This window comes from Canis lupus, chromosome 1 (genome assembly GCF_003254725.2).
Source record: "Canis lupus dingo isolate Sandy chromosome 1, ASM325472v2, whole genome shotgun sequence".
Taxonomy (NCBI): Eukaryota; Metazoa; Chordata; class Mammalia; order Carnivora; family Canidae; genus Canis; species Canis lupus.
In genome coordinates, this window is record NC_064243.1 from 33,663,422 (window position 1) to 33,951,779 (window position 288,358).

The 288,358-nt window shown below is 35.4% G+C and overlaps 3 protein-coding genes and 1 long non-coding RNA gene across 5 annotated transcripts; 3 read left to right on the forward strand and 1 right to left on the reverse strand.

Moving 5' to 3' along the window:
- Nucleotides 1-108,570: 108,570 nt before the first annotated feature.
- Nucleotides 108,571-194,199, reverse strand: NMBR (neuromedin B receptor). Of its 2 annotated transcripts, none has more exons than XM_025422427.3 (4): nt 194,057-194,199; nt 125,802-126,854; nt 111,773-112,121; nt 108,571-109,896 (listed from the first exon to the last, which is right to left on the reverse strand). In XM_025422427.3, exons 2-4 carry the CDS (start codon nt 126,221-126,223, stop codon nt 109,495-109,497), a joined length of 1,173 nt encoding a protein of 390 aa, XP_025278212.1. In that variant the 5' UTR covers nt 126,224-126,854; nt 194,057-194,199; the 3' UTR covers nt 108,571-109,494. The 2 variants fall into 2 exon arrangements, with proteins under 2 accessions (XP_025278212.1, XP_025278213.1); XM_025422428.3 differs by lacking the exon at nt 194,057-194,199 and adding an exon at nt 124,767-124,857 and having other exon boundaries at nt 125,802-125,932.
- LOC125755581 (uncharacterized) lies at nt 126,757-145,404 on the forward strand. The gene is made up of 3 exons (XR_007412374.1): nt 126,757-127,018; nt 127,637-127,693; nt 145,231-145,404. It is a non-coding gene; the product is annotated as an uncharacterized LOC125755581 (long non-coding RNA).
- GJE1 (gap junction protein epsilon 1) lies at nt 156,369-158,198 on the forward strand. Its single transcript, XM_025422431.2, has 3 exons — nt 156,369-156,407; nt 157,088-157,270; nt 157,803-158,198. Exons 1-3 carry the CDS (start codon nt 156,369-156,371, stop codon nt 158,196-158,198), a joined length of 618 nt encoding a protein of 205 aa, XP_025278216.1.
- Nucleotides 166,366-232,242, forward strand: VTA1 (vesicle trafficking 1). The gene is made up of 8 exons (XM_025422430.3): nt 166,366-166,531; nt 187,225-187,319; nt 189,491-189,618; nt 190,631-190,706; nt 207,450-207,558; nt 219,553-219,726; nt 225,310-225,390; nt 230,857-232,242. The coding sequence occupies exons 1-8, from the start codon at nt 166,420-166,422 to the stop codon at nt 231,000-231,002; spliced, it is 921 nt and encodes a 306-aa protein (XP_025278215.1). The 5' UTR covers nt 166,366-166,419; the 3' UTR covers nt 231,003-232,242.
- The last annotated feature ends 56,116 nt before the right edge of the window (nt 232,243-288,358 follow it).

Below are 288,358 nucleotides of genomic sequence, written 5' to 3' on the forward strand. Positions count from 1 at the left end.
CTTAGGCTATTTCTATCTTGCGAAATTTTCATTTTAGTTATTGTACTTCTCAGCTCTAGGATGACTTTTTGGGTTTTTTTAGATGTTCTCTTTATTGGTATTTTCATTTTGTTCATAAGTTATTTTCTTGACTTTCTCACATCTTCCTTCAGTTCTTTGATCATCTTCTAAAAAGCGGTTTTAAATCCTTTGTTTAGTAGGTTTACCATCTTGTCTCTTTCAGGAACGATTTTTGTTTGTTAATTTTTTCCTTTTAATGAGCCATACTTCCCTGGGGCTTTTTGTATGTCTTGTGGTGTTTTGTTTTTTGTTTTTGTTTTTGAAAACTGGACATTTGAATCTAAAAATGTGGTAACTCTGGAAATAAAGTTTGCCCTCTTCCCTAGAATTTGCTTTTTTTGTTGTTGTTTTTCTATTTTTTTTCTTTTTGTTTTGTTGATTGTTGTAGGCTGAGAATAGCCTGAAGTATAGACCTAAAGTTTTTCAGATCTTTTCTGAGCCTGTACCTTTCTACTGGGCAGGCACAGTAACTATTTCCCCTGCATATGCAGTTGCTTTTGAATATTCTAGTCTTTAATGTCTGTCTTTCAAAAGCGGAGGGGGGGGGGAGCTTTTTTTAAGTCCCCTAGAAGGATTTTTAATCACTTCAGAGGGGCTCACAACAACTAACAGTGGCTGCCCACCTCTATGTCTTCCCTTATGAAAAGCAGCAATGGGCAGTCAGAACACCCCGGCCCCTGCAAACAGGGTGCACGCTCCTTCCGGAACATGTGCGCAGCTCCACTCCCCAGGGCTGGGGTGTGGGGTAGGTGTCTGCTGCTGAGCTAAGAGCCCATAGTGACTGAAATTAACCACAATTTGTTATCCAAGCCTTCCTGTCGAAATGGCAAGCCTTCGGTCAATTCCAGAGCTCTAAAATAGTTATGTTAGACAGACTCTGCCAGTGCAATTGTTACGTGGGTGAAAAGATAGATTCCCGGTGCTTTCCACTGTGCTGATTCCAGGAGTCCTCCTCCTCAAACAAATATTTTTATAAACACTATGTTCTAGGCACTAGGGATTCCTGTCCTAGAGGAGCAATCTAGTGAAGAAAGAGGAAAAAAGAACAAAATAGCCAATCTGTTATAGAGTATGTTACAATGAGATAAATGAGAGGAAAATATGGAAAGAGGAGGAGGATTGGGAATGTGTCTGGGAGGGTCCTCAATGTAGACTTCATGAACAAGGTGATTTTTTTTTTAAGATTTTATTTATTTATGGGATCCCTGGGTGGCGCAGCGGTTTGGCGCCTGCCTTTGGCCCAGGGCGCGATCCTGGAGACCCGGGATCGAATCCCACATCGGGCTCCCGGTGCATGGAGCCTGCTTCTCCCTCTGCCTGTGTCTCTGCCTCATTCTCTCTGTCTCTGTGACTATCACAAAATAAAAATTAAAAAAAAAAAAACATAAAAAAAAGATTTTATTTATTTATATGAGGGGGGGTACAAGCAGAAGCGGCAGAGCGAGGGGGAAAGTCTCAATCAGACTCTGCACTAAGCACGACCAATGCAGGGCTCCATCCCAGGACCCTAAGATCAAAACCTGAATCAAAACCAAGAGTCCACCACTCAACTGAGTGCACCAAACATCTTTTTTTGTTGTTGTTTAAGATTTTTAAGGTTTGATTTGTTTATTTGACAGAGAGAGTGCGCAAGCAGGAGGAGTAGCAGAGGGAGAGGGAGAAGCGGTTCCCCAGTGAGGAGGGAGCCTGATGTAGGACTGGATTCCAGGACCCCAGGATCATGATGTAAGCCAATGGTAGATGCTTAACCAAGTGAGCCACCCAGGCGCCCCTGAGGTGATTTTTGAACGGAACTGAAGAAGGTAATCAGTGCAGAAGTAAGGTAGGAATCAGAGCACATACAGCCACAGCAGCATATTTATTCCATATGTACTCAGAGAATACTTTTACGTAGGGAAAAAAGGAAAGAGAGAAAGGTTTCTAAAGATTATTACTCTATTACGTGGATGGAGCTGGAGGGTATTATGCTGAGTAAAGGAAGTCAGTCAGAGAAGGACAAACATTATATGGTTTCATTCATTTGGGAAATATAAAAAAGAGTGAAAGGGATTAAAGGAGAAAGGAGAGAAAATGAGTGGGAAATATCAGAGAGGGTGACAAAACATGAGAGACTCCTAACTCTGGGAAACGAACAAGGGGTAGTGGTGGGTGGGGGGTGGGTTGGGGTGACTGGGTGATGGGCACTAAGGGGGACACTTGATGGGATGAGCACTGGGTGATATGCTATATGTTGGCAAATTGAACTCCAATAAAATTTTTTTTAAAAAATTACTCTATTGCCAGCAAACTATCATAATGTCTCTTTCTTCAAGGACTCTTATTTCTGAACCAATAGTTTGCATAGAATGTTCTGAAATTACTCTTTAATTAAATGTTTTGAGGTTTTGTAACCTGGAGTTTTGTTCCAAACTTCTACCATTTCTTAAATTTTGCCACACTTAAAACAGAAAAATACAACAATATTGCTCATTATTTTGTTTTTCAAAACAATGTATTTATCCAAAAAAGAAAACAAATTTTAAAAGTTTATATTTTTACTACGATATTATTTATTTATTTATTTATTTATTTATTTATTTATTTATTTATTTATGAGAGAGAGAGAGACAGAGGGACAGAGAGAGCACAATCAGGGTGGAGGGATAAAGGGAAAGGGAGAAGCAGACTCTGCCCTGAGCAGGGAACCAGATGGGGGGCTCAATATCAGGATCCTAGGATCATGACCTGAGCCAAAGGCAGACGCTTAACCAACAGAGCCGCCCAGGTGCTCACCCTAATACACAGTCTTCTAATGTAAACATTTATTCCACAACTTTTTTATTACTGCTGTTTCCTTCAACATCATATATGTACTAAAAAGCTAGAAAAACTGGGATTGTTTTAGTAATATGTGAATAAGGTCATAGCAATAATAAGACCTATATTTATTTATGAAAAATGGTTTATTTTTTTCTCTTTTATTCTGACGGAAAGGGAGCAAGAATCATTACTGGCAGAAAAGGAGAATCTTTAGTTAATAATCAGAGACACCACGTCTAACAAAAGGTGTAGCTATTTCAGTGCTTTGGAGATACAGAAAATGCATGTAAGGGCACTCACTTTTGATAAATATGACTACAATATGCATTTCTTCCAAATGTAAATAGGGAACATGAAGACTACTGAAAATATTAATGATGTATTTGTTGTGCCCAAGATCGCGAATCCGAGAAACCGCCAAGGAGCCGACACCGATGCAATCACACGAGGGTTTATTTACAAGCTCGAGCCTGGGTCCAAGCACACCCGACACAGCGGAGCAGGGACTTGGACCCCGAGACTAAGAGGCTTAGCAGCTTTATAGGGGCCAGTGGCCAATGGGATACGCAGAAAGTTGCACAGTCAGTCATGCTGGTCCCCCGAGCCGGATTTCAGGTTAGGGTGTGTCCTGGTCTTTGATTAGGGCGGGGCAGTGCCCTAAGTCATAAGCAGGTCAGCACGAGGCGGGTGCAGCCCAAAATAAAGTCAGTCCTGCTCTGCTTGTCCAGGGGTGGGGGATTTTGTTCAATTTCCTGGGTCCCACAGTATTAAGGCACTGTAAAATAGAAATACCTAACTACACAATTTAAATATCTTCACTGTAAAGATATTTCAAAGTAGTGAAAATTGGATATACAAATAAAGTTTGATTAGAATTAACAAATGGGATCCAAAGGGCACATTTTTTTTGTTGCTTGTATAAGCAATTCAGACTAATATAAAATATTCAAGGGGTAATTAAGTTTTTAAGCCTAGAAAACTCAATTATTTTCAAATTAGAGTGTTGTACATTTTCCAATGTTAATCTTGGTCAAGATTTTTCAGGCTACTTTGTATGTTTTGTATTATGTTTGTTAAATTATGTATTTTTTAGCACCAGAATTCTATTAGTATTTAAAGAGCTTAATTTCTATAATACTAATTGGTAATGCCACACTTACTAATTTTACTTATGGTAAAATTTTAGAGCATAAATTTAAAGGTTCATATGAAAGCATATTAATGTAAAAGAAATATGGATATAGTAACTTTGTATATTTGACTGAACCATATTTTTATTAACAAGTAATATGTTGTCATAATGACATTAAATCCTGGAGCAAGAAAGGAAGCATTAAATGGCAAACTAATGAATTAGCCAAGGATAAATCTGGCTCTCCAACTTGTTGTTTACAAATAGATTATTATTAACCACTTGATGATAAGTAATCAACTATATTTCAGTTTCTTGATCAAAATAATATTCTTAGTAAATATATTTTTCCTTTTCTACACACCATTTAATATGACAAATAAATTATAAATGATAAATAAGAGTATCTTTAAAATGTGAATAGAGGAATAATTTTGAAATTAAAATATGGATTTGTATTACTTTTCTCAGAACGACTGACGTCACTGGATTGAGAATCCTTCAAAGGATAAGAAAACATGGTTATTAGCAGGTTATATCACTACAGCACAGTAGGGATAAGATACTTTAGCTAGAATGCAAAACCTCCAATATGAGTTTTTAAATGAAGGCTGAAGGGTAAGGGAAGCTCTTAGTGGGAATTCTAGACCATGGCATTATGGAAGGTGGAAAACGAGACAGTCTCCTAGAGGTGGCTAAAGTGAAAAGCCAAGTTTAAATGAAGGTAAAAGTATACCAAAAGGCACCTGGGTGGCTCAGTGGTTGAGTGTCGGTGTTTGGCTCAGGTCGTGATCCTGGGGTCCTGGAATTGAGTCCCACTTTAGGCTCCCTGCAGGGAGCCTGCTTCTCCCTCTGCCCATGTCTCTGCCTCTCTTTCTGTGTGACTTTCATGAATAAATAAATAAAATATTTTAAAAATAGTGTACTGAAAGCATTTTCATCAATAGATTAATGATGTGGGGTATCTGTTTATAGAAACATGATATGGGGTATCTGTTTATAGGAGCATGATATTCCATAGGGAAAAAGAAAGTGAATTGGGCAACTGTTTTACTTTTTGAGTGTTAATATTTTTTTGCATTTAATGAGTAAATAAGTATACCAATAAATTTTAACTCATTTAATTCTTAAACATCACTCTGAAGACAGTACTATTAACTATTACATCATCCTAATTTCATTTTTTTTTTAATTTATGATAGGCACACAGTGAGAGAGAGAGAGAGGCAGAGACACAGGCAGGGAGAAGCAGGCTCCATGCACCGGGAGCCCGACGTGGGATTCGATCCTGGGTCTCCAGGATCGCGCCCTGGGCCAAAGGCAGGCGCCAAACCGCTGCGCCACCCAGGGATCCTGCATCATCCTAATTTCAAAGATAAGAATATTGGGTCTTGGTGATGTTATTGACTAACCTATCCAAGTTTGCACAACTAGTATATTCAAGAGCCAAAGCTCATACCTAAGCAATATGAATTCAAAGTGTATCCCATAGAGTCTGTTCTATGCTGCTCCTCAATAAAGTGTAGGATAACTAATACAACTTGTAGTTTTTCTGAACACTGTTTCTACAAACATAACCTAAGATATTATGAATGCTATTGGCAACACCATCACACTAACTCAAATGGAGCATACAGTAAAGCAAACATTCCTAAATCTTTTTCCCCTTATTACTACTAAGTTACCTTTTTCTGAATTTGTATTTTTTTAAAGCTGTAAATATAGGATTTTCCACTTGTCCGTCTTGCAGTTCATTCTATTAAATCAGGACATCATTTCAAACCATCCTAAAATTATTCTAGAATTAAATGCATAGATATCTTTCCCAGGAAAATTTTAAAATAAATATTAACTAAACCTAGCAGAATGTGAGATGCAGATTATACAAATTTAAGAATTTAACATTGTTTAAAAGTTGTTACAAAAGATATTCACTCCATACCAGTAATATCAAAAGGAATTATTAACGGAATGAGGCTCTTTCCTAGGTAATCCAAGTTACACATGTATCTTCTGGGTTACATATTGATTGGAGAGAAGAAGACTCATTTTAGAGGATAAATGCACAAGAAAAGGGCTTCAGGTTGTATGTGGGCGTGGATGTGAGGATTACAGATGGAAGATAAGTGATGACCAGGGCAATGGTATTTCTTTAAAGCCAAAAATGGAAAAGGATCTTTCTATGCCAGTTGTTTGAGGTAACATTAAAATTTTTAAAGTATATGACTAGAGTCATGTGCAATATAAATATAAAAGTTTATTATTATCTTCAGATAATCTCTATCTCCATTATCTTCAATAATCTCTAATTATTAAAAGGATTCAACTGAATATGTGGATAAAGGAGTTCCATAATGTCATAACTTTGTTAGGTAATTAGGATGACCCTACTTTTGCAGAAAATGAATCATTTCTTCCAGTGTTAAACTATGTAATGTTTTTTATGAACAGTGGTAAATTAAACAGGATTCAATTTTTCATGTTATAAAACTTATTAGAATCTGTGTACCCTTACTAATCCATTTGTGGCTTTTTGGCCCTTTTGGAATCACCAAATAAATAAATGAATATTCAAAATAAATAAATAATCCTAATTTTATGTACAGTTTTCTTAATTCTTTTGTCAAATATTTGGTCTTCAACGCCTGCTATAACCTACATATCCATATTTAGAGAACTTTGGCAATTGAAAACAACTGAATGCCTAATGGGTATTATCTGCAATTGTCCACAAGTCAGTTACTGAATATATTTCTGAAGCCTTCCCTAGCTAATTAGAGCATTCCATCAAACCCCAAAAAGGCACTAAGCCTGCTTTTCAAAGCAGAATTAAGGTATTAAGGTATGCACTGTTGCTACTGTTGCTATATAATTCTAGCAAAGAGTCTTGAAATATACTTGCCCAACCAGAAAACATGTGAAAATTATTTTGACTCTCTTTCCCCAGCAATGTGCAAGTTTGAAAGAGAAATGTAGTTATCTTTCATGTCATATTGATTGCTTTTGGCTTTCATGGACTCAAACAGGGTAGATCAATGTGGGATTTTACACTTTGCTAGAAAAAGCTTCAGCAAAACATGTTATTATTAGCTTCATTTGCAATTACAATTTTAAAGCCACACTTTGCTGGAGCAGGAAGAGAGGCCAAGGCAAATAGAAATCATAAATGAGACACAGCCTGGACATGGATTCAGCATCAGCAATTTATTCAGTTCATTGGATTCTGGTTGCCTCTTCCCAGTTTTGTGAATAATTGCATTTCTCTCATACACCCTTTATGAATAAACTAAGTTATTGTTTTTAAAGGAATTTTAAATTTGAGGAATTACTTTTATTTAACAACTGATATATAAGTCCTAGAATATTCATCACTACCAAAAAAGTTATTTGGATTGTTCTCATTTAATCCTCTCTATAAATATATACTAACTATTATTATCCTCCAGTTATAATATTGAGAAGTGCCTGCTATTAACAGATCAAAGTGCTATTCTTCCATGGATTGTAGAATTTAGACCCCTACTAGCCACCTCACTCAAAATTCACCTATATGAATTTTTCTCAGCCCAATTTTATAAATTCTACTTCCCTCTGCTTTGCCACCAGTACTTCATTGAGATTCTGGTTTACTCCTGATAGATTAAACATGAGGCTAACAAGAATACATTTGTAAAGAAGGACCATCAGTCTGTTTTCAATTCTATGTTTTTCTGGGGGTTCCTAAAAAAATAGATACCTCTGGTATATTAGTAAGCCACACCTAAATTGTTTCCTATGTCACTAACTAAAAGATACAGCCATGCTGGTAATTGAACACAGATTTTAAAAGCAAACCCAAAAACCTTTGTCTCATTGAACCAACCAAACTCTGGTTTATATGAACGATAAACTAGGCAATATAATTTTGTTCTCATATTCAAAACTGAACTGAATAAATTGGGCATATAAGAAAAAAAAAAAAACTTAGCATGTGGCCATTGTGTTTCCAACAATAGAAAAAGGTGACAGTGGGAGCCTAGGGGGAGGTATGGCACTTGCTCATGTATTTGCCTACCCAAGACCCCCTTCCTATCGTGGTTATTAATATAAGCACAGGGAAAATGTAAAGGAAGAAGACAGCATTCAACTCACAAAATCTTATGATATTTGATTGTATTATGGATTCCTTTAATACTTTTAATGTCCTAAAGTATCTGGACATTGCTTATATGAAGATTCATTCCATACCAATGTTCTAGTTCCCTGCTTATTCCTTATCCTTGATGGAGCCATGTTAAGTTTCTCTAAGTTCCTCTAAAGTGCCAACGGATTTCCCACCTCAAAGCCTTTGCATGGAATATTGTTTCTCTAACTCTTCACCTAGTAAAATTACACTTTTGATCCCACTTAACCATGATCTCTATAAAGAGGCCTTCTCTGGGGATGCCTGGGTCGTTCAGTGGTTGAGCATCTGCCTTTGGCTCAGGGCGCGATTCCAGGGTCCTGGAATCAAGTCCCTGCAGGAAGCCTGCTTCTCCCTCTGCCTGTGTCTCTGTCTCTCTGTGTGTCTCTCATGAATAAATAAATAAAATCTTTCTAAAAAAATAGAGGCCTTTTCTGACCCCTAAACTAAATTTCTTATCATAACTACTTTGATTTTTCTCTTAATGTTTATCAGGGATTTTTTTTACTATGCATATGCTTATGTGACAATGTGTTTATTATGATTTCTTTGATGTTTTTCTCACTAAAGTGGACTTTCTTAACAGTAAGGAAACCCATTAGCTTGTCTGAGAACAAGAACAGAAGTAGGTCAGACTTCATGGTCGTTTGACCCAGTGAAAAATCAGATTGTAGAATTATGGCCAGCACTTCATATCCCCTTGCTTATATTTAGCAGGAGAGAGAGAGCTGGTTTGCAAAGAAAATCTTCCCCAAAAGACCCCAGAAAACCTAATCTAATGAACAACATTGGATCACAAACTTACTCTTGAGCTGATAATTAGTAAGAGAAGGGGGATTTCTTTAAGTCCAATCTGAGCCATCCTTGGAATTGAGTTTGGGATCATATTTCCCCAAGGTAGCATAAACCACGTGGGAGAGAAATACATACATAAAGTAAGTTAGCATTCTGTTATAAAAAAGAAAGAGAATAGTGGGTAAACCACTAACAATATCCGCCCCATTAATGTATGTACAGAACTTGTTTATCTTGTTTAAACTATATAGTATTCTCATCAGGTTTGATTTTAATGTTTTAAAATGCCATAATCTCATTATTTACTATTCACATTAAATCAACAATGTCATTCTGACTATCTTACATGATGAGAATTTAGATCTACTGTTATATGTAGCCAGAAGCATATTTTCCTATCAAAAACTGCCTATTTAACTTGTTTCCAAAATCTGTGTCCCTCACATGAAGGTTGAACATAAATAATGCATGATGTTATCTATCAGGACAGCTGTTTCAATCCAACACTCTGAAAAATTCAGTTTACCAAGCAGTTAGGAGGTAAAGTCTAGAAGAGTGAATTAGAAAACATATGTCAAATCATGTACAATTAAAACATCATTAATTCTGCATAGGATCCATGCAACCACATGGTTGTCTAACATAATGGTTAGCTATGGAACTGTAAGAACATAAGAATTTAGGGTGGAGAGGGTCAATAGAAAAGAAGGGCATATCTGTGCCTTCCTTTGTATATCCCAAAGTCACAAAAGCATAAGAAATCAAAACTGCATCTGAGGATCCATTCATTAGAGTCAATGGAGGAGTGCATAGAATCTGCAAGAGGCTGGATTAAAATGAAACATTAGAGACTTAATTCTGCCTTTAGGTCAGCCTAGCTCCAGCAGCCTGAGCTCTCTTTGCCAAGGAGATTCTAGTGAGGGGAGAATCTAACCTAGGGTGACAATTTAAACTAAAATAAAATATCTTTTGAGTTCCTCTCTAAAACAAAGACTACTTGGGGCACCTGGGTGGTTGACTGCCTTTGGCTCTGGTCATGATCCCAGGGCCCTGGGATCAAGTTCCACATCAGGGTCTCTGCAGGAAGCCTGCTTTTCCCTCTGCCTATATCTCTGCCTCTCTCTCTCTCTGTTTCTCTCATGAATAAATAAATAAAATCTTAAAAAAACAAAGACTACTAAAACCAACAATGTAGAAAGCATTTGTGTTGGAAAGAATTAATAGAGATGAATCAGATTTCATAAGATACATGCATATGACATCAGCAATTTCAAACAAGTACAACTAATCACACACACATGTAAATGCACATTTGAATTGTAGCTGCTAGAAACCATATCCAGGGTCTCTGGATAAAAAAGAGAAATTACAAATGCAACAGCAATAATTCAAAATTGATTGTAATGTATTAGTTGCTACTTCTCTGACATGCATTATGACTGCCACTCATAACTGACACCATAATTTCAGGGCTCCATTTCTTCCAACCAAATCCCTTACCTGAATTCTTATCTGATTCTGCCAAAACAACTCTATTGAGGACTAGCAGATGGCTTGCAAATTCTTAATTCTGTACATAATAATTGAACAGAATAATTGTACAGAATAATTGAATTCTTGCATTTCTTAATTGTACAGAATAATTGAATTCTTGCATTTCTCAAATTCCTTCATTAAGACTAAATAGGACCTACCCTATCATAATCACTTTCCCTTGGATTAAACCCCTGCTTTCCTGAAATAGAGAAGTTTTCCATTTTTATTTTCGCTAGCATTACTTCTTCTCTGGTGAAACTTTCTATGAATGAGAGAACTGAAACTCAGAGCTCATGTAACTTGTATGACATAACTTAGACTTCAAAGTCTACTGTCTTTTTGTTAATCACTGATTTGAAACCAAGTTAGCAAACAAGAAGAGACCCCACACATGAACAGACCCTTATGTTAATGATCAGGGGGAAACTATTACTTTCAACACAATAAATATGATTGAGCACCAGCAGTGCTCAACTAAACAAGAGAGGCAGATCCCTCAATTATAAGGCTATCTTCTATTAGAAGATAAAGACATTGAACAAATAAATATACAAATATATAATACGGTTAGTGCTAAGTGCCATAAAGAGAAAGAACAAGATACTGTAAGTCAATAACAGAGAAGACCCATTTGAGAGTGCCATAAACTATTCTGTGTTCTTTGAAATACAATATAAAATTCTTTCCCAGAAAATTTTAATATCCTAAATATATTTAAGAAAAGCTCAGTTTATAACAGCAATGTCCACAATAGCCAAACTGTGGAAGGAGCCTCGGTGTCCATCAAAAGATGAATGGATAAAGAGATGTGGTCTATGTATACAATGGAATATTACTCAGCCATTAGAAACGACAAATACCCACCATTTGCTTCAACGTGGATGGAACTGGAGGGTATTATGCTGAGTGAAGTAAGTCAATCGGAGAAGGACAAACATTATATGGTCTCATTCATTTGGGGAATATAAATAATAGTGAAAGGGAATATAAGGGAAAGGAGAAGAAATGTGTGGGAAATATCAGAAAGGGAGACAGAACATAAAGACTCCTAACTCTGGGAAACGAACTAGTGGTGGTGGAAGGGGAGGAGTGCGGGGGGTGGGAGTGAATGGGTGATGGGCACTGAGGGGGGCACTTGACGGGATGAGCACTGGGTGCTATTCTGTATGTTGGTAAATTGAACACCAATAAAAAATAAATTTATTAAAAAAACAAAAAACAAACATCCTCCACCCTTGAAAAAAAAAAAAGAAAAAGAAAAGCTCAAGAACTAAATGAGTCCCATAGACATATTTAACCACTACTCTAGTCTCCTAATTCTGTTCCTCTCATTTTGAACCTGTGGCAAACAAAATATGGCCATATAAAAATAAGCAAGCAAAAACTTACAGGCCACCACTCTGAATGAACCACCTACATTGGCTTGTTTGTACTCTCTAAGCTGCACACTGCAAGCTGAGTTGGAAACAATGTACTTGTGCTGTGTTTATTCCTATGAGAGATTTCAAAGGGATAGTTGCATCTTCATTTCTACTTTGCTTTCTTACACAGGTTTTATGTTGCACTTTTTTCTTCCAGAGAGATTTTATAGAGCCTTTTGTTGTAAAATAGAATAATAACGGTATGCTATGTCATTTTTAATGCAAACTTTATTTTGCTTAACTTCTCTCTGAGAAGATTTCCTGTGCGCAGAGTAAGAAGTAGTTGTGGAATGCTGTGTCTTTGTCTAAATACCATCTTGTTTAATTACTTTTTTTGTGATTGCTTTTTCTTCAAAATGTCGGTAAACTTTGTCTTGTATCCAGCAAATTGTAAGACTAATTACTTGTCTCCATCCTTGTAACACATTGCAATAAATATTACTATACAGCTTGTCATGGACTAAATGTTTGTATTCCCCAAAATTCATGTGTAGAATCCCTAAATCCCAGTGTGCCCGTGTTTGGAATAAAATCTCTAAGGAAGTGATCTAACTTAAATAATGTCATAAGGGTGGGGCTTGACCCAATAGGATTAGGGCTTCTATGCCAAGAGACACCAGAGAGCTCCTTCTTTCCCTGCACACATAGAAGGAAGGCGTAAGAACACCGAGAAGGTGGCTGTCTACCACGCAGAAAGAGAATGATCTCACCAGAAACCAAATCTGATGGCTCCTTGATCTGGGACTTCTACCCAGGATGGTATGACAAAATACATTTCTGTTCTTTAAGCTATGTAATCTGTGGTATTTTTGTTATGGCAGCCCAAGCACACTAATACCCAACTCTTGGAAAAGTCACTAAAACCACGATATTATGAATCCAATGGGCATACTTCAGTTCTCATCATACATAAACTCTTCCATTCGCAATTGACTAAATAAATACTTTTGAATACCCACCACTGTATGAGACAACACTGAAGTAAACATAAGTGGGAGGTCTCTGTACTCATGGAGCTTATATTCTAGAAAGTGGAAGTCTGGCAAAAAACATCAAACCAATGAACAAAAATAATATCAGACAGTGATAAGTTCTATGATGACAATAATTGTCAATGACTCTGTTCCCTTGAAACACTTTATTTTTAAAATCTGGCTTTTATTTCACACCTCTGACCATTTTTTTTTCTCTCAGGTTCATATTCTGGCTAGTGTTCTCCTAGCCGTAATTTAGATATTGAAAGTCTTCTAGTCCTGATCTTGAGCATTATCATCTTCAAATATGACATCATATTTGCTTTTGTATTGCAAATTATAGTAAATGTTATACTTTCAGCTAAGATCCTTCATGGGGGTGTATAGATCCACATCTTCCCTTGAATATTTTAAATATATCTCAACCTGATTTTTTCTCAAGAAGCCTAAAGATATCCTAGAAAAAATGTTTCAGTCACCATAATCAATTAATCATTTATGTAAATCCTAAATACATTCCCAAACACCGCTTCTTCTCAAATCTTGGTTGTTTTCTTGACTACACTACTGGAAATCCTCCTAAATAGTCTTCTTTCTCCCTACTCATTACTCCATCCTGTTGTGGCTCAGGGTTCTTTTGGTAGATTAAAATATGATATGGTGTGATCCTGTAAGAGACACATGCAGTTGCTTTTAAAATAATGAAAACTTTTAAAATATTCTAAAAGATGTGAAAAATCTTCTAAAATGTTAATTTCCAACCTCCTCCCTCTCTAAACTCCATGCAGGTCTTTCATTTTCTCAGATGCACCATTCTCCTTGCCACCTCCAAGCTTTTGAACAGGATTTTCCTTCTGCTAGAGAAAGGATTTTTCCAACTGTATTGTATAATTAGGTACCCACTCATCCTTAACATTTCAACTCATTTATTTCTCCATGAAAGCATTCCCTACTCCACCTCCTGACATTATAGACAAAACCCTTTATACTCATTAAACTATATGCATTGTAAGAGGAGAAACAGACAATAATCAAATAAGTAGAGTATCAGCAATCCAGAAGTTTCACTCTGGAACATATAACCAACAGAAATGTACATATCATATATGTGTGTGTGTGTGTGTGTATATATATATATATATATATGTATATATGTATACACACAAAATTATCAAAGACATATATAATAGTGTTTATAGCAATATGGTTAGCCCAACACTAGAAAAATCCCTAATGCTCATCTGCAATAGAGTGGGAAAATTATAGTGAATTCATATAAGGAAATATCATTCAGCAGTGAGGATGAAAAGACTCCAACTACATACATACATCCATAGTAATGAATCTCACAAATATAATATTTAATGACAGAAATAAGAAAACATAAACTTTCTGTCTTATTCCATATACGAAGAATTTAAAAGTGCACAAAAAATTCATGCTATTAGAAGTCAAGTTGTTACCACTGTTTAGGGTGATGGTGACAGAAGAGGATAATGAAGAGTTTCTTGGGTTGTAGTGATATTCTGTTACTTATTTTTGGTGTAGGTTTTATGGGTTTGTTCACTTTAGGACATGCATTAGGCTTTTATGATCTATGACTCTGCTATCTGTATGCCATACTTCAAAAAATTATTTAAAAATTTATGTTAAGTAAAAAAAAATGTTAAGTACTAATTATATGAGAAAAAATGAAGCAAAAAATGACAATAGGCTGCCATAGGAGGATCGTAGTTTGGTAGCATTGGTGGCTATTTTAAATAAGGTAATTAGAAACAATCTCATTGAGGTGACTTTTAAGCAGTAATATAAAAAGTGAGGGAGGGAGTTATTTAAACATCTGGGAAAGAGTGTTCCAGAAAAAGGAAACAACAGTGCAAAGTTCTCTGAGATGGTTGTCAACCTAACATTTTCAGTGAACAACAAGGGAGCCAGAATAGTTGAATGGAAAGATCAAGAATGGGAAAGGAAATAATTAGGACAAGGACTTAATAGGGAAGTAAAGCTTGAGATGTCAAGGTCTTTTCATTTGAGGAGCTTTGAATTTGTGAGAGTTAGGCTTCCCAGTAATCACACTTTTATAAAGCTAGAACCTATGTAAGCAGTAGTGTGGCATTCAAACTCAGTCATAGAATGTCTTGCTTCTCTCTGTGTCTCTTGGAAAAGTTAACTCTGATAAGAAGTCTACCTTGAGACTTCTATATTCTAAGGAAACCCAAGCTATCAGATGGGAAAGCTGCATGTTGAGAGAGATTCTTTCCAGCCCCTTAGTGCTCCAGCCATTCACATTTAATGCACATGTGAGTAAAGAAGTCATCTTGAATGTCTAGTTCCATCAAGCCTTTTATGAGTCTAACTCCAGCTGCGTTAGACTGAAACTACATGAAAGACTTCAAGAACTATGCATCTGAACCTAATCAGTCCCAAACATAGTAGATAATCAACTGTTGTTTAAGCCACTAAGTTTTGAGATGGTCTGTTACTTTCAACAAGTATTCAAAGTAAGAGTTTTTTCTAAGTGAGAAAGAAAGCCATTGGAAGAATCTGAGGAGAAAAATGGCATGTTTTCAAAGGATCACTAATTTATGCTATGCTGTGAAAAGACTAAAGACTACAGGAGCTGTTGGAGAGCAAGAGTGGAAGAAGGAAGACTGCGTAGAAAGCTATTGTGCTCTTTTCATTTCTTATGACCATTAATCACAGTTTTAAGTAACTAATTTGTTTCGTGACTTTGTAATATATTTATTCTTGCCAGGTTATAGCTTTCTGAAAGTAGGGAACATGCAGATCTTATTCATTCACAAATTCTCAGGGTCTGGTAGATGCCCAGTAATTATTGAAGGAAAGTGTAACTGTATAAATGAATGAATGAATGAATAAATGAACACATGCTTTAGGTGCTCGACTAAATAAAGTGTTTCTGGATGTTACATATGTTTTTGATTCTACATTGTCTTCTTCTAATATCCATTTCTTTTTTTTTTTCAATTTAATGTCTGGTTTTAAAAATAAATGAACAAATAATGGATAAAAATTAGAACATCAGTAAGCATTGACTGAATAATTTAAATATAGAATAATTTTCACATTTTAAAGTCCAACTGCATACATGATAGGAAATGAGACAAAACTCTGAACTGAAATACATATTTCTTTCTCATGAACAAATTTAAAGTCTACAGAATATTAATACATTTTCTATAATACTTTGTAGAGTAAAACTGATCATGAATGAAATATCCTGCAAAATTAAAGGGATAATATCTTTGGAAAATTGCAGCAGAATAAAAATTGGCTTATTCCCATATGGCAGGTAAAGAGATCACTACAGAGAGAACATAGAAAATAATATTCAAAAGAGTAGAAAAATTAAATATCCATAAATCCAATTCCATCAGTTTCAAGAACTATCCACTTAATCATGATTTATCTTTGTCTTATTTTGAATTATTTGTAAATGATTTAACTTACTGCATATAGTTTTATATTTCAGCATCTCCACATCATTACTATAGGCCATTGTTTTAGCTGAGCTTCAAGAAGTGATACCAGCACTGTACTAAGACGAGCTTCAGGTGCCAATGACAGAATATTAAATCACGAAGTGTGGAAGAGTTAGCTTTATAGCAAGAACTTTCTCATATCCACTTTCATATTCTGTCTTCCCTATTTCTGTATCCCCCAAATCTGTTCCAAGACATGTTCTCCTGTTTGCTGCCAGAAAATATTGGGAAGGTCCTACACCCTTTTTTAGTTAATAATCTCTTTCTTTTCAAAGAAGTTACTGTATTTCCCTAGTTGGGCTAGGTAACATTCTTCATAGCACCACATTGGTCCAGTATATTGATGACATTATACTGTTCAGATGTGTAAGCAGAACCTGCCAAGTACTATGTACAGGAAGGTTAGCCACATGTGACCCACAGTGTGGGAAATAAACCCTAAAAATATTCAGGTACCTGCCACATTGGTGAGGTATTTAGCAATCCTGTTATGTGGGGTGTGACAGGACAATCTCTCTGTTCCAATTATCTATTGCTGCATAATAAATCAATCTAACACTTGGTGACTTAAAAAAACAACATCCTTGAGTCCAAGGTTGAATCTGCAATTCAGCAGGAAATGGCCAGAACTCACTGCTGCTCCACGCAGCAGCAGCTGGAGCTGGAGGCTCACTCCCATAGCTAGCAAGTTGAGGCTGGCTGGTACCTATGAACTCATCTGGAATTGTCAATGGCATACCTCACTTCCTTTTCACATAGACCCCTCCTCAGGACTTCTTGGTATTTCTAACAACACAATAACTAGGTTTCAAGAGTGAATGCCTCAAGAGTCCTGGGCAGAAGCTGCAAATATCACTTGGTCTCAAAAGCCCCAGAGAGTTGGTTTTGCTGCCTTATATTAATACAGTAAGTAATTAAGCCCAACCCAAATTCAGGGGAAAGGGAATTGGATTCAACCTCTCAATGAAAGGAAGTGAAAGGAAGAGCAAAAAAATCACAGATTTTTTTTTTTTTTTTTTTTTTTTTTTTTTTTTTTAGCTATCATGTCATCCCTAGAAAATGGGAAATTATTGCACTTTGAAAATTCTACAACTGGGCAGCCCCGGTGGCGCAGCGGTTTGGCGCCGCCTGCAGCCTGGGTTGTGATCCTGGAGACTCGGGATCGAGTCCCACATCCGGCTCCCTGCGTGGAGCCTGCTTCTCCCTCTGTCTGTGTCTTTGCCCTTATCTCTCTGTGTCTATGAATAAAAAAATAAAATAAAATGAAAATTCTACAACTAAAAAAGCGATAGAGCAGTTAGAAGACCTCTTCAGATTTTGGAAAGAGTACATTCTACACTTTGAAGGACTGCTCCATCTCATTTCTTGAGTATCCCATAGAAGTATAAGAGGGAAAACCAGAGCAAAAAAGAAGTTCTTTCCAACAGGTTCAGAGTATTGTACAAGTACGGGGTCCATCTGACCTTGTCATTTGGTCTATATGACCCAGCAGATCTCCTGGTTCTATAGTGATCATTAGTAGAAAAGAATCCATGCAGAGTTTTTGGCAAGCCTCTTAGGAAAATGAGAGCAGACACCTCCAAGATGTAGGGGCAAGGCTGTCTGCAGCACAGGTCTAATCAGGATTAGCAAACCAGCTCCTGGCCTGATATTTGGCCCAAGGACTGGTGCTCTGACTATGGGACATTAACTATGCAACTAGCACCACCTTTCATGAGGTGGTGGGGGAAAACCACCAGCTGGGTGGAAACCCAGGCCTGGCTCATGAATGGATCACAAGAGTTGCTGTGAATAAAATACAAACTGTTATTAAACTGCCATTTCTTTCAGGGAGACAATCCTGAAAGGATTGTGAGGAGAAATCTCCCAAGTTTGCAGAGCTTTTAGCAGGACACGTGAATAGGTGACTCAGTAAGAGTTCAGCCAGCCTCTTTCCTCATGTACTCCAGTACTTATACACTGGACCCAAGGATGAAAGAGCCGTGGTGGCATAATACATGAGCTCCCAACATGGACTCTCTCTATTGGTAAGATGTACTAGGTATTACTGCTAATGAATGTCAAACCATTTGAAGGCAGAAACCAATGTGGAGCCCTAGTCTCTGTACCACCTATCAAGGTGACCAAGGAGCCACAGGGTAGCAAGTTGAAAATATCAGACCAGTTCTACCTGGAGGAAGTAGTGATTTGTCCTTACCTGACTTAATAGGTATTATGGGCATAGAACTGCCTTTTTTTTTTTTTTAAGACTCTATTCATTTATTCATGAGAGACACAGAGAGAGGCAGAGACACAAGCAAAGGGAGAAGCTGGCTCCTTGCAGGGAGCCCGATGTGGAACTCGATCCTGGGATTCCAGGATCACGACTTGGGCTGAAGACAGGCACTCAACCACTGAGCCACCTGGACGTCCCTAGAACTGCCTTTCTTTCCCATAGCATCTTGGACAGCATCTCTGTTAAGGGATTTACAGAGTATCAGATATGTCATCATAAAATAGCCAAAACTTCTCCTTGGATAAAAGGTTCTACTTTAAAGAAGAGGAGGAGTAACAATAGTAAGTAATCAGGTGTATGTTGTTTCTACTATTTCATACATTATGTGGCCTTCTAAGGTCAGAGATAAGTAAGGCACCAGCTTGAGGATGACCCTCAAGATTTAGATTAGATTTAGGGTATTGTCTTTCAAGGTGAATATATTATTTGAACCAGGAGCTATTAGGCAGGACTGTATTCATAAGAGCTAGGAAACATGATTCCAGGACAAAAGTGGTAGGATTAGGATTGGTCCTTCTTATCATCATTCTGTTACCTACATGAAGAATTAGTGATTTCCATGCCTGCAAACTTGAGACACATCTGGACCACAGATTCTAGTTCTTGGAGTGGAAATGGAAGAGAAATGTATTCTTCTATCAGCATCTGTGGTGAGAGTTCTCACTCCTGAGAGATAGAGGCTCAATAAATATTTGCTAGATGAGAAAGTAAGGGTGGGTGTATAGGAGTGGGCGGGGGTTCCTGTGCTCTTCCTTTGTCTTCTATGCCCTTGTATTCTTCTCTCTGAGCTTTAAGTCTCCTCTCCTTGGCTCTCTGAACCTGTAACTGGAAGCTGCAGGCAGTAAGAAGTCTTTTGGAATTTATTTTATTTTACTGCTTGTAGATAAGTTTTGGTATTCTCTTTCTCTTAGAAAGAGAAGTTGAGGGCTATGTGTATGTAGTCTTATTTGCTGTCTTATTTGCTGTCTTTGCTGATTTCAAGTTTATTTATTGCTTTGTTTTGTTTATTCCAGGGAGTGTGATGGAGTATTGGAATCAGATCATCACATTATCCTTCAAAGCTAGAGGCTCTTTTCAAGTATGTATCTATAAATTTCCTCAAACTATCTGTGGGGAATATATTACACAAGAAGACAAGCAACTTTACCATTAAATTATTCATTTGTTCAAAATATTTAAGATTGTATGCTGCTCTTATAATTGTAATTCAAAACATATTTAATAGATGTTTAACAATAACAATTTACTTTAAAAATAATTTTTTGTTTCTCTAGTCATAAAGTTTTATCTTTTTCTAGGTCTATAAAATTATTCATCTTAACAACCACAATGGAATTTTATTTGATTGATCTTTTACTAATATTTCTGTCACTATCATATTAGGTGATATAAAATGTAACCTAACATAATCTATTTTTTTATTTCACTACTTGAGAGAATCACATCTTGTCAAAGTTTTTAACCAATAATCAATACAAAGTAGTATGTCAGGAGCCTCATCTGGTTTTCCTATTGCCTATTAAGAAGTAAAACAAATTGAAAGAAAGTCTGAGTTTATTTTCACTTAATGTTATTGTGCAAACATTTGTTTTTGCATAATACAAACAAGGAATTCATGAAAACAATGACTCCACAAGCAATTCATTTTATATTCCATTGTTATGCCTCTTGTATTGTTCTTTAGAGTTGATGAGTTATATTCAAATCCCGGTTTTGATATATAATAGCTATATGTTCTTGATGAGTTATTTATCTTCTCTGACATTCAATTCTCTTGTTTGTAAAAATGACAATATTAATCCTAGAGGCTGTTTTAAGGAGCAAATTTAGATGAGGAAGTGAAAGTATTTAACATGTTGCCCAGTGGTAGGTCTTAATAAATATTTGGTTGTTTCTTCCTACTTAACTGCATTTCTATCATCTTCTTTCTTGTTTTTCCAACTTTCCTCCTTACCTGTGTTATTTAAATTTTACCTTGATTTTGGAGATATATATCATATACCACTCATACACATATATATCAGTCCAAATTTAACATCATTTTGATATTTTGTCCTTTCCCTGGAGGGTAATGACACATACACTTTTTAAAAATAGTATACTACATACTATGTGGAATATAGCTTTTATGTATTTCCTCCTGGAGTACCAAATCTTGAAAAACAAAATAACATATCACTACATTTTTGTTTAGTTTTAGTTCATCTCTGTATTATTTTTCTAGGACTTCTGTAACAAGTACCATGGACTAGGTAGCTTAATCAATGAAAATTTATTATTTTCCAGTTTTTAAGGCTAGACACCCAAGATCAAGGTGTCAGCAGGGTTGGTTCCTTCTGAGGGCCATGAAGGGTATGCCCCAGGTCTCTCTCCTTGGTTTACAGATGGCCATCTTCTCCTTATATTTTCACATGGTCTTCCCTCAGTATATACCTGTGACCAAATTTTCTCTTCTTACAAGGATACCAGTTACATTGACCTAATGCCTACCTTAATGACCTCATTTTCATTTAATCTCCTCTGTGAAAAACCTGTCTCCAAATACAGCCACATTCTAGGAAAATTGTGGTTAGAACTTCAATATTATTGTTTTTCAGGATATACAATTCAGCCCATAATGAATTCTGAGAGGCCCCAGGAGCCCTCTTCTATCTCATCAGTCAACTCTCCCCATTCCTAAAATACAATTCCAACTATCCTGAATGTCTAAAAACTAACAGAGAACAATTAATCTATCAGATGCTAACTTTGTCAACATCCCCATCTACAAATTCATCTAAATCTGAAGCCACTCTCCCTTATTTCTCTCATTCTCAAAAGCATTATCTCCCTTTAGCTCATTCTTCCTCCTGTGTTCATGATCTGATCTTTTGCCCACTCATGTCAAAACTTGCTCCCTTGATAGTCCTTTTCTTGTGTTTGCAACTTCTTCCCTCTTCTTGGGAGTTTCTTGATCACTTTTCTTTACATATAGCACCCAGACTCCTCCACCTTATAAATCTGTCACACTCTTCTGTTCAAAGCAAACCACCCAAAAAGAACAGCCCACACTCAATGATTACACATCAGTCTGCGCTTATGACTATATTCCCTCTTCCCAGCCACCGTCACTTTTCAGTGCACTGCGGAACTTCTACAATTTCTTCACTGACGCCTCTCTAACAAGTTTACCAATAGTACTTAATCACTAAGTTTGATGACTTGTTGAGCGATGTCATCTAGCTTTATCAGCCTTTGATATCTTATTAATATTGATAACTCTTTTTCTTTACATTGCCTTTTGGTAACTCCTTTTCCACTTAAAAAAAAATTTAATCTTTCTATATTCAAAGATTTCAATCTTGGCCCTTCTCTTTCTCTATTGTATAAAACAGACCTGCAAACAGTGATCTTTTTTCTTTCTTTTTTTTTTATTTGACTGTAATCTATTTCTTCATTCTATACCTTTTTTTCTGGTTTCTAGAATCATATATCAAACCACCTACTTTGAAAATTATGTATCTCAAAGGAACCAAAGTTGTTAAAGGACCAAAGTGTTTGCCTATAAATCTGCTTATCCTCTGATCCTTTCTATGGTAAACCCAACTCAATCTACCTACTTTAACAAGCCAGATAAGAGATATGCTGACTTTTTCTTTGTCAAAACTTTAAATTTTACTGAGTAACTAATGTTCATCATATTCACGCCATCATGTTAGTTCAAAACCTCATTAGACCAAAGTAGGGCTGAGGCAATGCTTACCTAACTGCTTTCCAAACTTTGGTTTCTACTTCATCATCCATGTGATAGACAAATATTTTCTAAAATAAAAACTTGTTCATGTCACACTGTTATTTAAAGTATTTTATTGGCTCCTAAGGCATATAGGATGAAGTATAAAATGCAAGTCTCATAGAGAAGACCTTGATAATACTGTTCGTACTTGTATCTCTGGTTATGTCTCTATATTTTCTATACTTCTATGATCTCTGTAGTTCTGTAGGAGACATTAGTTTAATATTAATGAACCTCCATTAATACTAATCCCTATGCTGGAGTTTCTTCTCTGACACTTCTTCCTTGAATACTTCAAAATTCCTAAATGTTATATCTTTCATGAAGAATTTCTACCATACGTGTATCTTACCTTCATCCCCAGGGAAGACTAACTATACTGTTCCTTTGCATCATCATTTATCTTTTCAAGGTAGTACCTCTAACTTTGGCATACATATTGGCAATCTACTAAACTACAATCCTTGAGGCTAGGGATCATACTTTACTTATTAATTATAACTTTGTTAAAAAAAAAATTATAACTTTGTTTTATGATGCCTGTCACATAATGGATACTCAATGAATAACTGTTGAATGTATTGAATTAAAAGATCTTTGTAGTCATTAATGCCAAATATCTATATAATGAAGGAGTCCATCCTACAATATTTCACAAAGATATTGATTCATCCAGTGTTTGAAAACTTATATATCTCATTTGTTTCCATTTTATTTCATTATGTGACTTAAAAAACTATTTATCAAAGATCAATCTATTGGCATGCATTTGAGTTATAAAGTGCATAGGAAATTAGTTTATCAATCCTAATTAAATAGCAGCTCCTATTCAAAAAATTTTAAAGATTGTAGTTTAATATAGGTTAACCAACATGGTAATGCAATTATCAGTAGTATTAAATACACTATAGTTTTAAGTTTAAGGTATTATCCTACATGATCCTCTACATAAGGATTTCACAACTAGGGTATCATGTTCAAGTCTAAGTATCTTAGAAAAGAAATACTGATGAAATACAAGAAGAAGATTTTTAGAGTTGATAGGTAAGTAGAAACCATACATGGTAGAAATAGAACATCTACATACTTAACTTATATTTTCCTTCCCCTTAACTTATATTCACCTTCCCCAAAGATGTCACTTCACTCATTTCTTTAATCCTTATAAGAAAAAACAAACATGGATGTGTTAAGCCTAGAGAAACTTGATATTAAAACATGGGGCACCTGGGTGGCTCAGTTGGTTAAGCGTCTGCCTTCAACTCAGGTTATGATCCCAGGGGCCTGAGATTGACCTCCACATCAGGCTCCTTGCTCAGTGGAGAGTCTCCTCTCCCTCTTCCCCTGCTTGTGTGCTCTCTCTCACTCAAATAAATAAATAAGACTTCTTAAAAATTAAAAAATAAAACAGAATGGCATAAACCCAATAGGCAATTAGGAATGCTTTAGAATTTTTATAATTTTTCATTTATTCTCCATTCAACATTGTGGATTTGTTAGTCACATATGAAATAAAATAGCTTGAATTCCCAGACAACTACATGTAGACTTTGCTTTTGTTGCTTTGTCATGGTTCTCCAATACAATATTGAATGCCTTAAAGAATGTACACATGTTATACGGATGATGTAAGGGATTTCAAATGTATTTTTATTTTAACTATGCTCATTTCCACCATTCTTGCTAATTTTTCGATCTAAGCTACCATGTAAGATACAATCTTAGAAATTCTTGAGAATCTTGTTAGTTAGGGACACCTGGGTGGCTCAGCGGTTTAGAGCCTGCCTTTGGCTCAGGGCATGATCCTGGAGTCCTGAGATCGAGTCCCACTTTGGGTTCCCTGAATGAAGACTACTTCTCCCTTCTGCCTGTGTCTCTGCCTCTCTCTGTGTGTCTCTCATGAATAAATAAATAAATAATCTTTAAAATATAAAGAATCTTGTTAGTTAAAACCTAGAAGAGATGAGTTAAAAGGAAAATAATAAATGTATTCAAATACTTAAAAGATATAAAATCATGCTCTGGAGAGCGAGGAATAAGAATTTGAACAAATGTGAATGTCACAAGGAGATACATTTCTACTTTGCAGGAAGAAAATTATTTAACAAGACAAGACTTAATCTTGCTTTAATGGTGGAACTAAGCCACCATATTCTCTTCTTCCAGTTACTTTTCCATCTCCTTACCACTTTAGTCCTTGGGAGTTCTCTTGTATGGTCCAAGCCCAAGGATATTGTGTTATTCAGCATGATTTTCTTATACCCTCCCACCACTTATAAATAGTCTCCTATTTAAATCTTCTCAGACTATCCCAATTTGTGTATGCCATATGTTTCCTGCTGTGACATTGATTGATATAGGAACCCTTTGAAAATTTTATGAATGCTATGACCTTCACTTCCAGAAAAAAAGAAAAAAAACAACAACATATAATTGCAATTCTCTATTTCTCTGTTCATGAACCCAACCAAAATTACAGATTAATAAATATAAAAAAGAACTTAGGTAGCATTTTGCAGTATTAAACAGAGAGATGATTTGTCCAATTTCAGCAAACAAGGAAATTAATAGAAACTCATAGATAATATCAACTAATCTAAAACCCATACAAAATACAGCTTTCTTCTGAGTATCTGATGGATGAATCATTGTCCACATGAAAAGCAAAATATAAAATTTAATTCTCTCAAATCTTTTGACTTTGGCTGACATTTCTGACTTTTTCAGCCACTAAATAACTTCTGTTATAGTTGGAAAGCTCTTTTGCCATGAGTTTTCAAAAGCCATTTATGATCTTTTGACAAGTGTAAATTTGATTCCATAGATTGTACTATAATAAAATGTCAACCTTGCTTTTTTGGGCTGTATTTTTAGAATACATATTCATCACTTGTTATTATCTCTTCATATCCATGCAGCAGATAAAATACTAACAGCAGCAAAATGCGTGAGCAGGGCCTTCCGATTAATCTGGAGCTTGAAGAATGCAGGAGAACATTTCCAGACAGCATCAGAATGGAAGGCATCCTTGCCTTGCCACTCACAGTGATTGCTAAAGGAATGCACTATTGTTAACAGGGCTCCCATGAGAGGAAAAGCAGCTTTAGTGTCATTATAAGAGTCTCTTCTCAAGTACTGAGAATAAATGCTAAGACAGGGAAGCCAATGGCTAATGAAATACTCACCCTTAGCCAGGGCAGGCCTACAGTAAAATTTCAGAGTAAGTGAACTTGATCTTTTACCTCTTGCCATATCCCCTATGGAGATCTAATATATTCCTTGTTGACATTTTTTAAATTCTCCCTTTGAACAAACATTTGTTTTGCCTGCACTGTCCTTCCGAAGCTTATTTCTTTAGCATTTAAACTTATCTTTGGGTATCAGTTGGTAAAAGATTAATGAGTATATTTACATTTCGATAAAGATTTTTAAGATAACTGTCCTTGACATGCCATAAGAATATTTATTGATAAAATGTTAGAATTTCAAAGAAATGACATAGAATGTTATCTACCTACTACAGGCCTTGCATTTTTGGTTTTGCAGCCATGCATTTATTCATGTAGAACTATCTTCATTGCTTTAGTTCTCTGGGAAGTTAGAAACTGTTCTTGAATCTTGCTCCAACCCCCACCCCCTTCATCACACAGCTCAAGTTAACTCTAAAACAGTCTATAAGATATATTTGAAAACTTATAATGATGATTTAAAAGAAAAACCCTAGTAACAATATTAAACCTTTTAAAAGTTAAAGCTATATTTTAGAAAAGCAAAGAAAACTAGCTGGCAAACCCCCTCCATCCTACAGAAAGATGTTAGGTGAACAGGCTTAACTGTGAATTCTATCCTATAATCCTGCAAAATCTATATCGATTGTGCTAGCAAATTTCTTCTTCTTCCTGGAAAAAATCCAAAGAAATCGAAGTTCTAAAGGAAGGAATTTTGAGAAAGATTTTATTAATCATGACTTTGAATAAAGTCATTTAATTTATTCAACAATCAAGGATATTTTTAGCCAAACACTGATCTAGGTGTTATAGACAAAAGAATATCTAGCATGTGTGCAACCTGGAGAAATGTACTTGTACTCAGCAATAGCTTAGAATGAACTATAAATTACTCTAGAATGATGTAATTTATTTCAAGTAACTCAAGATTGCACAAAGTGCTATCAGATTTCAAAGGAGGAGATGAGGGAACATTCAGAAGAAAGAGATCGATACAAAACTACATTTTTCTCTTCATTAAACACCCTCTAATTATATACACTTCAAAACAAGACACATATTCTGTGTTCTAACAAAATCAGTCATTTTAATTCTCGTTGCAGTTTTCACAGGTCTGTTATTTTTTTCTTATATTACCAGTAGATTTAACTAGTAAAAATGATTGACTGCCGTCTGCCACCCAGTCACCAGCACACTCATTTATTTCATATGACTCATAAGAATCCCTGAAATAGCAGTCTATCAACTCAGCAAATTGCTAAATACACAAGTCATAGGGCACTTTGATTATTCATTTTCATGATGTCCACAGTGTTCCATGTTTGTTTCCCAATTAGTTTTAACTCACTTTCTTTGCAAAGTGGTTTAAGACATTGAGAGGGAGGCTTGTGGAGGCCAGTCAGCCCGTTCACTTGGTTATGGGAGGGAGGAGCAGATCTTCTGCATATTCGGTCATATTCAAAACACCTGTCAAAGCTGACAGGAAACAGAAAGACTAAAGGGACTGAACACAAGAAGGGCTGTTACTGACTCAGTCCTTCTTCCTGTGTCTAGCCTATGGACAAACTTCACCATCTCTATATATCCATTCTGGCATTTGTACATGGGAGTGAAGGTACCATCTTTTTGTGCTATTTATTAGCTCATTTTGAGAATAATGTGATAATGGGAAAATGCTGTACCAAAAAGTAGACATGTAATGAAGACATAAAGGAGGATATGTAAAAATGTTATTGCTTTCCAAAATAAATATATTTTTGTTTCATTTAGAAGTTCAGATAGGCAATATTCAGTATAAGTATGAAAATAACATTTAAGAAAACATGGCATGACGAGAAATCTGTTTCTAAGGCAGTGCTGGAAAATTAGCTTGACAATTTCCAAGTCTAAGAATTTTTATGGCCATAAGAAAATAAATGCTTTTACTCAAACAAGATAAACTCCAAAATAGCATCAATAATCCAAGGCCCTATTTCGGCAAATGGAAACTGGGCTAAATCCCTAGAGAGATCATTCTGTTCCAAAGGACTCAGTTTAATATCTGTCCAAGAAAACAGTCTAAGGAAAAGGGTAAGGGGAAATTTTCTTCTTGCTCTTCATAAATGGATAAAAATTATTTCACTTGGGGCACCTGGGTGACCCAGTGGTTGAATGTCTGTCTCTGGCTCAGATCATGATCTGGGGGTCCTGGGATTAAGTTCCCCATTGGGTTCCCAGCAGGGAGCCTGCTTCTCCCTCTGCCTATGTCTCTGCCTTTCTCTGTGTGTGTCTCTCATGAATAAATATATAAAATCTTTTTAAAAATTGTTTTCATTTACTTTCATACCTTATAAATTGGGGAATTGAATTGCCCACCTTCCAGGCTCCTCTTCCTTCACCAGGAGCCCCCTTCCTGAGCCCCTGATATTGGTAGTAAATATTATTTATCCCAGAATCTTGCTATTTTGTATAATTTTAGGTTTCTAAGAGGAGATGGAACAATGTTTGATGAATCAAGTTAATCACAATTCAATCACCAGATCTTGAAAAGTTGTGGTTCCATAATTCCTTTCCTCACTGCAGATTTCAGTGACACAGGAGCTGATCTAAAATAAAACACAGCTGAAAATATGACAAATATCACAGACAAATGTCAGCAAGGTGGAATTATCATTATAGAGGATCATATGGCAAGATAACTGATAAAAAATAAGTGAATTGGGCTTGTGTAATTGGTGTAAGTCCCAATAAAATATGCTTTTCTCCTACTAATATTTTACATCCGGACAGCTTTGGTTTTAGTCCTGGTGCTGTGACTTCTAGGTGTGCATAATCTTGGACAGCTTTCTTAGCATCAATTATGTCTGTCTTATAGAATTGTTTGAAGATTAAATGAAAGACTATAAGCAAAATACTTAGCATAATATCTGGAACTCCAGGATGAGGCAAATTGGGGGCTAGGTCTGAAAAGTTTTGATTGGAATTCATTAGCTAGAAATGAAGGACTCTGCAGGTGAAATGGATTGGATGAGAAAAGACATATGGTGTTTGTTTCATCTTGGAACATTTAGAATAGTGGTTTTCGAACCTATCAAATATCAGAATCAACCAAGTATCTTCTTGTGAAAAAGTTTATTTCGTTCCTACTCTCAAACATAGGATTCAGTCTTCAGCAGCTTGGATATTCTGATCATTGGCTACATTTGGGAACCAGCAGTATAGAGTCCGTGTAAAGATACAGTGAGAGACATACCTAAAAATCTGGGAGGCATGGTGAGAAAAATATAAGGGACTGAATGCCCAGTTAAAGAGCATGGACCTCACTTACTGAAAGCCTAGCACACCATGACATATTTTTTAAACAAGGAAATGTCATCTATGCTCAAAGCTCTGCTTTACTAAGATAAATTTAGCAATAATGAGAAATAGATTAGGAAAAGAGGCTTTGGAAAGACTAATTATGATTTTACTGGTAGACTGCTCAGGAGTCCATTAGACTAGTCCAAGAGAAAATGAAGAATGGCTTGGGGCTAGGGAGTTGGTACTGAGCAACAGGGCTAAACAATGTAGTTAGTTAAAATAGGCAAAACACATAGTATTGGGAAGAAGGTAAAGAGAATGAACTATAATTTAATATAAATACAACACTTATAGTTGAAATATTAAGAAATTACTATGAATCAAAGTAACTCTTGAAATTTGAATCACAATCTGATATAAAGTAAGCTATCAGCTCCTAAGCGGAAAGAGTGCTGGTGAATGAGTTGCTGCTTGGCTATAAGCTCCAACTATATACCACTTCTCCTTCTTGAGATTGTCTATAAAACTCCCAGTCATGCCTTTTTATTCTTTGAGAATGTAGGGATTTGGTTTATAGATATGTATGACTTATCAGACATGTCTCCTGAAAAGTCCTTCACTCTTTTAGACGCTAATGGGCTGCACTTTTACTACACTTCAGCAACCCACAAGCTCCCTTTTAAAATCAAAAAGCCAATTTATGGTCACAATTTTCTATCCCTTTTCAAACTCATTATTAACATCAGTCTCCCCATAACTGCTTTTTCTCCCAATCTGGCATCCACTTTCTTCACAACTTTTTCTTGTTATACTGTTGCATACTTTATGGCTGTAACTTCTCTTTCCTGCACTCTCAATGCCCTTGTCCACGTATCTTGGTGCTTTGGCCAGAATATCCTGGGTCATGAGTCAGATTGCCTTCTCTTCTTTTATTTATTTATTTTTTTTTTTTTTTGCCTTCTCTTCTTTTATACACAAACTATAGAACTTAACTGCAGAAACTAAGAGTTTGACCAAATTGGTATCAGCACAAATTTATGACCACCACTTTTTCTGGGCCATTAATATTCCTAAGCACATTATATTTTAATATTCCTTGATGGGCGCCCTTCGCCATCTTCAGAAATAACAAATCACCCTGTCCCAACAAATAAAATTACCTACAAATTCACAGTGAAAACTGATGCTTAACGGAGTGCCATTAGCTTTAAATCCCACACCTATAAGAATACTGAGTATATTTATGTCTATGTATTTACTTCTCTTGTCAGTAGTCTGAAAGGAAAATTTGTTTTTGTATTCAAAGATAATGCATCAAGCAGTTCTCTGAATCCTATCCTATCTCCTCAGGGAAGTTGACATTTCAATTTTTCACCCGTTCCCCCTGTGATTTCCATAGCAAAGTGTCTTCCAGCTCACTCCATGTAGACTGTAAACACATCCTTTCTATCTTTAAAAAATCATTCTCTATAAACCTAGGGTATTTTGATTAATTGAAGAATTCATAATAAAGCCTAAATAAGGACATACATAAAAAATTTAAGTATGAATATACTTTCTAATAAATTTAGAGGGTGTGTGGTATTGTTGAAGATAAGGGAATCTTGGCCATTGCTGACACCAGGTTACACCACAGAAAGTCTGTCTTACTAGATTTGTAATTACTGAATGTGAGAGAAATTTATCACATATTAAGCCACTTTTGTTTTCTGGCATTCACCCCTGAATTGAATCCTGTTTAATATACAGATCTGAATGTGTCTGCTTTTACTATCTATGTTTTTACCACGTTTTCTTTTTCTTTTTCCTCTTGTACTTAATGCAGTAAGGCTTTCATCAATATCACTCCACAAAATGGTTCTGGCTAATGACCTAGCGACAAGTTACATGTTTTGTTTTTACTGATGTTTCTATGACATTTAACATTTGTTTGGCTTTCTGTTTGAGTAGCCTTCATTAATTCATTCAAGAGATATTTATTTATGTTCTAAGCATGATTTTGTGCTAAGTTTGAATGTATATAATGACTAAAACTTCATTTTGCTTCTAGGGTTGGGGGATGGGTAAAATGGACCAAAGTGGTCAAAAGGGAGAAATTTCCACTTATAAGATAAATAAGTCCTGGAGGTATAAGCACAACATGGTAACTACAGTTAACAATACTGGATTGCATATTTAAAAATCACTGAGAGAAGAGCTCTTACAAGTTCTCATCTCTGGAAAAAAAAATATGTAACTATGTGTGGTAATGGATATAACTAAACTTATTGTGGTAATCATTTCTCAATAGATACATATATCAAATCATTATGTTGTGCCTCTAAAACAAATTCAATATTATATGTCAATTATATCTCAATTACACATAAATATCAGCAAAGAGAGCCCCTCTATATCCCTTTGAGAGGACCAATGATAATTAAAATCACTAATATCATTGTGCCTCTCATGGTTACAGTATTCATATCAAACCACAGCGCTTTTCACTAGAATGAAAAGTTTGTGAATTCTTCAGCTAGTGGATTGTATGATGGAAAAAGATTTTTTAAGACTGATATATTTATTTTAGAGAGAGAGCCCATATGTGAAAGTGGAAGAGGGGCAGAGGGAGAAAGAGAGAGAAAATCTGAAGCAGATTCTTCACTGAACATGGAGCCTGATCCCATGATCTCCAAGATCATGACTGGAGCCAAAACTAAGAGTCAGATGCTTGACTAACTGAACTGCCAGGTACCCTACTCATGGAAAAATATTTTGAAGGTATAAGAAGACTTAGGTTCTGGTTCTGTCACTAGCTCTGTGATCCTAAATGAGCTATGTACTCTGAGGAAAAAAAATATCTTGTAAGGGCATGAGATTCCGGTGAGCATAAAATGATGTCATAAACTAATACCTGTTGCAGAGTAATACACATGTAGTGCTGAAACCAATAATTCCAATTCACTAAGTTACTAAATCAGAAGACAACTTCTCATTCTGTTACATACTTTGTCTCTGGTACCTAATGAGTGAATATTCGTAACTATTCCAGACAAACTTTCCCAGGCTTGGGCAGTTTCTACAATAATTAATAAATAAATAAATAAATATTAAGTGGTGGATATGTTCAGGTTCTCCTGTGTTCTCAAGTGTAGCATGGATTCCTGTGGACCCCGGACCAAAACTCATTGTCCCAAATGGTAGCAATGAGGATAAAAAAATTTTAAAAAGAATAAATTCTTTTGCTTATGAAGCTTACATGTTAGTGAAAATAGATATATTAGCCAACCAAACACTAGTGATAGGAAGAAAATGGTGATGAACTTATAAGGATGAACTGGTATAAAAATTGTGTTTTTGCTGTTAGGACATGCAAAACTAGACCAAATATGTAGAATTACTCTTTTTTTTATTAGTTGTACAACTGGCCATGTAAGACTATAATTCCTGAGGGAAATGAGGTGAGCTTTGTGGCTACATCAGCTTACCACCTGGAATCAGTTTCCAATCTCCAGTACAGGGAGCAGGAACTCAAACAGAGGTGGACAGTCTTCATAGATTGAAGAGAAAGAGATCGGAGTTAGAAATTTGGAGGGAGGTTGAGGTGCTAGAATTTGTGTAATAGAGTAATGGAGAGGAAGGTGCTGCACAGAGGGGATAGTTCTGCAAAAGTGATCCTCTCAAACCTACAGTTGACTAATCTGTATATGCATAGGGTGCTTATTTCCTTTGCCACAGTGCCCTCTTTCCCAAACATACACCTATATTTTATGCTTCAATTCATAGGAAATAGCATACTTTAATTCTGAGAAGTATTTTTTTCTCCTGTGAGATAGACCTTATAGAAAGCCATGTTTTTTTCTCATTGTCCTCCCAAGTAGTATTTCTGAAATGATTACCTGACATGTTTCCTCAAATGATCCCTTATCCTTTTGACAATTAAAATCAAACTTCCTTAGCAAAATAAAGTCTTTAATGAGTGTCCCCATACTTTCACTTTCATATCCTACCACTTCTCCCTCATACTCTAAAATCTAGCATGGGTGGCTCAGCAGTTTAGCACCTGCCTTTGGCCCAGGGCGTGATCCTGGAGTCCCGGGATCCAGTCCCACGTCAGGCTCCCTGCATGGAGCCTGCTTCTCCCTCTGCCTGTGTCTCTGCCTCTCTCTGTGTGTCTCGTCTCTCATAAATAAGTAAATAAAATCTTTTTTAAAAATCTAGCTTATAATAAGTTCCTCCTTGTATTTCATTGAATGGATGAAAATAGCTAATGTTCATCAACAAGTGAATGAATAAATTGAGATATATTCATATAAATGAGCAATTACTCAAAACAAAAAGACGCAAACTACTGATATGCACAAGGACATGGATGAGCTAAGAAACATGAGTGAAAGAAGCGAGAAACAAGAGTAACAACTATATAATGACCCTCGAGGAGGCTTGGGGATATGCACAAATTACCTAAACTAATAGAGGTCAGAGTAGAAGTTACTTCTACTCAGTGGGAGAGATTTGTTGGAAAGGAGCAACGACTTTTTCTAGGAAGATCAAAATATTCTAGATCTTGATCGGGCATGGGGTTACATGAATGTAATCATTTATCAAGATTCATCGAATTGTACATTTAGATTGTGCACTTGTGCACTTCACTGCACATAAATTAAATCTCAATTTAGGAAGAAAATTAAGAGATCTCAGATTAGAAAAAAATGTAATGGCCTAAGAAGGGTAGTAAGAATAGCTGACTCTTACCCAGCACTTGTTCTGTGCTAAAACCATTACTATCTCTTACTGAACTGAATCTTCCTTTGCTGATGCATTTAGCCTGGTGGTATCTCACATAAAGTGCTCAGGTGATAGAAGCTATTATTATAAATGTATAAAATATGTGGAAATATCTCGAGGATAAGGGTGTTATAATACAAACTTCAGGGCAGTCAGTCACAAAATAAAACTTTTCATACCTTTTTATATCCAAAGGGGATAATATAAGTGCTATGATACTATAATATCCTTTATAGAATTTGTTTTCATAGCATGCTGGGTCCCCCCGCCCCCAGTTTTTATCTTTGGTACTTCAATTTCTGATAGCTACTAAAAACTTGAGATGGACTTTTAGTTGCAACAGTAAAATGGAAAACTGACTAAAACTGAAGAGGTCAGGACAGTTGAACCAATTTGACTAGCTTTTATAAAAAGCTTAAAGAAATAACCTTCTAAGTCTGGGAATGCCTTTTTCTCTAGAAATGAAAAAGGCATCATAAAAGGACATTTACTGCGCTCATAAAATTCAAATGGATATATTATTACCAAGTTTCACAATATTAAAAGACAGATGATGGAGGGAGAAATAAAATACATGAAAGCAAATTGAAATTGATCATCAAAAATGCCAGAAATAAGAACCCTAAAAAATTCACTGGTAAACCAATTAGAATTATATTACAGTTCAAATGATTACCATAAAACCCAATATAATTTAATATGAGATTTCATTTTTCTATTTTCCCAAGCAAATGACAGAACTTAGCCACGTATATTTAAAATTCTTGTCGTTTATCAAGTGCCTGGTAACTTAAAATAAATCAAACTCTGAAATGGTTATATGATACAGTTATTCAATAAGATTCTGGTTAATTTGACTAAATTTATGTGCCCTTTATTCATTTTTTATCTAGCAACAAAAAATGAACAAAACGCTATCTTTTGTATTTCAAAGGCTAATCATCATTTGTTCTATCATTACATCTTCTTTGTAATCGAGTTCTTTAAAATGAGAACAAAAGCCAAATGAAGTTTTCATTGCTTCTTTGACCAATATTAACTATGAAGTAGTCTAAGAAACTGCAACTACCTATAAAATCATGCCTTCACATAGGCTACCAACCAACAAAATAATTTCTTCTCTTCTTCATCAGCAGTCCTTTGTCATTTAAGTGCTGCTAAAGGAGCAATCACTTCTTTCAAGTACATGGTTAGAGAGTTATTCTACACCTTGCCACACACTGTCAGGGATTTTTTTTTTTAAGTAATGCAATAACAGTGCTATTTCTTTTATTAATTCTCTTCATGAAATTTAAGCTTATTCAAGATAACAAGAAATTAGATATGAACTTTTTAAACTTAAATAGACTTTATTTTTATTTTTAGAGCAATTTTAGGTTTATAAGAGCCCTGGGCAGAAAGTACAGAGTTTCCATACAGTACCTTTTCTTCCCCCAACCCATTTTCCCCTTTTATTGATGTGAGACATTTGTTACAATTGATGGACAAATATTTATACACTAGTATTGACGAAGTCCATAGTTTACATTAGGCTTCAGTCTGCGAATGCATAATGTCATGTATTCATCATTATAGTATTATACAGAATAGTTTCACTGCCCTACGAATCTTCACTAATTCACCTATTCATCCTTCTCCCTAACCCCTGGCAACCATGGATCTTTACTCTCTCTACAGTTTTGCTTCCTCTGTAAAGTCTTATAGTTAGAATCATATAGTAAGTATGTAGCCTTTTCAGACTGGCTTCTTTTGCTTAGCAATATGCACTGAAAGTTCCTCTGTGTTTTGACAGCTCATTTTTTTAATCACTGAAAAATATTCTATTATATGGATTATCACAGTTTATCCATTCACCTGCTAAAGGATATTTTGGTTGCTTCTAAGTTTTGGTAATTATGAATAAAGCACTATAAACATTTGTTTGCAAGTTTCTGTGAACTAAATTTTCAACTAAATACTAAGGAACACAATTGTAGGATTGTACGGTAAGCTTATGTTTAGTTTTGTTAGAAACTTTCAAGTTATTTTTCTTTTCTTTCTTAATTCATCAGTATGTATGTATGTATTTTTGTTGTTGAACATATTTTTTATTATTTAAATTCAATTAATTAACATTTAATGTATTATTAGTTTCAGAGGTAGAGGTCAGTGATTCATCAGTCTCACATAAAACCCAGTGCTCACTATTATCATGTGCCCTCCTTAATGCTCATCACCACCCAGTTACCCCATCCAGCCCCTCCTCCAGCAACCCTCAGTTTGTTTGCTATTATTAAGATGCTTTCATGGTTGTCTCCCTCTCTGTGTCAAGTTTTATTTTTTTTTCTTCTCTTCCCCTATGATCCTCTGTTTTGTTTCTTAAATTCCACATATGAGTGAGATCATGTGGTAATTGTCTTTCTCTGATTGATTTATTTCCCTTTCACAGTGCTGTACCATTGTGTGTTCCCACCAAAAATGAATGAGAATTCTTTCAACTCCACATCCCCATAAGCATTTGGTGTCATCAGCGCTTTGGATTTTTGCCATTTAATGGATATAGTGGTATCTTGTGTGTGTAATCTTTTGTTTGTGTTGGGAGGGGGGAGTTGCAATTGCCTAGTGACATATGATGTTAAGCATCCTTTCATGTGCTTATTTGCATCAGGGTTCACTGGTTAACTACCAAATATGTAGAGTAGAAGGATACCAATTCTCTGTAATCTGTTTCAGAAAATAGAAGCAGAGGGAATATTCCCTAATTATTTCTTTGAGTCCAGCATTATCCTCATACAAAATGAACAAAAACACCATACCAAAGGAATGCTGAAGACCAATATCTCTCATGAACATAAATTTAAAAATTCTCAAGAAAGCATTAACAAGTTGAATTCAACCACTTCAGGTATCCAAGACCAAGTCAACATTCAAAAATCAATTAATGCAATCCATCATATCAACAGGCTAAACAAGAGAAATCATATAACCATATCAATAGATGCAGAGAAAGCATTTTATGATGTTCCACACCTATTCATGATGTAAACTCTCAGCAAACTAGGCCATGTTCTAATGCACCAATGGGTCCATAGAAGGCATTCTTTATTTCCGTTAATAATTTTGATTTCCAGCACTTTCTTTTGATTCTTTCTTTGAGTTATATTTCTTTCCTTACTTTGCCCATCTGTATTTGCATATTCTTCAGTTTTCACATTAAAGCTCTTAGCATATTAATCAAAGTTACTTTAAATTCGCAGTCTGAAAATTCCAAAATCTTTATCACACCTGAGTCTGGTCCTGATGCTTGTTTTACCTTTTCAGACTATGTTGCTTGCCTTTTAGCATGTTTTGTGATTTTTTTTTTGTGGAAAGCCAGACATGATGTGTCAGGTAATGAAAACTGAGACAAGGCCTTTAATGTAAGGCTTTATGTTTACAGCTAAGAGTTACGTTGTGTTTACTGTTTGCTGTAGCTGTGCAATTAGAGGCTAACTTCTAATTACTTTATTTTGGTTGCCTCTTTGGCCTTGGGTTTCTGTTCAGACTCCTCCTTAAATAGGTTCTGAGTCTTGTGTTTCTTTCAGCTATAACACCTTGTTGCTATCTATGTAGGAACCATATTCATGTGGTGGGACTTAGTGAGGAAAAGGAGGCATTCTATAATCCTATGTTAACTCAGGCTTTCAGGAGAAAATGTAATCTTCACAAGTGCTTCTCAGCTTTGTTTCCCTCTACCTAGTGAGGCAAAAAAAAAAAAGCTAGAGAGGCTAGAATTGGTATTTTCCTTACCTCAGATTGGTTAGGGTCTGGTAAAACCCAAATTAGGTCTCTCATGAAATAGTGTCCCTTGATGGAAGGCCTTGTTATGGAGATCAGAGTGTTCTGGGCTTATTTCAACAGGTTACTTTTCTTCTTCTGCCAGAAGCAGGAGGAGATTTTTCTATGATCTTTACCCTAAGAACTGGTTGGGGCCCCTGTAGTTTGTAAAACTTAGAAAGTGTGGGTCCCTATCTAACTCCCCAGAAAAAGTTCAACCCCCAGGAGTTTAAATCTCCCAAACTATTCCACACTTGACTGTTAGCAATTAGTCCATTGCTTTTGAAACATTTCTGCCAGGCCTCCACGGTGGCTTCTACTGTCTGTAAGCAGTGATTCTCTGATTCTGTCTTTCCATTTGGGGGGAGAGGGGGTGGGCTCGTTACTTTAGTTCTCTGATGGATTTAGAAGAGTTATGCATTTTTGTTTATTAAACTTTTATTTTTTTTTTATTTATTTATTTTTTTATTGGTGTTCAATTTACTAACATACAGAATAACACCCAGTGCCCGTCACCCATTCACTCCCACCCCCCGCCCTCCTCCCCTTCTACCACCCCTAGTTCGTTTCCCAGAGTTAGCAGTCTTTACGTTCTGTCTCCCTTTCTGATATTTCCCACACATTTCTTCTCCCTTCCCTTATTTTCCCTTTCACTATTATTTATATTTTGTTTCAAAGATGGAAGTGATGACTGTCATGCTCTTTAAATGTTGGACCTGAAACCAGAAGTCAAGAAGAGTTTTTATATAACCTACTACTTTTAGTTTTATGCACATAAGTCAAATGCAAAAAAAAAAAAAAAATCCTTGTCATTCCCAAGACATGAGTAAGTACAAAATGATAATCTTAGAATCAACAATTTTTCTGATGAATGCTTACATTTTGGTATCTAAAGTTTTCTTCTAACTTTAAATAAGAGGGATAAGAATATGTGTAGTATTTATAAATTATCCTGATAAATTATTTCATACAGATATATCTTTGATCTACAGTATTATTTTAATGCTATGATGATTTCAAAATATTCTAAATGAAGTATTAAAGATGATTAGGATTGTGGCATCTGGGTGGCTCAGTTGGTTAATTATACAACTCTTGATTTTTGGCTCAGGCCATGATCTCAGGGTTGTGAGATCAAGCCCCATATTGGGATCCACACTCAGCAGGGACTCTGCTGGAGATTCTCTCTCCCTCTCCTTCTGTCCCTATCCTGATTGTTCTCTCTCTCTCTCTGTCAAATAAATAAATACATCTTTTTAAAAATGATGATTAGGGTCATAATTATGCAATTATTAGTAATACAGTAGTTGTATTTAATGTTATGAAGTAAGCAAGAATTTAAATAGAAAATATAAATGTATGGAACAGATAAATAAAAATACAACTTAATAAAGATTTTTGTTACTATTACTTAAGAAAAAAATTACTTTACTCATGCCAAAAAAAAAGATATAAAATCTTACTGATGTGATTTAACAGGTTTTAAATCCCAGCATTCATAACAAGTAAGATAGTAAATAGAACTCTCAGTATTTAATTTGCAATTAATTGCATTTGCAAGTAGTTCAGCATTGACCCAGTTTTCAAGAGAAAAATCTTTTCCTAATTACATTTCCCCAGTGTTTCAGCCTGAAACCAGTCTGGTTCCAAACAAACAAAACAATAGCAACAACAAAAGAAATTGTTGACAGAAGGATACTATCTGACATCCCCCACACACACAAAAAAGTTTTACTTTTTGTTCATCCCTGACCCTGCCACTCACTTCCTAGAGGAGTCCTTGAAGCCAAGTTTAGTCTTCTGTGGTGTAGTTTCTGTATCAAAGAAAGATCTAGGCTGTTAGAGAAAATAAGGCTTCCCAAAGTCCCAGGCAGATGAGAGAGAGTGGGCTCAGTGGAGAAGGGGCAGGGGCTTAGACTGGGGCAGGCACCAGAGATTGATTAGAAAATGAGAGATTCTAGAAGGCACTTGCACCAAGGAAGTGAATCAAGGGCTTAGAGGAGGCACATTTTGGAAAGGAAAACAAAACAAGCAAGCAATAAAAAAACATTGTTGAGATTATATTTCTGATTTTTATTGTGTTTTTAAAGTTGTAAAAAATCGGAATTAATTTTAATGTTTTAATTTCTGGATTATTTCTTTAAACAATAAACATTTTCTCATTTCTCCTACCATATTTTTCTTCTTGATCTCTTTTTCCCCACTTGACATCACCTCATTTCTCCACTCCTCTTCATGGCAAAACATCTAAAAAGAAATTGTCTAGATTAGCTTCATCTGTTTTCTCTCTTCCCATTCTTTCTTAAACCCATACTCCTCAGGTTTTCACCCCAATATGCCACTAAACCTGCTTATGTCAGTGATGACATGATTTCTACATTGCTAAGTTTTATGGTCATTTTCTAGCTATCATCTTGTAGGTGGTATTTACACAAAAAGAAAGAAAGACAGAAAGAAATATATAAGACGAAGGAAGAAAGAGAAGAAAGAAAAAGGCAGGGAGGAAGGAGAAAGAAAAGAGGAAAAGAGAGGGGGAGAGAAGGAGGGTGGGAGGGAAGGAAAAGAAAACTAACGTTAATCAAAATTTATCATTCAAGCTTAGTAAATAAAATAGTGTATTACTGATGTAGACTAAAAGCCTAAGAAATACTGAAACAAAAGGCTGTACATAGCTTGCCATTTATAGATATAGGATTGAAAATCAGTGAAGAATGAACTATTAGTAAACTAAAATGATACAATGGATTGTCCCACAAGAAAAATAAAATAAAATTAATTTCCTGCTTCATATTAGACACAAAAGAAGATTCCAGATAGCTTAAAACTTCAAATATAAAACAAAAACTAAATTTATAAACCATAGTATGGGACTATAGAGAAATTACTTTTTGTTTCTGCACAATTAGAGCTTCTGGACTAAAATACAATGTATGGAAGTTATATTATGATTGAATATACTGTGAAAACTCCAGAGACTTATCCCCCTTAATGCATGTGTTCATATTTCAAGGAAGGGATGACACCCAGCACCATGGAGACATCCTATGGGTTCTAAACTGGGAGACACTAGTCTTACCTTCTCCCTGGAGATGTTTATTTACATTCCAAAGGACAAAATCAAGGATCCACCTCTTTGGGTTCAAAGGAAAATTTGTTTACACTGGGGAGATGGAGTTTCTCTTTGTCTCTCAGAAGAGAGGAGACAGACAACTGCCCTTGTCCTGTATAATCTCCTAGATGCCTGCTCATGGAGTCAACACCAGCTTGGGAAGACCCACTTCAGGCTCTCACTGAGTCACTCAGAAAAGGGAAATGGACTGTGGCAGAATCAGCAGAGTTATTACAATATGCGAGCAATAATTAATGTGACCCTGACCCGGGAACCTTGACAATACAAATACTACAGATTTTTAAAATCTGATGACAAAGAGGAAATGACTGATAATCTTGAAAACATTAAAATGGATTTTTTTTTTTTTTTGTAGGATGAAAAACATTTTAAATAGGTTGGAAAAAGAGATACTCAGTTCTTGGTAAAATACTATGGGTGAAAAACAAATATTAGGGCAGCCCGGGTGGCTCAGCGGTTAAGTGCTGCCTTCAGCCCAGGGCCTGACCCTGGAGACCCGGGATCGAGTCCCATATAGGGCTTCCTGCATGGAGCCTGCTTCTCCCTCTGCCTGTGTCTCTACCTCTCTCTCTCTCTCTCTCTCATGGATAAATAAATAAAATCTTAAAAAAAAGAAAGAAAGAAAGAAAAACATTAACAAGTTTAGTTGTGTAATAGAAACTTTTACACTGTAGAAGATATTAACCATAAAGCTAAGAATAAAGCTGAACAGTGACACTCATCTATGGCTGCATATTAGTATCATCTTGCGAGTTTTTAAAAATTTCCAATACCAAAGGCTACCATTGACCAATTAATTCAGCATATTTAAGGGTAAACTGACCTCTGAGATATATAAAAAGAGTACATAAAAAATTCCTATGAAAAACTAAGCTCAGTATAACAACATAATAATGAGAAAAATATATAAACTAGCAGTTCACAGAAAAAGATGCAAAAATATTTTCAATCTTGCTAAAAATCAAAGAAATGCAAATTAAACAAAGTATAATTTTTGTCTATTATGTAAAGAATATTGACAAAATGGATAATACCCAGTATTTATACAGGTGTCTGGGTGGCTTGGTGGGTTAGGCTTCTGATGGGTCCTGACCTGAGGTAATGGGGTAGAAACCCCAAGTGGAGCCCTGCACTCAGCCAGGAGTCTTCTTTTTCTTCTCTTCCTCTCTTCTCCCTCTTTCTCTCTCCCTCTGCTCCTCCCCCGCTTGTGCTCTCTCTGTCTCTCTCTCAAATAAATAAATCTTAAAAATAAAGCCAGCATTCAAAAATCTACAGTAAATGGAAACTCGTGTAGTTTTGACGGAAGCATAGATAGTTTGGTGGAAAAACTAGTGATATTTATGGAAACCTTAAATTGTCAAAGTCTTTAAACCTCTGATTCAATCTTTTGTTATACAGAAAAAGCATGTAAACAATATACAGTGTAAGTTCTCCTGACCTCCATTTAGCTAACATATCAAATTAGCTGGCGCTCTTTCTCATTTATGAACCACTTAAAGAGATACCCATGCTTGCCACATGCTGGCAAGCCAGCTACTTTCTAATATACTTAGATACACTTGCTCACACCAATGATTTTGAAGTTTACCAAGTTGCCAAACAAACCAGTTGTGCTTGTTCCTAAAACTGCTGAATCTGTAAATTGAATTATGTGATTTTTATTAAATATTATACACACCAGGAATAATATACAACAGAAAAAGGGACACACTTGTTTCCATTAAAAACAATTTGTTGAAAGTTTTGGGAAGATCTGTAAAAAAACAAGATATTAAAATATACTTGTCAAATTGCATGCAAAAGAAAAAAAATCTAAAATTGTCCTGTAATTAAATACACTTTAGATGTGTTTCAGTTCTCACAGAACTTTTTACAAAAACTGGATGCAAAAAAATAGTGGCTTATGCAAAAGAAGATGGCATGGTAATATAATTAGTGTTGGCCCAATATATAGAGTAGCAAAAACTTGTATATTCATATGCTTTCATATTTGAAAATTAATAGTCTTATAAATCATTGCTTATAAGTCTTTATTTAATTATGTTTGAATTTTTCCAACCTTAAATCTTTTATGCACTGAATTGGAGCACTTCAATTATATGCATAAATATTTATTATACCACTGTAACATGAAGAAGCTGGAATCAAAAATTAATGAAATACACCATACTATTATAAAGAATCAGAGCTATATAAAGGATCAGGAAAAGATATAGAAAATAAGATGCTAATTAAAAATCCAAACAATGACTTATAGAATATTAGATAGAATATGTCCCCCAATTTTTTGTCTTGAGAAAATGTAGTCCCAATATAGTTAGAGTAATACCTAGGTAACTAAACAAACAAAAGACTGAAAAAATTCATCCAACTATAAATAGTGGTTTCTCTTGTTTTTACTTTTATTTTTGCTTGATGCAGTCTATTATCTGAAAAATGATTTGTGAAAAAGAATCATTAGTATTTGTTTTCAAATAATCAGTACCAGTGTATAATCATATTATCCTTTTTCTTTTTTTTTTTTTTTTGGTTTTTCTAAAAATGCTTTATAGTACATACTGTTAGTGTCAAACTAGTAGTTTGACACCAATAAAATGTGTTTCAAGTAAATGACATTTCCTTTCTCTATCACCTTTTTGCATTTGGAGACTAATGGATGAGCATATAAAGTTCCATGGCATAGCCTTTGATTTTAAGCAACATGTCAGTCACTTAAATTGCTGATTAATTTTGGCTTGGCACCACTTATCATTTTAAATTGAGTGCCTGATGAAATAATCAGTCTTCTGTGCCTACTCCGAGAAATTAGCACTCATGTTTATTTGTCAAAATGTCAAAGTGAGTCTTTAATCCCTAAGTACTGTCCTGGGTAGCATACGCCAACATCTCTCGACCTTAAGAAAGAATACTTTAAAAGCAAGTAGAAGCACAAGCACTTCTAGCAAGATCAGCTTTGTAAATCCACCTCATCTAGCTTTTTTTTTTAAGATTTTATTTATTTATTCATGACAGAGAGAGAAATAGAGGCAGAGACACAGGCAGAGGTAGAAGCAGGCTCCATGCAGGGAGACGAATATGGGACTCAATCCTGGATCCCAGGATCACGCCCTGAGCCAAAGGCAGATGCTCAACTGCTGAGCCACGCAGTCATCCCAAGCTCTCATTAGAAATTAAGTAGAGCTAGAGTCACAAACTGATGTGATGAGCTCCTCAAAGTTTTCATCACTCTACTAAAACTAAACAAGATTTTTTTCTTATTTTCTTATTTTTAAAAAAGGCAACAGGCATTCTTTTACTTAATTGAAATATTAAATGTTAAACAAAGTGCTATTCTAGGTGTTGGGGAAAGGAGCCAGAAATTATCCTCGTCACTGGGAGTAGGGAGTGAAAAGTGCTGACCTTAGAGTAAGCATTTTGAAATCAAACCAATGGGTCAGTATGTAGTAATAGTTATTGAGATCATTATTGGTGAAAACTTCATCTCTACAAAGAAAGTCAATGACAAAAGTATACAGAACTGGCAGGCACAAATTACAATCATTGTCAAACATCCATATGATATGACTTAGTGATGTCGTTAACCCACAAATAGGATCTAAGATTTCAAATACTTCTTCAATAGCAGATGAAAATTAGGCTGATGCAACATATCCTTCTCTCTAAGAACAATTCTATCATCAAAACTTGTATGTTTATTCAGTTGTCTGTGGTAAGCTAGTAAACATTTTACTGTTCCCTAAATTGTATGACCTTGCATCTTAAATATTCTTCTCATACAATGTATGTAGATAAAATGAAAATGAAGCCAAATAGCAATTTTTGTTAATAACTATTTAGAAATAGATGAACATATTTCCATAAGGGCAAAAGAGTTAAACAAACTTGAAAAGAAATCACTACTCCCATGATTGAGAAGTATAAAATCAATCCCAGAAGTGAGAGTTGTGTTGCAGTTCCTTACTTTTTTTTTTTAATTTATTTATTTATGAGAGACACACAGAGAGAGGCAGAGACCTAGACAGAAGGAAAAGCAGGCTCGTTGCAGGGAGCCCAGTGCGGGACTGGATCTCAGGACCCCAGGATCACGCCCTGAGCTGAAGGCAAATGCTCAATCACTGAGCCACCTAGGCATCCCTGCAGCTCCTTACTTTTACACATCTTGTAAATGAGATAAACAAGAACAAGTTGAATGAGAGAGAATATAGAGAGTTAGAACATGTCAGGAAAAAAAGAAATAATACATAAGCCAATTGATTCCATAAATAAATATTTGTTAAGGACTTGATTATGTTATGTTCCAGACACCTGGATGCTCAACAACATCTACTTTCATGGAAGTTACTAATGAAAGCATTAAAAATTATAAATATACCTCTATGTGCTGCTTTAGCTGTAGCCCACAGCTTAAGTTGTGTTTTCATTATCTTTCAGCTCAAATGCTTATTTTAGTTTCCCATGTAACTTAATCTTTTACTCATGAATTATTCAGAAGCTTGCTGCTTAATTTTCAAATTTGGGTTTTCTCCAAATATCTTACTGAAATTTGATTGACCAACTATCAATTAAATATAATTGATAATTTTCTAATTTTATTTTATGGTGGTCAGGAAAGATACTCTGAATGATTTCAACCCTTTTAAATTTACTAGATTTGTTCTATGGCCCCTCATATCGTCTATTTATCTTAGTAGACCATGTACTTTTGAACTGCAGTTAATGGGTGACAGTATTTGATGGTTTATTGATTAAAGAGTACAAGAATGAATACGAGTGAAAAAATAATACCATATTTCTTTCTCTGGATGGCATTGCCTCTCTTGGAAATGAGAAACAGAAGTTAGGTAAGAGGTGTGGGATATGGATACTAGTGAATTTGTGTGGTGCATATAGAAGCATACTGCAGGAGAAAAGATGGTGGGGCTGGGGCACCTGGGTGGCTCAGTCTGTTAAGCCTCTGCCTTCAACTCAGGTCATGATCTCAGGGTCCTGGGATTGAGCCTGCTTGTCCCTCTCCCTGTGCCCCTCGACCCCCACTCATGCTCTCTCGAGTGCTCTCTCTCTCTCAAAACCTAAATGAAAACAGACATCTTACATGTCTTGGACATGCTGAATTTTAGCCAATGAGAAACCCAAGTACAATGTCCAGTGAAAGTTTGCTATACAGACGTGTCACTCAGCTGAGAGGTTTAAGACAGAAATATTATGAAAAGAAAAGTGAAGCAGGTCCAGGCAAAGCTATATATCTCGGGGGGGGGGAAACAGAAAAAAAAATAAAGCAAAGGACAAGGTCATGTTTCCTGGGCTCAAATTTTGAATTTTTATTTTAATAAATTTAATATTGTTTAATAATTTATACATGATTGATATTGAGTCATGCTGGCAATTTATCTGATCTTTGTTAGGATTGTTACATGGTAGTAAACAACTCAGGGAAAAGTTGATAGGTCACGTAAACTCTAGCAAATTCATTATTGGTAAAATGTCTGATTTCTGTCTTTCACACAGAGGTTACAGAAGCCTTTTCTCTTTACTTGCTTGAATCATGGCCATGAATAATTTTTCCAGGAAAATATGAAGCGTTAGTCATAGCTTCCTTAAGCAAATATGCTTAAAGTCCTTGAAATCACAAGTCAATTATTCTAGGTTTGCAAGTAGTGACATCTAATTAGAATGTTAAATTAAGTTCACTAGGGATACTGCACTTGTTTATACATTCAAACTAATTTCAGTAAAGTAAATTTAGCCAACAGAGATTATTTACTTTGTCACCACCCATTATAATAAAATTATGAAGGCGATTTAGAGGTTAGACGATGAGTAGCTAACTCTTCCAACTTCTCATTGAAAGATTCATTGAAGAAGAGGGGCAAGAAGAAGAAGGAGGTAGAGGAGAAAAAGTATATCAGGAGATCAAAAGTTCTGACTTCCTGGGAAACCAGCAATATTAGTCAATGTTTTGTTAGGCCTCAATTGAATTGCCACTAATCAAAAAATAATTGAGTTCCTAAAAACACACCAAGAAAACCTCACACATAGTCCTACCACAGAGTAGAGAGCATTCAGAAGCCAAAATGTCCCTGTAGGCAGCCTTCATCCACTTTACACCCTTCCCAAGATTGTTTCTCATGTTTTTGGTGAGAGATCTACACTAGGTTGGATGTATTAATTAGGAATTACTCTGTGCTTTTTTTTTTAAATGAATCAGGGTCCTCTTGAATCTTTTACAAAAAGAAAACCACTCAAATGTGAATATGTTCTATTTTTTTTAAAAGATTTTATTTATTTATTCATGAGAGACGCAGAGAGAGATTGGGGCAGAGACACAGGGAGAAGGAGAAGCAGGTTCCTCGCAGGAAGCCTGATACGGTACTCGATCCTGGGACTCCAGGATCATGCCCTGAGCCAAAGGCAGGTGCCAAATCGCTCAGCCACCCAGGGGTCCCCAATATGTTCTATTTTAAAAGAGATTCAGAGGACATCTGGGTGGCTCAGTGGTTGAGCATCTGTCTTTGGCTCAGGTCATGATCCCAGGGTCCATGAAGGGAGCCTGCTTCTCCCTCTGCCTATGTCTCTGCACCTCTCTCTGTGTCTCTCATAAATAAATAAATAAATAAATAAATAAATAAATAAATAAATAATAAATAAAATCTTTAAAAAAAAATAACGAGATTCAGATATAGATACTAAATCTTTTTCTGTTCAACAGAGAGTCCTATTTTTATAAGTGTTTCTGTATTTCTTTTTATGCCAATACCAATGCAAAATACTCAGTCAATGTCATCTAAATGATACTATAATTACAAGGGAGGCTAACCTTCAGTAAATGTATGAAGCTTATTTTAGATTACCAAGCTCCTTAATTTTACTTAACTCTTGTAAATTTACCTCACAAATTGCAACACTGTCCTCTAATACCACTGCAATTCACTTATTCTGGCCTTACAGAAGAGTCAACTGTCAAGCCTGAAATGACTTCATACAGAGTAATAAATGTATGTCATTCCTTGTCATATACAATCTTAGAAACTCATCCTAAGGAATGATATCAGATAGATATAAAGGATGTTGCCACAATGGGACATGGGGAATGTTAGGAGGCAGAGTGAAATATTGAATGGGTAAATTTTAACAGAGGGTACACTGAAAAGAAATCCAAAAAGTAAATCACTGCCTAGAAGTGAAAGCTTCGGAGACCCCCAGATCTCCAAGACAGAGCACGAGGAAATCTGAAAAAGCAGTAAAAAAATGAAGCAATGTGTTATTGAAAATGTAGCTTAGGAAAGTAAATGGTTCTAGTCTTAATATACCCAAATTGTGATATAGTGGTAAATATGTAGATCATTTGTTCTCAAATGTTTCAAGATGTTTTCATCTAACTTGGCAAAGCAATCCATTCTTGTCTGAGTCTTTTCCTGCCTCCCTAACTCTCCTGCCTTTGACTGCACCCACTGCATTTGGTGGTGTTGATTTCTGACCACTGGTTTGATGGCAGAAAGAGTTTTACACATTTTCTCTCTTCTTCCTCTTTTACCATAATGTTATTCATGAGGAAGAGTGATTAGATCTCAGGCAAGTGCAGAAGCCACACTTCAAAGGCAAGGTAAAAGTAATCTTTTCCTGTATTTTTCTTTTTGCACTAGTCTCTGTATGTGCTCAAAAACCCCAAATCGAATTTTATTGTTAATAAAATACTGGTCAATAAATTTTCCTCTCCCACCTGAGGCTTCCATGCTTCATATTATAAAAACGCGTTATTTTTAATAAGAGAAACAAAAGCTTTGAGTTAAAAATATTATTGCTTTTTATTACCAAAGGAGATGTGATTGAGAAAGGAACCAAATAGCACAATGCCATATAAGTAGTCCCTATTTTTTATTCTCTTGTAATTTACAAAACAACTGGAAAATGGAAAATAGACTTTATTAGTTAATTTAATGAAATATCTATGTCTTAAAAAGGGGTAAGTACTAATTCTAAGATAAGCTAATCTACAGTTTAAAATATATTTACAAGGATTACTTTTATTTAAATATATTATCATCTCCAATATCTTTTGTTTGCAAAATTTCAAATTATATTTGCTCTCTAGTCTTGGGAATTTCTGGTATCATAGAAAGAGTAACAAGACATTTTATCTTAGCAAGCTAGTGTCTCTAACTTTTCTGTGCAGAGATGAGGAGAAGATAGTTAAAGCATGAAAGTGATCACCGTTTAAAAATAAAAAAGAAAATGTCCTACAGCATTTTCACTTCCTTTCCAACTAATCTTTTAACTTGAACTCCTAAGTTCCAGTTGGGGAACATTTTTCTTCTCTCCTAAAAGTCAGTCATATAAGCCATTCCACCCCCATGTCTTACTCCTTTATTAAGCTAAATTATGAGCCACACGTATATTTTTTTAAGTAGATTCCATGTGGGACTTGAACTCATGACCCTAAGATTGCAAGCCGCAGCCTCTACTGACTGAGCCAGCCAGGCAACCCCACACATAATTTTTTTTTTTTTAAGATTTTATTCACTTAACCATGGAGGCACAGAGAGAGAGAGAGGCAGAGACACAGTCAGAGGGAGAAGCAGGCTCCATGCAGGGAGCCCAATGTGGGACTCGATCCTGGGTCGCCAGGATCACGGCCAGGACCGAAGGTGGCGCTAAACTGCTGAGCCACCAGGGCTGCCCCCTCAACACATAATTTAAAGTAAAATTCTAGGAATCAAAAGAGAAGAGGTTTGTTTATATATTTAAACAACAATATATATATTATATTGTTTATATTGTATTATATCATATATTATATATAATATATATATTTTATATATAAAAATAAGAACCAGTAAGAACTTAATGGCTCCTAGTTGGAAGGTATTCCATGTTACTTTGTAGATAGATAATTACAAAAATTATCACTTAGCTTCTGCCCAGAGTTGCCTGATACCTTAATACACAGTGAAGTGAAAATTTTTGTAATTGTCCCTATTTTAAAAGGTGATAATTTAAGTAGTTACCCAGAGGGATCATGTGGTCCCCTCATTTGGCAAGATGTGGTATCAGTGCACACCTAAGGATGAATACAGAGGTTGTCATGGCAACGCTGAAATTTGGTGGACTGCTGAAAAAAGCAAATCTATTTCTGTGAATCTCAGAAATGTGTGACTAACAGTTTCTGTTTGCAGGCCTCACGGATCACCTGGCTAGAGTATCACAAGCAAGGTACAGCCAACTTCTTGGCTGTACCATTGGTTCTCCTGGCTTACAATTGTGAGAAACTATGTTCCTCTTGACTTGTTTCGCTCCCTTTATCACCATTTCTTTGAAGTATTTGGAAAATATGTACTATCCAGGGGCACCTAGGTGGCTCAGTAGTTGAGCAGCTGCTTTCGGCTCAGGTCATAACCCAGAGTCCTGGGATCAAGTCCTGTATCAGGCTCCTCACAGGGATCCTGCTTCTCCCTCTGCCTATGTCTCTGCCTCTTTGCGTGTGTCTCTCATGAATAAATAAATAAAGTATTTTTAATGTGCTATCCAATGAATATCAAGATGAATTTTTGACTTAGTTTATAGTGGTGGGTAATTTGAAAAATGTAGGTAAACTTAATGTTAGATACAAACATAAGGACCCCTGTAATGTAGTAGGAGCACAGGGTTACCTCAATGGAAAAATAGCTTGGTTTTTTTTTGTTTTTGTTTTTGTTTTTTGTTTGTTTGTTTTATTTTCTGAGGAATGGAGAAATACAGGTGAGATAAATTATTTTACAGACTCAAAACAACATAGAGCTGTAACCAAAAAAATATGATTTGATTTCACATCTGAGTAAATGCATACTTATAAATAAATGCAAAAGGCTTTACAAAGATTTAATTTCCTCTCCTACAAAATGGAAGGAGTAAAATGTTTTGTAGAAATCCAATTAGTGAGTCAAGATCATCCTAGCACCTTTGGTAATATTTAGCTATTTCTAGATTGAATTTTAGAATACTTTTCCAGAGCTTTTGAGATATATATCATACCGTACTTTCTCATCAAAATATCTCCAAATTTCCCAGCCCTGAGTATTTACCATGGCTTGATCTGTCCTCAGGAAACAAATTCAAACAGGGTAGTCGGACATTACCTACAACAACTCAAAGTACACCCCAGTAAACTGTTTCACTGCATTGCAGCTGATTTGGGAGGAAAAAGAAAGGAGATGCAGGCAGAGGAGGATAGAAACTCCCAGGTAACACTGTGGAAGTGCAGGAAGTGCCATGTTCACAAAAGAGCCTGGGAAGGAGCAAAGGGCTCTTGAAATATAAGGTCTGGGAACATCTGAGAGTGGTTTCAGGAAATGAGTTTAGGAAGATAGGTTTGAGCCGTGTGATGAAAAGCATTGAATGTGTTCAGAAAAGGTGTGATGGTGTCATACTCAGAACTCTACTGTCAGTGTGGAATTGGATTGAAGTAGAGAAAATCAGAGACGGGAAGACCAAGCCAAAGAAAGAGAATAAGCACAAAACCAATAAGGACCAAGAAATGGAGCCCTGACTCCTACAATGCCAACCGACACTAATATTCCCCACAGGCTTACTCGGGCCTTTTCAAACCAACTGCTTTTCAAAACATCCTCTCATTTCAACTGCCTGTAGACTCTCCTCTGGCAGGGTTAGCATCCCTATTCATAGACAAGAACACAGAGGCATTAAAAATTGAAAGAACCTTCCCAAAGACCTGATCCCCCAAGGTCACAACAGAAAAAGAGATTTGGAATCAAACCTGTCTGATTCCAAAGCTACGGCTATTGAATAATTGTAAAAACGACAATAATGAGTTAATGGGTTTTTTTTTTTTAGCAGTAAATCATTCCTCTCCATCTCTGCTTTCTATAAACAGTACCCCTTTCACTAAACACTTTCATTAAAGTAGAAAAGGTAATGAATCCTTTGAAATGGTTTTAATTAATTTCTCAGGATAATAAGGAAACTATGGTGCAGTCTAATGGAGACTCATTAACAAATATCAGGATATTATACTATTTTAGAGGCCAGGAAAGATTTATAGGGTATAATTTTTTTCCCTAATTTTATCTTTTCAGCCCCAATACCTAGCACAGTGGACCAGGCAAACACACAATAAATTGTTCAGTAGGGAGGTTTGATTGTCAGCTAAATCAATCTCTCTCTCTTTTTTTTTTTTTTTTTTCACAATTAAGGAACCTGAGATTTGCTTGATCCTGTGACATGACAAGGCATGGCATGAAACCCACATCTGACTTCACGGAGTCCAGAGTAATTTTCATGAAGTAATTTTCATCTGTTTTAACAGAATAATTGGGACACCTGGGTGGCTCAGTGAATGAGCTTCTGCTTTTGGCTCAGGGCATGATCCTGGGGTCCTGGGATCAAGTTCCGCATTAGGCTCCCTGCAGGAAGCCTGCTTCTCCCTCTGCCTATGTCTCTGCCTCTCTCTGTGTCTCTCATGAATAAATAAATAAATAAATAAATAAATAAATAAATAAATAAATAAATAAAATATTTTTTAAAAAGCAGTAGTTATAGGGAAAAACACAGAGAACCAACATTATAAATGTGTACTTGCATGTATAAGAACTCAACTGGAAAAGTATAGTCAATAGATGAAATATATAATAAGTCCACAAAAACCACTTAGCTGCCACCAATAAACTTCTTGGTTTTAAAATATCTGCAAGCTGGCATCGTGCAGAACAATTTTATAAGTTTATTTATACTTGCTATAATGTGGCATTTCTGAAAACTTTTACTGAAACATTTTGACTCTTCTTGGTCCTTTGTGCACATGTACTATCTTAAAATTCACACACATGTGAAAATGGAAAATAAAATAACTTGCAAATATCTTACTCTGTGTTTTCATTAACTATCATATACTTAGATACCTTCTGGTTCCATTGGGCCAGCCACACTGGAAACTACCAATAATAGAAAACCTTTATTGCTTACTTAAAAATGAAATGTTTCCCCTCATAGAGACTTCACCATATTCGCCACAGTCTGCAGCAAGACAGCTCCTGGCATAATTGTTACATATTTGCTATAGGTAGCAGATACGTTGGTAACTTTAAGTAAACTAATCAGATGAGCTCCACTTTGCTCCCATGAAGCTCCCGCGGAAGTAAGTGCAGATCTAAGCCTCATGCAAGGACCCAGAAGCGCAGTCTATTAGTCAGTAGACTTCTGACATTATCCATTTCAGAGCGACAAATTATCAAGTAATCATGAAATTTCTTCATCTCTCCAGCAGAGGGCGGAAACTCACCAGCTGGTTGCTTTCTCTGGTAGTTCACCTTTGTTGCTTTGGGGGCAACCAGCCATGGTAGCAATGCTATCAAAGGATGGACCCCAAACTGGCTGCTGACTGCAAACTGTCTGTTAACAGATGGATACTAGACAAGGAACCCGAGCCAGAATATAAATCAACTATGTAACTAAGTGCACTATTTAGTTCAGCTGACTAAATCATGTGTGTTGGGAAAGGGCAAGACTTTCTCCAACGGTGCATTGGAGAACGGTGCATTGATTTTCATATTGGAGCAAGCCAGAGCCAAGAGCAAACCATCTTTGATCAGGGCTTTAGAGAATTCCTTGCATAGCCCCTTTCTTTCCAATGGAGCTCTGCAAGCTAGAGGCCACGCTGAGGTTTTTAGGAAGCAAAATTTAGGCCCCAGGAGAATTTTTAAATGATCCATTTTCTTGACTTAAATTATACATAATATAGTTAGCCTAACCTTAGTAAGCCCTGCGTATTATGATCTCAGGAATGAAAAATATATACCTTAGTTTTCCTTTGATTGAAGATGACATTTGACTACTTTAAATCAATTACATTGTTTTCTATTGGCCTTTTAGGATTTATTATTTCACCAATATTCATACTAAGAAGAATGGAAAATTAAAGATGATCCACAGCTCCTAGAAGGTGCCATGTAGGTGTGTGAATTCTGAGGTGTTGGAGGGGTTCATTATTACTGATGGCATATTCATGATTTCCAAGCTTAAAATCAACCTTTAAATTGTATAATTAAAGGAAAGGTAATTTTGTTTTCAGGTTTCTATGGATTTCATTCTTCTTGGAAATCAGATTTTTCTTTCTTAATATGATAAAAAAATTTTTTTAATTATTAAAATGTTCTATAATATTCTAGACTGTCACCCTAAATGCTAAACAGTTGCAATATAACAGAGAGGCAAGCTTTTAATGATCCTTGCAAAATAAATTAGATATATTTGGCCACTTCCTGAGTCTCAAATTTTTTTTTTATATCAGTTTCTTCCCTTCAAAAAGCAATTTAAAAAGTGGAGTCAATGTAATATAAATATTTTTGTTTCTACATCAATTTCAAGATAAAAGAGGTAGTTTAATGGAGTGTGAGAAATAGCATCAGTTTTATAAAGAACTCCATTATCAGTGTGGAAGCTTTTAAGGACATTCCCTTTTAAAAAGAAAACAACATAAGAAAAAAATTCAGACCCAATTTTTTTTGTCTGTTGTTTTAAGACTCTTGCACTGTCATGTTTTGCACACCATTCTAGATTAATCAACAATCTCATAGATCTATAAAACTGGGCCAGAAAACCAGCACCATTTCAGGACTAAGCAAGAGCATTATGAAGCACTAACATAACACACTTTGCAGTGGTATAGATAAAAACAGATTCTCTTAATAAGATATGGGATTACAAATTCATAAAAGTGTTCCTTACAAATTTTTTTATCCTTCCTATCAGATGTTCAACGACTTGAAAGCCTGGGTGCTATTAATCAGAGAGTTCTATATTATTACATGCCATCTCCTAAAAAGACAATCTTATCTGAAATAATAGTAGTTCATATGGTTGGTTGCAGATTTTTCAGAAACTGAATTACACCAATTCCAGCAAACTATTAGGATCAACTAAAATAATCAAATACACATTTGAGCACATTTCATACAATGACTGTGGAGAAATCATTAGCTAAGGCATCTGTTAATGGTTAAAATTAGCAATTTTATCTGTCTGCAGATAATAAAGTTTGTGAAAAATTCCTCCAATTAACAGCTGTTGCAAATTATTTTGTCTTTTGCATGTTGAGCTGTTTTGAAATCTTAAAAAAAAAAATTTAAGATGAGCTTTTCATTGGGAAAAGATAACAGGTTTGATAACTCACACATAGTAAATCTGTGTGTGGTGGCCCTAGTTATAAAAAAGAGGACTGACTTGCATTCTAAGAGGCAAGTTTTTGCTGTTTTATTTTATTTTGATGAGGTCTTGCTTACCAATTTTCTCTTTTTTTTTTTAAATCAAGTCGAAGAACATTGCCTACCCCTAGATTCTAGATATTTTGATCAATGTGTTTTCAAAAATATAATATATATATATATATAGTTTTACATCTTACATTTGTCTAGAATCCATTTTGAGTTTTGTTTTGTTTTTTGTATAAGATGTGAGGTTTAAGTTGAATTTCCTTTATTACCCCTAAGGATATCCAGTTGCTCCAGAGCTATTTTTTTCAGTGAGCTGTCCTTTCCCCATTGAATTGCTTTGCACCTTTGCATCCGCTAAGGTGTGTGGGTTTATTTTATTTTATTTTTGTGTTCTCCATTCTGTCCCATTAGTCTATTTATTTATCTCTTCATCAATATCACACTGTCATGCAACAAGTACCTGAATTATCTTTTTCTTTGGACTATCCTATTCTCTCTAAAACTGATTATTCCTTATTTTTCCCCATGACATTTCTAAAATCTTCTTTCCTTTGTATAAACACTTTGTCAATAAATGACCTACTTTACCTACCTCCTGAGCTTAAGCTTCTTTCATTGATGCTCAGTGCAAATATTGCGCTGAAAGTTTGATTTGACTTTTTTGATAATATGATCTCATTGCCTTTAGGAGTTTTATTATGAATATCACTTATTCATTGATGATCTACTATGATCCTATGATTAGGCAACAAAGCATGTCATACAAATAAAATTTATTTTTACACCCCTCAGAAGTTAAATCAATCTTAGCATATTATTTGGCATTGAGAAGCCAAATAACATTGAGGCAAGATATGATCAGGAAAAACAAAACAAAATGTGTGTTGCCAGTTGTGCTCTGGACAAGGATACCCAACCACAGGGCTGCTAAAGGCTGAAATTCAGCTCATTATCCACCTGCTAAGCCATATGCTCTAGTAGCATATTCCAAAAGAAGCATTGTTTTCTAATTTTCAGAAAGGTCTCATAAGGGCAAATAGTTACCTTGTGTAGCATAGAAGAAGTGGTGGTGGTCTCCAAGCTTCCCTCCAGCTCTTTTATTCTAAGGAAATTTCAAGGAGGCAGACATTACTGGAGGAACAAGGCTTCATGTACCATGTAGAACTTGAAATGGGCCTCAAATAATTGGCACAATTTGATGGAAAAAATCAAGCAGAAAGTTGATAGTGAAAAAAACAAACAACTAATACACAAAGGTGAGAATTATGTAGTGTATTTAAGGAATAGAATTATTTCTAGCAACCTGTAAAACCATACCCAGCTATTTTCTCAATAAATAAATTCCTTTTTTTAATTTATTTTTTATTGGTGTTCAATTTACTAACATACAGAATAACCCCCAGTGCCCGTCACCCATTCACTCCCACCCCCCACCCTCCTCCCCTTCTACCACCCCTAGTTCGTTTCCCAGAGTTAGCAGTCTTTACGTTCTGTCTCCCTTTCTGATATTTCCCACACATTTCTTCCCCCTTTCCTTATATTCCCTTTCACTATTATTTATATTCCCCAAATGAATGAGAACATATAATGTTTGTCCTTCTCCGACTGACTTACTTCACTCAGCATAATACCCTCCAGTACTATCCACGTTGAAGCAAATGGTGGGTATTTGTCATTTCTAATGGCTGAGTAATATTCCATTGTATACATAAACCACAGCTTCTTTATCCATTCATCTTTCGTTGGACACCGAGGCTCCTTCCACAGTTTGGCTATCGTGGCCATTGCTGCTATAAACATCGGGGAGCAGGTGTCCCGGCATTTCACTGCATCTGTATCTTTGGGGTAAATCCCCAACAGTGCAATTGCTGGGTCATAGGGCAGGTCTATTTTTAACTCTTTGAGGAACCTCCACACAGTTTTCCAGAGTGGCTGCACCAGTTCACATTCCCACCAACAGTGCAAGAGGGTTCCCTTTTCTCCGCATCCTCTCCAACATTTGTTGTTTCCTGCCTTGTTAATTTGCCCCATTCTCACTGGTGTGAGGTGGTATCTCATTGTGGTTTTGATTTGTATTTCCCTGATGGCAAGTGATGCAGATAAATTCTGAGTTTAACACTATTATAATATATGGATCTGTGAAATTTTGTGACTTTAAAAAAATGTCTTAATATTTAAACGGGTTAGGCATGACTTCTAAGAACTACAAACGTGACTTCCACATACCCATTAATGGCTACTTTTACCTTTAAGTGTAGATAAGGCTAATATAATCAGACTAATATATTTTTTCTGACCTGAAATGTTAAAAGATCTGATCCCTTTTCCTGTATTATAGAGGTATTCTATTCTGTTTTAAATAATGTGGACTTTTTATCACCTTGTTTAAAATTATTATTGCTGCTTCCACTGCTTACTTTTAATTTCCATAATCACCTTTATAATCCTGTAAAACAGTCGCAATATTGATCCCGTTTTTTTGTTAAAGAGCACTCTGCAAGATTAAGGACATACTTGTTTGAAGAAGAAAAATACAAGTAAACTTTCTACATTCAGATGTGCATTATGGTTTATTGAGAATGCTAATATATTCACTATAAAAAGTTAATGCTGTATTATTTTTCTTCTTTTTAAAATGTTTTTGTTCTGTGTAAATGAGCCAAATTAAAAAAAAAAAGTATCTTTTAAGAACTGTCACTATTGCTGAGATAGTCAATACTCTAATCACATAACTAGAAAGAATGTTGGAATCTTGCTAACCAAACCCTTCTAGACCATCTGAAACAAAATCACCTAGTCTCTTGTATCTGCTCCTGTTCCATTGGTTTCATACTCTGTTGCTTCCATTAGTATATTGTTATATAGCTTGTCATTTCCACTAGACTGGGTTACCATTGGTTCAAACACAAGGCCTTGTATCCAACCACCAAAAATCTAGTGCCAGGTTTAATAGGAATACCAAAAAATACTTGCTAAAGATTGATGAAACAGAAGCAAATAGTGGCTTGTGACATTTCACTGTCCCACACATTGATAGTGAATCGAGATTGAACCCTGTTCCAATTTCTAGACCAGTTCCTGTTTAGTTCTAACTTACTGGTTTTTCTGTACCATTTCTTAAAATTTTTCAATTATGAAATACTTATTGTGAAGTATATAAATAAGGTATAGTAGATATAAGAAAAATAATATACAAATGCAAATATTTGAGGAAAAATATTATTAATTTATTGATGTTTATTCTGTGTGTTTGTGTATATGTGTGTTTGAGGTCATTAGCTCAAACTTGCATATTGTTTTCTGTCATAAATAATTACTGGTGCCATTAATATTGAAATAGGAAATGATGGGTAGGAATGATATTGAGATGTGTATTAGATTTGAGATTTCTAAATTACGTCTAAAGGGAGGTATCAGTAGATTATACATTTTCTCAAGTAACCGCAAATTTGGGTATAGGAAACAAATAGAAAAAAAAGGAAACAGAACTAGTTGAGAGTCAGCATTTTATCAGGTAGGTAGTACAGAAAGGCAATACAAAGACTTTTAAGATTTGCATACCTCACTACTGTACTAAGGAAGGGAATGATGAAAGCGGGTAGGGTTGTAAAGATAGGAGAATAAATGTATGACCCTGACATCAGTATGGGGAAAATAAAGATAGAAGGGAAATACAATTGGGGCACCTGGGTGTCTCAGTCAGTTAAATGTCTGACTTTGGCTTGGTCATGAGCTTAAGGTTCTGGGATGGAGTCCCACATTGGGCTCAGTGGAAAGTCTGCTTCTCCCTCTGTCCTTCCCCCTGCTTGTGTTCTCTCTCTATCTCTCACTCTCAAATCAATAAAATATTTAAAAAGAAAAGAAATATAATAGAAATCTGTAAAAAGAAGAAAAATTTAAATGAGCAGACAAAAGGCAACAGCTAGAAATTAGAAATAAAACAATGAGAACAACATCCACAAGCCAAGGAAGGCAGTAATGATGGTAAGATACAAATTTCAGTCAACAGTTCAATTAAGAAATATCTATTTAATTTACCATATGCCCATATGTCAGGTGTAGTGTTACAGTGTTATAGAGCTAAGTGTAAGGAAAGGAGAAATACAAACAAAAAATGAGGAAATCAAAGCTCCTGATTTCAAGAAGCCCACAAATCAGCAAAAGCATAAGACAAGTACATCAATTACCATATTTCAAATCTAATAATGAGAGCCCTGATTAAGGCACACAATTATAAGAGCCCCAAGTGAGGAACAAAGTGAGATATCATAAGGCACAAATGACATATCAGTTGGGAAATCAGGACATATTTCATAGAGGAAGAGTAAAATAAACTTTGAGGGATAAATTGGTTTCCTGTATATATATAGATAGATTTGGAGACAGGAAAGCGAACAGAAAAGCCATAGAAATGACTGAGAATAAAAAGTTGGAGCATGCCCAGATGGCAGTAAGCAATGTAAGTGGGAGAACTAAAGGTAGCAGACAATTAAAATAAAGATCTTTTGAAATTTTAAATCAATGTAGGTATTATTTCCTTTGTAGGGTTTTAGCAGTTCAATGCATTGGTTGTGTAAAAAAGAAGATAGATAGATAGATAGATAGATAGATAGATAGATAGATAGATAGATAGATATAGATATAGATATATAGATATATGTAGATATATAGATATATAGATATCTTCCTATCTGCTAAGCCTCCATGGATGCTGAAATGTTTTCATCACTGATATTATGGAGAAATTGTTACTCACACAAATAAATCAACCATTATGGCATTTCCTCCTCAAACATAGCTAATCATTGAAAAAAATATATGAGCATATTGCCTACCATGTTTGGCAACAATCCACAAGACTAATACCATTTTATGCTTCAGGATTTTTTCAAATATAAATACATTTTTCAGGGTAGGAACCATTTGAGAAACCACAGTGTTCCTTAGCTCATCATTGGAAATGGTAATTAGCACTTCAGTAAATTACCTGTAGAATTTTATTTCCACGAACAAGAAAATAATGTTATCTCACTCAGTGCAGCAGGCTGATGTGAATTATGACTTTCAGAAAAATGAAGCCTTATGATTATCCACCAAAGGTGCAAAATCATGATGATGATGTTGCTGTTCCAGCAACTTGTTATTCTGAAGTACAGAGTAGTGCTCATAGAATATTCTGAAGAAGTCCCTAGAATAGCTTGAACACAAGTATGTTCTGCTCCATTTCCTTCCCTCTGAGATTAGAGTGCTGAACATTTTACTCTTTCCCTTTGTTAGATTGGTGCCTTTAAATATCCCAAGAAATCTTCTTCAAATGTACCTACAAAATTGCTGTTGTACCATGAATAAATTTTGCTAATTAAATTTTAAGAAGAAAGATCATTAAAAGCCTGATGAAACAATATGGGCTAATATGTATATAATCATTATGTATATAATTACCATCTGCACAGTATTTACAAATCACTTAAATCTCAAAGTCGCTTTTAAAATTAAAAACGTCTACCTGTTCCTTCATTTGTAATGATTATTTAACTTTTTATTATCAAGCAGTTTACAGAAAAAAGATGTATGTATATATTTTCTCTTTTTCTGCTAAAAAATTACTAAAAATTACTAAAAAGATAATATATCTTATCAGACTGCTTTGAATTTCCCCCCTAAAAGTTCCTGTGAGTAATTGTTTTTGCAGAAAAACAAATCATGAAATAATAGAATTAAAGTACGGAAGTGAGATTTTAGAAATAATCTATTTTTTAAAACTACAGTGTGTTTAAATCCATTTTACAAGGATGACGGCAAGTTCTTTATGTCTCGGTAACTACATTCACAGAGGACTTATTATTGTTAATACACAGTACTCCTTTTTTACATACTTAGGCCGATCTTTGTTTATATCCTTCATAGGCTTTACTTACTGTTCCACCATTGTAAGACAAAATAAGAAAGAATCTGCTTGTACATTATATTCTTTTACATGTTTTTAGTTGAAGACGTTAGAGTAAAATTTACATTACCTTAACCCCTCTCAGAAATCAACTAAAAGCAACATATAAATTAAAAAAAAAATTTAAAAGTGGAACTCAATCTTCAATAAAACTAGGAAATAGCTAGTAACTTATATCTTAAAGTATGATGATATGTAACAAAGATATCAGAGGAAAATTACAGATGAATATCCTTTATGAACATAGACACAAAAAATACTCAACAAAATACTAGCAAACCATATTCAATAATACATTAAGAGGACGATCATTCACATGATCAAGCCTGATTTATTCCAGAAATGCAAGGATAGTTTAATATCTATAAATGAATCAGTGTGGTACACTACTTTAACAAAATGAAGGGAAAAATAATATGATTATCTCAACAGATGCAAACAAAATTCAACATCTATTTATAATAAAAACCCAGCAAAGTGGGTATAGAGAAAACCTCAATATATAAATATATATATTTACCCCAATATAAAAGCCATATAAGGCCACCACTAACATCATATTCAAGAATAAAAAGCTGAAAGCTTTCTCTCTGTGATCAGAAATAAGACAAGCATGCCCACTCTTTTTATCACTTTTATTCTATATGAATATATATGTATTTATATTCAATATTCAATATATTCAATTCAATTACATATATATACATATATAATTTTGAGATATTATTTTTTCATATAAAATATAGAATATTATTGTTCCATTTATATAAGAATATTATTCAGCCATAATATTCATATATACACATATATAATGGAGTATTATTCAGCCATAAAAAATAATTGAATTAAATCTTTCCTTTTGCTAAACATATATGGACTCAGGGCATTATCTTAAGTGATAATAAAACTGAGAAAATCTAAATTGTGTATGGACGTTAGTAAACGATGTCAGTTCATTAATTGGGACACAAGAGCCTTCCTTGTGTTAAACTGGAGAAACTGGGTGTGAGATATATGAATAGTCTGGGGGGGAAAAAGTCTGAAAAAATTCAAATAGTAAGATTAAATTTATATTGATAAAAGACCAGAGTAAAGACAGGAGTTTGCCTCATCTCCAAGAAACCACTAAGTGGTAAGAACAAGAATCAGAAGCAATTACAATCATGAAAAAGAATCAATCTGTTAAACAAATACTTATAACATGTCTAACAGAGATTGTGTCAAGTTCCCTGAGTACAAAAGTAAGTAAAAGAAACAATTTTTGTCCACATAAAACATACAATGTACTGAGAGATTAAAATCTACCAATATGATCTACTACTATATCTTTGAATAATGAGAGCATTTTATATTTTGCAAAATTATACAATAACAGGAAGAAATAACAGAATTACAATAGGCAGAAATTATTTAAAGTCAATTTTAGCTTGAGTGTGACAAAACAATCTAAGTAAATGCAACAATGTTGATTTGTAGATGATTACATTAAGAGATTAGAATTTTCCCCGATTATTATCACTTTCTTTTTATGTGCAATGAGTATTATGCAAAGTCTAACATTGGGATGTATTGTGTGACATCTACACTTAAAAATGTATTATTGTAACGTAAATTCCTTTCAATGAAAAATATTTGGCATTCATAAATATTACTGAAAGCTTCAAAATAGTTTTGTTTAAAATAAAACTTTTAAGACTATACTAATTGGGTATTATTTTGTTCTCAGCTGAATGCATAGGCAAAGACATACTCATCATTTAAAAATAATTATTATGAGCAAAAATGCAAAACATTTCAATGTATTACAGTATACTTTAAACCCAGGGTTTTACTTCTAAATAGTTTTTACCAATTAAAAGAGACAAAATAGACAGAGTTTATTACCTAATAAAATACTTGACTCGAATACCATGTAGTGATAAATGTTATTTTATCTAAAAGCAGATGAAATGTGTTAGGAATTCAAATAGCAAAATTAGGGGCACCTGGGTGACTTAGACAGTTAAGCAAATGAATTTGGCTCAGATCATGATCTCAGGGTCCTGGGATGAACACCATATCAGGCTCTCTGCTCATCAGGGAGTCTGATTGTCCCTCTGCCCCACCCTCTTCTCTAAACTCAGTTTAGCATTAAGGTTTGAGAGGTATAAATAAGTGGAGCTATATGTAATACTAACTTGGAAAAAAAGGGGGATATCTTCATGAAGTTGAAAGAGGAAAAGTCTTCATTGAGTAATACCACACTCTATTCAGACACAACACTCCTGTTATTCTGGACAGCCTGACAGTTAGCTCTGGCTCCACTCTATCCCCATGAATTATTTACTAATGGCTAATCTAGAAAAACTCATCATTAACAAGTAAAAATTTAAAATAATCATAATAAGATATTTCCAAATATATTACAACCAAAAGGTTACAAGGGAACACAGAAAAAACAAGTAGCATATTAAGATTGTTTACCAAAAAAAAGCCACAAAACAGATAAAAATACTAATCAAATATACTGCTACTGATTAATAGAGTTAAATAAAGAAATCTACATAGATCAATGTACAAAGTATTAACACAAGAGTTTTAAAATGAAGTGTCAAGACCTAAAACATGGTCAGGTTTTTTACAATTCTGTGCTGATTGAAAAGAAAGCATGCCATTTATGTTGGGGTGTAAACTTCAATACACAAATGTATCTGCCATCTTGATGATATTGTACATGTCACAGATCTCTATTTTTTGTCCTCTTGACTTGAATTAAGAAAGGTGTGTTAAATATCTTAATATTACTTTGTATCTATGCATTTCATTTTGCATTTCTTATAGTTTCTGCCTTCTGATAAATAATTGCTGTGATATTTGGTATATTCATAGGTTTTATAGTAATTTGTAAACTTTAGGATCATTCACTACTTTCCTAGTTGTATTTTTCCCTTTGGTACTCCTCTAACCCTATGCATCCACCATTCCAAGTATCTTGCAGTGCCATGCTCCTCATCTGGAACACTCTGCCCCAATTAGTTCACCTGGTGCTTCAACTCATCCATAGAGACTTTGCTCAAGGCCACTCCCTTCCTTTTTCTCTCACTGGAGAGAGCATGTAAATATCTCTGTGATAGTGTATAATAATATAGTAATAATTATTTACCATTTCTGCCCTCTATATTATTTATCTCTGTGTCCTCAAGACCCAGCATATAGCAAAATCTCAACAGATATTAATGATTCTAGGTGATGTGATAAGGTTAAAGCTATATATCAAGCATAAACAAAGGGCATAGGTAAGGGGGTTTAGTTCCTATGGAGAGCATAGGGCAAGATGTCACTTGAGAAAAGCAAAGTGAATCAGGCAGATAGGCTGGAATTTGGCTCTGAAAAATAAAAATATATGCTTAGTGCTTAACAACTAATGCTTGGTATTAAGTAATACCTGACACAATGTTTGGGTAAACTATTAGCTCCCAGGAGTGTGGCATATAGATGCAAAGAAACCCATTGCAGATACTGAAATTTGGAAGGTATTAGCAGATTTCCAAGATGACTATAAGACCCTGCTCCCTGGTATACATACTTCTTTAAGTTATTCAATCAAACGTTAATCTAGGTGATTCTGTGGCAGGATTTTGTGGTGTAATTAGCTCCTAAGTTAGTTGACTTTATGAAAGGTAACTAGATGGGTATGACCTAAAAGTCCATACTTTTGACCTATAGAACTCTGAGCTAATAAATACATATTGTTTACAGGTGGTGAGTTTATAGTACTATACTGAAACAATAGAAGATAAATACAACAGGTAACTAATTTTATATCCCGCTCCATTTCTAATGAATTTAGGATTATGTTGAGAGTTATAGACTGTACTTAGCTTCTAGCTTACAAGTCTTTGACATCTATATCTGGACATGGTTTTGGAAGGCAGGAATAAACTTAGCAAGACTTCCATAGACTGAGTCCTACCACTGAGACTCTTTCCCATCAGTGGAATCCAGCCTCTTACAGTAAAAAGAGATACCTGCTACCTTCAATAAGAGTTTTGAAGCTTCACAGATTTATTTCAAAACCCATTCTATATTTTCGTTGCTAAATGATTTTGGGCAAGATATTTAACTGAGGCCCATATTTCTTCATCTATAAAATGGGGATTGGAATAACTATTTCATAAGGTTATTATGAGGATAAATGAAATAATGCCTTTAAGCTTTAAGTGCATCTCCTAGAATATAGTAAACACCCATTAGCATTAGCTAACCTTAATTCACTATCCCAGACAAATATCTTTCCTTCTCTAGTGTTCCTTCCTGGCTTAACAAAAAACACAAATACGGGGATGCCTGGGTGGCTCAGTGGTTGAGTGTCTGTCTTTAGCTCAGGGTGTGATCCTGGAGTCCCGGGATCGAGTCCTGCATTGGGCTCCCTGTGAGGAGATTGCTTCTCCCTCTGCCTATGTCTCTGCCTTTCTCTGTGCCTCTCATGAATAAATAAATAAAATCTTTTTTAAAATAAAAAATAAATAAAACCCACAAATATGTGTATGATGGCCAGAATACATACCCATGTGTTCAGGATATAATAAACAAAATTTTGTAAATAATGTCTGTCTGTAAAGGTTAGCACATAAATGCAAATTAACACTTATCTGGTCTCAACAGCAGGTGGACTTAGGTAAGCAGAACACAGTTAAATGACTGGGATTGTGTCCATTTTATCAGTATATTTTGTAATATGCTGTCTGTGTTTTAATTGCAACACCTGCTACTGATTCTGAAAAGAAAAATTCTGTTTATTTATTCTTTTAATTAGGTTAGGCCAATAAAAATTTCCACGTTGCTGCTCATTATGTATTCTATAGTTATTTATTATTTCTAGAAAAATATTTACAGTTTAAAAAAGTTCAGTAGTAAAATGTAACTCAAAAATTCTATCAAGCAAAAAAAAATTTTTTAATAACGAAATAAAATAATTCTATCCAGCATCCTATTAGATTCAAGGTTAGTTAGTTCATGTGAAGATATTAATATAGTCATTGCCCTACCCTAAAACCCCAGAGATATTGGGGAAAGGAGACAAGTTAGAAAGGTTTTGCAAAAATTACTAAAAGAAGCAATTAGGGATGAACTAAGGAAGTGTGAGCTGAAAGGAGAAGGGAGATGGTGATGAGAAGATGTTGCTGAGATAAATCAAGCACTTGGAAACCAACTGGGTGGTTGAGGAAGAATGAGAACTGAAAATGTCTCTCTTCTTTTCTTTATCCTTGATCACTGAATTAACAAGCCCCATCAAACCCATTCCCACCACTCTGAAATCAGAGGTAAAAGAATGCGATCCTTTTAAATTAGACCTGAGTTTGAGTCTCAGTTCTAACATTTGTGATCAAAATGGCTATGGGAAAATCCGTTAAATTTCTTGAGATTTGATTTTGGTGATGGTAAAATAGAGATGATAATTGCATTTGATTATCACTCAACTTGTTCGAAATTCAAACGAAGATATGCAAAAGATTTGGATTTTTTAGGAAGATGGTAATGTCATTGACTGCAGTAGTTATAATAGGAAGGAACACAGATTCCTGGCAAGCTTTGAGAAATGGGTGTTCAGATCATGGCATGTTATATTTAAGAAAACAGCAGGATATGCAGGTGTGAATACCAAAAAGGCCATTTGGTGATAGCCTTGGGACTCAAGAAATCAGTCATGGATAAACGAAGAAACAAAAATACAAAACGAAACAGAAAAAAAGGATGTAAGAATCAACTGTGGAGCACTGATGGCTGAAATTATGAGATAATATGAGATGATAAAGGAAGTTTAAAAATTTGTCAGAGATTTTAAAAAGGAGAATAATATGACTAGTTCTTCATTCACCCTTCATTCATTTAATAATTTAAAACATTGAGCATCTATTATATACTAAATACAGAGTTAAGTCTGCCTACACAAACATAATTAGGATACATTCTTTGCCTTCAAGAAGCTCATGTTTTAAAGGTAGAATTGCACTTGAACACAAATAATTTTAATTCAGTGACAGGTAATAGGGCATCGAGGCTCTGCTCCTAAAAATTTTGGGGGGACAAGGGAGTTCATCAAGGATAGTTCACATTGAGGAACTGAAGAAAAATCAAGCAAATAAACAAGTAAAAGGCATTCATGGAAGGTGGATTAATTCCTGTGCATAAATATTCACATGTCCATGCAGAGATAAAAAGGCTCATGAGGTGTCCATGAAAAGCAAACTGTATAACATGGCTGGAGTCCAGGGGTGAGGATGTAGAGAGGGTCATGAATGACAGATTCTTAAGGGATTCAGTTGCTTTTATTCTGTAGATAATGAACAGCCATTGAAGAGCAGAAAATACCTAGAGAATGGTAAATGCAATTAAATTAAATTCTATATTTTAAACCAAACAATTAAGTTCACTGGAAATCACCATGCCCACAAACATCCTATGTCATGAAAAAGAGAAAAATAATAGCTTATTTTGACAACTGATATAATAATATTTTGTGTTTAAAAATATTCTACAAGTCTGCGGCAGATTGCACAAGTGGCTACCATCAAAAATAGGGGAAGGGGATAAAGAAGTACAAACTTCCACTTATAAAATAAACAAGTCATAGGAGTGAAAAGTACAATATAGGGAATATAATCTATCGTATTTGTATGGTAGTAGGTGGTAACTACACCTATTATGGTGAATATTTTGCAGTATATATATATAAATGTCGAATTACATGTTGTACACCTGAAATTAATACACCATTCTACTTCAGTTTAAAAAACTCCATGCAGGGACGCCTGGGTGGCTCAGCAGTTGAACATCTGCTTTCAGCTCAGGGCGTGATCCTGGAGTCCCAGGATCAAGTCGCACATCAGGCTCCCTACAAGGAGCCTGCTTCTCCCTCTGCCTATGTCTCTGCCTATCTCTCTCTCTCTTTGTATATCTCTCATGAATAAATAAAATCTTAAAAAAAAAAAAAAAAACTCCGTGCTGAGGAACTTTCAATTTCAAAAGATAAATACACTTGTTATCTTTACAGTGCAGCTGTTAAGATCCTTACCAAGCCAAAAGCAGCACCATTTTGTGTTATTACATTTGTGTCATACACTCAATGATAAAAACAAACAATGAATAAACAGAGCCAAGAGTTCATAGACTTAAAAGAGAGAGTAAAATCTATTCTCTACCCCTTGGATATGGAATGATCTTGTTACTTTTTCATAGCCCATTCAGATGTGAAATAATTTCATGTGAACACCAAACCTGTCCCATTTGCACATTTCCACAGTCTCTTAGACTCCTGCTGCTACCATGTGAGCAAGTCAAAGCTGGCCTACTAAAGGGTAAGAGACATGTGGGGCAGACATGAGCTAAAGCCATCTTAGACCAACTAGCCTTCAGCTACCCTGGTCACTGACCACAGTGACCACCACAGTCGTATGAATGAGCTCAGCTAAGAGCAACTGCCCAGCTACACGTAGCCCAAATTGCTGATCCATTGAATCTGGAGCAGAAAGGATGTTATTTTAAGGCACTAGATTTGGAGTAATTTGTTACACAGCAAAGAAAACAGAGACACAGTCTATAAATTACATGTCAGCTTTTGCCACACTTTCATAAACAGATTTCCTCATTTGTTGGTCTTTCTATAACAAACTTAAACCACACATTTGGAGAAGGACAAACATTATATGTTCTCATTCATTTGGGGAATATAAATAATAGTGAAAGGGAATATAAGGAAAGGGGGAAGAAATGTGTGGGAAATATCAGAAAGGGAGACAGAACGTAAAGACTGCTAACTCTGGGAAACGAACTAGGGGTGGTAGAAGGGGAGGAGGGCGGGGGGTGGGAGTGAATGGGTGACGGGCACTGGGTGTTATTCTGTATGTTAGTAAATTGAACACCAATAAAAAAAAAAATAAATAAAAAAAAAAAATAAACCACACATTTGGTAATCAATCATTCATATTTAGTGAGTTATTCTCATACACAATGTAGTAAAAGTAAGTTAGATTCTAGTGGTTTAAAACGGTATCATTCAAACATGGACTGGGGCTGTTTCACTTAGTCCAAGGAAAATGTTTCGCTACAGCCAGTGAATAATATAAACAGGATTCAAAAGGGAGAATTTATCCTACTTACTAAAATAAATTGTTTTCAAGTACTTAGAACTTTCATTAACATACAAATAACAGAAAACTAATGTACTAAGTCAAATCATCCTTATATTCACACCAGTTCATTAGCTTAGAATGTTACAATTTGTACAATAAAGCATTAGAATTGCAGTTGTAAAAATATTATCTTTCTTTGTTGGTTCAAATGGATTTTCCTGTTATCTGGTATTAAATTAGTGAAATGTTCTGATGTTTGCTTATCAATAATTCTCCCCCTGGGATCCCTGGGTGGCGCAGCGGTTTGGCGCCTGCCTTTGGCCCGGGGCGCGATCCTGGAGACCCGGGATCGAATCCCACATCGGGCTCCCGGTGCATGGAGCCTGCTTCTCCCTCTGCCTGTGTCTCTGCCTCTCTCTCTCTCTGTAACTATCATAAATAAATAAAAATTTAAAAAAATATATTAAAAAAAATAATTCTCCCCCTGACAGGCAGTGATGTACATATTTCACACTTAGGATGACCTATCTCTGGATCTTCAAAAATCTAAGTCTCTCCTCTGATTTTAGTCCCTTGCATTTTTTTAAATTAAATACTCTAATTATTATCTCTCAACATCAAGCCTATGATCTGAGTTCACCATTCTGTAACTATATTCTTCCATCTAACCCGAAAAGGAAGGTACTGGGGTAATATTTTTTTTTATTTTAAAGATTTTATTTATTTATTCATGAGAGATACAGAGAGAGAAAGAGAGAGAGAGAGAGGCAGAGACACGGGCAGAGGGAGAAGCAGGCCCCACGCAAGGAGTCTGAGACGGGACTTGATCCTAAGACTCCAGAATCATGCCCTGGGCCAAAGGCAGGTGCTAAACTGCTAAGCCACCCAGGGATCCCTGTGGTAGTAATTAAGGACTGTGAAATCTAAACAAAGAGGTAAAGAAATATAGGAGAAAGATTTTTTGAATAATTGACCTTCTAACATGAAAACCTTATATTATAGTATGGTATTTACTGTTTTTAAATCTTTCATACTCTCTTATAGTACACATTCCATCAGCAATGTCTAAAAATAATATTTTGCTGTACTTTCTATTATACAAGAAATCATCATTGTTACAAACGTCAATTTCTTAAGTAGAATCTGGTACTTTATTATTTCTTTAAATTTGTTCCCCCCCCCTTTTTTATTGGCATTCAATTTGCCAACATAGCATATCACCCAGTGCTCATCCCGTCAAGTGACCCCCTTCAGTGCCCCATCCAGTCACCCCAGCCCCCCCACCTCCCTTTCCACTACCCCTTGTTCGTTTCCCAGAGTTAGGAGTCTCTCATGTTCTTTAAATTTGTATTTATTTTGTTATCAGTGAGTTTCATATTATTTCATATTTCCATAAGTTTATTTGAATTTTTTCTTATCCATTTCCTAGTTATATCCTTTGACAATATATTAAACAATTAGGTATTCTTTTGCTTCCAATTCTCCAACCTCTTCTCTCTCTTTTTCTATCTTCTTATTTCTCACTTATATTTGCCTATACACATTGGGTTTATAATAATAAATTAAAAGTAGAGTAAATAAATAAAAGTGCAGAGTTGGTAGTAGTCAGAGAAAATCTACACCAGAAACAGGTAGACTTGAAAATTATCTTCTTTTATGCTTTCCCTTCAGAAGACACCCATAGTTTTGTCAAGCCCCAAGAACAGATTTCTCAATCCTCTTAAAGAAGATTTTTCAAGAATCCTCATTCAGGTAGACTTCAGAAAATGAGAAATGACTATAATGCCATCCAGACAGATGATTTACCTGACCTGTTGGAATGTTGCTACTTCCTAAATTCTTATATATAAAGAACGGAATGCTTCAGAATCCCATATATATATATATATATATATATATATATATATATAATATATATATAATATTTAATATTTAATATATAGAGAGAGAATATAGAAGAGAATAGAATATATAGAAGAGAATATATATAAATCTTTGCCAGGAATCAAGATTCTAAAGCAAATGGCAGGAGAGGAAGCCAACCAGACAGAAAGCACAGAGGAAGCAGTTATTCAATTTTCCAATTAAAATTCACAGAAAGAGACACAACAAAGCAATGGTTCTCAAAGTATAGGTATCTGAACCACCAGCAGCAGCACCAGAAAACTTATTAGAGATGCAAATCCTTTGGCCCTACCTCAGAGCCAGTCAATCAGAAGCTCTGGAGTAGGACCTGAAATCTGTGTCAATGAGTCCTTCAAGAGATTCTGAAACACACTGACGTGTAAAGATCGTCTTGATAGCCATGTGCTTACTTGCGTAAATAAACAAATAACATCGTATTTCCAGGTTGTTCCAGTTTGTCTTGTCTCTCTTGGTATGCAGTTCTTTCATGCTCACCACCATTATATGACAGTTAATTTAAAGTTTCCCAGGGTGGGAGTAATCTAAAATTACCTTTTAAGACTGAAGCACACTCTTGCTTGGAAACCCAATTAACTTTTAAGATTCTCATTGGACTTCCTGAACCTGCTCAGACATTGGAACTTTAAAAGAAAAGGAGGATTTTTTTTTTTTTTAACTTTCAGATCATTATCTGGGATCTCTCCCAGAAAGATTCTCAGAGATTCCTTCCTTTCCTCTATCCTTCCTTCCTTCCTTCATTTGCTCATTCATGCTTGTATTGCATGCCAGGGCACTTGCCTTCTGCTGGAAATACATACAAAAGTCAATCAACATATATGGACCATACCCTCACAGTAACTAAAGTCTAGAAAGGATAATTTATATGCATTATAAAGTCACACATTCTAAATTGTAACTATCATGATGGAGAAGTTTAAGAGGCTGTATGAAAAGGGGATGTAATCTCTGAACTCAGGGAAACTTTCCCAAGTGAGTAACAAGCATAAGATAATATCAAGACTGTCCTCTAAATTTTAGTCCATCTCTTCAAAGAATAAAAAGACACACTTTTGGGAGAACTGAGGAGTTGTAAGAAGAAAAAAAATATTTTCCTTCACTCCCTTCAGATAAGTAAACATAGGAAGGGAAAAAATGTCTCCTTACCAAGGCACTTATTATTTCTATCTATCCTGATTATTTTCAGGAATAGTATTATGGAAAAGGTGCCAATAGCCCACCCCTTTTGAATGAAAAGATTAATATGTATTATATCAACCTCCATTTTATTATAAAGATGAAAGTGTAAACTGGATTTTCAACTGAATGGATGTGGGGGCATTTCTTATCTGTAGGTATGACATGCAGATGTGATATACTGATATGATCTGCAGCATATGATATAAGAAATAGATCTGGGGCAGCCCAGGTAGCTCAGCGGTTTAGCGCCACCTTCAGCCCAGGATGTGATCCTGGAGACCTGGGATCGAGTCCCCAGTCGGGCTCCCTGCATGGAGCCTGCTTCTCCCTCCGTCTATGTTTCTCTCTCTCTCTTTCTCTCTCTCTCTCTCTCTCTCTCTCTCTCTCTCTCTCTCTCTCTGTTTCTCATGAATAAATTAATAAAATCTTTTTTTTAAAAAAAGGAATGGATCTGCCTATCAGAGCTAAATTCAAATAATTGAAAATATTCCAGTATCCAAGTAGTCAAAACACACTTTGTCATTAAATTTAAGGAACTGAAAAAAATAAAATAAAAATAAAGAGGGAAAGAGCACCTGTGTGGCTCAGTGATTGAGCATCTGCTCAGTGGTTGGTTGTGATCCTGGGGTCCTGGGATTGAGTTCTGCATCGGACTCCCCGCAGGGAGCCTGCTTCTCACTCTGCCTATGTCTCTGTTTCTGTCTGTGTGTCTCTCACGAATAAATAAATAAAGTCTTTAAAAAAAGAAAGAAGGAAAAAAGAGAAAGAAACAAACAAACAAACTGGAGTTAACAGCCACTGCAGTGAGTAAAAGTGGTCAGCACTGATGAACTCTAACAAAACAGGTCAAAGGAGCAGGAGCCCCAAATTATTTCATAACAAGTCAATAAGACAAAAATCATATTTTGATACTCAGTTCTTGCAGTCAACTGAGGTGGAGGAACAAGACATGCTTAGTGTGGTTAGAAATATCAAAATATCTATCAAGGAAGATCAATTTGATGATAAGAAAATACTTTCTATTTGGGGGGCAAGTGTAACGTGTAGAGTTGTTGGATCACTAGATTGCACACCTGAAACTTTTATAACACTGTACATTAACTATACTGGAATTAAAATATAAAACCATTAAACACACACACACACAAAGAAAAAGAAAATGTCTTCTACTGATCAAGAAAGATAACATTATGGTTTCTCCAAAGGGAAGATTCTTCTTTTCTGTAACTAGAGAGAAAAAGCATACCATCGCTCTCCCTCTAAACTGTTGATGTAAAGTTGGGCTAACCTTGTGAATAAGCAAAATAGAGTGTGACCTCTACAGTGAGATATGTTTTTCTATTTGTTCTATGGCTATCTTTTTAATTCATTTTCTTATCTTTAATGTGTACACTTAATTTTTATATAGCTAGTGCATTTCACATGGTTCCAAAACAAACAAAAAAATATAGAGAGACGTGGGGATGAAGAAAAGCCTCTTTCACACCATATTCCTCTGCTTGCCCAGCTTTTCCCACCTCGTTCTCACCAGGTACCAACATCAATTTATTGTGTATCTTTCCAAAGCTCCTTCAAGCATATACAATTAAAATCTCATATATGTTTTTTCTACCATTTATTTACTATTTTTACACCAGGTCAGCATACTACACACACTGTTCTCTTCCTTGTACTTTTCACATTACAGTGTGTAATCTTACCATGATGTTACAGATAACGTCTTATTTTTTACGGTTGCACATCACTGCATTATATTCTTATAATGAGTGAGGCTGAGAATCTTCTCATATGTTTAAAGAACCATTCTGCATTATTCTTATGAACTGCTTATGTTATATGTCCTTTACTCTGTCAAGTTATTGGAAAGTTTGATGTTCAAAAATTTTAACAATCAGTTTGGCACAATCAACATCCAATAGCAAAGGATGCCAGTCTAATTCAAAAGGACGCCAGGTGTAACCTGGCATGCCTGTTGGCATCATGTTCCAGTGGAAAATTAGCCCCGAATGTTGGCCTTTTCTTAGACGCTTTCAACATACAAAGTGTATTGAAAATAACTTTTTCCAAATGTGTCATTTATCTTCTAAATTTGCTTATGTTATTTTTTGGAGGGCAGTACACACATTTTTAATTTTAAATCTTTATGTTTTCAAACCTTTCTTTTATGCCATCCAGATTTTCAATTACAAAGAGTTTTCCACTCCAAAAATTTGAACAAATATTTTTATTATTCTTGAATACATATATTTCAAATTTTCACACTTAAACTTTAAAAGATTGGGATGTTATCCAAGTACACATTGTGAGATACAATGAGATACAAATATATCTAACCTTATTTCCCCAGATAATTACTTAGGTGTCTGACTCTACTTATTGATAATCCCATCCTTTTCCCCAATGACTTACCCATATATTAATCTTACCCATATATTAAATACCCATATGAATTTGAGCTTATTTTTATACTTTCTATTTTATTTCATTAATCTGTATAAATCCTCATGTACTAGCACCACAGTGATTTAATTAGTAAATCTTTATATTTTAAAACTTATAAGTCTTCTCCACCCTCATTGCTCTTACTTTTTCAAAGTTTTCCTATTTATTTTTATTTCTCCATATTAGATTTAGGATGGGTTTGTATAGTTACTGTCTTCAAAAAAGATGTTAGTGCCACTCTCATATACTACTGGTGGGAACAAAACTACAGAAGGGAAGTTGGTAATATCTAGCAAATTGCATGTTCATTTGGCCTTTGATTAAGCAATCCTGATTCTAGCAATATATCCCTAGAGATTCATTACCTAAAATGTAAAAAGGTATATGTACAAGAAATTTCAGTGAAGCACTATTGTAATAGCAACAACAACAACAACACAACAAAACTGGAAAACCCTAAATTATTATCAACAGGTAGCTAGTTGAATAAAATACGTATAAAGTGATATCTGTTTTTTAAAATTTCCTTTGTTTCTTTGACTTCTTACCCCTTGTCATTTCTTGATGGGTGCATTTTCTCTTTCTTTCTTCAGTAGATTAGACAATAATTTATCTATTTTTTTTCTCAAAGAACCAGATATGGTATTTATTAATCCTATACTTGCTTTCTAACACGTTTGCTGTTCATTTTACAACCTCTAGTTCAGATGCTTGCTTTCAATTTTCTCTTTTCTTTATATAAATATTTCAGCCTGTAAATTTTCTTCTAAGCATTCCTACAGTGAATCTTGTCAACTATTATGTATGATGGTCTTATTTTTACTATTTTACAGAAATTCTGCAATGCCTGTATGCATTCTACATTGACTCTAGAGATGTTTGAATATATTGCTTTGTTAGTTTAATTTCCAAATAGAAAACTCTTTTGTTTTCTGATTTTGTTATAATTTTCTTGTTTTTATTATGTTTCAATCAGAGAAATTTTCTATTCTTTTCCACTTCTTAGAATGTTTGAGGTTGCTTTGATCTCTTACATAATCAATTTCATGAGTATAACAAGAACACTTGAAAAGAATGGGCATTTTATCTTCAGGGTTCAAAGTTTGATATATACGATCAAAGACACTTTCTGAATTATGTTATTTGGGTTACCTATACTCTCAAATTTTGTGCAGTTTGATCTATCATAGACTGAAAGAGGTAAATTAAATTCATCTACTACTAGTAAGTAGCACGTTTTTCCTTTTAATCTCCTGTATTTTCAACTTTATCAGCGTTTGTATTTTAGGTGCAACTACTAGTAATGTTTATTTCCATTATAAAGTCCTCATAGTACCATCACAAAGGAGGCTTCTGTTTCTTCTTGAATAATTGTTGGCCTAAACTGCATTTTGTTTAAGCTCTTAGGTCAAGATCCTCACATTATTTTTTGTTTGCACTGCATGAGAATACATTTGCTCCTTTTTACACTATATTTTCTGAATTATTTATTCACTGACTTCAGCTTCAATCTAGAGTTAGGTTTTCTTTATGCTCCAATATGAAAATCCAAATCTTTTAATTAGATGTACCATTTATTGATATGCATATGTCAATAAATGTTGCCTTGCTAGAAATATCTATCTACTACACCACTCTGATGAGTGCTCTTAGAAATCTTCCCTTTATGTTTGAGAGATTATCTCTCATCTCTTTCCTGGGCACTTTTACCCTGCTCTTTTCATGGTTCTCCCCCAGAGATAATGCCACATTCAGTAATCAGCTGTATGAAAAGACATTACAAGTCTATGTAAAATGTGCATCAAAGGAATGGACTTTTGTATGACTCATGAAGTCATACTCAATGCCACCTGGGCCATTTAGTTCTCCAATCCCGGGCCCAAGGCTGCAGTGTAAGAGTTCTACTTTCCTTGGAAATAAATTGAACATCTTGCCTTCCAAATATAGCCAAAATAAAATTCTGAAACTTCTGCCAAACCACAGTCATCCAAAATGAGCCCTGCATTATCCATCAAAAAGAATTCAGCAATCGACAGACCACTATCCCTTCATTTAGTTCATTCCCCTTGCCCACAGTATCTTCATGGCAGGGAGTTTACTCTTCCTTATTGTCCACCTTCAATTTGAAACTTTTTCTTGCCCTTTAGTCAAGTTTTCATCTTTTCCAGGACAAAATTAATTTTGGATATACCACTGAATCTTGCATTTATAAAATTCCTCCCTGGATACATGATATTGTGAAAAATATGTGAACAATATTTTTTCCACGTTTAAATTGAAATTATCTCAGGAAAACAGAGTTTCCTTAAAATCTTATAGACACATAGTTGTCAGCACTAGTGAAAGAAGTAGACCTCTTTAAAAATGTGTCTGTAGTTACCAGCACACCTAGGCGTAAATTGCCTTTTCAGTTAACTGGTTTTAGTGCAGTGAGGAAATGAAAAACTCAAGAGTTGGAAAAAGAGTAATCTTGAAAAAAACTTGAATGGAGACATTTAGTGATGGGCAAAAAGCTTATAATCATTGGAAGCAGACAGTAGGCAGCAAGAGAAACAGAGGAGCAGATAAAGAGTGGGAAAAATGGAAAACAATGTGTTTTGTTTAATTCACATTCTTACTAGGGCAATCTCCTTCTCCAAAGCTGAAACTATAAGCTATAGCACACCTGATAAATCTGTGCACTTAGGGTTTTTTTCCATAACATCTTATTATAAAAATTTTCAAATATGCAGCAAAATTGAAAGAATTTTAATATATAAAAACTGGTCTATCCACTTAGTAGATTCTACTATTAACATTTTATTTATTTTTTAACCATGTGTTTATTCATCTATTCATCCATCAACCTCTCTAATTTTTTGATGAATTTTGAAGTCAATTGCAGAACGAGAGTTCAACTTCTTTATATTTTCTTTTCTATAAAGGTAAAAATTACAGTGTAAATGCTATTATCTGGTGACTAAACTGTGACAGCTCTGTGTTTATCTCCAGAGATGCCTGGAAGTCTGGTGCCAAGATAAGAACAAGTGATATAACTAAAAATTTCTAATGCGCTATTTAATTTCAAACATTAAACTTTACACCCAGGACCAACTTGTTTATTAATCGCTTACCCCTGGTATAACTACTAAACAACCTGACTTGCCCATATGACTAGTGGGGCATAAAACACTGCTGGTCATTTTTCCTGTTGGTATCTTGAAACTAAGATTCTTACTCACTTATCAGTGGCTCATAATCCACAGACGAAGTGCATTCTATGAGAGGCAAACAGACCAGATCCCTAGTGAACTGCGCCTGAGAGGTTCTCCAGCCCCATAATCACCTACACTTTGCTATGTCATTCTCCTTGTCTTGATTAAAGCTTTATGTGGGTATGCTCTATTAAGTATTGTAAATCTTTTATTTATCTAATCCTGTGAAATCATTGCATTTATATACAACAAAATACATAAACTTTAAGCAATATTTACTAAGTTTTGACAAACTCCTATCAAGACAGAATATTATTCTTAATCCCAGAATTTCCCTCATACCACTTCCTAGTCAAGCTGCAGCCCACCTCCAGAGAAGCCTGCTGTTATTTGTTGGCTCCCCATCCCCATACAGATTAAATTAGCCTATTGCAGAGCTTCATATTCATGGAGCCATGCAGTATGTGTTTTTGTGTTTGTCTTCCTTCCTTAGCATGTTTTTAAGATTCATTCTTCCTGTTGTTTGTATCAGTGCATTATTTTTTTATTACTGTATTAGTATTCCGTCGTGTGAACACATCATAGATTGTTCATCCATTCTCTTATTGATGTATATCAAAGTTTCTTTTTTTCCAGTTTGAAGCAATTTGGAATAGAGCAGTATGAGTATAATTGTAAAAATCTTTCTGTTTTCCTCACTTTTGAATAAATATCAAAGGGAGAAACTTCTGAGTCATAGGATAAGTATATGTTTCATTTTATGAGAAACTGCCAACATTTTCCCAAAGTGGCTGCTGTATTTTGCATTCCTATCAGTAACATATGAGTGTTTTAGTTACTGCACATCCTGGCCAACATTTGAGTTATCAATCTTCTTGAGTTTAACTACTCAAGTGGATGTATGATGGTATCTTATAGTTTTAATTTCTATTTCCTCATGACTACTGTCATTGAGCAATTTTACATATGTTTAATGGACATCTGCATATGTTATTTTGTGAGGTGTCTACCAAGAAAGTTGCCCATTTTTTAATTGGATTGTTTGTCTTTGCATTATTCAGTTGTGGGAGTTCATTATATTCTGGGTGCCAGAAGTTTTTTTGCAGTTGTATGTTTTGCAAATATGATCACTTAGGCTGTGTTTGCCTATTCATTTCTCTTATTAATGATGTGTTTTGAGGAACAGAAGTATTCAATTTTGAAGAAGTCTAGCTTATCAATCATACTGTGAAAAAGTAATAAATCATTGAAAAGTAAAAAATCATTTTAAAGTTTTGGGAGTGGTTTGGTATTCAGTAATAATAATAATACTAGCCTACATCCACAGGCTAAAAGTAAAAAAAGGATGGTATAATGTGAAGAGCTCTGAACTGTGACTCATGCGCACCTAAAAAGTACTGGACAGATAGAAAACTAAACATGTTTACTGTGAATAAATATGAATTATTACTTTCTGATATATTCTCCTATCTGTGCATGAATAGTAAAGAATTCAAATCCTTCTTGCATTATGCAAGAACTGACACAGGAACTCTTAAAACCTCACGAAAATGGAACTTGACTTTATAATCTTGATTAGTAGCTTTTTTAAGTGCTAGCTTTTAATAATTTCCTTGACATAGCCAACAACACCTCTTCGATGTGAAAAATCAGTTGACTAAAATTATGTGAACCACACACAAAAAAATTGAGACTACAGTTATATAATTATGGTTGTCCTGTTATAATGTAAAACAATAAAGTAAAAAGATTGCAAGAGTGTCTTTTCTCATTCACACCAGGAGATAATACTTAATGATATGATAGACTCTTACCGAGGGTAATAACTAATGTCAATGAGGATGGTGATTTTTTTTCATGAGAACACAATTACAAACTGTGTTTGACTCATATTTTTATACAAAGAGATTAACATAATAAAAAAAACATTTTGTAGAGAACTTATTTCGTTTGTCAAGGCCCTATGCCTTTTAGAAAAGAAATTTAAAGATCTTAAGAGCAGAATGGCAATCTGAATTTCGGGAGAGAAGGAAAAAGTTCAATAATTTGCTGCCTTACATTTTTTTAAAGATTTTATTTATTTGTTCATGAGAGACACATGAGAGAGGCAGAGACACAGGCAGAGGGAGAAGCAGGCTCCATGCAGGGAGCCTGATGTGGGACTTGATCCCAGGTCTCCAGGATCAGGCCCTGGGCTGAGGGCGGCACTAAACCACTGAGGCACACAGGCTGCCCTGCCTTACATTTAAAGTCATGAAAATATACAGTCTAATTATGAAATCATTAGATTATGATGAGGATAAATTTCTAAATAGTATTATTTTATTGGGTCCTTTAAGATTTGATTTTTATCCTGAGATAGTAGGCTAGAATCCATGTCCATTCATTCATTCCACAAATATTTAGTAGACCAACTTCATGCCAGGCATTTTGAAATCTCCAAAAATACAATTAGCAAACTAAAAATTCCCTATTCTCATAGAGGCTCATCTTATAATGACAAGAAAGAGTTAATAAGTAAATGGCATGCCTAGAGATGCTAGGGATCAAGAACAAAATAAATGATGAAGAAATAGTTAAGGGATGTGAGAAAGTAAGTCATTTAGCTTGCTTGAGGAAAAGCAGTCTAAGAAAGGGTGGAGAAAGGCAAAAGCTTTGGGATTATGCATGCATCTTCCATGAATCCAGTGAGGTTGAAGCAAAATGATGTTACAGAGATGCAGCTAGGGCTAAGTCAGATGATATCTTTCAGGCTACTGTAGATTTGTTTTTTCCCTGACTGAGAAGGGTAGCCATTGGATGATTTTGAGCAGAAGACTCATATGATATGACTGTTTTATAATTAATTCACTCTGCTTCATGGAAAAGAACATAGAGGATAGGAATAGAATGTTACCAGTTAGGGGACTATGCAATCCAGTTGAGAGATGATTTTGCCTTGACCAGGAAGGGCAACAGTGGAAATGACCAATAGATGATTGGATAAGAAAGTCAAGATTTCAAGGGAGACTGGATTGGATATATAAATTTGACAGACCACAATGATATTGAAAGCCTCAAAAGTGGATGAAATCACTTCCTAAGTAAGTGAGGTTAGAGAATAAAGAGTTGAGGAAGACAGAGAATTAGTTAAGAAACTAAGGAGTAGGGGATCTCTAGGTGGCTTAGTGGTTTAGTGCCTGACTTCAGCCCAGGGTGATCCTGGAGTCCCGGGATCAAGTGCCGCATCAGGCTCCCTGCATGGAGTCTGCTTCTCTCTCTGCCTGTGTCTCTGCCTCTCTCTCTCTCTTTCTCTGTGTCTCTCATGAATAAATAAATTAAATCTGAAAGAAAGAAAGAAAGAAAGAAAGAAAGAAAGAAAGAAAGAAAGAAAGAAAGAAAGAAAAGAAAGAAACTAAGGAGTAAAGCCAGAGAGACTGTAGGTAAACCAGACAAATGTGGTGTCCCACCAAGCAGATGAAAAGTATATCAGGAAGGAGGGAGAGAGAAATCAGCTGTGTCAAATGCTATTGATAGGTTAAGTAAGATGAGGACTAAGAAATTATTGACCCTTGAATAATTCAGGGGTTAGGGATGTCGACCCCCTTGCTATAAAAAATCTACATATAACTTCTGACTCTCCAAAAATTTACTAATAGCCTAGTGGTGACTGGAAGTATGTAGTTATGTAATGTATTTTATATTCTTACAATAAAGTAAGCTTAAGTGTTACTTAAGAGAATAATAGGAAGAGGGGCTCTTGGACTGCTTAGTGGGTAGGGCATGTAACGCTTGATCTCTTATGAGTTCGAGCCCCAATTTGGGTATACAGATTACTCAAAAATAAAAATCTTTAGGGGTAGCTGGGTGGCTTGGTCAGTTAAATGTCTGACTCTTTAAACAAATAAAAATAATTTAAATGAAATAAAAATCTTTATTTAGAAAATAAAGAAAATAATAGAAAGAAAATAATAGAAAGAGAAAATACATTTATAGTACCATACTGTATTAAAAAAAAGTCTGTGCATAAATGGACCTATGCAGTTTTAACCTGTGTTGTTCAAAAGTCAACTGCATAAACAATCCGATCTTGGACTTTGGGGTAAAAGGGAGCTAAGAAATGGAGATGCCAAATGCAGAAAAAGAAATCCCAAGAGAGGGATTTTTTTAGACAAGAAATTGTAGTGCATTTGAAAGCTGATACAATGAAGAGAAAGAAAACCTGATGACCTAAGAAATCCCGAATGCTAAAAGACATCATAAAACGTTTCTCTAAACATGCCCACATTTGCCTCTATGCATCCTATTTTCTTTTTCTTTTTTTTTTTTAAGACTTTATTTATTTATTCATGAGAGACACAGAGAGAAAGGCAGAGACATAGACATAGGGAGAGGCGGGCTCCCTGCAGGGAGCCCGATGTGGGACTCGATCCCAGAACTCCAGGATCACGCCCTGAGCCAAAGGTAGACACTCAACTGCTGAGCCACCCAGGCGTCCCTGCATCCTATTTTCAAAGCTAATCCCCACTCTGCTCTTCCTTTTTTTTTTTTTTTAAGATTTTATTTATTTATTTATCAAGGGAGAGAGGGAGAGAGAGAGAGAGAGAGAGAGAGAGAAGCAGGCTCCAAGCCCGGAGCCCAACGTCGGACTCGATCCGGGTCTCCAGGATCACACCCTGGGCTGAAGGCAACGCTAAACCGCTGAGCCACCAGGGCTGCCCTCTGCTCTTCCTTCTGCTGCCACCTTTGTGGAACTACGTCTGAGGCCTTATTAGTTACTTCCAGCTCTTGCCCACTGGCTGTGTATGACGGCCCCGCTCTCTTGCCTCAGTAAAGCATGCCCTCTTCCATCACTAGACAGTGCTAGAATATTTTCTCTTTACTTTCTAAGTGTGTCCCACCCCTATTTTGTCAGCCCAAGTAGTCTTAAGCAAAATGTTTAGTAAGAAATATTTAATTTAATTGTAAGTACATACCTTTGCATTATTTGTAAGAAAACACTGGGTTATGTTCCCACTAACTTTAGAGCCAAAAAAGAAAATTTATTTCTTTGTTAGAAAATTCTGAAATATTTTGGGTCATCTTTAGGAATACACAATATATTTCCTACTTTCCTAGGTAACAATTTTTATTTAGATACAATTTTTCCAACAGGAAGTGATCATCCCCAGGAGAGGCAGCCTTCACTTCTTTGCACACCGTCTCTTCCACCCCTTGCTCCCTAGGACAGTGATCCTCCCCTTGCCTCTTTTTTAAAAAAGAAAAATCTAAAACAAATGAACAAAATTTCTCTGAGTGCAAAAGGAATATATCTATGCTATGAAAAAGACATACTTGAGAAATATAGAGGAAAAATAAAGAAAAATTACTCAGATTTTTACTAAACATTTTGGATTCATTTCTCTATTACTATTGCAAGCTGTTTAGCAAACAAGAAATCACACATAAAATTTGCACTTACTGTGATGCAGCCACTATTTTCTAGTGATGATTAGATACTAACATAGTTTATATTGTTTCGCAATATAGAGACACCCTAGTAGAGTTTGGAACATTCAGAATGTGCAGATTTTTTACCATTATAAAATAGGCATTTTTAATTCTTACTCTTTAAATATTCCTCTAAGTATGTACTCCCAAATAGAATTTCTGGGTCAAAGCATGTGAACATAGGTCTGGGTCATAGTAACAGTTTCCCAAAATGTTGTTTTCCAACTTAGATCTCCACTAGCACCAAGGAGGAGTGCAATTGTTAATATGTTACATCTTTCATAATTTGCTGGAAGTGGTATATCATAGCTATCAATCACCTACTCATTATTAGTAAGAGTAATCTCTTCCCAGTGTTGATTAACCATGTGCCTTTCCATTTTAGTGAAAAGTGTGTTCCTGGTCCAATTCTCTGTGGCTAACTTTCAGGGCATTTTCCCCCTGTGAAGTGATTTAATGTCTTCGTAAATTAAGAATACTAACCAACTGTCATATTTTATTTAAAATACATTTCCATATGTTTTCATTTAACTCAGGCTTGCTTTGTTTTATTTTATTGACATAAAGGAGTAGGAATACAGTAGGAAGCATTGGTCATTTGTAAGTGTTTGAATTTATTCAGATTCATAAAACTTGTCTCCATTTACAAATGAGATTGATATTCACCTATATTTTCTGTTGTTTTTTTAGTTTCAATTTCTATGTTTAGCTCCTCTTTCATCCTTTTTAAATTTATCTGAATGAAATAAAGTGAAGTAAAATCAAAACGGATATTTTAAACTAGTTCCTTAATACTCCCAGCAATACATTTTGAAAGATCCATCTAGTTCACCTGATTCATCAGGTCTCATTTATCATGAATTATACTATAGGATCTAGTTCCATGATATCTATTCTATTCTATTGATTGGCCACTCTATTTTTCACCCACTAATTACTATAGTTTAATCATTTAAATTACACATTTAATTATCCTAGTCTTAGAAAAAGTTTTATCTTACAGAACTAGTCCCTACATATTATTCTTCCTTTCCCAAAGTTTTGCATGTTTTACATCTTCTTGTTCTTTAAGATAGTACTGAAGTCCTCGTTTTTGTTGCTATTTTGTACAGTGATTAAAAGCATTGACTCTAAATCCAGTCTGCATAGGTTCAAACTCCCAACCCTATCAACCTTGGGCAGATTATATGAGCTCTATCTGCCTCAGTTTTACATTTGTAACCTGAGTATAACAATTGAACCTACCTCGTAGAGCTACCATAATGATAGAGTGAATGATTAAATATACATAAAGCATTTAGAATAGTAGCTGGCAACATAACATACAATATTACATAGGAATGTTTCCTATTATTGTTTAGTGGCATCTACTTTGTGAAGCTTTATGTGCATCCATCATTGAATCCCTGCTTGGGCCCACTTCTCAGGACTCTGTCCTTCTAACTTAATGATCTTTTATGAAGGCAACCAAGTTAAAATAATTTCATATTTGGTCATAGGAATAGTCTCACAGGAGGAAAAAAGAAAATCCAAGAATTATTTTCCTATTTCTACTGAAATTAGTTCATAAGTATTGTCTCACCTGAGGCTGCTGATTCTCTTGACTTTTCTAACCCACAGGATGGGAAGAGAAAACACAAAGGTTCACAAAAGTGTGCGTGTGTATGTTTAAAATCATTCCCAATTCATTTTTGTTGAAACATTGCATTACCATCAGTCTTTTGTTATGATTGTATGCAATCCATAAAATAGAATTTTAAGAATAACTCCTTGCAGGGGATGCCTGGGTGGCTCAGCAGTTGACCATCAGCCTTTGGCTCAGGGAGTGATCCTGGGGTCCCAGGATCAAGTCCCACGTCGGGCTCCCTGCATGGAGCCTGCTTCTCCCTCTGCCTGTGTCTCTGCCTTTCTCTCTCTCTCTCTCTCTCTCTCTCTCTCTCAATCTCTCTCTGTTTCTCTCTTTCTCTCTGTGTGTCTCTCATGAATAAATAAAATCTTAAAAAAAAAAAAAAAAAAGAATAGGGATCCGTGGGTGGCGCAGTGGTTTGGCGCCTGCCTTTGGCCCAGGGTGCGATTCTGGAGACCCGGGATCGAATCCCACATCGGGCTCCCGGTGCATGGAGCCTGCTTCTCCCTCTGCCTGTGTCTCTTCCTCTCTCTCTCTCTCTCTCTGTGACTATCACAAATAAATAAAAATTTTAAAAAGATTAAAAAAAAAAAGAATAACTCTGAGGGGGGCACTTGACGCGATGAGCACTGGGTGTTGTTCTGTATGTTGGCAAATTGAACACCAATAAAAAATAAATTTATTATTTAAAAAAAGAAAGAAAAGATAGTTGAAAAGTACACCTTAAAATAAAATTTAAAAAAAAAGAATAACCCTTTGTAGCCTATAGTTTGTACCAAGTACACACTGATACATATAGGATATTTTTACCTTAATTGGCTGTTATGAGGCAGGCCCAATAGTTTGGGTTCTGGATTGCTAAGGAAGAGACAGAGACAGAGAGAAGGTTTACCAGAAGAGCAGGTTAAAAATGAAGATTACAGAGACTCCCACTTAATAGTTTTTCACAGTGAATAAGTCCTTACCTTCCAGGTGACAGAATGCAGACGGTTTCGAGGAGCAGATTTTGAGAAATATCACCCGAAGGAGGGACATAAAGGGAAGCACTTGCAATATAGCATTATCTATAGTTGTGATGGCTTCCTTAACAAATAAAAACAGACAAACTTCTCTGATTAAGGGAATGTTATCAGTTTACAGTGTGAAACACAACGAGGCAGGGATGGAAAGAAAGGACAAACAAGCATGCTGCTGGCCTAGCCATAAAAAGCAACAGCTACAATGTCAATCAGAGTCTGGATATCACTTTTCTTTCTCCAAGACATGGAAACCCTGCTACAGAGATCTTTCTTCCTCAGTGCCACCTCTTCTAACCTCCATTTCCTCATTAACAACAAAACAAAAACAAACTACACAAAGGTGGCCTGTTAGAAAAAGTACAATCTCTACCATTCAAGATGGTATCTCAACACATTCCCTGTTTGAATGTCAGTCTTTTCATAATGACCCCAAAAGTCTGAGAATAGCTCATGTGTTTTCACCATCCGTGGCTAACACCTTAGTCAAGGATGGCCAGGTTAAGAGGAAGAAGGGGATGTCGTTAGACCTTTCTATACTTAAATCCTACATTCAATAATTTCTACACAAATTGATATTTTAACTCTAGAAATATCATCACCAATATGTTATGTAATATGAATTAATACATCCTCTTTACTAGGTGTCCAGCATACATGTCTTCTCTTGTATATATTACCTCCCCTCTTTGCTCACTTCTCCTACCAACAGCACTTAATTGTAATGAATTCCACATGTCCGTGAGATCCATGATATTTCAAGAACTATTCTAAGGATTAATGTTTCAGAAAGTTCAGAAAAAGTACAAAATTTTAAAAAGAATTATGAGAGAAATGGTTGTCCAGAGAAGTATTAATCATGTTTAACTTGAAACAAGTTAATACTCCCATGGCCTAACATGCTTCAAGTGTATGATAAACTTTTATAGACAGAAAATTTTGCTATTTTCCCCCCAAAATTGGTTATCATTCATTGAGTTTTTCTTGATGGTTTAATATTTGCTTAGTGTTTTACAGACCATTCATTGAGTTCTATTAGAAATATTCATCTTTAAAAGATACTTAAGGATGATAGTTTTAAGTACAGTCAGTTATCTGGGCAATGATAAAATAATCTTAGGTAATGACATCCATCATCCTCAATTCACTGAAGACAGGTGGCTTTAGTGAATAAATAGTTCATTCATTTCACTGACCAATTTGCTTCACTTAGGGACCAACCCTTAGTAGTAGCATGAGGCCTGTGGAGCAATACTTCAGAGAAATACAGAATAGGCAAAAAGAATGCCAAGAATTTTTTTTCACATGCCAAAAAAATGGCCAATGAACCAATATCTAAGAACAAAAAAATGAGATTTATTGAACATTAAAAGTCTGAAGTGTGAAAATCATTAGCTTCTAATAAGAATGAAACAGAAACAGACTCTTTTTTTTCTTAGGCCATTTTTAAGACACTTTTATGATACTAACTATATCTGAGAATAATTTTCATTATATCAAGGAAAAAATTATATCAAAAAAATTATATCAAGGAAAATGAAAAAATTTCATTATATCAAGGAATCAACAACTGACAAATTTTAAGATTACTGGATTAATTTTTAGGAAGCATATAGGACATTTTAATAGCCTGTAAAGTGTATTATAAGAAAAGGAATCTTCCCTCTGAAACTTGCCATAGCCTAGTCAATCACATATACAATGATCATCTACATTCAGTGACTATGACTTTCCCCACTCCCATATTTATCTCAAAGACTGGATTAATGCCTATGGTTAATCTCCTGGAAGGCTAAAGGAACTTAAACGCTGAAACAGAAAGCGGTTAGTCCAGAAGAACCACTTCCTGACAAGACAAGATCAGCTTTTAGCTGGCTAAAAAAGCAGTGAAACTAACCCCAGGCCTGGGTCAGAAGTCCCAGGTTCAAATTCAGAGTCTTCTGTGTTTTATATGTGCCATCTTGAACAAATCACACCACCCCCAAGCTTCTGTTTCCTGTTCTGAAGCAGTCACGGCCACATCTAAATGTGAAATTGTCTTATCCAGCACTTTACATACAGCAACTACTTGGAATTGTGGGTGAACCTAAATCTAAATGTTGAGGAGATTCCAGAACTCCTCATTTAATTTTAACTTTCACTCAAATCTAAGAGTTTTTGTTCACATTAACAGAAGGAAAACTTTCTATGTGTTATTGATACATATCCATATACTTAAAAAAAGAAAATGTGTTGTCTGGGGTTTGCTTTAAACGTTCTCAAAATGGATGGGAGAATAAGTAAAAATATAAGATTGGCAAAATATTCCTAATTGATAAAGCTGGAGGATGGGCAGTTGAGACTTATTATACTATTTTCTCTAATTTGTGTATGCTTAAAATTTCCCATAATAAAATGATTTTGTTTAAAGTAAAAACAAAACAAAACACACACACACACAAGGAATACTTCTCCAATGCATACACAATTTCGGTAATTGTCCTGTTTGTTATATACAGGGGATGTGCAGAGCCCTGCCATATATTTCATGTGCAGTCTGTTTACTGACAGTAGAAGCATTTAATAAATGTCACTGACTTGACTACAAATAATAATGAACACTATGTGCCAGGCACTATTCTAAGTGTATTACCTGTATTAATTTATTTAACCCACACAATAAGCTAACAAAAAAATAGCAATTTATTTGTGTGTGCATAAAAGCACAGGAAACAAAGAGAAAAGAATCCTTTGTGTCTTAGAAATGCTTCTAAATAACAAGGAGCCTGATTTTCTGCAGCTGTTCTTCTCTGCATCCCCTAAGCTCATTTGTTTTGAAAATGCAGGGAATCAGTCCAAATCCAGGATGCAGGATTCCATAGAAATGGTCCAGGTGGCTGGCTGTTTAAGAGAGAGGTACATAACAGCTACAACTATAAGCTTTTGGAGCTAAGAAAGAAGAAAGGTCAACCTAATTCTATCACAATACCATTAATCAAAACAACTTTTCCATAAATCACCGAGGATTATAAAGGATAAAGGGAAATTTTCTTCCCTTTACTTTTTAGTCTTTCTTGATTTTGTGTATACTCCAAAAATCAAGAATTGTTTTTTTTTTAAACTTTGATGGCTGGTATAGTCTTTTCTCAGATTCTATCAGATGGTTGGGAGTATTAAAACGATCTCATTTTAAGGTGTCAAAGAAAGAGAATAAAAATAGGCTCATGTTGAGAGCATCCAGTGGCCTTTGGTGACACTTTCACCTTTGAAATAGCTGTGCTTCTTATTGTTCTTCTTTTCTACTAAACTTGCAGGTGTTATATAAATGTTTTCCAGGATTCAAAAATCTTGCCTTAAAAAATGAAATAAAAAATTATTGAGCCATCTACCAATAGCATGCAACATTTATTATTCAAAATAGATATAAACACTCAAAGACATTACCAGAATATAAAACAACAAATTTTGACAGGCTCGTTTATATTAAATTTTCCAATATGATAAAGAGACAATGCTGCTTTCTCTGTTATACTTCTTGTTTCTTCATAGTAAATTCTTCTTCTTTTTTTAATTTTAAGAATACACTATTGTTAACTATAGTTACCATGCTGTAAATTATTTCTCTGGAACTTATTTACCTTACAACTGAAAGTTTTTACCTTTTGACCAACCCCATCCATTTCTCCACATGACACACCAAATTCTTCAGCATGTGATTACTCTATTTTCAAAAGTATAAAGCTCATTTTCTAGTTAATGTTTTCTTTTTCAGTATAATGCCTTAGTACAAATCCAGAATCTATGTTACTATGTTACCAACACCTACATTTCCACGTGAATTGGATTCTCTTTCATTATATAATTACTTTTTGAATGGGAAATTGTGTTTCTATATCTCTGAGTTTATTATTGATAAAGATATTAAGCCATCATAAAGTTTTAAAGAAATTTTTACTGAAATATTTTTTAAGACTTTATTTATTTATTCATGAGAATACACAGAGAGGGGAGAGAGAGAGAGAGAGAGAGAGAGAGAGAGAGGTAGAGACACAGGCAGAGGGAGAAGCAGGCTCCGTGCAGGGAGCCCGACGTGGGACTCGATCCCAGGTCTCCAGGATCACGCCCTGGGCTGTAGGCGGCGCTAAACCGCTGAGCCACGGGGCTGCCCTTACTGAAATATTATTTCAATATTAAGAATAAAGTGAGCTTCAATGTTTAAATTACTCTGTATCAATATGATGTATAAGGCTATAATTACAATTTATTTGAAAAATGCAAATTAAGATTTGAGGATTGTGCTAAGTAAAATGGTCATATTCCATGTTACTCTATTTGGAAATGCAATTGCCTTTAAAATCCTGGGTACAAAAATGGTTAAGCAGGAGCGCCTGGGTGGCTCAGTTGGTTAAGCAACTGACTCTTGATTTCAGCTCAGGTCATGATCATGGGATCCAGCCCACCGTGCTTAGCAGGGCGTCTGCTTGAGATTCTCTCTCTCTCTCCCTTTGCCCCTCCCCCAACTCTCATTCCCCTTTCCCTCCCACTCACTCTCTTGTTCTCTTGCTCTCACTCTCTCTCTCTAAAAACTAAAAAATTAATTTAAAAAAATAAATAAATACTTAAACATTCCTCTGGTAAAGAAATGGAGAACATTGAATATTGAAGAACAATGTCCAGGCAACAGAAGACAGAGAAAAAGGGAAATAAATCTAACCATTGGCATATGCAAAGGGCCAGTTACCAAAGAGAACTTAGTTAAAGAGAACTCTGAATAAAGGAACTGAATGCATTTTTATATTGCAGAAGCAAAGGATTCAAGTTGGAGAGCAAGAAGAAGGAAGCTTAGTAAACCAGAGAGGATTTTTAGAGATCCTATACACGTTATAGGAGTTTGAAGTTCACCCTAAGTCAGTGGTTCTCAAACTTAGTTGTGCATTGGAATCACCTTGAGGGTTTGTTAAACAGACCCCCACCCGGACCCCACCCCCAGGGTTTCTGATACAGTAGGTCTAAGGGAGGAGCCCTTGAATTTGAATTTTTTGCAAATTTCTGGGAATTGCTGATTCTGTTGATCCTCAAATCACACTTTGAGAGCTTCCTTTTTAATAGAAACCTCTGAAGGATTTCAATGGAGGAAGAGACTTGCTCTTTAGAAAACCCACCCTTACCATACAGTAGAAAAATGGATGAAGAAGAAGCAGTGTGGAGGCTGTCAGGCCCCTATACATACCAAGAGTTAAGAGTTTTTCACAGGTGAAGGTCAACAATTGTTCTTGAGGTTCTAACTTGAACATACAGGTGAATGGTTGAAACATTTTCTGTAATAACACTGTCTAAGGAAGCACTTCTAAGGAGAGGACAGTGTTGAATAATTAAAGGTTGAAGGATAGTGATGTTCTGGTAATTGTTTGTCACTTGCTGTCCAGAGTGGGGGGATGAGGGAGGAAAGGCCTTATTTTTAGGGCTTGCAAATTTGCATAAGGTAAATTTTCCCACAATGGCTGATTTCAAATTACCAATGTGTTGTCACAGAATAGGGAAGAGGTGTATAGCAATACCTATTATGTCGCATTTCTACCATATAAATACAAAGCCAAATTCCAGAACCAAGAGTGCTGCTTTAGAGCTGTGGGCACAATCTAGGAGTATAATAAGTTGCAATTGCAGCTATATGTTATCATCAGACAAGCAAATTACAGGCAAGGATCTATTTGAGACACCAGATCACAGTCTAGGTGAGACCATGTGTGACCAAGGAATTAGAGAAACGGGTTTCAATAGATATGGGAAGTGAGGTGTGGAAGGGCTAGTCCTGAAAGAAGAGGCAGAGTCTCAGCGGGTACAGTGTTAGTCAATGATCAGTTAACATGCCCTTAGCGGTGACCTACCTGTGAGTTGAGACTAGGATTCTTGATCTCCTTAGAACAGAAGCTAGAATAAAGCATTAACTTAGTGTTGAGGAATAGAGATAGGAGCTCACCTAAACAAAGACTATGGTGTAAGGCAAGAATCCAACTAATAGAAGAGGGACATTTGATGAGGGTAGATTTCAAGGAAAGTGAAAAACCCAGTTATCCAGACTGGTGTCCCAAGTCAGAGGCATACCACCAGTATGTGGTGAAAATGCTGAACTATACAAAGCTGGGATAAATCCACACCTTTTAGAGGCTGAGAATCAAGGAAGGAGTAATAGCTATTCAGCTTACTTATACTAGCCCCTTTTAATTATCCCACAGGTCACCTCTTTCCTCCTTTCATGTCCATGGTTATGCGATTATTTACTTCCAGCATAGAGAAGAAAAGTGCTTTCTTAAAATGCAGTTTTTATGTATGTTTTTGTATATATTGCTTATGCTTAATAGTTAGCAGATTCCAAGTAAAATTAGAATATAATAAAACATAGGCTTCATCAAGTCCTAAACACAAGGCGAGACACTGAATGTCCTAATGTTAAATATGCCATTGGCATAGTCAAAAATGATCATTGTACCTTGTAGGTCTCATAATAAATAAATTCAACAAGAGCAATTGCAAATTATCTGAATTAATAACATCTTGAGGAGGAAGCAGAAACAGGAGAATTTTGTTCTCAAAGTTTAGCACTGTTTTGGACTATTTCTGCATTGAATTCCTTCCTACTCAACTAAAAAGCATGAAAAGTCTGGTCTGAAATCTTGTACTGAAACTAATCATTTCAGGTTCCTACTTGTATATTTTATTGCACTTACAACAACATAAATTAAGTCGTTTTAAAGCAATACACAATTTTGAAGTCAACTTGCATATATTTCTGTTAAAAAAAGAAAGAAGGAAAGAAAAGAAACTATCCAAAGGAACGTTTAAGGGCCCAGCATTTTCACAATGCTGCCATAACGGAAAAAATTAAATATTTTGTTTTCCTTAGATTTTTTTCCCTTAGTACTCTGTTTTTACCTGGTTTTTAGACTGCTTCTTTAAAAAAAAAAAAAAAGTTAAGTCATTCCATTTGTTTTCTATAGTAACAAAAACTAATTTCTGGCTTTCTTCATGAACTATGATCATGTTAAAACCAAAGAGGACTCATGGGTCTTACAAAATTCATAAAATTCTGAATAAATAGGACTGCCATCTTCTGGCATTCATCTGAAATGACAGATAATTGTATCAGTTCTGCCTCCTAACCTTAAGATTTCCCCTCTCGTATTTCCTTCTATTATTTCTAGCACAGCATAATGACGTGGCACAGTTCAAACAGTTCTTGGGTGACCTCATTAAGTTGCAAATAAGCCTTTTGTCCCAAAGGGAACATGAAAAAGTGAGGATGTCTTAATGCAAATATTTGTTCCAGAAATTTGGAAGATAAATGCACTGGGAACCAAAAGAATAAAAATTTTCCCATTTCTTTCAAGAAGTTATTTAATTGTTCTAGATTAAAAACCATTCACAGCAAAAGCCATGAGGTTCAGAAGGAAATTCTACTAGTGATTACTCTGAACCAAGCTTTCCTCTCCAGGGAGGAATGGAGGGAAGACTAATGGAAGAGGGCATATAGGACCAGGGGACTTCCTCCCACCCTCTTCAGCTGACAACAGTGAGTTATGAGGTGTTACTGAGTGAAACAGAGTTACCGTAAGATCTGTCCAAATAACTTATGGCACTGAATCACAACACTATCTTCAGGAGATAATTCATGTCACCAGTGAATGTTCAGTAATATGGATTTTCTCCAAAACACCATATTTAACAGGAAGCACCATTAATGGCATAGTGAATTATTTAATAGAATTGAACTATACTCCAACATGGAACAAGAGCTGATTAAAATGTATGCATAGTTGATAAAACCATTTAAACTAAATACTGGTTGTGGGTAGCAAATAATAATAGGACCAAAATGTTAAAAGATGCCAGCCAAATCAAAGATTAAAGAGGGTAAAGAGTAATCTAATTAGAAACAGTCTATATTTCAATACCTCCTTTTTATTATTACAGACATAATAGTAAATTAAGCTTTAAATGTGTAAGACAGATATTATTCTATCAGAATGTTTATTGTTGCAATATCTGTTCTTTACAGTATTAGACACAACAAATAATTATTTTAATAAATGATTCACTTATTCTAATATTGATAAGATATTACCATTCCTAAAAGAGAATATTCCTCCATGATTAAGTCAAATGCAGTTGGGAGTTTCAGACTCACAAAATAAAGATGCTTCCATGAAACCGTTAACTTATGAATTAAAGACTATGTGTAGGCAGTCCCAAATATGAGCTAGAAGCTGCTCATCAATAATAGAGTAATTGAGATAACTATGGAACATTATACTATGCAATAGTAGTAAAATATTATTGATTCCATTTGAACAAAATTACTACCACTTGCCTCAAGTAAAACTGGCTCAAAAATACCAAAATGAGACTTTAAAGCATTTACCCCCAGATAATGCCTCTATGAGAAAAGTCAAAATATTATAATTAGCCATTGGTTTTGGCTCCATGATCAATGTGACATTCTGTCCCAGTATGAATCCCCACCTCTGATCCATTGTTAATTGCATCTGGTCAGTTTACCCTTCATGACTGGACATTTCCCTGTAATTGTTGATGCTACTCAATTTCTCTGCACTGCATAAACATCAAGTTTCTTTCTCTGAAATTTCAGTCTCAGAGTACTCTTGCTTTGCTCTCTTTCCGGATCAAGTAATTTTCCATTTCACAATTTCCCTCAATAAAAGTACTAATTGTACTAGTGAGAAGTCTTATATACAGGCAATTACGAAAGTAAAGAGTAAGTGCCTGGCACAACTCTATTTATCCGATTGAATATTCTATGGCCTTGATTTATCTTTAAGTTATTTTTTGCACTCACCATCTTTTTTGTAGTCTCCCTTCCACTAACCTAGTTCAGGTCTTCACAAATGTTTATCTGCACTCTTCCCAGCAATAATCTCCAGCTTCACCTAACAATTCCTCCCCTCTACAAACCATCCTCCATGTTACTTTCAATCACCCGAAAGCACAACTCTGATTAAGTTATCCCTTTGCTCAAAGTCAATAATGCTTTTCATTTGCAACACAGAATCTGGGCATGGCACGCTTTACAAATGTGCACAGTCTGATGGCAGCTTACCTGCCTAACTCTCACTTCTACAATTCTTTCTGGGGAGTTTATGCCACAGTCAAAATAGACCACTTACAATTTATGAGACTTGCCTACATCCATTATTCCTTCCACATGGCATTACCTCATCCCAGATCTTACTTACTCATTGTAACTGTCTTTAAGACTCTACTTAAATGCTCTCAAAATAGTATAATTACTGTATGCTAATTATAATAGTATAATAGTATATAATATATTATTCATTATATATTATAGTGTAAATATAATATGATCTCTAATGTATAGACCATAATATATGCATAATATACTATATTATTATATATGGTATATATTATGTTATAATAGTATAATAGTGTTTATTGTTCCCCCTGGAAAAAGATAAATCCTTTTTGTCAGCTACAAGATCAATTCTTATTCACTCTTTTGTTCATAAAGTTAATAAACACTTGTGGAAGACCTACTAAACACCAATCTCCAAGACAGGCACTAAGGATGGGGTTATGCACATACCAAAAAGATACCTACCCTCATGGAACTCACAGTCTGGTAGGCAAACAGACTGTATATAAGGTAATAAATAAATAAGAAGCCTAGAAATTGGTACAAAGTCTATAAAGGAAATAAATATGGTGGTATAAATGTGAGAGGTGATTTTACCTAGGGTAATAGAAAAGACGGCCCTGAAAGAAAGACAATTAAGCTGAGTCATAAAGAGTAAGAAAAACACTGGCTTATGAAGTGCTCAAGATGGTCATTTCTGCTTCAAAAAACACAAGAGCAGAGTCCTAGATATCAATGGCACTTCTAAAAGTCCAGGTGGAGAGTTTAAAAGGGTATGAGGTCAACTTGGAGAGTTGTTCCATCATGTTAAGCTGTAAAGTTCATGGATAGAGTGTGGGCTTTGTTTTAAGAGCAATGGGAAAATAGTGAAGTTTATTTATAATAGTATCTTTTCATACATTCAGTATTTATTAAGTACCCACTTTATGTCAGGAATAATGCTAGCAAGTTATAATAACTTAGATTGAATAAATGAATATTCCCTCTAAGAGACATTCAGACAAATCCTGCAGTCTATGTACAATTCAGTGAGAGTTGGTTGCTGAAAGAACACAGAAGAAGCGACCAATAAAGACCATTCTGAAATGGTTCATCCTACTTCCAAGTGGCAAAAAATACTTACCTTGCCTGAAAATTCAACCTGCTTTAATGGCCATGAAATAGACATAAACAAAGGTGATTTCTTTTTCGTGGCTAAGGCCAATTTTTGGCTGGTATACTCCTAGAGAAAAATCTGGGGAAAAACATGAATGATTAAAATTAGAGAAAACCACAGGAAGCCTGATGATATTGTGTTATCATATTAATAGCTAAAGTGGAAGCACCATGGCTTCCTCATTCATCAAAGAATTGGGACAGGCTTTATGTCACAGTGGAGCCAGTTAATATATGCAGAACATTAGGGGTGACATGGTATCTCATACAAGATCAAGTGCATCACCACAATAGTAATGACATGGTGATTACTTGTCTCTAGGCTCCTCGTTATTGCTGGGTTTTGCATTATTCCCCAAAATGAAAAGATAAACAGAGAAAGAAATCCAAGCAGGGCTGGATGAAACTTACTGGTTGCTACTTGGTTATTCCTTTTAAACTTGAATAAAGTTGTTGTTGTTGTTGTTGTTATTGTTTTTTGTTTTGTATTTATTGATGATAAAAAAAAAACTGATGCCAATGCCCTCCAGCTAAAGATCACCAGGAATAAAGCTATAGTTGAATGGGTTGAGTTTTTGTTTGTTGCTGTGAGGATAAATGCCTATCATAAGGACCCATAGGGTACCTCAGTAAGGAAGTATTAGGGAGGACTTATTACAGATTTACATCTATGTTAGATGATTTGGGAAGAAGATCTAAGAAAGCAGGACTGGGATCTAGATTAGATGTTCTCAGGAGGCAAGGGTAATTCTATGATTTGATGTCGTAATAAACAACTCATTCTAACACTGTAATTGGTAAAGAAGCAATAGTTACTCAGTTAGCCAGGATAGCTTGGGGGCAATGCACATATTTTATCTCTGTGGCTTGGACAATGAACATATTATATCTGTGTTCAGATATGACTACATGGTGATATTATTTTTTGATCCATCATGGTCACAGCATAGCCTAATGGATGTTTATGTTCTTCAAAATTGTTAATATTGGACAAAAGAACATTAAGGGTCTTGCTTGAATCCAGGCCAGCTCCTGCATATCAAATGCTGTTTTTTGTCTTTCCACAGGTTGTTCCATATAGTTGCAGTGGATCGCCCTGGCTTTTTTTGTTTGTTATTTGTTTTGGTACACAGTGTAAGTTTTCCCTCACACCTCCACAGGGTAATAGCCACTGCTCCCTAAGAAGGAAGCATATGCACCAAACCCTAGACCTAATGCTTCCTACTGCTGCACAGGACACCCAAGAAGGGCTTATTAGAATCCTTCTCAGAAACGCAAAATGCAGATTGTGAATGAGGAAGTTTTTCTAATTCCTCTGATGTTTTTAACCTGGTGCCCCCTGCGATCATGTGATGTGCCCTGAAGCTTGAAGAAGAGAGAGTAACATATTTCTTAAAAAGAGGAAAATAAACAGAGATAAGAGGATGATGATATATTCAAAAATAATCTAGGACTTGGACACAGTTTTGCTAATGGCCCTAATCCACTTTTATCTCCCAGCCATACCAGCCAATAAATTCTTTTTTTTTCCTTAATCTAATTTTAAGTAGATTTTGGTCATTTGGAATCAAAAGAATCTGGAATAATATAGATATCATGCACATAAGTGAACGTTCTCCACTCAAGAACTGAAAGTCACTCTACTAAAATCAGTCTATAATCCATCAGTAATTCCTTGCATGCATATTCTCATCTATATCTTGAATGTCTATATCCCCAATACACATTGTCACATCAGTGACAACATTGGTCACTGTCATGTGTAACACTGCTCATCTCCCAGCTTCTCTCTGATCTATCTTCTGTGCAGCAGCCAAAATCATCTTTAATAAATAGAAATAATAAATATACATTGGCTTGGTTAAAACTTCCAATTTCCCCTCAAATAGATTCCAAAAGTCTGGGGTCAAGACCACTGCCTACCTCCCAAGCCTCATCTCGGTTTACCCTCTCCCTCACCCACTTAGCTGCAGCCACACTGGTCTCCTTTAGCCCATCAAATAAAGCTGGTTTTTTTCCTTTTTTTAAAAAAATACTTTATTTATTTTATTTTAGAGAAAGAGAGTGTATGAGCAGGGGGAGGGGCAGAGGGAGAAGGAGAAAAAGTCTCAAGCAGACTCTCCACTGAGCCAGAGCCCCACATGGGGCTTGATCTCACAACCCTGGAGATCATGGCCTGAGCCAAAACCAAGAGGCAGAGACTCAACAAACTGAGCCACCCAGGCACCTCAATCCTGGTTTTCTTTCTGCCGAGATGACTTACAAGCGCTATTTCCTCTATCTGGAATCCTTCCCTAATCACCATTGCCCTTCAGACCCACCACTGGGTATCAGTCAGATCTCCTTCAGGTAGAATGATCCAATAAAATAATATTAATAATAAAATAATTTTTAAAACAAGCATTTGGGAAGCCTTCTTTTCATCCTTCCTCTCCAATCAAACATCAGAGGTTTTTTTTTTCCTATTCTCACCCAGACATCATTATTCTCAGCCCTCTATTTCTAAGCACAAGCATCACATTATAATTATATATTGATATTTTTTGTTTTCTTGGCTATTGTTTTTCTCCCACACTTTCTTGTAAGGCCCTGAAGACCGACACTTTAGCTATTTGACTATTCAGTAAAAATTATTTGGTCTTTCCTAGTTTTCTACTTTTCATTAATTTGGGGGAAATTTTAATATCCTTCCCCAAGATTTCCCTTCTGCTTGAGTTAACCATGGTCAGTTGCTGACAGTTAAGATGTCTCTGATCATGTCTGTTTTATTTACATATTACCTGGACCAAATAGAGCACACATTATATACTTTTTGCTACACAAATATTTGCTGAAATGAAATTTTTATGCTATTTCATGTAGAAAACACAAATCTAAGGATGTTGCTATAACCTCCCACCAAAAAAGAAAAAAAAAGAAAAGAAAGAAAAGAAAAGAAAAAAAGAAAAGAAAAGAAAAGAAAAGAAAAGAAAAGAAAAGAAAAGAAAAGAAAAGAAAAAAGCGATCAAATCAATATAGTTTAAGGTTTTCTCTCCACAAGTTCAGGCAAAGAGAATTACCATAAGACCCGATCTCAGGCAGCGAGAGATCTCAAAATCCTGGAGACCAGTGATTTTCCATCTGGTTGGGGCCCAATCATCTCAGAACTGTGAGATTAAAATCAATGCCATCAAATACAAATAGTCACAATAGACCACTGTTCAGAATAACTCGTTTACAGGAGTTTTATAGACTTAAATTGTATAGTTTGTACACGCCTTTCTTACTATTTGGGTCTGTTGAGTAGTTATCACAATAAAGTGCAAAAATCTCTTGGAAGCTTAACCTTAAGTTTACCAAAATAAAAGTTGGTTCATCTCTAAGTTGAATCATTACAAAAAAAAAAAAAAAAAAAAAAAAAGGTGGGGGAAGGGGAGGAAAATTTGGTAATATATAGCTGTATGGTTGTTTCTCATGGAGATGTTCAAGATAAAATACCACAATTGTCTTACTAGTAGTTTAGATGTCATTTTACACCCAGATAAAGCTTTGACACAGATTATGATTCTAATGAAGCTAATAGAATGAATCTATAGAAAGCTACCATACTCAAGCTTTCTCATCATATCTACAGTTTAAATGCCATTTTACTATGCAAAATTTAGAGATAGGAAGTAGGATCAGAATCTACATTAGACCAGCAAAGGACAGTCCCTGTCTATCTTGAGATTTTAGACTTCACATTTATCCCAAGGTTGATAATTTTCCCCCTTACTAGTGTTTTACCAGTGTATGATTCTGGGCAACTTTATTTTTGTTTTTATTACTAAGCATAAGAAGATAAAAAAGAAAAAACACCATCCATGTTTATTTTCACCTGTATTTTCTAGAAGTTAATGAAATAGTCTCTCTTGATCAACAGAATATCTGGCACCCAGCTGAAGAAAAAAAAAGAATTTCAATTCTAGCCTTTCTCAGTGCTGTTACTCAATTATACTCAGTCTTTTTAGGAACCAGGCATCTCAATGAATAAAAGAACCAAATGTGGGTGGATAGAAGATTGGTTATTCATACAAACTATGGAATTTACAGCTTTCAGAAGTTCAGAATTTTTAATTCAAGGACTAGATCAAAAAAGCAAACATTCACAATAGCAAATGCCCTTACCTGACCCAAAGTCTCTGGTATTTGTATTCTAATCAGTTGACTGTATCCAACCATGTGTATTTAAATTAGAAAATATTTCACAGTCATTTCATAAATTTTATACATTATTTTAAAAAACTAATTTACCTGTACTATGTATAGTGTTAATAATATAATCTAAGATAATATCACGCAATGACTCTTAAAAAAATTTCTCATTCAGTGGAACCATCAAACAAAATAGAATGCAGTCAGTTTTTAGTTATAAGTTCCTAAAAAGGGAAGAAAGTTTTCATGAAGATATAATGGGAGTCAGTGGATTACTATCCAGATAGAGTATGGTCCCTACATCACAAAGTGGCTGCTTTCATCTGCAAGAAGGATTCTTGGGGTACACAAAGAGTTATTTCCTGATAACTGACTGTGAGCTTTCTTTTCACTTTAAACCATTTAACATTGAGGTAAATTCTAAAGACATGAGCATCCCACATGGCTTTCAGGAAAAATATTCCAGTTTTCTTTTATGCCTTTGGCATTTTTCACTGAAATATATAATCCAAATGATATTTTGCAAGAAATTCTGAGCTTTGTGATGCCAAAGACAAAACTATAAAGTTCTATCAGCACTTGATATGGGGAAATCTATGTTTTTTTTGTAGCCCAGCACCATTCAAACCTTCATTTACTCAGCCTACTGTTAGTTGGTGAATACTAACTACATTAAACTACGTTCCAAGAATTGATTTAAGTCTTGGGGATACATCAAGTGTATCCATAAGTGGCCGCTTTTATAGGACTTTTACTTGAGATGAAGGAGAAAGAGTATACAAACAAGTAAAGAAAAGAAGCAAGGTAAGTACTATAGGAAAATAAATAAGGACAAAGAAATGTGATAGAAAATTTGATAGTGGCTACTATAAATTTTTGACCACAGATTGCCTCTCTGACAAGAGTCAGCCACATGAATATCTCAGAAAGAGTTCTAGACAGAAGGCACAAGTACAAAGGCATTTACATGGGAAGTTGTCTGTGTGCTGTAGGAGCACAAATGAGGGCCAGTGAGGCTATAGTTCAGTGAGCTAAGTAAGAAATGAATTTAAAAAGGTAGTCAGGAGACAGATTATGGAGCCCAAGCAAGGAATTTTTAACTTATTCTAAATGTATTAGAAAGCCAAGGTGTGACATGATCTAAATGTGTCATGATTTCTGTTTGCAGTGTGGAGAATGATTTAAGTGGGGACTAGTGAAACAGGGCAGCGAGTTAAGATCTTACTGCATTCATCTAGGCAAAAAAGAATGGTTGTTTACAGTATGAGAGTTGAACAAGGAGAGTGAAAGACTCAAGATACACTTTAGAAGTAAAATCAGCAGGAGTTCTGATGGATTGGACATGGAGAAGTGGGAAAAAAAATTAAGAATGACAGTCCTGGGTTTATTTTCCTTCTATAAGGGGGGAAGTCATGATATTTACCAGGATACAACAGAAAAAAAAAAAAGGATCAAGTTTGAAAAGAGAAGGATCAAGTTTGGGAGTAATGAGTAAGCTTCAAATACACCAACTTCGGGATGACTTTGAAATGTTCAGGACAGATGTCTACCTAGACAGTGAAATTTGCAGACCTGGACTATAGCCACTGCCCTCTTCAGGCCTGCCCAGCACTCAAGTCCCTTGCTCTTGGAAAAACCAGCTTCACAATGACTCCATAACCCCTCCCATTTTCTCCTCTTTTATTTCTCAGCCTTAGTGGCAATCTTCCTTTCCTTAGTCCCAAAAAGTTAAGCTGTTCAGCCTAGGATACTGATAATTGAACAGAGCTTTGTGAAATTTTTTAGCTTGGCAATTTTAAATGACTCTGCATTTGATCCGAAACATTCCCACTCTATCAAAAAAGAGTTTATTCTTACTTCTGTTTTATTAGTGACTGATGATGAGTCCTCTTCCATCAGACTACCCTTAATGCACAAACTTCAGATAGCAACTTCCAAATCAAACACATACCTACCCCATCTCTAGTTTATTTGGCTGATTCTGCCTAAGTCTTAGGATCCTCTTCTTTTTTTCCCCAATACATTTTCTTTTTTTTTAATAATACATTTATTTTTTATTGGTGTTCAATTTGCCAACATACAGAATAACACCCAGTGCTCATCCCGTCAAGTGCCCCCCTCAGTGCCCGTCATCCATTCACCCCCACCCCCTGCCCTCCTCCCCTTCCACCACCCCTAGTTCGTTTCCCAGAGTTAGGAGTCTTCATGTTCTGTCTCCCTTTCTGATATTTTTAGGATCCTCTTCAAAGTCTTCACTGTAAGTTAATAAACAATGTCCTCTTGATTTGTTTCACAAGTGTGGGCATTTTATGAATTATTTATTGACCACAATTATAAAGGGCAGTTTTTTAAATTTTCTGGAACTTTCATAAAAATGCATTAAAGATGGCATATAGTCTATGTTTATATGAAAGAATGCTCTTTGAAATACATAAAAGCTATCAAATAAAACATTTTGACTATGTTCCCAGATAAAGAAAAATACCTAGCAGAGTAAGCACTATTAGTTATATTTTTGATTTTCGTCTTACTCTATGAATATTTTTAGCTAAAATAAAAATGATAACAAAAAATACTAGTTTCTGCTTTTTCAAAAGAAGTTATATATAAAATGGCAATTTATGGGGTACCAGTCTATTAAGTGCCCGACTCTTGGTTTCAGCTCAGGTCATGATCTCAGGGTCATGGAGTGGAGCTTGTGGAATCAGGCTTGAAACCAAAATAGTATTCCAGGAAAATTGTAGAACCTGACCGTAGAACATTGTGATTTTTGTCCTCGCGTTTGTAACTTCCACCCTAATTTTATGAAGTCTTATTTTATTAATTAAAAAGAAGGCAATATGGCATTCTAAAATTGAGACCAACATAAAATGAACCAAAAAGCATTAACAGTGTTCAAACAATTATCTTTATTCCCTATTTCTTGATTTTATTCACTAATAAATTCTCCTAAAGAAAATGTATCCACCTGCCCTGTGCAGTGAGATGTGGCAAATCATTCTATTTAAACGTGATAACTTTCCTTGATATGCTTCTTGGCAAACTACCTGGAAAGGGCAAATAGTTTCTGATTTTTAAATACTCTAGACAGCTTATTATAGCTTAGGCTGAAATACAAAACTAATGCAGATCAAGCACACCTGAAATCCAGCATGCACTGTTATGTGGTCCTTGCTGAGTCCAAGAGATTTATTTGATTAAACACTTAAGGAGAAATAACACTGCTCTTGGTAATTTGTTATTTGGGTAAATTTATGTTTTTAAAATACATCTGAAGTGCACACTAAGTTTAATTTCCTATTGAATTCTATTAAGTATCTGCAAAATACTACATAGTTGTTTAACCGAACTTTCCTTGCTGTTCCATGGAGAACCTTTACCCATTGAAAACCATGAACTTAGGTGAATGAGTTTGTCTGATAGAGACAATAGGGTTATCTTAAAATGATTTGTGAGGCTTTTTCCTCCTACTTCTGCATTCTCATTGGATCGTATTTACATGCTCTCTTTTATAAATAAATGTGCTGATGAAAAGTGGGTCATATTGCTGAGGGCTTACACTTTTTGGTGTGAAGGAGGCAGTAAAATACGACATGCTCAAAATGAAAAGATACATTTCTGTTATTCAGCAGAAAGTTAGAAGTTCTAGGCACAGTCATGTTTCCAATTAAATTTTTGCAGCATATGAAAACAACAGTCAGAACATTCTAGTATTTGATTTTCAGATGTGATTATGTACAATTGCCAAAATACCTCAAGTGATTATAGGTTTTTCCTTTCAAATAGTTCTAAATACCATTGAGTATTTTGTAAAATACTTTTTAGGTCCATAAATGGGTTCCATTTATATTATTCTACTCTGAGGAATAAAGGGTAACTATTATCTGTTTACTGCCCAAAAGAAAAATTAGTTACCAGAAATAAAATCTTGGTTAAATTTTGCTCTACAGTACTTCAAACACAAATTACCCGCACAGATTAAGACTTGGCTCTGCATATAAGAAAATTTCTTGTTTGAAATTTTGGTAAGACACAACATATGGAAAAAATAGAGCTCTTGGGATAGCTTGGTAAAATAATTTAGAAAACAAAATGGTGTAAAATGCTGTAACCACAGTGTGTAAATATGTTTCCTCCAATAATCATTAAAGATCCACTTATAACCAAGCTTTCTTTAGCACTCTTGTTATTCTTTTATAACTTTACCCAAAAAAAATGGTTTTCTGCACTAAGGTTGACCATATTTACTTACACCTTGCCCCTTACTTTGAAAAAGTCTAAGGAAAACGTGCACAAATATTAATCTACTCAAAGTCAAAATACACATACTTATTCTATTTTAAGAGAGGCTTAATGGTTGAAACATTTCATTTCTCAGAAATTTAGTGGAAACATTTCCTGTGTGTGCATTGAAGCCAGTATGAAATATTAGTCGATGGAAAAATTATACTTGTTCAAAATCCATTAAGTATTTTTACGGGTTTTACAGTGCTATACAATCATATAAGCATTTAGAACATGTTATAACAAGCAGATAGTCAAATAAGATATGTGTTTTGGTATCAAAAATAAGTTCCATTAATTATTACTATTTCTCCTCTTTTTATGTAGCATGAACAAAATAGAGAAAGAAACTGGGGGCAGAAATTACAGAAACATATTTTTACATATGAAATTATTTTATAAAAATAATCATATGAGGGCGCCCGGATGGCTCAATTGGTTAAGCATCCCACTCTTGATTTCTGCTTGGGTCATGATCTCAAGGTAGTGAGATGGAGTCCCATGTCAGTCTCTGCGCTAGGTGTAGAACCTGCTTTTTAGAAAGAGAGAGAAAGAGATAGGGAGAGAGAAAGAGCGATAGAGAGAAAGAACCTCTCTCTCCCTCTCCCTTTGGCCCTCTTTCCCAGGTTCTTTCTCTCTATCGCTCTTTCTCTCTCTATATCTCTTTCTCTCTCTTTCTAAAAAAAAGAAAAAGAAAAAAGGGATGCCTGGGTGGCTCAGTGGATAAGCATCTACCTTCAGCTCAGGTTGTGATCCGGGGTCCTGGGATAGAGTCCTGCCATCTGGCTCCCCACTGGGAGCCTACTTCTTCCTCTGTCTATATGTCTGCCCCTCTGGCTGTGTCTTTCATGAATAAATAAAATCTTAAAAACAAAAGAAAAAAAAAGTATTTATATGGGTGACCCTGAATTTAAGCCATTATTCTTACCCTAGAATGATGAAGTAAAACTCAAAGATCCATGTGTTTTTGTCCTTCATCATCAAGTAATTTCTACATTCCAGAAAATGTTTCATGCCTATTTCTATCTTCCAATAAATTAACCAAATTCCAGATTCTTGGCAGAATTGACCATCGATAGCATATATGAATTTAAAGTCTGATAGAGGAGAGTTCACCAATCTCTTCCATTTTGTCTGCTTGCTTATTAACCTCCAGTTTCCTCACCCATAGAACAGGAATCAGAATAATGCCTGCCTTACAAGGCATTCCTGTAAAATACAGGATCTGGCACATAGTAAAGTTTTCATAAATTGTGTTACTTTACTATATGAGGAAAGATAACTTTTAAATACAATCATAGAAGCTACTCTTATTGAATACTTACTATTATGCCAGGAATTGTGTGAGTACTCTACATACATCACCCAATTTAACCCTTACAATACTGTTAACCCACTTTACAGACAAGATGATTAGAAGAGAGCATTCTCTGGTCACAGAGATTGACTGCAAAGATCCTGTCATGTTGTTTTTCTTTTGAAATACACCTGGTTTAAAGAAGAGATTAACATAAAAGGACATTTATCTACATGAAAAATCATAATTGGTTGGAATTTGCCTCCATTATGATAGATTTTACCACACTACATATAATTTTTTCCTGATATTTACCTTCAATTAAGATATGACTAGATGAAATTATATAAATCAGGAAATTTATTACCTTTTCAAAAGTCTGTTTCATTCTGCTTATTTTAACAGATTCGAAATTTCGCATTTTTGTTCCACTTCTGACTAATATGCATAATTAGATTTCCTTCTTTAGTTTGATTTCATATATAAATTTAGGGCTTAGTGGGATGCCTGAGTGGCTCAGTGATTGAGCATCTGTCTTGGGGTCACGTCATAATCCAGGGATCCTGGGATCAAGTCTTGCATCAGTCTCCCCGCAGGGAGACTGCTTCTCCTACTGCCTATGTCTCTGCCTCTCTCTCTGTGTCTCTCATGAATGGATAAATAAAATCTTTAAAAAATAAATTTTAAAAAATTAAAGTTTGCTTCTTTTATTTTCAGTCTCTGGTAATAAAAAGTCTTCAAATGCTGAGAAATAAACATAAATAACTCAAAAATTAAGTATCTGAAGCATGTATAAATAAACCAAAAATATAAAATCTAACCAATGCCAAACCTTGAGTTCTTCTTTAATATGAATTAAATCTCATTTGTGTGAGAGAGTATGTATGTGTGTATTAGACATGAAGTTTTGTTTGACTTGAAAAGTATATGATAAAAGTAAATATTAAATATTTGCCTTCACCATGCTGTACATAGAATATATGCTAATATATTAATTCTCAGGTATCTAGTCCAAAGAATATATTTGAGAAAAGGACTTCTTGAAAATGAGAAATCATTATGGTTAGTGAGTGAATTAGAATTATAACCCAGCAGCAGAGTGTAACAGCCTGATTCAAAACAAAGTTTGCCCAGGTAATCTTCAAGTAAGCCCACGTGGTAAGCTTAATTTATGAACAGGGTTCTAAGAATTGACAGAGTCTCCGAACTTCAGAGATCAACATTAAGAGAAAGTCTGACTTTCAGTATTAATAGCAACCAGAAAGAAAATGTTTAAATGTAGCAAATAAAATAAAAACTTAATAAATAAGATAAAATAAAATGCAGACAAATTTGGATAATATTGATAATAGTATATAATCAGACATGTGGCTATTGTTAAAATTCTTTGTTTAAAAGAGGAAAAGTGGGCAGCCCCCTTGGCCCAGCGGTTTGGCGCCGCCTTTGGCCCAAGGTATGATCCTGGAGACCTGGGTTCGAATCCCACATTGGGCTCCCTGTGTGGAGACTGCTTCTCCTTCTCCTGTATCTCTCCCTCCCTCTCTCTCTGTGTCTCTCATGAATAAAATACTTAAACAAAATAAGTATAAATAAAAATTTTATCTAAAATATCTCATGAAAAAATGTTTTTCATTCCCAAAAAGTAAATCAATAACAGATTATATAAAAACATTATTTCATAAATTTTAAATTCTCAGGACTCTGTAACTAAGATGTTTGTATATCCCTTTAGCTTTGTATATACACATATAGTTTCATACAAGTATATATATAGCATATATACTTTGTAATATATGTGAGAGAATATGTGAGAAATTAAAAGAATCTTGCAAGGTATATTTGCATATATGATTTGCATATACCTTGCAATACTCTTATATAACCTTCTACCATCATCTTAATACTAGCAAGGAGAAAGTTTCCACATGGACCAAGGATTACCATTGGTTCTTTAGATTTTAATAGATGAGCTTTAAAAGATTTAAAGACACTCAGAGTCCATGTAAAATTTGTGTATAGTATTTTGCACCTTTCCGATGAGTAGATCAACAACTTTTGCATTTAGGACAACTAATCAAGATAGAAGAGAGTTACAACTGAGTTGTGATGGAATAGTGGGTACATGTACATGTACCATGGTGAAGCATCTGGTTTTAGGTCTCACATTTTCCACAAGGCTATGTAAATTCTCTTTAACTTTCTTAATATTTCTGTTTCAATTTTCTAGTCTATAAAATAAAGATAATAATAGGACACATTTCAGAAATGAATTTACCATGAAGTGAATAAAGCTTAAGTTTGTGCCCTGGCAATGTGTTTATATGGTTGGGTATAATTGAGTAAAATTTGCAAAATTGTGTATTTTTCTAATAGAGATATTCCTCAAATTGTGTAACTTCATGCCCTACCAAAAATGGATCTTTCTATTTTTCACCTTAGGGTTTATACTGAGTATTAAATTTGATAAATAAAAAAGATAAAGTTTTATGATTATGCCTAGAATAGGGAAAACACTTGATTAATGTTCATTATCATTATTATCAACTATCATAGACAATTTGCTTGTGTTTATTTTTCTCATTGCTACATATGATTGAATATTTCATATCTTAAATAGTATGGCTTAGGGGTGTTTAAGAAAGAGCTTACTATATTAATAGAGTTTTCCACTTGGCAAAGTTAGAAAGAGAAATAGTGTGAAATATATTAATTCAAATGTTAGACTTACTGATACATATCTAAGAAGGGGTAGTGTTTAGAATTTAATCAAGACCATGTTTACATTTTGGTAAAATATTTAAAATATTTATTCAGAAAAAACTGTGGTACTATGCAGAGAAAACTTGCCTAAATGAGATTTCATACACTTATCAGGTGGCTGTTGCAAGAGAGAATGAGTAAATGATTGAACTCACCAGAATTACACTAATCATCATATCTATACAGATTCATCTAAATGTTCAGAGACTCAGCAATGTATATGAAAATGGCTATGCCATTTTCTAAGCCACAGTTTCGAGGCATATGATACCTATTTTACATTCATAATGAAAATCGATCATATTCATATGGTATCTATTTTACTATTCATAATCGAATGTCATCATTCCTTTTAATCACACACCTAAAAGTTACAGACATAAGCTGTCTCTATAAATTATGATTAATCATGCAAAGATTCACAATAAATATTATTGACTTGTGATTAAGCTCTACCTTTTGAATTCTCTATTTTACTTAAACAAAAGAGATAAATACATGCACTGCTTATGAATAAAATTCACCAGGAAAATATGACTTGTATTTCAAATAATGAGAGTTTGAATATTACCCTCACTGAATCATCAAGTCAATATAGGAATTCATTTCATGCTTCAAGATAAAACAAATTTAAGATAAATACATTAGAGTTGTCTCTAACAACAGCTTAAATCCTGAAACAATATTAATTTATACACTTATAAAATGGCATCTTGGATGACTTTTAATGTGAGACATATATTTTTCAATGTAATTTAAAATCCTGTTCAGAGAAGAATGCTAGCTGTTTGTCTTGCCTTTTCTGAGTCAATCATGAAATCACCTGATGAATTAGCTAAGCAATAGTAAGAATGAGGAAATTGCTTCTTTCTGCTCTGCTCAATAGATAGTAAGGTGAGTAAATTCTTTCCATGTAGTAAGTTGTGAGTAGAAGGGCTAAATCACAATGCCATTTCCTGCTTCATGCTGTGCCCATTTAATAAAACTGAATTGGTCATCATGTTCTTAGCACTGCTTTTCAGAGATGTCATAGGCACTGCAGAAGAGCTGTGAAGGTAGCTGGTTGATCTCTCTCCATAGGACTTCCTCCCACAGCAGAGCTGGCTATTGAAATGCCTCCTGAAGCTTTCACTGAGTAGATAAAGAGCAAATGGATTGACACAAGAATTGCAAAAGCTCAGAACCCTGGCAACCAAGGTGACAATCATGTGGCCTAGAGATGGGTCAATCTCATTATAATTGAAAGACCTATACATGTAGAGAATGTGATTTGGAAACCAACAGAAGACAAAGCAGCCCACAAAGACCAGCACAATTTTCGCCAGGCGTTTCCGTGTTTCCATCTGCAAGTACAAGGAAATAGTCCCATCAGTTAAAATGAAACTGGAACCATCCTCATGTGAGACAACATGGTGCAAAAAGATTAAAACTTACCATGGCATACAAATGCAGCCAAAAATACAAAAATTATTTTCTTCAACAAAGTGATGATTTCAAGAGTTTGACAAATCCTATTTTGGTCACTATACTCTTTCATCTAAAAATATTTGACAGCCTATACAAGACTAGATGATAAACTATTAATAAATGGCTATATCTTCATGTTAAAACTGTGACCTAAAAAATTCTCTTATTTTTAACTACTTTCTTGTTGCTTACAGTCTTACTGTGTTCACTTTAAATATAAATCTTTTCTGTTTGTATCAAATCCACTGACTTAATGAACCACATAATAAATTCAAGATTAGATTCTTTTTTAAATCAGGGAAATTGAAATAGAGCATGACTTTTTAAATCCTTATTACACACACAAACAAAAACACAAAACCTGAGATTTGAAGTTCTGGCTCACATAAATCAAAATCACTGATTAACTATCAAATCTGTAAGTATTTACTATGTTAGATTACCTTTAAAAATAAAAATACATTTTTTTCTTTTCATAAACTTTATATATGGTATTTGCTGTTTTATAAGAAAGCCTTCAGAAATGTGATAGAGAAAATTCAAAATTTAGTCTAAAAATTATTTTTCTAACATCTAAAGTTCAAGGTTTAGCTCATATTTGTCTTATTTGCTTAAATGTTTAAATAAGGCAACATGAGTGTGAAAATTTAATTTATCAAAAGATACTGATAGTAAGCAGAATGATATTTTCAGAGCTAAAACTATTGATAATTAACCAGAACATGCCAAAGAAAACTGGAAAGGTTTCCAATTAAGACGGATCTGATGTTGGGTGGTAGTCGTGAACAGTGTTGGGGGAAGCAAATAAAAGTGCAGCAAAGAGGAGGAAAGCAAAATGTGGTACTCCAGATGTATTCTAGTGGCATGAGTTAAGTAAGATGGCAATATTTAGGAACTCAATTGTGAAATTTATATTATGAAGCATTGTCTACCCTAGCAGGTGGAGCATGGGTGCAAGAATTTCATGGCAGTCTATACTTGGAGACTCAAATGCACAGACTGGCTGTTGGCGTTGAGATTACTTCTTAGCAGATATCAAGCCCAATTACCAAGTCAGAGTCTGTAAGTCCCAATAGAAAAATTCACAAAAACAAGCAGAACTAATGCCATTTAAAAAAACAAAAGTGGAGGTGGGAGGGTAAAAGAAACTCAGTTTTAGAAACCAAAGCAAAAAGTCAAATACCCAAACTGAGATACAGATTGGATTACAGGGCAAAGGAAAAAGTACAGTGAGGCTATGACTTGGATTTTTTTTTTTGTTTCAATGATGCTACATATTTAGACAATTCTGGCATCCTACACAAACTGCACCCCCAGTTCCCAGACCATGTCCTACAGTCTTTCCTGATGGTCTTTGTCTCAGACTTTGTCATCCTTATTGGGCTAATGGGAGAAGAGACAATAATTAAATAAACTTATTCTTAAAATGTGATGATTTTCTGGCTTATTATGTTGTTTTTGCACTAACATTGGCAGGTAAGGAAATGCTTTCAAAGATATTAAATTTTAACAGCCCAGGCCCAGATGGCAGGTAAGGGGAACCTCAGTAGACCTCTACAGAGATGCTCTCCCCTCCTCCTCCCAACACAATGTCCCTTCCAGTTCGGGCTAAATGCAAATCCCAGTGCCCTGTGGCTCTTTTCTAATCTTTCATGGTACTGAGAATCCAAGAAATGGAACAGAAAGTAGCAGTGACTGCATCTGACCCCCACACCCCGAACACACACACACACACACACCTGCCAAGCCTACCTGTTTTTTAGTATGTTCATTGTATTCTCCGGGAAGATTATGTGCACTTTTAATTAAGGTCTTTGCAATATGATAATAATAAACGCTAATAATAGCCAGTGGTATGAGGAAATAAACCAAGAAGATGAGCACTGAGTGAATCTTTGGGTGTAATTCATCCGTCTGAGGGTAGGGTATACACGCCGTGAAGTTGCCATTTTCCAAACTATCAATGCGCTTCACTTCGGAAAACACGGCTTCGGGAACGGCCAGCAGCACCGAGAGCACCCAGATGCCCACCGCCTTCGCGCAGGTGCACAGCACCGCCCCGGACGTCTGCATGTCCATGGGGTTGACGATGGCTCTGTACCTGGCAAACAACACGCCCCACATTACTCTCGTAGACAAATGGAAAGGGAAAGAGAAAGAGCCAGGGAGGGAGGGAGGGAGGAAGATCCTACTTGCTGATACTCTATTATTCCCTAGCTGGTTTGCAGTGTATGGAATACTTGGTACCTCCGATGTCTGTCTGTCTGTCTGTCTGTCTGTCTCCAAGTCACTCCACTGCTTGTTGGCACAGAAGATGGGAAGAGACAGGGAAAGATTTTAAGCTGTCATTCTTCAAATTGCATTGATTTGCTTACCTCTTTCACAAGCTCTTTCTTTCCGAAATCCATACATTCCACAAAGTAGCATCAGTTACTGAATTTCTTGTTGAAATCATTATATTTTCAAAAAACATAAAAAGATCACTGCTGAAATTGCAGGGAATAGACAATAACTCTAAAATATAAAATGTTTACAAAATAATTTTACTAAGTTCTATCTTAATACTTGCCTTTAGCTTTTGAGCTTGAGTCTCCTACTTTTTTCCCTAAGGACGTTAGTAAAACTTACAGACTATCTAGACGGTGATTTCTGCCATGTTTCTTTCGATCATAAGAGCTGAAAGAACTGAAGATGAAATAACATTCTGTCTTCGCAGATCAAATTTATTTCATGTTGAGACCTCATGAAATCCTCTCTTCCTATATAATGCCATCATACTGGTGAAAGGAAACACACTCCAGAACTTAAGGGCTTAACCAATCCAAACAGCTAAATCACTCACACACTTTTAGGCAATAATAATGCAAAAAAAAATTTGTTAGTGAACATTAAATTATTTATATTTTTCTGAAAGTATTTCTGTTATAGTATATCTAGGTTGTTAACAAGATAGAATAAAAAGTGATTTTAGTCAAACAAATCTGAACCTTTGTCTCATCTCTAATACCTTTTGGAAAATCACTTAAGATCTTCATCTGAAAAAAAAAAAAGATCTTCATCTGTAGGGTGAGGATTTATAACATTTCTCTCAAAATTTTTTGATTATACAAAAATAAAACGCCTAATTAGCAGATGTGCCTGCCAATTAGCAGATACTAACTGTTATGATTCTGTACCTTTTCCTTATTTACGTTTGATTTAGTCTTGTGTTCTAAAAAACTCAGACTATTTCAAGCACCATAACAACTGGGTAAGGTGTTCTGAGGTTCTGTAAAGATGTTTCCCATCGCCTATAGGAGAGGAACAGCTCCCAGCCTGAGGGAGCCTCTCCTTCTCCTTCCTGACTTGCATAAAGTGTCATTCCCAGGCCCTCAAGAAGAGAAGTTCCGTATTTTTATCTAGAGAGTCTTCCCATGTATAACAAGAAACATAAATTTTAAAGTGGAGTAGCAACAAAGGGCCTCGACACCAAATTAAATAAAGTAGCATGCATAATGCATTTATTTTACCCAGACTTTGCACATCGCAGAACACAGTAGACATGTGCTCCATCCTCATTCTGCTTAATTGCATGTTCTTAAGAAGCTAAAAGAAGAAATACAATAAGTAACTAGAATGAGCTATTTTTTTTGTTTCTTTAAACTTTTTATTAGATTAATACATTCAAAGAGGTGTTATTTTTGTTTTGTTTTGTTTTCTTCTTTTTCATCAGAGTGCACTAAGAGCCCATAAAGAAAAATAGAAACCCTCAATTTCATTTCAGGTCCTTCTCCTGGCTGGGACGAACCAATGTCATGTCATTATCTCCGTATATCTAAGAAATGTATCTTTGCCACTATTTCTTGAAATAAATATTATAGACATTTGCTTTTGACATCCTGTTATGGAGGTTGAAAATTTTCTCTTATACTACCTCTATTCCTCCCATTACTAACTTCCTGGTTTAGTATGCTATATTAAATGTTTATAAAATAGTCACTATATTGTTATTATAACTAAACAAGTATCTCACACTACAGAATTAAACAAAATATATTTTCTTTCTTACACATGTCTCTAATATACCTACATTTGCTACTTGATTATTTTCTTGTTTGTATAATTTTTCATGTTCCTGTATTTCCTTTTTTTTTCAATGTTCTTTTGCCACCTTGCTGAATAATTGGGGTCCCAGTGTTTGAATCTCAATTCCTCTTTCTTAGTCTTTTACTTTATTAAGATCATCTCCACCTTTTTTGGTTTTACACCTGAGATACTTTATAAGCTTTAGCTTCCACTCTTTCTTCTGATTTTTTAAACCTCTGCTATCATATTTTTGATTTCTAGAAGTTCTTTCTAGTTTTCAAGTCACTCTTTTGCATAATATCCTATTCTTATGTTATAAATATATAACGTCTTATTGTATATCTAGAACTAATTCAGGAAATTTTACTTCTCTTTCTGGTATAGTTTCAGTAATAGTTAACAATAGTAGCACAGCTTCTCTCAAGTTTCAAGGGAAAAAAAATCTTTTTTCTCACAATAAAATCCAAGCGAATAACTACTTAGAAGAAGGCTATTCCCTTCACAGAGTCCAGTAACTGAAGTTTAGTACCAATATACATTATTTTCACTGTGGATCCATTTTTTCTTTTTACATGTTCAGGTGTCCCTCTCTTCCTTTTTTTTTTTTTTTTTTTTTTTTTTAAACATTAGTTGTGATGCTGTTCTTGGAATTCATGGAAATACAATTAAAGCAGATTTTAAACAAACAAACCAAAAAACAACTAATACCTTCAAAGAGGTTTATTTATTTGGTTTCTTTATGTTGGAATTTCTCCCCAAAAGTTAGATATCTACCACCTGCCAGTTCATATTTAAGATTAAAGTTTACAAAGCTGATGGTAGGGGATCCCTGGGTGGCTCAGCGGTTTGGCGCCTGCCTTCGGCCCAGGGCATGATCCTAGAGTCCTGGGATCGAGTTCCGCATCTGGCTCCCTGCATGGAGCCTGCTTCTCCCTCTGCCTGTGTTTCTGCCTCTCTCTCTCTCTCTCAGTCTGTGTCTCTCATGAATAAATAAATAAATTTAAAAAAAAAAAGCTGATGGTAAATTCTTTTGTAAAGGGAGGAGATGGGAAAAGAGTAGAGAAGTTTTAGGGGGTGATGAATACTAAAAATTAATCAATTAAGTAGCCTTTCTTTATTAGATTGTCAGAAATCTCAAAGAATATTCTGGTCTTTCCTTTGTGGATTTAAAAGGGGAGGAAACTTCACTCCCCATGCCTTTATTCTACCCCATATCTAACCACTTAAACATAAATTATGTTAAGGAAACTGCGAAGAGAAATGAAAGCTGTAACTTTTTCATTCTGACAAGATTGCCACAGTAAAGCTAGCAACCAATCTAGAATTCTTAATTTAGGAGAAAAAAACTATTAGGAGTGTAAGACATGGGTAGAGAAGCCTTTTCAACTGGAATGATTCTTGGTCATACCCTGCAAGAAATGGAAATAGATTTTGGATCTTCCCCTAAAGGATACAAACTTGACAGAAAGGGGAGTATCAACAATTCAATAAAGCCAGAAATTGCAGTTTAAAACAAGAGATGATGCAGCCCGGGTGGCTCAGCGGCTTAGGGCCACCTTCAGCTCAGGGCGTGATCCTGGAGACCCGGGATCAAGTCCCATGTTGGGCTCCCGGCATGGAGCCTGCTTCTCCCTCTGCCTGTGTCTCTGCCTCTCTCTCTGTGTCTCTCATAAATAAATAAAATCTTTTTAAAAAAATGAAAAAGAAAAAAGAAAACAAGAGATCACTGAAGTGTCATTATTAGTACTTACATATCACTTATAATTGCCAAATAATAAACTTTACATTAATGTTTCCTATACATCTTTGAAAGGATAAAAAGTCAAACAATATAGTGCAAATTAATATGGACATGCTTAATCATCCTTCCTTCAAATATTTATAAAAATGTAAGAATGATAGTCTCTCAATGTACAAACCATCTCATTAAATTTCGTAGCATAATACATATGTGTGAAAGTTATCTTTTTTTTTCTTTCAGATTGTCTCAGAAAGGTATTCCTCATTGAAAACTAGAAAATAAAAAAAAATTTAAAAAAAATGAAAACTAGAAAATAATCAAAAGGAACTAAAAACATAATCATCATTCATGTACTAAATATCAATAAATAGATATGCTTCTTCATTAATTTCTGTTTTGAACCTTGCACTTACCATCTCTGTGTATAGTCTAAATTTAACATAAAGAGCTAATGAAATATAATCATATTACAAAATATATCATGAAAATTGGATCATTTTTAGCTCATATAAAGTCATCTCAGTATCTCAAAATCTCCATCTACACATTTCTGTAAACCTACTAGTTACATTATCCAGTTTCTTCTATCATCTATCTATCTCTTTCTCTCTCTCTTTCTTTTGGCTTATCATACTTTCATTTATCAGAGGCCAACAAAGAGTTTAAATGTGATCAATCTGACAAAGGAGAGAAAGGTATCATGGAAGCAAGAGAGAAAGAGAAAATTTCAAAAAGACGTATAGACCTCTGTGTCAAATACTCCCTGAAGACAAAAATGAAAACGAAAACCTCCTTTTGCTTACTATTCTATCTAAAGTACATAACATAATGCTTGACCCATAACCATTTCTCAATGAATGTTTGTTGAACTGATAAGGAAATGTGATCTGAGCAGCCAGGAGATTACTTAGTAAAAGCAGTTTTGGTAGACTAGGATGGTCGTTGAATATTAGGTTAAGGTTAGAATGAATGTCAGAGATGGATACTCAGTCTAGTCTAGTGATGCCCAAGCTGGATCCAATTTGGAATCATATAGAGCTGAAAACAGATAGAGGAGTAGGTTTTTCCTCAGATTCACTGGCACAGAGTCTCTAGGATGTAAAATGTGAGGTTCTGCATTTTACTAAGATTTTCAAATGATTCTGAATACAAACCAGGTTTAGAAACCACCTTTTAAGAAGATTGATTGTGGCGATAAGCATCTTTCTACAAGACCCCTGTGAGCTTGTCTGGTGCAAAGGACACACATTCAGCAGTGGAGAGTATCTGGAATCCAGCAAAAGTTCAGCATTAAAAATTACATGCCTGACCTATACAATATGTCACATGATTTTTCTTTAAGATCTGTTTATTTATTTTAGAGAAAGAGTGTGTGTGAGCCAGGGAAAGGGCGGGGGGGTGGGGGGGGAGAGAGAGAGAGAATCCTCAAGCTGACTCCCCACTGAGCATGGAGCCTTTCACGGGGCTCTGTCCCAGGATCATGAGCTAAGCTGAATACAAGAGTCAGTCACTTAACTGTCTAAGACACCCAGGTGCTGAACATCATATTTTAAAAGTATTTATAGCTTATAGCGATAAAACTTATTGTGACTAAAATCACTAAATTTATTATTTAAAAGTATCTGTTCATGATTATAGAACAGAATGTCTATAACGATAATCTTTTAAAAATAATGTAAGAGTGGGATGTCACTTTGGAAAGGATGAGAAATACCAAATTTGATTACAGAGGGCTCAGCAATTCCATTTGTTCTTTACTTCCCTCCACTAAATCACTTTGTTCTTAACCCATTAAAGTATATGACTTAAATGACACATGAAGGTGTCACAAGGAGAATGACAATGACAAATCAGGGTGGTGAAGGCAACAGGTTAGAACTAGCCAGTCTAAGATTAAAGGAATTAGAGAAGGCCTATAGAAGGTAGAGAGCTCATTTTCATTAATTTACAATAGGCTTATTTTGTTTTCCACTTCAATGCCTATTATTTAAAAAGTAACTACATATGTGAATAAAAATTGGCTTGAATGAAAGGGTCATTTGTTATCCTGATACATAGTTGACACAGTATAAGTAGTTACACAGCAACATACTGTTTAGAAATGTTTTCACATTGTCATTTGAGAAAATAATCCTGTGCAGTAAAATTGATTAAAGTACCCATTTTGCAGAAAAGTTCATTGAAATTAAGGAATTAAATGATGTTGAAATGATCACAGAGCCAGCAGGCAGATGACTCAGGATTCCCACAAGACTATCTTGTGACTTCAGAGTCTATATATTTTCAATTTATGGAACATTGCAGAGAATGCAGCTGAAAGTGTATTATCTATTCTACTCATTTATAGAAATTTGACTTCCTTGTCCTTTTAAAGCCAGTGGTATTTTTAAGTGAAAAGACGGGATTCTCGGGTAGCTCAGTGGTTTAGTGCCTGCCTTCACGCCCAGGGCATGATCCTGGGGACCGGGGATTGAGTCCCACGTCGGGCTCCCTACATGGAGCCTGATTCTCCCTCTGCTGTGTCTCTGCTCTCTCCGTGTACCTCTCATGAATAAATAAATGAATTTTTTTTAAAAAAAAGACTTAACTTATGTCTGTAATCACATTTTCTCAATTATAACAATCATTTTTATGGGAGTAACTAAGCCTCAATAGTACTAGCAAGTAATATTTCATATTTTTAAAGTCATCTCTAAAAACTACATTTTCATCAAATCAATGTAAATACCTATAGTCACCTCCAGGTCATGCTCTCATAATCTAAAACTACTTCTTATGAGATGTTTAATGCTTGGCTGTCTCTTAAAATGTGATTCTCTTCCAAAAATTAATTTAAATTAAATAACAATTATTAAAATTTTCATTCTCAAAATATTCCACCCAAATTTCCACAAATAATAAAAGTAAAGGGGATTTAAATTGAAAGTTTAAAAAATATTCTTAATGAAAATCTGCAGAAGAAAAAAATCAAAACCTAGTGGCAAACAGATGAATCAAGGGAAGGGCTAGGGATAAATAAATGGTTAACATTTATTCTTGTTCCCCTTGAAGATCTATGACTAACTGGAAATAGAAAATACTGCCAGAACCTCAGTAAACCAGTGACATTTGCAAAGGTAGGCTATGAACCTAATAACAATGAATATTTTGTATCAATAATTAAAACAGTAAGTTAAGAGACAGCTCACTAAGTTTGAACCTAACAATATCAAGCTGGTTCATCACTTTGGATCCTGAATTAAAATTGAAAATAATTTCGATCATACAGAAACAAATGAGAATTCAGGAACAAAACAACAAACAATAAAAAAAGGAAATGTAATGAAGATATGTATCTTATTGTGTAGAAAAAAAACAAAAAAAAAAAAAGAAAAAAAACATATGAACTTTCTGAATACCAGTTGTCAGTATATTTGGGATGTGGTTGGATTTTTCCATAGAGCTGAAAAAATTTACTGATTACATAAATATTATCTAAAACCTACATACTAATTCAAAAGTAGAAATAATAATGGAAAGTAAATGCACAAACATAGTATATAACTATTTTGTACTGAATATTGGATCAACTCCTTCCAGAAGAGAATCATCTACACCTCATGTCAACATCAGTTTTTCCAGAAATACAATAAATAAACAAGTAAGGATTAACTAAAAGATTTTAAGTTAGAACTTATTGAATGGACTATTATACAACCACAATAAAGGACGAGATCATGTCATTTGTGACAACGCAGATGGACGTAAAGGGTATCACACTAAGTGAAATAAGTCAGATCGAGAAAAACAAATACCATGTGATTTTTTTCATGTATGAATCCTGAAAAACAAAACAAACGAACAATAATAATAAAAAGAATCAGATGTACAAATACAGAGAATGAGTTGGTGGTTACCAAAGGGAAGGGAGGTGAGGGGATAGCAAAATGGATGAAGGAGGGTGGGAGATTCGGGCTTCCAGTTATGCAATAAATATCATGAGAATAAGAGAAACAGCATAGAGAATTTAATCAATGTTATTATAATAGTGTTGCACAGTGACAGATGGTAGCTACACTTGTGGCGAGCATAGCATAATACATAGAGAAGTTGACTTACTATGTCATACACCTGAAACTAACATAACATTGTATGTCAACTATACTCAAATTTTATTTTTTTAAAAAGAACTTGCTGAGAACGAGAAAATAAAAACACAATAAAAAATTTTCAAGACCTTGGAGACTGGTCAACCCTTCTGAGGAATCAGCAACTAGAAGAACCAAAGAAATTGTTATTTTTGTTCTTGAGACACACAACAGGAACTGTACTGCTGGGACAACTAACAAGGAAAGTGTTGAATGTCAACTGTCTGACCTCCTGGCTCAGGCAGACCAGATGGACCCCTAGTTAATTGTAGCATCACAGGCAAAAGACTGACAGGTACATCTTAAAGAGTCTTTGTTTCCACTGAGAAGTGGGCCAAATAGAATCAGCATATATTATTAACTGAAAGCCTTGTCTGAGACATTGCAACATTGAGTAGAGCAATAGATAGAGCCTCAGAGACAGAACTCACCATCCAGCTGCCTTAACGATTCTAGTGTCCCTTCTCCTCTTTTGGTCTTTGCTCAATAGCCAGGTAGGAAAATAATAGGATCCTATTTAATATTTAATATTTAATATCAGAAAAAACATAATCCAATACATTAAATTAAGATTAATTTCACTCTTATTATCTTATAGATTTTTAATATTGAATTTATAAATGCATTTTAATTAACAGTTACATTAAAAATAATAAAAATAATGCCTCAGCTCTGCAGTAGAAGACATTATTCTTTTGCAAATGAAGAAAATATTGCCTTCTGAGCATGTGTTTTGCACTATTTTATCATCTTCTCCAACTAGAACATTTGAACCAATAGATACAGGACTCACACTGACATGCCTAGTATATCCCCTCCTTATTTATAGTGTGTCCTAAAGGTTTCAAATCAAGGTGGATGAATAATCTTCAAAAACCATAAGATAATATATAAATGATGGCAATAGTGTGAATATTGTAAAAATTATACAGCACCCCCAATGTGCAAGAATCCTTCTAAAGAGAAGGAAAATGGACATAAGCTGGAAGCATTTGAGACTAGTGAGCAAAAGATATCAGACTTATTGGAGTCAACTTTTGTTTAACAAAAAAACATATGAATTCAAATTAAAAACAAATTAAGTGCAGGTTATAATTTATCTTGTTTTATGACTACATAAAAATAACACTGAGCCCTTCTTATGGAAAAATTGTTCACAAGCATGTGACTCACATTTGGTGATAGTATAAGCCACCTTATTGTCTTCAACTTTTATTTTTCCTCTACCTGAGTTTCCTTCATTTCTTTTTTTTTTTTTTTTTTGTATGTTGTTAGGATCTTTATTTATAAGCTCTTTTAAATTCTTTTGGGGCAAGTTGAAAATAAAGAAGTCCTCACTCTGGTAAAATGGGTTATCTGTAGGGGGAGTGGGGAGTATTCTCTTAGTGAGGTATAGCCAGCTTGAACTCTCCAGAAGAGTTTAGAAACACTCTCTTAAGTGTAATGTCAGCACAGAGAAGCAAAGATTTCTAAACATACTATCCAGGGGTCCAGACCAAAGAAAGCATCTCCAGTTGGGGTCAGTTGGTTAATCAGTACCTGAGCTTTGATCAGGAGTTTTGGTGAAAACTCAGCAAACAGATTATGGCATTTCCTCCCATCACTGGACTGAGACTGACCAAAAAATGTTTCTGACAGCTAAGGAGTGTTAGATCCAGGTCCTACATTTGATCTGTTTCAGTATTTTAGCAAATAATTGTACTGAAGAGAATATGTTTTCATTGGTATAATATCCAGATAAGGCTAATGATTCAAGGTTCATACCTAACAAAATTAGCTCAGTTATGGAATTAAATCTGATTATCCTAATTGGCAAACAAAAGCTTGAAATCATTACTATATTAGCACTTTATTCAGATTTGGTGCAAAGTTATTTTTGCATCCAATCCAGCATTGTCTATTTAATATCAGAAAAAAAATAATCCAATACATTAAATTAATATTAATTTCACTCTTATTATCTTATAGATTTTTAATATTGAATTTATAAATGCATTTTAATTAACAGTTACATTAAAAAGAATAAAAATTAACACCTAGTTTTACATTTTTAAACACATAAAATTATAAATTTTACAGTTCAGCACCAGGAATCTGAGAAATTTATTCCTGTAAAGGAAAAAAGAAGAACCCATGCTTAAAAGTTATTTGCATTTTAATTAGGGGCTTTTAGAGGGTGAAAGGTCTTCATGCATCAAAGAAATGATATTCTAAGCCTGAAAATGAAACTACTGTAATAAATAGTGAAGGAGAGATCTATCATGCCAACCACAAAGTATGTTTATGGGACTCCACCTATTCAGTATCATAGCACACATGTGAGAGTGTGTGTGTGTGTGTGTGTGTGTGCGTAAAACTGTTAGAAACATAATACCTCAGAGAATACACAAGTGCCTGTAATTAGCTATTTAATGTGAGCAAGCAAACAAGTACATTTTCAAAATCAAAAAAAAAAAAAAGCCAAGATAAAAATAGACAACAAATTGAGGTCAACACTCTCACCATCTCATGCCCTGTATCTCCTCCTCCTACTCTGGTTATGATACGCCTCTGAGGCACATCTACAGTAAACACAAATGACCTTTTCCAAGAATGTATCAGTTGAAACTTCTCGAAAAAGTTTGGAAAGCCAAGGATTAATAACTTCAAGTGCCAAAAGTGTCATCCACACTACCCTTTGGTCATATTTGAACCTAACAGATACAGTACTGAACACATTGAACAAGGTGATTTAGGTCTCAAGGCAGATTCATGAAAATCATATCTCTTATTTCAGTCTCTGCTTTCCAGTGATTCTGTCATCAATGTTCTAAAACACTGAAGTCCACATCACATTGGGATATGTTTTCTGAAATAGAATTATCTTCTGTTTCTTTTCTACATTACTGTGATCTCTACTTCTAATTCTCTATTTTCTTAAGCAAAGAAATTTAAGCTATCTCATGAAAATAGGATATTTGGTTTAACAAATGAATTTGTTGCTTAAAAACTCTACTAACAGGGTTTTGGGGTTTTTTTGTGTGTGTATGTGTTTGTTGTTTTAGTTTTCCTATTGCTACAACTACTACTTAATTTTGATTTCGAGATGTTTCTTTTATCTTGCAATCACATTTTATGGTTTTCTTTCCTTTTGTTGAATCTAATGAATCAACTTTTGCAACCATTTTTCCTTTTTTACTCTTGGGTTCTTTATTTCAAACTGAACTTTTTAGTCTACCATTAAGTAGGAAAAATCATTAATACTTTCTTACACTTAGAAAAACAATAATGCTGCTTAATGGTGAAGAGTATGGTCTTTGAACTGAGCTCAAATGCTGACTCCATCATTGTGAGGTCATGAAAATGTTGCTTTATTTCAAGACTTAGTTTTCTTAACTTTAAAATAGTAACAATATTAATGCCTACTTACTAGTGTTGTGAGGGTAATAAATTTACACAGAAAAGGCACAATGCTAAGGGTGATTAGTCTTCTACTTGTTCTCAAATTCACAGGATGTCAAAACATTGGTTAGACAGAATGTGAGGCGATCAAGTACTTATCAACACTTGATTACTGTGTTCTGGAAGAAAAATAGAAGTGTAGATAATATACAGCAAAACATTTCCAAACCATTTCAACTGAATATTGGAATGTATTGGGTCATTTCACCACCAGTGATTTCAATTCTTCAATTTATATTTCTAAAACACACACTAATAGGCAGGAGTAGAATCTGGACCAAGTAGAAGAGGCCACCCACCTTTTTTTATCCTTATTGTTACGTTGTCTGTGGTGCATTTACAAAGTACATGACATACCTAACAAACTGAAAAAGTCAGTAAATACATAAGGTATAGCATGTTCTGTCAGCTTGGTCAGAGCAAACTTACCTGTGGGTCTCCCTGATAACAGAGTGAGAAAAATGGCATGAAATAAACTCAAGCCCCAGATCTTACTACTGATAAAAGCACAATGATAGTAATTTTAACTATTGTAGTGATAATTATTCATTAAGTTTCATTCTAATCATTAAGTAGAATTTCTTAACTTTCTAATTAAAATAGAGCCTATAAAGGAGGTCACCTAAACTAGAAAGTCACATTTTAATCTAGGATTCAAAGAAAACTTCATAAAAGGTAATAGAAATGGTGTCATAGTAGCAAGACGAGGTGCATAATTTACCCAAAGGCACCCATTTTTATAGGAAAGTGGTTTTAGAGAGACTATGACACAAACCAAAAAAGTCAATATTAGGTTTAAAAAGGCAGAAGCTCTCAACTCGCTGGTGATTGTTGTCTTTCCTTCAATGAAGAATAACACTTCAATGCCAGAGTAATGGAAGGGTATTATTGCAAATACCAGGAAATTTAGATGGACTCATTTTCCATTAATAACAACATATAAATTGAAAAAGAGGAGAGTGAACACCTCCTTAATCACCCAAGTTCAATTGTTTATCTAAATAGCTTAAGTCCATACCCCATCCTCAAGGGAATTAGACCAGGTCTCTATGCACAGTTGCCTAATTGGACATTTTGTCCCCACTCCCACCCAGACATTCCTCCTGCTTAAATGCCTGAAAGCATGATTATAGAGAGACTGAGACCTCTGGACCAGGAGTCAGCAGACCTGGATTCTCTTCTCTGCTCTGCCAGAGGGACTTACATCCCCAGTGCCTCAACATCTTCTCCTGGAAAATGACATAGTTGAACTTAGCTGATCTGCTAAGGTAGAATAATGGACACTTCCCCACCTTTGAAATATGTGAAAAGCAGAGTTGATATCAAAAATGTATTTTTATAGCATCTTAAGACACTAAAATTTGGTACCTACCTGTTGAGGAGGGGTGTCACTTAACTTGAAGTATTAAAACAAGAATGCGCAGTCATCTATCTGAAGAGCACTTACTATTGTAGTTGTTTGACTTCAAATAAAACAGAATTTAGTTAATATGTGTAAATGGTATTTCCCTATATTTGAAAAAAAAACTTCAAAATTAAACATTTCCCTAATATTAATTCAGACATTCTTACCTATCATGTTATTAAAATACTGAATAAGGAACTGCACTTCTAAACTTTTGGCACACAAGAAAAACCTCTACATGATAGTTGCACTGTTGTCCGATTATTCTGTAGCTTTTCTATGAAGTAAATAATAAAGATTCCCAAAGTGTGTGCAGGGGAGAAGGAAGACTAGGATATGCCATTTTAAAACTCCTTTTTTTTTTTTTTTTTTTTTTTAAGATTGTACTTATTTGTTCATGAGAGACACAGAGACACAGGCAGAAGGAGAAGCAGGCTCCTCGCAGGGGGCCTCATGCGGGACTCAATCCCCAGACCTGGGATCGCCCTGAGCTGAAGGCAGATAGATGCTCAACTGCTGAGCCACCCTTAAAACTACTATCAAACTAACGCAATGTTAATTATTTTAAAAGTAATGATTTTCTTCTTCTTCTTTTTTTTTTTTTTTCAGGCTTCACAGCTCGGTCCGTTTTAACTCCTTTCATTCCAAATCCCAGATACACTCTCTCTCCTTCACTCCTTGCCCATCCCCAGACTTTCTTTTTTTTTTTTTTTTTTTTTTTTAAAGATTTTTTTATTTATTTATTCATGATAGTCACAGAGAGAGAGAGAGAGGCAGAGACACAGGCAGAGGGAGAAGCGGGCTCCATGCACCGGGAGCCCGACGTGGGATTCGATCCCAAGTCTCCAGGATCGCGCCCTGGGCCAAAGGCAGGCGCCAAACCGCTGCGCCACCCAGGGATCCCCATCCCCAGACTTTCCAAACTCCCTCTTCCCCCCAGGAGCGCTCCTTACCCTCTTCCACCTCTTTCCCAGGCCACGTCGCCACTACCTGCGCCCTTACCTGTCGGCGCTGAGGGCAGTGAGAGTGAACACGGAAACCCCCACGGAGGTGAGCTGGATGACGGGGATCAGTTTGCAGCCCACCTTCCCGAACATCCACTCGTCAAAGAAGTAGCGCGACGCGTCCACCGGGACGCAGGTGAGCAGCAGCAGCAAGTCCCCGGCGGCCAGGTTAGAGATGAAGATGTTGGGGACGCTCCTCATGGCGCTGGTGGTGATGAAGATCTTCACCAGCATGATGTTGCCCAGCAAGCCCACGGCGATGATGAGCAGGTAGAGGGACGGGATCACGCAGCGGATGGCGAACTTGGCGCCGGTCCCGTCCGAGGCGGGCAGAAAGTCCGGGCCGGACCCCCCCGGAACCCAGCCGCTCTGATTCTCGCCCGCGGCCCCCGAGAGGTTGCAAAGCGCCTTGGGGGGCATGGTCTCCTTCCCAGGAGAGCCCGCTGGGGTTTCATGCGCCCAGGTGCCCTGAAGCGTAACACACACTTGGGCTTAATCAATGTCCCTCTCACAGGGACAGTTTCCCCGCCTGGGGGGGGCTCGTGGTCACACTGCCCCGCATCCCAAAGACGCCCGGGACTTGGTGAGAAGTCTGTCCACGCTCTGGTGCTTCATCTCTGGAAGGGGCACTTTGGCGCCTGCTGGCTCCAAATTAAAAAAAAAAAAAAAAAAAAAAAAGGCAAAGCAGTTGCGTCTTTGTGCTAATCCTCAGTGGTTTATTTCCTTTACAGCTAGCGGAAAACAGTCCTTTAGTGAACAAAGATTTATCCCTCCGGAATTAATAAAAGTACCTGCTGGACAGTTCCCGGGGAGGCGAGGAAGTGATCCCGTAGCTGCCCAACGAAGCGCAACTGAAACCCTGGGGAACCAGCGGAGGGGCGGCTGGCACTTTCTGCAGTTCCTGCTGTCGCGTGTGGAATTGGAGGGGATCTGATTCGTCTCACTCTGCGCCCCTACATAGTTACAGTCTTACCCGCCTCCGAGCGGGAGGAGCCCCAGACAGTTTGCGAACCTCAGAATTTAGGGGCTGGGCTAGGAAGGCCCTGGAACTCTGAATTTAGGAAAGAGAATGAGAGACAAAGGATGGAGTAAATGAATGGAATTCCCTCTTCATTCTTCCTTGACCCATTTTTTTCACCCCAAATATGGAAACTCTTTCCAACAGCTGGCAAATTAGTTTTAAACTTCTTTTTATTGGAATACAGTACGCATAAGGTATGCAATTCTTGAATGTACAGCTTAATCTAACCACCATTCAGAACCTACAATCTAACCACTGTCCCTTGAAATGACTGTCCCTTGAAATGACACTATTTATTCTGCCTTTTGTCATCTAAGATTAGTTTGCTGGTTTTGAGCATCCTATAAATGGAAACTTAAAGTATTTAATCTTGTGTCCGGTTTCTTTCATTCAGCATTATATATGTGAGACCCCTTTGTGATTTTTGTGTGTGGTATTTTTCATTGTCATATAGTATTCCAGTATAAACATACCACTGTATCTTTCCCTTCTAATGTTGATATTTTGAGTCTTGATAGTTTTAGCTAATCTGGCCAATGTCTCCATAAGTATTCTTTGCCTGTCTTCTGGTGTGCATTTGGATAAATTATATATCCAAATATATCATATATCCAGTATATTTTTTAGGTAAGAATGATTGAATATGTTCAATGTTAGCAGAAATAGACAATTTTCCAAAATAAATTCCAACTTTTTTTCTTTTGGAAACTTGCTGGACAATATCTACTAAGACTGAACATACGAGTGCCTATGACTGAGCAATGCTAACGTTAAATATAGTCTCAATACATAAATAATGCACTATTTTTTAGTTTCAGGTGTACAATTGCTGATTCAGCAATTCTATACATTACTCACTGCTCATCATGGTAAGTGTACTCTTTAATCCCCATCACCTGATACACTATTTTAAATAGGGTAGTCCCAAAACCAAAATGACTTTCCAAATTAACACCATCTGAGTTTAATGTAAACTTCTCAGAAGGGCACAATTCTGAAGTTAGTCAAATAACATCTTCATTAGGAAAAATATTAGGCTTGTTCTTGGTTCCTAAGGATAAAATTGCATGATAAAAATAAAATTAGTCAAGAACTACCTATAATGATCAGCATAAGCTGATGAAAAGTGCCAACCTATTTCTAGAATGTAAGCAATGTTTCAAGTATTTCTGACCAATAACAGCATTTAATTACCATAGGCTCATTAGACAAGATAAACATTTGCTCTATAGTCAATTTTATGTTTATTAACTTGATTATAAGTCTGTCCTTAACATATTCTTCTTGATTTCATTATTTAATTTGTTATTAGGTCACAGTTGGCTAAATAAAATAAGTTTGAATATATGTATATAAATCACTTTTATATATCAGATATATAGGCAATTAATAGCACATATAAGTTGAGAATGTCTCTAGGAATTTTATCTTCAAAGTTTTTTGAATTTTATCTTTTAACATCCAATCTTATTATGCAAAGTAAATTAACTATGAAAGCAATCTTTTACATTATGAAATCTCCCATTTTCAAATTGCAACTATCCCATTCTAACCTATTTTATATGAAAACATATTTTAGTCTAAATGGTTGTACAAAGAGACACCTGCATGGCTTAGTTTGCCTTTGGTTTAGGTCATAATCTCAGGGTCCTGGTAAGGAGCCCATGTTGGACTCCCTGCCCAGCTGGGAGTCTGCTTCTCCCTCTCTCTGCTCATGCTCTTTCTCTCTCTTTGTATCTCTCAAATAAATAAAGTCTTTAAAAAATAAAAATAAATAAATAAATTGCTGTATGAAAATCTGTATTCTCCTCTGTGTCTGATAATGCTAAGCATTTAGATGAGAAAAATGTTTAGTCTGAACACTGAATTACTAAATGTCCAATTGCCTGGCATTATAGAAATAAGACATCTAGATTATAGAATTTTTGCATTTTAAGTGGATCCATATGTATTTACTCAAAGTCTTAGGTTCATGAGATTGGAGAGCATAATGAATACTTTAATAATAATAGCCTTACTGATTTTTATTAAAATATTATAAAGTTATTATAATTATGTATGTATTACTTAGATATACACCAAATTACGTATAAGTGTATAGCTATTGTCTCATTTGCATAAGATCAACCCATCAGAATAAACATCTGCTGAAGGGATAAATTTTTTTATTATACTCAATGCTCTATGCATTGCATTAGGTTCCTTAGAGTTATATGTTATTTAATATTTATATGTGTTCTATGAGGTACACTTTTGAGTCTTAATTTTACATATGAGATGATCAAAACTCATAGAGGTAAGATAACTTGCTTAATTTCCTAAAAACTTTAGTAAAACTGTATTTTGAAATTTATTCGACTTCAGTCTACTGTATCTCATTGTTCTAGGAGAATAAAATTGCATAAAAAATGTGATTTCTATATATTTGAAAGATACATTTTTAATATTGAAGTATTCAATGTTTATAAAATACATATTATACATTTTATTGCCCTAAGCTGAGCAAAATCTATTCAGAAGTATATTAAACATTCCTTGTTGTTTAAAATTCATGCAAATAAGATGCATTCACAACCAAAAAAAAAAAAGAAAAAAAATTGTCAATGGAAACTAAACCAATAATGATACAGATGATACAATAAATAGATAAGGATATTAAAATTGTAACTTAAAATGTAATGAAACCTTATACTATGTGTTCAAGAAGGAAGAAGAAAATATTAGCATTAACATAGAGAAATGGTGAATACAAAAAGACATTGAATTTCTACAGAGGAAAAAGCAATGTTATGGGAAACAAATACTATAGGGTTAACTGCAGAAGAGATCAGTGAGCTTGAAATATAGTAACAGAAAATTTTTAAAATATTTATTTATTTATTCATTCATTCATTCATTCATTCATTCATGAGAGAGGTAGAGACATAGGCAGAGAGAAAAGCAGCCTTCTTGCAGGGAGCCTGATGTGGGACTCAATCCCCAGATCCAGGATCATGCCCTGAGCCAAAGGCAGATGCTTAACTGCTAAGCCACCCAGGCATCCCTAGTAATAGAAATTATCCAAAATAGAATACTCAGAGAAAAGGCTGAAGAAAACAACAACAAAAAAAAGAACAGGGTATCAATGCACTGTAGAAAACAGTCAATGGCCTAATCTTTCTGTAATTAGGTCCTTAAAGGACAGAAGAGAAAGAAAAAATTAAAGTAATGGCCTAGCATTTTTTTCAAGTTTGATGAAAGCAAATCCCAGGTAGAAGAAACATGAAGAAAATTCTACCAAGAAGGAAAACTGGAAGCTTTCCCAGTAAGATCGGAAACAAGAAAGGATGTTTTTTTTCACTGCTTTTATTACACATTTTACTGGAAGTCCTAGCAATGCAATAGGACAAGAAAAGGACATGAAAGGTATACTGATTAAGAAGAAGGAAATAAAACTGTCATTGTTCCAAAACATGGCATGATTATTTATGTAAACAATCCATAAAATTCAACAGAAAATCTCCTGCAACTAAAAAGTTATTATAGCAAGGTTGCAGGACACGAGGTTAATTTACAAAAGTTAACTGTTTTTTTTTATATACCAGCAATGAATAAGTAGAATTTGAAATTAAAAACAATACCATTTACACTAACACTCCTATAATAAAATACTTGTACAAATCTGAAAAAATATATACAAGATCTATATGAGGAAAACCATAAAACTCTGTTAAAAGAAATCACATAAATAAAGGAATAAAATAAATGGAGAGATAACCCATAGTCGTGGATAGAAAGACTTAATATTTTTAAGATATCACATTTTCCCAATTTGACCTACAATGCAATATTAATCAAAATCTTAAGTCTATTTGTGAATATTGACAAAGTTAATCTAATGTTTATATGGTAAAGCAAAAGACCAGACTACCCAACACAATATTGAAAAAGAATGAAGTCAGGGACACCTAGGTGGCTCAGCAGTTAAGCATCTGCCTTCAGCCCAGGGCGTGATCCTGGAGACCCAGGATCAAGTCCCATGTCGGGCTCCCTGCATGGAGCCTGCTTCTCTCTCTGCCTCTCTCTGTGTGTGTCTCTCATTAATAAATAGACAAAATCTTTTAAAAAAAAAATGAAGTCAGAGAACTTACACTATCTGACTTCAAGATTTACTATAGAACTACAGTGATCAGGACAGTATGGTATTGGCAAAAGAATAAACAAATAAATCAATGGGACAGAACAAAGAGTGCAGAAATAGACTCACATAAATATATTCAACTAATCTCTGAAAAGGAAGCAAAGAATACTATGGAGCAAAGATTGTCTTTTAGCAAATGGTGCTAGAAAAAGCATCCACATGCAAAATAATAATAATAATAATAATAATAATAGAGACACAGACCTTACACTCTACACAAAATTAGACATCAATATAAGTGTAAAACATAACACAATAAATCTCTTATAAGAAACATAGGAGAAAACCTAGATGACCTTGGATGGTAATGGTTTTTTAGATCCATTATTGAAAGCCCAACGCATAAAGGATTGATAAACTTGACTAAATTAAGAGATTGAAATTATATACTTCTGCTCTGCAAAAATACAGTCAAGAAAATGAGAAGACAAGCCACAAACTGGGAAAAAAATATTTCTAAAATATATAGCTGATAAATGACTGTTACTCAAAAATGTAAACATTTAATACTCAACAACAACAACAACAACAAAACCATTTAAAAAATAGGCCAAAAATCTGGGCAGCTTACCAAAGAACATGCACAGCTGGCAAATAAGAATATGAAAAGATGTTCAACATCGTTTGTCATTAGGGAATTACAAATTAAAACAATAGTGAGCTTTTCCACCTACTACCCCATCCCCCAGCATCCCCTTCTGATTGTATCCCACTTACTTCCAGCTCTGGGTTCCTGCTAGGTTAGAGTACCATTGACTCTTTCCAGCCATTGTCATGATCATCTACTGGGACCTCATCAGCCATGATGAGCTGGGTTGTGCCTGGAGATGGAGGGGAATATAGCCAGTAAGACACTGATGAGCCACTCATTGCTGAAAATGCCTTTACTGAAGGCCCTAGGGGAAAGGTATCCAACACACAGTCATCCCTGGTGTTGATATTGTCACGAACTATCACTTGTAAGAGACCAAATTCACAAAAGAAGCCTACAAGTAGTACATCAAAGATTGTATGAAATCAATCAAAGGGAAACTTAAAGAACAGTATCAAAAAGAGTAAAATTTTTTATGACAGAGGCTACAGAAAAAAATCAAGCACATGCTTGCTAATTTCAAAAACTACCAATTCTTTCTTGGTAAAAACATGAATCCAGATGACATGGTTTTTATCCTGGACTACCATGAAGATGGTGTGAGCTCATATGTGATTTATTTGAAGGCTGGTTTAGTGTGAAAGAGTATTAATGCATTTGGATGTTTTTAATGTCCCACTTTGGATGTTATCACCTATTGCCATGACTGGCTGCTGCTTTTCATCCACACAGCACCAGAACTTAACAAAGGGACTGTTGTCATCTTGAACTCTTCGTTTATTTTGACCTTGATTTATTGGAGCAGAGTCATTGTTTTTAAGAAAAAAAAATGTCATGTAGTTGTCAAAAAATAAAAAGCACTTAAATTCAAAACAGCAATGAGATACCAATTCACATCTATTAGAATGGCCAAAATCCAAAATTCTGATAACATCAAATGCTAATGAGGAACAACAGTTTTAGAATGTATTAGAACAGCCTTACAACATGCTAATAAGGAACATCAGTAATTCTCATTTATTGCTGCTAGAAGTGCAAAATGATATAGCCACTTTGGAATATAGTTTGGACTTTCTTACAAAACTAGATATATTATTTTCTTAAAATATTTTATTGGGATGCCTGGGTGGCTCAGCAGTTAAGCACCTGTGCTTTTCTAAAAAAAAAAAAAAAAAAGAAAAGAAAAGAAAAAATATTTATTTATTCATGAGAGACACAAAGATCCCAGAATCATGCCCTGAGCCAAAGGCAGATGCTCAACCACTGAGCCACCCAGGCATCCCACTATGTTCTTATCATGAAATATATCAGTTATGCTTCTTAGTATTTATTCAAATGAATTGAAGTCTTAATGTCCACACAAAATCCTGTATATGGAAGTTTATAGCAACTTAATTCATAATTGCCAAAACTTGGAAGTAACCAAGATGTCTTTCAGTAAGTAGACATATAAACTTTGGTAAATACAGACAGTGGAATATTATTCAGCATTAAAAAACAAGCTACTAAGCCAGGAAAAGATGTAGAGGAAACTTAAATGCATGTTACAAAGTGAAAGAAACCAGTCTGAAAAGGCTACATATTAAAGGATGCCAATGATATGATATTCTGGAAAACACAGAACTACGGAGACACTAAAAGGATTAGTAGTTGCCAGAGGTCACCTTAGGGAGGTTGCAGAGGAAAAGAGGCAGCGCACAGAGTCTTTTTAGGACAGTGAAACTACTCTGTGTGATATTATAATGGCAGATGCATGCCATTATCCATTTGTCAAAAGCCATAGAAAATACAGGGCCAGGGGAGAACTCTAATGTAAATTATGGACTCTGGGTGATAATGATCTGCCAATATAAGTTTGTTAATTATAACAAAAGTACCAGCCCATGCAGGATGTTGATAGTGAGACTGTTAAATATGAGAGGAGAGGATGTAAAGAAAAATATCTGTAGCTTTCAGTCAAATGTTTTTGTGAACCTAATGCCACTTTAAAAATTGCTCCAAAAGGGGCTCCTGGGTGGCTCAGTTGGTTGTGCATCCGGCCGTGGATTTCAGCGTAGGTTGTGATCTCACAGGCCATGATCTCGAGGATCAGGAGATAGAGCCCACTTGGGGCTCCACACTCAGCAGGGAGCCTGCTTGAGACTCCGTCTCTCTTCCTCTTCCTCTATCCCTCCTCCCCTACACTCTCACTCTCTCTCTCCAAAATAAAGAAAATAAATATTTTAAAAAATTATTCTAAACCATAAAGTCTTTTTTTTAAAAGACAAATAGGATAAAATCATAGTTAGTTATAAGGTGCTATATTTTACCTAGATATTTATGTCTATTAGAACTCTTTGATAGAATTATCTGTTCTATATTTTAATATCAAAAGGAGTCTTACTTGGGATTGTTTTTTAAATAAAATCTACCTATGGCTTAAAAAAAGAATTGTTCCAAGGTATATCGTAATCAAATCAGCATTCAATAAGAGATTTTGCACAAGGAAAAGGTAAGCTATGAAAACAGAGAGTTCTAAAGTTCTCTGCAAGGGAACTAACTGAATCAGGAAGAGAGTATAAGGAAATTCAGGCTGAAAGGCACTCTTGAAAACAATGAAATAAATGAAAGTAACCCTGACAGTAGTTCAAATTGACTTTGAAAAACCAAAGAATGTCAGTACATTTAATTAGAAAAGACAGTATATGCATATTTCTTCCTTTTTCTTCTTTTAGCTTATTTTAAAAAGCAATTGTATAAACCAATACATATAAAATTTACTGTTGGCCTTATAATATATACAAATATAATAATATTTGACAATTAATGCACAAAGTAGGCAGGTGGGAACAGAACTACATAGGAGTAAGAAAGAGACACTAGACAAATCTTTAAGGACAAATAAAGAGAATCCAGAAGAACAAATGGAAAGAACCAAGAATAGTAAATAGGAAAGTTTTTTTAACAAACAATAAATATATACTTCCTCTTTCTTTCTTTTTCTCCCAGCATCTTTTAAAAGGATTAATTATATATAAAGTAAAAATTATAACAATGTATTGTTGGGCTTGTATCACACATAAACTGGTATTAATTTAGTATAAATCTGAAGTAGATTCTGATAAGATATGTATGATAAGCCCTAGAACAACCACTAAGAAAATAACACAAAACATATAGTAAAAATAAATCTAAAGAATTAAAATGTTAAACTAGGAAATATTTATTTTATACAAAAGAAGGCAATAAAAAAGGAACAGAAGAACAAAAAAGATTTGAGACATGCAAAAAACAGAGAAAATTATCACACAAAATCCAACTTTATCAATAATAACATAAAAGGTGAGTGGATTAAACAATTCAAGCAAAAAACAGAGATCAGCAGATTGTATTAAAAAACAAGATCAAGGCCATCTGGCTAGCTTAGTTGTTAAGCATCTGTTTTGGGCTCAGGTCATGATCTCGGGGTCCTAGGATGGAGCCCCACTTTGGGCTCCCTGTCCAGTGGGGAGTCTGCTTCTCCCTCACCCTTGGCCCCTCTCCCTTCACCCCCCTCTCTTGCTTGTGCTCTCTCTCTCTCTCAAATAAATAAATAAAATCTTTAAAAAAGAAAAAAAGATCTAACTCTGTAAGAGATACACACTTTAGATTCAAAGGTAAATGTAGGTTGAAAGGAAAAGAATGGAAAAACAAATACAAACAGCAGCCATGAGAGAGCTGTAGTGCTATGATAGTATCAGACAAAATAGCCTTTAAAACAAAGAGGTTACTAGAGATAAAAGACATTTTTTAATGATAAAAGGGTCAATTCATCAAGAATATTTAACAATTCTAAACACATCTGTACATAATAACCAAATCTCAAGTTACATGAAGCCAATATTGACAGAATTTAAGGGAAAAACTGACAATTCAAGAGTAATAATATTACTCTTGATATTAATATTTCAGTTTCAATAATGACTAGAACAACTAGACAAAGGGGCAACAAGTAACGAGACTTAACACTATAAACCAACTAGACCTAACAGACATCATTAGAACAATCTACTCAGCAACTGAAAAAGACATATTCTTCTCAAGTACATGTGAAACATTCTCCATGGAACACTTGGGTGGCTCAATGGTTGAGTGTCTGCCTTTGGCTCAGGTCATGATCCCAGGGTCCTGGGATCCAGCCCTGCATCGGGCTTCCCGCAGAGAGCCTCCTTCTCCCTCTGCCTATGTCTCTTACTCTCTGTGTCTCTCATGAATAAATAAATAAAATATTTTTAAAAAGAAAAAGAAACACCCTCCAGGATAGATCATAAGCTAGGCCATAAAACAATCTTCGATGAATGTAAAATTATTAAAATCATTAAAAACATTAAAAGCATTAAAATGTTTTTTTGACCACAATGGAATAAAGTTATAAATCAATAATGAGAAATTTAGGATATTCACAAATATAGGGAAATTAAACAACATATTCCTTAGTATCTAATGTGTCAAATAAGAAACCACAATGGAAATTAGAAAATATTTTAGGATGAAAATATTGATATAACAAACCAAAATTACAAGAATGCAATCAAATCAGTTTTTAGAAAGAAATTTATAGCTCTAAACACCTATATTAAAAAGGAAGAAAAATCTTAATTTAATATCCTAATCTTTCATCTTAAAGCAAGAAAAGAACAACTGAATCAAGCAGATGGAAAGAAATCATAAAAATTAAAGCAGACATCAATGCAATAGAAAATAGAAAAATGAGAACAAAAATAAAAAACAGTAAAACTTCATTCTTTGAAGAGATCAAAAAAAACTTGATAACACTTTAGCTAGACTGACCAAGAAGAGAGAAGACTCAAATTGCTAAAATCAAGTACGAAAGAAGGGCTTCATTTTTGTACCTTTCAGACACCATCAAGGAAGTGTCAAGATGATACACAGAACAGAATTTATAAATCATATATCTAATAAAGTACATTTATCTAGAAGTAAAGACAACTCAATATAGAAATGTACAAAAGATCTAAATAAATCCAAGGAAAATATATAAATCCAAAGAGATCTCCAAAGAAGATATAAATGGCTAATCAGCACATGAAAAGAAGCTCAATATTAATAGCCACTGGGGAAATGCAAATCAAAGAAGATAAGATAAGATACCTCTTTGTATCTACTACATAGCTATAATCAAAAAGTCAGACAAAAACAAATGTTGGCAAGGCTGTGGAGAAATCCAAATGCTTATACGTTGCTAGTAGAAATGAAAAATGAGACAGCCTTAGTGGAAAACAATCAGGCTGTTCCTCAAAAGGGTACAAAAAGAAGTACCATATTACCAAGCAATCTACTCCTAAGTGTTCAACAAAATCATATATTACACAAAACCTTTATGATCACAGTATTATTCATAATAGCCAAAATGTGGAAACAAATGTCCCTCAACTGATAAATGGGTAAATAAAATATAATATATCCATATAATGGAGTATTGTTTGGTATTAAAAAGGAATCAAGCACTGATAAATGTCACAGGATGGATGAGCCTTGATAATATTACCCTAAGTGCAGAAGCCAATCACAAAAGACCATATACTATATAAGTCCACTTACATGAAATGAAGTGTACAAAATTTATGTGAAATGTCCAGAATGGGCAAATCTATAAGAACAGAAAATACTTTAGTGGTTGCCTAGGACTGAGGAGTAGAGGAAGGGGGCTGGAAGAAGATGTGGGGAAATGTTAGCAGGTATCAGTTTGTTTTGAGGGCGACAAGATATTTTCAAATTGTGGTGATGGTTACACAACTGTGAATGTATTAATACTTTAATTGTACACTGTAAATGAATGAATTATATGGTGCGAATATATATCAATAAAGGTACTAACAGGAAGAAGACTAAAGAAGAGGAAAAAGTAGAAGAGTTGACTCTATCTTATCATGTTTAATGCTTAACCATGAATAGAAAATCTATGGACCCTGTAAATTATGGAAGTTTCTAAAGTGAGTACGTAGTTCACATCAATCTTCATGACAACTTTGCTCCTATGGATGGATCAAAATAAGTCACATTCAATTAGGAAACTTGTGGGGACAGGAAATATATTAATTTTTTCTCAGATAATCCTGCTAAGAAGTTGATTGGCTATTCCAGCAGCCTCCTCCCATTGGAAAACCATTTAAAATGATCAAAGATCTGTACCTATGCACAAAATGTTTGAATTCACTGATGCATGGCCTTCGGTTTACATCACTGGGTACAACAAAAACTGGTACCTGGGAAGAGGTCATCTCTGTGGAGAAAAGTCAGTGAATACAAGAGTCATAATCTCTGATTTGTTGATAAAAATCAAAGTTAAATACTTTTCTTAAGGAGAAGAAAACAATGCTCTGGCTATATAATAATGTGATTTCTATGAGTTTCCAATCATTAACGTTACTTATAAAAAAATTAACTCAATTGTCCCTTATGTAGTAGTCTCTTAAACCTTAGTTATGTAAAGGGAAGTTTTTTGAAGTAGTTTTATGCATTGCTAGTTTCAAGTAGGATTCACAAAAATGTGAAATTGATCACTTTATTCAAATTAAAACATAAAATTGGGATGATATTGGTTTTTATTGGAAGAAAATTGAACTTTGAAAAACTGAGGATACCAGAAATGTCAATGCCCATATAAGTCCACTAGAAATGTGACTTCAGAGAACACGCATTAAGTACATTCTTAGTAAACTCCGCTGAATTCCCCATTTAAAATGCAACTCTTTCTTTCTTGGTGAGATACCTCTCAAATAACTTGCTCAGAAGCCACCAAGGCACTTCTTAATACATGAGCAGATGTTATTTGTGTAGCTTAATTGTTAAATTGACAAAATAAGCAAATACTTCCATTCTTTCTAATTAAGTAACATTCCCTTATCCCAAAAAATTCATTTTCATTTTCATTTAATGCCACAGTCTACTAACATTCATTCTGAATGTTTAGTAGAACCACAAAACAAAAGAAAATTTTCACTTTGGAACACTTGGCCTAAATGTTGATCTGGTAAATAATCTGCTAGGTATCCCTCAAAGATAAATAGGATTATAATTTCCATGGGAGTTAGTAGTTCCTAAGAATCTCTTTTGATTTCCATATTTTGTCCTTAAAGGAATAACCACTATGTGATTCACTCCCCTCCCTCTTCCAGCATATGAATGGAAGTTCATACAGGTAAATGGCCAGGCTTAGTTTTCAAGTGAAAGAAGGTACTCTGGTTTTTTTTAAATATTATGAAGTAAGCAAAAAAGAATAAACATTAACTTCAGACTCAATATAAAGTAGGAACTGAATAAATCTCTAAAATCATTCCATGTGGCATTAGCACTCGGAGAAACAATGCGAGCAGATTGTCCTTACCCCCAACAAACTTATTAATACACTACTAAATCTCTGGCTGTAGGAGTTGGCGATTCAATATTTTGTGTCTCATTAGCGCCACCTGCTGAGTACTGCTCACATTTCGTAAAATGTAGTCACAAATCAACTGCTTGTACGCGAAAAGAACAAAATCAAAATAACAAAAGAATGACAATAGAATTATTATATCTCCAGCATTTTCTTTTCATCTGTGCTACTTGAGAATAGGTGCAATAACCAGAGCAGTCTCAGATCAGAAAAAAGAATTGGCTTTACATTTTATTTATATAAATATGATACTTAATTTTATTAATACAGGCTTTACCTTGGCAAAAGCAAATGTTATTAAGCCATAGCTGCCTTACCCATGTCATGAATTTATAATACAAATTATATAAAATAATTCGTGCAAAAAATCTTTGCAAACCACAGAACATTAAAAATGTGAAACACTCTATACAATTTAATCCATAATGGAATGGTATTTTCAGTTTTATTTTAATTTTTTTCAAAAATTTTTAAAATGCCATAGCTGAATTTATGATCCAAGCTAGGCTACTACTTTAGGTTCCATTTATTTAAGCATTTGAAAAGTTAAATATTTCAATTCCCGGGAAAGAGATTTCCTACATTTGATGGTTTGGAACCCCTTTCTTATATCTTGTCATTTATTAAAAAAAAAAAAAAAAAAAAAAGTAAAGGGATTAGTCTTATAGCTCAGTCGTATTTATTTTTCAGTTCTGAAAATGCATTGAATCTCACACAGTAAACATGCATAAGAAGATTTTATTAACCAAAATGGAGTTGGTAATTCAAACTTGTGATTTTGCTGAGTTGTGAAGTGCATGAAGTTATCTGATACCTAAGACTGTAGTTATCAACTACATTGACTTTTGATGGCTGTTGAGTTTTATGAAACAGAATGATTTCATTTAAGAAAAGTTCCTCTCACAAACTTTAGTTCTTTCACCATCTACCTATGGATCATGTCTGAAGTAATAAAATAATAATAGTAAACAAAACAATATAAAGTCGCAATTAATAAAATAGAAATGAAATAATTCCATATATCTGATTAAATGTATTCATTACACTCATTTTTTTCAACTGTATACATAGTACAGGTAAGACACCAGGATTGAAGAATCAACAAATACTTATTTTGCTTATTTTCTTATCCACAGTATCCATTTATATTACAAGCAGCTTACTGAATTTGGAAGCATCTAATATCTGCAAACATTCAGGTATTTGTCATTTTTACCTGAATGTTTCCTTTTCACATGGAGGCTTCCATATTTTATAAATATAAACATAGCTGAAATACTGAAGTCACTTACACTCTCCAAATGCAAATATATGAATGTTTAACAGATAGATACCTTCCTTTGGCACAATTCCCTCCTCCATTCACATCTTCCTGGCTATCCCTCCAGATCCCCCAGAGGTTTCTCAGCATAAAGAGCCCAATTATGAAGTAGGAAAAGTTCCACTCAAAACCGATACACGCAGTTACAAAGTGCTCTGGAGAGGTTAAAAGACTGATATGAATTTGGTCCATGGAATATAACCTGCAGCAATATTGCCAGAGAAGACAAGAATTTGAATGAGCCTCCATTGGAAAAATAAATTACTTTGTCGCCTTGAAGGCAATCTCCATGGGTCAAGGCTAAGGCCTTTTTCTTCAGTGTTGTATGGAGAATCATCTCTATTGCTGTTTTTTTTCCAGATAACTAGGTGGTTTTGACATTTTTGTGGTCAGTAATCTGATATTTTTTCACAAATTGTCTTTTTGAAAATGGAAAGTGTTCTCATTAGTTGAGTGGGAATGTTTGATCATACTAACAAATGTCTTTCTCAAAATGTATCATAACTTTAAACAAGGTCAGTGTATTAATAAGACTACTACCTTCCTCATATTTATTTTGTGTCTCTGGTCTTATATTTCCATATGTATCCAGATAATGTCAACAGCAGGAGAAAATAACATCTTAGTTCAAGAAATATAATCTTGTTAATATTTATTTAAGAGATACTGATCTGATAATGATCATCAGTAAACATTTCAGTCAAAAAACCAAAAATGCATTTGTGTCTACAAATGTATTTAATTTCCATACCTGAAACTTTAATTCAAGGAGAAAAACAGACCATCCCTGAAACTAAGGATGATGGTAGCATAAAACATAATAATTATAAAGGTCATGACAATTTACTGATTAAGGTTTATATGCCAAATATCCAGCTAGACAATCTACATTCATTATCTTATATATTATTATTAGCAATAATATGAATTTCATACTATTATCACCACTTTCCAGGCAAGAAAACTAAATCTAGAGAGGTAAAATAATATATCCAAGGTCAAACAGCTAGATAATGACAAAAAAACTGAACTGAAATCTGGCAAGTAGCTACGTCTGCAAGGATTAAAAGGTAGTTTTTCCTAATTCACTTAGAGTCATAGTCTGCTCACCATTTTTTGTGCCTATGGCACCCTCTGTCCAAATGGAATGGGTTGGGATGCCTGGGTGGCTCAGCGGTTTGGCACCTTCCTTTGGCCCAGAGCATGATCCTGGAGTCCGGGGATCGAGTCCCACTTGGGGCTCCCTGCATGGAGTCTGTTTCTCCCTCTGCCTGTGTCTCTGCCTCTTTCTCTCTCCCTCTCTCTCTGTCTCTAGTGAATAAATAAATAAAATCTTTAAAAAAATGGAATGGGTTTTCTAATTTGTCCAAAGATGTCAAGTGGCCTAGTTTTAGCCCTGTACATTGCCAAATGTTTTGAAAATTCAGAGAGAAGAATTGTTGATAGTTCAGTTGATCAGGGATGGATTCATAGATATAAGAAATTTAAATTTAGCCCCCAAATGGGTAGGATTTTAGTGAGGAAAGTAAACAGTATGGTGGGAAAATAAAAGCATTTTTGGAAAATGCAATAGGTCTACACACGGAAAAGGAATAAGACACATTTGAGGTATAGGAGATGGTCTAGAATGGCTAAAGTAGATTTTTCTAGAATGGGAGAACAGATTGAAAAAGGCCAACTTGAGAATACTCAAAATACTAAATTAAGATGTGTAATCTATGATCATTAAAATTTGGAGAGTAAAGATGACTTTGGGAGGAAGCAACCAAACCGTATATTGAGCAATTATCCTGGCAGTGGGTGTAGAAGCGTTTGAGCCAGTAATATGGCAATTAGAAGACAGTCTCAAACTATTAATACCAGACCTGAACTACACTAGTAGAAGTAAAGGAACAGGAGAGAAGAGATAATCAATCACTAGAAATGCATCATTGTTCTTTGTTCCTATGAACACTTTATTTTTTAAGTTCTTAGTTCTAATATTTTTCATGTAGGCATTAAGTTAAAACACTGAGCTCTTTCGGAATTTGACATGGGGTAATGGTTGTGAAAAATTATCCAAAGACCTTGAATTGTGATTTCACAGAAATGTTAATCAGAGAAATAACTTTAATACCCATTGCTCTCTGTAATCTCTTAATCTTACAAAAAACACACTTACCCAAACACATATCTATATCTACACAAAAATATAACTTCAGCCTACATTTACTATAAGAAGCTGTACATAGAATATTTGGCTCCAAGGGGGCGTGAAAAGTTATTAAAATCTTGTTTAGGGCAGCCCGGGTGGCTCAGCAGTTAGGCGCTGCCTTCAGCCTAGGGCGTGATCCTGGAGACCCCCATGTCAGGCTCCCTGCATGGAGCCTGCTTCTCCCTCTGCCTGTGTCTCTGCCTCTCTCTCTCTCTCTCTTTGTGTGTCTCTCATGAATAAATAAAAAAATAAAATCTTTAAAAAATAAACTCTTGTTTGGATACAGAGAACAAGGATTTCTTTATTTAGAAGATTTTATAAAGGACTCAAGGATAAATTACTGGAACCTTATATCCACTAACAGTCTTGAAACCCTAATAGGTTGTTGATGCTCTTGAGTTCTGACAAATCAGCAATCAATGGAAGGTCTCTATAGCACATCTGTGATATAATTCAATTCCAAATTGCTCTGTCTACGAACTCCAGGGAATTTACCCCAGCAGGATCCTGATTTTTCACAAGATCTTTTTGTGTTATTTGATAACTGATGAGCAATTTTTCACTGGGTATTACGGAGACATTCTTTTATTTTCTTATCCACTTAAGTTTCTATTCATCATTCAGTATTACATATTTTTAACAGACCTGTTGGCACAAAATCATCTTTCAGCTTATTGTTACTGGAAATTTTAACTGCTGCTACCCAAATAACTCCATAATTATCTTTGTTCTTTTTTTAATCTTTGTTCTTAACATAATTGCTTTTAATAAATTAATTTCTAAGATTATCATGATTAATATTACTAGAAACCTGTCACCTCACCCAAAATAGGTTAAATAATACCATAATAGTTTTACAGATAAAAAGTGCTATTAGAAAGTTGCAGCACAAAACTCATCTTAAACTATTTGTGTCTCAATAACAAACAATAAAAAATAGGATTGGTTTCCATTCACTGGAGTGTCCAAAAGTGCTTATGATGACAAGTTCACTAGATATTCATAGGATCTTTTGACACAGGTTGAAAAGTTTATACCCCTTACATATAAAGCTGGAAAAAATGCCTCCATCTGAAACTACCAGAAAATATGTAAATGGTTTTAGTTCATATGACACATAAAACTCAAATAATTATAGTCAGTAGCATATTAATAAAGTCATCTCACATATGTTTTCATATTTTACTAGCTCCAGTACATTTCCATCCCAAGATCTATATTAACATTTTATTTTATTTTTTTTAAAGATTTTATTTATTTATTCATGATAGTCACACAGAGAGAGACAGAGAGGCAGAGACACAGGCAGAGGGAGAAGCAGGCTCCATGCACCGGGAGCCCGATGTGGGATTCGATCTCAGGTCTCCAGGATCACGCCCCGGGCCAAAGGCAGGCGCCAAACCGCTGCGCCACCCAGGGATCCCTATATTAACATTTTAAAGATAAATTACCACATTCCAATACTTGATAAGTAGGAATTCATAGAAAAGTGGCCATTAATTTTTTTATAAAAAGGAGCAAAGGTGGTTTATATATGAGGTGTTCAAAACAGAGAAAGGTTTTAATCAGCTTTCAAAAGCTAAATTTGTCTCAAGCTCATTATTATTCAAAGCAATGAATTTTCCCTGGTAACATGTCACAGAGGGAATAAGGAATGGAAAGTCTAATGAAAGCCCAGCAATTTAGCACAGGGTTTAAATTCAGTAATCTGGAATTTGTGCACATAAGACTAAATATATGCACTAAAGTTTGATTCTATAAGCATTTCAGAAATTAAAGGAATCTATGTATTTCAAAAATACAAAATATGATTCAACATATATTAAAATTAAGCAGCAGTTAGAGTACACTACCTTATCAAACATAGAAGAATTATTTATTTTTCCCAAACTAAAGCTTATGACAGAAGTATTTACAATCTCTCAATATGTCCAACACTGAAAAATTATAACAAATTGATGACTTATGGATCTTATATTGATGAAAATTAGAGTGAAATCAGGGATAAACACCAACACAAAGTACTACTAAGCCTGAGCTTTCTGAGTTTGATTCTACAGCAAACAATTTTACAAAAACCATTTGCTGTCAGATATGTACCTCCCTACAGACACCTGGTTCACAAAAAAAAAATTTTTTAAAACTTGGAATGCACAAATTTAAAAATTCAGTATTTTTCAGAAAGATGAAAATAACCCTTCAACCAATAAATCTAAAACATCTAGTTACAGCGCTATAATGCTCACTAACTCTTTTAGCATTTAAATAATTTGAAATAGGGCAGCCAGGTGCTCAGTGGTTTAGCGCTACTTTCAGCCCAGGACATGATCCTGGAGACCCGGGATCGAGTCCCATATCGGGCTCCCTGCATTGAGCCTGCCTCTGCCTGTGTCTCTGCCTCTCTCTTTCTCTGTGTCTCTCATGAATAAATAAATGAAATCTTAAAAAAAAAATTTGAAATAACATGAAAACTTGAACACGTTGAAAGGTTATGCTAAAACACTCATATTTGTAGACCTCACCAAGTTATTACTAAGAATATTAATCATCTGTACATAATCAATCTTGATGCCAAAGTTTTTCATCTGATAATGGCAATTTGTGGTAAGTTCAGATAAGAGCCCTCCAAAATCGTGTTTGTAAGATGCAGGTTGTTTCATAATGAAGAATCTATTCATTGATAAATTACCATAATATATCTTCAGGTTTATCCAGGAATCGCTCTTGGGAGAAATTCCTATATCTAAAGATCTTTGGGGTTATAATGACTATTTAAAAAGTGTCAGGGGGCCTAGAAGCTTTTGGGAAGTTGATGTGAATTTGATGACCAAGAAATAGTCCATCTTCTGGCACATCTGAAGGACAAACACCAAGGCTGCCTAAAGGTAATTTTTTTTTTTTTTTAAACATCAGACCAGTTGGTCTAACTACTGTCTTCCTTTCTACATTTTCTCAGTATACTTCCTTCCTCTTTAAGATCAGGTGCATCAGGTGTACTCAGGAGTGCACATTCAGTTTAAAAGGATAAAACATTTCCACATTCATGTGGGTGGCAGATTATTATAGTGAAGAACCCCAGGGAAGAAAGGCATAGGAAACCATCAGAGCAGTCATACAATAATCCTTGCCCTCAGTGCTCTCAATTCAGAAGCCTATGTCAGGTCTCAGAGAGCACCAGAGCAATGAGTTTTCTGCATTGAGAACACAACATCCACTCATTTGTGTGTGTTTCACACTTGTGTTCCCCAAGTGTCTTAGACTGGGTTCCATAGAGACAAATTCTGAGATGACAACGTGTATGCAGGAGGTTTATTGAAGAGTGCTTTTAGGAACTGACCCCATAAGGAAATGAGGAAAGTAGGATTGAGCAGATGAAGAAGCTCCTGCAAAGTGGTTGCTCCTGAAGGCTCCATCATTCCAGTAGCTGGAATGCCCTTCAGAGCTGTTCTGAAATGGAATGGGAACAGGCCTTTTAGTTCTGCATTGGCCAGTTTCTGGCCATGTGTCACTCTCTGGGAAGAAACACATGCTCAAGTGAGAAATTTCCCTGCAGCAGAGGACTCTGCTCAGTGAAGGATGTAGTTGTGCACTGCCAGCAGCCAATATTCCTAGCAGTGGGGTGATGGTATATACAAAAGGCATCATAGCCTCTATGACACCAGAAAGGGAGATGTGATTCAGTCAGGCTAACCACATCTAAATAAGAAGACCTCATCAAGCTTTCTGAATCAAGCCAATTCATGAATGGCTCTGGCTGGTGCCCTAAGAACTGGTCCAGGCAGTTGCAGCCAAGTAAACCAGTCTGCTTTCATCCAAATGATAAAGAGCAAAGAATCTCCAGGGACTGTAGCATGGTGGGTACTTGAAGGCTTACAGACTCATCTTCAGTGTAACAAATGAACAACTTCTCAAAAATACCATATCAACAACACCACAATAATACTTTATGTTAATTTAGTACTTACAGTGCTAGATATTATGTTAAGTACGTAATCTATCTCATTTGATCCTAACAGCACCCCTGTGAGGTGAGTATTATTATTATTTTTTGTTATAGATGGGAAATTGAAACAGGAATAAAAGCAGAAATGTATCCAAAATGACACAAGTGATCATAGAACTTAAAGCATTTCACACTCTTTCATTCTAAGCGACTGTACTAAACTATCAACACAGCCTGACTTATTGCTGACCTTATACTACTTGGTACTTGGATCAAATTCTGTTGACTTTTTAGCTTTAAGTGTAAAGTAAGATCTACGCATTACAAATACTGCAAAATTGAATTATATTTATTCAGCGATCCCATGATCTTTACTCTTCAGAATATTGTTGAGAACAGTGAAACTAGTTTTAAAGACTTTTATGTTACAGTAGAAAGAGTTTGATACAAATTGGATGGGTTTTTTCCTGTTTTCTGCTGTAAACAACTAGAAAACAATCATTGTAAAATATGAGGCAGCCATTGAAAAACAAGCAGCACAGAACTGAAGGCACTGCAAAGAGAGAAATAAACCAGGCAAGCCCAGGCTGCATAAACTTATTCCCTAGAGGCAGCTCAGGTCCCTAGCTCAGAAAGTGGAAACCCTAACACCATTCAGTGGCCTCATTGAATTGAGGAATCAGAAATCAGTGCTTGAAGAGACAAAGAGGCTTAGAATTTGGATGTCAGAGTAAATAAAGAGAAACCTAGAGAAGAACAGGAGGGTCCGTTTGAGGCTCTGACTGAGTACTGATCTCCTCAAGCATAGAAGAAGCTTCCCAAAGTCAGAGAAAAAACCACTCACAAGTAGTTACAAGGCAAACTGAGTTAAGAATATTTTGTGTCTCCACAGCCAGAGTAGAAAGACTTTGTAATGCAATGTGTATCCTGTAGAATACAGAAGATACATACATACCACTTTAGTTGTGAGCCTAGATTTGCCCCATTACAAGTTAATCTAAACCCATCTTAACATGCTGAAATCAAGCCTGAAAGGTATCCAACTGATTCAAGTAAGCTACTTGTATGCCAGGACAAATTCTGACCCCATTGAAAGGGAATCAATAAAATAGAGCAAACAACAAAATGTCAGTAACCCAGTTTAAAATTACAAGGCATACAGAAAACAGAAACATAAAACCCATAATGAAAAAATTGATCATTAGAATAGACAAACAAGGACACTAAACAGCTATTAAAATATATCCCATCTACTTTTAAAATGGCAGAGAAAAATACTAACATGATGATTTAAAAAATGGAAGATTAAAAAAAAAGACCCACATTCAAATTCTAGAGCCGGATTAGCTCTAGAAAGATTAACAAACTTTTTTCTTAAATAGCCAGATGGTAAATATTTTAGGTTTATGGGCCATATATCTCTGTTGCAACTACGCTGACCTTGTAGAGCAAAAGCAACCACAGACAATACATAAATGAATGATCATTGCTAAGTTGCAATAAAACCTTGTTTTATAAAAAGAGTGGCTGATCCATGGGCTATGGTTCACTGACCCTTGTCCTATAGATAAATATACAATATCACAGATGAAAAATGTCCTGTGTAGGATTAACTTCAAATGACACACTGTAGAAGAAAGTATCAGTGATATTAACATAATAACTACTCACAATGAGAAGAGAGAAGGATCAGGGACCATATCAAGCACTCTAGCATGTATGTATTTGGAGTCCCAGAATAAGAGGGAAAAGGACAGAAAAATATTTGAAGAAATAATGGCTGATCCCCCCCCCAAATTTGTTGAAAACAAATCCACAGATCCAGAGAGCTCAACAAATCCCAGCAGTTGAGGAAAATGAGGCTTAGTGTTATTAGCTAAATTTCCTGAGGCATTTTCATTACAAGCTGTGATTTAAATCTATGTTCACTGATTTAAGAAGCCAAGTGTTTACTTATTTGGTGTACTTCCTCTCAAGTTTGATACAATGAGTCTAGTCTCCATAATAAGAGCAAAAATAGTATTTATTGAGAAATCACCTATGTGTTAGGCAGTGTGCTAGATATTACCTCACATATTCTCTCATTTAATTACAGCATCTATTGGGTAAGAATTATATTCCTCACTTTACCACTAGAAAAACTAAAACTTGTAGAGTTAACAGAGAATCCTTAAATAATAACCAGTAATGGTTTAAAAAAAGAGAGAGAGAGAGAGACACACACACACACAAATTCAGGTTTTCTGGATTTATAGACTGTAATCTCCTATAGGGCTTGACTATATGGATGAGGCATCTGGAAAAGAAATAAGACCTATGTGTTTTACAACTAGAAACCATGCAATATAGGCATATTGGAAATATCTGAAATGTACAAATCCATTGATAAAAAAGAAAAATGAGGACTTAATTTAACTATTAGATCAAGCAATTGCTGGCAGCACACAAATTACTCACAACAAATCTCATAGCAAGTATGAGATTGATAAAGCTCCAAGTATGGTTATAAAACTTAGAATCATAAAACCAGAGAATTGTGAAATTATTTACAGTTGTGGAATCCAGTCTATTCCTTTTGGAGAAATGGAAATGCAACTCAGCAAGTTAAATCATTTGCCTAAAATAACATGATTGGTTATTGACCCTTTCTGCTAAGGGATCCACAGTTCCTTTCCAGAGAATATAAATTATTCATACAAAAAGACAAACCCAATTTTGACAGGTCAGAGATTTCAGTGAGATGCGAATTGGTTAAGGATTGTGATTTATGAATTGAGGCAGCTGTCCAGATTGCCTTATCTTAGCTGTCCTTCTGTGAAATCTACTACTGGGAGTACCTAAATTGATCTCTATTTCATCCCATTCAACAATCATTGGATATCACATGAGGAGGAGGGTAAATTACTGTAATGAAATGCAAAATTCTAAGAATCAAAGAATGCCAGAGAGGAAACTTTATAAAGAGATTGCCAGATGTAAAATAAGCCAAGATAGTTTGTGACCATACTCTGAAAGATTAAATATAAATCATGCTTTAAGTAAATTGTCAGCACTATAAATGTCAATTACATACATTTATACATATATATGTAACATATATACATATATATATACGTAACTGTAGATGTATATACAAACACACATGTTCTACCTTAAGCCCAATGAAGGCAGGAGCTATATTATTCTCACATATTCCCAACAATGTACATAGCAGTTGATATAGTAGGTATTTAATTGGTGAAACGAAAAAAATGAAAGTGAATGAGCACAAACACATAGAAAATCATAGCTCTAAAACAATACATGTGATTAGATTTGAAGCATTAATTTAGAGCAGATTGTAAATAATAATAAGGAAGAGTATTTGTGGATGTTAACTATCCTGACTAGTGCTTTTCTACACTGTTATTTCATCAATCCTGTCCTGAGTTCTGTGCAAAATTAGAGGTTTATGCCCTTTCTGGGCTAGACTACACAGGTCTTAAACGTTTTCAATCTCAGAAATTTTAGGACTCCAAGAATATCTGTTAAAAACTATACATTAGTTCTGTAGTTTAGAACAGTATCAGAAAATAGTAATCAATAAATGTCAGCAATTTGTATATGCATTTGTATATGTGTGTGTGTGTGAAAGCAGAAGTTACTGTAGAAGTTACAGTAGTAGTAGTAGTAGCAGCAGCAGCAGCAGCAGAAAAAGATCTAAGCCTGTCTTCACTCCTCTGCTAAAGTTAAAAGCTTCGAGCAAGTTTGAGCAAGCAAGCTGGTACTATTGTGTCAAATTTTAAGCCATTTACTCAGGAAATTGATGGAGGCAACCTGGTCACTTCAAAAATCTTTAGAGCTGGGAGAGCAAAGATATGTTTTAGGGATTAAATTTACTCAAAAGTTCCCTGGGGTTCAATCCCATTGGTCTTGCTGAGAAGAAGTCCATGTCTTGGCATCTTAGTAGATCCTGAAAAAGAGACACTCTATCCCAAAAGGATTAAACAGAAATAGAGGATAAACATTGAAAATAAACACGCATATTTCAAAGTTACTGAAAGAGTTAATCTTAAAAGTACTTATCACAAGAAAAAAAATTTGTAACTATGCATGGTAACAAACATTAGTTAGTTAGACTTATTATGGGGATCATTTTGCAATATCAATATCATTTGATGCAAACATCAAATCAGTATATTGTATACCTGAAACCAATATAATATGTCAATTATACATCAACAAAAATTTTTTTAAAAATCTGTGGGATTTTCATGTTGTTAATTCTTCCCAAAAATGTTCTTAGTGGCCAATACAGATGTTCTTTATGTTGAATAAAGTAGTGACTCTTCCTTGCTTAAAAAGGATTATTAATTTAACATTCTGTTGTCTGTATAACAAAGAAAAATTAATAGAAAACAACAGGTGATTAGGGATTTCATTAAGCGCAAGAGGAACATGCTTCCAAATACTTTAATAATCTTCGTACAACAACCCTGTGAGATAAATACTATAATCATCCTCAGTTGGAGAAACTGAGATTCAGAGATGGTAAATAATTTTCTTGAGATCTCAGATCTAACCAAGTGGTAAAACCAGAGTTCAAAGATAGGTTTTCTAATTCCAGAGCCCATGATCATAGATACCAATGTGGTCCTTCCTCCTCACATGGCTACCAAATGAGAGAAATTAAGCTGACTTCATTTCTATGGAGTCCTTCATATTTCTCAAGTACTCCCTTGGCATGTATTTTATTGGGTTAGTTCTCTGCTTGTCTTTTCCTCTTCACATTGAGATCCAGGAGTGTGGGGAAATAGCTAGCCTCCACAGCACCAGTAACTCCTGAGCTCTTTTCAGGAGAAAATAAGAAAATCTTGACTTATTTCCTCTTAATTCCTCATGTTTCAGGGTCCTAGCAATTGGCTTAATAATATTCTCATGTGCCTACAGCTTACCAGCTAACAACAAGCAATTCATTCACTATCTTTCACCACCTGGTTTTGCCACCTATTAATTGTAATATTGGGTAACTTACTTAAACTCTCTAAGCTTCATCTGTAAAATAGACCTATACAAGAACATATCCTAAAACAGAGTTGTAAGAATTCAGGGAGATAATTTGTTTAAAATTCTTAATAGCAAATAGAAACCATTTCACAGGCTAATATATTATTATTGGGTTTTTATTTTGGAGATTTTTTTCCCATTTGCTCTAGCTCTTCTCACATCCTTTTCACATCAGGAAAGAAGGGCAGAGTGGACAGTATAAAAGCATGGCCCCAAACTTTAGTTTTCATTAATTGACTCTAGGCTTCTCTAGGAAGAATACACATATTCTTGATTCCCAAATTGCATTTTAAAACAAAGACTCTTGAATATTAGATTTCTTCATTTGATGCCCTTAGTCATGGGGGTGATTGTAAAACCATTACACGTTCTTCACCTCTTTATATCCCTGCCATTGGAATGCAGCTGCAGATCTTCCTACTCAGAGCTGGAACCCATCCAAGATTGCCACAAGTCTTGCTTTGGCCAGTGGGACATTAGCAATTCTGAAGCAAGCAGAGGCTTGAAAAACTCTTGCACTATTGGCCTTTTCAACTATTTTCTGTTTTGGAAACTCTGCAATCCCCACCATAAGCAGAAGTCTGGGCCAGTTTCCAGAATGACAACAGATATGTGCTTTAGTCACTCTGGCCCAAGTCTGTCCACCTCCAGATATGTGAGTTAAGTCATCCTAGATAATCCATCTGATCTGTTGGATTAACAGATCAATCAATCCAATCTGATCTGTTGACTGACCACATATGCATGCAAAAACCCAGCAGAGACCATTACTCAACCCAGATAGGGAGAAATAACCACCTAAACCATGTGCTAAATAAATGCTTGCTTTGGCCATTAAATTTGAGGGTGGCTTGCTATGAAAAAATTCTTAACTGATACAGATATTGGTACCAAGGGTCAGGTGCTTCTCTAATAAAAACCTAAAAATGTGGCATCATCTTTGGAATCAAGCAGTAGGCAGAAGGTGGAAAAGTAACAAGAAACTAGTACCAAAGGCAGGAAAAGCAATGTGAAACTATTGGTGGAAGCTGGAAAAGCATTGAGAAAACAATTGTAGCAGGCTGGAAATATGGTAACTCTTATGACATAATACCAAGACAATTGGCATAAAAGTCATCTGAAATAACTTGGAAGATAAAACATGTACTAATGAAAATTTGGACTTGGCTAAGAAGCAATCCAGAAGGAATTCTAAAAGTAACAGTTTGGTACTCCTAGTCACATTTGATAAGGTATAAGAGGAGACCAATGACCTACTAAGGGGCCTAGAAATGAGTTTTCAGGGAAAATATAGAGAGATCAGGATTTGCTACATGAGAATTCTTTTGTTTTGTTTTGTTTTGTTTTGTTTTCATTTCTAGTGTTCCTGGCAGGTAAAAATTCCTAGTGCAAGGCATGTTAAAAAGCAAATCAACAGTATGACTATAACATCCTTTGATAAAACTCAGTATATTTAATATATGACTAATTGACCATCTCAATTAGACAAAAATTTTCTAAAAATCATTAAAAGCATTGTCTCAAATAAGCCTAATCCGAAAATAGCAGTAAATGTATATGCAGAAAGAGGTATTTCTTTAAAATAATTGTAGGTATAACTTTTATTCAAACTAAGTGCATTAAAACCAAAACATTGAAAACTAAAAATGCAATTAAGAGAGTTGTACCAGCAAACAAAACAAAACAAAACTACTAGTTTGAATCAAATGGATATTAGTCAGACTGTAAAAAAGACTTATGGTCCTCCAAATTTCTAGTAGGGAGCAGCCTGAGGAAGCTATCCTGCTTCAAATGCAATCATGTTTTAATGAAAAAGGTCAGATTTTTTTCAGCTAAGAACATAAAGGATGGAGTCACAGACTATTGACAACAATGCAGCAGGAAACCATTTCAATTAAGAAGTACAGTATAGGAGACTGGGGAGCATCTTTCAAGAAGTAGTACTACGTCTTAATCAGGGGATATTCTCTGCCTTCAGAATAGGGAGAACTGGCAATATGTTCCATGCAGAATTTCAGAATTACTATGGACCAGTGACAACAGTATGCCTCCTACTCTTCCATTTTGGAAGTGGAGGTATCTGTTAGAGTCATCCTACCCCTGTATCTCTATCGTGCATTAACATTGTACGGAAGATAATGTTTCCTTTTGTTTCATTAGATTCTGGATCACAAGGAGCCATATATCAGCCATACCCAGATTTGTACATGATGCAAATCACAGAACATTGCATTTCAACCCTTATTAGATGAGACTTTCACCATTTTGGAATGAGTGTGATGACATGTGGGAGAAATATGAATATATGTGATCAAAGGGCATATTGTGGTAGCATATAAAATTAGTCACAAATTTTTCCTATTTCTGCACCCATGTGACTGCAGAACCATCAAGCAGTTGTAGCTCTTTCTCATATCCGTGTTGGCCGTGTAACTTGCTTTGCCTAATGTAACATTAGCAGACATGAATCAAGCAGAGGACTAAATAATGCTTGCAGGTTGGGGATTGCCGTCTTTTGCTGCTTCTGTTATCCTCAACTGTTAGCATGAAAAGAAGTTCGGGTTGTCATCCCAATTAATAGCCCCATCAATTGCCAAACACATGAGGCCAGAGTAACTATAGTCACTATCTTATCTGATGAGTTTACCTTATATTTGGAAGGCAAAACTGAGAATTCATCATTTACTTCTTAGCATTTTCCCCCTTGGAAGCCAGTTGTCCACAGAGATTAGCAGTTCTACTCTGCTCTTCCCATGTATAAATCTTAAAGAGGCAGGGAGGTAAAGACAGGCATGATACAGTATTAACCAGGCCTGCACTTGTGTCTACCTAAGAATCACACTTTCCCAAAGAGAAAAACCCATCCCTCATCCAACATAATCTTTATGGTAATAAGAGTATAATAAGGGTGATATTTTAGCAGCCGTATGCTTTACTCCTTTGTCTTATGACTCAATTGGATCATGACCTATAAAGGGAAGAAAAGTATTACTCATTTGGTCCTTCATAGCTCCCAACAATAAAAATAATACTGTGTTTCTCCCATTTACACATGCAATTAAGGTTCAAGCCAATTTTGTTCCTCTCTGAAAAAACAAAGAAGACTTTGATGATTTTTACATGTCTGACCTTAGCATATAATGGGCTAAATAAACACATTCATAATTGTACATGGTAGGAGTCAAAGCAGAATTCCTCCCATGCAAAAGATAGTTTTGGTTTTTGGATGCCCTTTCATAGGAATCCATACATAGCAAACCTGGAATTCTGTTTCTTTTTTTTTTAAGATTTTTTTTTTTAAAAAACGATTTATTAATGAGAGATACAGAGAGAGAGAGAGAGAGAGAGAGAGGCAGAGATGCAGGCAGAGGGAGAAGCAGGCTCCATGCAGGGAGCCCAACATGGGACTCTATCCCGGGTCTCCAGGATCAGGCCCTGGGCTGAAGGCGGTGCTAAACCGTTGAGCCACACGGCACTGCCTTGGAATTCTGTTTCTGAGAAGAGGAGAATATATGCCAATTTCTTTCATCCAACAGCTCTGAGTTATCATTACATTGTCCATGTTTATTTTCCGTATTCAGTACAACACTCTGATTCAACATGGCCACTGCCCCTTACCCATTGGTTGCAACTGCATGTGTTATACAATCACATCTCTACTTGCTAAGGAGAGCAGTGAAGTTGTCTAGAGTTACAACTTTCACAGATCACAAACAAAACAAAAATGAGAAAGGCAGGTGAAGAAAAAACAGATGTGATCTGCCATTAGCTATGGAAGTATGGGTAGGTGGAAGATACTCTACAGATGTATTAGTTGGAAGGCATCTCCTTGTCTGTTTTGTCCCCTGCTGATCCCAACACCCATATCAATATCTATCTAGCACTTGATGTATTTATTGAAGGACAAAAGAAAGAAAAGGCAGGATTATTCACATGTTTTTTGCCAGATCCTGAGCTCATCTTGGTTGGCAGTACACTATGTTTTTACTCAGAATGGAGATCTAACTACAGATTTTTCCATGTCCATAGTAAGCATTCAGCAAAAAGACAAATATAGCAAGATATCAGTAATATTTGATGTTGTAATAGCTATCATAATCTGTGTTACAGTTTTTTTTTAAGATCTTAATTATTCATGAGAGACACAGAGAGAGGGAAAGGCAGAGACATAGGGAGAGAGAGAAGCAGGCTCCATGCAGGGACCCCGATGTGGGACTCAATCCTGGGACTCCAGGTTCACGGCCTGGGCGGAAGGCGGCGCTAAACCGCTGACCCACCCAGGCGTCCTTGTGTTGCAGTTTCTTAAATGTCCCAGAAATTAGAGCTATTTTGCAAAAGTAAACAAGAAATAATCAGAACTATTTCCTATGTACTTCTCTTTTCAGACATACCTAAATGAATGCGGGGAAAAGATCACTGTACATTTTGGCGAAAATTCTAAGCTTAAGAATCCACTGATTTACATATAGGCAATTCTCAGGTAATTGAGAGGCATTGAGTACTCAGAGCCCTTGTTGGATTGGCTTCTTGCTTTGCTGGCACTCCTGTCTGTCTGGCTGGCTCTGCTGACAGTGTAAGTCAAGGGATTATTAGATTGACCACATGCCCTCTGCTTTTCTTTGTTTTTGTTTTGTTTTGTTTTGTTTTGGGAGAGAGATAGGAAAGTTGACTGGGGCCCCAGAGATCTATGAAAAAAAAAAGGCAGAAAAGGAGGATGGGAGAGAAATTTGCAGTGATAAGTGTTTTCTGCTGTAAGAGTCATGAGAGAATATGAGTTTGAGTCTGACAGAGGCGAAGTGGCAATGTGGGTCAAAAATTAACCCACAGGGATGCCAGGATAACTACTCCTGAGACATGTCTCTAAATTACATCAGAAACTTCTATGAAGGATGTGTAAGTATTATACAAACAAGCAAACAACCAACAATTGTTTGAGTCTTGTCTTGTATTTTAACCTGATTTGCATAAATGTTGATGAATAAGAACCTCTACATATATGGAGAATAATATAAATATCAACCATATACTTCAAAATATTCTGAATTTAAAACTTATAAGTAAAATAATTCAGGAAGTACTTTTAGCTGTTAGTGTTTTAAAGTAGCTCACTCTCAATTCGATACGTAAGAAGTGGAAAATAAGCTGTAATGACAATTAAATAAACATAATTTGGTTGTTAAGACAGTGTGCATACCAATGAGTTTAATATTAGATCTGTTATCTAATTTTCTAAAAGAGCTCTTAGATATTCTAAGATTCTCTTGATTTTATTGCAAAAGGATTACAGGGGTAGGGAAAGTCATTGAATGCAGAGCTTTTTAAATATTTCCAAAATTATACATGTGATTAGCAACATGTCCCTATTTGCTGCATTTCATATTTTTGGAATGGAAAGGAGTGAGCAATCTATGATGAAGAATTTGCATTGGACTTGATGAGGTCTAAAGTTATATCTTGCCTCAAAAATTCATGAATCTTAAATATTTTTAAATACAATAATGAAAACATCCTTTAAAATGTACATATTTAATGTTTGTTTTCAAAACATCTTTTTCTCCTAAAACCATTAACAGGTGAAGCCTCCAACCGTGATCGGTCAATTCCACACCCTTTTCTTTGGATCAGTAAGAATGTTCTTCCTTGGGGTATTAGGCTTTGCAGTCTATGGGAATGAGGCTTTGCACTTCAGTTGTGATCCAGACAAAAGAGAAATAAATCTCTTTTGTTACAATCAGTTCAGGCCAATCACTCCACAAGTAAGTTTTTCTGTGTGCACATAAACCTTCCTCTACACCAGATAAAAAATTGACTTTTTAAATGTAAATAATGTCATAAGACAATGAAGAATGCTTTAACAGGTATTATTTCTAGAAATATACTTTTTCTCTAACTGACTGTATATTTCAGGTAAATTAATTTGAGTTGGTCAAGAGTTTCTTCCATCTCCAGAATTCTGTTATTTATTGATGTTAGAATTGTACTCTAGGCCTATAGTTAGTAAATGGAACTTGGGTAGCTACTAAATAAAATATTTCATTATTATTAGTAATTGGTAGCTGATGACAGAAAAATAGGATTATCTTTTCACGATAACTGAGATGTTGACAATTTTAAATTATCTTAGTAATTGAATATGTTCAAGATGACTATCTTCATTATATTAGTTTTAGAATTGAGACTTATGAAACTTAGAATTGTTAAGTTTGCCTCTGTTGAGAGTCATTCTCTTTGATGTGTTTTTGGTAACATGTTGATTGATTTGACTAAGATATTTCTGACATACTTTAGGTGTTCTGGGCGTTACAACTAGTGATTGTCCTGGTTCCTGGAGCTATTTTCCATCTTTATGCTGCATGTAAAAGCATCAATCAAGAATGCATTCTTCAAAAGCCTATCTACACTGTAATTTATATCCTCTCTGTTTTATTAAGAATTAGTCTAGAGGTGATAGCATTTTGGCTTCAGATTCACCTCTTTGGTTTCCAAGTTAAAGCCCTCTACCTGTGTGATGCTGGATCTCTTGGGAAAAAATTTACTATTATAAAATGCATGGTGCCAGAACACTTTGAGAAGACCATTTTTCTCATTGCAATGTATACATTTACTGTGATTACAGTGGTATTATGTGTTGCTGAAGTTTTTGAGATCATATTTAGAAGATTATGCTTTCTAATCAGGCAATGACCAAAAGGTTAATTACCTACTGTCAGGCCACAATTCTTCATCAATCATTTTTATTAGTTTCATCTTATTCAGTGAATATCTCAATTTCAAGCATAAATATCTGTTCCTAAAGCTTACCTCAGTGTGTCTGAGCTTCATGTCTAATATAAAATATTATACTAAGTTCTAAGGCAGGTATTCTTGAACAAACATTTCATTCTATTTTAAATTTGTCAGATGTTAGAATATACATGCAGAACTAATGTTAACTCTTTTTTAAATAGTACTCTTACAGAGTTTTCTCACATGAAACATCTTAAATAATTACAGTGTTTTGTGGCCAGAGAAACTTTGATTATCTCTTTTACACAGAGTGGAAAATTGAGTCTCAGGGAGATTAATATTTATGCTCAAAGTCATCCAACCACATTAGAACTAGATAGAAAGGCCTAACCCTTTTGGCTAAACTTTGAGGGTCTAATTCTATTTGCATTCATGTAAAATGTAACTTATTTAAGCACCAAAGTTGTAAATTAATCATTAAAAGTCATTCTATAGTTTGATCACTAACTTAAAGAAATGGAATAATTACATTTTTAATATTACACTGTTTTCTTGAAATTTTTAACATTAAATGATATGGTAATATAGCCAGCAAATAAATTAAAAATGCTATGGCAAATATTGTGAATGGTTTCCTTGTTTCTTGTTGAAAAAAAAAAATCCTCTCACAGATACCCTAATAACTATAGCTTTTACGTTCAAGATTTTTGAACTGGAAAATTATATTTATATTGAATTAGACTTCCTAAAGAGCTATAAAATTATCTCAGAGAAATTTGTACCAGTTCAGCGTATTCTTTATATCTGCCTGCCTTACCAATAATCACCTCTATTTGATATCATTTAAAATTTTTATGTATGACTACCTTGTATTGATGCCTTATTAGCAAAGAAAGTATAGTTAGTCAAATCTTGAGGATTTCAATTTTTTTCTTAGGCATTATTTAGCCTATGTTTAATACCATGTATTTCTAGATTTAGGATTTTAAGGCATTGAGATTTTTCTCCACAAAGAAAGCACAGGAGAAGAGCCAAGTTATTTTCACTTAGCAAAGAGCTGCTAAGAATTTGCTGTTATTTAACATGTACTGCATTAAGACTTCATATACAAAGATAACCCAGATTTAGTGCCTTTATGAGATATTTAGTGAGTGGTCTGGTGGCACCCTAAAGAGCAGGGACTGTGGAAATAGCCTACCCTGAAAGCAAGAAGTATTGATTCACCTTCTTTGTTTAGAATCTCTGGCCCTATGTGCTAAGAAACAGCATCAATATTTATTCCACTTTGTTATTATTTTTAAATTCTCTGTAGATGACACACCTTTTATTGCCTACACTCAGGGTGGATTGCTTTCACCAATCGTCCCACAAACACATTTATCTTCGATCTATTTTCCTGTACCTTTGGAAGGCTGGTAATTTTTTTTACTCGATGCCTGATATTATATGTTTTACTTTGTTGGATACAAGATATTTTTGTCTCCCCATGAATATTCTTCTTTTAAATTTTTTAATTTATTTATTTATGAGAGACACAGAAAGAGAGGCAGAGACATAGGCAGAGGGAGAAGTAGGCTCCATGCAGAGAGCCTGATGTGGGACTAGATCCCAGGACTCAGGATCACACCCTGAGCCAAAGGCAGATGCTCAACCTCTGAGCCACCCAGGCGTCCCTTCCCATGAAGATTCTTAAACTTTATTCTGGAGCACAGTTACGTTACTTGCAAATGGTTGATCCTCTGTGCTTCCTTTTAAGTTTTCTAGATAGAACCAGTGTAGCTCTCTCTGAAGGGCTAATTTTGCCACCCTACTAAGGCAAATCTTTGCTGAGTACTCTATAAGATAACCTTTTGGTATTTTGGAAATGTTATCTTTCCACCACACTCAAAATTCTATCCTCAAGCGGGTTGACTCCTGTTAGTTCATTTAGACTGTTATTGACAAGATATCATAGATTGGATGGCTTATAAACACAGAAATTTATTTCTCACAGTTCTAGAGGCTGGAAGTCTGAGACCAGGAGGCTAGCACAGTCAAGTTCTGGTGAGATCCGTCTTCCAGAGTTACAATCTTGTCCTGGGTCCTCACATGGTTGAAAGAAGGTGAGGGAACTCTCTGGGGTTCCTTTTATCAGGCACTAATCCCATTCATGAGGGCTTTACCCTCATGACCTAATCACCTCCCAAAGGTCCAACCTTCTAATATCATCTCATTAGATGTTAGGATTCTAAAATATGAATTTGAGGAGGGGCACAAACATTCTGTTTATTGAATTCTGATTGCTACATAAATTGCTGTGGCTACAGGAAACAGGTCTTTGAGGTAGCAAAAGAAAGAAGGGAGAGGGTAGCACAGGACATCCTCCCTCTTAGGATTTTTCTCAGGAAAGACTTCCTCAAACCCCCCCCCCCCAACCCCGCAACGGAAAAAAACAAAACAAAACAACAGGCTCCCCCTTCATGTTACTGCCCACTCATAGGCGAACACCTATTTATTCTTATTCTGATTCATCCTCTAGTAAATTGTTAAAGTATGATTCTTTGTAAAGAGATTTTCTATCTTGCCTGTTGTGAAAAGCAACAGGTCTCAATCTTGTGAGTATCTTGGTTACTGTTTCTTTCAATGTTTTCAGTCGTTCTTTTCCTTGAAACATATTTAAAGACGTTTCACTGAGCAGGACTCAGTTGGAGACCCTTTACAGATCTCTGGAGCGGTCTCGCTTTGCAATTCTCTCCTCTAGGGTAGTCTGTCCTGCAAAATCTAACCTCCTTGGCAGCTGCCCTCCCCCCGCCCCCATCTCCTCACTAGACAGGTGATGGCATTTCTAAGCCACCATAGAAACCCTACTTGCCTCTGCTTCTTTTCAGCAAATAGTATAAATTGTTATGTTTCAAGATACAGATCCAGTGAGAGAGTTGGTTTGGATAAGCTTTTTAATTACTTAATGATCTACTATTTTATGATTTTGTTTGGTTGGTAACTATATCAGGATTGTTAGCACACAGTTATACACTCCTGAATAACAAATGATAAACATACATATGGCATTTATACAGTGTAAATATAAAGTATTCATAAAAAAGATTTTTCTACCAAAATGCAAATGTAGTAAAATTAATAAGACTGTCAGTATTTTATAAACAGCTCATAGATCAAACAAGGTAATTTAAACTGAAATTTTTCTGTATTTAAAAATGAATAACAGGGCAGCCTGGGTGGCTCAGCGGTTTAGCACCGCCTTCAGCCCAGAACATGAACCCGGAGACCTGGGATCGAATGCCACATCAGGCTGCCTGCATGGAACCTGCTTCTCCCTCTGCCTGTCGCTCATGAATAAATAAATAAAATATTTTTAAAAAATAAATAAATAAAAATGAATAACAACAGTCAGAGTACTACATATTGAAACCCATGAGATAGGACCAAGTCTGTAGTACACAGAAAATTGACAGCTGAAAATATATTTATTATTAAAAAGAAATATTAAATATAATTTAAAAAGTAAAAATAAGAACTAGAAAGTAAACCTAAAAAATACAAAAATAGTTTAATAAGGTAAAAGGCAGAAAGTACAGTAATAAATTAGAAAATATAAGAAAACAATTATAAAATATATACAAAATGGTAATGGAAAATAATAATAAAATAGATAAACATGGTGAATCAAATTAAGTACGGAGGTATACTATTAAAAGATTCTCATATGTAAAGCTGTATATTATCTCTTGAAGTAGACTGTGATAATTTAAAGATGTATACTGTAACATATAAGATAACCGGTAAAACAAAACAACAAAATTTGGGCTAAAAGCCAACAAAGGAAATTAAATAAAATCATAAAATTAATTAACATTCAATTCATCCAAAAGATGGCAGAAAAGAGGAAAAGGAAACCAAAAAATGATAGGGAAAATTGAAAGCAATGACAAGGCAGTAGGCCTAAATCTAAAAATATCAATAGTAACAATAAATATAAAAAGTATTAGCACCCTAAACAAAAGCAAAGATTGTCCAGATGCATTTTTTAAAAAAACTAGACCAAACAACAAGAACACCACTTTAAATATTTTTGAATATTTAAAGATTTAGTATTTAAACCATTCAAATATTTTTACAAATAGATAATAAGATAAAATGGAAAAAGATATATCATGCAAAAGCATAAGAGAGCTGAAGTTGCTATAATATGAGAAAACTCAAGTAGATTTCAGGACAAGGGAGAATGGCAGGTATAAAAAAGACATTTAATAGTGATTAAAGTATAATTTCATCAGGAAGCAGAACACTTCTAAATGTTTGTCACCAGTTACAGAGTAGCAAAATGCATGAAACAAAATCTGACAAGATTCGGAAGAGAAATACATTCAGTTACAATTAGAGATTTCAACACCCCTTTCTCACTAATCAGTTCACAAATTAGAAAGAACATCAGAGAGGATATGGGAGATTTACACGTTACTGATAACTGACTTGCACTGATTGATATTTTCAGAACCTTTCACCTCACCCCAGCAGATCATATATTTATATATTTTCATGTACATGTGGAACATTCACCAAGAGAGACTCTTTGCTGGGTCATAGGAAAGTCTGAAGGAATGAAATCATACAGAATATGTTAGTTGATCACAATGGAATTAAATGAGAAGTCAATAAAAATAAGATATCAGGAATATATCCAAATATTTGAGAAACTACCAATACAATTCTATTGGCCCATAGATCAAGGAAGAAATTAGGTGGAAATTGAAAACCACTATAAACAAATGCTAATGCAAACACAGTTTCTCAAAATTTGTGGAAAGCACATATGTGGAAAGCATAAATATTCTGTTAGAAAAAAATAAGTTATAAAGTGATTTAAACCTCTCACCTTAAGAAATTATGAAAAGAATAGCTTAAATACAAATTAAACAGAAGCAAAATAGAAATAAAAGCACAAAAACCCTGAAATAGAAAACTGAATGACAATAGGGAAAAAAATCAATGAAACAAGAAGTGGTTCTTTGAAAAGATTTGTAAAATTGATAACATTTCTCGCTTAGACAGATTGGGATGATAGAAGAAAAAATGAAAATGACCACCATCATAAATGAAAAAAAGAGACATCACAATCAAATACTTAAATGATCATAAGGAAACATCAGGAACAATATTGTGTCAATAAGTTTGATACTTACATAAAATGGACACATTCCTTGAAAGGCACATATTACTAAAAACTTAACAATTAAACAGAAATATGAATATCTTTATACTTATTAAAGAAATCACCTTTAAAATAAAAGCCCTTCCCACAAAGAAAATGACAGACCCAGACAGTTTCACTGGTGAATTCTATCCATGCCTTCCCCTAACTTGCCAAGATCAAGCCCCAACCTTGAGGATGACGTGTTATCCTTCAGTAATTGTTCAGAGCTGGAGAGAGGAGAATTTACGTCTTTCTTCATAGTAATTTCTTTATTATAAAACATTAACAAGAAGGAACAACCTCATGTTACTAATATCTATTTTCTTTTACACTATAATTTTAATGTGCCGTTTTGCTAACGGTCTCTATTAGTTCTCTTCCTCACATCAATACTCCTCTTTTGATAGGAGTACAGGGCTCAAAAAGAAGAGAGCGTGTGTTGGCAGATGGACTAAAATCCAATTTTAACTATTTCACTTTACTTATTTTGCCCCTTTCTTCCTAGAATATCTGCAAATGAGAAAGAGACCTGAGAAACCTCCAGTCCCAAAAGGAAAGATCAGAAGAATAACAGGAAGATATAGCTCTCTCTAGGACTAGGAACACATGATTTTCAGACATAGGATCATTCAACTGGAAAAATACAAAATACAAGGCTATATTGGTCTAGAGAGACATTAAAGTCAAGCATTAGTGGTTAGATTCATAGGCTCTGAAACCAAAGCACACGGATTCTAATACCAAACACTCGTATTTACTGACTGTGATCTGACTGACGTTACATAACTTCTAAGTGCCTCATTTTTCTTATGCGTAAAATAATGAAAATGATAATACCTTCTTCATAGGATTGTGGTAAAGATTAAATCAGTTGATGTAAAGTTCCTAGAAACATACATGTAATAGATACTCAGCAAAAGCTAGCTAGTTATTGTTACTTTGTTGTGGCAGAGGTGAGGTAAAAGGATTCATAGCCTGTGATCAATTGCAGTTTCTGGTCAAGGCAATCAGGACAGGAAATCTAACTTAAAGAGAGTGAAGAAGGCTTGAAACATCAGCTACATATTGATGCTGTATTAGGGCACTGGTCCTCAACCCTGGATATACCATCATATTTCCTGAAGATTTTTTAAAAGAACTAATATTTAGACTCCAACCCAGAACAATTGTATCTGGGTGCCCGTGGCAGCCTGTATATGAGACTAAAAACAACAACTTCTTAGGTGAACTTCAAGGACAACCACAGTTGACAGTCAAGAACAGGAAAAGAATAAATGATCAGTCATAAGGACAGAGAGATGACATTTATGGTTATCCCACTCTACTTTCGTTCCTCTACCAATCCAACTATTCTGACTGGAAGTTTGGATAGTGAAAATAAGAGGAAAGAGAAATCATACTGTCTTTGACCCTTCAGGCTGCTATAACAAAATACCACAGACTGGGTAGTTTATAAGCAATAGAAATTGATTTCTTACAGTTTGGAGGGCTGGAAGTTCAAAATCCGGGTTCCAGTTCAAAATCAGGTTCTAGTGAGACCCCTCTCCTAAGGTGGAGACTTCTAAGAAAGTTGCTTTCTTCTTGTATCCTCACCTGGTGAAAGGGCCCTCTGAGTCTCTGGGGTCTCTATCACAAAGGCATTAATCCCATGTATAAAGGCCCTGCCAGGATCACTGCTCAAGGACCCCACCTCCTAATACCATCACATCGGGCCTTAGGTTTCAACATACGAATTTTAATGAGACACGAATATTCAGTCTGTAGCTCATACATTCTCAAGTGGTAGTGAATGTGTTCCTGAGATTGGGGAGAATAGAGGACTCTGTTTCTTGTCAGGTGGAAAAAAAAAAAAAAAGGCAGACCCAGAGTAAAGTAAAGGATGTGCAGCTGAGGTAATAATAAAAATAGAGCAGTTTCTGCAGGGGTGGGGGGAGTGGGGAGGACGATCTGATAATTAGGGAATAGCAGGCAGGGCAAATTTCAGAGCTTGAGATATTTTTCCCTTGGAGACGGTGTGATGTCAATGAAAACTAGTTTTAGGATGAACCTTCAAAATTGGTCAGTGAGAAAAAAAAAAAGCAATAAAGATGGTTATTAGAGGCGACTAATAAGTGTAAATAAAGTCCTGGAAAATGGCATAATGGGATGTAAGAGGAAAAGAATTGAAGTCACTGACGGTAGAAGGAAAAGTTGATGCTTACAGTGGTATGAGTCAAATCCTGGGCAAATTATTGATCATTCTCCTGAAATAAATGATCTTCAGGTTACTCATTCACTAGTGTATACCTATCCAGTTCGAACAAAAATTCATTTTGCTTTAAGCCTAATGTGCTTAGTATTGAAAAAAATTCTGGTTATTTTATCCAATATGTCAAGATAGAAGAATTCAATATAAAAATTTCAACAGACCATCTTTCATCTTCCACAATTGCTGAATTTAAAGCTTCCAAAATCAGTAAGGCTTCTAAGGATGCTATTAAGATAATCTGAGAAATTGGAAGTGATAATTTCGGAAAGATGTCAAAGGCAATTCACACCTTTACTCTTCCTCCCAATCAACAAACTATTCTTTTTTTGTTTTGTTTTCCCCCTTTCTACCTTCCATTTCGCTGAAAGAGAGGAAGGAAGGAGGAAAGAAGGAAGGAAGGAAAAGAGGGGGAAAGGAAGGAAGGAAGAAGAAACGAAAAAAAGGCCAGAAGGGCGCTACCAAGTAAAACAGAAACGCTTTTCCCTCCCACCCGCAGCCAGCAGAGAGCGCTGATGCCACAAGCGCCACCACCGCAGAGCCGCTTAGCCTTGTCTGGGTTCTAACCGCCAAGAGCCAGGTACGCTGAGCTTGTCCCTGCTGGCAGCCCGTCGTTGACTTGCCGTCGCTTAGCAACGGGAAAGTGGGCGGGATTTGCCCTCGCGTTCTTGCGCGCGACCTACCAGACGGAAGCGGAAGTGTCGGTGGCGCGCGAGTAGGAAGTGGTGATTCCTGGAATAGAGATGGCCGCGCTTGCTCCGCTGCCCCCACTCCCCCCCCAGTTTAAGAGCATACAGCATCATCTGAGGACGGCTCAGGAGCATGACAAGCGGGACCCTGTGGTGGCTTATTACTGTGAGTCTTTCCGAGTCGCCGTGCCCCTCCTTACCCTCCAGGGCCCACACACCACCCCCTGTTCTTAAGCCAGGCCCCGCCCCTTCAGCTTTAGACCTGAGCTCTGACCTCTCTCGCCTGCCCTGGGAACACTGTGGGGCCCGCCCTTTTCAGGAATCGCCCCACCTCAGCTGCTCTCCGCCCCCTCGCAAACCCCAGAGTAGCAAAACGTAGAAAGAACAGTTGGTGTTCGCCGCCTCCTGGTCTTGCGCTTAACTTCCGAAACTGGCAAATGGGCTCATGAGCTAACACGATCTTAATTAAGGTTTTCCGTGTGTACTCGAGAGAGGCTCCTGTCTCGAAAATAACCTGGGTAATTAAGTCATTGTGTTGGGGCTGAAACGAAGGTGAGTGTCCCCAAGACAGTAAAGATGTGGACCAAAGGAAGGTAGACTAAATTGAAAACGTAGTAGTAAGTGCGGATTAATTGTAACAACATGCACGCCCATCAAAAAACTCATAAATAGTAGTTGCTACGAAACTTAGCACTTGAATTTGACCATTTCCCCACCAATGAAAATTTTTTGTCTTCTCTGAATGATACTTGGAGGGGAGACATTTGGTAGAAATACTGTCACTTTGGTTGATTATGAGACATACAGTCCACAGATGATGGAGAACAGATTAGGTTGTTCAGACTTTTTCCTTTGCAGTAAGTCCAGCAATTTTATGTAAACTTTAAACTTGACTGCAAATAAACAAGTGACCAAGCATCCGTAATGTTCTGTAAAGGGTTGTTAGCATCGAAAAGTTCAATATAATGTGTCCTCCGTTGCGAATATTGTAAGGTTCACTAAAATCTGGTCTACTGTCTTCCCTACCATACTCCAGGACCCCATTTTCATTTCTCAAGTGTACAAGGCCCTTTCAAACCTCCCTGTTCTTCAGTTTCTTGGAATGTCTACTATTTTTTTCCCACTTGTCAAACGCCTCATGATTCAAGATCGAAGTCAGATGTAACCCCTTCTTATAGGCAGTAAGTTGATTATCTTTAGGCTGAACCTCATTTTGTTCAATCATACATACAGTATTATTTCCATATTTGTTTTTCCAGTTCCTCAAGTAGGGACTATTAATCATGTATTCACCTTGTCTTTATTGAGCTGCTTCCTGTATCAAGTATTACCAGGCACCGTGGCGGCGGTTCCTGCATCCATGGACCTTATACACAAGTGGGGAGGAGGGGGGAGATTAACAGTAAAATGAGTATATTATATGGAATATTAGAAAGTTTTGAAGAAAAAGCAGGGGGAAAGAATAGGGAGTGCTAGGAATGAGGTGTCAGGGAGTAAGGAGGGGATTACACTTTCAAGGTACTCAGGGAATGCTTCACTGAGTTCACTGCTGAGCAAGGACTTGAAAGGCATGAAAGGCAGGCTTTGCATCATTGGAAAAGAGTATTCTCTGTAGAGGGAATAACATGCAAAAGTCACAAGGCTGGGGCTTGAAGGAGGATCAAGGAGCCCTTTGTAACTACAGTGGATAGAGCAGTAGGTCAAAGAGGTAATTTCTTACAATGAAGTAGGAACCCTTGTTCTTGTCTGAAACTAATTCCTATTCATGAGCTCAGTATTATATACCTTTGTGATTAGCGAGGGACTTTTATTTTCTGTGTCATAATCCTCTCCTTTTTGCTGTTTCTTTCTAAACTTGCCCCAGTTTCCCTTATTTAAAAAATAGACTAAAATAAAAAGATCTCACTGTGACATTCTCCTAAAGTTATAATCCTGTCTGCCTAACTTCAAGGTTAGCTTGAAATAGTTGTCGGTGTTGTCTTTACCTCCTTATCTCATAGAGCCTTTTCAGCTCATTGCAGCACGCTTTTCATGCCCTTTATTTCACTGAAACTGCTCTCAGCAGGGCCGTGGACAAACGTTTTCATTGCTAAATCCAAGTGGTACTTACAAAATATTTTTGCTATGAAACGTGTGCATATTAAAGAACAGTACAATATGTATATACAGTTTAAGGAATAATAAAATGAACATCAAGATACCCACCGTATTTGAAGTTATTAGACTTTATAATTTTTGCCAATCTGATGAGCATGAAATTCAAGCTAAATTTGCAATTCACTGAGTCTTAATGAGGTTGAGCATCTTTTCATATGTTAATTACTATTTGTGATTTCTCCTTTGAAATACCTATTTATTGTTTTTGTCCATTTTTAAAATTTCAGTGTTTGTTTTTTCTTAACAGTGTAGATACTGCTCATTTGTTACATGCTTTGCAAATGCTTTCTCCAAGTTCATAGTTTGACTTTTCACTCTATTTATGAAGTCCTTTGATGTTCAAAAGTTCTTAATTTAGAATATAGCCAATTTATCACTTTCATGACTTATGTTCTGATTTTCTAGGACTTGATTTGTTTTCTTGTTTGGATTTATAGGTGGTGTCTTTGATAAATTCTGGAAAATTCTCTACTATTATCTCTAGAGGAATTTTCTTCTGAAGTTTTCATTAGACGGGCTGCACTTTTCTCCTTTTTTGTCTCTTAATGTTTTCATGATTTGCATCCCTTTGTCTCTGTGCTGCATTCTGTTGTATAATTTCTTTAGGTCTGTGTTTACTTCATATATCCATTTATTGAATTTCTAGCTTCATATTTTATTTCTGGATGTTCTCTTTTTTTGTTGTTGTTTTTAAATCAGCCTAGCCATTTCTGATAGCCTTTTGTTACTATCTTTTAAACACTCTTATTTCTTTAAACACTTTAAAAATATTTAATATTTGCTATCTCATAATTCCTGTAGCTGCTATATATGTGGGTCTGATTCTGTTATGTAGCAGAAGACTGCTCATTGTGTGACTTCTTGTGTTTTGTGCTCTACACATACCAGCCAGTGTTCTTCAAACTTTGGTATGCAAGAAATTCTACAGGAATCATCTCCCCAATTCTTAACCTCTGTATTTCTTCTCTGACAAAGCTCCTTTGATCAGGGTAGCAAAGTAGTATACTGCTTCTTTTTTTCCCACATCCTGTTCACAATTGCCCTTCTACTTTAAAGAAGAAAGACATACTCTCATGTATCATGAATATTTTTATGGTATGTTGCCCTGGGAAAGAAGGTGAAAAACCTTCCAGGGTGTCCAGAAAAAAGGGACAATTTAAATTACTGGTGAAGTGAAGTCTCTTAATTACGGTGTTAAGGAGAGCTTCCTGTCCTTCCCTGTCTTGTGTGGAAGAACATCAGAGCAAAGAATAAGCTTTTATTTGAAAATGCTGGGCATGAGAAGGGATGTCAAAAGCAACATTCTAATTTGGGGAATGAGGATGGAACATTTTATAAGGGGGAAGAGGAAGAATCGTCCTTAGATATTAGTAGCCATTATTTGATCTTTTGGGACTTTATCCAGAGGGGTGGACAGGGGAACAGTTTGGTACAGGTCATGTAGGAGTGTGAAAAGCTTTAGTTGTGGAGGCGAGGACATGGAAGGACTACAATGAAAAAGTCTCTTTCAGAGGTCTCACACTTAGAAATATATCTGTTAAGGGTAAAGCTTCATGTTAAAACCTGGCCAGTATTGCAGCGTTCTGAATTCACAAAATGTAAAAAAGTTTTCATGAAATGACTTAATTTCATGAAATTTATTTTCACTTATTCACTATTCTATAACTTTATTCACTATTATAAGGAATGTAATTCCTGTTATAAGAGCAAAACCAAAGGAGAAATGCTGAAGTGAGTAGTGCCTTGTTTCAATCCAAGTGACATAAAGATCTGTGGTTGAGTGAAATTTTGGAATTAGAAATCAGATGAGATGAGACAAATGGGGACATGGGTTAACATATTTGTTTGAATTGGAAAAGTAAGTCATAATTTTCTGAGAAAGTAAGCCTCCACTGGCTGACTGGCTTAGCATTAACAGCAGGTTTTGCCATTTATGTTATATGGTAGATGTTCTCAAACTAAATGAGCGTAATCCTCAGTTCTGAGGTGGTTTTTTTGTTTTTTGTTTTTTTTTCCCCCAGAAATACATGTTTTACAACAAGTGATAAAGGAAAAACATCTTAATTGGTTTTGAGTTTTGTTTTATTTTTTTGTTTTGTTTTCTTTGCCAGAGGATGTTGAAATGAACAATATTTCAGTTTTCCCAATCCTATCATAGTGTCTTAAAATAATCCTGTGTCAGTGTCATAAAAGAAAATGATGAATCTTTCTAAGATTTCTTTTTGTATGCTTCACAGAATTAAAAAAAAATTAATGATTTTAATGATGGGGTGACAAATTCTTTTTTAGCTTTAAAACAAATTTTGAGGCTGACCTATATGAAATGTCAGCTAAGGGATTATTAAAAATAATATTTGATAATAAGTGATTATCTGCTTTTAAGCCAATAACCCAGAAAGAATTAAAAGAATTCAGTGATGAAACTTCCATTCTCATCTGCTGCTTTATGTGAATCAAGTTTCTCCTGTGTTAAATTTCTAAAAATTAAAGTGGGAATAAAACCAATGATTAAAAAAAAAACAATGATTCTGTATGATAGTAAATCATATTGATTCCTAGATACACAGTTTAGCTCATTATAAGGTGCATTTCCAATAAATTTTACCTTTTCTTTTTATTTTTTATTTCTTCTTATTTTTTTAAGATTTTTTTTATTTATTCATGAGCAACAGAGAGAGAGAGAGAGAGAGAGAGAGAGAGGCAGACCCACAGGCAGAGGGAGAAGCAGGCTCCATGCAGGAACCCCGACGTGGGACTTGATCCCTCATTCTCCAGGATCAAGCCCTGGGCTGAAGGTGGTGCTAAACCGCTCAGCCACCCGGGCTGCCCTACCTTTTTTTTTTTAATGAGTATTGTAATATGTAATGTTGCCATTGTTTTGATCAATTACTCATTACAGTAATCACATAATTTTAACACTTAGAGGAAATCCATAGGAAAAATTTTCGTACTTAGCATCTTATCTCACAGGAAATTTTCATAAATTTAGACTTCAATTTCAATGCCTTTTTTGTTGCAGAGAAATATGATAATCAAGTTAGAACTTTTCGAGCATACAAATACATTCTTTTATAATATAATTCTATAGGATAAGTAAATGGAAAAGGTTAAAAAAAGTAATAAAATGAATTATTTCTGACTCTTAAAGAGCTTTATGTGATCTAAAATAGATTATGATAATCAAATTGTTATGATACGGTTGAAAGTGATACAATTTTTAGATGTCTATTTCATATACAGAAATTGCATCTTTTATACCATTTTAACCATTTTTAACCATCTGATGAAAAGTGGTAGATACCAACTTAAAAATGGATGAAGGGAAACATTTCTATAATCTTAGTGCAAACAGTTTTCTAAATTCCTAGAGCAAAGAATTTTTGATGAGAAAAATCAAGATTATTATGCTGAAGTACTTGCTGACTGGTGTAAAGCTCCATTATTCTTTTTTACTTCTGGGGCTTTATATATGCTGTTCTTTGCCTGGAATCTCTGACTTCCTCTGAACCTGGCTAACTTACTGATTCAGTACAAATTACAGTTTTTGCAAGCTGCTTTCCATTACCTGCTAAGGGTTGTCTAGAAGCTGTTCCTATGTGCCCCTCATCTGAGTTACATTGTGTTAGAAACACCTGTTTACCTTTTGATCTTCTGGATTCTCCCAGAGGACAGGAATTACTGTCTTATTTTCTCTCACCACTGGATACATAACTGACATTCATAAATATTTAATAAATGCCATCTCTATAAATGTTATTAATATTTCCCTAGAGTGTAAGCTCTGTGAGAGCAAGAAGTATGTCTTACGTTGATCTTTGAATCTCTAACTCTTAAGATAGTGCCTAAGATGTGATGGATGTGTGCAAATTTTGTCTGGTGATTGAATAAATGAACTTTATAGTAGCTATGGTAATTTATGTCTTTTAACAGGTTCTAATTACAGTAATGGAATGTAATGGAAAGAATTCCAATGCTCTGGATTTTATAACTTACTATGTTTTAGATTGTCATAGGTATGTTCTCACAGGACATACCTACTGTGTGTGCCTCCTCCATTTCAGTATTATTTCTAAAAATGTTTTCTCTCTAGTCTTAGGGTGAATACTCTAGTGTTTTATCATTTTTTAAATTATTACCTTAATATTTCTGTATTATTTTCTGTTTGGTCTTTTGTTTTCTTTTTAAATCAGGAATGTATTTGGAATGCTATAGATAAATTACCTTTTTTTTTTTTTTTTTTTTTACTATTTGTACAAGTGCTAATATGCTTATGCTTGCTTCTTTGAACTTATTAATGTAGTGCGTAATAAAATAGTAAATGTCCTCTTATTTGAAACACTCCTCCATTTCCTGGTAAGAATCCTGTTTGTTTGTTTGTTTTTTATTAAACTTTTTATTTTGAGGTAATTCTAAATCCACATGCATTTGTCAGAAATAATGATCCTCTGCCTTTTAACCCATGTCTTAGAGTTGTAATAACTTGCAAAACTATACTATTATGTCAGTATATTGACACTGACAAAAATCCACCAATCTTACTCAGGCTTCCTCAGTCTTATGTGTATTCCTGTGTGTGTGTGTGTGTGTGTGTGTGTGTGTGTATGTGTGTGTTAATTTCTAAACAGTTGGTCAGGTATAGGTTCCTATATCACCAGTCAAAATAGACAACAGTTGCCTAAGAAACCCTCCTTACTTTCTTGTAGCCACACCTCTATCTCCTCAACCCTACCGCACTCCTGTCCCCTGGTAGCCACTAACCTAGTCTCCATTTCTAAAATTATATCACTTAAAAAAATCCCATGTTAATGAAATCATACATTTCATACCCTTTTGGAATTGACTTTTTTTCCACTCAGCAAGTAATAATTGCCTGGAAAGTCATCTAAGTTGTCACATGTATCAATAGTTTGTTTCTTTTTTAATGCTCAGTAGTATCCCTTGGTATGTATGTATCAGAGTAACAGTTCAGCCATTGAAGGACATTTGGCTTGTGCTTTGGTCTGAATATTTGCCTTCTCCCTCCCCATTCATGTTGAAATCCTAATCCCCAAAAGTGATGAGTAGTAAAGTAGTAGGTGAGCCTTTGGGAGATGATTAAGCCATAAGGGTGGAGCCCTCCTGAATGGGATTAGTACTGTTAGGAGAGTCTACACAGAGCTCCCTACCTTCATAGTGTTTATTTTATAAGAAATTGGCAAACTATTTTTAAAAGGATTGGCTGTACCATTAAACATTTCAGTCAGCAACATGAGTGATGAGTGACCCAGTTTCTCCACATTATCATTTAGTATTTGGTGTTTCACTCTTTTTTATTTTAAAAAGTTCTAATACTTATGGCTTTAATTTTTATTTACCTGATGGCTACTGAAATTAATATTTTTTCTTGTGCTTATTAACTGTGTATCACCTTCAGCAAAATGTCTGGTTTTGCCCCTCCCCCCTTTTGCCTTTATTTGGTTTTGAGAGTTCTTAATATATTGTAGTTACTAGTCCTTGTTGAGATACATGCTTTCAAGTATTTTCTCCCAGTCTGTAGTTTCTCTTTTGTCTTCATCACAGGGTCTCACAAAGTTTTAATTTTGATTGTGCCCAGTTTATTGTTTTTTCTTTTCTTTTTTAAAAAGATTTTATTTATTTATTCATGAGAGACACAGAGAGGTAGAGGCATAGGTAGAGGGAGAAGCAGGCTTCCTGTGGGGAGCCCAGGACCCCAGGATCACAATCTAAGTCAAAGGCAGACGCTCAACCACTGAGCCACCCAGGTGCTCCCCAGCTTTTCTTTTCTTAATACATGCTGTTGGTGTCAGGTCTTTGTATTTTATTGTGTATTTTTCTTAACATCCTAGTCTGTTCTGTTTTTCTCTCCCAAGAAGAGTTCCTAAGTAATACTGATTCAGCCTTTTAATTTTTTTAAGTATTATCATTGTCAGATTTTTAGTAACGAAACGATGTCATGCTAGTTTACTAAATATCGTTAAGATGGTCCTTGTATCTGATGTGGATTAAAACACAGTAGGTTTATCTCTTTCTTTAGCTTAAGGAAAAGTAATTGAGAGGTTTCTGGGTGGCTCAGTCAGTGGGTGTCTGCCTTTAGCTTGGGTCCTGTGTCTGGGATAGAGCCCGTCATTGGGCTCTCTGCTCAGAGGAGAGCCTGCTTCTCCTTCTCCCTGTGCCTGCTGCCTCCTCCCACTCCGATTGTGCTTTCTGTCAAATAGATAAAATCTTTAAAAAATGATAAAAAAGTGGGATCCCTGGGTGGTTCAGCGGTTTAGTGCCTGCCTTTGGCCCAGGGCGTGATCCTGGGGTCCCGAGATCGAGTCCTGCGCCAGGCTCCCTGCATGGAGTCTGCTTCTCCCTCCACCTGTGTCTCTGCCTCTCTCTCTCTGTCTGAAATAAATAAATAAATAAATAAATAAATAAATAAATAAATAAAGCAGAACTTTGTGCTGTTGGGGGGGGGATTATTTTATTTACTTATCAATTTATTCAATTTGAAATATTTTTGGTTTTAACCAGTATTGATATATTAAAGTTTTCTGGGATATTTCCCATTTCTGTAAGATTTACAAATGTATTAGGTAGAAATTACAAATTTTTAAAGAGATTTATTGGTTTATTAGAGAGTGTGAGGGGAGGGTGTGGCAGGGTGTGGGAGAGAGAGGGAAGCAGACTCCCCACAACCCTGAGATCAGGACCTGAGCCCAAATCAATAGTTGGATACCTGAGCCACCCAGATGCCCCAAATTACAAAGTTAACCTTTTCTTGCTTCCCTCATATCTCTCACAATCAGTCAGTCAGTAAGTTTTTAAAAATTTACTTATCTCCTCAAGTTTCTTTGGTATATCATATCCTCATCCTCTACCCAAACTACTGACAGAGCTTCCTGGTTTCTACTTCAAACAGGTAAGCTCTTTAGCCACTAGAAAGATCTGCTTTAAGTGCTTAGTTTAAAAAGGAAAAGAAGTAAAAGAATGATAACATTGAGTATCAACATTTAGAAGTTCTGCATGACACCAACAGTATAATTAATTTAAAAAACATTGCAAGGGAAAAAATTTTCCAGCAGATGAGACAGAGGGCTGGTATAAAACACTCATACAAAACTATTTCATAAAAACTAAGATCCCCATAGATAAATGGATAAAGAACATGTATGTATGACTACTAAAGGAAGGAATGCTAATTATTAACATTGAGCTTAATTAGTAATATAAATTAAAATCACTTGTTTTGGCTGTAAAATTGTAACTCAGTGCGGATGATTATATGGTGAAATTCCCATTGACAAGGCCTTGTGAGTTCGTACAAAGTTTTGGAAAGCATTTTGGCAGAATGAATGGAGCTGTAAAATATTTGTAATTCAGTAATTTTGGTTTTAGAAAGCTTGTGCTTAGGAAATAATCACAAATATATTGAGAGCTTTATGTGGAGTCCTCTGGATGATTATACATTTGTGAAAAATGCAAAACAACCAAAATACATGTCATTGTGGAAATGGTTCGTTATGGCACTTTGGCACTTTTACTGGGTGGAAGGTAATATAATCAGTTAAGAATTACAGAGCATCTCGTAACATGGGAAGAAGTTTATGTGAAAAAGCAGGATATAAAATTATATATATATGTGTGTGTGTATATATACACAAACACACAATATGAATTGAGGTTTTATTGTGTGTATATCTGGAGAAAGAGATTGTAACATTTAGGTTCAAGGTGAGTTTTTCTTCTGTATTTTTTGTTTATTTTCTGTTCTATAAGTGAACATGTTCCATACCATAGGTTTATTTTTTTTCCATACCATAAGTTTAAAAACAAAGCATTTATTAAAGACAAATTCATTTTTGAAAGCCACCTATATAGTAGCTCCATATATGAGTGCTCTTAGTGATTTGAACTTGAATCATCTTTAGCAGGTTTTTTGTTTTGTTTTGTTTTGTTTTATCCCTAAAGATTGATTCATTTACTTGAGGGAGAGACAGAAAGCAGAGGGAGAGGGAGACAAGCAGAGTCCCTACTGAGCCGGGAGCCCAGTGTGGGGCTCTCAATCCCTTGACCCTGAGATCATGACCTGAGCGAAGTCAAGAATCAGCCGCTTAACTGACTGAGCCACCCAAGATACCCCTTTAGCAGTTCTAATCAAGGTGGATTTTAATCTGTTTCTGGAACCTTTCTCATTTTCTGTTGTCTTCAGAGCCTTCCAACATTGTATTCTCCTCTGGCTTCACAACTCTTTCGTTCTCCCAACACACTGGATTTTATCCTTAGGCACTAACTTGAATGTCACTTTTTCAGGGAGACCTCCTAAACTTCCTAAGGTGCTTTTTTTCTGTGTTCTCTCTGTGTCTTGTGTGTCTTACATTAATTGCTTTTCATTTATCTAATTGTGCTTTCAGGGTTTAAACTTCAGGCTTGCACCCTTGTAGGTGCTTTTTAATTTATTTACTGTGCCTCCCAGTGCTAGGCCACTAAAGATATTTACATAAAAAAGAAAACGTGCTCAAAAAATGTTTGTTAAATTGACCAGGATTTTAAGGCATCAGTGTTCTGTTCCCTAAAGGGAACTAGGGACACAGGGTTGTCATTGAATAAAGAAGACAATTAACATTCTTGTAGCTCTTCCCATTTGCTTTCTTTCAGGATATCTGATTTGAACCCCACAATAATTCCAGTTCTTCTATTAGTAAGTGATAGAACCAGGAACTGAATGGCATGCTAGATGAGAAATAGTTATATGTAAAATTGTTGATAGCAGGTAGTAATTAGAAAACTAGTTATGTTAAAAAAAAAAAAAAAGAAAACTAGTTATGGAGTGAATGAGAGAGAGTAAAGGGTCTAGTCATACTGGTGAAAAATGAAAGGAGGGCAGAAAGGCAATGCAGTAATCTGGGAGATTTCTAATAAGTGGAGAGTAGAAATGGAGGACAGGCTTGATGTTATTAACATAACTCTGAGCAACATGTGTTTCTGTTTTTGCTCCCCCTTTAATGAAGCCAGAAAATTTTTGAGTCTCTACTAAATTGAACACCATATGGTAAATATTTTGATTCTTTCAGATTTGGTGTTATGGATAAAGTTAAACCCATAAATATTCCTTCCCTTGAAATTTAGTTAAGTAGTTAAGCATAGTTTCAAGTGTGATTTTTTAAAGTTTCCTCTAGGGGGTGACGGTGTATAATTAACAGACTTTCAGTGAAAGTGTGTAAGTGTTCTTTCAGAGTAATTTGTTTATATGATTACAGGAAAATTAAATACACTCGTTCAGGAAGTTGTAAATACGTATGGATGTTTCAACTCTGAGATGTTACAGGTGTAAAAATTTAGTGTACTAAATAATATTGGATTTTTTAAACTTATGTGTTAAGTATGATGGATTTTAGGATTAATAATCAGTTGCCTATTTTTTCTGTTGTTAATCATGCAGGGATTGGATCTTTTAGTGCTAGTGAGACATACTACCCAAACCAATAAAAATGAGACATTTCTTTCTCCTTTTTTACTGGTGTGATTAATTGAAGCCCATAGTCCTGTTGTTTAAATACTTATTTTTTATTATAGGCTGACTCAGTATACTTTACTGTAGCAATGACAGGTTAATAATGAAAACACACAAAGTTGAATACCTGGTTTATCCATTAACATTCCATTTATTTACCATATGTTTGTTTTTGTAGACGTGCTGCTAACATGAATTTTATTTTGTAAAAAGTGGTCATTTTAATAGTTACTCCTTTTTTTGAGTGAAGTAAATCAGTTTTTAGACTCTCAGCCTGTCCCTGAAGTTAAAGGGAGGGGTCAGTGGTGTCAAGTAATTCGTCCTTAACTGTCATTGTCTTTGTTTGGCACCCAGGCAAGTTTAAAGCATCTTTGTAAGTTTCATTTTTATGACAGTTATGTTTGATGTTCAGAGTGAAAACTAACTCTTGAGCAGTGCATTATAATATAAAAGAGGTTTCATTGCTTAAGTTCCTGTTTTCATTCAATTTGTCATTTATTTTTCTGTGGGTTCTCAAGGTTTTTTGGTTAGATTTTTTTTTTTTTAAACCTTAGTTACTGCTTCTCTTTGGAAGCACTTTGGATTCTATTGTGTCTCCACTAGGGGTTTATTATATTCCCTTTTGTTTTATTTTTTTTAGTGATTGCTCTAGTGTTTACTAACCTTATCATAGCCTACTATCATATAATATACTGCCTCACATTCAAGGTAAGAACTTTACTTTTTTTTTTTTTTCCTTCTCCAGTCCTTTGGCTAAAGTTGTTGCATGTATTACTTATAAATATGTCATTAACCCTACACTATATTTTAATTTCTTTAGTTGTCATTTTTTAAAAGAATTTTATAAAATGAGGAAATAAAATTTTGAAATATTGTCCCACATAATTACCATTCTCAACACTTGCTACTCCTCTCCTTAGATCCAACTTTTAAATCTGGTATCATTTTCTTTCCTGTTGAAAAGTTTTATCATTTCTTATGCAGGCTTGCTGCAGGTGAATTCTTTTTGTTTCTATTGTGTGAAACAAGCTTTTATTTCATATTTATTTTTGAAAGATAGTTTTGCTGGGTAAGGAATTTTAACTTTTCAGTTTTCATCAGAACTTACTTTCTTTCTTTCTTTCTTTCTTTCTTTCTTTCTTTCTTTCTTTCTTTCTTTCTTTCTTTCTTTTCTTCCCTTCCTTCCTTCCTTCCTTCCTTCCTTCTTTCCTTCTTTCCTTCTTTCCTTCTTTCCTTCTTTCTTTTTTTTTGTGCCACACCTCCCCACCTATCCTCTTTGCAGAATCCAGTTACACATATGTTAGAACACTTGGTATTTTTTCCTAATTCACTGAGACTCTGGGTTTCTGTTTCTTTTTCTTTTCAATCCTTTTTACCTCTCTTCAAGTAGTTTCTATTGCTGTGTTCTGAGTTCATTTAATCTTCTGTGATGTCTCAACTACTATTAATTCTGTCCAGCAGATTTTTCATTTCAGATATTTTTCATCCAGACATTCCATTTGTGTTCATTTGTGCATGTTTTCTCTCCTCATTTTATTCATAGTTTCCATTAAATACTTCATCATGATTTCCCAGTAATTTAATATCACTCTCTGCTCTTTCTGTTGTTTTGTCATTGCTCAATCTTAATTGGGCTGTTCATATTTCCTGCTTATTGCCACCTGTAGTAACTTTGGATTAGTTGCAGGACGTTTAAGTTCTTGCATGTCTGGTTATTATGGCCTTTGAACAGATTTGATCTGGCCAACAATTAAGTTAGATGCAGTTAAGTATGATATGTTTGTGTCTTTGTTTTTAGTTTGGGGCAAGTCTAAAGTAGTTCTAAGGACCGAATGATCCTACTACCAAAGGATATCCCATTTGAGGTCTCTACTAAATATCTTGGGTAAGCATTTAGGATTCTCCATCCTTTTTGGAACTTGAATGCATCCCAGCTTTGGAAATGTGCTTTAGGGATGATCCAGCTCACAGTTTCTGTAGATCTTGTTTTTTTTTTTCTTGACTTTGTGGGTTTCATCTACATATGCACATCCTACTATTCAGTTTAGCCTCAAGTTTATCCCAGTACAGATTTCTAGGATTCTTTTCTGCATGGCTTCGCATCTTCGGAACTCTGCCCCTCCACTTAGAGCTATTTCAGTCATCTGAGCTTTAGTCTGTTTTCTCAACTCTACTAGACTGTATTCTGCTTAGGGCTCCCTCTCCCCACTCCTTAGTTTAGAATGTGCTTCCTGGAAGAATGCTGGACTGATCATTGGTGGAGTCATCTCATTTGTTTTTTCTCCAGGTGTCATGGTCTTTCCATCTGTTTCCATTTGTGAAAAAATGGTTCATATATTTTGTCTAGTTTTTTGTTGTTTATGGTGGAATGTCAAGTCTAGTTACTCCATCATGGCCAGGATTAGAATCTGGTCTCATTTTAGTAATCAAGTAGTCACTTAGTTTTTGCTCTTTGCCAGCACAATCTTTTCGTAAGAATTCAGGAGTAGCTCACTTTTTCTTAAAGCTACTATATTATGACAGGAGCTCCAAAAATATTTGTTTAGTGAAGGAATATGCAAAGTAAATACCTTTTATTAGTAGGTACTCGTTCATACTTTCCTTTTTATCTTTGGCTCAGAAATGCCTTCATAAAAGCTAATACTAACCATGTAGCAAGTATTGACAATATACTTATGAATAGAGTAGTATATTTTATTTATTGGCATAAAATCTTTTAAACAGTATATATCATAATGACTCCTAATTGAGTGCCATGTTAATTTAACCTATCAAAGCGTCAGTCTTCATAATTGCTTTATGTATCTTTTTTTTGTGTTTTTATCATGCATTTTGTAGTTTTATAGTTCTCATGTATAAGCAAGGATGTGTTAGAATGTTAGTGTTTAGATTTTATGGAACTTTGAATTACACATACCTTCAGGATTACTAACTGTTTATCTCCTAAATGCCTCACATTAAATTACAGTTAGGTTGGAAAGTATTTAATCCTTTTGCAAATGTGCCTCATTACTCATCTTCAAATAATATTTATTCATAAAAATAAACATATTTCCTTGAAATAAATCAAATATATTTTCTTATAGATGATTTTAGCTACATATTCTGTTTTAGTAGGTAATTTTCCATGTTAGACGTTAATTTTTCATCATCCTGCTGCTGCTACAATGAATTAGTTGTCTTAAGCTCTATGTGAAAGTAATTCCTTTTTTCATCCTTTATGGCAAAAAGATCTTCTGGTGCACTTGCTAATTTTCACAAGTAGATTTAAGGTCTTTTTTGCTTTTATTAATGTTTAAAAATGTACCACAAGATAATTTTCTGTATTTAAGAAGTAAACTGTTATTTAAGAAGTAAACTGTATGAAATATTCAAAAATGTAAAAGCCAGACCTGTTTTATCCAAATATTTCCAATTCTGAGGTGATTCTTCCCAGTTCTTCAATTAAAGGTGTTATTATGTAATAATACCCTGGTAATTGCAAAGACTTAAGTACGTGTGCTAACCAAGAAAGAAAATGCAGGTGAAGCCAATAAACTATATTATCATTACATTGTATTTCAAGTAACAACCAACCATCTGAGTTAAGGTTAACTTTTAAAGGATAGAAGCTGATATTTTAATTTTTGTTGTGAAGTAGGATAATGTCTGTGGTAATATGAATTGGGAATAATTTGATTTTTGTTTCAAAGGAGATACAGATATTCTCCATTTTTATTGTAAACAACAGTAGAAATAGTTACAAATAATAAAAACTGAGAGTTGTACTTTTTACAAATGAATAAATCACTTTCTCATGGTGACAAGAAAACTGCTCAATTTAACTTCTGCATGTTTGCTTAATGGTTAAGTCCTGGATGGCTGCCACTAAAGCCAACGTGAACATAGGAATCAACCTCATTTTTTCTGTCTATGCCGAATAGCCAATTATTCCTAAAATTGGTTCACCAACCACATTCTACAACCTACACTTCATGGATTGTAGGATTCATATAGTATTCACTACTCTGTTAGGAAGATAGGAGAAAGACATCGTAGGAAAATAAAACTGTTCTGTATTTCCTCACATTATCATGACATCATGTTGGCCAATAGTATGTATAAGTAGTGAATAATTAATTAACATCCTTTAAATTTTCTGTGCATATTTTAGGGTGAGGTGTTATCTTAAAGAGATTGGCATGTGTTTGAAATAGTCATTTGGGAGGTTAGAAAGGCAAGCGTGAAGCTCATTTCAGGTTGATAATTATATTTATAATGGCAGTAATCTGCCATGATCTCTATATAGACATAGAGAAAGGCATATGGGTTTGTAAATGAGTGTCCTTTTGCCAAAGAAATACAGTAAAATGATTAAGGAGTAGAAGGAGATAGAACAGTAAAATTCTAGAAGAATATCTTATAAATTCAAAGCTGGTTGCAGAGAGAAGTTAAAGGAGAAAAGACTAATTGTAATGAAATAGATGCCAGTGAACTGAACACCTGTTGTAATAAGCATAATTTCAAGTTGGAAGAAAAAGAAATTGTGTTTAGAGTTGGTGCCTTACTCCCTCATTTAAAACAAACTCTGATGTTGGCAGTACCCAGCATGTGCCAGTTCCATGAAGTTATCAGGACCCAAGCACTTTCCAATTTCACATCTGGAAACCAGTGCATGATTACCATTTCCAAGGTTGCCTTCTGATCTAAGATGTCTTACTAGTGTTTCAGTCATACCATTTCTGTTTTAGGCAGCAGGAAGGAGAAGAGGGAAAGCGACAGTAAGATCTTTCCTCTGCTGTCATTTCCCCTTTAAGGTGACTTCCAGTATTCTCTCCCAAGAACTTCTGATAACACGGTACCAATCTTAGTTACACAGCCACATCTGGCTTTGAGGAATATTGGGAAAATGTACTATTTTGGCTAGGTACATTACAACCCCCTTAATAATTAGGACTCTCATTAGCAAAAAAGATAGGAAGAAAGAATGTGGGTAGGCAGTTAGTAGTCTCTGCCACAAGTGTTTATTATCCATGTGAACAGCCAGATTTTCAAGATGATGGAAAGACAAGGAAGGACCTTGAGGTTCTTGGTCAGTTACAAGCATTAGCAAGATCAAGAAGAAGAGAGGGACTTGAACTGTAGACCAGTGTGTTTAGAAGACACTGAGAGAATACTAGAAGTAGCAGTAGGATGAAAACAAACAAATCATACTTGCCAGTCCTGACATAGGAAGAATATAAGAGAATTTCTTAAAGTGACATCTAAGATTTAGTTAAGACAAAGAGGGAGAAGGAATCTGAGGAGACACAGGGGATTTTGCTGATTATAAAGCCATAGTTCCAGGAATTATGGTAAAAGAATTGGGGTTCTATGGAAGAGGTATGGGCTAGGGTAGGGTGAGAAAATATAGTTTATAATTGAGAGGAGCAAGGATGTAGCTAGCAGTGATTTCTAAACCTTTTGATCACCTATCTATGAGTTTTAAAAAATTAATCTCAAATATTATGCAAATTACATACTGAATACTATATTTTAAAAATACATGTATTATTAAAGTTGTAGAAACATAGAATTTTTTTAAGATGTTATTTATTTATTCATAAGAGACACAGAGAGAGAGGCAAAGACATAGGCAGAGGGAGAAGCAGGCTCCCTGCGGGGAGCCAAATGCAGGTCTCAGTCCCAGGACCCTGGGATCACACCTTGAGCCGAGGACAGACATTCAACCACTGAGCCATCCAGGTGCCCCGAAACATAGAAATTTTTAAAGAATTATTAAAAAATCATCAGTAGAAATGCTAAAGATTTTCTTTTCCACACTCTAGGCAGTTATCTTGCCAATCCCTGGGATTGGTCCTAGGTCCCAAAGGCCACAGTTTCAGTATAGCATAGGGTAGGGACTCTGTTAGGGGACATATGAGCAGCCTGGCATGGAATTGGTCCCTATTCCCAAGCAGAAGCCTTCCTCTTAAAAATAAGAACAAGAACACTTAAAACTCTTGGTAAAATTTTGGTAATACAGTAAGACATAGCAAGATTAAATTTGGAGGAAGAAAAAGCAGTTATGAGTTAGAGATACTGTCATGTGTAGAAATGGCATTTGATCTGTGATCTCAAAAAATCAAATAGCCAGTAAATATAAAAAGTAAAAATATGCAGGGGCACCTTGATGGCTCAGGCAGTTAAGTGTCAGACTCTTGATTTCAGCTCAACCTCCGGGTTGTGAGACCCATGAGCCCTGTACTAAGTTCCGAGCTCAGCACAGTCTGCTTGTCTTCCCTCCCTCTGCTCCTCCATCCATTTGTGTGTGTGTGCTCTTTCTCTCCCTAAAATAAATAAATAAAATCTTTTTAAAAATGATTTTTAAAAAAGTAAAAATAGAGAACCACAAAATCATTAGCGAAAGGAAGGATCATTTATTAAGTGTATTTGAGATAGATGGCAGTCACTTGGGGAGAAGAGGAAATGCAAGTTAGAGCGTTAAGTTTGAAAGGAAAAACTAGAAAAATCATGAGAGTGAATATCAAGTCCCTTAAGAGATAAAAGAACTTTCCCAAGCTTGGAATTGACAGGAAAAAAAAAAAAAAAAAAAAAGGTAAATAATTGGTTTGAGTACATAAATATTTTAAGCCTCTGTGTTTTATTTTAAAACAGCATTCAGAAATTGAAAGGTGGCATGATATTTGCAGCCAATATGTTTGTTTTCCAAAGAGCTCATGTGATGTACTGTAGAAGAAGAAATGCAACAAAAACACTGGAAGAAGAAACCTGAACAGCTCTCAAAGAGGAAGTGTTTGGGAGTTCTGGTCAGTTTTAAGAAGAGAAGGAGCTAAGATAGGCAGAGTTCTAGAATAGCTCAAAAGAGATGTGACTGGTTTAAAAGGAGGTTGTTTAACCATGCTTTAAGAGGTGTGGAGGGAGGGGAGAGATGATGAAAACCTTAAAGACGAATGGGTAGAGGGAAAACCTAGCCATGTTGCTAAAAAAAATATGACTAGTTAAAAGAAGAAAGAAAAAGAAAATTTGATCGCATTTGTTATCAAAGCAATAGACCTTGAAAATAAGTGGGGTTTTTTGTTTTTCAAATTAGAATTTGGTTTGGGGTCAAAGTGATACCCAGTGCTAGCTGGTATGCAGTGAAAACAAAAGCCCTGTGCTTTTTATACTGTGTGGCTATGTGAATCTGTACAGTACTTTTGGAACTCCATTTTTTTCTCTTGTTAATAACTAGATGGACCAAACCCTGAAATCTGATATATGAAAATAAATACATTAATAAATAAAACATCAAACTCTATAACATGAGATAGCCTTAAAAGCCTAATCTTAAAACAGTTTCTTCAGAGAAAGCTTTTAAAATTAAAAACACAGAATAAATAATTGCATATTATGTGTATCTTAATACCTATTTAAAGAAGATAACATCAAGTAGACATAATTGAATTGGAAATCCTGAGAGTAACTAACAGATACCAAGCCATTTACAAAGGTCTAGTGATTAAAACAGCAATAGGCCAGTAGACTAATGAAGCAGGATAGACAGTATACAGAATTGGGCCCTTTTATCCCATGGAAGCTTAATATATGATAATGAATGATGAAAGTGGCATTTAAATCAGTGGCGTAGAATGAGCTATTCTTTCATCCATGTATTTTTCTATTCAGAAAATGTTTATTGAAGGCCAAGCACTATCCTATATGCCAAGGGTACATCAGCAAACCAAATACAATAAAATCACCATCATGACAGAGTTTAAACTTGAATTGAGTGGAGGCAGTGGATAAATAAGTAGAAGATAATTATGTGCTGAGGAAGAGAAGTAAAGCAAGGAAGGGGGATAGTGTTCACAAGATGCCATTTGAGGGGAAAAACGTATCCCTTGTGTACGCCTTGTAAAGAACTGCCGCAAGGCAATTTGTTAAAAAGCAAACAACCCAATAGAAAATTTGGCAGATCTTTTTCTTTTATTTTGATAACTACTCCTGATTCGTAAAAGAGGATATAGAGATATCCAGTAAAATATGCAGTACTTTTTTAGTAGTGAAAATGAAAATCACTTAAAATCTTGAAACTGATAGGAAGTTTAATAATACTGGTTATTTTTTACTTTTTGTGGGCTTGAGGAACTGGTGCTTACATCTGTTAGAGATAGAACTGCATATTCATAATCTGTTTTGGAGGACAGTTTAAGAGTAGCTCTCAAAAATGAAAAAGATACACATACTATGACCTGAGTGTTCTGTTTCTTGGTATTTGCCTCAGGGAACTCTTGAATGTATATACAAGAAGATCTAGTACTACAACATGATTTGTAGTAATGAACATCTGAGAACTACCTAAGTGTGCTTTCTTTAGAGTGGTGTGTCTACAGCACTGTCACAGATTTCCAGAACATATTTGGAGAATGTAAAAGAAAATTTTCAGGTAGTATATATACACACCAATGGTAACAAGAGCCACCAAACCTTTTACAACTCCTGTCACTGGGAAAACTATTAGGGTCATGGTGTCACAGAAGTTTTTTAGCATTAGCCTTATCTCTAATGTTTTATTAAGTTTTTAAAAACGGTGTGTATTCTTTTGTATATATAAAAATGGCTATATTAAAAAAATGACTATATATAAAAATGTTAGCCACAGCTCAACTTATGTTTACCAGTCTTGTAGCTCCTCTCTAACTCCTATTATATATTTTATCAATATCACTTATCAAGCATTTGTTGAGTGCTCTTGTACATGTGTTGGTTTTTCTGATTGCCTTAACTTGCAATTAAATTACAGGTCTTTTTGACAGCTTAGGACCTAATCTCTTTTGTTTGTTTGTCTGTTTGTTTCTTTCTTTCTTTCTTTCTTTCTTCCTTTTTTTTTTTTAACATAATGCCAAAAGAGAGGGCCTTACTTGGTGAAAGAAAGAAAGAAAGAAAGAAAGAAAGAAAGAAAGAAAGAAAGAAAGAAAGAAAGAAAGAAAGAAAGAAAGAAAGAAAAGAAAGAAAGAAAGAAAGAAAGAAAGAAAGAAAGAAAGAAAGAAAGAATTGGTATTACCATGAATCTGTTACATTCTTTGATTAATATTTGTGTGTTCTTTATTTTGTAAATAAAATCCATAGTAAATCAGAGTTTTATTTCTAAATTCACTTAAATTTTAAATTATTTATTAGACAGAACATGTATTTTAAACATTTAGTAATGGAAATTGTTGAAGTCATCTCACTTTTCTTTGTAGGTCGTTTATATGCAATGCAAACTGGAATGAAGATTGATAGTAAAACTCCTGAATGTCGTAAATTTTTATCAAAGCTGATGGATCAGTTAGAAGCTGTAAGTTAAACACTGATCATTTATTTTCTGATTAATGTTTTAAGTCGCATTTTATTACATTTTTGTATATATATTTTGCCATTTTAGTTCTTCCCCTTAGCAACAATCAGTGTCATTACAGCAGAGGAAAAATTAGACACAACTTTTTAAATTTATATCTTACTGCGAAAGGAGTTGTAAGCATAAGTTAAAGCTTAATAGCTGTAGCTCTTTATTTATTTAGTTATGTGACCTGAAGATATGAAGAGAATTAGAAACCTAAATATTTGACTAGTTGTGTTATTTTGTGTAGAAAGACAAAATTTTAGATATATTAAAAATCAAAACGTATAATAGTTCAGAGCTTTTATAAATGTTGAAAGTTATTCAGATCAAAACCTAATTACATTAAACAGCCATAGGCAGTTGGGTACTAACTGAATATGGGTGTCTGGCCTTTGGACCCAGAGTCTCTGTCATTGCTACCATTAACTACCTATGGTAGATCTGGTGGGACCACTGATGGGAATCCAGCTGCCCTTGAAGCCTGTCTGTTGTTTCTATTTCTAACTTGGTTTCTGTAGGTACCGGAAAAATTTGAGTACTCTTTTCTTTCTTTCTTTTTTTTTTCTTAAAGATTTTATTTATTTGTTCATGAGAAACAGAGAGAGAGAGAGGCAGAGACACAGGCAGAGGGAGAAGCAGGCTCCATGCAGAGAGCCCGATGCGGGACTTGATCCCGGATCTTCAGGATCACCCTCTGAGCCGAAGGCAGATGCTTAACTGCTGAGCCACCATGGAGTCCTTTAGCACCCTTTTTTGCAAGGTGGGGTAGGGGATGAGAGGAGGAATGTGTCTCACACATATCCATATATTTATAAAATCGTATTGCTAGCAGAGATTTTATATAGAATTATCTCTATTAATTTCACTATATAGCAATGATAACTACATTAGCTATGGATAAGACAGAACTCAAAATAGTTATTTATAATAAGCAAAGTATAAAATCACATTTGTAAAGGGACTCAGCAGGAGTTTATTATTATTTAAATTAAATAACAGTAGAATACGTCTATTCCATGGTGAGTCTATCACACCTTATAATGTTTAGATTACTCTGTTGGAAAACTGAGTATATTATGTTTTTGCTGCCAGATATTTCATGTTGAAGATGAGATGAAGTGACATACTCCTACTTTTTTCTAGAATTAAATCCACTCCTAGAATTGAATCTAGAATCAAAGCACTTCATAGTGTGGATATAGTAAACTAGTGTTATATGTCAATTTTTTTTTCTGTTTAAGATAAATGTAGCTAACACATCCTTAAATTCCAACATTAAATCTCTTCTGGAACTTACATTATTCTGTTGTAATTATGAGAATATTTATTTTGCTGATTTTGTGAAAAATCCTGAAACCTTTCTTAAATTTCTTACTTTATAACATTTTTGAGAAAAGCCATTTCTAAATGGTAGTGTGGTACTCAGATCTAATATTCCAGAGTCCTTTCATTCCAATGCAACAGTCTGTAAGCTATAGGAACTTAATTTGCTGTGTTTAAAATATTTTAAATTATCATATGTGTGGGAAAAGGATATACTAAAAATTTACAGTTGTGAATTATGTTAACTTGAGGTGTATTTTTGTCTAAATTTTAAAAACTCTGTAATCCTAGTGAGTTTGTGATCTCATTCTGTAGAATTAATTTTTTTTTATATATTATCCTCTGGGAGATACTATTTTAGGATATAATGATTTTATATTTTAAATTATGATTAGGAATTCCTAATCATAAGTTTTCCTAATTCCATTTTTAGGATATCTGCTGATATATTGGCTGTTATTTTAGAATATTTGTCTAATGCTTTATATAGATAGTTGGATGTGTTATCATTTTATTCTTGGTTATTTTGAGTTTTAAAGCTAACTTATCCTTTCAGGTTATCATGAGTGTGTTTCTTCAAAGTTTGTATACATTGGGTTTTATTCAAAAAAACCTTGGGTTGAAGCAGAGCAATTTTTGCAAGATTTCATTGATATATCTTTTCCTGAAATGATAAAATAACGTAAAATAATTATGTAAAATAATTTTAAATAATCATTTAAAATGATTTTTGGATTATTTGTACTTAAGCATACATTTCTGAGAGTCCAAAATCTTAAGCTTTGTATCTGATTTAATTTTAGCTTAAGAAACAGTTGGGTGATAATGAAGCTATTACTCAAGAAATAGTTGGTTCTGCTCATTTGGAGAATTATGCATTGAAAATGTTTTTGTATGCAGATAATGAAGATCGTGCTGGACGATTTCACAAGTAAGTAAAGTAAAAGAAAAATTAAAATTGTAAGTTTAGTTACTGTGTAACTGGAATTATCCAGTTTTCCATTGAACACTTTTAGACTTGATAAATGATTTAGATTTTTTGGTAATTCCTTGTAGAATGTCAGAATGATTTTAGGTTACAAAAGCAATACTGTCTTTTTAGAGAAAATGGCTGACAGAAGACTAGCCAGGGGAGATTTATTTTTTCAGTAATTATACCCTAAGTAGTCATTCTTTAACATTTGGTGAAATCTGAGAGTTGATTTTAGCCAGCAACAACCTAGTGCGATACTGATATTTTAAATTATCACAACCTGCTAATTCAAATGATTTGTGATCATTATAATAATGCTGAAATGCAAAGATATCACATGGCTTGATATAGATTGAGATAACACTGTAGTTGCTTTGTTATGTGTACACTGGTGGGGGTTAGGGCAGACAGTAGGGGCAGATGGAGAGATAGAATCTTAAGAAGACTCCATGTGCAGCACAGGACTCCATCTCACGACCCTGAGATCATGACCGGAGCAAAAGTCAAGAGACACTTAACCGAATGAGCCCCCCATGCACCCCTATAATTGCATTTTTTAATAAAAAGTATACTATAAAACCTTGTTATAGTATATTTATTTGTAATATGAATGTTGTTGCTTTCTCCTAATACAAATTAAAGAAGTAGCTTTATTGTGTTCTTGAAATCTGATTTTATGGAGCACCTGGGTGGCTCAGTTGGTTGAGCATCTACCTTTGCTCAGGTTGTGATTCTGTGGTCCAAGGATTGAGTCCCTCATCAACTTCCCCATGGGTCGCCTGCTTTTCCCTCTGCCTCTCTTTCTGTGTCTCACATGAATAAATAAATAAAAATTTTTTTTAAATCTGATTTTATTTAAAACATTAATTTCACTTTTGTAAACACTGGAATTTTTTTTTCCTCATAGTTCCATGATTAATTCTGCAACTTAATGTTTTTTATTTAACTAAATCAGCTTTCTCTTTTTTAGAAACATGATCAAATCCTTCTATACTGCAAGTCTTTTAATAGATGTCATAACAGTGTTTGGAGAACTCACTGATGAAGTAAGTATACAGTTTTTATTGTTTTGTTAGCTGAGGCTCAGTATTGTTGCTCTTTATGAGTTTTGTAATTGCATTGCTTACTTAGAACAGCATGCCTATCAGAAACCTAGTGTAAGTAAAAAGTGTATTGGCCACATTTGTAAAAGTAAGATGAAGTAATTCTTAATAAGAAATTGTATTTTTTGTCGTATGTTCTTTAAATCTAGAATGAATTTTAGTTTAGCAAATATACAGCTACTGTGTTGGGCAGCCCAAGTTTAGGGTTTGATTTTATTAAGGGCTTAAATATTCCTAATCCTGTATGCTGTTAAATTTCTGCACTGTTATTTGGTAAATATACTGGAGGCAGAGCCATTTTAGGACTTTTTTTCTGTTTAATTTCTAATCAGAAATATGATGATTTGTTTCATTGTAAAATACACATAGAACTTGATATTTTCTGAGGTACTTTCTATTTTATCATTTTGTTTTTCATAACCTCCAAGATAGAGTATATATTCATTTTATACATGAGCAAATTGAGGCTAAGTGACAAACTGTGAGTTTATGTGAGTTCTGTGTTGTTTTCACTGTAGCACACCTTACTATTGGCATGGAAAATGTGATTTTTGGGAGGGGAGATAGTAATCTAGAAACAGAAAAGTAAAAGAGCCACAAATGAGACTGATATAGGTGTGTTATAATAGTGATTTGAAATTTATGAAGAGTATTGCTTTCTGTGACATGTTTTTCTAAATGGTGAGCAGCTCATAGTAAAGCTCCAAACAAAACAAAGTATAATCTATCTATGAGAGGTGTGCATTTTCATAAAACAGTATAGCAAAACTGCAAAAAAGGCTTTATATTTAAAGCAAAGTTAAGCTCTGGGCTTGATGATTATGAACTAGGTTTTTGCATTACTGCAAAGGAGATGTGCAGGACATTTGAAGATTGTGCTCAATTAAGAACATTTTTATTATGTGAGACTGTCCCTTTTGTTTCAAAACATCAAGCTTCCCCGGCCTTGCCCACACGGCATTTCCCAGTCATTCCGCTAACCGGAAACCACCCCAGATATTTCAAAAACAGCCTCTAGGGTATGGGGCAATGCCCATCAAAAGTCAGTGTTTGTGAGTTGCCTTGAGACAGCGTAGTTAGTATAAGAGAAAACAGACCTAGATCATGAAACCTAAAGTGCTTCCAGTGGGTATGCCGCTTTTGTATTCTGAAGGCTCTATGGATCCACTCTGTTTGGCTCCCTCTCTACTCCCATTTTCTGTTATTGCTGACCTGGAGTTATTTTTCCAGTGTGCAGCACTATACTCGCTACTCGGGGATACAGAAGTGGTTTAAACATGATGGTAGAGAAGTGCAGTTTAACGTTTTAGATAGTTCAGTATAGTTTTAGAAAGTACCAGGTAGGGTAAAGGAGAATAATGAGATTTCAGATTAAAAAATAAGTCAGATTTATTATTTTTATATTTATTTTTATATTTATATTTTATAAATATATTTATATTTATTTTTATATTTATTATTTATTATATTTATTAAGTCTGATCTGACAGATCAGACAGATGATAGAAGACCTGGAATCTTCAGTTAGTGGGTTTTTTGAATAAAGAACTATACTGTGGTGTGCTTTGTATGATAGGAATCTGTAGAATGTAGGGTTAGGAAGAACTACAAGTCATTTGACAAAAGAACTAGTTAATGATTATTGAACTTTGTACAATGTCAATTTTTTATTTGGGGAAGAATATGTTCAGACAGATTATAAAATTTGTGGTATAGGTATGGCATCCAAAAATAAGCACAGGACTCTAGGAAATAATAAATGCGCAAAACATGACAGTTCAAGTTGGATTAGACACCGTCTGGTGAGAGGATAGTTTTGAAAGAAGATGATCAAGTAAACATCCTCATAAAAACTCATATTGAAAATGCAAGAGGAAGACATGAATACAGAAATAAGGAAGTGGGGAAACTCATGATATCAGAAGAACATTGTATGGCAGAGTGGCAGATCCATTTGCCCAGTGCTTCCAAGAGGACTCTCCTTGCCCCTCCCACTCGCCCATATTTAGAGAAGCTGCTCCCCTGTCTCAGAAGGAAGACCAGTCCTTTGAACTTACAGATGCCAACCGGGAGGACCCCAGTTAATAGGTGTAGTAGATGTAGGAAAAAACAAATTATCCCAGAAGTCTTGGGTGAGTAATGCAGGGTTTGCTTTTTTTTTTTTTTTTTTAACCTAAAAGATACATGAATACTTGCACATGTAGCATGAGGTTCATCTGCATTTTAGGAAAAAAAATAGGTTTATATTTAGGTATCCTTAACAAAGATCAGCTTCCTTAATTATTTGAACATAGCAACAAGGGCAGGGACTCTGAATAGGGCAAATTGAGAGCTTCAGAAGGAGTGGGAGAGATTGTTTAGAGACTGAGGATGTTAAAGGATATATATATATATAGCAACAGAGTAAAGGGACATTTTCCCAGAATGTTGGCACTGTTTTCTTTTCCTGTCTCACCACCCAACCTGCTACCCGAGCTCTTCTGCCTTTCACTGGTACTAGACTTAAGTAGGAAATAGCATCTGTGTTGGTGGTTAAATGATTCAGCTAGCAGGAGGGGTCTGAAATGGTACAGAGAAAAGAAGTTAGGCATTTTAAGGCCAGCCTGGAAAGGAAGTCCTAGTTACTTGATGGGGCTGAGGTTATTCCATGGACCTTCATCATATAAGTTGTGCAGATTTAAATCAATAAATGTGTGTCTGCACAATTAGTGTGTAATTATATGTAGGTGCTTTTCTCTAACTTAATATGTTAGTTATAACATGCAAAGTTTGTACATCCAGCAAAGTTGTGCATATCAAAATTTAAAAACTGCATGATATGCAGGGCTGATGTTTCTTATTCATAATCATTCAGTGATCTTACCCTTCTGTGACTTGAAACTGATTTCTGCCCATGAACTGAGGTTGACTAAGTAACACAAAGCCAGCCAACAAGAAAAGTAAAATATGGGTGAGACTGTTCATCTGCTACTGACATAATCCCTAGGCCAACCAGCTTATCAGCTTAGTTATGAATTCTTTTAAGTTTAATGTTGTTGTTTTGTTCCATCATTTCTGTATCTAGGAATGGCATCTTCATTGTCATTACTGAGATTTAGATTTTTCAGAATGATTGTTTGAACATCAGATAATTGTAAATAAAGAAGCTCCACTGAGTGGAATAAGGAGGAATCCACCCTAGCCGTGGCTTTACCAGCTTGTCACCGTTTCAGAGTAGCAGAATGGTGATCGACCTCAACGCTCTCCTCTAAGTCTTTCTTGTTATCTTAAGAAAATCTAGGACTTGTACTTACTGTGATTGAAGTCTGATATGCCTAAAATAAGGCACAGACTCTTACAACATTTCTTATTTCAAAATAACTGTTAAAAAGATGAGCTGTTTCAGGGGCACCTAGGTGGCTCAGTCGGTTGAGCGTCTGCCTTCCGCCCAGGTCATGATCCCTGGAATGGAGCCTTGAGTCAGACTCCCTGCTCAGTGCAGAGCCTGATTCTCCAACTGCCACTCCCCACTGCTCATGCCCATGCTTGCTCGCTCTCTCTCAAATAAATGAAATCTTAAAAAAAAAAAAAAAAAAAGTTGAGCTGTTTTCACAAATATGGATATAAATTAGTTACTCCAAGCATTTACTGGGGCACCTGAGTGGCTCAGTGGTTGAGTGGCTGCCTTTGCTTCAGGTTGTGATCCCAAGATCCTGGGATTGAGTCCTGCATCAGGCTCCTCACAGGGAGCCTGCTTCTCCCTTTGCCTATGTCTCTCTGTGTCTGTGTCTTTCAGGAATAAATAAATAAAATCTAAAAAAAAAAAAGAAATTAGCAGTTTTAACTCATTCCCTCCTTTCCACTTCCACCATAGTTACATCCTGTACTGTTAAAACACTAGCAGAGACACAGATAGGAAACAAAGGTGGGAAAAGAATGAATTAAGGATTTCAGGTAGGCAGATTTTTTTTTTTAATATATATTCCTGTAGGTATAGTTCAGGACTCTATAACTTATATGTTCATTTGTAAGTTAAATGCAGTGCTGCATTTAACTACATAATATGCCAGAACTTTTTAACAAATCTAAAATTTTCCTCAAAAGCAGTTGTTTTCCTTGCTTCTCAGTGCTGTTTTGAGAAACACTACAATCTGTGACAACAGAAAATGGGGAGGGGAGATGGCATTATAAATGTCTCATAATTTTTATTTTTGTGTTTTTATCTTTTTATCATCTTTATAAAAACAAGAGAATGGTGGCTTTTATATTAATGTTTTCTAAAGTTTTTAAAATACTACATTTTTTCACTATCAGCTCTGAAAATGTATTTCAGAAGAAAAGAGATCAAGGTTGTCAGAGACAAGCCCCATTCAACTCCAAACCAAGAAGTCATTTTATTTCTTTGGATGTGGCTTTTCCTCTGTAGAATGGGAAGCCTAGATGAGCAGGTCTCTGAGGTCCTTTGCAGCTCCACCAGTCTCGATGAGTATATGTTCCACATGTGGGAGAGGTAATGGGAAAAGGAGAACAAAAAAACAAAGATGAAAAAGCAAACAGAAAAAGAAGAGGAGAGAATCAAAAATAGTTGTTGGTTAGAAGCAAAAGGAGGGGTGAAGAACTCTAGAGGAGGTTATATAAACGAAAGTAAAAAGTAGACCTACTGAAAATGTGATAGCAGAGAGCAAATTCTTAGTAGGAGGAAGAGAGAAGAAAGCTAGTATTGCAACACAGAGAGTAGGCAAGCTGAAAACCTGGGGCCTTCTGTATGACATTTGTATGTGAAGATTTTGAGTCTTCTAACTAAATTCTTTTAATTTAACATGCCAGTCTTTTTTTAAAAAGCCTGCTGGTTCACAAGCTACATTACTGCAGTTTACCTAATTAATTTTCCTACTTGGGGCCCCTTTTCTCTACAACATATTTTCCTCTGTTACTGTTTATTGGCAGAAATAACGGGCTTTTCAGTTCCTGGCATTGCATGTCCAGGCTCCTACTTCTGGTCCTTCATACCAATCCTGTGTACGTTTGTCAGACCAGTCTCCTTACTGCCTGCTCACTTTCTACCATGGATAACTGTGTGTTTAGCCTGCTTGCCTAAGCCTTACCTTCTCTTGGGGCCAGCTGAAGTACTCTTGCCCTTAGATGAATTCCTCCATCTCTCAACTGTTCCAACCTTAGAGTCTTAATTGTATGAATATTACACTATGATGTATTGCCTTAAGTTTTATAGATTATATGTTGGAATAAATTATACTGCAAGTCCTCGCAAGAGAGGACTTTGTTTATATGTTGGAATAAATTATACTGCAAGTCCTCGCAAGAGGGGACTTTGCTTCTTTCTACTCTTATATCTTCTTCGGCATTAGGTATAAATTTTCACCCTGAGTAAAATCTCAGAGTAAAAAACAGTGGCTGATCAGTGATATTTCAGATGTTGCTACAGTTCAGCTTTTCATTTTTTCTGTCTGTAGATGGAGATAATGTTCAGACTTTTTTACAGAGAACTTCTTTCCTAAGTCTTCTAAAATGTAATTAGATCTCATTCAGTCACAGCATTTTTCTTGGTTATTTCCTGATATTTTTTCTTTTACATTCACATCACTATTTATAGTTGCACAAAAATAAAGTCTATATTTTCTTTAGTCAACAACTTTTTAAAAAAATATTTTTATCTGCCATTGTCTATTTTGTTTTGTTTTCTTAAGATTTTATTTATTTATTCATGAGAGAGAGAGAGAAAGAGGCAGAGGGAGAAGCAGGCTCCATGCAGGGAGCCCGACATGGGACTCAATACCTGGTCTCCAGGATCAGGCCCTGGGCTAAAGGTGGCGCTAAACCGCTGAGCCACCCTGGCTGCCCCATTGTTCTGTTTTTTTAATTCTACTATCTTTGTTTTAGTTATACCTATTTAACTCTTTTAACTGTGCCTTGTATAGTTCCATCTCAGTTTTTAAACTTGTTGTTGTATAAACTTCTAGCTTTCTGTAGCTATATAGAAATCAATGTCCCAGATCAGGGATAGAATCACCAGAGTATATATTAAAATTTTTAATTTTGTATTTTAAAGGAGGGGGTGTTCAAAACATAAATATTTTGTTTTCCTACTGTGGCATCTTGTACACTCTGTTCATGGCTAATATTAATGATAGACTTTTATTATATTTTAGATTTGTTTGACTTCTAGCATGTTGAGGAGCAGACATCATTTTGCCTTTTTGCCTTTGTAGTCTTTTGTTTAGGTTTAATTCCACTAATTTAAGAAGAACATAAAATTCACAGATAAAAGATGATAATACTGTTAATCTGTTGAGTTTCTGCTAATTTGGGGGGAATCAAGTGAATATGGTATGTTTTCCTGCCCTCACAGAGCTTGTGTTCTCGTGTGGGAAGAGAAGCAAAATAACTAATTAGAAGGACATATGGTATAGTAATGATAGAATACAGGAAAGATGTTTCACTCCTGCAATTTGCCTGGCACTATGTTTGGACAATTTAGATATACCTTATTTCATCTTTTACAACTCTGAAACACAGTAAGAAAACCAAGAGTCGAAAAACGAAACAAAAACAGAAAAACACCAAGAGTCAGGAAAATAAAGTACCTTGTCCCCAGATGCTGTGCCCCAGAACTGTATTCTCAAATTCTTGTGTGATGAACATCCAGCTTTTTTTTTTCTTTGTCATTTCCATTCTGTGGCAGACTGATAGTTTTGTAGAATAAAAATAATTATTGAATTATTAGAAAAATGAAACTTAAAAAAGATCTGTAAAATAAAAGAGTAATTTTGGTACAAGTTTCCTAAATAACTCTCAGTTTCTGTACTGTCTTGTCACAGACTCGTAAACGGTTTACACACTGGGATTGGGACCACATTTTTTTTTAAGATTTTATTTATTTAGTCATGTGCGACAGAGAGAGAGGCAGAGACACAGGCAGAGGGAGAAGCAGGCTCCATGCAGGGAGCCTGATGTGGGACTCGATCCCAGGTCTCCAAGATCACGCCCTAGGCCAAAGGTAGGCACTAAACCGCTGAGCCACCCAGGGATCCCCGGGACCACATTTTGATTGGCGCTGATCTAGAGGGCTCTCTGGAAGCCTCCAGGGAGTCTTGTTTATATCCCAATCTTATTCTCCCTGTTAGAAAACAGGAGCTTTGCAACATCTCTGCAGTGACTATTTATATGAATAGCAGGTTGGGAAGGAAGTAGTCTGTTACAAGTATCCATTTGCACTGGAAGGTTCTGAATTAAGCAGTATCTTATTGCTAACCTAGGGAAACCATGGCAGAGCAGGATAAATTCATCTGATTACAAAAGCATGTGTTCAGGACATACACCATACCTCAGGTTTTCATGCTTTTACTATATATACACTGAAGATCTCTTTCTTAGCAGTTACAATAACAGAAAAATATGAAGGTAGTATCTCTCATACTAAAGTAATAATTCCACGTACTTTGAATTCCTTTCTGTGTAATAATTGCCAAGAACAGTGTCTTGCCCTAACAATTAATTGTGAATGAGTGAGGTATGTTTGCATGCAGTGTTAGGATAATGTGACTAAGAATACTACAGGCATTGACCTCAAAATTCCATATGCCACTTCATAACTGTGACTTTAGTAAGTTATTTGACTTATGTAAGCCTATTCACATGTCTGTAAAGAGAATTATAATTACCTATTTCTTCAGGTCCTCCTAGATTTCAAATGAGAAATGTATGTAAAACCTTTAGTAAATAGTAAATGCTTAAAAAACACTAGTTGTTGTTTTTACTAGTAGGTGGATAATGTTCTGATGATGTACTGTATTTACAAAAGGCATCAGCAAATACATGAAAACTTTAATGGAAACTATCCTAAACTACTCAGTTATGTATTTACTTAAGATGAATCTATTCAAAAATAGACATTATTTATATAATTACTATTAGATTTAGAGGTCCTACATATGCAGTTGGAGTCCCAAGAAAGAGAATAGAAAGAAAATATAGAAGAAAAGATTTGAGGAAATAATGACTGTAGATTTTCTAAATTGGATCCAGCAAGTTCAGAGAACCCCAAGTAAAATAAATACAAAGAAACCACACCTGAGAACATGATAAACCAGTGAAGTTCAATGATGGAAGAGAATGTGGACATAAAAAGAGCCTCTTGGCAAGCAATACATTATATACAAGGTAACAGTGCATGGAAGGGTGATTGACTTCTCATTTTTTAAAAAAGATGATGACAAAAAGATAATGGAATTGATGTATTTAAAGTACTGAAAGAAAAAAAAAACTCCTTGTCAATTCAGAATTCTATATAGATCAAAGCTATCCTTCAAAAAATGAAGGTAAAATAAAAGACGTTTTCAGGCAAATGAATTCATTGCTAGCAAATCTGTTCTAAAGAACAGCAGAAACAAAGTTTTTTAGAATGAAGGAAATGATACCATATGGCAACTTGGATTTATAGGAAGGAGTGAAGTACACCGGACATAGTATGTAGGTAGATATACTTTTTTAAAAACTATATATTTGCTTTTTTCCTTCATTTCTTTAAAAGATATATGCCTACTTCAGTAAAAATTATTGTAACTAAATATATGTGTTTGTAGACCCAAAAGAAGGCAGAAAAGGGAAGAGAAGGTAACAAAAACAGATGTGATTAATATGAAACAACAAATTTTAGGCCTAATACAATTATATCAATAGGTATTATAAATTTAAATAGACTAATGGTCTAAAAATAGAGATTTTCAGGCTAGATTAAAATAGCAAGCTATAACTTTATCCTGTTTACAAGAGATACCTTTTATGTACAGAAACACAGATATTTTGAAGAGAGAAAAAATACTCAATGCAAATACTAAGTAAACAAAATTTCAAGTGAATGTACTAATATTAGACAAAGTAAAACTTTAAGAAAATGTTTTAGTGGAGGTAAAATGAGACATTAGCAATAAAGAATTCAATTCATCAACAACATATTATAGTTATAGATGTGCACATAATAACAGTTTTGAGTTATATGAAACAAAAATTGATAGAAATAAAAATACAGAAAAAATTCATAATCATAGTCTGAGATGTTAACACTCCTCCAGTCATAGTTAGAATAAATAGTTTAAAAACAGTAAAGTTAATAAAGACTAGCCAAACATTGGCAAGAATGTGGAAAAACAAGAGCTTTCATACATTGCTTGGTGAAAATGATAAATGTTATAACCACTTTGGGAAAAGATTTGGCAGATTTTTATGAAGTTAAATATACACCTACCTTTTTACCCAGCAATTCCTCCTTGGTGTTTATCCAAGAGAAATGAATACCTATGTCCAGAAAAAAGAGTTGTTCAAGAGAGCTCATAGGACCTTTATTCATAATAGCCCAAAGCTAGAAACATACCAGATGTCTACCGACAGAGGACTTGATAAATGAATTGTGCTGTACTGAGATCTAAAAAGGTAGTACTGATACATTCTACAACATGGTTGAATCTTTTTTTTAAAATTTAAATTATGTTTGCCAACATATAGTATAACACCCAGTGCTCATCTCATCAAGTGCCCTCCTTAGTGCCCTTCACCCCGTTACCCCATCCCCCCCACCCACCTCCCCTAACATGGATGAATCTTAAAGGACTTGTTTAGAAAAGGCTGAATTTAGGACTGGATCAGGGAAGGTACTAGATGAAGCTGGGCTTTCAGCTTGTGTCAGAAAGTAAAATGTTCATATGATCATGAGGACATGTCAAAAGGATCCAGAAAGCTAGTTGGAAAGGATTTTCACTTGTCCATGCCAGGGACAATTTGAACATCAAAATAAGAAAGATATTAATAGATGCAAACTCATTGAATAAAATAAAAATCAGTGGGTCTGTACTGAAACATACAGTGAAATATTTGAATGAATGAGTGAACATAATGGGAAAATAGAGAAGGCCCTTTATAATAGAATTCTGATAGTTATAGAAATAATGATGAAGGTAGAAATCAGTATTGGAGTTTATAACTAATGCGTGGGAAAGTGGTTGAAGAGTAGGTATTTACTTTAGTCTCTAATATCTTCCCTCAAATTGCTTATTAATTTTAAAGGGGAAATACTAAGTCTGATGGAGAAACCTGTCTGACACCACTTTAACCAAGTCATCAGACATAACAACCATTATTGGGACCAACCAATACCATATATGCCTTCTAATAAGATGAAATGAGAAAGATAAACATTGCTTCAGTGTTAATCCTGCTAAAAAGGCATAACCTGAACCTTATCGTGAGGAAACATCAGGCGCATCCTAAAAAATAGATGTTTTACAACTAGGCTGGTTTTTTCTTTTTTTAATGTCAAGGTCAAGAAACTAACAAAGGCTGTTCCAGATTAAAGACTAAAAGGACATGACACTAAATAATGCAAGCTTCTTAAATTCTATAAAGCCAGGCAAGAATCAGTTGCTGGGGACATTATTGGTACAATTGACAGAATTTGTTGGGACTGCGGATCAGAGATTATTCTTGAATAAGTGTTAAGTTTCCTGATTTTAATAACCATTGTGTATGGTATTGTCCTTGATCTTAGAAATTGCATAAAGAAAAGGTAGGGGGTACCTAACATCCAACTTACTCCTAAATGGTACAGAAAAGGAATGCATATCTATAGACAAGCAGTTTGCATATTAATAAATATATGCATATATATGTGTATATTAATGGGTTGATAAAAATGTAAACAGCTGGGGAATATAAGTGAAAGCAATATGGGAGAAACTTGTAGTATTTGTAAAACTTTGTTCTAAGCTTGATAAAACTATATAAAATAAGTTATTTCACAGAACTATGTATGTGTGTGTGTGTATACATATACATATACATGTATATATATAAAACATTTTATATATTTTTAAAATGTTGAGTAAATCTCCATTAGGAAATACATGGAATTTGTTACTATACTTTAGTATTTGAGTCATGGTGGTAGTAAATTTGTTGAATATGTATTTTTTCAAGTATTTCTCACTATATTCTCTTTAGTGTTCTGGGGGCTTAATAGAGCCCTTGTTGTTTATATACAATATTTGGGAGAATTGAGAGCCTAGATATATAAAAGTATTATCTGTGATGTTATCACCAAGTTAGAGATAATTCCTTTCATCTGTATCATTAAGTGCTTTGAAATGTTATGAAAACTATGGATTCTCTCCCATGCATTTTATGTATTACATTTTTGCATAAAATTCAGGTTTCACAGATACCCTCAAGCCTAGCCACTGATCCTTCTTTGCAAGTCTAAGTCAAACTGTGTACTCAAATGTAATATTCACATTTATTCATTAGCAGAAATGTTTTACTCCAGCTTAGTGTTTTTCATAGTATGCTTCCAAGACAACCACCTCCAGAATCATTTGGGGTATTTGATTTTATAAAACATGGATTCCAGAATCTGCTATCCTTTCCTTCATCATCAAGTATTTGTTAAGCTCTACTATATATCAAGCATGGTTCTAAGCCTAAGTCATGCAGCAGTGAATAAAATCCCTGCCCTCGTGGGAATCATATTTCTCTGGTAGAGACAGACAGTGGACAAATTAATAAATAAAATATGTAGTATGTCAGATGACAAGTACCATGATAAAACTGAAGGTAGGGATAGGAAGGTTCATTTCCGTAAAGTGGTTGGGGATGGCTTCGCTGAGAAGTAACATTTTAGCAATGCCTTGAAGAAGGTAAGGGAATGAAATGTAAAGATACTCAGAAAGAGGCAAGAGAAAATGCAAACCTTTTGAGATAGTAAAGAGGGTCTGTTCAAGTTTAAGAAGTATCAATGAAGATAATGTAGCTGAATCTGGAGTGAGAGAAGAGATTGATAGCAGGTAAGGGTAAGGAAGAAGAGTTCAACCAGAATTGATGGGATTTAAATGCTGTTTTTAAAATGTTTCATAAATAAGTATTTCTTCCATTCTAATGATCAAGGATGGAAGTAGAGAGACCCATTAGTTCATTTTTAAATAATCAAAGTGAGAAGTAATTCTGGCTCAGAAAAAGAATTTGCAGTAGAAGAGGTGGTGAGAAGTGGTTGGACTCTGAATATATTTTGAATGGAGAGCCCACAGACTTTAAAAGATTCATTGGTAGATTGTAAGAGAAATAGAGGACTCAAAATGACTCCAGTGGTTTGGGCTTGAACAACTAAACAATGAAGCTGCCATTTACTGACATATGGAGGAACAAATTTAATGGGAGAACATCAGAAGTTGGTGTTGAACTTTGATTGCTTTGAATTATGAGATGTACAAATGAAATATTGAGGTGAGTTGGAAGTTCACAAGAGAGAACTGAGCAGAAGATACGAATTGGGAGTTGACAGCAGAAGGTGATATTTAAAGCCATTAGACTGGATGATATCACCCAGGTGAAGTGTCAGAAGAGAAGACTGGAAGTCCAAGAACTGAAGCCTGTGGCATTCCCCACCCTGTCGATAGGAAGAATCAGGAGCACCCACACAAGGCAAAATCACAAGACCTTGCTACTGGGAAAGGAAGTAAAAGGACCTTGCAAGGAGGAGCAAGTGCTCAACTTTTCATGCTGATAAAGTCAAGTCAAATGACCTCTAAGCTTTGGATTTTGCAAGAAAGAAATAATCTGCAACCTGACAGAAGCAATTATGTTTATTGGGGATAAAAACTTGACTAGGTAGGTTCAAGACAAAATCCAAGGGCAGCCCAAGTGGCTCAACGGTTTAGCGCCGCCTTGAGCCTGGGGCCGATCATGGAGTCCCGGGATCAAGTCCCATGTCAGGCTCCCTGCATGGAGCCTGCTTCTCCCTCTGCCTGTGTCTCTGTCTCTCTCTCTCTCTCTCTCTCTCTCTCTCATGAATAAATAAATAAAATATTTTTAAAAAAGACAAAATCTAAGAGGAAGTACTGGAGCATTCTGTTTCAAAGTGGCTTTTTGGCATGACAATAGAAAATGGTTTGATTTTCTATAGTTTGATTTTTCTATAGATTTTTTTGTAGTTTAGATTTCCTATAGTTTGTGCTAAGAATTTTTTTTTATTATTTTTTCCTCCTGTGATTTTTATATGCACCAGATTTGAGAACCCCTGGTGTAGCCTGTGGTTGGTGTTTGCTAACCAATCCTTCTTCGGTGTAACAAGTACAAACAATTTAAGACGAATGAAAATTCTTAGCACCGCTGACTCTAGTGGCCAAAATGTGCAGTTGTCAGTGATTCTCATAAATCCAGTTACAAAACAGGAACTTAGAGGCCAGAGACAAAAGTAAAAGTTCCTTTTGTAATTCCTGTTTCCCAGAAAGGATGTCTAATCAGCCAAAAGGAGTTAAAAGATCTTAAAAATATTGACATCTTGAAAATTTCCTCTTAAAATATTGTTGGATATCAAGCATCCTTTATTTTAAAGATTCAAGGCCAAAATTAAAAAGCGAATTAATTTTGAGTTACAACTGCCAAAATTTTCTGTGAAGTTTTATAGGCTCCAGTTTGCAGGGGTGTCTTGAAAATAGCGCGGAATAAAAAATAAACTGTTGTATTGATTTATCTGCTCAGAGGAAATTTTGTAAAATGTATTTACTAAAATGAAGCCATCTCAGGTTAGAGTCATGTTTTTAAGCTTCACATACTAATGAAGGAACCCAATCTGGTTTAAACATCTTTACACTATTTTTTATTATGAAATTAGGAATGAAGGAACCTCTTAAAGTGACCACAATACAACTTAACCCAACTTAGTCTTTAGACAGTGTTAAATTATTTCAGGCCAAGAATAATCTGTTATTCATTTTCTTTCAAAAGGGTCCTCTTTATGTATACCACATTATAACCCATACTAATATGTATTAAATATTTAAACCAGTTTTAAACCAGTTTTCCCTTAATTCATATATTCCCATCTAAGTTGCAAAGTGTAGTATGCTAATTGTAGCTTATTGAGGCAGCCCTGAATTGAGTGGATAGCTTCACTGCAAAATAGTGTGACTTTGGATAAGTCATTTACTTTTGTACTGCCATTTCCTCATATTTCTAATAATGGGATTGTAGAATCATAAAGAGAGAAAGGTGAAGAAAATATAGACTTCAGGTAGTACAGATGCCACATTTAGTGATGGAAATTATTACCTAGCTTTCACTTTGGACTCCAAAGCTCAGACCTACCTTGTTCATCCCCAGCACTTAACATCTGTAACTGACTTGAATAAATGATTAATTGACTTGATGGTAGTCAAGGAGGTTGATAAGGGAGTGAACATTTGAACCGAGCTTAAGACTTTTGTCAGAAGAGGAAGACTAGCATGAGAAAAGACTGCAGATGAGGACAGAATCTCATCTGCGTAGTAGGAAGTAGAGTAGATTAAAGCAGAATCCACAATGTGGGAGGCCTTGAATGCCAGGCTAAACTGTATTTAACATTGACCCAGTCTTTTAATGTCTCAGAGCCTTGGAGTAAAATGTGACTTGCCTCATTGTCAAGGTTATTGTCAGGACCAAATACGAGAAAAATGTCTAAGTGCTTCATAACTTATAGGGTGATATAAAGATGTTGGTCCACAAGTATTAAAACAAGTTCAATACTTTCTACCTACTATATTTTTATAGCAATATTCTTTTGTATTTTAGATGTATATCCATAACAAGATGATCAGCTCTCTAAGGGCAGAAGTCAGTGTATTAACTGACTTCTCCCCTATTGACTGTCTGAAGGTCCTGATAGCCATTATTTCAGAAGCCTAAAAAATGTTGAGGTTTTATGTCTTAGGTTTTTCCCCAAAACAGGGAAACTTTAAATCACTGGAAATTTGAAGTAAATTGCCTTCATTAGTAAATGGCTTTCCTAGTATTTAATGATACTGAAACATAATTCATATTTAAAATTGCATATGAATCATCATTGATTGAACCTCTCCCCTCCTCCCAAGTTTACAGTATCTGTTAGAACAGGATGCATAAATTTATTTGGAGATGAGATAGATGATTAGTAGCCAAACATAGGAAAGAAAGCAGAAGAACAGAGTGTCACAAAAACCAGAAATATATGGGATGCCTGGGTGGCTCAGCGGTTGAGCGTCTGCCTTTGGCTCAGGGAGTGATCCCAGAATCCCAGGATCAAGTTCCGCATTGGGCTCCCTGCATGGAGCCTGCTTCTCTCTCTGCCTGTGTCTCTGCCTCTCTGTCTCTGTTTCTCAGGAATAAATAAATATTTTTAAAAAATAAGAATAGAGAATATTTCACAAAGTTTGAAATGGTTCAGTGTTTTGTATGCTGCTGAGACGTTTGGGTAAGATGATGCCTCCAAGTGTCTGTTGGATTTACCAGCGTGGAAAGAGCTGTTGGTGACAGTGAGTGCATTCCTTCCTAAGTGAACTGTGGGCTGGCACATTTGGGCTCACTGCCACTAAAAGGCATGGCATATTCATATTCTCTGACCTTTTATGTGATGAAAATAACCAAACAGAAAAGAAAGAAACTTTTTTCTCTCTAGAGTGAATTAACTGGTGAAGAAGTGAAAACATTAAATGTGGATGCTTTTTTTGAAAAGCATTTTGTGTAGTAGAATAAATTAAAATCATACCTGGAAGAAAATGGAAATCAATGTAGAAAAGTTGTTTTTAGTGGAATACAGAAGAGCTTGTTTGATATGAAAAGGGAAATTAAATATGATACAAAGTAGGTAATTTGGGGGTTACTTCTTTTAGGTTCCTATATACTTATTTGTAGTAGTATATAGATAATTTTTTGTAAAATACTCCACTAAGTATCTGCTGTATACTGTATTTGTCAGTTGGTCTTTGCAAAGGTACATTACAGTTGTTTTCAACATAGTGAAAAGTGTGTTATTTCAAACTCTAATGTGCATGCAGATCACCTGGGGATCTTGTTACAGTGCAGATTCTCTGATATATGAGGTCTGGGATGTGTTTAAAGATTATGCATTTCTACAAGCTGCCAGTAGATACCAGTACCACTGGTCTGTGAGTGTCATAAAGGTCAATTGAAATATACACTAAAAATTACTAACCTATCCAAAATTCTAACTTATTTTACTTTTATATTTAAAGAAAATCGTTGTCTTAATTTTATAGTGTACAGCATAAAGTTTAAGGCAGGAAAGAAGAGGCAACTCTAGCAGATTCTTTACTGATATTTTCATTTCCTAAAACAACCCCATGAGGTATTATTTTCCCCTTTTTGGAATTGGGGTAACTGACATTCAGAGCTGATAAATAGCATGCTATGGGCTTGCCTAGTTAGCTGTCTAGTGTTTGTTTGTTTGTTTGTTTGTTTTAACCACTACATTACCTTAGTTTTCCTTTTGTTTTCACAAACGTGTTTTCATAGATGTGTACAGATCAGTTTTTTTCTTCTTTGGTGGAAATAGCTCAATCTACTCTTACTATCTTTTATATTTAATTTTAGAATTCCATTTAGTCTAGTTCTCCCCTATGCATAAAAATTACAAGTTTTGCTGGAAGGACACTCCCGTATTTCCATTGCAGACCTTTTTTGAGATAGAAAATTGTAAGAGAGAACTAGGCATATGTTTTGAGGACAGTTAGTAGAACCCAGTGGTAGTGGGGAGGTTGCCAGATTTCTTTCAGAGATATAACATGCAGAAATGGGTTTTATCCCAGAAAAATCATGTAGGTTATCATAAGTGTATATTTTATTTGATTTCTATACTGCAATGTAATATTGATATGAAAATATTCTTTCTAGAATGTGAAACACAGAAAATATGCAAGGTGGAAGGCAACATATATCCATAATTGCTTAAAGAATGGAGAGACTCCTCAAGCAGGGCCTGTTGGAATTGAAGAAGATAATGGTATGTATTTATTTAAGTAAAATGATTTAGTAGAAACATAATTGTTTAGAATATCATCTGAAGTTTTTGGAAGAAACTATATATTTTCATTTGTCCCATCAGGTACAAAATCCATGAAAATTAAGTGTAAAATAAATTCAGGGACAGTAAGAGATTAAGGCCAAATTGCTCTTAGTCAACAAGATGGCATGGCCATCTTCTACCTGTAATCAGATTTCATTCTTATATGGAACAGGTAATCCATTTATAATTTATAAAATATTTCCAAAATAATAGAATACTATTATTTTTACATATCTATTTGAGGTGGATTTCTTTTTTTGTCAGAGGGGTAGGTAGTCCATTCACATAGTTCAAAATTTATAGAGAATATAAAAAAATAAGAAATGAATTTCTCATTTCCACCACATCCCTGATTTACCCAGATTCTACCAAAACCCAAATAAGTAAATACTATTTCTATAGCATTTCCTGTCCCTTTACAGATTTTTTTTTTGAATTTACAAATAAATAGGAATACACATCCTCCCTTTTTTTATACAATTGGTAATATACATACTTCTGCACCTCAGTTTTGTTTTGACTTAATAAATGCATGAAAGTTTCACCATTAATTAGTTTATAAAATTGTATCATGAAAAAAAGTGTCTCATCATTTCACTTCACTTTTTAGTTAATATGTAATTGAAAAGAAAATGAAAAATATTTTTCACTTGTTTTATTGATTAGACAAATAGGAAACTGACTGTTAGGAGAATAACCACTGTATTCTAAGTTAAAATTCTAGGTGATCCTTGCATTTTGTTATACAACTTTTAGACATCTGTGAAAATGATCACTAAATGCATGAGTTTTTGTTCAGATGGTCAGATAGTAAGTATTTTAGGTTTCTAGACCAAAAGGTCTTTGTTGCAACTTCTCAGCTGCTTTTGTAGTGCAAAAGTAGCCATGGGCAATATGTAATCAAATGAGATGTCTCTGTTCCAATAAAACTTTACTTACAAAAACAGGCAGCCAACCTATTGGCTGGACTCCAGTCTAATCCATCTCTTTAGATCTGTTATTATAGTGAATTCTATTAAAAGATTGCCTAAAATTGAACCACCTTTAAGTTGTGTAATCCTCACTTGGCTCTGTTTTGGTTTTTTTATCGTTATATTGCTGGATTCAGTTCACTACTACTATATCATTTAGTATTTTGACATTCATAAGTAAGACTGGTCTACAGTTTTATTTTTTGATGTCAGTGTTCTCCTTCATAAGTATAATCTGAAGATTTCTAGTGGGTTGTTTTTATGCTTTGGGACATTTTGATTTGCCTTATAATTTTCTTTTCTTTTAAATGCTTTCTAGATTTTTTTTTCGTGAAAGCCCACCAGCCCTGGTACTGGAGATGACTTGTTGGCACTACTCTTCTATGGGAATTAATCTTATTAGATTTTTTTTTTTTTTCTCAATGCCCAGTGAATGAATGTGCTGGTGAAATAAATATTTTAGTTGTTTTAGGCCATTTTGGTGATTTCTGCATATATCTGCTGTCCTATTTTCCAAATGCCAACTATATTGCATAGTGGTATATTTATATGTACGCGTTGTTCAAGTGTCCACAACAAAATGTAACAGTTGAGTGTTGCCATAGATCAGTTAAGAATGAATGGGTAGCAAAGAAGCACATGAAAAGATGCTGAAATTGTTAGTCATTAGGGAAAAATAAATTAAGATTATAGCAAGATGCATCATACCACTAGAATCTAGGGCTAAAATTGAATAAGCTAATACTCCCAAGTACTGATGAGAATGCCAGGTAGCTAGAACTTTCATACATTACTCATGGGAAAAGAAAAGGAAAACAGTTTGGCAGTTTTACATAAAATTAAAAATACACTTGACATAATATCTAGCAGCCCCACTTCTAGGTATTTTTTTACCCCCCAGAGAAATGCAAGCATATGTCCTCACAAAGGCCTGTACATAGCTGTTATAGCAGCTTTACTTGTAATTGGCAAAAACTAGAAATAATTCACATGCCCTCAGCTGTTGATATTTGCAGCAATATGGTAGGGACCGATTTCAAAAGCATTATGCTAACTGAAAAAGCCAGGCCCAGAAGGCTACATATACTATATTATTGTATTTATATAACTTTCTAGAGAAGGCATAGCTCTAGGGACAGAAACCTCGGGGGTAAGGAAGGGATTTCCTATAAAGGAACATGGGAAAGGTTTGGGAATGGCCAGAAGTAGTGGTTATACATTATATAAGCTTTATGTCAAAACTGTATACCCAAGGAGTATGAAATTTACTGTATGTAAATTATACCTCAGTAAACCTGCCTTTAAAAGACCAAAGGGGATGGGAGGAGAGAACAAGTGGGGAAGAGAAGAGAACCTTTTTGTTCTATTAATTTATTAATCAGAAGACTATTTGGAATGTTACAGTGCCATTTGGTGAAAAAGGTACAATGCAGTTTTATATATGAATACTCTGTGTAAATTATTTTGCAGTTTAGCCTCTAAAGTTGCAAGCTTTTATACAGCATTTTAGGCTAACCTTTTGCTATCTATTGCTGAAACATACTTCATGATATGTCCTTATCTAATGTTTTAAGCCTTTTTCACATGGAATTCTTCTTACAGTCATTTTCTGTAATAAATACCTTGCATTCATAAAGCACCTTAAAGTAACAAATCATTTTCACATATCTCAGATCCTTGAAATCCCTTGGGAATAGATTATGTCATTACAGTTGAACAAAGGAGGAAGTTGAGGTTCCATGTGGCTTAGTGATTGCCTAAGGATATAGAACCACAAATGAGAACTAGAACTTGAGTCCTGGCTCTCCTACTCTTGAGTCCTGTGTGTGTTTGGGGTGTTTGTTTGTTTGTTTAATACCCAATGCATGTGTTTTCTACATACTTCCTTTCCTACTTTAATACTGACCATAATCAGGAATATTTTATGTCTGTCCTGTTAACAAGTGTCCACAAAAAAATATCCAAGGTCGTCAGGCTACCAAGCAAGTGTCACCACAATGTGCCATCAACCTACTCACCATTTTTATTTTGTTTCTGTTTCATACTGTGTTATGTGGGTAAGGCTGCCACAACAAAACACCATAGACTGGGGTAGCATTTATTTTCTCAGGGATCTAGAGGGCGGAAAGTCCAAGATCTGTTCAGTGCTGGTCAGTGCCCACTTCTGGCTTTCAGACATCAGCTTTCTCTTTGTTCTCATATAATGGAGAGAGAGACAGATCTTTCTTCCTCCTTATAAGGCTACATTTTTTATTAGAATAGGACTCCACTCTTATGACTAATTTAACCTTAGTTACCTTCTGAAGATCCTATCTCCAGATACAGTCACATTGGTGATTAGGTCTTGACCATATGAATTTTAGAGGGACACAGTTCATTTCATAGTACCTATATATATATTCCCTTTATTATAGTCATAGGTGTTAAGAGCCAGAAAGTGCCTTTGTCTCTTTCTTTAATTATAAAACCATCTCCCCTTCCTAAATTGTTCATTTTTTCTACCTATCTGAATGCTGCCTATCTGTGATGTTTTCTCTTTCATCTGAATTTCTGCAGAGCTATTTTATGTATGTATATAAAATCTTATAATAAAACATATAGCACTTAAATAATTCATGTTAATATTTATAATTTATGGAGCACTTGGTATTATGCATTGTACTTGGTATTATGCTTTATACTAAATATTTTACATATATATTAGCTAATTTAATTCTCATAACTTCTGAAGATAGCTGGGCATCCCTATTCAAGCGCTGATAACTAGTTCATGAAACTCAAGATTTGAACCCATATATTTCTAGTTCTAAAGTCTGTGTTCTTGTTCTGCATTTAAACAGATTCATTTTTTTCCTTTAACAAGTTCATCATTTGATTATAAGACTTAATACATATTTTCTACCCCATTGAATATTATAAGAAAATTTCTCGGCTAGTTGACATAACTATTATAATTTCACATTCTCTTGAGAACAGAGAATCAATGTTATGAGGAACAGTTCTGTGCTGTACACATGATGGTAGAGCCCTAAATTTGGAATGAACTCCCACTTCCCAGGACATGCCTTTCTTCTTGGATTTTTAAAATGTAATTGTCTTTCATTCATTTTTAAAGAAACTTTTTTTTAATATCATTTGTCAGCGTTAGCTGGGTACCGGGAATGAATAAAAGACACAATCCTTTACTTACAAGAACTTATATTCTCCTGGGGAGCAATAGGTTTAATAAGCAGTTATAATACATGGTAGTAAGAGATTTTTCCTGAGCTGAGCCTCAAAAGAGAAGTTGAGTTCAGTCAGGTAAACAAAAAGAAAGGATGCTACAATTTCAAAACAAAACACATCTTCAAAAGCATCAGGGAGGCAGATTTAGGACTGGTTAAGACTGGAAGGTCAGTGTGTGGGGAGAGTGAATCTTTGAGAATGAATTGGAGAAAGATAATTCTGTAGATTGTGAGATGAATTCAGGGGCTACTAGTGACCTCAATTTTTTTTAAAAAGATTTTATTCATTTATTCATGACAAAGAGAGATTGAGAGAGAGAGAGAGGGAGGCAGACACACATGCAGAGGGTGAAGCAGGCTCCATGAGAAGAGCCTGATGTGGAATTCAATCCCCAGACTCCTGGCAGGCAGACACTCAACTGCTGAGCTACTCAGGCGTCCTTATGACCCAAATTATATTTTTATTTTTTAAATTTTTATTTATTTATGATAGTCACAGAGAGAGAGAGAGAGGCAGAGACATAGGCAGAGGGAGAAGCAGGCTCCATGCACCGGAAGCCCGATGTGGGAGTCGATCCTGGGTCTCCAGGATCACGCCCTGGGCCAAAGGCAGGCGCCAGACCGCTGCACCACCCAGGGATCCCCCCAAATTATAAATAACAAAAGCCTGGGTGAGACACTGGCCATGGGATAAAGAAAAGGAAGTGTAATCAGTAGAACACAGAACACTTTAATAAGGGAGGAAATGTAAGATGGTCCCTAAGTTTCCAGCCTTTCAAAGAAATGACTAAGATGAGCAAGTTTGGTGGGAAAAATTAAGAGAAGATACTGAGATGCTCCTGTGATTACTACTTGTAGAACTCCCAACTGGCAAGGTCTCCTTCCAAAGATGACAGGAGAAAATTCTGGGCTAAAAGTAGAACTTGGGAATTGTCAGCCTAAAAGCAAGAGATGAAGCCAAAGTAAAATGTTTCTTCAACCAGGGAAGATGGATAGCTTAAGAACTACAGCCAGGATCGCCTGGGTGGCTCAGTGATTAAGCGCCTGCCTTCAGCTCAAGGCGTGATCCTGGAGTCCCGGGATTGTGTCCCATATTGGGCTCCCAGCATGGAGCCTGCTTCTCTCTCTGCCTGTGCCTGTGTCTCTGCCTCTCTCTGTGTCTCTCATAAATAAATAAACAAATAAACAAATAAATAAATAAATAAAATCTTAGAAAAAAACAAAAAACAAAACTACAGCCAAAGATAAAACCTTTTTTCACATTTAGGAATTACATTACATTGGAAACTGAAGCTGAACCACTTCTATTATCTGATTATATTTAAGATGACTTTTACATCTTTGTAATAAATATAATAATGTTAGATCTGTCATTACCTTTAAACATCTGACTTGGAAGATACTTCTTATATATGGTTATGTGTATATTTTTAAATATGCGATGAAAATACCTTTTTTGTTTTAAACATATTTTACATTTCAGTAGCATTTCAGATGTGTCATTTTAGGGACATTGAAGTACCTAATTAATCAGTGGGGTTTTTTTTAGACATTCAGTATCAGTGACTTCTTTAATATCAACATTTTTAACTTTTGCCCTTGAAAGTACTACATTTTTATTATTATCATGATTTGTTGTAAAATGGTTATTTCAGGCTCTTTATAATACTAACTTAATAGATGATTAGATATATATATATAAAGATATATATAATTTTTGTTTTGTTTTCCAAATATTTGCTTAAGGGGAGCTTATAATTTGTGTTCCTTATTCAGTTTTTATAGAGCTTCTAGGTAGTAAAAAATTGGAGTTACAGAATACCAATAATCCTTTTAAAAATAAAAGAGAATGTTTTCACTGTATGCTTTTTCAAAATAACTTAAAATATTACCTGGTAACTTAATCAAGTGGTTATGGTCTAAGAGGATGTCCTTAAATCTGAATATATAAGAGAAAAGTAGTCTTTAAAACCTTAATTTTTTTTCTCAAAATACCATTATATTCTTTTGTGTTCTTAAATTAACTGAAGGTATAAAAAGTATTATGTTTAACAAAACTCTAATTTTCTTTTACTCTGGAATTGAATTTCCATTAAAAAATAATAGTTATCACACCTTAGTTAATTTACAGTAAGAAAAAAGAGAAATACACTTATTCCTGAAAATACTGCTCTGTGAAATTAAGTCATATTGTCAAAAAGTACATAAGGAAGCCATTATGAGTAGTACAAAAGAAGTGTTCTAAGAAAAAAATAAGGCTCAAATGAAGGGAATTCTAACATTCAAACTCTGGGTTCACATGTCAGTCTCAATTCTGTATCTGAAAATGGCATTATTTTTAAGTAGTTGTTATTAACCTATATTCAATAAAAACTAAACAAGTAATTTCTTATCTCATATTTTACTGATTAAAATTTCGCTCTTTCGGGAAACTGTAAGATACAGTTAACTTCAACATTTTTTATTCTCATTAAATATTTGCTGCTAATTAAGACCTGCAGTTGGAGAACATAGGATATGTAAAATAAGTCCATACATTATTCATCTAAAATGTAATCTTAAAGTGCCCTAATCTAGTGTTAATGTCATAACTTTTAACAGTATTTCCTCAGAATTGGTTTATGGTTCTATGAAAGGATATAATTTTGCATAGATACATTTTTTGAAGTATTTGAAAATGAATTGGAAATATGCTCTTTTATTTCTAAGTACTTCATTCAAATATAAATTGATTCAATAATCTCCTTTGTTGCTTTTTGTCCCTTGTCCAAGGTATAGTCCAGGATCAACCCCTACATCTAACTTTCATGTCTCCTTAGTTCCTTTAACCTGGAATGGTTCTTCAACCTTTCTAGGTGTTTCTTGGCCCAATGTTTTTTGAAGAGTATAGGCTAGTTAGTTATAGACTGTGCCTCAACTTGGGTTTGTCTAATGTTGCCTTATAATTACAGTTATACATGTTTAACAGAAGTACCCCAGAATGAGATTGTGTCCTCTATCTCACAATGGGAGTATATAATACGGATGAAATATTGGCTTATTACTGTTTAAAACAATATTCCTTTGTTATTAATAAGCTGTTTGTGTTATTAATAAGTTATTGTGGAATAGGTCCCTTTGAGACCATGTAAATATCCTATTTTGAATGAAACATTACTCCACTGTCTTTAGCATCTACTGATACCAGTTTAAACTTACTGTTTGCTGGGATGCCTGGGTGGCTCAGTGGTAGAGTGCCTGCCCCTGGCCCAGGGCATGATCCTGGAATCCCAGCATCAAGTCCCACATTGGACTCCCTGCATGGAGCCTGCTTCTCTCTCCGCCTATGTCTCTGTATAACCGCTGTCAATTTATGAGGTCAGTGTAACTCTTATGGCAAAACCTCATAAACCTGAACAGAGACACAAAGATCCTTAGTATCCAAATAAAATCTAGCCATATATAAGGATATTTAATACATCATGACCAAATAAGGTTTACCAAGGAGTGCAGAGTTGATTTAACATATGAAAATCAATGTGACTCATATTGATAGAATAAAGGAGAAAAACTATATGATAACTTCAATATATGTATAAAAATCACTTGATAAGATTTAATATTCATTTATGACAAAAGAATCCAGCTCCCTAGGAAAAAAAAACCCAAACAAACAATTCCTTAGTATGAGACAGGGCCAAAAACAAAACAAAACAATGGATGTAAATATCAGTGCTGGTGCAACACAAGAAAAAAAAAGATATAAAGATTGGAAAGGGAGCAGAACTGTCTCTCTTTGCAGATAACATGATTATACTCCCAAGGAATCTATAAAGCAACCACCAGAAGAGGTAAATTTAACAAGGTTGTGCAATACAACATCATTATACAAAAATCAACTGTATTTCATATATTAGAAGTAAACAAGGGAATGAAAATAAGCCAAATACTTGAAAATAAATTTAATGAAAGAGGCACAATTATCTCTACTCTGAAAAATACAAAATACTGGTGATGAAGATTAATGGAAGCTTAATAAATGGAATAATATATTCATGTAATGAAAGACTCCATTTTGTTAAGGTATAAATTCTCCCTAAATTGATCTATAAATTCAATGCAGTATCAGTCCTAATTCCAGCTGGCTATTTTTTTAAATACCTACAGTGGTTATTTCTGTTTTCTCTACATGTTTGCATAAGGTTGATATTATCTCTTAAATATTTGATAGAACTTGCCACTCAATTTATCTATGTCAGGCATTTTCTTTGTAGGGAGTTTTTTTGCTATGAATTAAATTTCTTCAATAGACATAGAACTACTCAGGTTCTTTCTTTCTTTTGGGGTAATTTTTGGTAGTTTATATCTGTTTCATAATGATACTAATCCCACAGACATTGAAAAGATAGTGATATTTCCCTTAGGTTTTTTCAATTTATTGGCTCAATATTTCCTTATTATCCTCATTATCCCTTTAATATCTGTAGAATGTGTATTGATAGCACCTCTTACTAATATTTGTAATATCCATTTCTCTCTTTTTCTAATCTGTCTGGTTATTTTTCAGGTTTTTTGTTGTTTTAACAAGATTTTTCTTCTTTATTTTCTATTTCCATTATGTTTGGTCTTATCCTTATTAGTTCTTTCTTTGTACTTGAAGTTTAATTTTCTCTTAGTTTTTTTTTAAACTTGTTAACGGGAAATAGACTTTTTATTTTAGGTTTTTATTAATGTAAGCACTTAAAGCCATCAGTTTCCTCCCCTGTAGGCACTGATTTGATGGCATTCACAAGTATTTATATCATTCAATTCAAAATATTTATTTCCTTTGTGATTTCTTTATTGAGGGATTATTTAGAAATGTATTGTTTAATTTAAAAATACTTGGGACTTCTCTAGCTATCTTACTACTATTGGTTTCTAATTCAATTCTCTTTTGGTCAGAGAACACATTTTGCAAGATTTCAGTATTTCAGAGTTTACTAAGATTTGTTTCATGGTTCAGAGTATGATCTGTCTCGGTGATTGTTCCATGTACATTTGAAAAGAATGTATTCTGCATTTATTACTTGTGGTGTTGCATGAATGTGAATCATAGAAGCATATTAAAATCTCCAACTGTGGGGATTTTACTGGGTCTATCAGTTTTTGTTTCATTAGAAACTTTGTTATTTATGTTTATTTATGTACATTAGGCACATACACCTTTATAATTGTTTAATTTTTTAATAACTTGACCTTTTTTTATCATTTTGAAACATCTCTCCTTATATCTCTGCTAATATTCCTTGAAACGAAGTCTGTTGTGTCCGTTATTGGATTTAGCCCTTCAGCTTTCATCTGCTTGGTATTTACACAGTATATCTCTGTTTATCCTTATAGTATAAACATGCCTGAGTCTTAAAGCATATAGGTGTTTTTTGGTTTTGGTTTTATTTGTTTGTTTTTTAAGTCTGTCAACATCAGTCTTCAAAATAGTCTTCGGTCCACTTAATGTAATCATTGTTTTAGCTAAATTTAAGCCTATTATTCTTATTGTTTCTTTTCCATTAGTCCCATCTGTTTTTGTCCCCCCCCCACCCTTTTTTTAAGATTTTATTTATTTATTAGAGACAGAGAGAGAGAGAGAGAGACAGGCAGAGGGAGAAGCAGGCTCCATGCAGGGAGCCTGACGTGGGACTCCATCCCGGGTCTCCAAGATCACTCCCTGGGCCGAAGGTGGCGCTAAACCGCTAAGCCACCGGGGCTGCCTTGTTTTTGTCCCCTCTTATAGTTTTTTTTCTCTAGTGGGTTTTTCCTCATTCATACATTATGGCTACATTTTTCTCTATGGCTTTGAATATATTTATAGCACCAACCTTAATGTTATTTTTTTTTTTTTTTTTTTTTTGCTAATTTTGATATCTGGGTCTCGGGGGTCTCCTATAGACTCTCTTGTTCGCCTAAATCTGGTCAATTTTCTCCCCTCTCCTATTTCTAATAATTTTTAGCGTTAATAACGTTATGTAGCTCTTCTGCATTTTGTTATTCTCTTCGCAAGTTCTTGATTCTTGTTCTAGCAGGCAGTTAATAACCATACCTGAACTCAAACTCTGCCTTTCTTTCAGCTTTAAGGTTGTTGCTTTCACTATTACCCTTTAGAATCTTCCCAGAGTGTGCATGCATAGTTCAGGATCATAGTGTTTAGTTGCAGTTTAGACACAGGTTTCAAGGCTCACTTCTCTGCAACTGTTTCTTTTGCACAGACTGTTGAGTGCACTGCAAGTGAAAAGCCTCATGAAAGCAAACCTTACTTGGTGAGATTTCTTCTCAAAAGGGCCATCTTCACTCTAGTTTCTACCAGCTTTTAGTCACCTTCTAGTGCTTTTAAACAGTGGAGGGAGGGGCTCCTTCCCCAGATGTGTAAGTGTTATAATTCCTTAATATAAGGCAAAATTACTTTAGTGTATGTAAAATATAAATACATCTACAAGGTTACTTACTAAAATGTGTATTTCAGAGTAGGTAGGTTTTTTTTTTTTTATGTTTAAAATTATCTTTGTTGAAAAAAAAAATAAACCCTGTCATTTCCACTTATAAATATGACTTTTTCTCATAAGGAAGGATTTGAGGGATCCCTGAGTGGCTCAGCAGTTTAGCATCTGCTTTTGGCCCAGGGCGTGATCCTGGAGTCCCGGGATCGAGTTCCTCATCAGGCCTCCCTGCGAGGAGCCTACTTCTCCCTCCTGTGTTTCTGCCTCTCTCTCTCTCTCTCTCTGTGTCTCTCATGAATAAATAAATAAAATCTTTTTTTAAAAAAAGGAAGGATTTGATGTTTAAGGGTTGTGGTGTGTAAATTGCTTGTTGCTATACTCTGGGCAGAGGGGGATCTGGAATTGGATCAGCTAATGAATTAATGGTTATTACTGTTTTAAATCCCTACTTGCCAATACTGAGATATTAAAATGATGATGCAGGGAATGAATGAATGAATAAATGAATGAATAAATAAAATTAGCTTCATTGAATGTGTCATATGGCTATGATCAGACAAAAATATTATCTAAAAATTTGATAATTTCAGAAATCTGTTGCATTTGCCTACATTTTAAATTATGCAGATTCCCAAAGGTGGCTAATTGTCATTTTATTTTTTTTATTTTTTTTAATTGTCATTTTAAATAAACTATCAACATTTAATTTTCCCAGAGTAGCTTTCAAATTTAGCTAATATACTGTATTTTAAGTCTGTATTTCAAAATTTATCAAAACAAACTCATTACTCCTTTCTGTGCAGGTAACTCAATGTGAAATTTCATTCCTTTGTTTTTATTGATTAAGCTAATACTTTGAACAACTAACACACAGGTAATCATTTAATAGCTGGTGTGAACAATAAATGCTGATTAAAAGGCAGCTGTCAGAAAAATTAAGTTCTTAGGGATAGCATAGATGTGACATGTTTTACCAAAAATACTGTTTTTCATAAGTTTAAAAGTTTAAAGAAAATTTGTTTTTAAGAAAAATGTACTATATGCAAAGACTTTATAGAATTGTAGTAACTTAAAAGAAGACAATCATATTGTCAGGTGCAATTAAGTGATTTAAGAAAAGAAAACAAAACTATTATTTTAAGAGCTAGGGCCTGCTTATCAAAGCTGCTTTAAATAGAATTGCATTGTAGGGTCTGTTCCTCATATCTGTATAGCAAAATAAGAATGTTTGGCATTTTTATTTCAAGTAACTTTGTTTAACTTTACATATATATTATATAATAGATGTTGAAGAAAATGAAGATGCTGGAGCAACATCCCTGCCTACTCAGCCACCTCAGCCATCATCTTCAACTTATGACCCAAGCAGCATGCCATCGAGCAGCTTCACTGGAATACAGATTCCTCCCGGTGCACATGCTCCAGCAAATACGCCAGCAGAAGTGCCTCATAGCACAGGTAAGAAATTAAGTTTAACAAGTTTTGATCCCCTTTCATAAATATGAACTGGACTTTTTATTGTGTTTATGCCTCATAGTGATGGTCATAAAGCATAAAGTGATGGTCATAAGGCATGAACATAAGATCTTTAAATTCTATTTGAACCCACACAAAAAAAATGTTAAATCTTTTTTTGTTGAAATTTTAAGGTTAATTGTTAGTTGTTTTGAGAAAGGACAAAATCTGTTACATATGTTACTATTAACTTTTTATTACTAAGAATAGCTTCTGTGCTTTTCATGTGTGATGCTATTCTCTCTCCCTCCTCCCCTTTTCTTTGCTCTTCATTGTTGTTCAAGACTAGCACTGAGGTGTGCGGGTCTATTATAGGATGTGTTGGTCAGTGTCCCACTGTGTTAGCAAGATTTAACTTTTCTTGCCTTATTTCCTTAGGACCCGACCTCTGCCTTGAACATAGATATTATTGATGAAGGGAGCGGGCATTGAGGCATAAAATCTCAGTAGCAGTGGAATCATAGACAACTGAAATAACTGCGGGTTATTTCTTTTCATATTATAAACAGTTGCCTAAAGAAGGGGAAATGATAGCTACTGTATTTGAATAAATCAGAACTGTTATGTCTGTGTTTACATGGAAAAGATCTAATAACACCAATCTTCCAGTAATGAGTCAGTGTCAGTAAATGAAAGATAATTTTTAAAATTGCAGGCAGATACTCTTCCATTTACTTGTATTGTTGACAAAGTGTCACTCTTACCTTCAAATGGAAGGGCATTTAAAGCCATAACTTACATCTTGAAGTTTTTCCAAAAATTGTTCTTACAATATTTCCCTTATCTCAGCATAAATGTAATCTGTGGTAGTAAACTGTACAAACATTTCAAAATAATAAATTCATAGGATGAAAGTCATCCTTGGAACCCTAATTTCTACTGTTTCTATTAAGTAACACACCATTACTTCACTGACTTTTTTTTCAGCCTCAGTTTACCCAAACCATTTTAGGTTATTTTGCACGAATTGCATTAACATTTAAAAGTTTTCTATTTGACCGTTATAGCACCAATTATTATTAGTTTCTTTCCTCCTATTTTAAAACTTTTAACTTTATATTATCTACCAATACTGCTATTATTTTTGTCTTGAAGAATATTGATGAATGTGATCTTTTTAACACTGATCTCTGTTGTCATTATTCTGTATATTTTACTCTGACTTTGCTTTATAGTCTGTATGATTATTTTAATAGACCAATTTGAATTTGTTTTGTAAGTAAAATTTCACAGAACACTGTTGGAGATATTTTCTTTTAGAAATACTCCGTATTTCCAGTGTAGAATAATAGAAGCAATACCAGGTACTTAGATGTATTTGCCTTAGATAAATACTGTAACTATTCTAAGTGAATTTAAACACCAACCAGCAGCCTCTGATGTGCCATTTTTATAAAGGATGAAGTGAGAATAAAATGCATTTTGAAGTCCTATGGTATTGGTTATTAGTTCCTACTACTTACTAAACCACAAACTCAGATGTTATTCACCTTCTCTCAGCCTAGGTTTTGCCTCTTTCTAAAATGAAATCAATCATACTTCTCATAGTGATTTTAATTATCAAAGGAGAAAAAGTTTGAAAATTCACTATTACTATGCCTAATCACAAAATCAGTGTTCAGCAAATTAGCTTCCTTTTCCTTTTTTTTATACTCTTCCTTCCTATCTCTGTGCCAAAGACAGGGTATTTAAGAGCAAGCTAATGAATACTTAAAATCATTTTGTGAATCAAGGGAAGTGTCACCTTTGAGGGTAGAATATTGACCTTAAAAAAAGTTGCCTAAAAAAAAAAAAAAAAAAAAAAAAAAAAAAAAAGTTGCCTAAAGGGTACCATGTTAGACAACATATCTTAGGGCAGAGTTCTGGTACAGGCATATATACATATATTTTATATAGTCATACAGTGTGTATATAGAAGAGAGAAAGCTTACTTCTACTAGGAAGGCTATATTAGGTTGAACCATATGAAATTGCTATTTCTGTATAACATAAATGATAAAATCTGAGTAGTTTCATATGTTCAAACTAACAGTATCTTCTGCTTAGAATATCCTTGACAGACATAAACACAGATATTAAGGAGGTAGTCTTCTATTAGAAAGTTTTCTGGCATGAGCAGTTCATCTTGATCCACCTAACTCTGGCATGAGCCTTATTTTTTTTTTCCCCTTTCGTTCTTCCAAATGAGCACATTGGAACTTTGTTGAGATCCTATCATGTTACTTTTATATACACTCTTTTAGACTTAGCATTTACATAATTATCATAGATGTTTTATAAATTAATTCTTACAGCAACTATATTAACTATATTAGATATTGCTGTCACTACTTTACACACTAAAAAAAATTAAGCAATTTTCCCATGCAAATGTATAAACAGATCTATTAGTGACAGAACTAGAATTTGAACTCAAGTCTTTCTTATTTCATGTTTTTGGCATCTCCTTTCTATGTCTCTTCCTCCAAGGAAATAAAACCCCATTAAAACAAAATTTACTTTTCTCACAGTATTTTGCCCCTTAAAATTGGTTTGAGATATTGGAATCTCCTCCTAGCTGGCAGATTTTTTTTCTATTATATTTAAAATGGTAAAAAAAAAAAAAAAAAATCAGTTCATAGTTAGCGAATAGCAAATGAAATAACATTTTTAGTTTATAAATATAGCAGATGTTTCCCCCTCTTACTCACTTTAAGATTGATTTACTTTCCCTCATATAAAGATCCAGGATGCACTTTTATCAAAGGGAAATCCTCAAGATAGCTGAAAAGAATAGTATGTACTAATATACGGTTTTTAGTTCTTCCACAAAAAAGCACAGGGGGTGCAAGGAGGGCAGCTAGAACAATTGTTTAACAAGGCAGAGTGTTTGCCTCTTGTGCTGCAACCACTGTGGACTATCAGATGGATGTGATAGAGTGGACAGCTTTTTCGTTCTCTTGAAACATATGCTTATACAGCCTATAAATACTGATGAAGAAGATCTCAGTAATTTAAATAGGTTAAATATTAGAGTTATGTTATAATTAATGCTTGCCTTTTGATTATAAACGCAGCTCATCTCACAAACTTAGCTCTTTTATTGTTCTTTTACGTATGAGAAGTCCTGCATTTGAGTTATCCTGTATACTTTCCAAGTTGTTAACATTTTGTCCTAACCATTTCTATCAATGCTATTTTCCATGATTATTCTGAGATTTTACTCAACCCAGTCCTATTTTCTTAACTTTGCTTCTAGTGTTCCTTTTAGATAACATGTCTTTCTCTCTTTTTCTCTGCCTCACCAAAGGCTACTCCCTTAAGGGTTCTGTTTATTTATAATTTTGGGTAATCTTCTCTGGTTTTCTGACTAACACCCATTTCCCCCTTTTCGGAATCCCCAGACCAGGTAGACAATAGAACAATTCAGTACTTAATTAGAAATCTTGTAATGTCTAATTCTTGAATGTGTATTAATCCCATTTAATAGGCTATATGTACCCATCTACTTACTTGAAAACCACAAGTTACTTGTTGATACTTCTTTTTTGATAAATAATAGAAAGGAAGAAATTTACAACACAGTTCTACTTTCCCCCATGAATGTTTTTATGGTCACATCACTCCCAAGACATTGTAGTCTTGAGGATTGCAGTCTATTGGTAAATTGACAAATGAGACCTTTCCAAATCCAGAAAGAAAGGAAAATAGATTTGAGCATCTCAAAAAATAAGTAACATAAATTAGAAGCTATTTTTACTAATTTAACAAGTATTTATAAGCTTGTGTTGGGCATGTACACTAGGCCCCCATGGGAACATGTCATGATGGCTGTCCAAAGGACAGGCCTTGGCTCATGTGCGTCAAGACAAATGGTAGCAGCATCTTCTTACTGCTGCCTGAGGCATGTTGAACAGCCTGTGTTGTCAGTCCAAGTCTTAGTTGAATGACTATGACCAGAAGTTCTTAATATAATACAGACTACCTTATTTTTTTAATATTGCTCAAATAAAATTTTACTACATGACTAAATTTTCTCCCTGTAAATTAAATTGTTTTGTTTTATTAATTAATATTGCCTACTTAATCATATGAGGATGTACAAATTGTATGAAGATGTACATCTTGCATTTAAAAGTTAATACAAAATGCTGATCAGTAAAAGTATTCCTTCTCCATAGAGAAAGGAATTTGGAGAATTTCAATTTAGGCAAAAATACAAATTACTTAGTAGGAATGGCATTGATACCTAGATTGATCCATGAGCAGGTTATACATAGACTTACCTTTTCTCTTAATATTATGTGAAAACTACATAATCACCTACCTGTGCTTTAGGTACAGCTGCTTCAAAGCACTAGACTTGACTAGATAGTCTCTGAAAATCCCTCTCAAATTTGCATTCCTTTTTTTTTTAATCAAATTATGTGTCTTTAAAAGTTAGCAATTTTTGTGGGGACAGTTATGTTGGATGTTGATACTTCAATATATTTGGTTAACACTTATCAAAATCAAGCAGAATATACTCAGTGAAGTGGTCAATTTAAAATTGGTATGTCACCTGACTTTTAGTTACACTTCTTTAAATTTTTCCTATAAATAAATTCATACATATGTGTGTTTATGTACAAAATATGTAAGATTATTCACTGTAGTATTATCTATAGTAGCAAAAGATTGGAAACAACCTAAATGCCCATCAGTAGGGACTGCTCTATAAATTGTGATTAATACACGGAATGGAACACTATGTAGCAATGTAAAATAACAGTGTAGGTTTATATATATATATATGTATATATATATATATATATATAAATGAATCTAGAACTATTGCTAAAACATATTAAGTGAGGGATACCTCGGTGGCTCAGTTGGTTAAGCGTCTGCCTTTGGCTCCTGCATTGGGCTCTCTGCTTGGCAGGGTGTCTGGCTTCTCCCTCTCTGCCCCTCTCCACTCCTTCTTTCCCCACCCCCACCCCCCCCACCCCCGGCTCATGCTCTCTATCACATAAATTAAATCTTAAAAAAAAATTAAGTGAAAAATGCACGAAATAGTATAGGATGCAGGCGTACTACCATCTCCATTAGACATGTGTGTGTAAACACTCAAAATATATTTTCCTTCATATTTTCCATACCAGCCTCTGACATCAAATAACTATGTCAAATTACAATTCTTTAAAATTTCAAAAAAGTAATTAAGAAATGAAATTCTTTCATGATTATTTTTAAATGTATTCCTAGAAATATCAGAAAGGGAGACAGAACATGAAGACTCCTAACTCTGGGAAACGAACTAGGGGTGGTGGAACGGGAGGAGGGCAGGGGGTGGGGGTGAATGGGTGACAGGCACTGAGGGGGGAACTTGATGGGATGAGCACTGGGTGTTATTCTGTATGATGGCAAATTGACACCAATAAAAAATAAATTTATTATTAAAAAAAATAAATATTTGCTTTTTAGAAAAAATAAATAAATAAATGTATTCCTAGTATATAATTAAGAATTCTAACTTTTATACCCATTTGTGGTTTTCTGATGCAGGTGTAGCAAGTAATACTATCCAACCTACTCCACAAACTATTCCAGCGATTGATCCCACACTTTTCAGTACAGTTTCTCAGGGTAAGTCAGCTGGCTTTTTTTTTTTTTTTTTTTTTTTTTTTTTTTGAGATATAGTGTATTTCCTGTCCTCGGGTGTTGTTTTGTAATTTTACCTTAAGAAAGTGTTATATATTAGAATGTTTACACATTTCTTTGAATGTCTGTGTTCACTAGATCCTCCAGTGAACCAAGATTGTCTCATATTATCAAAAATATCTAAATTTGAAGACATTCCCTTTTTGGTTTTTTACAGTTCCTTTTTTTGTATACTGCTGGATATAGTGGCACAAACATAAAGCTAAAACTATCATGAAAGCTGATATTAGATTTAATTTAGTTCAAAATTATCATGTGTTATGATTATAATCTTCCTTATTTACACTAAATTATTAGATTTCCAAAAAAAACGGAACTGACCATAATTGAAAACAAAAATAAAAAGGAACCTATAATAAACTGACAAATTACCCCACAGTACAGTGGAAAATATTTATATGCTGGTAGACAGATAACCTGCCCAATGAATACTATATTCCTCTTAAACTTGGTTTCCAGACTTCCTTCTATAGTCCTACCCAATTTTAAAAGCTCCTCTTAAAATCTGATGTGAAAATATCTGAAATAAATCATTGAAATAAAGTAGAGAATCTGGAAATCAAGCTACATGTTACAGGAATTAATGATGAAAGCAGCATTGGATTAGTGTGCAAGAATATATATTCAAAAGTGATGTTAGAACAGTTGGTTATCGGGGGCTCCTGGGTGGCTCAGTTAGTTAAGTGTTTGACTTTGTTTAGGGTCATGATCTTGGAGTCCTAGGATAGAGCCCCATGTCAAGCTTCCATTCAGCAGGAGTCTGCTTTTCCCTCTTCCTTTGCCCTTCCCCTCACTTTCTCTCTCTCTCTGTCTCTTTCTCAAGTAAATAAGGTCTTGAAAAGAACAATTGGCTATGAGGAAAAAATATATATTAGATATTATCTCTCAATACTCACCATAACAGGTTTGAATAATGAAAAATAATAAATTCATACCACAAAAGACTCCCTCTTCCCCGCTACATTTTTAGAATGCTACTAATACACCAGGAGGAAATTGAAATTTAAAAATAAAGAGTAATGTCCACAGCTTATATAAAGAACTCTTCTGAATGACTAACTGAAACTGAATTCAGTAGAAAAAACAGGCAGAGAATATGATACGTTAATGCAGATATGCAATGAACACATGAAAGCTTTCCCAACCATATTAATAATCAGGGAAATTGAGAATTAGAATTAGTTCGGTTTATATCAGTAGATAAAAAAATACTTTAAAGGACTGGTAATCTACAGTATCATTGAAGACCTAGAGAATGACTCTTGCATGCTCCTGATAGGAAATGTACATCAATCAGCAAAGTTTTTTTCAGCAGCATTATGTCACTATCAGAATTGCAGATGTAATTTTTTTGAACTTGTTATATTCCACTTTTAGGAATACTTAAAGAAATACTCAGACATGAGCACAAAATTTGCAAGGATATTTTATTTCAACATCATAGTAATAGTAGAAAATAATCTTTTAAGTACTTATTAATGGGAAATTATGGTCCATTCGTCATTGGAATACTGAGCAGATATTAAAAACAAAATACGGTAACTGTGGCGTGTAAAGGTCTCCTAAACATACTGAGTTTAAAAAACATACAAAGTTTAAAAAGCAGGTTGCAGAACACTGTGTATAGTATGACCCTGCTTAGGAAAATAAAAATTGAAATAAAACTGTATCTTCCTGCATGTACCTGTGTGCTTAAGTACATAGAAAAATTCTACGGAATACACAGACTAAAACTAGTAGTATCATAGCCATCACTGTCTTTACTACCACCTCTAATAGTCCCTTGCCTGCTATATTTTTCTCTTTAGTGCTTAGTACTTATCACCTCTTATACACATGGGTATATGTGTATTAGTATTAATATATTAAACATTCCTGTAGTGAATCTGTGGCTGGCTGTAGAGAGAATGGAATTGGAAAGATGGTAAGTATTTGAAGTAGAACATTTCCTTTTTGAACTTGTATATCTGTATTAGAACATTTCCTTTTTGAACTTGTATATCTGTATTAGAATATCTGAATTAGGTAGTAGAATAACCACTTACCTCATGAATTTTTTTGAGAATTAAATGGAGTGTCTGAAAAGTATGTAGCACAGTGCCTAACCTAATCAAATTCTACCTCTAATTCTAATTACCATTTCTAAGGAACATATCTTAGCAATGCCTGGATATAAGGATTCAGTACTGGACTTTACCCCCAATATTTACTACATATCAGATTGTCCAAGGCCTCTGGCATGAATTTTTTAAATTACCTGGGTAAATAGGGAAGAGCGTCTAAAGACCTATTTTGGAAATGTTTACAATTAAGTATTCTATTGTCTATCATGACATTAGATAAATCAACCTTAGAAATGTTATCTTTGGTCCGGTGCTGAGCCAGGCTCTTTCTGCTGTAATAGGGAACTTGCCTAATAGCTTCGGCTGTCTTCTGCTTTCTTGTACTGCCCTGTGAAGAAGAGCAGCCTTGTGATGAGGATGGTCTCTGAAGCCATTGGCAACATATTTAGCATAGAATTCAGAAAAGAGTTATTCTATTAGATAGCCTCTTTAATCCTTTAAACACCTTTTAGTTCCACTATGTGCTCTCTCTCTGGTCTGATTATGACCTCTAATAAGTTTTAGTAATAGAAAAAACAGCTTTTATTTGTGTGCATTAAGTAGTATTTACTATTTTGTATATAACATCAGATATGAAATTGAATAATTGTTCTCTTATGTATTTTCCACTTATCTGGTTTAATTAAAACAAATGCTAAGCTGAAAGAATCATAATTATATGCAGATTTTCTTTTTATTTAATTTAAAATTTTAATTACATTTTATTATTTATGACTCTTAGGTGATATTTGTTAAGGAAAGCCTGAAATGTTACAAAATATCAAAAGTACTATTTGACATGGGTTTTTAAATTCTTCTTATTTTTTTTTTTTTTTTTTTTTTTTTTTTTTTTTTTTTTTTTTTTTTTTTTAATATTTTTTAAATTTTTATTTATTTATGATAGTCACAGAGAGAGAGAGAGGCAGAGACACAGGCAGAGGGAGAAGCAGGCTCCATGCACCGGGAGCCTGATGTGGGATTCGATCCCGGGTCTCCAGGATCACGCCCTGGGCCAAAGGCAGGCGCCAAACCGCTGTGCCACCCAGGGATCCCCAAATTCTTCTTATTTTTAATTAATAAACCTAGCATCTCTATTTAAATCTATAAGTTACATTTTGTATCTGAATCTGTAAGTCGGTTATTATTTAGTAATATTTTATATGATAGTTATATAATTTCATACATGTTTATAAGCTATATATATTACATATCTGTAATATTTTTCTGTTAAAATATTTTCATTCACATTTTCTGAATATTTAAATTGTTATTTCATGAAAAAATTCAATATTTTTGTTTAAAACAGTTTTATCATTGGTGGATAAGTTTAGTTTACAAAAACTAAAATAGTAACAGAGTTCTTCCACTACATACATCTCATTAATAAATAAGTGATAAATCAGCAAAACAGTGCTAAGGCTAATGCTGTAAAAATAAGATTAGTTGTGAGCATTGGGGCTTTCTTCTGGCAAGCCCGGTAAATTCTGGATGGTTACCCTACATATTTAAAGATTGCCCTGAGAGAAGAAGACAGGCTATTAAAGCACAAAATGAGTAGTGGGGTAAACTCAATTTTCAAAGGTGTCTCCCTCCCCTAGATAGAATGTAGAGCTCTAGATGACTAGAGCCTTTTAATATATGTGGAAAAACCACTCAAGAATCTAGTAGGTATTTTCAAGAAAAAAAATACAACCTAAAATGTCCTGACTAAATTGTCAACAGAACAACTGCAGGATAATTGTATTTGAAGTTTAATGGGTAACAAATGCCAGGTCTACTGGCAAATACTAAAATACTAAAAGTTTGTAGGAAAAAAAATTTATATATATAGTTGCATTTTACTAGTTTATTGATTTGTATTTCTTGCTTTTTAAGCAAGGCTGAAATTCAAGAAAATTGAAACAAGTTCTGTTTAAATTAGAATGTATAATCACAACAGTAAAGACTATAACCATTGTGATCTTTAATATTCAACAAATATTTGAAGACTTATACATAACACACTGGGCCAATTAAGGTGTACATCTATGTGTATTATCTTAAAATCTGGAATTTCATTAATGTTTAATTCTGTGTGAACTTTATTGTAAAATGTAGGAAATAATGTACAGACAGCATTTTTACATTCATTCTTTAAAGTTAATCAGTACTTATGGGTGCCTGGCATTGGCCTAGAAACTAGAATACATTGTTTGAGAACTCTCAAAAATTTTAGAAAATAATAATTTGGATCACAACTTAGTATCTGGATATCTGGAATCACTGCCTACTTTGAAGTCCTTACCTAGGTAATGTCAGTTTCCATTACATGCCATATATATAACACAAACACCTACATTCATATATATAGCAAAATTAAAAGCAACTAAACAAAAGGTAGTCTACTTATATAAGTACATGCTTATAAACAGAATTGAAATATGTTATCTGTTCATTTATAAACAGAATTTGAATGTATTATTTGTTATATTCTGTGCCCCAGCCTTCTCATCAGTTCTTAATATCCCCATAAAGAATTCTAAATAAAATGGTATTTCAAAAGTCAAGACAAAGGTCAGCTTTTCATTTCATCTTTAGAAATATGTATTCAAGTATATTCAAATTTTAGATTAAATAAAATGTTTTTGGTGTTTTTTATTTTACCCAGATTATTTAGTTGACCTCTACCCATATTAATCATATGTGAACTGGAAAACTTGCTGAGAATAAATTTTGAACATAATTTATGAAGGTTGTTCACAGGTTTAATTTTGTAATTTAATGATAATCTTATTTGAAGTGTAGAGATCTTTATATGGATGGCACAAAAGGGCAAAATATTTGCATGCTTAAATAAAAGTTAAATGACTTATGTAATTTTTAAAAAATAATGTTATTTATTTTTTCATTGAGAATTGTATTTATATTCTAGCTCAAATGAAGTTTGAATGGTTTAGTCTATGTGTATTGTTCCATGAGAGGCTCAGCAATTCTAGTGTAAACACAAAAGCTTCTGTCCTTTTTTACACAGAATATAATTTTTTCGCAATTTACCAAAATACAAAGGCTTCTAATTTATTACATCTGGAAGAAAAATCTTTTCATAAGTGTTATTAGTATTGGCATATGTATGGCTTATATGAGTAAGAAAAAAGTAAAAAAGCATGAAAAAACTTATTTAAATACACCTAGGGTTGAAAAAAAAACCTTTATGTTTTTATGTAACATTAAATATTTTCTGTAATCTTCAATGTAAGTATTTACCTAACCTCTTCTTTCAGATATCTTAATTACTCTATTTTTCTTCTAGGGGATATCCGTCTAACACCAGAGGACTTTGCTAGAGCCCAGAAATACTGCAAATATGCTGGCAGTGCTTTGCAATATGAAGATGTCAGCACTGCTGTGCAGAATCTACAGAAGGCCCTCAAGTTACTAACTACAGGCAGAGAATGAAGCCTTTGTACAGCAGATCCATGCATTTTTGGCTTAAAGAACTAACAGTCCATTACTCGATCTTCAGCCTATCAGGAGCACAGTTTTAAGGAAGACTTCAGTTGCATTGACTATAACAATGAAATCTGTGTCTGTGTATCAGATTCCTGTTGAAGCATTCAGCAGCAGCAGCCTCAACCAGTTTTCATTGTCCATTTAGTGGATCCAGTAATCTCTGGGTATATAGGGCTGATGTGAGCAAAATCCTAAAAATGCCCATTGATTCCTGATTCAGAAAATGAACACACGCTTCTATAAAATGTTACTGGAGTTCATGTTGTATCTCAATATACATAATAAATTAAGGATTTTTTAAAATCATAATTAGGACACAGACTATATTACTTTGCTATAAAAATTCTAAATTCAACTTTAATAAAAATTGCCAGAATATATTAGATTAATGATCATGTTTTTGTTTTCCTCTGGGTTTATAAAACAAATATGAACATCCTAAACTGTTAGATGAATCTAAAAGGGATTATGTTCAGAATTAAATTTATGTTCATGTTTACTGTAACTACATTAAAAGTTAAAATTTTTATGGAAGAAGATACAAGGTAAAGAGGTAGAATCACTTTTTTAGACTTAAGAATAATGTTGGTTTCCCAGCTGCTTTCTCTTTCCATTGAAGCTTAAAGTTAATTGGTATTTATTCATAGGCAGTTTGACTGCATGTACTAGGGAATGAAAAAAAGACATTTGTAGTAATGCCTGCAAACTTGGTGCTTGAAGTGAAGGTTCTCCTCTGCTGCTATGGAGTGGATTCCATATGGTGTATAGATAGGAGCGATGCAGAAGATTATAAAAATTTAGACTCTCAGTTGTTAAGTTTGTACGTTTTGTGGGAAATTACAGACTTACTGTGTGTCACCTGCATTTGTGCTGTGTAAAAAATAAATACAAGGATTCTTTTAACTTGTTCAGCTTATTACAGAAGCAAATGTGTTTTAATTTGCATGCTAGAGTTTGTCATTTTTTTTAAGTCATTATGTTTAGTTACAGGAATATGGATATTTCTATAGTAAAAAACAGTTTTTAAAAGGAAAGAGGAAAATTGGCCAAATTTCCCTGAAATTTATCTGTTTCCATTTTGTTCATCCCACTTGAAATTGGAGTCATTTAACATCTTAGTCCACAAACTATGTAGAGTCAATGGGCAGATCACCTGTTGTGTAAATAAAGTTTTATTGAAACAAAACCATACCCTTCATTTATGTTTAGCCTGTGGTTGCTTTCCCTGACTGCAGAATTAGATGGCCTGCAAGTCTAAAATAATTACTATTTGACCTTTTGAGAAAAAGTTTGCTGACCCCTGTTCTAATAGTCTATTTGAACAAAAATGAATCATTAACTCATAATCATTTGTCTTTCGATTTTTTCTTTGCCTAAGTATAATGCTGTTGCATAGGGCTTGATAGAATGAATATTCAGACAGAATAAACTACTCTAAAGTATTGCAAATAAAAACAAGCCCCACAAACCATGCCTCCTGAAAAATATTTTCATGTCTTTCACAACTAAATTCCTATAGCATTTATAGAGTTCAGCATTTGCATCTAGAACTCCAGTGCTCTGCTGCATTTCTCTAGACTTTTATTGTAGTAGTAAAGAGTCTAGGATGATCTTTAATGTTACAAGAGGTAAATATAGCAAATTTTAATTCAGATCTTAACATGTCTGGACACTAGAAAGAAAATTGTCACCTCCCATTTTACACCCTACTTTGTTGCTCCCAATTGGGAGAGCACATTGAAGGAAAAAGATAATGTGGAAACTCTGGAGTTCACTGATAAGTGGGCTGTGGTGTAACAACAGCATTTATCTATAAAATGGAAGCAACTTCACTGGCTCCCTCAGAATTTGTTAGGAGATACTTTACATGATGCGCTCAGCAGCCAGTAGCAGACCACAAATGTTTATTGTTGTTAATAAAGATGATAATGTTAATTATTAATAATTTATTTCTCAAATATCAGGAAATTTCAGTTGTCTCTGTGGCCTAGTGCTTTAAAATGCATTCTTGCCTAAGAGGATTTAACTGTAAAGATTTTTAGCTTTGTATTTCTTCATATAAAATTCGGCAAGATAGAGTTAGACATTTTTTTATGTAACAATAGGATAAGTGATTTTCATTTAGTCACTCAACATATTTATTGAGCAGTTACTATTTACCTGGTATTGTCCTGAGAAAACAGCAGAAAATAGGAAAATAAATCCTGCCTCGTTGAGTTTATACTCTTATGGAAAGGAAACAGTTAAACTAAATGAAAAGTGTATCATATATTCAACTGTTAGAAATGCAGATCTCAGGTTCTTGCCCCAGTCTTACCCAATCAGAAAAAGCTCTTAAGGAATGGGCCCAGCATTCTGAGTTAAGAGACACTTTAGGTAGTCTGGGGGTCCCTGAAGTTGAAGTAATTTAGCCCTACCCAAATCATGAAGAATGAGAATCTGGGAGGAGAGATTCTCGTGAAGCAATGGTTCACAGTGTGGTTCCTGGACACCCAGCATTAGCATCACTTGGGAACTTGCCCGGAAGTTCTGGGAATTATACTTTAGGAGTTTCTGTATTAGTGATAAATTCTGCGTAGGTGTGGTAGACCTGTATATTTTAACTAGTATAGTCAGGATGGGCCTCACTGACAGGTGGCTGCTTGAAGAAGGAAGAGGGAGGAAGAGAGTCCCTAGCAGAGGGAGGTAGACAGGGAAGATCAGAGAAGTGAGGAAGGCTGTGAAAGGAGCCACAGGCTTAGGACCACATACAGGCTTTTTGTAAGAGACCTGACTTTTACTCCGAACAAGATGGGGATCTGTTGAGAGGTTTTGAACAGAAGAGTGGCCTGATTGTGACTTAACTTTTAAAAGGATCATCATACTTGCTACTGTGCGGAGGAGACTAAACCAGCAGGTGAGGTAAGAGTGGAAGCTGGGAGACCAGTTAACAGTATTGCAATAATGAAGCTGAGATACGAAGGCTTAGACCAGGAGTAGCAGGGGAGGTACTAGGATGTCATTGGTTTCTGGCTACTTTTTAAGTAGAGGCACAGTATTTCTGATAAACTGGATACAAGGTATGTGCATAGGAGGAGTAAAGATTGATTCACAAGTTTCTAACCTGAATGCCTGGAAAGAAAGTAGTTGTTAACTGCCACCGGGATATATCGTTGCCGAGTTCTGCTAACGTTTAGGCTGAACTATAATGTTTCCAGGTTCTTGAGACTATCCCAAGTAAAACTATCTGATAACATTGTTTTGCCAGTCCAGACAGAGGAGGAAGAAAAATAAGATAAAGTCCTGTCTACAATGATTGTCACAGACGTCTCACCAAATTGCTGCTGAGCTGGTGCTGGAAGCCAAGGATAGTCCCCATGGTTAGCATGGCCCAGGAAGTATGCAGGCTTCAAGATTACACTAAGAAAAAGACCCCAGCTGCAGGTCTTGTAAGTTAGCAGCCTAGTGTTCATATAAATTGATCTCTCTCCCTATATCTATCTATTTATCTATCTATATGACTTATACTTCTAGAAATTTGAGGTTACTGTGTATGCATTAAAATTAGGTTATATGCTATTCTTTCTAAAGAAACTTACACCCTAATACTGTTGTTAAAAATATATTCAGCTCTGCAAGAACAATAACTGACTGGGAGTTGAAGAGTTTTGGTTATCTGCAGAGCTTCCCCTACTCATCCCCATTTTTTTTTTTTAATTTTACTCATTTTAAGTATCAGAGCAATTGGATCAGATCATCTACTTTGGACCGTAAGTAAACCTCCACCAGTAGAAAGTTGTGTTAGAAGAGTTCACACAATTTTACGACATCCCTCATATGGAGGCATGCTTACCTGGCTGGTTATAATCTCTGATGTCTGTATAGGATTCTAAGACCAAAAGCTCATTCACTGAAAGGTATTGAACAGTAGGACTATTTCCAAGTAAGGAAGTAAGTAAAGTAAGTACTTTAATAATAGAAAAAAATAATAGCTAACAGGTGCTTATTAAGTACCAGGCACCATTCGAAGTATTTAACGTGTATTCATTTAATCCTGCCAGTGATCCTAAGAGGTGGGTCCTATGTTGTCCCTGTTTTACAGGTGAGGAAATAGCCACCAGATAATAAATGTGCATGAGGCTGTACAGCTAATACTGAAAGTTTACAATCTCAGGCTACCTATATAAGACAATATGTATCATCCACTTAGATGAATGATCAGTTAAATTATTGTGAGTATAGTGAGATGTTCTAAGTGAACTCCATGTTATCAACATCATGGGTCATAATTAAGGTCACGATCCGTATTATTAGTGGGAGGTGTATCAGCTAGATTTTTCTGTTATCTAGGCAGTGTGTCCCAATTAACTGTGGTGCTAGGCAGTGAATAAAGGAGGTGAACACACACTCTGGAGCTGATGGCCCAGCAGTGAATGGACTGTGTCAGAAGAGAAGCAGGATTTGAATGGTGCAGTAGATTAATATATCATTTTAGGATGTCCCACATCTTTAGGGAGACCTGAGTTTCCCATTCTTTATATTTTAAGTAACATTACAGTTTTCATTTCAAATATGCAATGTTTATCTTAAGTATTTTTATTTTAAAAATACCTTAGGCTATACCTTCAGGAAATCAGATTGAGATATGAACATCAATATAAAATTAACAATAATCTTTATAATTAGTTATTTCCTCAAACTTCCATCTGACTACCTGAAGCAAGAACTCCTGTCCTTTCAGAAATCTCTTGAGGTCTGGGGGGAAAGAGATGATTGTATAACAATCACTTACAATATAACTTCCTGGAGAGCTAGTTTTTTTAGTTCAGAAATATTAGGAGATCTTGTAAAAGTATTAACATCATTCATATGTTCAAAAATATTAATATGTATTGAGCATCCATGGTCAAAACTTTACAGAATAATGCTATATTATTGGAGGTTATATACAAGACATAGTAATTCTTCCTGGGAAAAATCAGGGAAGGCTTTGAAGAAGAGTTAGAACTGGAGGTTTGCCAGGCAGAGAAATAGAGAAATGAGCAAAAATAAAGCAAGCAGAGCACGAGGGAAAAAAATGTAGGAAACTAGGGAAATTTGAATAATTTAGTGTTGCTATGGCAGAAAGCCTATCAAGAACAGGAGTTGTAACTGTGAGATTACATGGTGGAGAGGTGCTTAGGACTGAATCATGTCCCACCAAACTTCATGGAAAACCCCCTACCCGCACTATGGCTGTGGAGATAGGGCCTTTCGGGAGGTAAGTAAGATGAAGGGAATGTGGGGCCCAAGTCCCATAGCACTGGTCTCATGAGAAGAGGATGAGACACAAAAATACCCCACTCTCTTTCTTCGCTCTCCTTACACTCTCTCCCTCCCTCCTCTCTCTCCAAGCACACAAAGAGGTCAAGTGAGGATGCAGCAAGAAGGCAGCCATCTACAAGCCAGAAAAGAGAGGCCTCACCAGAAACCAGCCCTGATGGCACCTTGATCTCAGTCTTCTAGCCTGTGGAACCATGAGAAAATAAATTTCCATCACTTACGCCATCTGTGGTATCTCATAATGGCAGCCCAAGCTGACTAAGACAGGAGGCAAGAGGATAAAGGCACTGTTAGTCCTGCCAAAGAATTGAGATTAACGTTTTGAAAGTATGATTTCAATTATCAATTTCCTTTAAAATCTCTGGCTCCATTTGCATGTTTAAAAATTAACTTTATCCATGTATCTCTATGAAGGTTTTGATGCCCTCAAACACGCCCTTGACCAAATTGATTGCTTGCTTCGTTGGTAACCCAGAGAATTGTTTTTTGTCTTTTAGACTCCTCAGTTATGAGATTTGTGTTGTGATATGAGGGCCATTCAGAGTCCCTTACGAAAAGGAAGGACATTTAGTTCTGTCTGTGGTGCCATGCTTCTATGCTTTCTTTCTAAAACTAATTATACCCCTCTAACTGTAACTTGGCAAAATTACAATTTACCTCTTCACTTTACATATCATGTAAGTTAAGCTTTATTTATACAAATCTCCCTTCATGAAGATGCTAAGCTCCTTAATAGTGAGAGCTATTTAAATCTGCAAATCCAAAAAAATAAAAAATAAAATAAATAAAATAAAATAAATCTGCAAATCCCTAGTACTTTGTGTGATGCCTGATGCAGACTAAGTATCTCTAACCAGCAAAATTAATAAATGACTGGGTGAGGACTGAAGAAATACTGAAATCATCAAATAAAGATTAATTATGTTCAGAAAACTCTGTTTTCTAATATTGTAGTGTGAGATAAAACCATAATGATAATTGCATCGAAAAATTCTGAAATCATTTGCTAATCATTCTTGTCTGAAAAAAAAGTTATTCCACAACATTCAGAATACTGGGATGTTGAGTAGAGTCTAACCACACTACCTAGAGGGTCTTGATTCCTAATTCAAGTACATGGTTCTTTATCTGCTGAAATCATGAAGGGTAACAGAGGATCAAGTGTGCTCAGAACATTCTCTTTTTTTAAGATTATTTATTTATTCATATTCATATTCATATTCATGAGAGACACACAGAGAGAGAGGCAGAGATACAGGCAGAGGGAGAAGCAGGCTCCATGCAGGGAGCCCGATGCGGAACTTGATCCCAGGACTCCAGGTCACGAAGGCAGGCTCTAAACCGCTGAGCCACCCAGGCGTCCCTGCTCAGAACATTCTTATAGTATCCACAAATCATATCCTAGTGACAACATACATGTTTTCTGCAGGTAGCTTATGTGTTCCTGGTCTATCCATACTCTTAGATTAATATGTTCAACCCACAGCAATGATTTAAGAAAAAAAACCTGTATATGTTAAAAACAGGAACAAAATATCCAGACTACATTGAAATTGAAAATAATTATTGTCTAAGGAAATTGTAACTGAAAGATAATTTTTATAGGTGAATTGACAAAATAGATGGAAGTTTAAAATTACAGAAGCTCCCACTGAGACCTGAGCACTTTTGGGGAAAGTCAGAACTGATTTGATTTTTTTCTCCATGCATATACTCTTTTCTTCTGTCCATTGCTCCAGTGACAAGCAACTGAAGAAAAGGTGTGAAGATTATTAAGCCATGGGCATAGGGTGACATAATGTAGAGTGTACTTTTCTGAGTCAGGAAACTGGGTTTCTGGTCCTCTTGTTGTCATAGTCTATCAACTAAGAACATGTGCCCTTCCTGACCCTCCTCTGAGCATTGGTTTTCCCACAGATAGCATAAGCAGGCAGGGCTGGATAGCTAACATCTTTTGAAGGTCTAAGATTCTTCAAGTCTCTGAATAATCCTTGGATTTCTACAAACACCATTTGAGGTCTGTGGTCCTTGAATCACTTCTTGTTTGAACTAGATGCATGCTTGCATTATGGTTTCAAAACTCAAAGCCTAACATCCATCCTATTTAATAAATAAACATTGCCTAAATATCTTATGTTAATATTTCAATAATTAAGTAAATACATCCCTTTGAATAAAGCTGAAACCAATGACCAGGACAGCAAAATAATTACTGTTCCTTTAGGTAGGAAATTTATTTCTGCTCATGTGAAGATCGCCAGTGAGCAAAAATCTGACAAAGATTTCAGAGCAAAGAATATTCCCAGGGATAAAGAGAGTCATTTTGATATGATAAAGTGGTCAATTAATCAACAGAGCATCACAACTCTTAGGGTTTAGGTGCCTAGCAAGAGAACTTCGAAATACATGAAGCAAAAACTAACAATCACAAGGAGAAATAATACATCCACAATTATAATCAGAGATTTTAATACCCATTGCAATAACTGATAGAACAGTAAGAAAATATGACTGGTATACTGAACCCTTAAAATTTGTCTTTATGACCAGAATAAAACCAATCCATTTTTTTTTCTTTTTGCAGTGGGTTCCTTTTTCTTTTCTTCTTTTGGGATGATATGAGAATGATCTTCCAACCCTGTTTTCCTCATGATTGAAGACTTTATTTCTACATGTGTGAAGACTCCAAACATGTCTGTCTTTTTGAGTGATGAATTAAAATAGGTGCATTTATAAATGAGTATGTAAATCTATTGAGTAAATACATTGATTTTTTTGACGGTGACTCATTTATTTATTTTTTATGTTTTTTTAATTTAAATTCAATTTGCCAACATATAGTATAATACCCAGTGCTCATCCCATCAAGTGCCCTCCTCATTGCCCATCACCCTACCTCCCCTTCTGCAACCCTTTGTTTCCCAGAGTTAGGAGTCTCTCATGGTTTGTCTCTGTCTCTAATTTTCCCCCTCAGTTCCCCTCCTTTCTCTTATAAACCATTTTAGTATTTCTTATATTCCACATATGAGTGAAACCATATGATGATTGTCCTTCTCCGATTGACTCATTTCACTCAGCATAGTACCCTCCAGTTCCATCCACGTTGAAGCAAATGGTAGGTATTCGTCCTTTCTGTTGGCTGAGTAATATTCTACTGTATATTTAGACCACATCTTCTTTATCCATTCATCTGTGGAAGGACATCGAGGCTCCTTCCAGTTTGGCCATTGTGGACATTACTGCTATGAAAATTGAGGTGCAGGTGTCCCGGCATTTCACTACATCAGTATATAGTGAAATACCCAGTAGTGCAATTGCTGGGTCGCAGGGTAACTCTATTTTTAACTCTTTGAGGAACCTCCACACAGTTTTCGAGAGTGGCTGTACCAGTTCACATTCCCACCAACAGTGCAAGAGGCTTTCCCTTCCACAGCCTCTCCAACATTTGTTGTTTCCTGTCTTGTTAATTTTCCCCATTCTCACTGGTGGGAGGTGATACCTCATTTTGGTTTTGATTTCTATTTCCCTGATGGCAAGTCATGCAGAGCATTTTTTCATGTGCTTATTGGCCATGTGTATGTCTTCTTTGGAGAAATTTCTGTTCATGTCTTCTGCCCATTTCATGATTGGATTTTTTGTTTGAGTGTTGACTTTGATAAGTTCTTTATAGATCTTGGATACTAGCCCTTTATCTGATATGTCATTTGCAAATATCTTCTCCCATTCTGTAGGTTGTCTTTGAGTTTTGTTGACTGTTTCTTTTGCTGTGTGGAAGCTTTCTATCTTGATTAAGTCCCAATAGTTCATTTTTGCTTTTGTTTCCCTTGCCTTAATTCATGTATCTTGCAAGAAGTTGCTATGGCCAAGTTCAAAAAGGGTGTTGCCTGTGTTCTCCTCTAGGATTTTGTTGGATTCTTTTCTCACATTTAGATCTTTCATCCATTTTGAGTTTATTTTTGTGTATGGTGTAAAAGAATGGTCTAGTTTCATTCTTCTGCACATGGCTGTCCAATTTTCCCAACACCATTTATTGAAGAGACTGTCCTTTTTCCAGGATATTCTTTCCTGTTTTGTCAAATATTAGTTGGCCATAGAGTTGAGTGTCCATTTCTGGGTTCTCTATTCTGTTCCATTGATCTATGTACCTGTTTTTGTGCGAGTACCATACTGTCTTGATGATCACAGCTTTGTAATACAGCTTCGAAATTCAGCATTGTGATCCCCCCAGCATTGGTTTTCTTTTTCAACATTCCTCTGGCTATTCGGGGTCTTTTCTGATTCCATTACAAATCTTAAGATTATTTTTTCCAACTCTGTGAAGAAAGTCCATGGTATTTTGATAGGGATTGCATTGAACATGTAATTGAACATGTAATTGCCCTGGGTAGCATACAATATTTATTCTTCCAATCCATGAGCATGGAATGTTTTTCCATCTCTTTACATCTTCTTCAATGTCTTTCATATGTGTTCTGTAATTTTTAGAGTAGAGATCCTTTACATCTTCGGTTAGGTTTATTTCTAGATATCATATGGCTTGGGGTACAATTGTAAATGGGATTGATTCCTTAATTTCTCTTTCTTCAGTTTCATTGTTAGTGTATAGAAATCATATGGTTCTTGTTTTTTCTCTTGTTGATGTAATCTATCACATTGTTTTATGAGTGTTGAACAACCTTGTATCCTGGGGATAGATCCCACTTGGCCATGGAGAATAATCCTCCTGATGTACTGTTGGATCCTATTGGCTACTATCTTGGTGAGAATTTTTGCATCCATGTTCGTTAGGGATATTGATCTATAATTCTCATTTTTGGTGGGGTCTTTGGTTTTGGAATCAAGGTAATGCTGGCCTCATAAAACAAGTTTGGAAGTATCCCCACCCTTTCTATCCTTTGAAACAGCTTTAGTAAAATAGTTATTATTTCTTCTTTAAACATTTGGTAGAATTCCCCTGGAAAGGCGTCTGGCCCTGGACTTTTGTGTCTTGTCTGCTTCAGTTTCTTCACTGGTTATTGGCCTGTTCAGTTTTCTATTTCTTCCTGTTCCAGTTTTAGTAATTTGTGGTTTTCCAGAAATACATCCATTTCTTCTAGATTTCCTAATTTGTTGACATATAGTTGCTCATAAAACATTTTTAAAGTTGTTTGTATTTCCTGGGTATTGGTTGTGATCTTTCCTCTTTTGTTGGTGATTTTATTAATTTGAGTCTTTTCTCTTTTCTTTTTAATAAGGCTGTCTAGGGTTTTATCTATCTCATTTTTTCAAATAACCAGCTCTTTGTTTTGTTGATCTGTTCTACAGTTCTTCTGGTATCTATTTCATTGAGTTCTGCAGTAATCTTTTTATCTCTCTTCTTCTGCTTGGTTTATGCTTTATTTGCTGTTCTTTCTCCAATTCCTTTAGGTGTGAGGTTAGCTTGTGTATTTGAATTTTCTCCAATTTCTTAAGGGAGGCTTTATTGCAATGTATTTCCCTCTTAGGACTGCTTTTGCTGTATTCCAAAGATTTTGAATGGTTATTTTTTCATTTTCATTAGTTTCCATGAATTTTTAAAATTCTTCTCTAATTTTGTGGTTGACCCATTCATGTTTCAGTAGGATGTTCTTTAACCTCTATGTGTTTGCATTTCTTCCACATTTCTTCTTGTGATTGAGTTCTAGTTTCAAAGCATTGTAGTCTAAAAACATACAGGGGACAATTTCAATCCTTTGGTATCAGTTGAGATCTGATTTGTGACCCAGTATGTAGTCTATTCTGGAGAAAGTTCCATGTGCACTTGAGAAGAAAGTGTATTCAGTTGCATTTGGATGGATGTTCTGCATATATCTGTGAAATCTATTGGGTTCAGTGTATCATTCAAGGCCCTTGTTTCTTTGGTGATGTTCTGCTTAGAAGATCTGTCATTTGCTGAGAGTGCTGTGTTGAAGTCTCCCAGTATTAGTGTATTATTATCTAAGTATCTCCTTACTTTGTTATTAATTTATTCATATACTTGGCAGCTCCCACATTAGGGGCATAAATATTCATGACTGTTAGGCCTTCTTGTTGGATAGACCCTTTAAGTATGATATACTGTATCTCTTCATCTCTTACTACAGACTTTGGTATAAACTCTAATTTATCTGATATGAGGATTGCTACCCCAGCTTTCTTTTGAGGACCATTTGAATGGTAAATTGTTCTCCATCCCTTTGTTTTAAGGCTGGAGGTGTCCTTAGGTCTAAAGTGAGTCTCTTGTACACAGCAAATAGATGGGTCTTGCCTTTTTATCCAGTCCAATACCCTGCGTCTTTTGCTGGGATCACTTAGCCCATGCACGTTCTGAGTAACTGTTGAAGAATATGAATTTAGTGTCATCGTATTACCTATTCAGTCCCTGTTTTTGTGGATTGTTTCTTTGGGCTCCCTCTTTCTTTTACAGGGTCCCCCTTAACATTTCTTGCAGAGCCAGTTTAGTGGTCACATATTCTTTCAGTTTCTGCCTCTCCTGGAAGCTCTTTATCTCTCCTTTTATTCTGAATAAAAGCCTTCCTGGATAATGTATTCTTGGGTACATATTCTTCTCATTTACTACCCTGTATATATCATGCCAGTCCTTTCTGGCCTGCCAGGTCTCTGTGGAGAGGTCTTCTGTTAATCTGATATTTCTCCCCATATATGTTAAGAATCTCTTGTCTCGAGCTGCTTTAAGAATTTTCTTTGAAATTTGCAAGTTTCACTATTAAATGTCGAGGTGTTGAACGGTTTTTATTGATTGGGGCGGGGGGGGGGGTCTTCTCTATCTCTTGGATCTGAATGCCTGTTTCCTTCCCCAGATTTGGGAAGTTCTCAGCTATGATTTGTTCAAATATACTTTGTGGTCCTCTCTCTCTCTCAGCCTCTTCTGGAATGCCAATTAAATGTATATTCTTACTTCTCAAGCTATCATTTATTTCCCTAAGCCTTTCCTCGTGGCACTTACTTGTTTTTTTTCTTTTTTTTCCTCAGCTTCCTTTCCATCAACTTGTCTTCTATGTCACTCACTCTCTCTTCCACCTCATTAACCCTAGCAGTTAGAGCATCCAGTTTGGATTACATCTCAGTTAACCTATTTTTAATTTCGGCCTGATTAGATCTAAATTCTGCCTAACAGTGTCCTTTATGTTTTTTTCCAGAGCCACCAGTAATTTATAGTTGTGCTTCTGAATTGAATTTCTGATATATCGAAATCCATATTCTGTAATTCTGTGGCAGAGAGTATTGCTTCCGGTTCTTTCTTTTGTGGTGAATTCTTCCTTCTAGTCATTTTGTCCAGTGCAGAGTGGCTCTATGAGCAAGCTGAGTCAAAAATATCAAGCACGACCTAAGTAGAATACACCCTTGTTAGAAGCGAAAACTTTTCTTTCTGTAGCATTCTATCTGTTCTCTCTTTACATTTCAGGTCAAATTCATAGGTGTTCAGGATGTTTTGAAAGTTATCTTGGTAAGTTTGTGGGCCCAGATGAGTTGAGGACCCCTCCTCTTCTGCCATTTTGCCAATCTCCTGCTATTGATTCCTTTTTTAATATTGTCTTGAGATACTGCTTATAAACATCCCCTGATATTCTATGTATTTTTTAAATGAATTAGTCTGAGAGCTTTGCAGTCAGCTTGGGAAAAAATTTATTCCAAGTCACCGTAGCAAAAACTGTCAGATTAATTTATTATTTATTGCTATCATTTTTGAGAAATATCCTAGTACTGCAGCATTGCAGGTAGAATAATGCAAAGCATCCTGTTATATATGTGTTTGTGTATAAAATATTATATACATTACATATATATCATTCATACATATATTTATGTATCAGATAGTAGTAATCCTTTTGAAAAATACTCTAGAATTATGTGGAACAAAAAGCAAAGAAGATTATAAGGTAATTTATTTTCTATTATTGTAACCTGAGGGCGCAAAGTTTCATCAGAAGCCTCTGCTGTTCAGGAGCTTTTTTTTTTTTTTTAATTTTTAATTTATTTATGACAGTCACACAGAGAGAGAGAGAGAGAGAGAGGCAGAGACACAGGCAGAGGGAGAAGCAGGCTCCATGCACCGGGAGCCCGACGTGGGATTCGATCCCGGGTCTCCAGGATCGCGCCCTGGGCCAAAGGCAGGCGCCAAACCGCTGCGCCACCCAGGGATCCCTGTTCAGGAGCTTAAAATCTATGTAGGACACAGATGTGCACAGATAAACATAACTAGAGGCATGTTTTTTTTTTAATTTTTTTTTAAATTTATTTATGATAGTCACAGAGAGAGAGAGAGAGAGAGAGGCAGAGACACAGGCAGAGGGAGAAGCAGGCTCCATGCACCGGGAGCCCGACGTGGGACTCAATCCCGGGTCTCCAGGATCACGCCCTAGGCCAAAGGCAGGCGCCAAACCGCTGAGCCACCCAGGGATCCCTAGAGGCATGGTTTTAAGTGCCATAATGAAAACATTCATGAATTGCTATTGAAATGTTAACATTTTCCCCCCAAACTGGGGAAGCTAGAATAGGACATTACCCTGGGATGGTGACATTTGAATTGCAGCTTATTGCAATAAAATGAAGTGGGTAACTAAGGCAAAGGGAAGCATAAAAGGAAAGATATAGTAGTGGGAAAGTGCATGATAAGTTGTTTTCAATTATAGTAAAATAGTCATAAGGAGAAACTGGCTAAACAATATCATCACACTGAGTGAGTATAGGTCACATTGTCCCAATGAGATTGATAGCGATCTCTTAAAGATGGAATAGATTCGAGTCTAAATCCTTTCCTTCTATATAAATCCTAAGCAAATTCTATTTTTTAAATATTTTATTTATTTATTCATGAGACACACACACAGAGAGAGAGAGAGAGAGAGGCGGAGGGAGAAGCAGGTTCCATGCAGGGAGCCCGACATGGGGCTCGATCCCAGGTCTCCAGGATCAGGCCTTGGGCTGCAGGCAACGCTAAACTGCTAAGCCACCCAGGCTGCCCAAGCAAATTCTAAATCCATCTAAATAAGCTATTGTTATTCTTTCTGAAGTTGAATGTGCATTTACTTGTAGGTCCCAACTCTGTATAAGCCTCAGTCCTCTTAATGATCATCATCCATCCTGCTCTATGCTTTACATCTCAGAGACCTAGGATGGAAGTGAAATAGAGCTCATCGTAAGGAGGACAGTGCTGTGGAGCAGATGGGACAGAACAGGGCTGTGGGGAGAGAAAGGTGGGGAGGGAAATCGAAAGCAGGTTAAGGGGTAGGTATTTTAAGATCTTCAGAAGAAATGTAAGGCATTAACTCAGACTCAATAATTTACAGGAAATGTCACTGAATTCCAGCTTGGAGAATTGCTGGTGGTTATTACTGTCATAACTGTCTATCCAGTAAGTGCTTATGGTAAGTTATCAGGATGCTTAAGTTTTTGTAAGAAAGTTTTGGAAAAATTCACAGCATGCTCTCATAAAAAGGTTTCTGAGGACCTTACCAACTAATCCCCCTTTCATCTGGGTATGAAAAAATCTTTGTAGGATCGGAGATAGCATGTCACTTCAAATGAGTCTTTTGACCAGAAGGAATAAATCTTATTAGGAGTGTGTTTGATAAAGTCACAACTTATCTTCTCAGGAAAGCCTCAGTCTTTAGACATTTAAATTCTTAAACTGCTTGGGGAAACGGAATAATCTGGAAACTTGAATTCAGTCCTAATGAAGTGTTAAAAAGTGACAGTAACTCTTGATTCACAAACTCTGAAAGATGGGAGGCCCTTAGAAATGATCTAATCCAATCCCTCCATTTTACAAACGTTGGACTTGAGGCCCAGGAGAAATGCAGCTACATGCTCAGGATCACAAAGCTGGTTAATCAGTGGAAAGGAAAAGAAAAAGAAAACAAACAAAAACAAACCTCCAATTCTCAGACTACGGATCTTTTTCTATCATGTATCTTGTTCTGAAGGCTAGTTGAAAAAGACTCTGCAAATTCTTGATATTTGCACATTTTCACCACAATATACATGTAAGTTCAGTGGGGAATATTAATTGGAGAGTTGGTCAATCTCATCGTAAATATTCACTCACTATTACCGTGAAAAGTCCTTATTGCTACACCAAAGAATGAAGATGTGTATCACTTTTACTTATGGAGGTTCAGGGTGATAGAAAACATGCACTTGAAAATATGGCCAGCATCCCAAGGCCATGCATAACAAAACGCCAAGTTAATGAGAGAGGAAAGAACAAGGTGCTAGCAACCTTGTGCGGAAACAATGGAAATGTGCTATGGAGAACCAGAATTGAGAGAGCAGCCAAGAGAAGCTAGAAAAGTCCAAGAAGGCTTTGTTGAGAAAGCAGAGCTTGAAGGTGATAGGATTTTTCTGGCATTATTGAAACTCTCACTTACCTGCTATCTTCACTCAGGCTCACTACTCAGGATCATTATGTGGCCGCAGGAGGGTCTTCCTGCCACTGTCAGGCCAACATCAGGGTTATCGTTTCTTTTCTTTTTTTTTTTTTAATTTATTTTTTATTGGTGTTCAATTTACTAACATACAGAATAACCCCCAGTGCCCGTCACCCATTCACTCCCACCTCCCGCCCTCCTCCCCTTCTACCACCCCTAGTTCGTTTCCCAGAGTTAGCAGTCTTTACGTTCTGTCTCCCTTTCGTTTCTTAACATCTCCTTACAACAGAGCTTTTCAACCCCAAAAAGAATCTATGGTTTAGGGTGAGAGAAAAAGAATATATGTCTTTACTATTTTAATGTCTAGCTGACATGTCACATTTCCTACAATTATGAATATAAACAACAAACCACAGTAGTACTAGTGCTTCTTGTGACTCTGTTACCAATAAAAATGACAGATGTTTTCCTACTTCATTACAGCTTTTGCAGTTGTTACTGATATACTGAAAAGTCATTTGTGGTTACCATTATTTTGAATTTATGGACATAATGTGATTTGCTCTAAATATTATTGTCTTACTAAATACAACCATATATTATTGTATTGCAAATTTGTATTTTAATACTATTTCATCCATAACCCTAATTAGGTAAAATAATGGCCTTCAAGAATGCTCACACCCTAACCCCCAGAATTTGTGAATATGTTACTATATGTGGCAAAAGAGACTTTCCAGATTAAGGTTCAGGATTTTGAGATGGGGAGATTTTCCTGGATTATCAGGTAAACTCAATCTAACCAGAAGCATTCTTAAATGCAGAGAACCCTCCCCAAGGTGGTCAGAGAGGAGAATGTACAAAGCACTATATTAGCTTATGCAGAGTTTGAAGATGGAAAAAAGAAGCCAGCAGCCAAGGCATATGGATGGCTTTGCAAACTGGATAAGACAAGGAACACAGATTCTCCCTTAGATTCTCCAAAAAGAAGTGCAGCCCTGTCAACACCTTAATATTTACCCACTGAGACCTCTATCAGACTTCTGACCTTCAGAACTTTAAGATAATATATTTGTGCTGTTTAAGCCAACTAAGTTTGTGGATATTTGTTTTGGCAGCAATAGGAAAAAAGTACACTATTTTACACATTTAAAAATAACATTCTGAGAAACTTCTCCAAAGACATACACGCACAAAATAGGTTGAAAACTCCTCCCTATCACTGTCTGTTGCTACTTGAAAAGGAAAACCTTAGGTACTCTAACAATGACACCAGTCAGTATGTGGTGGGGCCCCAAGGTAAATCATATTTTTTGGACTATTGTCCAAATGTTCCAGTAAAAACTTTTGTAGCAAAATCACTACTATATTTCTTAATCAAGTTTTACTTTTCCTCTCACCTTCTTTCTTAGGGGTTCTTATTTTTTCTGGCTTCCGCCATTTCCAAATCTGGATTACATTCATATATGCTACTCTTTCATGCAGGAATGAAAGCCAAGGGAGGAGTGATATTAATCCACTTAATAGGCATTATTACTTTATGAGCTTCCAAGTGAACCCAGCAGCTACTAAAATATCATGCTAGGGAATTGTTGTAGGAAAATGAAAATCAATAAAGAAGTACTATGCCAAAGGAGATGTGTTTTCCATTCCCAGTGATGATAGAGTCTCTGATAATCCTTTACTGAAATTCTTGGGATCAATTCCTAATGTGCTATAACATGTTAATTAATGCAAAAATGATTTACATTTCCATTATCCTACTTGTTCAATGTAAATGGCACCTTTTGAAGTATCTGGTTAATTAAAATTGGTAATGATGTTTGGGTTCCGTAAAGTTCTGGGGAAGTACCTGATATAATTCTACCAACGCATTTTTATCAATGTTTTTAGTCTATCAGAAAAAATCTTTCTTTGTAATTCCAAAAGAGGTGTTTGTTCCCTCATAGAAAACCACATGAGGTAACTAACATGAGTTTGCTTTTGTTGACAGCAGCATGATCTGTCTGCTGTTGGGCATAACTTGCAACATACTTGTCAGCATGTCCACCTGCTCTTATTACAAACAGTCTTGCTAAATGTGTGCATTTGGATCCTAAGAAAATAAAAAAGAGCTAAAACTGACAATGCAAACATTACAAAATTCTAAATTATTGATCAATTTGCTTTTGAAAATACACATAAAACAATCTAATCCTCCTTTCCCAGAACTGGCTCCTTCGAGTAATTAAAGACAGACATGCTAGTTTTGCTGAGGTCAAGTACATACAGTATATAATAAAGTATGATATCTGGACCTTGGACAAAATGTAATGCCAAAACTAGAATGTTGCCAACTTTCCACTGTGCAAGGTCTAATTTAGTTGATACATCTGCTTTCCATACTTCATGAGTCCTAATACATTCTCAGGAATTCAAAGCTAATATTTCTCAGGACTAAAGGTGCATAGTCATTCTGGCCTCAGGGACATAAAGTTGTGTTAAATACTCTATACTTTTACATGGAAGATTTTGAGACTGCCTTGCAGAGAGTTTTCTAAAAAGTAAAAAAGTAAAGTGATGCTAAAATCCCACTTAAAATCCATAAATATTTAACTTGTGCTTCATAACAAGTTTTTTCATTAAAGCATTTACATACTTTCACACCTCAAAAACATCTCATATCTCTAATAGCAATCCTCAACTAGGACTAGCATTTTATTGGTATTTTCATATAGCTACACACTTCCTAAATGCTTGTGTATCATATGGTAAATAGTGACAAAAGGCAGAAACTACATATTGGTTTGCAAACAGTTTGCACTTAACAGCTCTGATTTTTTTAATTAATTTTTATCTCATAGAAACAGCATACTACTAAAACCAGACAAGGATGCCATAAGAAAATAAAATTACAGGCCATTATCTTCAAACACAGATGCAAAACTCCTTAACAAAATGTTAGCAAATCTAATTCACTAGTCCACTAAAAGGATCATAGACCACAATCAAGTAGGATAGGGATGCAAGGATGGTTCATGGTCCACAAATCGATGTGATATACCACATAAACAAAATGAAGGCTAAAAGTTATATGGTCATCTCAATAGATGCAAAATATGCATTTTACAAAATTTGACATCCATTTATAGTAAAACTCTCAGGAAAACGGATATAGAAGGACTGTACTTCAACATAATAAAGACCATTTATGACAAGTCCACACCTAATATACTCAACAGTGAAAAGCTGAAAGTTATTCCTCTAGGATCAGGAACAAGACAAAGATGCTCCTCTCACTACATTCATTCAACCTACTATTGGGAGTCCTCGCCAGGGCAATTAGGCAAGAAAAATAAGCAAAAGTCATCCAAATTGGAAAGGAAGAAGTAAAACTGTCACTATTTGCAGATGATATGGTATTATATAAAGAAAACCCTAAAGATTCCATCAAAAAACTATTAGAATGAATTAACAAATTCAGTGAAGTTGTAGGATACAAAATCTGTATGCAAAAATCTGTCCCATTTCTGTACAACTATGAACTATCAGAAAAAGAAAGAAAACAATCCCATTTACAATTGCATCAAAAACAATAAAATACCTAGGAATAAATTTTACCACAGAATTAAAAGACCAATACATTGAAAACTACAAGACATTAATGAAAGAAATCAAAGAAGACACAAATGAAAAGATATCCCATGCTCATTGATTGGAAGAATTAATATTGTTAAAATATCCATACTACCCAAAATTACAGGTTCAATGAAATCCCTAGCAAAATTTCAATGGCATTTTCCACAGAACACATAATCCTAAAATTTATGTGGAACCAGAAAAGACCCTGAATAGGTAAAGCAATCTTGAGAAAGAAGAAGAAAGCTGGAGGCATCACACTCCTGGTTTCAAACGATATTACAAAGATCTAGCAATTAAAACGGTATGGTATTGGCATAAAAACAAGCACAAAGATCAGCAGAATAGAATAGAGAGCTCAGAAATAAGCCTACATATATTCGATTAATTAATTTTTAAAAGTAATCTCTACACCTGACATGGGCCTCAAGCTTACAACCCAGAGATCAAGAGTCACATGCTCTACCAGCTGAGCCAGGTAGGCACCCCTATGGTCAATATATCTACAACAAAGGTGCCAAGAATATATAATGGAGAAAGGACAGGGACACCTGTGTGGTTCAGCAGTTGAGCATCTGCCTTCGGTTCAGGGCGTGATCCCAGGCTCTGGGATCGAGTCCACATCGGGCTCCTTGCAGGGAGCCTACTTCTCCCTCTGCCTATGTCTCTGCCTCTGTGTGTGTGTGTCTCTCAGGAATAAACAAATAAAATCTTAAAAAAGCAAACAAACAATGGGGAAGGGACAATCTCTTCAATAAATAGTATTGAGAAAATAAAACAGCCATGCAGAAGAATGAAACAGGACCACTCTCATACACCATACACAAAAATTAACTCAAAATGGATTAAAGATTTGAATGTAAGACCTGAAACCATAAAATTCCTAAAAGAAAACATACACAGTAAGCCATTTGACATAGGTCTTGCCAATAATTTTTTAATCTGATACCAAAAGCAAAAGCAGCAAAAGCAGAAATAAACAAGTGGGACTACATCACACTAAAAAGCTTCTGCCCCGTAAATTATCAACAAAATGAAAAGACAACCTACTGAGAGAGAGAAAATATTTACAAATCATATATCTGGTAGGGGGCTAATATCCAAAAATAAATAAAGAGCTCCTACAACTCAATAGCCAAAAAAAAAAAGAAAGAAAGAAAGAAAGAAAGAAAGAAAGAAAGAAAGAAAGAAGAAAGAAAGAAAGAAAGAAAGAAAGAAAGAAAGAAAGAAAGAAAGAAAGAAAAAGAAAAAGACCAACAACTTAATTTAAAAATGAGCAGAAGATCTAAATATACATATTTCCAAAGAAGACATACAGATGGCCAATGCATACATGAAAAGCTTCTCAGCATCACTAATCATCAGGGAAATGCAAATCTAAATCACAATAAGCTATCCTTACATGCCTGTTAGAATACCTAAAATCAAAGTGACAAGAAATAAGAAGTGTCAGCCAGGATGTGAAGAAAAAGGAAACCCTCCTGCACTGTTGGTGGGGATGTAAATTGATGCAGCCACTTTGGAAAACAATATGGAGGCTCCTTGAAAAATTAAGAATAGAACTACCATATGATCCAGGAATTCTACTTCTATGTATTTAGCCAAAAAAAAATGAAAACACTAATTAAAAAAAAAAAAAAGATATATGCATCCCCATGTTCACTGCAGCATTATTTACAATAGCCAAGATGTGGAAACAATCAATGAATAAATGGATAAAGAAACTGTAGTATCTATATGCACACTGGAATATTATTAGGCCATAAAAGTAATAAAATCTTGCCATTTGTGACAACATGGATGGACTTCAAAGGCATTATGCTAAGTGAAAGACAAATACTATATGATCCCTCTTATATGTGGAATATATATACATGCATATTGCCTCACGCCTCAAAGAACTGTGCATTTTATGTTTTTAAATATATCATCTATCTGCTCCCAGAAAGGTGATATCAAGTTACAATCCCACCAGGGCATGTGATAAAGCCAATTTCCCAGATGGGCAGCACTTGGTATTATTCATACTTTTTTTACCTTTGCAACATGACAAGTGAAGTATATTTCATTTTTAATTGACATTTCTTATATTATTAGTGAAGCTGACTATTTTCAGTTCTTTGGGAGCCATATTTGTCTTTTGTGTCCCATGAATTGTTACCGTTCATTGTCAATTGTCCTACAGAGATTTAGTTTTGTTATATTAATTTGCACATGCTCTTTGTACAGAGATATCAAGTCTTTGTCTTTCATATATATTACAGACATGTTTCCAGTGTGTATGTCAGCCTTATCTACGCTTTTATATGTACATCATAAGAAAAAATGGAATTTTCTTTGTTTTGACTTTTTAAATTCTAGTTAGTTAACAGAAAAAAAAAAGTTTTGAATGAGCCAAATTTATTTTTACTTTCTCTTCATTGTTTCCAGGCTTTATGACATGCTTAGAAGGCCTACTTTTTTTAAAGATTTTATTTACGTCTTCATGAGAGACACAGAGAGAGAGGCAGAGACATAGGCAGAGGGAGAAGCAGGCTCCTCATGGGGAGCCTGATGTGGGACTCAATCCAGGACCCCGGGATCATGACCTGAGCCAAAGGCAGACACTCAACCACTGAGCCACCCAGGTGCCCCAGAAAGCCTTCTGTAATGAAATTTATAAAAATATTCACCACAACAGATTTTTTTTATTCTGATGTTTCATTATTTAAACTTAGTTGAATCCCAACACCAGAATAAAATAAGAGACCTAAGTGCTTACTCTTCATTTGCTTTACCAATGAACATCTGGGAAAGGAGAGACTAAAGCTAATAACTAGTTTATTAAATTCGACCTGGGGAACAATGTCAGGGCTCAGTTTACTGTTTTTTTACATAAGGTCCAACATCCCAGTTTCACTGATCACTTTCTTTGAATTGATGACATATTAGTTACGAAATAAAATACAGCTTTTGTATTATTTGCGTGCTACTTTTCTTTAATAAAGATGATGGTAAACATGAACCTAGAGTCCATACTATATTAGGTATATAAAACACAAGTATATTTGGATCTATTTTGAACAGTCAATCCATGCACACCCATTTATTTCTATTGATATTCGCAGTTAATAATTTCCCCTGTGGATTCCTTTAACTATGAGACGCAATTAAAACCAAACTCAAGAAATAAGCAAACGTGAGTGTCTGGGTGGTTTAGCTGGTTTAAGTGTCTACCTTCGGCTCAGGTCATAATCTCAGGATCCCGAGATAGAGCCCCCTGTTGGGCTCCCTGCTCAGCAGGGAGTCTGCTTCTCCCTCTCCTCTGTCACTCCCCTTGCTCATGCTCTCTCTCTTTTTCTCTATCTCTATCATAAATAAATAAACAAATAAATAAATAAATAAAATCTTTAAAAAAAGAAATAAGCAAATGTTTCAATAAATACAATTTGAAAGAAAACTTCTTTTCATAAAAGCATCCATAATTATAATTGTGCTAATTTACTTTATTCTAATTATGCTAATGTACTTTAATAACTAAAAGAATTCAAAGAATTATAGGTATCCTTGCTTCTCTGCAAACAGTAAGTCCATGTATCACCTTGTCACAAAATGCTGTGATGTAGAGCACTGACCTAGGAGTCTGAAGACCTATCCTTCATACTCCGGGCTGTGCCACCATTTAGCCTGTGACAGAAGCTCCCTGTGTCTGTTTCCTCAGGGTGCATGAGATTCAGTGAGATCTCTGACTTTTCTAAAACATTATGGCTTATTTGTGAAATAAGTATCTCTTCCTCTTTTCAGTGTTCAGCACAAGACATCCTGGATCAAAAGCCTGCAGGAAACCAGTCTATTTCTATAATATGAATTGCCTATTAAGGGCTGTTCTGTGACAGGCCCTCAGCGAAGAGCATGCTGCGGAATCTTACCGTAACTCTGCAAGCTGTGTGCTGGTTCCTTTTTACATCAGAGGACACTGCAACCAAAGAGATTGAGTCAGTGACCAAGGCTGTGCAGCTAATAAAGACATGAGGTGGTATTTATATCCTGTCCCTGTGACTTCAAAGTCTAAACGCTACTATTATGCACTCTGCACTCTTGTCACATGCTGTCATTGATACTTCCTGGTCATCAGTCTCAGGAACAATTTTTGTCTTCTGAGATATAAGATTGGATTTCTCTGAAAAGCTATGGCAGCTTAGCCATTTTGTCCTTTTAGATAGTGAGAAGCTTTGGGTGAATTTTTTTAATAACAGGCTTTTTCTCATTTTAAAGATAGACGTTTTTCATTTCAGAAAATTAAGTGTAGAAAAATACATAAGTAATAAGAATCATCCATAATCCCACCATGCTCAGAAATTTCCCCCAATATATTGGGAGAAGGGTCAGTGACCACCCTTCTCAGACACTGAGGAGAAAAGGCAGCTCGATATGCTCAGTAGTCAGGCTCCCCACGGCCAACCAGACTGCAGTCCTCAAAGGGACAGTAGGAGACGCACCCTGGGGACAGCTCACAGCTTCCCAAAGAATGGGGTGGAGACTTTGAAAAAGAAAAGCCCTGCTCCCCAGAAAATACTGGCAACTCTCCCCTCACCTCACCCATGCACATCTTTTTGCATCTCTGTGTGTAAGAAGGGATCCCAATGTCTGGTGTATTTTTAAGCTATATCCATGTAGAAACAGCATGACAAAACCTCCTGCCCCGCCTGCTTTTCTTAATGAAATTCCTTTTATCTGTGCTGATCTGTCTTCCTCTTTCTCCGGCCTCCTAACACTGTGGATAGAGAAGAATCATGAAAACCATAATCCCCACTGTGCACCACTATCTCAGCTCTTCCCCGTGAGGCCACCTGTCACCCTCATCCAACCACTGCATTGAATTTGGAGGATGTCACCGTCAGTTACATCTGATGGTTACTTCCTGCAATGTTTGGGGGAATTGGGGTCCTCTGACAGGACCCACAAGAAGAAAAACCAACACAAGGAGAAAGGGAGCACTTTGGTGGCCTCAAGAAGCAGTACTTGCTGAGCAGAGGGAGAGAGGTCTACTTGTCTCGTTAGTTCAGACTTTTTTTTTTTTTTAAGATTTTATGTATTTATTCATGAGAGATACAGAGAGGAAGAGAGAGAGGCAGAGACACAGGCAGAGGGAGAAGCAGGCTCCACACAGGGAGCCCGATGCGGGACTCGATCCCAGATCTCCAGGATCACACCCTGGGCTGAAGGCGGTGCTAAACCACTGAGCCACCGGGGCTGCCCTAGTTCAGACTTTTGTTCACCATTTATTGTCAGATGCTTTATCACTCCATGAAGGCAAAGACTCTGTTTCCTGCACTGCTTTATCTCCAGGCCCTAGACAGGTGTCTAATACATTGTAAGCACGCAGTAAATACTTGGTAAATTATTTAGATTGAAAGAAAATCAGGTACCCTCAATAGGATCCTCCTGTCCCAACCATTAAAAGTGGAGCGCCTCACAGCACCGCTCTGGGCTCTAATACCTCTCTCCCCACCCTGTCTCATCTGTGAGCCAACCTTCAATTGGCCACATACTTGCCGATGATTTCTAACTGTGTTACTCAGACTCAGTTCTTTCTTCTGTATTCCAAACTTCACTTGACATTTCTATTGGGGTGATTCTAAAGGTACACAAACATGCCCTAAACTAAACAAACTCTTACACCCTCCACCACCTGACCCCTCACCAATGTCTCAAGGAATGCCACACTTTCTACTCAATCAATTGTATAATCTAGAAGTGACATTTGACTCCTACTTTGCATTATTCCCCACGTCCAGTTCCCAAACCTTGTGTTTATCCAATTGGTGAATAGCATGTTCTTTGATCTCTACTACCATAATGCTAATCCAAGCTACGGTTCTCTTACTTGGACTTTTCACCTGGATTCATCTGGAGAAGCCAATGATTCTCCCTGCATGCTCTCCGTCCTTCCCTCATTAGTCTACTTTTTGCCAAAATCAATATCACTTTTTAAAACCTTAAATCTGATTCTTCTGTATCACTGTTTACCCTCAGTATGAGCCCATTGCCCTCTGGATGAAGACCAAAATCCTTCACAGTGCCTCTCAGGTGCTCTGCCATCTGATCCATACCTGCCTCTGGTGGGCCTCATATCACTCTCCGCCTCACTCTTTGTGTTAAGACACCCTAGGCTTCCTATAGGTCCTCCAAAGTCATGCCCCAGGACTTTCACATATAGTGAAGCTTTATCTAGAAATATTCTCTCCCTCAACCTCATTCCATACTTAACCTTGTTCAGTCTCACTTGTGTTTGATATCAAATAGATTGTAAATAAAAACAATTATATGAGGGATGCCTGGGTGGCTCAGCTGTTTAGAGCCTGCCTTCTGCCCAGGGCATGATCCTAGAGTCCTGGGATCGGGTCCCATGTCAGGCTCCCTGCACGGAGCCTGCTTCTCCCTCTGCCTGTGTCTCTGTCTCTCTCTCTCGTGTGTGTGTGTGTGTGTGTGTGTGTGTGGGTGTGTCTCATGAATAAATAAATAAAATCTTAAAAAAAAGAAAGAATTGTATGCTAAGTATTAATGGTTACCTCTTCATGGGGAAAAATAAATAAATAATAAAAATACAGGCCCTGAAGTTTGGTCACCAGAATAAATTCAGGTTCAGCATTTGGCCATGTTGCCATGGACAAGTTACTTAAAATGACAAAACTTCTATTTCCTTTCTTATGAAATGGTGGAGATACTAGTACATACCACATAAGCTTTGCTTAAATAAAAATAGAATATTTTTGAAGCATTTATGTGATGTCTTGTGTAATTATATACAGAAGTGTTTCAGTCCATGCTTATGATGAATCATGCAGGTGGGCCTATCAACTTTTCCTACCTCTGGACATTAAAGTTGATTATGAATCAACACATGGTGCAGAGTCCTAATCAATGGTGGTGAAAAAAGTCCTACATCTTCTGAATCTGATTCTCAGTGAGAAGAAAAAGCACAGCAATGAGCCATAGTGGAAAAGCTATACCAAAAATCCACTTCCTCCCCACTCAAGGTAAAAAATTGATATATTCAAAACTCTAGTAGCTTAAGAAAAAAATATTAAAATATGAAGAATGTCTAACTAAACTGAGAGGCATACTTCCTAAAAGACAGGGAATTACTTTTTTGAAATAGAGGAAATCAATGCTTCTCAAATGTTCCTCTCCAGAAGACAGAATGAATAGACACCTGCCAGATGCTCTGGAGAAGAGCAGAATAACATGATATATCTCTGAAATCAGCTGTAACTTATGATTTGTAGAAATGTTAAATTCTACATCTTATTTTTTATATTTATTATTTTAAAATCTCAGTGAAAAGGTGCACTGTATATATTTGAGAGCTTCCCGGCACACTGCTACTTATCAGGTGAGAAACACAAATTGAACCGGTATCATCTAAGGTATATAACCTATTGAGGGAATTCTCTTTAAGGAATAAGTTAATTTAGTAAGGGAAAAAACTATCACACTGAACATCATCTAAAAAGTTAGCTATAATAGTTTTTCCCTTAAGCCCTATTGGAAGCTAGTTGTGTAATAGAAAAAATGAGAGTTTTGCAGTCAATGTATTACAAACCTGGGTCTGCCTTCTAAGACCTGAAAGAAAGTTGTTTAACTTCTCTGAGCCTCAATTTCTTTAGCTGCAGAGGGAAATAACAATGAAGAGTTGTTTAAACAACCAAAAATAATGTATACAAAATACCTGGCTTGATTACTACATGGAGTGGATGGATGTTCAACATAATAGATGCTCAGTGTAATGCTTTATGAGGTTTTATTCATTCATTCATATTCATTCATATATTTATTTATTCATTTTGGTAGAGGAGTATGTCACTGAGACAAGGTGAAAGTAATGGTCTGAATACCATTCTTGCTAAACATTTTATTGGTCTTTCGCAGAGGCTTCTCCAGGTACAAACATAAGATCACAGTGTGCACTGGCTGCTCAGTAGCCCAGAGCAGTTTGAACAATTTGTCTATGTACAAAGCAATGAGGTTATAATTCCATTAGGGTGAGTTTGCATATATGTTCACCTAAAAATAGTTACTGAACTCTCACTATGCAAAAAGCATCATACTAGCCATAAAATGCAAAGGACTCAGATAAAATGGAAGTATAAATGATAAAAGGAGCAAAATTGCTATTCCTAATTTCTAAAGAGCTCACTTCTAAAGGAGGATAAAATGAACATGCGATAGGCCCAGTGTTTTTCAAAAAACACAATTGACTCTAGGCTCAAGAAAATATATCACAAAGCTTATGAATAAAATTTTTCACATAAATGGAATACTTGCTAGAGGGAGGAAGCACTCAAATTAAACTCAGCATGGTCAGCTCCAAAACCGTTATGTAGTTGGGGCCTAGAGGCCATCTAGTTGGAAGAACCAGACAGATTTGCTTTGAAGCTTGGTTGACCTGTACTCTGATTTTATTTAGGGTGCCTATGGTGGCGGTGAAGAAGATTATGGAGAATGTTTAACCACAACCATTACCCATGTCTCTGACTCAGGGATCCCTTAGCAGCATCTCAGAAATTTGGGTTGTAGAACTGGTTTTATCCTTACGTTTGGAACCTAGAGATAATGTCTGGCTTTTTAATATATATTAAGTACTTTATAGGACTGTACCAAGTGTCAGGCAAAGTCACAATATGTTCCCAATGAGCTCAGGGTCTAGTTGAAGGGACAGAGACCCCCAAATTAGTAAGTACAGCTGTGTGATAAGCATTCATCTGGACTTCATTCTTTCCAAGGAAATATAAATGAGGTGGAAATCAGGCTTCCATCCATAATAAGCAGGGTAATCTTTCCGTAATTGGGGTTGTTGGACATTAATCCAACAAGATCCAGGAAATCTTTCTCCGCAGCCCAATTTCTAAAAAATAATATGTTTATTTTCAAAGCTCATGTTTCCTATAGATATTATCTCCTCTGGTAAGTTTTAAAAATGGCTCAAAATACAAAAGATTTACACATAACTCTCCTGAGAAAGCCAAAGATTGAAAGAAAAAAATCACTTAATCTTGCATTGGGAGAGAAAGAAATGTACTTTGGCTGCCAGTTGCTAATGTAATTAATTAGTGCCTGGTGAAAGTAAAGCCTTGTTTTATAAAAAGTTAAATATATTGAGTTACTGTCATGAGCCAGAGATGGTGTTGGGTGATTTATATATATTATCTCTGTCAGAATTCCCCAGAATAATGGTCGTCTTTCTCTTTTCCTCCTCCTCCTCCTTCTTCTTTTTTCTTCTTCTTCTCTTTCTTTTTCTCAGAATAGTCTTCTTAGACAAATTTATATCCTAAAGCCCTGAATTACTCTTCCCAACAATATTTTGATTTCTAGGAACATCCTTCTGTTCATCTACCAAATACCGCTTCAAGGGCAGAGTTTGAAAAGCAAGGCCCTAAAATGCTTAATTTCCTTTTGATTTTTGGTCTGTGTGGGATCACAAATATTTGGTTGAGAATTGACCATTTCTACAGTACACCTTAAGCGAGCCAAATTCCAGTGTGGCTCTACCTGAAATATTTGCCAAAGTCTTGAGGCTCTCAGGATAGTATTGACTCTATAAAGAAATGACTTTCACCTAAGTCTAACTATGCTCTTCTCCTCTACCTAAAAGTAGTAAGGAGAAATATGTTTGCTATCATATTAAATAAAATATTTCTTTATGTCTTAAGTTTATTCATAAACAAATCATGTACACTTCAGATCACATAATGCAAACAGACATGTAGGGTACAGCTAACCCAGGCTGCTCACTTCATAAATGAGGAAGCCAACTCAAAGATGAGGAGTCTCCCTTGACATGTTGCTTGAAGAAAAATGCAGGTCAGGATAAAATGCACTTCTCCTCACTCATTTCCCTGCCTCTCCCATTGAACCTCTGCATCTCTTGCTGCTGGCATATTCGTGTGCAAAGTTCCCAAGGAGTGCTCTCCCAGTGTATCATTTTCATTTTGGTACGTTATTTTTCTACTCATCCATTATTTCTCCTAAGTACCTTTGAACTTAAAAGAAGGTTAAGAAAATCGTTTTTCATAAGACAATACCCAATTGTAATATAAAAGCATACTGACAGTTTGCTATGTCAGGAATCTCCGTCTTCCATCAGATACTGTGGAATGCAATTCTGTAATAACAGTAACAAAAAATTCATTGGAAAACCAAGATAGCACATGACCAGAGTTTAATGAAGAGGCAGGCATATCAACTGTTGGAATGGCTAAGAGGTGATGATGACATAAACTCAAAAGAATATGTTCCAATTTCTGTTAATTAGCAGGACACAAAATTTCTTGTTTTTTTTGGAGCATTTAAAATCTTCTCTCCTTTTGAAACTGTTTTCCATTGTCTTCTAGTCCATTGTTCTACATTAGTTCTTCTCTCCCTCCAGCTCTCTCTCTCTCACCTTCTAGATACCTGCTTAATAACATCTTTCTATGACCCTGATAGCCTTTCCTCTCTCTTTCTCACCATTATTTTTCTATGGAGCCACAATTTTGCATTTTCAACCCTCCCAGAGAGTTTCCACAATTCGTTTCTAAGACATCTCAAACTCTTGTGTCAAAATGAATTCATTGTATGTACAAATTTATCCTTCAATGGAGTGGAGCATATTTCTTCATTCCTTTAAGTGTGAACTGTGCATAATGACTTCTTTCCAAAGAGTATTGTAGGAAAAGGATAATTTCACAATGGAGAAGCTGGGCAAACACTACCTCAGCCAGAAAAATCATGATCAACCACCATGTACAGACCCCTAATATGATGTGATAAAAATGGTACTTTTTCTCTGTGGTCTTTCTTCCAAAAGTCGTAACCCTAGTCAAGTCATAAAAAAACATCAGGCAAATAATAACTGAGGGACATTCTACAATATACTTGACCAGTACTCCTCAAAATGGACAAGATCATCAAAAACCAGGAAGGTCTGAGAGGAGCCTGAGGAGACATTACAACTAGATGCTATGTAGTAAGCTGGAAGGGATCCTGGAACAGAAAGAAGACATTAGATAAAAACTAAAAAAAAAAAAAAAAAAATCTGAATAAAGTGTGGACTTTAGTTAACAATAATACATAAATACGTGATTATTAATGGTGACAAATGTACCACACTAAGAGGCTAAGAATAGGGAAACTGAGTGTGAGTAGATGAAAACTCTCTGTGAAATCTTTATAATTTTTCTGTGAATCTAAAACTCTTCTAAAATAAAAGTGTTAAAATAACAAATTCATAATTTTCCCTCCCAAGTATTTTTTTTCTTATGTTCCCTATTTTTGTCTGTGTAACTGTGGTAGGACAACCAGAATGTTGCCCCAGCTATCCACAGTTATAAGGCACACAGATTTTAGTGAATGTTTTATTAGTTTTGAAATTTAATATCTGAGTTTAGCACCTACATGTTGAGAAAAAAAAATAGCTAAGATAGAAAGCTGCCAAATAGCCTCCGTTTGTTAATGACACAAATCTGGGCACCACACCATAAAGTACAAAGTTGATTTGAGATCATCTATAATGGAGACATCAAAGTGGACCCACTTTTATTTAGATTCAGGAAACTTTAAACTAATTTTTCTATAAATTATCTACACTGCCTAACATGAAGATAACCTGACAAGACCTCCTGCCTTTTCTGCTTGCCAATTTAAAGTCATTAACATCTTTCCAGTTAAAATCCTAGAATAAATTTTGAATAAATACTCATCCCTCAACTGTTTCTCCACCTTCCCCTATCTGCTTCTCCAGAGATGATTTAATGTCACACAGTCTATGTTGCATGAAGAGGGAGGAAGTACAACTTGTGCCAGCATCCCCTTGCCCTAGTGGCCTCTTCTATGCTCTAGGTTGATCCCATTGGTCACTAATATGGTATGTGGGTTGCCATCCACACCAGATGGCATAGGTAGGCCCGTCCTGTTCTTTCAGATTCCATTCCTCTCCCATGTTACTTCTCAACAATAGCCTTTGGTGCTGCTGTTCTCTCATCCTTTAGCCTCTGCTTCCTGACCCCTGGTTTTTTCTGGTTCTATTACCACTTCCCCATTCCTTTCCAAGATATATAGAAAGTTCTGGATACTTTGCAATCTACATACAGGCCTTGGGAGCCAGGAATGACATAGAAGGCCCATCCACCTAAACCCTTTTATCAGTGATAATTACTGTTTTTGTTCACTGCTGTATTCTTGAGATGGCATGCTGCTCTGGGATCATGATGAATGGAGGCCTTTTCAAAGGGGCCATGCCATAGGAAAGAAGGAACAAGTCCTCTTCTTTGGGATTTTCCCAAACCTGCTGGGGTTTTTCCACCACAGTACCTAGCAACAAATCCTCTCCTCCTTTGCCTTGGTGAGGTAGCAATGGAGCATGGACTAGATCCCCCAATTGGTTCATCTCTTGCTCTTCATGCCTCATTGTGTTCTTGTGCTCTCTTTCTTTCTTCTACCTTCTTTTTTGCCCATCACACTCCTGTTCCTCTCCTTAGACATGTAAAGGATTTTTATTTCCTTTTCCTCCCTAACAGGAACTGCCTTCGTGCCACAGCCCCATCGCTCTTTGTTCTATAATTTATATTAAAACTTTATGCTACAGTCCCTCTTTTTACGACTCTTAATATTCAAAGCCTAGCTTTGGAAATTCTAAGAAAACTCTTTCTCTCCAATAAAGAAAAGCTCTTACAAATCAAAAGGCCTCTTTTCAAGCCATTATCTCGCTACGACTTCAAAAATCTCTCTTTGAAATTCAAAGCAGAACAATGATTACTGTTGAACAATTTCTTTGTTTGGACCTACCCTCTGCTACCTTTTGGCAGTAAGATCAGGTTTAGGTCTTAAGCTTCTTTGCAGAAGGACTGCCAGGGACAAATCTCAGTTACTCAGAGAAAAAAAATGTGACAGGTTATATTTAAGCTATTATCTCAAAGTAAATGTTTTTGCTCTGCTTGGCTTCAATCCCAACCAGGCTCCATGGAGCCCTCATTCACTCTAGCCACCAACACTGGTAATCAAGACATTTCTTGATCTTTCTTGTGCCTTCATAGTCAATCAAATGTTAAGTGCTGTTAGTTCTGTTGTAATATTTTTACCAGTTTCCCCTTTTCCCGATTGCCATTAATCCACCCTTTACTTTTCACCTCGATTATTTTTGTCAACGTCTAACCTCACTGCTTAAAGTTTCTCCTTCAGTTTTTTTCAGTTATTCTTTCCTCAGGTTGCAAATCTGAACCTTGGACTGATGTATACCTGAGATCCAATTCTATTTTGACATTGGTCAATTTGAGTAAGCTTTTAAACGCCTGTCTCCTCAACCTTGGAAGGATGCGATGAGGTAATATATGCAGAGCGCTTAGCATGGTGATTGGCTGATGCAAAGTAGGCACAGAAGGTTGCAATTATAATATAATATTAATATTTGTTATCATTCTCAAAGGTATGAAGTGTTTTCAGAGCTTCATGGATGAGAAAGACACTGAAGGCAGAGTAGGCTTCGAGGCAATGAAGTTGTGGGCAAAGATGGTGAACAAAAGTGTAATGGCAGGAAGGTGCAGAGCAGTGAGTAGGCAGCAAGATGGAAGCAGAAGATGCCAGGAAGGTAGGGAGAAAAAGATTGGAGGGGCAAGTTACAGAAAAGTTGGGGATGACCATAATTTCTAAGGTTAAGAACTTGTATTTTATTTCATAGGGCATTAAAGAAATTGTTGCTTTATCCTAGCAGTAAAGTCATGTGTGTGTCGTGTGAGCACATGGGTTCATCTACAAATGAAAATCAGAATGTTCCAAGGATAGCAAAAAACAAAAACTCATCTGCCTGTTGAAACAAACATGTTCACATTCTCTGAACAGTTACTTTAGAGTTTTTCAAAGGGATGAATTCTTTTTTTTTTTAAAGGGATGAATTCTTACAAATGAAGTTTAAGTATCATAATCTTTCATTCCTATTATGTTAGCCAAATATATCATCGAGTTTATATACGGTGTGTGTTAAATATTTTAATGTTTTTTAGCCTTAGTTTTAATTTTGCAGTAAGGTTTTGCCTTCTGCCTTTGGAAAGGGAAAAGAGAGAGGGATGTGGAGGGGGAAATGAGAAATGGGAGACAGGGAGAGAGAAACGCGTCAGGACCAGGGACCAAGAGAGAAGGAAATTAACAATGTAAGATTTGGGAAACCCAGGGATACCATCTTAAGGGTGAGAGGCTCATGGAAAGCAAACTTGCTCTTGCGAAATGGCAATAAATGAGCTCATATATTTAGAATAAATATTCATTAACTGTTCTGCCTCCCCCGGCAATGAATTATGCAAATAAAGGAGTAAGACAAACCATTTGCCAGGTAAAAAACTGAATCTCTTTTCTTTTCAGAAGCAAAAGGCTCCACGTGAACCCAGGGCGGCTGACAGTCAAATTGGGAAGAATTCAGGATTCAGTTCATCAGGTGACTAAGAGCCACGCTGTCGGCAGGAGGAACCCTTGCCTTGTGTCCTGTATCAGCTCCTGTCACGAACACATAACTGGTCTTCTGTAAGCTTATTGAACTGAATAAACTGAAAACCTGAGGACTGGAGAATATGAATGCTGGCCATTGGTCTAAGCTGACCCTTCCCAACCTTCACAGAAGCTCTGTATTATGCTCTGCTGGCTACATGATACCTGACCTATAGAACTTGACATTCTCACCGAGGAATGTTTTATGGGCTTGTTTATTCTCGTATTGGCCCTTCAGTGTAAAGAGCATCTACTTAGCATGATTTCAAATACACTCAACGATCCAATTGTTTCCTTCAACCTAGGTTCTTGGGAGCTGCACAGAATGGGCCAATTTACTGCATTTCCCCAGAAGGACAGGGTTTTATATACTATCCTGATTCACTCCATTTTCCTTCCTATCAGCTCCTTCCTAAAAGACCATCCTCTGCAGGCACTTCAGAATTGCTCAAGATAACTGAGGAAAAGGGCAGACGTTAAGAATGCTAGGATTGGTGGATTAATAAAAAAATAATAACATTCTGGTTCCTTTACCCCATGTCCTTCATGCTCTTAATTAACTTCTTCAGTGTACAAGAAAAATAGGACCTAACTCCCGACGGATCAGTGTTCCTTGAACCTTTATGGTGCACTTCAATTACAGTTATTAATAGTGAGATCATGGAAGAATGAGTAAGACATTCCTACTCATTAAAGAGCTCCCAAATGATACATCCAAAACGTTAAGTTCTTTAAGTGGCTGTAACTTTCCATTAATAATGAAGAAAGATTCCTTATTTTAAAATTTCTAAAAAAAAATAAAATAAAATAAAAATAAAATTTCTAGAAATTTGGGCCTTGAAAACCATGTACCACTAAAAAAGTTCAGTTTATTGGTTGTGAAACATCCTTTTTTCTTTTTCCTATTATGGGGGAGGAGCGATGGAGTCCTATCTTATTTCTAGCCCTCTCCAGGAAGTCAGAGGCAGATCAGCGAAGATTATGTTAAAGATTCAAAAAGCCTAAAGGTGTAAAAAAAAAAAAAATGCAGATACTATTATTATCAACACTTTGTCTTTGCTCTCATTCTGCTAACTTCCATTTAACCCATGAACTTTCTATTCCCAGTCAGTGGTTTTATTCTGTTCGAAACTTTTAATTTTTAATTAATATTTTAACTTTTAAATATCAGTTAAATAACGAAACACTTTCAATCCTTGAATTTACATGGAAATGAAACTAAAACAGCTTTTTTATAAAAGGAAAGGGGAGGGAAGCCTGTTCCTTGAGTTATCAGACACATTTTGGGGACATGTGTCCCAGAACAGCCCTGGTTGCCTGGAATTTTCATAAGCCAAGTCTTCCTTTGAAAAGCAGTTGCCTGTTTCTTTATTATTATTCAGTTTGAAAAGCTGCAAGAGTCTTCTTAAAAGTATGAAAGTGTGTGTGTGTTTAAGACAAAGAAAATCCACAATTAAAAAAAAAAAAAAGAATCGAATCTGCCCAGGCCTGAGAAGAGCCCCAATTCCATTTCCTTTCTCCTACACAGCTGAGGTGCTTCAAAGTTTGCAATGGGAATAAAATTGAAATGAACCGAGAATGATGTTGATCGTAAGGGAAAACTTTTCAGTTTTACTTTTATTCAATTTCCTGATGGATAAGGCTGTACCACAACCCGACTGGGGGAGGAGGTGAGGTTGGCCCCTGGGTAGGCTGGAATCCTCCTGCAGGGGCACAGAGTAAGAACCAGACACCGAGCCAGATCCGCGTTTCTGCTATACACTCCGTCCCAGGAGGTTCACAAATCTAAAACACGTGAAGAAAGTAATTGAGTAGCTATAAATTCCATCATAAAAGTTTCCTACTGGGAATAGGCAATAAGTCCATTAAAAATAAACCACAACAGGGATTCTTGATGGTGGAAAACATTACAAATAACTCACACGCTGGCAAGAAATGACAACCAATAAGTGCATTCTAAAAATAGTGGACCAGAGGAGGGAAGCTACCTACAATAAATGATTTCCAAAGGAAATGCCAATTACTAGAAAAAGGCCAACAGAAATGGTGAGGAGGGCCCAGGCTCCAGCCTGCAGGTCTCTCTCTCTCCACTGGCTGCAGTTAAAAGGAAGAATTTTTTTTTTTTTTAATTTCCCCATGATGAGTAGTTCCCATGCTTTAATATAGGTTGAAGATTTACATGTTTTTTTCCCCATAATGTAAAAGGTGGCCTTGTTCTTAAAGAATAGGAATTGCAAACAACTTTTACCACGTGGCTGTCGAGCACTTGAAATGGGGCGAGAAAAATTGAGCAACTAAACTTTTAATTTAATTAGTTCAAACTAATTTAAATTTAAATAGCTGCATGTGTGTGATGGTTCCCATCTTGTAGGTCAGTGCAGTTCTCATATGAATGGCTGAGGTTGAAAAGTAGAGAGAATAAGGGTCTGGAGACCCAGGGAAAGGAAGAAGAAGGCATTACAGATCAGTAGCGAAACAGGGATAGTTAATAAATGGCTTTGGGGAAAAAAAACAAAAAAAAAAAAAAAAAAAGAACCCAAAAACTGTGGGAGACAAAGAGAAAATTAAATCTGTAGCACGTATCAAATATATTTTTTTTAATCCTGGAAAAATAATCAAATGCTTTCTGCATTCAATATAATTTATACTGGCATTAAATTCAAAGCATCTATATAGATCAACATGGATAAACTAAAACATAAAAAGTCAAGAAACATAAGATTGTGAGCATATGTTTGGCACACCACCTCTTGTTCAACACTTTAAAATAGAAAAAAAAAAAACAATAGTGCATATTGTTTACCGAGACATACAGATATGCTAAACACATAAAAACACGCAGACAACACTCCTAACTTTCAGATAATGGCTGCCTCAGGCAAGAGAGCTGAGGCGAGGGAAGGGAGTGGAGGAAATTTTAGTTTACAGACCTGAAACAAATATGGCAAACTATGAATGTTTAATACCAGCACTGGGTACACCTGGGTTATACTATCTTCTGTGCTCTTCTCTGTGTTTAAAATGAAAAATGAAATTTTCAAAATTGCAAATTTACTTATTGTTAGTGACAAAGTTTTGCCATCAGTCTGGGCTGCCTTGTGGGAAGAGTTGGTGGGCAAAATTCTTGCAGTCCAAATCAGATGATAAAATGCCAGATACCTTTAGATATTTTCACAGGTAATTGAAATTCACAATGATTTTATAATGGAAGGTATTCTATATTTATTATTTTTAGGCAATATACTCTTCTACTCTATACCACACCTCCAGGTATGGTTCCACTAATCTAGCAAAACTTTCCCATACTTAAAGCTTTATGTACAAGAATTCGTGATCATCACCATAGAAAACATCAAAGACAAAAATTTGATCTTTTGAAATACAGGACCATGAATAAAAATAGATGAAATGACTATTATTGCCATATATCAACAAAATGGTTCCTATTTCTACTTCACTTTCATCTTCAAATATACTGACAAAATCTTTATAGTTTTAGCAAAAATACAAGGTAGCAATTTTGATTCTTTCCAGTAAATCCTCTCATTACTGTTAGAACCTAAACAACAACTAATAAATGGTGAAACTAATACCTGAATCCAGGTTTATCCTATTTCTAATCCTTACTCTGAAACACTAAGCTACACTCTCTTGCTTTCCTCATCCCCAACACAGAGAAGTATTAAAATGAGAAAATCATCAAAAAGACAAGGTCAATAATTGTCTTTGTTCTCTTTGGCCAATCTATGGTGACTGTTCTTGCCCATTGTCTCGATAAAAGTACACAGGCATGGACTCGCGTCAATCTTATTCAGTGTTGTTAAACAGGGAGGATGAGCACATTCAACAATATGTTTGTTACTAAAATTTCATGTGTAAGCTATTTCATGTGTGAGGTTCCCAGGTAAACTTCCCTTCTTACTAATACTAATATTACCTAACACAAATAAAATCCTAACGTAAGTGTAATGAAAATTTAAAAAAAGAATTATTATAACATGCTAGGTAGAAAACACTTCCTCAGATGACTGTAAATGATACAGCTAGGGGCGCCTGGGTGGCTTACGGTCAGGTAAGCGTCCAACTCATGATTTTGGCTCAGGTCAGGGTCCCAGGGCGGTGAGATGGAGCCTGGTTTTGGATTCTGTGCTCCTTGGGGAGTCTGCTTCTCTTCCTCTCCACGCCCCCTTCTGCCCCTTGCTGCTCAAGCAGTTATATGCAAACATGTTACACAATAGGCTTAGGTCAAGGTTAGCTCTGGGTTAGAAAGATACTGGAAAGTAAGGAAGAAACATCTTCTGCATTAACAGAGCAGAGGAGAATGAAGCATCTTGAACAGCAGGCAGTCAGAGAAGTAAAACTTAGGACTACTCCCACACCAGACTGAGAAGTAGGGAGTTTACTTTAGTATCCACTGTAGCACTGAAACTCCACCAAGGAAGGAACCGTGATTTTTCTTTTCCTCCTCAGCAATATATTCAAAGGATCTAGCATAGAGTAGACATTCAAATATCTGTCGGTTAATCATTGAATAGATGTATATCCCCCACCTTATAAACCCACATCCCTGCTAGTAAGTCACTTAGAATACTCTTCTCTGGAGCTTGTGGCTCTAACTCTTTGTTTCTAACTCACTCCTTATAATCAGGGCTAGAAACCTCCTGAAGCCTTGGTCTCCTTATCCATAGCTGAAGATCTCTTTCCTGAACCAATTGAAATATGACTTCCTTTAGTTTTTCCAGAAATATGTTTTCTTATCCTATCTCTCAAAGCTGGACTTTGTCTATCTCCCAAGGAAACAGCCACTCACTCTATCTGATGGACTGGCTCTTACTCATGTGCTCATGGGCGTGTGTTAGCTTCAGACCTCTGAGAAGCAGATGCCAAAATGGGACTAGGGGTGCAAGAGCTATTGCCCTTATAAAGGCATAAGGCATGCTTATAAAGGTTAAAGGGAGGGAATAGAAAAGGACATGAGCACCTTCCAATCTGACCCTAGTGAAGGAAAGGTGAGGGCAGGAGGGCTGGAGTAGGGGGAGGAATCTCAGACTCTAGCACAGTTCTGAGATTTCACCCAGGCCAATGAGGGCTTTTGGGACCAAGTTACGCATTACAGGAGCCCCAGCCAGGTACGGAAGGCTGGCTCCCGCTGGCTGGGAGGGGGACAGGGGATGGAGAGGCAGGGTGGGATGTGAGCAACGGCTGGAGCCATTGCGCAAAGACGCTCTTTGCATTCGAGTTCCTCCTTTTTCTAACTGTGCCAGGAAAAGAACAGAGACACGCCCCTTCTGTGTTTCTCTCCTTGCCCTGGTAACAAGTGGGTATTTGCTAGTGCTCTCTGGAGACAAGGCTCTGCTCTCATTTACATTCACACTTTCCAGGCTTTTGTGTGTGTGTTTGGGCACACATAGAAAATGATACTATATTGGCAGGGCATTATGGAAAATAGAAGAGCCTGTGCCAGGCAAAGGCTCAGAGGACTGAGGGAATCGGCATCCCAAACTCTTTTCATCCATTTGAAGCACACTGCAGGGAATCTACAGTGCTTTAACCCTCTGTATAAAATAACCCTCTGTATAAAATAACTAGTTATTTTACAGAGGGATTTTCTCCGTGCGGTGGTTCTCCGCTCTGACTGTACATGTAAATTACCTGGAGAATTTTGCTTTTAAAAAATGAATTCCCTGATACCACTCCAGACCAGTCACAAGCTCTATGGTGGGCCCCTGATACTGGGATACTGATTTTGTGTATAGTCAAAGTTGAGAACCACTGTTCTGGTGACTTCTATAATGCCAGGGCAGTAGAAAAGACACCATGGGTAGGCAGGTCCTATGGCATACATCCATTTCTCTAAATAGACATGGCCCAGAGAAGAATGATAATGGTGAAGAATATTTGGATAGTCATTGCCTTCATGATCCTTTTTCCTTATTCCTCTGGGTTTTCTAGGAGCTGGGAAGTCTGTGCGGGACTGAGTTTCATCACTTGCCATCCGAGCCTGATGTTTACTGAAAAATTGATACTGAGTTCATATGGAAAGGCAAAAGAGGGGTGCCTGGATGGCTCAGTTTGTTAAACATTTGCCTTCAGCTCAGGTCACGCTCTCAGGGTCCTGAGATAGAGCCCTGCATCAGGCTCTCTGGTGGGGAGTCTGCTTTTCCCTCTCCCTCTGTGTACTCTCTCATTCTCTCTCACTCTTGCTCTCTCTCAAGTAAATAAATGAAATATTTAAAAAAATATTTTAAAAGGCAAAAGACCCAGAAAAGTCAATATGATACTGAAAAAGTTTTGTCGTTTTTTAAAAAATTTTTATACCATGGAAATTGGCAAACATACAAATCGTGACTTTTCCCCGGAGTGAGTTTAATAATATATCGTTGTTTTTAAGTATTTTTTAATATTTAGAATTCTCCTTCCAATGCTATATATGTCATTGTTCTTGTACAACTTATTTGTTGCAGATACCTGGTTATGTTTGCTGATTATAACACACCATGGTGTGCTCTGCCCTGCATTTCCTACACATGAGCAAGTGGCATGACCAAGTTCAAGTTGACAGTTTTGAAGACCACTTCACTAGTTTTATGTTCTTCTATTAGGAGACACACAACTAGTGCTTCTCCTTTTTTTCGTGATGTTTACAGCCACTGATGCTCAAGAACCTGACCCGTTAGTTCATTATGGAGTGTAGTGCCATTCTTATTTTTATTACTTGACTGGAACACATCTATAAAGAGAAACTTTACCCTTACTACGATTTGGTTGCACAGTGGCATCTATTTTACAGGAAAGGCAGGACACTCGTCTTTTTTTTTCCCCCTTTATTTACCATCCTCATAATAATCAATCAGTTCCACAGCATCCTCTAACGGCAACCATTGTGCGGTGTTTGTTTTCCAGTATTACTAGAACTAATGCATATAAACATATGCAATGTGTCTTATCCACTGTAGTCATTATCCTAATAGATGTCCCGTCTTTGATTGCTGGGAACATTTTATGTTAGATCCTGAATCCTTCTGACACAATTCTAGTCTTTGATAGTTTCATTCATCTGAGATAATAGCATGTTCTAAGCTCATCTCATACACTTCTTGTCAGACCTAGGAATCATACATATCTTTAAAATAGGTTTTTTTTTTTAATTAGTGAAAAATAACATTTGGGGGCCACAATCCAGGCTCTAAGAGTACTTTGCTACTACTCATCATTTCTAGGTCTTTTCAGTGAACAGAGCTACAAAAAAATATAAATTAATTCCAATACCAATTCAGAACTGTATGGTTTTTACATTTCCTCAAAAATCTTACATTTTTGTTTCTTTTCTCCAATACCAAGAATTCTGGTTTTCCAGGACAATGAGATGCTAAAATTTGAATATCACATAAATTATTCATTTGATACATGTGATTCACAGAACACCCTCAGAATAAGAAAAAAATTAGTACTAACTAGGAACACCTGGGTGGCTCAGCGGTTGAGCATCTGCCTTCGGCTCAGGGCATGATCCCGGGATCTGGGATCGAGTCCCATATCGGGCTCCTTGCAGGGAGCCTACTTCTGCCTGTGCCTCTGGCGTGCTCTCTCTCTGTCTCTCGTGAATAAATAAAGAAATAAGTTTTTTTTTTTAAAAAATAACTACTAACGATACAATTATTTTTTTTAATTTTTTTTTTAAATTTATTTATGATAGTCACACACACAGAGAGAGAGAGAATGAGGCAGAGACACAGGCAGAGGGAGAAGCAGGCTCCATGCACCGGGAGCCCGACGTGGGATTCGATCCCGGGTCTCCAGGATCGCGCCCTGGGCCAAAGGCAGGCGCCAAACCGCTGCGCCACCCAGGGATCCCTAACGATACAATTATTGAAAGAACTTAGTTAGCATTTTACAGTGTTTCTGTCCCTTGGTAATGGACTAAAACTGCATAAATTCCTGTGTTTTAAAGTTATTTGAAATTGCTCCACTTGGTATGTGGCGTCAATAAATACAAAATAGATTAACTTATTTTTTTTTTAAGATTTCACTTCTTTATTTTAGAGAGAGAGGGTACACGCAAGCAGGGGGAGGGACAGAGTGAGAGGGGAAGAGAGACTCTCAAGTAGACAATGTGCTGAGCAAGGAGCCTGGACAGGGCTCGATCTCACAACCCTGAGATCATTACCTGAGCCAAAATCAAGAGTCAGATGTTTAATCAATTGAGCCACCCAGGTGCCCCAATTCACTTGTTTTTTAAAGTTATTTCTTTATATTTATAAATTCTTTTTTAAATTAAAATTTTGTTTTTAAATTATGTAAAATACTGATATGTTTCAACATGCAAATCTATAAAAATGGGAAGTTGTATATAACTTCAAAATTAAAATTTCAGAAATAGTTCATGTGAAACTTAAACTTGCCTTTGTGATTATAACTTTCTATAACTTCAGTTTAAAACGGCAGCATGGGGGGCACCTGGATGGCTCAGTGGTTGAGCATCTGCCTGTGGCTCAGGTCGTAGTCCCAGGATCCTGGGATCGAGTCCTGCATCGGGCTCCTCACAGGGAGCCTGCTTCTCCCTCTGCCTATGTCTCTGCCTCTATGTCTCTCATGAATAAAATAAAATCTTAAAAAAACAACATAGGACAGAAGTGATGGTATTGTCACTTCATATTTAAAAAAAAATGAAATAGCAGCATGGAGTTCCTAATCTTCAATGAAGAAACACCTTATTCACAAAATAAAGTGACAAAAATAAATCCAGCCTCTTGTTTTACCCATCCAAAAATTTTTTAAAGTTTAAATTTTACTAAAGAAACTAATGTCCCTTTTTCTTCTTTTATTGATAAATGTAATGTGACCAGGTGTTGTGATTATTGAGCACACAGGCTTGAAGCCATCACCTGATGCTGCTGTTGCCAGGGGATCCGGCCAAGCTTCCTCAGATCCACTAACCCAGGTCCATAGCCTTTTTCCCGAGGCACCGGGAGAACAAGCTCCTCTCACAGCTTCCCCAATGAAGGAGCATGAGGAACAGTGGCATTCTCTGAAACTCGTTGCAAAAAGAGTTGTCCCCCTGCATGGTGATCTTGTTTTACCGGTCACATCACTGAGGAACGGTGAGTCCTGAATGCTTGTCACCTGCAGGGGTAGTGAGATGCTCCACTGGACCCTGTGCCACTATGTACCATTTGAGGAAATCCAGACAGATCTACTTGTGGTCAGAAATGACCAACCCTGGGGCTCCAGGTACCCTGAGGGCAGGGGGGATCATTATCTCTTGGTACACAAGTGACTCTTACTAGTTGAGAAGAGTTGCTATCATGTACTATGAATCAAACACATCTGAGAGAAATGTGCTGTTTAAATCCGTTCCTTACTACTCTATCATGGCTGCTATAAAGGGAACATAGGCTCAAACAGTTATTTTTAGATGGAATGTTTGAAAACCTTTTAAAACTTGAGAAGCTGGGGCGCCTGGGTGGCTCACCTCTTGATTTTGGCTCAGGTCATGATTTTGGTCATAAGATTGAGTCCCACATCAGGCTCTGTGCTGGATGTGGAGTCTCCTTAAGATTCTCTCTGTCTCCTTTTCCCTCTGCCCTCCATCCCTGCCCTGGCTTCTCTCTCTCTTTCAGAAAAGAAGAAGAAGAAGAAGAAGAAGGAGAAGGAGAAGGAGAAGGAGAAGGAGAAGGAGAAGGAGAAGGAGAAGGAGAAGAAGAAGAAGAAGGAGAAACCCTACTGTAGATTTTATCTTACTTGGATTAAAAAAGAGAGTTTTTAGATAGAAAAACTATGTGCATGTGGGTTATATTTCCTGGATTACTTCTTACATTGTCAACCAACTGTACTTAAGTAGTTATGGCCATCCCAACTGGGTGCCTCAGATTGTGAAACACATCGTGGCTTTGCCTTAACATTCCATTCACTGCAACTAAATCAGGGAAGTATAACAATCACTTCTGTATACATTGAAATCCACTGGCTTGTAGGCACCCAAATTCTGTCAATTGGTTGAGGACAGCACAGCAAATTTCTCACTTTTCCAAATGAATCTTAGAAATAATGTAAAGGAGTGTGTGTGTGTGTGTGTTGGGGAGGGGGTAGTGAGACTGAGGTAAAGGCTGGAGAGGGACAAGATTTGGTCACAAGGATAGAGGAATAAAGAGAAATATGTGGTCAGAGACAGAGATTGTTATCATAGGCACAGAAGTGCACTTTTAGATATTATTGGCTAATTCCACAAACTTTGTAAGTGCCTACTGTACTGGCAGCTGAGATACCACAGTGGATCAAACCAGACACACCTCTTGCCACTCACATTTTACATTCTAGCAGATTCGGTGCAGCTGCCAAACCTAAGTGAATCACCATCTTATCATATATTTAGGAAAAACCCCTATTAATGGTGTGTCTTGAAGGAAAGACATGCATTCGATTTGAATTCTAATCTTGAGAAATGTACCAAAAGACAAAGTAGTACACAAGTGTCTTAGTTTCAGAAACATGGTGATGTCTAAAAATGCATAAAATATCACAAATGGTTTTATTAAAAGTTCTAAGAGCAACATTGTAAATTTCATTATCATCATACTTTCTCCTTCCTATATTTTGAAAGGAATTCTGTGAAGTCTGTGTTTTCAGGGAATTGACTTTCAGATTGCTCATGGATCCCAGTGTGTAAAAATCCCTTCATAAATGATAAAATTATATATGAAGGGGACAGAAAGAATTCTATTCCCCACTTGTCATATTTCAGGGAGCTTCCCTACCCTCCTCCTGGGGCCCTGATCTACCCCAGGGTAGGTTAAACAGAACAGGCCATCTTATCATTCTTCAGTAAATGAAACAATAGAACCAGAGGTCTTGTTGTACTGTGACTTACCAGGAGAAGCTGGCGGGGGGGCGGGGGGGGGGGCATCTGTCTGAGGCTGTTTTATGCAGAGTACTTCACGAAGGACCAGTTTCTGTCGCTCCTTCCAGATACACACAGGACCTGAAAATATTCCCTCTTCCAGCTCCATCAAAGGGGAAAACCAGATGGAACTGCTCAATTCTTAGCTCAAACCCAGAAAAAGAAGCGTACCCCTGGGAAGGAGAAAGAAAAGGGAGTGTGGCCAGAGAAAGACAAGGGACATTCTGCTGCCCATATAAAATTATCAATTTGCATCATGCCTTGATCTCCAAAAGGAGATTTTCTACAAGTAAGAATATGCTCAAGAAGTTTCATAAATACTTTATTGTTATAGTTACTGTTGTTGTTACTATAGAGACAGACTCTAAACATGCCTCTCTGTCTACCTCCCATGTGATCAATGCCTGCCCCCAAGATTCAGACAAGAGGGGTCACAATGAATGTCATAGAGCAGCAGACCATGCCTGCTACACCGTGTCCATGGGAATGAGGAGCAAACAGCAAAATTCTCCACATCCAAGGCCCCAACCTTCACCTTTCTCTTCTTTGGATTCTCAGTATGTCCCTTTATGTTGGTCCTGCTTTCAGAATGCAATGAAACTCCAGGCTGTGGGCTGTGGTCAAATACAAACTACTCAATGGAAGAGTACAGAATCATTGGAAATATCTGAGGTGCCCAAAGTTCTGCTTTTCTCATTTAATCTTAGCAATAATGCTACCTATTATTATTTTTTTATTTTTTTTAAAATTTATTTATGATAGTCACAGAGAGAGAAAGAGAGAGAGGCAGAGACATAGGCAGAGGGAGAAGCAGGCTCCATGCACCGGGAGCCCGATGTGGGATTCGATCCAGTGTCTCCAGGATTGCACCCTGGGCCAAAGACAGGCGCCAAACGGCTGCGCCACAGGGATCCCCGCTACTTATTATTATTATTATTATTATTATTATTATTATTATTACCGTTATTGTACAGATGAGCAAACAGGCTCAGAAAAGCTAAGTGAATTATAACGTCGCATTGGCCAATACATGGTAAGATGGAATCTATCCCTAAATGGATCCAATACCAGAGACTCTGTATTTTGCGCTATGTAGCATTGTCATGTTAATTTAAGGGGCTCTGTGCAAATGCTCTATGTACCTACCTTTGCACCAAGTGCTGTGAGGGCCACGAATGAGTCACTATGTGTGTGCTTGGTAAATAGCTTTGACTCGTTAGCCAGACTTGTTTCACTTAGAGGAGGTACCAGGCCTTCTGAGGAGGGCATTCTAGGTGTTCATCTCTTCTGATGCTACGAAAACTGTTGCCCGAGGAAAATATTCTTTGGATGCCTTCTTTTCCAGAGCCTGCTTTTACTTCTTTGTGTATGGTATTAAAGTATATTGGTCAAAAGATGCAATTTGGAGTCAGACCAGATCTGGATTCAAAATCTAGCTCTGTCACTTTCTAGCTATGTGCTTTTAGTTCAATTTTCTCATCTGCACAATGGGGATAATAATAATATCTACTCAGGGAGTAACCAAGAATTAATGAAATAATGTACCTAAAATCACAGCACAGTGTTACATAGTAATCCAGGTAGCTGAATGAGTCTTCTTAGAACAGTACATGACCTGATGAAGACATTACAATTTAACTTTCATCACCAAGGGCACTAATTCTGACTCTTTAAAAACCTGTTTCTCACTCATTTTTCTGTTTAAAAGGTCATAATTTCCCTATAGATGATTCTATCTCTTCTGGAAAAAAATAATTTCCTCATAAATAACAGCCCTGTAAGGATTTGGTGCCATTTTAATCTTAGCCATGCAGAAAAGGCATGTTTGTAGACACCAATGATAACTCTCCATCTCAATTTTCCATGGTGAAGTTTGTTATTCCTTTTCTTCTGCAGCTAGGCACCAAAACATAAAAGCTCTTAGCTATATGAGTGGGTCAAATATGTGTCAGACATCTCTAAAAGAGTCTATTTCTCAAAAAAAAAAAAAAAAATCCATGGCTCCCTTCTTAATGCCAAGGTATGAGAAGAACTCAATTGTTAATCAGGAAAGTGTTTGGGGTAACATTTTAAACCAGCCACATCCTTCTCTTCTAAATATTTTAGTGAGTTTGAGTGGATTTGTATGCAATTTCACTTAATTCAGAGATTTTCAATTATAAAAAGGGAAGTTAATTCACAAAGATGCCTTTCTTGGGTGGGAACAGAGACCCAGATATCATCAGTATTTCCATGTGATACACACAAATCTGGGGAACTGCGAAGGTGGCTGCCAGATGGTAAGAAAGTCAGCCTGATGTGGGAGGAAATAGATCAAAGAGCTGCCTGCAACTCTTTTACTCCAAAAAGCCAGAGGAATCCCTTTTAAGTATCTTCTGATTCTTGTATGCTGTATTCTAATAACCGTGTCCTTCCTCAACTCCTTAGGTGGCAGGCTGAAGTCCATAATGCACATGCTAAAGAATTTGATTGGTTGTCCTTGTGTTCCCAGCAGGCTGCTAGGAGCTCAGGAGGCCACAAAGAGAAGAGGAAAACATGCATCCTGCCTTAGGAGTTTATATTTTGGTTGAATAGAGTTGAAACGACTTTTCCCTAAGACAAGCTTGCAAGGCTTGTCCCTCAAGAGCAAAGAACTCATAGCACTTGACATAAAGTTAAATGTGTATAGACTCCAAGTTGATGAAGTGTGGCCACAAAACGGAAGGGAGGAGGTTACTTGGATCTGAAGTCAATAGATCTGGACTTTAAGCCCAAGTTTGTCTAACTTTCTAGGTCATCTAAGTCAATCATTGTATTCTGGCCTTCAATTTCTTTGCTAATAAGGCCCTGATAAAATAATCTTTAAGTCTCTTTCAGTAATATATTTCTGCAATTCCAAGTGGAGATTTTATAATTCCAGGCGACCACACTATATGCAGGAATCTCTGAGCGCTGTGCACATGTCTCCTGGAATGGAAAAATGGGGGATGTGTGAGTCATTGATCCTGTGGACAGGAGCTTACTTTCTGTTGGGCAAACTGGATGTGCATCCAATATGGATCTATGGCCATAGAACAAAGGGGACTATGTGCTCTAACAGAGGTCCCAGAAAAGTAGGTTAAGAGTGTCTAGATATATTCAGTGACTTCATATCTTTTACTTCCTAAGGCACTGGAAAAAAACAAAAGACATCTCATACCAGACTGATAACCTCTCTCTCATCTGAATCTCTGTTCTTATTTCAATCTATATGTACATCTCTCTCATGTATATCGATGTGTATACATGCACATACACACAATATACATACACATTACTTTGTACATCATGGGCAAGATGTATTTAAATTATGTTTTTTTAATATTAACTGATGCTCTAGATGCACAAGGAGAACTGCTACATTCATTAGGGTTCTTCAGTTGCAAGCAATGTAAACAGACTCTGGATAATTTAAGCCAAAAGGGGAATTTGTTGTACATTGTTAAGTGAGATCACAGAATTAAAGAAGTCCAAGACCTAAGATAAGAAAGTTCAGGAATCAGCTAGATCCAAGGGGTTCTTGGGGGCAACAAAAGCTGTATTGCCTTTATCCGCAAGCCACCCAAACTAGAAGGTGCAAGTTCCAACCATTTTTTCTCACTTTAGGCTCAAGAATCAAAATCCGCAGAAGACAAAACCTGATTATTGCAGCTGCGGCTTTCTGCTTACCTCTTGGCGAAAGTCAGGGAGAGCACAGAGTTTCCAGATAGCTCTAAGATCACAAACAATGAAGGCAGATAGAAATCAAGGATATGTAAATATCCAAAGGAAAGAGTGAGTGAATGGGTGCTGGGTGGACACCAACAAACATCTACTGTAGTAAGCTCTTCGAAGAAAGCCTGAATTTTTCTTTAAAGACCAATCATCTTTAAAGTCTTCCTTTGTCAACACAAAATAAACAAAACTTCTAGAATCTCTGAAAGTAAGAAAGAGAGTTTTATTCTGGTCCAAATTAGGATACCTCCCCAGGAAACACTATCTTCAAAGGGAAGATAGTGCTCTGGAGAATGAACAGTTTCTACAGGATTATATATCTTTCTACATCTTGTGAAAGCTCAACCACATAGATTATCATATAGGCAGGAATCACAAGTTTTAATGACAAGGAATGCAGGGAGTGGGGACATTGATCGAGATCTCAAGGACAAGATAGTTTCGCTTTTGGCTACTCATTAACAAAGCAGGTGCACAATGTATGCTCAGTGGCCATAAATTAGGCTTTTGGTTTAAATAAAGCTTACATACCATCATGTTGACTTAGAAAGAATCTAAAATGGCCACCCCAATAAATATAAAATAAAATAAAATAAAATAAAATAAAATAATAAAATAAAATAGCCACCCTAATAGCTCAGGCTGTTAGAGAGTCTTTTCTCTAATCACCTTCAAGGCTGAGTTTTGGTTAATTTTTCATTTGCTTTTAAAATTAATGCTACTTTTAATATATCTGTGATTTTTTTGGTGGTAAAATGGATGTCTCAGGAATATATACCATGTTTATTCCTTGGCTGTAAGTAACCCCCAACACATCCTTGAAGCTCTTGAGAGCAATCATGGTTATCCAGGAAAAGGAAATGTTGAAAGGAGCTGGTGCTAGTGTCAGAGAATCTACATTTGAATCTTCATTATCTACTTCGTGTATAACTTTAGATGAATCATTTGACTTCTTTGAGTTTCAAATTTCTAAAATATAAAGTGCAAATAAACCCTGACTACTGCCTAGTGAACATAATACAGAACAGTAAGGAACAGATACTACATGTTAGTGACATTGTAATTCTTACTGCACAGATCAATAGGTCAAGAAAAGAAGTAAAATGTACATTTGACTTTCTAAGAAACTGGAAAAGGTCAAAAGACCTCTCAGGCAAGAATGATAATACCTTTTCCCTGATTTAAAATGCTCCAGGAAATTCAGGTCTCATTATTTCCTTTTCTTAGAATGTGCCACTCTAGCCAGATATCCTTCACGTTTTCTACTTATCTGGACAACAATACTTTTTTGATGACAGTGTCTTTGCCTATAAATATATGCCTCCTTCCAACCTTTCCACGTTTATCTCATTCCTGCATCCAGAGATGATTTACATCTTTCACTTCTTTTCAGTTTTCCACAGAAGCTGGCCAACTGCTCTATTCATGGGACCTCAGTCAATAATGATTGAATTTCACAGAAAGGAAAAAGGGGAAAAAATTATATTTGAGGAGTCAGAGAACTCAATATTGTTCTGGGCTTTTTCTTTTCTAAAGTGAATCAAACCTGAATGTGTCCAACCATTTTAGTTCAGAAAGTTCATGGAAAAGAGATCAGAGTGGTCACGGAGATGTCCATTACTTGTCATTTATGTTCTGCTTCAGAAACCTGAGGACTTTCACAAGCTCCCCATATAACTTCCCAGTATGCTATGGGCAGCTCCGATGAGAGGATGTATCTTTAGTAACTCTGGGATAGTTTATACTTTCAATTTAAAAAAAAAATAAGTGCTTCTGAGGCAGTGGAAGTACGAGCTCTGACTCCTTACTTCAACTTAGTATTGAACATAACCAATCACAGAGAAACAAAATTGCAATGGGGGTCACAGGTTTCACACCTTTGTATCCAGATAGAACTATACTCAGATGATGATCTATACTCAGATCATCATTCTTGTTTTTGAAAAGAAAATACATTATTCCACTTTTATCAGCAATTTATTTCACTGATTTACAAATTTAGCTCGATGGCATTTCATGCTTTCTTCTATCACCTTTTGTTATTTACATTTTAAGCCAAACCACTAAAAACTCCATTCCGAAACAATATTAAATTTATTTTACATTTGCTGTAGAGGCTCCCTGCCCAACAGGGATCTTTACCTATTTTTAATCTCTAACATACATATCGTGTTTTCAACAAGGAACTTTTCACTTTGCTCTGGTTTCCGTTGTGACGGCTGAATTGTACTGACCACCCACCAGTTCCTTGTTTTTCGTGCATAATAAATTTTAAAACCACATGTTTCAGCCACCCTTCTGGTAGAAACTCTTACCTCAAGGGAGGGAAATTAGTTATTCTTTGGATTTATTAATTGACCATTAGGCATACGCATGTAAGTGAACACAGAAATGCTGCTATGAAGTCCAGGTGGCCAAAGAATAAAGCTTCCTGTAAACAAAATAAAAGGAAACAAAAAGAAACACCACATTTAGGGAAGTTTCACAAGGCATATCTTTATCAGCCTCAAGTGCAGGGACAGTATACAAATTCCTAGTGGAATTCTGGGCACTTGTTAAAATACTCCCCTCGCTCAACCAATGGGATATTTTAAGGAGGAATTTAATAATGGCTCAGCAATGATAACTGTGGAGCACAGCTGCCAAGTCAACAATCAGGTTCATCAACAGTTCAAATATCAAGTGTCCATAATGTACATCTCTACATACCTGGAAAGTACATAAATATTTTTCTTGGATCCTGTGTTGCTCTAGACAAAATCCAAGTGAAAATCTTTCCTGTCATTTTTTTCACATTCTCTTATAAACTATTTGGGTTCTGTGTTGACATTGGCATGTTGTGTAATAATAAGGTGCTGTTCTCTCTCGATCTTCTTAAAGATGACCCGCCAAAATGTCACATTCCAATTGCCATTTTAATATTTTTCTCATTCATACTAGTTGAATGTTAGCTGTCGATCGTGGGCCACTTAAAATCAATAGAGAGAGCTGATTTCCTAGATGCTACCAAAGGCCTTCTTCTAAAAATTATCTTTGCTAATATTGTAAATACCTTAAATTTTACCTCTAGATATTTATTAATTTTATTCCTTACATGTTAAACTACAAGTACCCAGGGAAGAAGGCAGCTGTAGCACTCCTAGTTTTGATACTCTTTCAATTTTCTAGTTGGCAGCAGATTTTGGTGAAGGTAGAGAGGGAACAAAAATATCACAAGGTAGCCGAGATCAGAGGTGTGGGAGAGATACTGTAAGAGAAAGAAGAGGCGCCTACGTGGCTCAGTAGGCCAAGTGTCTGCCTTCCACTCAGGTCATAACCTCAGGATCCTGGGATCCAGCCCACATCTGGCTCTCTGCCCAGTGGGGAATCTTCTCCTTCTCCCTTGTGTGCTTTCTCTCACTCTTGCTCTCTCTCTCTCTCTTGCTCTCTCTCTCGAATGAATGAATGAATGAATGAAATCTTTTTTTTTTTTAATTAACAATTTAAAAAGAGAGAAAGAAGAAAAAAAGGGGAAGCTTTAGGGGGAGATCAGTATGAAGGCCTCACATTTTTAAGGACTAATTTAATGTCATTTTCTCGTTGAAGTTTCCTGGTGTGTCTGAGTCAGAAGCAAAACGATATTTCTTTATCCAGGAGGATTCGGCACTGATGTCATGATTTGCACATACTCCCTCGCACTGTAGTAGTTTTTACAAATGTTTAGTTTCCTGATTTGAATACACATGTATTTTATAAATCTCTCATCCCCCTCTCCCCCGTTCTTCTAATTTATAGGAGGTTTGACTAACCTGGAGCAAGTCGCTTTGCACAGTATTTAATTCTGGAGTCAAGAGATGAGGAATCAGAGACTGTCTTCTTTCCTGAGAACGAAGGATGCTTCCCTGAACTATGACATCAGAGCACCCTGTCGATACCGCGTCTGACTCTGGCTATAGAAAAAGCATGTTCTAAGGCAGATAGTATCCTGGCTTAAGCAAACACTATGTGACTAGATTATGCTATTAGAATAATAACAGTAATATTCATGTCCACATAAGTCTTTATCACTGCAATATAGCAATTCTGTGATGATGTGTGGGGTTTGTTCATTTTTTCTCTCTCTTTTCACGTTTTCTGCTTCAATGGAGCTATGAGTCATCTGAAGCTCAGCCAAGTTAAATGACTTGTTTAAAGAGCAGAAAGTTATAGTGTCTGCAAAGTGTGCTAGATCCAGGAGGGGAGATGGGATCATTTTACTATCATAAATGCTCTACTGATCCTTTTTTTTTTTTTTTTGCCTATTTTTTTTTTCTCTATCTTATGTTGAAATTGCCATCTTTCTGGTCATCTAGATGCAAGTTCAGAACCTGTTTGCCACCTCCTCTGTCCCCAGAACACAAGATCCCTCTCTTCTGCTTAATGCCAGTTTTCCTTGCCCTGAGCTATTCCAACACATACACACACACACACACACACACACACACACACAAATGTTTTAAGTCTGCAACCCATTTTCTATACTTGTCAGACTATTCTCCTTAAACTCTATTCAACTATCCATTGATGGGTGTGGGATAAAATGCACTTTCTGCTCAGCAAGACCTTCCAAAAATACCTCTTTATTTCTTCATCTTAATAGTTGATTCCCTTACTTGGCATCTCGTCATCCGGGAAAAAAGAATCTTGGTCTTTGCCAAAGTTATCTGTGCTGTTCTAATTCTGTGCTTCTTCTCACTCCTCTCAACCTGATATCTATCTCTAAAATTTGTTGAGCTTGTTCCATTTCCTGGGTTCTGCTTTAAGTAATGTTTATACGCTACTACCTATCAGTTTTGTCTCACAACATTCCCACGACATGAGTTTTCGTTTTCCCATTTTACCGCTGGTACACACACAATTAGTGACTTTCTAGAATTATAAAGCAAGTAAGAGCAGAATGTGAATCTGCATCTACTTGAGTTTAAAGTGATGCTCTTCTTCTTTCTTCTTCTCATATGGAAATTTTCCCAACCTAGGATGTTCCATCTCACATGCATATATTTTGTTCCCCTCCTTATACTCTTTGTGTCCTGTTGTATTTAAATCATTGATGTTGTTTAGTTGTTTCTTTTAAGGAACTTGTCTATTTCATCTGAGTATTAATTTATTGGCAGACGGTTTTTCATAAGATGATCCTTTTAATATCTATTGAGCCCTCTCCTTCATCTCTTTCATTCCTGATATTGAAACATTGTGTTTCTCTTTTTATTGATGAGATGAGCTAGAGTTTTACCAATTTATCAAAATTTTTAAAAAACCACTTTCTTGTTTCATATATTTTCTCTATTGTCTTGCTCCTATTTATTGATTTCCACTCTTTTTTTTGTTTCATCCATTCTACCTAGAAAAGAGTTTTTTTATATTAGCTTTTTAAGTTGAAAGCTTATATCATTGATTCTAGATCTTCCTTCTTTTCTAATGTAAACATTGATTGCTATAAATTTCCCTATAAGGGACACCTGGGTAGCTCAGTCTGTTAAGCTTAGGCTCCTCCTGATCTCAGGGTTCTGGGAGCCAGCTACATTGGACTCCACACTCAGCCGGGAGTCGGCTTCTCCCTCTCTCTCTCCCATCCATTCCCCCACCCCCACCCCTCTCCTCTGGGCGCTCTCACTTGCTCTCTCCCTGAAATAAATAAACAGATAAATAGATGATGGATAGATAGATAGATAGATAGATTCAGTCTTTTTAAAAAAAATTCCCTTTAAGCACTGCTTTATTTTCATTCTACAAACTTTGCTATAGTATGTGTCCATTCTCATTCATCTCAAAATATTCTCTAGTTCTCCTTTTGATTTTTTTTTTGCTAATGGGTTAATTTAATTTCTAAATATTTAATTTCAAAATATATGGGGAGATTTCCACATATATGTATGTTTGAATTCAAGTTTCATTTTATTGTTGGAGAATATACTTTGTATGATATCAATACTGCAAATTTATTGACAATTTTTGTATGGCCTATGGTCTATATTGGCATATATTCCATGTATACTTAAAAAGATTGTATATCATGTTGGTTTATGTGATGTCTTCTGTATGTGTCAATTAGGTGGTTGATAATGTGTTCAAGTCTTCTATATTTTTCCCAGTTTTTCTGTCTATTTTTTCTATCAAATACTGAGAGGAGTATGGAAATCTTCTATTATGGCTTGAAGTTTATCTATTTATCTTTTTATTTCTTCCAGTTTGGGGGTATCTGTTATTAGATGCATATAAATTTACAATCATTGAATCAACTCTTTCAACTTCATGAAATGTTTCACTTTTTCTGCAGTAACATTCTTTGAATAGAACTTTTTTCCTTTATTAATTTTGCACTCGTTTTCTTATACTTGCTATTTGCTTGTACATTGTTTTCTATCCTTTTTATATCAACCTATTTGTGTCTTTGTATTTAAAGTGTACCTCTTTTAGGTCATGCAGAGTAGAATCTTGCTCTTTAAATTCACTTTCACATTCTCATTTTAGGTTGTGTATTTGGTCAATTCACACTTAATAAAATTATGTATACTGTGGATTTTAGGTCTGCCATTTTGTTGCTGTTTTTATTTGTTTCATTTCTGTTTTGTTCCTCTAGCCCTTCCCCCTTCTCTCCTGCTTTCCTTTGTGTTACACAAATATTTTGCAGTATGTTATTGCAAATCCTGAATTGACTTTTTAATATACGTCTTGACAATCTGTTAGTGGTAGCTCTAGGGATTATAACATGCCACTTTAACTTATCAAAATTTATTTAACCCATAATGAATGACATCTAGTTGCATATAGGAAACCTCCAACAATACAGTTCTTTTTACCCCTCCCTTCTTTGCATTGTTTTCATCTACATATATTATAATCCCAACAATATAGTAGTATAAGTAGTAGAGTAGTATAAAAAAATCCTTTAAATATGCATATATTTTTTAAAGAAGCCAATAGCAAAGAAAAAATATATGTATTTATATTAACTCACATATTACACATGTATTCTTTCTGGTGCCTTTATTTCTTCTGGTGTATCTGAATTATGATTTGGTGCGATTTTCTTTTGGTCTGAAAAACTTCCTGTTTTAAATAATGTAATGCTGCTAGCATTAAGTTCTCTCAGTGATTTTAAAATTTAAAAATGTCTTGATCTTTGCTTTAGTTTTGAAGGATGATTTCTCTGATGATAGATATCTTGAGCATTTTTTTTCAATACTTTGAATATGTCATCCTAACATCTAGTTTTCATTCTTTCTTTTTTTATTTTAAAGATTTTATTTGTTTTTTTGACCAAGAGAGAAAGAACACAAGCAGGGGGAGCGACAGACAGAAGGCGAGGGAGAAGCAGGCTCCCAGCAGAGCATGGAGCCCAATTCAGGGCTTAATCCCAGGACTCTGGGATCATCACCCCAGCAGAAGGCAGACACTTAATGGACTGAGCCACCCAGGCTCTCTGCCTCTATTTTTTCTGATGAAAGGGGGTGAACATTAATCATATTGTTATCTGATTATATAATATGTCAGTTTTCTCTTGTTGCTTTCAAATTTACTATATTTTTGGCTTTTATTACTTTGAATTTAATGTGGCTGGGTATGACTTTCTCTATTGTTTAAACAACTTTTTAAAATACTTTATTTACTTATTTTTTAGAGAGAGTTAGGGGGCAGAGGGAGGGGCAGAGGGAGAGAGAATCTCTAAGCAGACTCCCCACTGAGCATGGAGCCCAATATGGGACTCCATCTCAGGACCCTGAGATCATGATCTGAACTGAAATCAAGAGTCATTAGTATGATGTTTTCCTTAATTACTTGAACAAATTTTCTTGAATTATTTGAATTTATTTACAGTAGTGTTTTGGAGTTTATAACTATTAAATTCAACCCTTGGACCCACTTTAAATATTTGTCTATTGATAGCTTTTTTCCTGATTTTTCTGTATTATAACTAATAAATTTTCATTAAAAATTAGACACAGTAGCAACTATGGAATCTGTTTTACTCTTTGGAGGACTGTTGGTTTCTTGTCGAGTAGTCTGTAACTTGCCTGGACTCAAAATATGAAATCTGTGGATTGATATCTCTGCTCCTAGCTTTTTGGACTTTTAGTTGCCTTTTTTTTTTTTTTTTGGTTTTAGGTTTGTTTTAGCTGGCATCCTGGAAATTACCATTGCTCAGGAAAAAGAAAATTCATATGACAAAACGTGTGTGTGTGTCTGTGCACATGCACGTGACTTGTCCTCATTTTGTCTTGTGTTTGCTTGATGAAAATTGACAGCTGTAGGACTGTACCTTGCTAAGTCTTTCCACTACACTGCCATACCAGTAGACTGTTTCTTTCTAAATTGCTATGTTTTTTCCATTTCTTCATTCAGTCTTGCTTCCCCTTCCAAAACATGATGCCAAGGGGGATCAAGGGTACTTCAGAGTCCATCCAGTCTACCTCACTCTAATTGTTCCAAACAACAGATTATTGGTTTTGACCATGGAGTGTTTCTACTTACATTAAAGCACTCTAAGCTCTGACAAGTCTGCTTAAGTTCTTCTTTTTTGTGTTCTTTTCTCTAACAGCAGGATTTATCACACTTGGGGGTACTTCTTTATTTATTATGGTTCAACATTGTAACAGTGTTTGTTACTGTCATCAAAAATGAATTTGTTGATTTTTTTATGACATCCTAAACTAGAAATCTGAAAACAATTTAAATCATATGGAAAATATTCAAATAATAACAAACACTTACCCATCACTTTGCAATATTTAAGGCATTGCCCATCTATTATTTAATGTGATCCAAACAATATGTGGAATAGGTGTTGCTATGATTCCAATTTTACCAAAATTAAGCAAAATGTTCAAAGTCTTTTAGGTAGTTATGATGTATAT

What these genes read in the sequence shown, in the direction of transcription:
- VTA1 (XM_025422430.3), top strand. Translation starts at nt 166,420, where the DNA reads ATGGCCGCGCTTGCTCCGCTGCCCCCACTCCCCCCCCAGTTTAAGAGC. An exon ending in CCCTGTGGTGGCTTATTACT is followed by an intron (nt 166,532 to 187,224) that starts GTGAGTCTTTCC and finishes TTTTCTTTGTAG; the next exon opens with GTCGTTTATATGCAATGCAA. An exon ending in TGATGGATCAGTTAGAAGCT is followed by an intron (nt 187,320 to 189,490) that starts GTAAGTTAAACA and finishes ATTTAATTTTAG; the next exon opens with CTTAAGAAACAGTTGGGTGA.
- NMBR (XM_025422427.3), bottom strand. Translation starts at nt 126,223, where the DNA reads ATGCCCCCCAAGGCGCTTTGCAACCTCTCGGGGGCCGCGGGCGAGAAT. An exon ending in ACTGCCCTCAGCGCCGACAG is followed by an intron (nt 112,122 to 125,801) that starts GTAAGGGCGCAG and finishes GTTGTTTGCCAG; the next exon opens with GTACAGAGCCATCGTCAACC. An exon ending in ATGAACATACTAAAAAACAG is followed by an intron (nt 109,897 to 111,772) that starts GTAGGCTTGGCA and finishes TTGTACTTGCAG; the next exon opens with ATGGAAACACGGAAACGCCT.
- GJE1 (XM_025422431.2), top strand. Translation starts at nt 156,369, where the DNA reads ATGTCTCTAAATTACATCAGAAACTTCTATGAAGGATGT. An exon ending in GAAACTTCTATGAAGGATGT is followed by an intron (nt 156,408 to 157,087) that starts GTAAGTATTATA and finishes AACCATTAACAG; the next exon opens with GTGAAGCCTCCAACCGTGAT. An exon ending in TCAGGCCAATCACTCCACAA is followed by an intron (nt 157,271 to 157,802) that starts GTAAGTTTTTCT and finishes GACATACTTTAG; the next exon opens with GTGTTCTGGGCGTTACAACT.